Genomic DNA, 278,949 nt, shown 5'->3' with positions numbered 1-278,949 from the left:
AAAATATATTTTAGAAGGAAATTTAATTTATTGAAACTAATTTAATGAGATAAAAAATAATATTATTAAATATATATGTATAAATAAAATATGCAATACGAGTATTATTATATCTGTAAAAATTGACTATATGACACTTAGGTGAACATATACACATAATTTGAAATAAATTTAAAAGATTGTAAATGAAACAAATAAAAATTTTTAACTTACAAATAAAAATAAAATAGTACAAAAAATAATGGACTAACAAGGCAATTTACTTTAAATATACATTTATAAGAACCATGAAAATATTTAGTATGAAAGAAGATTCCTAATCCCATCCTTGATATGTGTGGTCTGTGGATCAGATGTTGGGATCATATGAATGCATATTAATGTTCTCAACACATAAATGCAAAGATGTCATAGGGTTTTTTTTTGTTGTATGCCTACTATAAGAAAAGGAACATGATTTTATGTTGTTTGATGTATAATTCCCTATTGCCATAAAGAGAACTATCTTAAACATTAATTTCATGTTTTTCCTTTTGTTTTGCTCTATTCATTAATCCCTTTAACTAAGTATGTAACTATACACTGCTCTCCTAAATTACTCAGATTTAATTCGATCAAAACTCAAATTTAATTTATTTATTATTGAGTGAAGTTCAAATTTGAATAACTCAACTTATTGAATGAGTCGTATTTGAATATTTTAATGTTCGACTTAAGTAGTTCGCAAACTTAAATTTTTAAAATATATTTATCATTTTATTTGAAAAATTATTATTTTACCCATATATATATATATATATATATATCAATTCGAGTTCAAATTCGAGCTCAAACTCAAATTCGAACACAAAATCAAACTTTAAATTAAATATAAAAATTAAATTTATTTTTATTAAACAAATTTAATCGAACAAGCTCGAATCATTTAATTTTTATTTCAAATCGAACTCAAACTTTTTACTGTATTAATTGGATTCAACTCGAATAAACTTTTATTCTTAACTTGTTAAAGTGTTGTAAGTTTTGCACACAATTCTTAATTATCGTAATAAAATTAATCAATTATAATTCATAATTATATAAAATATATCAAAACTCATATTTATAAGTGATAAACTCCTATATAGTTCTTTAATATGATTGAATTATTATAATATTATTGTAAAAAAATTATGAATGAAATGCCTTTTCTTATGTAATACATGTACCATTGAGCTATTGACCATTGTTTTGGAATGTACTATTTTCTTCTAACGATTGTTCTTAAAATTAAATGCACTAATCAGGAAATAATCATTAGAACTCATAATCAGGAAATAATAAACAAACAAAAACATTAAAAATATGACAAGGATTACAAAAATTCCAGAAGATGGTTTTGTATTAATCTCAACTCAAGCCTTCTTCTTCCTAGCTAGTGCAGGTCCTTGGCCAATGGTTTGAGCCTCGCCAGATTGTGGAACCAGCCCTCGCAGCAAGGCCAAAACACCAAGCGCCATGAAAGGGGAGTACATCTTCAACAATTTATCTGACCCCTTCCCAGATCCCACGAGCTCCCCCAATAAAGCAGTCTGAATTTGGCACAAAATTAACAAATTAAGCATAAAATATTTAAGTGACAAAAAAGATTAAAATTTTGATTTTGAAATTTACCATGGCGGTAATGACAGAGGCACCATAGATGAGGCAAGTGGTGTTGAACCAAGGCTTGGATGCCAGAATTCCATAAATGTTAAGTAAAACGAGAGGCCACTGGAAAACCAGCTCCAGCCAGACCAGGGCCACAAAGAAATGGGGCTTTTCCACCACCAAATAATCTTGGTATTCCTCGGCGTATCGTTGCTTCAGATGGATGAGCAAGTCCGGGAAGGTGGTCTCTGGCAAAACCAATTGCGCGTCGATTAAAGGCCCCGCTAACAACATCACCACAAACGCCACTAACAGCAGCGTATCAACCACCTTGCATAGCATTCCCATTTCTTTCAAATTGGGCTCTGTTTCTAGGAAGAAGAAAAATGGGGATTTTGGATCTCAGTTTCTGAAATGTTTACGAGGTTTGAAATGGTCGACTGCACGCTGCTTTAGATTTGTGCTCACTGCCCCCTGTCCCCTGTCCCCCGATAATCTTTAAAGCTGATGCAAAGGTTTTGTGAATTGTTACTTTTGTCCTTGTCACTTTTTCTTATTTACAAAGCGGCCACTTTCTTCGAATCATTCCATGTGTAAAATAAAAGTATAAATGATATATTAATATTAGTAAATTATTTGAATTCGAGTTAAATAAAATTTAAATTTGATTTAATTATTTTTTTATTTAGTTCAAGTCGATCAATTTATCAATTAAGTTGAATTTAAATATTTTTATATTCGATTCGAATAGTTCGTGAATATAATCAAAATTTAATATTTTAATTATTTTAATTAATAAAAAATTTCGAATTTAAATTCGAGTTTAAGTTCAAACACAAATAATTAAATTTTTATCAAATATAAAAATTAAATTTATTTTTATACATTAATCGAACTTAATCTAATGAACTTAAATAATTTGATGTTTATCTTGAATCAAATTTAAATTAAAAAAATAAAATTAGATCAAATTTAAATTAAATTTTAAATTTTAAATTTTAAATTTTAAATCGAGCTAAAATTTAATATTATATCAATTTAAATTTGATCGATTATATTTTTAATCTGAATAAAAAAAATATTGTTTTTATTATAATGAAATGTAATTTGGGTTGGATAAAAAAAAAACTATCAAATCGACAAATGGTTGATTCCCGTGGTAAAGATATTGTATTCATTTTTTGTTTTCTGAATTCAATTTCGTTGAGAGACAAAAAAAAAAAAAAATTAATAAATTCACTAAATTCAACGTAAATAAATCTACTTACATAACCGATCCGTAAAGAAATGTTAGAGCGAAAACTGATACGTGGCTATGATTTCGAAAGCTCCCTTCCCCTCCTCTAATGAAATGAACATTACATTTCTTTTTTTATTTTATTCCAACACGAGTATGACGTTGTATGATACAGATTGGCTTAGGACAAGCTAACAATTTCTCATTTTTGTTCTTTTAATCCTACAAAAAAAAGGGTACGAAAATTGAGAACAATACAAACCTAGGGACCTATGTCTCCACTTGAAAGCAGTGGAGCAAATACATTGGATACATGAATTTGTATTTGTATAGATTCTATATGCAACAGATCAGAGAAAGGAAGATCCAATGGAGACCAAAACAAAATGTTTCTGTTTATGCAGGTGAACTTGCTTGTCCATCTGAGCTGTGCTTGGTCTGTTGTTTGTTATCATTACTGTTCTTTCTCTTCAGTTTCTCCTTGATCTCTGCTTCTTTCCTATCTATAAAGTCCATTATTTTCTTACTTGTTGAGCTGATGGAGGAGCGCCTTGATGACGTAGATGGTTCGATCTGCTCGACCTCCCCTTCTACGTCTTCGGGGCTATATCTGCGGTACTGAGTACAGACTCTATAGCAGAACACAATGAGAGCCAAGACGCATGCAGTGCCACAAATGAGGAATAGGCCCCAAAAGCTGCTTAGGGAGAGTTGGTTTTCATCGATTTGATTGATTTGCATTGAGCAATCGCTGTGTGTCAGCCACTTATCATGGATCTTTTGGAGATCACCATTTTCGGAGAGTTGAAGGATAGCAGTCGACAGATCAGCTGCGAGTGGGGAGTCCCTTTGGAAAGCCTGAAACCAGGAAAAAAAATCACCACCATGATCATATGTAGGAAAAGAAAATTAGAGTTGCAATGCCATACATCAGCCTAGAAGGTTCAATGTTGATACTTACAAAGCCCCATCCGCTCTTTGTAAATTCTTGCCCCACTGTCCTGTATAAACAATTGGTGTTGGATAAGAAGAGCTCAACATAAGGAAGCTCATCAACAATAGCAGCTACACCACCCTTATTCGGTCCAAGAGTAAGGGCTCTGAGATAATCTTCAGGATTTTTTAACTTAACTAACCTAGATTCTGCTATATTAAGCTCGTCGATCAAATAGTTAAATGAAAACGAACCATCTTGGATTCCAATAGGCTCAGTACTTGAGATCAAGCTATCAATCCCATGAATCCCAGATGTCAGCTGTTGCACAGTAAGTATCGATGTCAAACTAGCAGTATAGCTTGAATTGATAATCAGAACTACAAATAGCCATATGATCAGCACCAAACGTCCCAAAGTGCTCACGGTGTTTTCCCCTGTACCAAGTCAAAGCATGAAAGATTTTATGAGTTTCTAGCCTGGATTTCCTGAAGCATTACATATAATAACATAAACAGAAGCCATAAGGGACTACAATGATTTACTTACTGTGCGAGAAAAACATTGTCGAGAAGCTAAACCTGAAATTAGGAAAAAAAAATCAATATAATTACTACTATATTCTTCTAGTGAGTTAATAAGAAAGATCTCTAATTGCACTGACCATGCAAATTTCATTATGAACCAGAGCCTCGGGTTCCAGCCCCAGCTAACATGTATGGAACCATGACACACAATGCAGAGTTAAAAAGCTTACTCTCATAAAGATTTCAGCTTGATTATGCTCTATAGCACCATGGTTTTTGCAACATGACATTGTACTTTATAGGTTAGATCTAACGTGTCAAGGGATGACAAATGCACCCATTATCTTCCAATTAAATATATAGCAGCCATATATTAAATGGACTAACCAAAAAATTGTCATAAGTTGTTGGCTGGGAGGACCACGAAATTCATGATTTAACCGGTGCTCAAGAATCCACACTACAAATCCCACAAGAAGAAAGAATGCAGCAGTAACAAGCCACATTTCTTTAGTAAATGGCTTGAGGAATGCCCAAGGATTTGACTTTTCCTCTTTGACTGGTGCAACAACAACAAGTCCAGATTCCATAAAAGGCTGTGTAAAATCTACAATTTTTGTCCTGTTCGTAACAATGGTAATATCTCCAACAGCTGCATCATATTTCTAAATAGGAAAGGAGCAAGTCAAAATAGTTACTAGCACCTCAATATTGAGCAGGGAAATGAAAGCCCCAAACCATCCCACAAAATCAGATAACATAATCCAAAGGACTACCAGCTAAGCTACACCAGTTAACAATAAAACAAAATTAAAGCTGATACTCACATTTTGGGCAACCTGGTTAATGAGGTCATTATAGATGGGATTTCTTTTACCATCTCCAACTAACATATATCTGTGAGGAACAGCATATGGAAGCAAGCTTATTGCAGCTTCAAAGACATCAATGCAGTATCCTTTTACACCCTGAGGACTGTTGTCTTTCGACACAAACACTTTATAGCCTACTCGGTTGGGTACAGCAATTTGCAGTGGCTGCCCATTGTTAGGGAATACCCATCCCCTTGGTCTTACAGTATTTTCACCAGGCCATATTACACTGTAAAGATGTTGGCTGCCAGTAGAGATATTGGGAGGCTTTGTATACATGCTCTCTGGGGGAACAATTGAGAGATGAGAATAATTTGACCAATAACCAATTCTTCGAGTTCCGGTTCCAACAACATTAAGAACATCATATGCTGGATGAACTAAATGTTTATCCGGAGTATAGTGAATCTGACCGCTCAGACCAGTGAAGTTCATCCTAAGAAGTGTCTGCAGAAGTTGCTCACCTCCATTAAACACACGAAGTGATTCTAGGTGCAGCATGCTGCCATTTGTATCATGCAAATTTGGGTCATAAGAGAAAGATAAATTTCCACCTTCTTTGAGAAAAAAGTCAAGGGCATGTGCAGCCAACCAAACAGAATCATAAGCATAAAGTGCATAAGAATTGAAACCTGCAGGACCTGCACTTCTCTTATATTTTAGGTTGTTCCACCTAGACCTAAATCTCTTTTTGAGATAAGTATCCGGGGTGTAATGGCGGAGAGCAATAACCCCTTGCAAGATATTCATTGTGTCAGGATCAACTGCTTCCATTGAATCTAAGTATGAAGGAAGCCAATCTGTAGCAATCCAAACATAGCCACCACCCATCATATTAAGAGCCTTGGCAGCAGAAAAGATACTTAAACCGGTGTCAGGAGTAACATGAACTACAAAAACTCGTGACTCCATCAGGTTGACCTCAACTAGTAAGTCCTTGATCTTATTTTGGGGGTCTCCAGGGCTGAAGGCGGCCTTATAAGAAATCTTGGCACGTTTCTTGGCAAGGGCATCACCCAAAACAGAAATCCCACTTCTTCCATAATCATCATCAACAAATATTGCTATTACCTCTCTCCAGGTATAATAGTCAACTACATCAGCAATTGCATGCATCTGGAAGTAGTCGCTGTGTGTAGTACGGAGGAAATATGGGTACTGCAGGGAAGAAAGAGTGGGATCTGTAGCTCCAAATGAGAGAAGAGGGACATGAAGCTCATTAACAACATGGGAGATGACATGAGCTATTCCAGAAGATTGTGGACCAATTGCAACAACAATATCACTTTCCATCAGCTGCAAAGCTACACAAACAAGGACAACAGATTAAATTGTTATGTTTCTAGCTGATTTTAGTATTTTTCAGCCATTCTATTTTGCAGGACACTTACATATGCAACAATGCAAATTGTACTAGGTATTAGATACCAGTGCATTGTGTTGTTCCCTAGTAAAAAGGAAAGCAAATAGGTTTGCAGATCTCCGATTCATCTAGATTGTGAGTTAAATAATGTTTGTTCCTGGCGTGGCACTATGCCAGGGGAAGTAGTTTCTGATGTAATCACTATCAAAAGAAGTTATTAAAAAAATTAGCAGTGACCTAATAGATTTCTAAATTACAATAGCCACAACTTATCAGACTTTTTGGAGGCACAAAATGTAACTGCAGATTTGCAACATACAAAAATTAACATTGTTGAATAAACATAAGCATATAGATTAGAGCACTTGAGCAGGAGATCAACTGAACCAAATGTAACAGACAAAAAGGTACTCTTACCCAATGCTCATACTCTCAAGAAATTACTATATACATCTCTCTTGAGATCAAGACAACAGCACACAGCCTAATTTGTAATTTAAGCTATTAATGCAAATTAATGGAGTTCGAGGACAAGCAAAGTCCGCTATATGTCATAACAACTACAATCCTTAAGAAACATTAGCGATTATATTGAAGTTAATACTGTAAAAAATGGCATCAGATAAGGCACATACAACCTAAAGCCTTGCCCTTCTAATCGTAGCATTGCTTGACATTGATTCTGAATATACCATCAAATGGAAAAGGAAAAGCAGAAAGATACCCAACACAAAGAAAAGAGCCATTGGTTTCATTATCACAACTTCACCCGTTAGAAGATACTGATTTTCTGTCTAAAAACAGTTCGGTTTAATTTCTTAAAAGATGCATTCTATTCAGGAATGTCAACAGACAAAAACTTGTTGAAGATCGATTCAAATTGCAGGGTACAAGAAAATACCTGCCATGGTTCCAATAAATCCACTGCAATTTGTATCAAACAAAAGAAGTTTCAATTCTATCCCATGAAGAATGCTTGGATCAGAGTTGACATCATCAATAGCAGCTTGAAGTGCTGGCTTTGCTGCTCCACCAATAACTGAATTCAACGTGAACAGAGATCCAATTTTTATAACGTTTGGCTTCAAAGAAGATGACGAAGAAGAAGACCCTGAGGAAACTGATGCATTTCCAGTACTGCAGACAACTCCTAAAGGGACCCACAAGAACCAAAGACTCAACAAAATCAAAGTTCTTGTCATGAATCTTGAAATCAACAAGTCCTCTTCGATGGCTTCCAAAACAAATACTTGTAGTTGAAACCAGACCAACTATTTTCTGCCTCAAATTATCATGAACTCAAGATACCAAGCACCAGCTGCCAACAAACGTAAGCAAAAACATGAACAGCAGGAATCAAGAAGAAATTCATACAATTCTGAGGATGAAACCAACATGGGGTTTTACTAAAATTGTCAATAAAAACAAGGGTGAAAAGAACGGCTGTAGGCTTTTTTCCCAGACTCCAAATGACTAACCAAAAAAATCCAAAAAAACCCAAGCTTTTTAACACTTACAGGGTTCAAAGCCCACATGCCATGGTTTGTTAGACAGCCAAAAATATTAATAAAACCAAGGTATATTCATAAAAACAAAACTTAGGTTTAACATAATTTTACTATATTGGCTTTGTCTCGTCGATGATGAAAAGAAAACAGTAGAATTTAATAATATACAAGTGCTCAAACTGTCAGGGAAAACCTCTACATGCAAAGCTAATGAGCAAAGAAAAACAATATAAAAAAGGGAAGCAGATATTGCTGGTTGCATCACCTTGACGAAAGTGTTCTTAAAGGCTTTAAAAAATTTGGGGTAAGGGATTTTGAACAGCCAAGTAGGATGTGTTCAGTTGAAACAACTTGACAGTTCATATACTCAAAGCTTCACAACAGTGTTACAGGCTTAAGCAAGGCATATGATTCCCTGCCTGGCTGTCCCATTTTATTAATTTCTGTGTCCCCGGCTGGCAGCTCCACCTTGCAAATTCCAAGCCTTTCCTTTTTCTTTTATTTATTTATTAGTCTTAGCCTTTTGTCTACTTCTAGTTACAGTTAAAGCTTTTTGTTGAATTCTTTATAAAAGTAAAATTATTATGAGTATGATACATAATATTGATTAACATCAGTGGTTCACGTCAGGCCATGGCTGTAAACCTCATCTGATCGTATGATTGATATTTTTTTTATAATTAAAATTTTAGGTGAAGAGAGATTATTTTGTTTCAGTATTGGATTTACAAATTTTTTTTCAATAATTAGTAAATTTTAAATCTTAATTTTCCAAATTAAATATTTTTTTGAAATTTTTACTTTATTTTTTAATATTACGTGTATAAATTTTTTAAAATTTACAATCTTCAAATATTAATAATAATTTTATGTCAATTCATTTGAACGTTAATCGACTTAGAAGTTAAAAATTCAATCTTTAATAGTCGAAGATCTTGTTTATAAAATAAGCTTTTTCCTTTTTTTTTAAATATGAAAAATAGAAATAAGGGTTTAAAAGTAAAAAAAAAAAATGTGTTACACAGATTATTCGAATAGTTATATTTTATGCTTTTTCATTTTTTTTTGAAAGAAGAAATTAAAAAAACTTTAAAAAATGATTGATTCTAGTAATAAGTTTATCCCTTTCATTATTGAGTGGTCCAATTTAATTGTAATCCCCCAACGAAAAAAATCAAGGTAAAAATATTTTACTCCGGTATTGGCTGCAATTGATTGGATGATCTATTTTTTAGGGGGGCTTCCCATTGGCCAATCAAAATCTAGCCAAGTTTTTTTCATAAAAAAAAATAATAATTGAAAAGAAAATAATTGTGATTATTTTGTGGGGGCTCTGGTGGGTCCAAACTTTTAATTGTGTGAAACATGTGGGGTTTTGAGGTGTTTGGGTGGGAATTTTTGCATAAATTAAAAAAAAATATATTGACTGAAAATAAAATTGACTAAATGGGATCTTTTTTAAGGGGAAAAATGTTTTTTTTTTTTACTTACATCTTCTATGATTTTTTTTTTTCATTTATAACCCTGAAATCTACTTTCATTATTAGAAGGGGATATCAATATTAAAAATAAAAATGAAGATAATTTTATAATTTTATTAAAATTTGATTGATTTTTTACGTTGTTACCTTCTTTGTTAATAAAAATAAATCACAAAATTAAAAATAAAAAAAATTTGTCACTAAGTGTAAATGGAAACATTATAAATCATAGATGGTAAATTGTGAAATTTACCCTTTTTTACATTTTAAAGATATTTTTAGATTTTATATGAATTTAAATAATTATATATTCAAATTTATTTTTAAAATATTTTTTTACAAAAATTAAACCCAAATTAGGGTTTTGGGTTCTTTACTTGTGAAATACGTACTATTCTGCTGATGGCCCACGATAATTTTAAACGTATATCTTTCATTGTCACAAAAGAATTTGGTTTTGGTTTCACGTGGAGAATCTCTTTAAACGTAGACAAAAAATCAACCGATTAAAAACCCTAACCCAATTTTATTATTTGCAATTTGCAACTTGCAACTTGGAAATTGGAAATTTGAAATTAGAAACCCCAATTTAAAATTAAACCTAACAAAAAATTACATGAAACCCACGTTTATAATTGATAAATCTTTATATAAATATTCATCATAATTAGCTAATAGTATGATTATAGTAAAAAAAATTGCAGATGAAATGTTTGTAATAACTATTCTATCTATTTCATAAATATTGTTCTAATTTAATTTTATTGGTCAAAATTTTTTCAACTTTGCCTTTATTTATTTTAAATATATTGATAATCAAAATATAAAAAATTATTTTTCAATAACTTTAAATGAAGATGTTTTCAAATATATTTTTATAAAATATTTTAATAAAATATATTAACATACAAATGATCAAAATTTATATGATTTTTATTATTTAACAAGGATAATGATTTTTTATTATTACATTTTAGGGCTTTTGATCAAAAAGAAATGGACAAAAAAACCTACAAGAAAATCAAACTAAGATTCTGTTTTTGGGACGTCATTAGATTCTGAGTCAATCGTCAATTTGCAAACAACCATATCAAGGAAAATTCCAAGAAAAATGACATTAAACATCAAGTTACCCTAGTTTTCCCTTGGCAGGCGACAAATATAAACAATGCACGTAGGGTCCATGCATAGCTAAAGTCTTAAAGTTTATTTTGTTCTTCAAACCCTACCTCTCCTTCCATGATCTATCCATTTTTTTATTTACTATTATATATATATATATATATATATTAAAATTATATCCGTGCTTTGTTACGAGATAAATTTTGTTTTAAATTTCTTTTTTAAATTATTAATATATTTAAATATATATTAATATCATTATAATCACATTTTGTTTATAATTAATGATAATTTTAATAAAAAGAAAGAGTTAACCTTCCATTAATTATGTCAACGTTTGTGATCACCTGTGTTTGACTATAGGCAAACCTCAAAATTCCATCTTCCTTGCGTTGATTCCATGTTTAGAAATGCATGTGCAAATCGTGTTTTATTTTAGCTGTGGTAGGCATTTTCCCATATTCCGGCCAAGACTTTTCAATCAAATATTTGTATTTTAATTTGGTACAAACTAGAGATGACGGGTGAAACAAGTTTTTATTCTCCTCAAATTCAACACGATTTTATATATTAACTACTTAAATTTGATCCGTTTTGATTTTAAAGTATTATTTTTATATCCGATCTAATTTGTATATGTGTAAAATCGTAATCGATTGGATCCGAAATTTATAAAATAATATTTTTAATATAAAATATTATTTTTTAAATATAAATATAAAATTAAATAAATATATATAAATATAAATAAAATAAATAATTAAAAATATTATACATATACCATAACGGGGAGGGTGGGTTTGCACCCAACCCTGACGTTTATTTTATTTTATTTTTTTCAAAAAATTCGACTCGAAATCTAATTTTTATTTTAAAGATCTTATAAGTTTAGTTCGGATTAGATTGTCAACATTAATACAAACTAAAACATAATTTGAAATATAAATAATTGAAAGCATTGATATTCTAAATTTAAACTTGTCAATTCATGAATTAATTGAATTAAAAAAATTTAAAAAACACTCATTAATAATTAAATATTTTTAAATTTTATATTAAGTAAATATATTTTTTCAATACATTAAAATTATCATATTAATTATTGATTGTTGTATTTAATACAAAATATCAATATAAAAACTATTTTAATAAATCTTAAAAATTTGTCTTAGGAGCATTTGTTAACAAAATCTTATAAACTTATTTTTTTTTATTCTCTCAATCTTTAAAAGCCAAACGCTAAGATAATTCTTTTTAACCGTTAAAATTTTAGGAAATTTGTAGTTATTGAAAGGGAAAAATAAATAAAATGCTATAGAGACTTAAATTTATTCTCTCAATTTTATTGTTATTGAAAGGAATTTTATTCTCTCAATTTTAGGAATTTTGTAGTTATTGAAAGGGAAAAAAATAAAATGATATTTAAATTTTTTTTAAAAAAATAGCATTTTCATGCATTAATCTCATTAAATTCAAGAACAAGTATTGCATTAATTATATATATATATATATATTTAAATATCACTTTAACCATATTTTAGTTTAATTTATTTTACAGAAAATATGGTAATTCGAGGATAAAAAAATTTATAACAGAAACTTAAATTTAAAATTTAAATTTATTGAATATCAAATAATTTCATGAACCATTTGAATGAAATTCCATTCAAATTTTCTCTAAATTTAATTAGCATCAAACTTTCCAAATCAAAAGAAAAAAAAAGAAGACAAGTTTTACAGGTCAAAATTCAACAAAAATCAACACCAAAATATACATTAAGTCAAACACCGCGTCTACGTTACTCATTGGACAGATCATTTTTTTCTACTTCCCCATAACTTAAAGTCTTCTAAATTCTCAATCTATTTATGTTAATGTAATATTAATATAATTATATAATCAAATGTAATATTAAAAAGGATAAATCTCATTTACATGTCCTGTGATTTATAGCTTTTTCAGTTACATCCCTATGAAAATTTTATTCTCACTTATAATTTTGTAATTCATAAGACAACGACATCATAAATAAAAGTAATCTTATAATTTCATTAAAATTTAATTATTTTTTTATATCATTACCCTTTTTAATATCAGAAATCATAAAACCACGTAAGGTGTACGTGGAGTTAACTTCATTAAAAATTATAATATTTTAATTAAAATAATATTAAAAATTACATAAATTACGATATAATTATTTAAAGCAATGGGCTCCCCTCTTTATTTTGTTCTGAGGGAAGTGATAACTGGTACCACTCGTAACTCAGTCGTTGACTAATGTAGCGTAAAATATGAAGTCGACCAGTCTTCTTACATTAAATTCGTGTAGTACAAAATAATGACTGAAAATTTTAATATTGTTCGTGACTTGACAATGTCATAAGCTTTTCGTACAAAATTTACCAAGTATTGGTTGAATTCTAGTCGTACCAATAAATAAAAATTCAATCATATTCCGTCACGTGTAACTTTTTAATTTTTTTTTTAAATCAAGGTTGAAAATCTTAAATATAATAATTAAAAGTGATATATTTAATTCAATCATTCTTATTAAACGAAAATTTTATCATTTAATTACATTAATTTTATTTTTTTATTACCTATTTATATTTAGTTTTGGTAAAAAAAACTCAATTTACTACTTAATTTTTTTAAATTACATGTGAAGTGTTAATTATAATTTATTTTAGATAAAAATACTTTATTCTTTATTAATTAAAAGAAGAAAAGGACACAAAAAACTTTTAGTTGAATTGCAGCCTTATCGGCCAATTAAATGTCATTTAAGTTTGACAAAGACGTGAATTGAATAAGGTGAAGTAAAAAATATTTAGATAAAAAAGAATAAGAAAATAGTATTGTAATTACTAAAAATAAGAAGGAAAAAGACGTCAAAGTTGAAAGATGTGTCGCTATTTGTTTGATTGATGATGTGAAGATGAATATTTATTAATTATTATTAATACATAATTAAAGTTATTTTTAACGTCAAACGGATCAAATGGGTCTGATTTCATGAGATCATGTCAGCCTAATTGTGTCACCACGTCACTACTCTACCCAGTAGGTCTCCCCATCGTTTATTTGCTATGCCCAAAGTGGATGGTCCATGTCATATTAACCCTAAGGCTTATCTAGGACAGCTGTATCGTTCATGTTCCATCTCATTACAGGTATAAATAAAAACATCTAAGTATTATTTCATTATCTTGTTTTTTTTTATTTATATTATGTTTCTCTTTATTTTCTTTTGTCGATTTCAGATTTAAATGTTAAAAAATAACTATTAAACATATTTTCAATTTTTATTTTTAACTGTTTTTTTTTTTACTTATTTAAAATTTTTTTCCCTAACAGTTCAGCTCGACACCGACAGAAAGCAGCTAAATTATGGCAACTACCAGAGCAGAGAAAATATGGAAGAAAATACAGTACTAAAACTCAATGGCTGCAAGCAATAGTAATGTGGAATTTTGAATAAATTAAAAAGAATGAAAATGTGATTTGGACATTGAATTTGGAACTTGTGGAAATCATGTCCGAAAAAAGGGGAACGTGGGGAAGATCAGTTAGCTGAAAATCAATCAAGGGACCCAATAACAAAATTTTTTAGGCATTTTGGTCCTTCTAATCAAGCAAAGTTGGTTGCAAACTTAAAAAAAAAAAAAAAAAACTAAAAATACTAATTGAAGTGTAAAGATTTGAAGGAATAAATTCTCATGATTTACCAAGAAAAAATTGCTCATTTTTTGTTGCAAAATAAATAAATAAATAAAAACAAAGAAGAATAAGAGAACCCTTTTTCAGCTAGGTAAAGTAGGTATGGGAAATAAAGTAAAATTATAACAATGAAGAACATTTAGTAATGGGCAACTTGAATTGCCTAGGTGGTGTGAAGTGTTGTATGCATGATTTTCATTGGCTAAAATTCCTTTCCTTGTAAAAGATGATAGCTGTGGTACTTTAGAATGCTTTTAACAAAGTGAAGTTTGATTTTTCTTGACATCCAATTAGAAGGTAAACCATAAGTAGATGGAGCTTTCTTGAAGAGGCTATTATTTTATTTTATATCATTCTAACTACAAAAGCAAATGAAAATAAAAGATACATGTATATCTAAATTAACTAAAGAAGCATCCTATTTTGTTAAGGTCGGGAATATACTTGCTCATGGGTCGGACAATTCATCCAAATTTGAAATTTTGTTTAAAATTTTGTAAGATTTGGATATGAATATTAAGATCATTAAATAAGTTTAAACAAATAAATAAAACTTGATCAAAAAATAAAGTCGAGCTTAAGTTTTATCATTTAAGGCTCGAGTTCGATTCAGTCTGACTCAAAAATTAAAAAATATTTTTTTATCATAATAGGTAAAACCCATTTATTTTATTTTTTATAATGAATAAGGTCCATTTATTTTATTACTTATAATATAATAACATTTATTTTTTCTTTATACAAAACAATGATTTAATTTTAAATTAAATTCAATAAAATTAAATTAGACTCAAGCCCAAATAACTCATAAATTTAATTAAAATTAATTGAATTAGTTAAATTAATAATTTACAAAAAAAATAAAAAAAAACTATTTTCTTCAATTTTAAGTACTTATATTTTTGGTGGGTTTAGACTTTATTATTATATCTAAAAACGAATTTAAACAAAAAATGAAATTTGAAAAATTAAATCGAATCGAACCTGAACTTATTTAAAATATTAAAATATTATATTAAATTTGATTCGAACTGAACCAACAACCTATGAGCAAATCTAATTGGGAAGAGATTGTTACTCTTTTCCTTTCTCCTTTTTGTTTATTGTAAATAATTCATTTGGTGAAGCCAACAAAGTTATAGCTCAGACGACACAAGATGTGCTACAATTGAAAGGTGGTCACAATTTGGAAAGGTAGATTAAGAAATGAAAAAAGAATTAATTTGGTGAAAGATACTTTAGAATTTTCAAAATATTTTTTAAACTTCAATTGTACATGAGTCATTCACAATAAAAATGTATTTAATTCTTTAAAAAACTATATGATTAAAGTTTCAAAATGTTATTTTAGAGGTCTTGAATATAAATTTTAAAATAAACAAAATAAAATTTATGAATTGAGAGAACGAAATTTATTATGTATACAAAATTATTTTATTTATTTGTATATATTTGAGATTGACATGGATGGAAGCCTGATTATTAAATTATGAATATAATATTTTTCACTTGATATATATTTAATATATAATATATAAATAACTAAATAAATAAATAAATATACTGATAAAAGGAACGCCCTTTTTTTTTTTGGTGGACTGATAAAAGGTAAACCTTAAAATTAGCAAATTAAACACTCATGAAAATCACCCAGTTGTGTCAAATTCATACCCAAAGCCCAAAAACTTTCTTTTAGCCTTGAGCAATGGATAATTGGAAACTCTCCAAAATCGCTTATTGTACAATGTAGATAATGGATGTATGAATAACTAAATTAAACTTGAAGATTCTCAGCTTAAAAGCCTTGACCTTGCATGTCTTATTGTAGTATTTATTAACGTTTCTAATGGTTTCATCAACAACCCTGTCTTTTGACTGCATTGTTTTGGTCATTTCACGCCATTAAAGTAGCTTCAACGGTATTGGAGCCTGGTTCTCAAGCATTAGTCTATCTCTGAGGATGGTATCCTTTGGCTACTTTTTCCACGACGAGTCAACTAAATGAAACCGAGTCAGAGTTGAAGAGTGACGGTTTGTGCATTTCCTGCAAAGTTGTTAATGAATCCGTGCAGGAAAAGGCTGTCAATGATCATTATCAAAGCTAACGTCTTATTGAAGAGAGCCAGGTTGCCACGAAAACAGCTGCGCATACTAGGCACTAGCCTAATCTCGATTTCCTCAATGAGCTGTTGGAATCCAACGAGCTGGGTTGCATGTTTTCCGTCTTTGCTGCGGCTAGTTTGAAACGCTTCATCTCGTGGAGCTCAGGCTGCATGTGGTGACACTGTCCTAAAGCTATGAGCTGACAGGAATAGGCTTTGGGCGGCTTGACAGCAGCAAGAGAATTGAGCACTCGAAAGATGAAAACGGCCATCTCAATGTATCTCAGCAACAAAGGCAGCATTGGTCATTGAATCTGTGGAGGCCATAACTATGGTGGTTTGGTTACTTTTTATAGTGCATTGAAATGGACTGATCATTACCAATTGGAGAACATGTTTTCTGAATAATTGGCGTAAAAATCGATATGAACTAAAGTCCTATCATTACCCACTTTTTCTAAATTGAAACACCGTATATACCCACCGGGAAAGAAAGTTTATCATCGAACTCATCTCACATGGATTATAATTATGATCCCTCTACTTTCAGCATGTTCCACAACTAAAAAAGGCAAACCAAAGTGGGAAAACAATGTTAGAGTAAAATACTAAAATGGTTGTAGGATCCTATTTAGTTCGAATTCAAGTCCATTGAACTTGATCCAATAAAATTTAGATCTAAGTCCAGTGAACCTGATTTAGGATCTAATTAGTTGGCTCCAATGAGCTTTTATTTTTATTATTATTATTTAATATATATTTATTTTTATTTTATCTATTAATATTTTTATTATTTATCTGTTTTTATTATTTATTATTATTTATCTATTTCTTTTATTTATCTAATTATTTTTTTTTGTTATCTATTAATATATTTATCTTTTTATTTTGATTAATTTTCAGTTAAGATTAAGATAAAAAATTTGGAATGAATTTGACTGTGATTTGAGAATTGGCAGAATTGTGATTAGATTCAAAGATGAAATCCAAATCCCAAAAAGAGTTGGGATTGATCAGAAACTCTTCTGATCAATCCCTATAAATAGGTGCTGGAAGAACAGAAGAAAACACACAGAAAAACACAGACACAGAGAAGAAAGGGAAGCTAAAAAGGGTTTTTGTGGGTTAGAATAGTTCTAGGAATCGGTGAAAAATTTTTGGAGAGTTTTTTGCGAATTTTTTTCTGAAAATTTTTGAAAAATTTTCAAATTTCGATTGAATTTTTCGACGAAGGTTGAATTTTTCGATGACTTTTCCGGCCAAGTTTGAATTTTTCGGCCAACTTTCCAGTTTTCGACGACTATTTTCAGAAACTGATCAATTTTTCGACGAACTTTCGATGAAAAACCCATATTTCGACTAAAATTTTCAGAATCCATGTGAGATTCAACATGAGTTTTTCGTGGTTTAGAGAGAAATGAAAAGAAAGGAAGGGAATAGAGAAAGAGAGGGAAGGAGAAATCTGTTGAAAAACAAAGGGATTAGCCTTTTATACCTGTCGAAAAAGACGTCGTTTTAGCGTTACTGTTTCCAAAAAATCCGTGCCTTTTACCAAGATCCGACCTGACCCGAGCGTCAACTCGTTTTCGACCCGCTTGCGACCTGCGTCTCTGAGCCGTTAGCCAAGCCGAGCCGAGCCGACACCCCCGAGCCTCGTCTCCGAGCTGTTTTTCTTCCTCAAGCTGAGCTGCTAAGCCGAGCCGTTTTCATGTTTTTTTTGTTTTATTTATTTATTTATTTATTATTATTATTATTATTAGATTAGATTTGTTTAATATTTTATTATTATTATTTTATTCTTATTCTTATTTTTTTTATTTTTCTTTATTTTTATTATTTTATTTTATTTTCTTTAAATAAAATTCTAAAAAGGATTTTTGAGGAAAAGTTGAAAGTATTAATTTTTCTTGAAAATAAGCTTTCTAAAAAATATTTTTGAAAAAAAATTGAAAGTATCAATTCTCCTTAAAAATAAGTTTTCAAAAATAGATTTTTGAGGAAAAGTTGAAAGTATCAATTTTTCTTAGAAACAAGTTTTCAAAAGTGAGTTTTTGAAAAAAAGTTGAAAGTATCAATTTTTCTTAAAAATAAGTTTTCAAAAATGAGTTTTTGAGGAAAAGTTGAAAGTATTAATTTTTCTCGAAATTAAAGTTTTCAAAAAAATATTTTGAGAAAAAGTTGAAAGTATCAATTTTTTCTGTATAAAAGCAATCATTTTTTTCTTCCTTTTTATTTTCTTGAATTTTCTTTAATGTTAAATAATTCGACAACAGAGCCTCTGCAAGTGAAACAGTAGTTTTCTTACATACTCTTGAGGTGTGAGAATTTTTTCAATTTTTTGCTAAAAGTATTAAAGTCAATTGAGAATAATTTTTAATAATTAATTACTTGATAAATTTTTAAGGCTTATTGGATAACACAAAATTAAGCTGGTACCATCTTTCGATGGGCATTGTGAGGGTGCTATAACCTTTCTCACACATAACTGAATTCTTGAATCCTGTTTTGGTTAGTAGACCTGAACCTATTCTTTTAGGGACCCTTAAACTTAGGTGTTCCCTGAAAGGATAGATTCTTTAGGTGGTCAATCGCACCTAGATAAAAAAGATTGGTGACGACTCCTTCAAGTCAATGTCTAGCGATAGATCCTCGATCTAGACGTTATGATCGCTTGGCGACTCCACTGGAGACCTCTGAGAGTCAGGCCAGCAAATAAATTTGTGTTATCCAAAAGCTTAATAAAATTAAACCTTTTTGTATATATTTTTTATTCATTCATGTTTATTTACTTTATTAATTATGTCATTCATATGTAAATGCATAACATGAGCTCTATACTCGAGCTTCGTCCCTCTAGGAGGGAGTAAAGTACCTATTGCTTTCGTGAAGATTAATGCCTCCGTAGTGGCTAACGAAATACTCCTACTTAAATTGAACTTTTTTCGCTTGTAGCCTATAATGGGTGAAGATTGGGGTGCCTTACTAGTCTGTGACGGACAATGATGTAAGAAGCAATTTGGAAACCTTTAGACTTTAACCTTGAATCACATATAGTGAACCTTAGAAGTACCTAAACCTAAGATAGAGCTCTTTCTACCTAATGATAGATATACACTGAAACTAAGACACAAGAAGAATGTTTATCTAATCATTTTATTTTTTTGGTTTTGTGCATCATTTTTATTATCATCTGTAACATTATGCATCGGTATCACTTTCAGTTCATCTGTGAAACTAACTATTTTGTTTGTCTGATTTTGTGCATTTGTATTATTTTCATGATCATGTTTTAACATTATCATTTACATCCATTTCATATTAGATTTCATGCATGAAAATGTACATTTCATTCGTGCATCAACGTATCATACATAAAGCATAGAATAACATTTTTAATCATAATTATGATGCTAAAGGTTCGAGGATAGCTCAATCTAGTGAGAACCCTATCTATCGATACAACATAAGATCCAGAACTAAATAAATAGAGCAAAAAAGATTCTCACCGATTTGAAAAACTGAAAAAAGCTCAAGAAAATATTGAGAATGAGTTAAGTAAAATTTTAGATGCTCTCAACAAATTAAATAAGAAGAAATGAGTAGAAGAGAACACAAGCCAACAAGGCCCTGCATCGCAAGAAGTGACTGACCTCCTATATCCGTCTGGTTTTGATCCACCTCAACCTCATCTACACAAGAAGTTCCACCACAACACTTCACATATCTTACATATCTTAGAATACCATCAACCTCTAATCCAAGGTATTACTATAGCTATGTGAATCCAGTCTTTACTGAAAAGATAGTTGAACCAATTCAAATCTCTAATCTGAATGAATTGATAGGAAAAGACAAGGAAAAGATAAAAGTGAAAACTCATGAAAACTCTAAAATTAATATGCTAGAACAAAGGCTACGGGCTGTGGAAGGAATTGGTTTCTATGGTTCAGTTGATGTTGTTGAAGGAATTGGTTTCTATGGTTCAGTTGATGTTGTTGAACTTTACTTAATCCCTGATGTGGTCATTTCTCCTAAGTTTAAAGTATCAAAATTTAAAAAATATGATGACACAAAGTGTCCAAAAACTCATATTACCATGTATTGTCGAAAGATAGCAGCTCATGCTCATGATGAAAGCTACTAATGTATATTTTTCAAGACAGTCTTACTGGTTCTGCTGTTAGGTGATATATCCAGTTAGACAGAACTCGTATTCATTTTTGGAGTGACATGGCCCACGATTTTATTAGTCAATATCGATATATCATGAATTTGGCTCCTGATCGTTTATCTTTATAAAACCTAAAGAAAAAGGCCAATGAGACTTTTAAAGAGTATGCCTAGAGGTGGAGGGATATTGCTTTTCAAGTACAATCTCCTCTAACTGAAAAAGAAACTACAGTGTTATTTGTCAGCATTTTAAAGTCTCTCTATTATGAAAAGATGATAGGAAATGCAACAAAAAATTTTGTCAACATGGTGATCTCTGGAAAAATTATTGAAAGTGCCATAAAAAATGACAAGTTGAAAGGAGGAGAAACCAAGAAGGCATCAGAAAAGAAAGAAACTGAAGCTCAAGCTGTGAGTTTTAATAGACAATAATTCAGGGGTTATTAACCCTATCCACCCTAAGGTTACTCTCCATACTATCTTGCTGTGAATAATGCCTCATCTTACCCATACCAGCTAACTCCACAACCACCTTATTCATCCACATACCGATCAATTTTTAGCCCTTAAGATCTTACATATACCCTTAATATTCAAACTCCTGCAAAAGCCCAAATTCACCATACTAACCCAGCAAGTGGTTCATGAGAGCAACAGATTACTCGAGAAAAACTTGTATTTGACCCAATCTCCATGACTTATACGGAGTTATATTGAGAACTCTTTAATAGCCATTTGATTGCCCTTAACCATGTTGAGCCACTTAAGCCATCCTATCCTAAATGGTATGATCCTACAGCCTACTGCGACTACCACTATGAAATTACTGGCCATTCTACTAAAAATTACACTACTTTAAAGTATAAGGTGCAACGGTTGATTAATGATGGAATGGTAAGTTTTGATCAAGAAAAAGTAACAACATTTAATGTTAGTGGCAATCCACTACCAAATCATAATGTTAATGCTCTAAGTGAAAATTAAAAACACATTGGTCAGAAAAGGTTCGAAGAGTCACAATGAATTGAAGGACAAGATGTCAATAGAGGTTCTTCATCTGATTGCATAGGGGGACAATTTTAGAGAATGGAGACAAAGCTGGTTGAAAGTTTTTTTTATCATTTTAGGATTTCTTTTAGAGTAATGTTAGGTTTCTTTTTTGTAATATGATTTCACTTGTTATCATTTTAATAAAGGTAAGTTAATGCATTTCATTACATTTTCTCTTTCACTCGACCATTACTCCATGCTCTGCTACCTTTCATAAATCTATATTCCTATTCTCAAATTTTAGATGATGAATATTTAGACAATGATAACAATAATTTTGAGATTTAATTTTGAGAACTCATCCATATTAATATGAGAAGATGATTTGAGTAAAAAAATAAGCTGTTACCAGTGGTGAAATAGATATATCTTGAATATATGTAATCTTTTATACAAGTTCATGAGCTTTGTTCAATAGATGATGTTCAAGAAAAGTATTCACAATTGAGATGAAAAATGGTCATCTTTTCTTTTACTACTAAAAAAGTCATTCATTGCTATCCCTTTGAGCCTATTATGATTTTTTTTTCTAAAAAACCCCAACCAAGGATCACCCTCTACATTGAAGGGTAATTTTAAAAAAAAAATCACAAAAGGTCTCAAAGATGGAAAGAGAAAGAAAAGTAAAAGAAAAAAATAAATGTCACACATGATTTGGGGCAAAGTAATAAGAATCTTTTGTGTGAAAAAAATAGTGAAATGATGTGAGGGCAAAATGCCAAGTTGCATCAAATGATCCTTTAGTTTTGAACCTTTTTAATACATGTTTTGAGCCTATTATATCCATTTCTTTTATGACCCTTCACTTTAACCTACATTACAACCTTGAAAAGTTTATTTGGATCAAGTGTGAATGCTCAAATTGAATGATCATATATTGTGCAAAGACATGCTCATGATGAAACAATGAAATCATGCTACATTACTCTAAAGTTTGATGTGTGAAAGATATCAACAATAGATGAAAAATGAGAAAAAAAAGATGATGAAAAAAAAAAGAAAAAATAGAAAAAAAAATGAAAAAATGAAAAAAAAATCAAATTGAAAACCTGAAAGGGTGATTTTGGTAGAAAAAGATCTAGGTCAAATGGTTCACGTAGATTAAAGATCAAAGATATCTGAAGATCCCTCAAAGACAGGGTAAAGTTCGCCAAGCTCAAAATGACTTCAACAGTAAATGGAATGAGTTTTTGAAAAAGAATCCTAGATTAATATTGAGAATTGTCTGAATCTTCATCATTTGGACATACCATTCATCCCAATGACATGTATCCAATTTATTTCTTTTCCCATTTGTTTTGTACCAAAATAGATCTTCATTGATTATCTTTACCATAATTCACCTTGTGTTCTCTTATTGTTACATCCCTAGAATAAATCAAGAAAATGTATGAGTGCATTATAATTATCAAGAATTGAAATGATGATGAATGAATGACAATGTGTATAAAAAAGTCTTGCATTCCTTTAAAGGAAAATCTAAGATGATGGTGGTAACAAAATGAAAAAATGGTAGAAACCTAAAAGAAACGATTTGAAATTATATATAATGTGACCAAATAGAGAATATGGTGATGGATTGGACAATAAAATGAAGATGGGGCAAATCTTGAAAAGTGGTATAACCAAATGATGAGTACAAGGATGAATTAACCGATATGACTTGCAAGTTATGATTGAATGATGAAAATAATCAGTGGATAAAGTTTGTTTTGAAATGGTTAATGTTGAGACACCTCTGAGTAATGACCCAGTGATGGTGGATGAAACTTGTTTTGAAATTTATTAATGCTGAGAAGTCCATGAATGGTGGTCAAGTGATGACCGATTGATGAAACTTATTCCAAAGTATTGAGAAATTGAACAAGGAAGACATGCGAAATGGTAAAGTTTTGAGAGCCATATTACCATAATTATTTAGAATTTTATGACATAGACGTCTGCATTACATGCATCATGGAAGCATCATTGCTTGAATAATACATGCACATAATTTGATGAATTAAACTTTGTTTAGACATGCATGGTACTATGAGAATATAGGTTACCGCATTTGCATCATTAAAAAGGTATTTGCATATTTTGTCATAACATTCATTCATACAAATTTTTGAGTCACTTGAAAAAAATTATGAATATTTTGATAAGAATTTTTGAGAACTCAAATGAGAATCTTTGAGTTTCAAAATGAGAATCTTTGAGGAGTGAAACCCTAAAGTTCGTCGAATGTGAATCTTCGAACTAGAATGAAAAGTTTTAAACTTTTGGATGTGAATCTCCAAAATACAAAGCTTCAACTTTTTGGATATGAATCTCTAAATTTTTTACCTTTGAACTTAGATGTGAAACTCTAAGTTTTATTGCTGAGCCTTTGAACTCAAATGAGAAGCTTTGAATTTTTGGATGTGAATCCCAAGCTTGCCAAATGCGAACCTTTAAAAAACCTTGAACGTTTGGATGTGAGCCTCCAAAATTCAAATGAGGATCTTTGATGCGAGTCTTGCAAGTTGCAAATGCAAGTCTTGAAATCTTACAAATTTGAATGAAACTAAAATTTTAAGAATCAAATTTTAGTAAATTCTTACGAAGTTGAAAGGTTCTTGCGAATCTGAACCTATGAATGTTGAATTCAAATTGTGAATCTTTGAGTTCCCACTACAAAATTTTTTCAATCACGATCTATAACTCCTTTGGACATGATTGTCAAGGAGCCATTTACTTTTCAAAGTCGTGGTGCCTTTGTTTAGAGGAGCAATTTATTTTTCAAAGTTGTGGTGTCTCTATTTAGAGGAGCAATTTACTTTTCAAAAGTTGAGGTGCCTCTGTTTAGAGGAACAATTTACTTTTCAAAGTTGTGGTGTCTCTATTTATAGGAGCAATTTACTTTCCAAAAGTTAAGCCTCTGATTAGGAGAACCATTTATTTTTCAAAAGTCGTTGAGCCTCTGATTATAGGAGCTTTAGTTATTTTCAAAGTTGTTGAGTCTCTGATTAGAGAAGCCATTTACTTTTCAAAGTTGTTGAGCCTCTGATTAGAGGAGTCATTTATTTTTTCAAAGTCATTGAGCCTCTGATTAGAGGAGCCATTTACTTTTCAAAGTTGTTGAGCCTCTGATTAAATGAGCCATTTATTTTTCCAAAGTCTTTGAGCCTCTGATTAGAGGAGCCATTTATTTTTTCAAAATCATTGAGCGTCTGATTAGAGGAGCTTTATTTATTTTTCAAAAGTCGTTGAGCCTCTGATTAGAGGAGCTTTGTTTATGTTTTTAAAGGTCGTTAAGCCTCTGCTTAGAGGAGCTTTGATCAAAATTTTAACAAACAAAAAAAAAAAAACAAAACAAAACAAAAAAAAGAAAAAACAAAAATAAAAAAAGTGTCAAGTTGAGTCTTGAATGGGTGTCTACGTCTTTGCATAATTCTTGCTTCGCAGAATATATGCAAATAGGGACAGCTGTAGACACCTTATTTAGTCCGGACCCAAGCCCATTGGGCCTGATCCAATAAGATTTGGGTCTAAGCCCATTGGACCCGATTTAGGATCTAATTAGTTGGCCCCAATAGGCTTTTATTTTTATTTTCATTATTTAATATATATATTTTTACTTTTTATTTTTATTTTATCTATTAATATTTTTATTATTTATCTAATTTTATTATTTATTATTATTATTTATCTATTTCTTTTATTTATCTAATTTTTTTTGTTATCTATTAATATATTTATCTTTTTATTTTGATTAATTTTCGGTTAAGATTAGGATAAAAAATTTGAAACGAATTTGGCTGTGATTTGGGAATTGACAGAGTTGAGATTGGATTCAAAGATTAAATCCAAATCTCAGAAAGAGTTAGGATTGATCAGAAACTCTTCTGATCAATCCCTATAAATAGGTGCTGAAAGAACAGAAGAAAATACACAGAAAAATGCAGACACAGAGAAGAAAGGGAAGCTAAAAAGGGTTTTTGTGGGTTAGAATAGTTCTAAGAATCGGTGAAAAATTTTCGGAGAGTTTTTTGAAAAATTTTCAGATTTCGATTGAATTTTTCGGTGAAGGTTGAACTTTTCAGTTACTTTTCTAGCCAAGTTTAAATTTTTCGACCAACTTTCCAGTTTTCGATGACTATTTTCAGAAATCGATTAGTTTTTCGATGAACTTTCGGTGAAAAACCCAGATTTTGATGAAAATTTCTAGAATCTGGTGAGATTGAACCTGAGTTTTTCATGGTTTAGAGAGTAGGGAGAGGAAAGAAAGGGAAGAGAGAGAAAGAAGAGGAGAAATCTGTTGAAAAACAGAGGGATTAGCCTTTTATACCCGTCGAAAATGACGTCGTTTTGGTGTTACTGTTCCCAAAAGATCCGCGCGTTTTGCCAAGATCCGACCCGACCCAAGCACCAACCAGTTTTCGACCCACGTGCGACCCGCGTCTCCGAGCCGTTTTTCTTCTTCAAGTCGAACCGAGCCGAGCCGCTAGCTGAGCCGTTCTCAGGTTTTTATTTTATTTTATTTATTTATTTATTTTATTATTATTAATATTATTAGATTAGATTTGTTTAATTTTTTTTATTTTTTATTTTATTTTTCTTTAATTTTATTTTATTTTATTATTTTATTTTCTTTAAATAAAATTCAAAAAAATATTTTTGAGGAAAAGTTGAAAGTATCAATTTTTTTTTAAAATAAGCTTTCTAAAAAGGATTTATGAGGAAAAGTTAAAAGTATCAATTTTTCTTGAAAATAAGCTTTCTAAAAAATATTTTTGAGGAAAAGTTGAAAATATCAATTTTTTTTGAAAATAAGCTTTCTAAAAAATATTTTTGAGGAAAAGTTGAAAGTATCAATTTTCCTTGAAAATAAGCTTTCTAAAAAAAATATTTTTAGAAAAAAGTTGAAAGTATCAATTCTTCTTAAAAATAAGTTTTCAAAAATAGATTTTTGAGGAAAAGTTGAAAGTATTAATTTTCCTTAGAAACAAGTTTTCAAAAGTGAGTTTTTGAGAAAAGGTTGAAAGTATCAATTTTCTTCGAAATTAAAAGTTTCAAAAAATAGTTTTGGGAAAAAATTAAAAGTATCAATTTTCCTTGAAATTAAAGTTTTCAAAAAAATATTTTAAGAAAAAGTTAAAAGTATAAATTTTTTTTGTACAAAGACAATCATTTTTTTCTTTCTTTTTATTTTTTTGAATTTTTTTTAATGTTAAATAATCCGACGACGGAGCCTCTGTAAGTGAAATAGTAGTTTTCTCGTATACTCTTGAAGTGAAGAAATTTTCTCAATTTTCTCTTAAAAGTATTAGAGTCAATTGAGAATAATTTTTAATAATTAATTACTTAGTAAATTTTTAAGGTTTATTAGATAACACAAAATTAAACTGGTATCATCTTTCGATGGGCGTTGTAAGGGTGCTATAACCTTCCTCACATGTAATCGAATTCTCAAATCTTGTTCTAGTTAATAGACCTGAACCTATTCTTTTAAAGACCCTTAAATTTAGGTATTTCTTGAAATGATAAATTCTTTAGGTGATCAATTACATCTAAATAAAAAAAATTAATGATAATTTTTTTAAGTTAATGTTTAACGATAAATCTTCGAATATAGTTGTTATGATAACTGTAATTACAATGTGGCCTATGATTGAGACATGTGAGCACATATTGATGTATTTTGAAATGAAAAGATGGCAACAAGACCTATTAGCTGTCTAAGCTTTAATTGGATCAAGCCCAAGTCTAAAAAAAAATAAGAAAGTAAGAACAGAACAAGGCAGGGTACCTTGGGAGTTCACTCTTGCAATAAGGGTATAGTCACTAAGCAGTTGACAAAACGAAGTATAACAAATAACAATCGTTTTGGATGGGCCAAAGCTGATGCTAGGAAAACTCTCCAAGATATGGCTTCTTCAGTTATATCTTTCCAAACCAGGTTAGTTCGAAGCATGTTTCTTCTTTTATTTATGCACTGAATTACCCTACAATTTATCTGACATCTTCTGCTTCTTAATGGAACGCTGCCTTAGAATGGGTTTGTCTCCTTTCATTCCATTATTGGAGTGGAATGCTACTATGCCGTGCAGTATGCAGCTATGGTGCTCTACAATTTGTATAGGCTAACGGTGGGAATTATTTTTCTTCTCTGCAGTGCAAGAATATATAAAGATTGTTACTTTTCACTTTAGTGACAAAACCAAAAAGCTGCTTTGTTACCTTTGTAATTTGATGCGATTGCTTTCTTCTAGTATTTCAGCAATATAAGATCAGCATTTCTGGGAGAGAAAAATGGGATATTTGTTTTTAGCATTCCTATAACTCGCGTTGGTTTAGTGAGGAAGGCTGTAGATTGTAAGGAGTCAAGAATAGGGAAGCAGCCGACAAGTGCCATCCAATCTGACAATTACATTGGAGGGTCAGGACTTGAATGTAAAGGGTCCTTTGGGAGAACTTGCATTGACTTATCCACGAGAAGTAAAGATTGATAGGGAGGAATCCGGGGTCCTAAGGATCAGAAAAGCAGTGGAGACTAGGAGAGCCAACCAAATGCATGGGCTTTTCAGGTAATTGTTCTTATCCTTTTGTTCTTCCTCTCTTTCTCTGAAACTTGGTTTCCTAATTCGTTCTTGATATGTTATTTGTCCAAGTCTATCTTGGTAATTACATGTTCATCGTTTAGTTCTTCACAGTTCTTTAAATACCCTTGTACGAACTTTACTGAAGGTTTTCAATGATATAGGGAATCAAGATTATATTTGCAAATTTGCCATGCCAAGAATTAGCAATCTATGATCAATAATTTGATGTTATCCTCTCATGAAACTGATAATTGGTCATGGATTTTCTTATCTTTCCTGTCAAATGTTATGAACAGGTATCCAGAATGCTTTTTTATTTTTAATTTTTATCATATAATCTGAACGTCATCATTTAGTTTCACTAACTAGAAAAAGATGCAACCAATGATTCACCTCAGTCCAGTAGCCACGATCCTTAGGCATTTTATTACATCGATCCGATATTCTTGCTTATTAAGCATCTACGATTTATTAATAGTATCACATTCTGGTTTTTATTTCTTTGAAATAAGAAATGTAATCAGATCCACTCCTTAAAAGGAATCAATTTGATACATTTTGTCAAGCATCACGGGGTGCTCTACTGCGTTTGAATTGGGTTTTGGATCAATGTGTCTTAATTGACAGCTTTTCTAACAAACATCACTAATTTGTTTTAAAAGTTGACTATTTTTAAGTCTCCAATCATTCCTGCCGGAGATTCAGATGCATTTTCTGCAGTCTGTTCGTTGTTTTTGTTTACTACAAATTCCATTTTGATGATCAACTTGTTATAGATGTGGTTGCTGCAGCTGCAGCAAATTTATTGGCAGATCATATACACGGATGCATACCAGGGTCCCATCTGATGTTCATGACACTTTTGTAAAATGATCCTTAGTGTTTTAAAAGTTAAAGAAATAGAAGTTGGATGCTGAAAAATTGCCTACTTTTATGATGCTTTCTCCCCATTTCATGTAATGAGAGGAAAAAGTTATAGCTTGAACCTACTATGATTTCTACTCCAACCCTCACTCAATTCCAATCACGTAAGCAGACTCCACAAGTCGCATGTTTTTTTTGTAATTATTCATGCACTCTTCTTATTTGACTCTTGTTTCTCCCTACATCTTCAAATTTTTGTATGATTATACGATGGAAGTTAGAATTGGAAAGTCTTGTAAGCATCATTTAATGACACTTAAATTGTGATTCTAGCTATATGAAATTGCCAGGACTCTTACTGACAAAATAGTGGTGGGAGTATCAAAGGGTTAGAAGAGACTTTAACTAGTTGGTGTTGGATATCGTGCAACGTTAGAAGGAAAAGGCCTGGTGTTGAGTCTTGGCTTTTCCCATCCTGTCAGGATGGCAATCCCTGAAGGCATTCAAGTGAAGGTGGAAGATAACACCAGAATCGTTGTAAGTGGGTATGACAAAAGCGCCATTGGTCAATTTGCTGCTTCTGTTAGAAAATGGAGACCTTCAGAACCATATAAGGGAAAGGGTGTGAAATACGCAGATGAGGTTATCAGAAGAAAAGAGGGCAAAGCAGGGAAGAAGAAGTAATGGTGGTGTGCCTTGTTTCTCATTTATCCTCTCATTTTGTTCTTGTCTAGGAATCTGGAATTAATGAAACGAACTCGTGTCGCTGCTAAAGCTATTTCTCACAATTAATTAAGAGTTGATTGGTTTTCCCTGTTTCATATGACTTTGTACCCCATGTACATGTAAGAATCCAAGAATCTTTTTTGTTGCAAGATTTCTTCTTCATATAGATATAGGATTTATGGGGCATTCTCTTAGAAATATCTCTGCTGCAACAGCTCTTTTCTTCTAGAAAGAGAAACTCAGGTGCCAAGAAGAAAAATAGAAATAGGAGGCACTTTCAGTTAACTGTATTGATCATGCATATAGTGTTCCTATTCGTGAATCAGAATATATACTTTCTGAAAAAAACTCAACGACGAAAGGACAATTCGTCTTCCAGGGATCACATTTTCCTTGATGGAGATGGCTAATTCTGTGGCGAAGCCATGGAGCTGCACTATCACAAATCAAGTTAAATCCATTTGTTTTTGTGGCTGACCATGTTCTATCAATTCCTCTACTTCAAAAGAGGCTCCTTCTTATCCTCCCATGCATCCAATCTTTTCCTAGCTTCTTCGACCTGCCATTGGATATTAAAATCTTGTTCAATGGGAGAGTTAATACATACATAAATATAGATCAATAAACACTTAAAGAAGACAAGCAATAAATTATGTATTGTTTTGGTGGAAAATATTAACAGGGTTACCTCCTTTTCCCAATCTGTCCGACAAGTGATCCAAATCAAGATGAAGGTTTGCATGGCTGTGCCACCAATCATACCTGACCATATACCCTGAAACCAGCTCATGGATCATAATCCAAACCCAATGAACTTTTAAATATTAAGAAAAAATGAAAAATAATGTAATTACCTTGGCACCCAGCTTGAAGTAAAAGCCAAGAAGAGAACCCAAGGGAATCCCAACCACGTAATAACAACCAAGATTGACATATGCAACAAAAGCTTGCCATCCACACCCAACAGCCACACCTTCATGCAAAGCAATTATAAAACCAAAAATAAAAAAGAGATGAAAACGTTGATTTGCACTGAATAGTTGTATTTTAATAGATGTTACCAGACAAAACTGGCTGAATTCCGTTGAGGATAAGGGTTAGTGCTAGAAGCGGACAGAGATCTGAAACAGCCTGAGCCACCACTTCACCTTCAGTGAAGGCAAAGCTAATGACGTGACAAAGAAACATAACTGTTAGAGCCGCCGCCACCGCGATTATGAATGAAAATAATGTCACTATTACCACCGAAAACGATGCTGATTTTGGATGTCCTGCTCCGAGCTCGTTTCCTACTCTTACACTGCTCATTTTGCATTCATTTTTATCAATTATAGTATCAGTAATTTGCAAGATAATTTTTATTGATAATACGGTCAGGATATTCTCAGTTTTTACATGAATATAATATATCTTTCTGGCTATTTGTAAAGATAATTTCATGTAAAATTTTATTTTCTAAATGCAATGTAAGAGAATTTGAATGACGAATTTATTCTTTATAAATTGCAGATGATTTTTTGTTAACAAATATCAAAATCATATGTAGTCATAAATTATATTTGAATGTTTTGATAATTACATTTCAATTTAAGTATAATTTTTTTCACTTTTTATCAAATATAATTCCTTTTGGAGAAATAAAAAGGTAGGTAGTGAACGTTATTCAAATAAAATATATAAAAAAATTTGATGACTAACCTTGCAGCGGGATTGAACCCAACCGAAATCATAGACACCCATCCAGATATAGTCATGCTGAAATAATGAACCCATTAAAAATATATTAACCAACCAAACCAATTTATGTACTTTTGTTGAGAAGAATTGAAAGAATATGACAGTAAAAATGTGTTTCGACAATTGTAATAAAAAAAATTATACTAGCGAGTGTAATATCTAATGAAATAATTGGAAAAAAAAGGTGAAAAAAAAAAAAGCTTGGTAAGAATTGCAAAATCAGAAAGTTATTTTACTAAATGTAATATTATCATCACATTAAAAGATTTATAAAAGTTAATAATAGTATTGGAATAATACCTATTCAAAGATCAGATTATTTGTTCAAATCCGAAAATTCGCTTAAGTTTTAAGAGGGTTTAGACAAAACATTAAAACCCATTAAATGAATTTGAGCATAATTTTTAAATTGGTTTAAATTTTGGATCGAGTTTTGGAAAAAAAAAATTAAAGCCTGAACTCATCTTGACCTATCTTAAATAAACTTTATAGAATTAAAATATCATAATTATATAAGTATATATATGTAATTTTTTATTTTTTATAATTTATTTAAGAAAGGATTTTTTAATTTTTTATTATATAAATTAAATTTAATGGATGAATTTGAGATTTATTTTTTTTAATTTAGGTCAGACTTGAGAAAATTTTGATACTCGAAATATTGGATCGGATCAAATCTAGACAAGTATATCAACAATTAATACCAAGCATGAACTTGACCCGATCAATTAACACCTCTAATTGGAATTAATTACTATAAAAGTAGATTTTAATTATTAGTCCACAAATTGCTTTGATTAGTGTTTAACTTTTGAAACCAAATAAAACAAGAATCAGAAATGATGTTCACTTACAATATGGAGAGTGAAGCAATCCTGCTGGCAAAACCAGAACCTGAAAATATCAAGTTTCCAAACGCAACATCACGGCAGACGCAGCAGACAACTTGAAGAAGCCCGGCAGTCCAGTGAAGGCTTGAACACTGAATCCATTCCATGTATATTTGCACTTGTCACTTTTAGCTATGTATACAATTCAGCAATCACCACAATCCACCATGACAAGCTCAAAACCAACGACGCACCAAACAAACCAAGCCCAATTTTGTACACAGCCAGCCAAGTTAGCAGCAAATGTATGATCAATGTGGCCGTTGATATATAAGCACTAGGAGCCACTATGCTCTGAGCCTGCAAAAATTTCTATATTGGGAAATTTATGGCGTATGCAAATATTTGTGGTATTAGGCCATAGATGAAGATTGCAGCAGCTGAGGCAATATCAGGCGATTCAGCTAGTAATATTAAGACTGGTTTCGATAGGATTTAGATAACTGTGAGAAGAACGCCGGTTAAGGCGAGGAGAACCGCTGATCTTTGAAGATATATGCCTGGCATGTCGTATTTGTGTGCACCAAAGGCTTTTCCGCAATGCGTTTCCACCGCACTCCCCATTCCTAACTATATATAAATATTCATAAAAATCATAAGAAATTAATGTCACCAAGACATCCACTGCAAGAAATAATGGCTTTACCGCCGAAATTTTTTATCGATAGTCCAAATTAGGAGAATTTCGTCAGTAAAAGTTTTTTTTTTTTTTTATTGTTTTCTTGTAGAGGTAGCTATAGATATACATATCTAAAATTAATGTATACCATGAGACCATAAGCAAAGATTTGGATGCCGGTGTTTCCCAGGGAGGCTGCAGCGAGTTCAAGATTACCAAGGTGGCCGGAGAAGATTTAGGTGGACATAGACATGACATAATTGATCATATAAACAATAACAGCAGGTGCAGCCAGGTGGAAAAGCAGCTTGGACTCGATCCATGTTGCTTTCTGGAAACGCTCAAAGAAGGAAAGATTAGGGTCTGATAATGTATTTTCAAGCTCTGACGAGCTGTTATCTCGGATTTTGTGTGTGATAGTTGCGGTTGAATCAGAGGTTGTTGGATGGTGTCTTGGGATGATCCCATTGTAGGGTTATGGTTTATGGCTGTGGAACAGTTGTAATTTTGTAATAGATGATTGTTTTTATGATTTGCTGGCTGCTTAAATGGAAATGAGAGGCAGATTTGGAAGTTTTTATGTACATTTCATTTATTAGGAAAAAGTTTACATTTTTTATACGATATTAAAAAAATTATATTTACAAAAGAAAATTACTTTCAAATAAAAATGTCAAATTTACCTATATTTAATAGAGAACGTGACATTTTATTCAAATAGAGATAGGGATGGATATTATATTATGGACATGAAGATAGAGATGTATATTATTTTAAAGTTTTATTAGATACGAAAATGAAAACAGATAATATAATATTCATCATGTACTTGTATCTTATATATATTTTTATATATTTAGTAAATATATTTTTATTGAAAAAATATACATTAATATGTATTTATAAAAAATTACCTAAATATACAAGATAAAAAATAAAAAATTATATTTTAGTTTTTATTTTTCTTAAAAAAAACTATGAGTTTGAGTTACTTATATTTATTAAATACTTGCAAGAATGGAGATGTGGATAAATTTAAAATATCCAATAAGCATGGATGTGAAGATGGGTACAATGTAAAAATTTGAAGATAGAAAAAAAAAAGATTTATCCTATTCATATCTTATATATTGACATCTTTATTTTTAAATGTTAAAAAATGTTCATGATTCCCCAAAAGAAAATAAGGATTGGAAAATTGCTTTCAAACGTCTAAATATATCCACCTTTATAAGAAAAAAAGGATTTGAACTTCACATCTTTGAAAATAAATATATTAGCAGAAATTAAGCATTATTGGATTAATCAACCAGAAGAATTAATATTACTAAATACAAATTGAATTCAATTCCATTGAATAATTATAAGAAGATAATTTTTAAAAAATTTATTAAATTTAATATAAATAAATATATTTAAATCAATCCAAAAAAATATAAATAGAACAAAATCCAAAAATCTCTTATCCTTTAAAAAAAATCAATTTATATTGTATCTTTAAAGACCTTATAATTTTATTCCATTAAACACCTTACTATTATGAAGAAAAGACCTTATAATTTTAATGACCAAGCTTGACATCTTGTTGTAAGTTAGTATGAAGCACAAACCAAATTGAAGACAAAAGTTCATTCACTTTTCTTGTGCAGAAAATCATTCAGACTTTCTCCAAAAATGTGATCACTCTTTGTTTGTAAATTTAGCAAATGCGAAAGTCTTCTCAAAGTTTGACCTCAAAGCAGGATTTTGACAATTAAGTATACATCCACAGGATAGATACAAAACGGTGTTTTGCATTCCTTAACATCATTTCTAGATTTTCAGTGGACAATAATGCCTTTTGGATTAAAAGTTGCTCCTTCACTGTTCCAGAAAGCAATGACGAAGATATTTGCTCCAATTCTTGATAATGCCTTGATCTACATTGATGATATCTTATTGTTCTCTCCAGATGTCATATTTCATACACAGTTATCTTGGTCATACTACCTGCACTGTGCATAGAAATGGTATAAGAGCTTGAAGCTTGTCAAGATAGTGAGAAGAGAATATGTTTCTAAGCCTTGATTATTGAAGTTGGAAAAAGGAAAAGTCAAAAGAGAGTTTTATTTTCATGGATCTATCAACTCTTAGTAACTCTAGTTCTCAACCTTTTTCTTCTAGATCTTCTTTTAGTTTATCTTTTCCTCATTCTTTTGTACTTAAAAAGTCTTCTTCTTCTAAGTTCAAGTTCTTATATGAAGTAGATTATATTTCAGAAGAAAAAAAAACCCAACAAACAGTTCTTCCCCTTGTAAATCCCTATATAGCTTTCTCAAACTCCTCTCATTCTCTTACTAGATCTTTAAAAACTCTTTTAAAACCTAAATACCAAGCTCCAAAAGAATATGTTCAAGCCACAAACTTTGATTAATGTATTCTTTCAGCAAGACTTTAAGAGCACTTTGTTACTCTTCAGAACCCAAAAAAATTTCTTCAACAGTGGTCAGAACAATGATATACTCATATTCACTTTGGTACTATCAGAATAGCTTTAACTTTCCATGACAGAAATGGAATTCCTGTATGTACCAAAATTACATTATTGGATACAAGATTTAAAGAATACAAGCATGCTGTCCTTAGCATAATTAAGACAATGCTTAATGCATGAACTGTTTTCTTCACAGTCTTCCCAAATTATAATATGTCTCTTCATGATCCAACTATGTTAGATGCTTTAAAAGTTCAAGTCCAGATTGTAGGCACAGAAATGAAAGGACTCCAGACAACCCTTCACTACCAAATGGCATATAGAGTTCAAGATCATGCCATTAACTTGCCTCTTTCACACTCTAGTGATGCTGTTTTTGTCAAAATGGAAGCAATAGATAAGACTCCTAGACATATTCACATTTCAAAGTAGATCTCCAATAAATAACTTGCCACCCTTCTCCCAAAGACATAGACGATAAGTTATCAAAAGATTTAGAAGCATGATGAATCAATTGAACACTTTGATCCAACCTACAAGATAAATCAGAATGGTACTGTCATAATTGAGTTTGATCACAGCAAAGGAAAGGATGTTCCTCCTCCAACAATTTTTTCAACATAATTTATGATGCAAAGATGTCAAGCTGATCTCCTTGATGTTTCAATCACACATTTTCAATCCAATGGAAATCTTGTGTATGCATATAAATCTTTACAAGGACATTGTTATTGGGACATAAATTGTCAATGCAAAGAATGCCAGATAGACGCATATAGAAACTTTCTGGATGATGATGTTCCAAAGAAGCAAAAGAAAAAAAAGTCATCCCAGCAAAAGCTCAAAGAAAGATATAAGAATAGAGACCCTGAAGTTGATCTCCTTAGTGAACCCTCTGGAAAGTTTGACTACTATGTCTTCTATCCTAAAAAAGAAAAACCACTCCATCAAACCTACTCAAATCAAATCACACAAAAACCAGATTTCACCCAAGATTTCACCCAACTTTTACCATAAATTTTCATGATGCAACCAACCTACCCAAGCTTAGATTTTTTTTCTTTTCAAGAGTTTCACAAAGACCAGTATAAACACATTCCAAAAACCTCAATTCTCACTGATAGAGATGAATATGGGAACTAAAAAAATGTTTCTTATGCTGAAGTAGTTTTAAACTGACAAACTAAAAATTCTCTCCAGCAGAATGCATACCTGCACATAATTGAACACAAGTTGGATCAAGTCAGTCATCATTTTGATCAGAGCCTTGTCAATTTTCAAAATATTATTCTTGAAATTCAATCAAGAATAATAATCCTTGATCAAGAACTCAGATATATGGCTGAAACTAACACTGGATTCACTTATGCTTTCACTGAACGAGAGAAAAAAATGAAGAACCTAAAGATTCAACTTGCAGACCTTCAAAACCAGTTTCGTCAGAAACAACAATAACAACAGGCAGTCTCAGTTACAACATCTTCACACCACTTTACACTGGCATGTATGACACTCTTTACCAAGCTTATACTCCTCCTCTATTTCAACTATATAATCTTTCAATGTCACCTTCAAAACCTTTTTTCACACCTTTTCAGTATAAACCTCTCCCAACATCCATCCCAACATCCTCACAACTAACACAATACTTTACTCCTATCTCAGACCAACCAGAACAACCCTCTTTTGGTATAACTGAAAAATAGATTCACAGATTTTCAGAAAAATAATCAGTTGCTCCAAAATCAAAAAGAGTTACAGAACAACCACTTTCTCAACCTTCAAAACCAAAACCAAGTTCAAGTTTCACACCTCAAAACCCTACACCACAACCAGACCAAAAATCTGTACAACTTATGATTTCTCCTACACAAACCTTTTCAGAAATACTTCATCAAATGGCACAAGATAATTTCCCTCAATTTTTTTTTGAAGATATTTTTCTTTTTACCTTTGAGACTGAATCCCATATGAACACTGTCAAATCAGATGACTCAGTTGAAGCAGATGATACTAATGACTCAGATGAGATAATGTTCTATCAGATTTTCATGACAGAACCAATCGTTAAAGTTCCAGATAATACTCCAGAAGTTCACAACCCTGATGCAATGGACACTGAATAACACCCTCCTCCACAACAATCACATGTTCCTCCTTCGACATCAAAGTTCTTAGTTTTTACCATTGATGATATTTTTCCTTCAAAATAGCCCTCAAGATTTCAAAAGTTCTTAGCATGAGGACTAGTTGAATTAAATTCTCATCCCAATGTCACAATGAATATAGTATTGATCAGATTTATTTTCAGACTAGTTGAAACTCTGAAAAATTTTTGAGACAACATTGGTGAATACAGACAACTCCAGTTTCTTCAATATCCAATAATCACAGAAGTTATCTCTCAATTTGTAGCAATCTTTTGTGGATAAAAAACTCACAGATTGAAAAAGATCAGAGAATAATTTTTCAAACTAAAATGTTGTTCTTTCCATCCAAAAGATCTTAACAGACGCTATAAACAGTTCTTCCAGTATTTTTACATACTTGGTGGATTCGATGACATCAACTTAAAGCAAACCTTTCTCAATTTTGTTTCAGAAAAACTTGCACAGCAAACAAGAACCAAGTTGAACCTCAAATCTCTTGATGTTAGATCTATGACCTTTAAAAATATTTACAAAATGATGTTGGAAGCATTTGATAAGATTTACAAAGAATACAAATACATCAAAACCTTGGTGCATAACCCTAAAAAGTTAAAAAAGCCATGCTCTTACTCTTCCTCAGGCTTTCAAATCAAATGTTCTTTCAAAGATCCCTCATGTTTTTGTAGCATCAAGAAAAAAAGCATTTAAGAAGATTTAGACCTTTCAAACCTCTAATCTTCTTCAAACCCAAACATAAGAAGCTTTTCAGATATGCTGATAAGCCCAAAAGATTTCAAAGATTCAAGTTTGTAAGAAAGAAGAAAAATCCAAAGATTAAAAGTTTAAAGTGTTTTTTTTTATGAAAAATCAAGACATTTTTCAAAGAATTACCCAAAGTCAAATAAAAAATCAGTCAAGATGATCCAAGACATTGCTAATATCTCTGGTATTAATCTCTCAGATGATGATCTTGAATTAATTTTCTCTCTTGATAATGAGTAGAATGAAAGCCTGTTTATGATCAAGTAGTTTGATGATGCTGAGTTTTTAGATTTAGATTTCTTAGAATACTCAGATGACTTCACAGATGATCAATGTTATAAGTATATGTCAGTTCAAGAACTCTAAAAAATCCAAACTCTCCAACCTTCAAAATTGCCTTTAGCTCCAGTTTAGATATTCCCTCATAAACATCTTCTCCTATAATAGTCACAGCCTTTTTTTATACTGGTACAACCCAAACCATAGCAAACCTCCTTATCTTACCCAAAAACGTTTGGACAAAACAAAAAATCTTTTTTAAAATCGTTGATGAGAATGTATTTTTTACAGACTTTATCAGTAACCCTGTTACCCTTCAAATCTTCTCAGGTTATCAAATAACTCAAAAGATTTTAGGATCTCCACTTCCTCAGAAAGACCTTGTTATTGGTTTTGATATCATTATCAGTATACCAGGTTTAAAGCTTAGTGAAAAAGGTATCAAGTTTGAAAGTTATTTCAGACTTTGGAAAAACCTTCCCAATCTCTTTACCCTAACTATTCAACCAGATGTTTTCCAAGAATTTAGATAAAAATTCATTCACTTTTCTTGTGCAGAAAATCATTCAGACTTCTTTCAGAAATGTGACCACCCACTTTGGAAAAACTCTGAATTTTTCATTTTTCTTCCGTTCAAAAAAGATGAAAATGCCAATCCCACAAAAGCTAGTCATTTAGGCATGAATCAAGATTATTTCAAGCAAGTAATCTAAGAATGTTCACTTCTCTAGGCTCAAGGATTAATTGAACTAACCTCCTCTCCAAGGGCATATGAAGCATTTTATGTCAACAAACGTTAAGAACAAGTTCGTAGAAAATTAAGATTGGTGATTAATTACAAGCCTCTAAACATTTTCCTTACAAATGATAAGTTCCCTCTTTCAGACAGAAAAACTTTGTTTGTAAATTTGGCAAATGCGAAAGTATTTCCAAAGTTTGACATCAAAGCAAGATTTTGACAATTAGGTATACATCCATAGGACAGATACAAAACGACGTTTTGCATTTCTCAACACCATTTCTAGTGGACAGTAATGCCTTTTGGATTAAAAGTTACTCTTTCACTGTTTCAGAAAGTAATGACGAAGATATTTGCTCTAATTCTTGATAATGCCTTGATCTACATTGATGATATCTTACTGTTTTCTCCAGATGTCACATTTCATACACAGTTATTGGATAAGTTTCAGTAAATTATTCAACAGTATAAGATAATGCTCTCAAAGAAAAAGATGATCATTGGTGCTTCAGAAATTGATTTCTTAAGCATGCATCTAAAAGATAGTCAGTACATAGCTTAACCCCACATTATTCAGACATTTGTAGATTTCTCTGATAAAAATTTTTCAAAAAAGAAAATTCAGTAATTTTTCAGTATAGTAAATTATATTAGTGAATTTCTCTCAGATCTTGTCCAGTTAACTCATTTTCTCAGACAAAAGCTCAAGAAAGAACCATCCACGTGGTTTCAAAAATAGATAAATGCAGTACATACCTTAAAAATAAAAGTAAAGTCACTTTCAACTTTAAAGATTCCTTCTTATAGAAAAAAATACTGTAAACAGATGCAAGTGAACAGTTTTGGTCAACAATTCTTTTAGAAGAAAAAGATGAAACCAGATAAATCTACGGTTAAAAGAGTGGAAAATTCAAAGAATTTTATATGAGTGAATTTCTCTCAGGTCTTGCCCAATTAACTCATTTTCTCAGACAAATGCTCAAGAAAAAACCATCCACGTAATCTCAAAAATAGATAAATGCAGTACATACCTTGAAGATAAAAGCAAAGTCACTTTTAACTTTAAAGATTCCCTCTGATAGAAAAAAGATACTGTAAACAGATACAAGTGAACAGTTTTGGTCAGCAATTTTTTTAGAAGAAAAAGATGAAACCAGACAAATCTATGGTTAAAAGAGTAGAAAATTTAAAGATTCAAAACTCCATTATCACTCTACACTAAAAGAGATTTTAGTTGTAAAGTATGGAATCCAAAAATTTGAATTTCACCTCATTGGATATCACTTTCTTATGAAATTAGATATATCAACCTTTGATCAGATGCTCAATTTCAAAAAGAAAAAATACCAAATGTACAGTTACATAGGTTATCACAATACTCTTTCACTACAGTATGTACAAAAGGCAAAGATAACCTCATTCCAGACATGCTCATAAGATCTCCTTCAAACTCCTTACAGATTATCTCAGTCATTTGCATGATGACCTCTTTACCTTTACCTTTACCCTCATTTGATCTTGTTCCTCAAACGGTAATCAATCATTTTCTTTATCCTTATCTTTACAACTCGAAATATAAACCCTTTGTTTCAAATCCAGATTTTTAACCAATTTTTTCAGTTTACAGCCTTCCTTCTGAAATCTAGCAGATCATTGCTAGAAAGACACTTGAAAGACGTGCTCATAATCTCATCTATAAAATGTAGGCTATACTCATCAAAAAATGAGGTGATCATGGCCTCAGACCCATTGGCTTTCATCTTCAATTCTCTTTTTTACACTTGTTCCAGATTCCTCATACTGTAGGTCTATTCAAAGAAGCCTTAGTTTTTTATGGTATTTATGCCAACTCTATACCATTGCCATTGAGGTTAACCCCTTTGAACTCAATTTTGTCACAATCACTTTTGCTAATAATGACTTCCTTTATGAAGCTGATATTCATTTAGAAAATTTCTTGAAATGGTTTAAACTCCTCCATACTTGGTATTCTGCCACCAAATATTTTCCCCAACACTATCATGTTATCTTCTTCTTCCACCGCCCTTGTGAACTCTATGAAAATTATGCCTTCTTTCAACCCTACTCTGACCTTTATGTGTGTAATCCATATTCTCTATACAAATCTATCTTTTTCTATGCTCATGAATACAAGCTCTTATTAAAAAAAAAAACTCTGTAAAATCAACAATCTCTCAATTCTTACAAAACTTTTTCCTTTAAAAAAAAATCATGGTGGTAGTACCCTCTAGAATACATCTAAGAATTACACAATCACTTGGCACATTGGACTCTTAAACCACCCTACAACACTTGGTGGAGTGATTTATCACAACGACTTGTTAATTTTGATCTCCACATTCCTTCATAATTAATAAAACTTCTAACAAACCTTTACTGACATAATGAAGAAGATCTCTCCAGACTTCGAGCAAGATTTAAACATAGAGTCTATAATCACCTATTCCAACATTGTGATTCTCATCCTGATGATTTTGAATAAAAACTATACAGATGGGTAGATGATTGTCTCATTCTTTAGTACCTTGAAGATTTCTCAGAATAAAGACATTCATGGTGTTTCAAGACAGAAGATTCCCTGTTTTAGTCCAATTATGTATAATTATGCATGATAATTTTAGTTTCTCCAAAAGCTTCCAAAAGTTGATTATGATGCCTCCACATCAAGATAACTTTATGTCAAGTTTTCATCAACTTTATGTCAAATAAGTGATGAGTCACCTGACTTTAAGCTTTATGTCAAGTCACTTGTAAAGTTATAATTATGCTTTGTCCTAACCTTGTCCTATTAGGTTACTATTCTTTTACTTTTCTCTTGTATAAATAAGATGCTACTTCTCCAAGAAGGCATCGAAGCATCAAAAGAAAAATCAAAATCAAGATCCCTTGTAACAAACCTTTCTTTATAAAATATATTTGGCTAAAAACCTTTCTTCTCTTTTGGTAATTCCATCCTCTTTCTTCCATAGTTAAAGCTTTAGCTTCATGTTTTTCTTCAAGCTATTTCATAGTTTGCAATGATACAAGTTAAGTATGCTATGTAATTGCCATAATATTATGGATCCTCTGCATCAAAAATTCTTGTTAAACTGTTAAACAGATCATTGATCCATTTTTCTCAGCCAAAAAAAAATTATACTGACTCAAAATCATACTAATAGTAAGTTATTATAGTGAAAAATATATCTTCATAAAAGTCAGGCCTCCAGTTCGACATTAAGCCAAAAAAGCCCCAGAGTCTTGAACACTGGCTAGAATATCTTGGTTATATGTTTGATTTATGGAACGCTTATGATTGATATTATCTTGATAAGTTGATCGATCTACACACTGTTGAAATAGTACCAGATAGTATTGTCATGACTCTACTATCCGGAGAGCCCGAAACTGAAGCTGTCATTTGCAAGAGCCTTGGTCGTACTACCTACGCTATGCATAGAAATTTTATAAAGAAAAGTTTGTTACAAGGGATCTTGATTTTGATTTTTCTTTCGATGCTTCGATGCCTTCTTGGAGAAGTAGTATCCTATTTATACAAGGAAAAAGTAAATGAATAGTAAATAATAGGACAAGACTAAGACAAAGCATAATTACAATTTTACAAGTGACTTGACATAAAGCTTAAAGTAAGGTGACTCATCACTAAGACTCATCACTTATTTGACATAAAGTAAAAGTGACTCATAAAGTAGACATGACTTTACTTAGACATAAAGTTGATGAAGACTTGACATAAAATTATCTTGATGTGGAGGCATCATAATCAATTTTTTAGAGTCTTATGGAGAAACTGAAATTATCACACGTAATTATACATAATTGGACTGGAACAGGGAATCTTCACTCCTGTATTAACTAATTTCGTACAACACTAAATCAGAAATAAATCAGATACAGTTAAAGAAAAGAAATAAATCAGAGTACTTTTTCAGTTGCCATTATTGGCATGAGGCATGTTTTTGTTTTACAAGCTTTGGAATTTTTTTAGAAATTAAAAAATTACGTGGAGTGCAGCAGAAGTAATAATATATCGGATCGAATTTAATTCGATTATTTTAATAATAAATAATATTTTAAATTTTAAATTTTGATTTGAATTTAAATTAATTTTTATATGATTCAATTTGAATTGATATTTATAAGTTTAATTTAATTCATTTATTTTTATATATTATTTTAATATAAAATTTTAATATATTTAAATAGTTTTAGATAGAAAATAATTATTTTTATTTTATAAAAATTTAAAAAATATATTAAAGCTACTAAAAATATATAATTCGGTTCGATTCAATTTTTTTTTATTTTTTAATTTAAAATTTAATCTAAATCTAATATATATTTAACATTTAAATTTAATCTGAATCAAATAAATAAAATTAATCTAAATCAAATATTATAATTTTTAATTTTTACGATTTTTTTCTTCACCTTAGAGAATAGATAATATTGAATAGATCTGACAATTCGTATCGTTGTGTGGTGTAGAATAATATATTCATATCATATTTGACAAGAAAATTATGTGTCATAATTCATATCGATATAAAAATAAAAAAATATTTTTTAATTTTATTAAATTTATTTATAATTTTTTAAAAATTTTAAATCATATTATTTTTATATATTTTACTAATATTATTTTCACACATATTATCGTATCATATTTTAAATTATCGATTTAATCTATAATTATATACGAAGACTGCTGTGGTTGAAAATTGTAAGAAGGAATCGCATCAAAATTTGAATGTCTTTATCCTTTCAGATTTCTTCGTACATATATAACAGGTTATATAATATTGGGTTTTGAATTTTGATATGATGGCTAACCTAAAATTAATCAACTTGAAAATTATTTGCTAAATTTAGGGATAGATTTAAGATTTTTTAAATGTTCACTTATAATATATTAAAAAATTAATTTATTTTTATATGATAAATGTGTGTAAATATATAAATTAATACTATTTAATAATTTATATATTTAAGATATATATATAAAATACATATAATATAATTAAGATATTAAATCATCATAAAATTAAAATTTTTATTAAAAAATTAACAAATTTCAAAAAAAATGAAAAATAATATTTGAAGAAGAATAAAATTTCAAAAAATTATTATAAATAATAATATTGAGTACACAACAAAATATTAAAATAACAATTAAAAAACTTTCATAACTTCAAATTAATTTCCTTCAATTTACATCATCTCGATTTTGTATAATCATTTTTAAATACTTATAAATTTATATAATTTTAAAATAAATTTTATTTAAAAAATTAATAATTTTAAATGTTTAAAAAGCTTAGTTTATTTCATAGCCCACATCAATAAGATCCCAAAACAAGTGTAGTATTTCCTTTTAGATTTGAACGATTTAATATTTAAAGTCAAGTTTTCCATTAGACAATTACCAGGCAAAACAAATTTTAATAAATATTATAAAAAAATAATAATATTTAATAATATCATATGTATAATCATTAATTTTTAAAATCAAATCACTAACGTTTTATTTCCAAAAAAAATATTATTAAATGTTAATTTAGATATTTGTTGATAAAAAATCTCTTAAAAAATACTTCACTTTTTTTTCTAAGCAAAAGATTTTATTAATAGATAAGCAAAATACAAAGAAGTACCAAAAACATTGTACAACGTATTTATAAATAATTCATCCAAAAATTTAATTAGTTTAATTAAAAATTTGATTATAATTATAATTTTATAAGTTTTTTATTAAAAAATTAACTAACAAATCAAAATTCAATATAAAATCGAATTAAAATTTACATTAAACCTATCCATGAGCCGTTTAGTCATTTAAAAGTTTTACTCAGAACTAGACTTGATCGGATTTGTTGGATTTAAAAATTTTTTTTAAAATAATAAAGTATTTAAAAAATATATGAAAATATTATTATTTTTAATATATTTTAAAAATAAATTAAATTAAATTAAATAATAAAAATAAAATTTCAAGCCCAACCAAACTTTGAACTCCAAAACTTATATTTAAGGCCCGATCCAAACTGAGCCAATATTGCAATCCACTGATGTATGTACAGTAAATCTGATAATTTTTATTATTGTATTATATAAATTATTATATTTATATTATATTTTATATAAAAATTATATGTCATAATTTATATGATATAAAAATATAAAATATAATTTTTTAAAAATATTTATAATTTTTTAAAAATTTTAAATCATATTATTTTTATTTTTATTATTTTTATTTCATATTGTCATGCTTTAAATTACATATTGAGATCCGAAACTTTGTATGGATAAAAGATTGATGCCTGGATTACACATCACATTGATGTCACCATAGTCAAATGGGAACCATAATTGTTCTTGGATGGTGTCTCCCATTAAAATATTCAGCAGAAAAGAAAAGAAAAATGCACAAATGGGCCACATTCACATGCACAACAAAAGAACAAAGGCTCCAACATTTCCTATGAAAGCCACGACTGACCTAACCCATGTGAAAGATACCCCTAATGTTAACTGTCTTGACGCGTTGGCCCTTTCATTTACTAAATTTTCAACGACCCTTTTGATCAGTTTTATATACACTAATGACTAAACTATATATATATATATATATATATTATACAGCAAATAAAGTTTCAAACCGGTGCCCTAAACTTGAAGGAAATCTCACATTCACTGAACCCACCGCCACCATCCTTTTGCCATTGCGTGTTTAAAGCAAAATTTGATTGATTTTAACTAATCGTATTACAAATTTATTAATCAAACTCCGATGGAAAGTAAACCTTTTGATCATCACCTGTATTTGTGCTGAGTTTTGAACTAAGAATAAAGATTTTAAAATCACAAAAGAAAGAGAGTAATTATTTTTTACGTTTATGTTTCGAAACTCAAATAAAAAATCGGTTAGAGGAAGTTGAAGAGAGAGAAAAATAAAAAAATAAAAGAAAAAATTAAATTTGATTAAATAATATTTGATTGACTCTATTTATAAGCGAAAAGTAAAAGATTTATAAGATAAAATAATGACGAAACTCAATTAAAATAATACCATACATGTAAAGTTGAATGAAAAATAAAAAATACTTCTGATTATCTACTAATAATTTTTATCAAAAAAAATATCAATTTATCTTCTAAATCTAAAATTACCTCTAACAACTTGTTTTCATTTTCTATTTACCTTTCATTTTCTAGATAAATTAAGGTATAGACGTCTAAGCTATTTTTTATATACAAAAAATATAGCAACACAATAATAGAAAAATAAAATTGTGAGTGGTAAGATTTTAATTTTAAATTTATTAAATATTAATTTTTAAAAAACAATTGCATGAATTAATAAAATTAAATTCAAAAACCTACGATAATATTATGACGCAAAAATATTAGGTATGGTACAGTTTATTGCAGAGAGATTGTTATAAAAATAATCAAGATTTTCCAAATCAGTTGCACATGTGCTGTTTAGAAACCAACAACAATGTGGGAACAACACAAGAAAAGTTTCTCTACAAAAGTAGGGTCCAGCTCGAGAAAGCTTGCGGAGCAGCTGCAGTAAAATGAGCCCAACTAGATTCCCTTAAACCAACTCTAACCTTATAATTAATTTGGGAGTAGCTTGAACGGCTGCAATTAAGCTGCCACCTGCCTAATTTATAATGCAAAATTGGGTCACCAGGCGTGAAGTAGGGCAATGCATTACGCTACGTATCAAAGACAAAAGAGTTATTTTTGTCATTGAGTAAAGGCAAACTACTCTCAAACTGTTGATGAAGAATCGGGATTTAATCAAAACAGTAATAAATTTTAAAAAAAATTGTTCTGAGTTATAAAAATTAAAATTTAATTATACATCGTTTTTTAAAAATAATTATATTACATAATTGAATTAAACCTTGAATTTAAAGTTGGTCAAGCCTTAATATATACATGTACATGACAAGTACTTTGGGTTGAAGGTAATAGACGGCTTATACTTATCTATTAATAAATCAAACAGTTGTATGAAAAATCAAAAGATGAGAAGGTTTTGGAATTTTGCAAAAGCATCCCACCTCCTCGTTTCAAGTATCCCGGCGTGAAAACCGCATTTTCATGTGCTCCTGCCTTCCCTGTTTCTGTATATTTATGTTTCACTTTGTAGCCTGTATTCTCTCCCTTTCTCTCTCATTCTGACTCTGCCTGCCTGACTTTGCTTTGTTTTACATCTGATCAAAATGGGGAATTGCGTGACAAGTAACAAAATTCTAGCAGAAAACGACCGGTACGAGCCACAAGGCAGCAGCCAAGCGGAAGTCATCAAAGAGACAGGAAAAGAAGTTATGGCTTCCAAGTTGGAAGGAGCTGCCGAGGTGGCTGATGAGGTTAAAGTCAAGAGGAAGAAGAAGGTGGTGAGATTCAAATTCAACGAAGATAACAATGTTGACGGAGGAAAACAAGGTGAGTCCAAAAATGGGGTTGTGAGGATAAGGCTTGTGGTGACACAGAAAGAGTTGAAGCAAATTTTAGGTTCCAGGAAAGATTTAAAGCACTCTTCATTGGAGCAATTGATAAGAGTTATGGAATTGAGAGGTACCAGGATTTCTGATGGTGGCTTCCATGGAGCTTGGAGACCTGCATTGGAGAGTATTCCAGAGGAACATTAACAAAATAAACTGTAACAATTGGTATTAGTTTTTGTCCTGATTAACTGATCTCTCTTATTGTAAAAAGAAACCTTTGATTGTACCTTGTGAGAGTGAAACTGCAGTTTCAATGTCGTTTGTTTCCTGTTTTTAGTCACTGATCGGATCGGACCAGGTTTTATGTGGATCGTTAGTTGAATTTAATGAAAATCCTTCTGTCATGCGTGCATCAGAGTCAAGACATCCTGTAAGTTATATCTTGAAATTATGTCATCGATTATGAAAATCATGGTCAGTTATGAATGTTTTTTCAGTGAGATTTCTTATGGAGTTATGTTTTAATGTTTTTATGCATTTCCCCAGAAAATAAAATATGTATTTATATTGTTTTAAGTGTAATACTACAACTATTTTCGTGCAATATCTTCCCAAACACTATTGTTAATCAGATTCAACCTGCAATATTATTGTGCCTTCCGGCTCCGGTATGAGAAAATGCAGCAACCAAAATCCACAGAATATATGTGAAACCGGGGAATAAGAAACCACCGAGACACATCACGGAAAATATTTTAAAGAATAAATCTGATAATTTATATAATGTAAAATATTAAAATTTATATATTTATTTTATTTTTTATATAAAAATTATATATCATTATTTATATTGATATAAAAATATATATTTTTATTTTATTAAATTTATATATAATAATTATTAAAATTTTAAATTGTATTATTTTTATATCATATATATTTTGTTATCATATCGAATTTTAAATTATAAGTCTACTAAAGAGACTAATGCTACTTGCACTGCGTTCCTTGCCCCACCTGCTTTTCACAAAAGTTAAATTGGTCTGAAAGAAGTTATTGCTCGGATATATGTTGAACCATTAAACATTTTGGTCCGTCAAGTAAGGGATAAGTTGGGGCAAATTGGGTGGGTACAAATAGCATTTCTCTAATTCACAAATTGGGAAACAACCAGACAAGCAGTAACACCTACTAGGCCGATGAAAAAAATCACTACATTTCTCGAAATAATTATTGTTCACCGACGAAGGCCTGTCTGCAAAGCTAAATTGAAGGAAAACTACAAGTCCCATCAATGGGAAACTTTCTATCATTATTAGCTTCATTTGCATCTCACATTTTACAATTGAGAGAAACCTTGGAACGCCTTGAGGCTCCCAACTAATCCATTTACTGCTTGATCAAGTTTCTAATAACATATTGGAGGATACCGCCATTGTTGAAGTAGGCCAATTCAACCTGCAATTGCAACCACAGTCAGCTATGGTATTAGAGAGCTCAGGCTCAAAAATCAGTAAAATGTATATAACATATGAGTTAAATCTGATCATACGCTTCTGTTGGACCTATAGTGGCATAAAGGTATAACTTAGCATGTTTAAAATTGTTCTCACTGCAATTAATTTTTTTATGAATTCACTAGATCCGGTGTAGATAAGCTTTGCTTGGACTGGCCCGGAGAGGGAATGCATTGGGCAAAACCCAGGTACCATTTGCCATTAAATAAAAAAAATGCTCTCACTACTCTTACCTATGGTGGCATTTGATGCATGGAATGGACAATTACTAAGCGAATCACATCCCAAGCATTAGTTTTCTTGGAGTACAAGGTAGATATGTGCAGTTTCCATGTTTCAGACAAGGGGGTATTTTTGCGCATAAAATGAAATTTCCAGGCAGTGATAATCACATGAATGCAGATTGTAACATGCATGCATGCAGCACTATTTTGCACATGACAAATAATAGAAACAATTTATTACCTCAGTGTCGAAACGGACAGTGCAGGTGAAAGACTTCCCATTGTCAGTCATGACAGTCAATTCTTGGCCAGGCTTTATGTCAGTTTTATTGCTAGGGAGATCTATGGTATAACGCTCATGACCGGTCAAAGCTAGCGTGTCTGCATCCTCACCAGACTTGAAACATAGTGGAATGATGCCCATTCCTACCAAATTACTGCGATGGATTCTCTCAAAACTTTTGGCAATTACTGCTTTTACTCCCTGTTATACAACAAATTAGTCAGGTACAAAGACAAAGGCAAGCATATCTAAAGAGTAAAGACCAATAAAAATTTCTTTATTGTGACCAAATCAAGACATACCAATAGCATTGGACCTTTCGCAGCCCAATCTCGGGAGCTACCACTTCCATACTCAGCTCCAGCCAAAACAATGGTGTCATGTCCTGCATCCTTGTACCTCTGAAATTACAGATTGATTGTAAAGTTAAAGTGTTGAATAATTTGACTGCAGTTAAAGATTGTTATTATCTCGCCCAGCATAAATATCTTGTGCTGATTAAATCATATTTCATACCAATTAAATCCAAAAATTTGATTGTAAAATTGACAAACAGAAATTCTCTGTAATCAAAAATGGAAAAAGACAAGCAGTGCTAAGAAATCAAGATTTGTTTCTATTAAAATAACAAATTCGTTTTATAAGAAATTGAACTAGACCTTTAACATTGAAGAACTCACCATGGCTGCATCAAATACATAGAGTTTCTCTCCTGTAGGGATGTGTATTGTCTTTGGGCCTACTTCCCCTTTCAACAGCTTGTTCACAAGGCGAATGTTAGCAAAAGTTCCCCGAGCCATCACTTCATCATTACCACGACGGCTTCCATATGAATTGAAGTCCTTGTGCTCTACCCCACAGTCAAGTAAGTATTTTGCAGCAGGACTGTCCTTATGGATGCTTCCTGCTGGAGAAATGTGATCTGTTGTGATACTGTCACCAAAGTTCAGTAAGCAGTAGGCATCCTTCACGCCATGGGCACCAGGAGGCTCCATGGTCATGTTCTTGAAGTATGGAGGCTCGTGAATGTAGGTTGAGTTGGGGTCCCATGAGTACATGGTGGAAGAAGGCACTGATAGATGATTCCACATGGGATTGCCCTTTGTAATAGCCTTGTAAGTACTTTTGAACATATCTGGCAAGACACTGGATTGAACAGCCTAAACAGCAGAGAAGCCCAAGATAATTAATTTCATGCTTAAACACATGAAAGTTGACATTTTATGCAAATATTAGGGTGTCTACCTCTGCAATTTCTTCAGTAGAAGGCCAGATATCCTTAAAATAAACACTCTTACCATCCTTTCCAGTTCCAACTGGCTCCTTATCAAAGTCAATATCAACCTGGAAAGTGGTCACAGTTACTCATTGATCATCAAGAGCGATATTGCAAAAGCTATTAGTCTTTTATCAAAAAGGAAAAAGAAGCAAAACTAGGAAATTTTAAAAGATCTCTGACAAAAGATTGCTTCCTAAGTAATTTTGACAGTCATGCTGTCATTGTAATGCAAATTCAAACAAACAAAAAGCACAGTGAAGGCAAGATTCAACTCATCTTGTGGCTAATATACCTATGGCATGAAGTAGAATTAGTTATTACCGCCATGCACATAATTCCCACGGCTCTAATACTAAAATTACATTTCCGCACACTATTGAAAGGCCACAAGATATGACTTGAAGCACAGTTAGAGGTTGCATGTGATGACCATCCAACCATGCAAATGAAATGAAATTAAATGCACTGATCTATCAAGAATCAATGCCAGTATTCCAGCCCCTGAACCCACCCTCCATTCTCCCATGAGGAGATGAAGAAAGCTCAAGGACAGGATAAGACTTGTAAATTATTAAATAAAACTTATTGAAAAATAACTGATATTTGTAGCAAGCAAAGTTTAATCCAGATGCACAAGAATTACAAGATAACCATCATTAAGCTCCCCCACATTTTGAGTTGACATCAGATTATTCAGATTATAAAGAGAACATAAATCTTAGTAAATATATTATACAAGCATTACCAATAAATAATTAGATATTATATACCGTGCCAGCAAGGGCATATGCAACCACTAAAGGTGGTGAAGCAAGGTAGTTCGCTCTTGTTAAGGCATGAACACGACCCTCAAAATTCCGGTTCCCAGAAAGCACAGCAGCCGCTATAACATCTGTGTAGAATATTAGAATTAATTTAGATTAGTAAGTCAAAACTGAACATTAAACTTGGCAAAGGAATATGATGAATACGTTAAAAAGTAACATAGTATTTGAGTATTATAAGCTTACATCATGCAAATTATGGATCCAACAAAACTTTTACAGTTAAAAATTTCAATGGTACCATTTTCTGAAATAGCAGAGGCAACTGATTCATCCAATTCCCCTGAATTTCCAATACATGTTGTGCAGCCATATCCAACAATATGGAAACCCTGCTTATTCAAATATTCTTGCAGTCCACTGCACCACATAAACCAGAATTTAGAAAACAATTCTCATAATTATATAAATATTTAAAAAAAAAAAAAAAAACTATATCACTACAAGTCCACGTCAGATACAAGTGGTAATTAAGGAATACCTCTGCATTAAATATTTTGTAACAACTCCTGAACCTGGTGCAAGACTTGTCTTTATCCAAGGCTTGACCTGAAGAACAATTATTTAAGCGAGATATTTTCTGCACATTAATATTAGCATTCATATAGTTCAAGGAAAGGCAAAGAAGACTGAATATACTTAAGAGAGGTTTCTTGTCTTTAAGAAAGAAAAAAAAAAAAAAAAAAAAAGAGGGGTGGAAGGGAGAAAAAGGCAGAGAGTAGGAGAGATTGAGGAGAAGGAAAGAATAACAAAAACATATAAATATAAACTTGGCATACCTGTAAACCAAGTTCACAAGCCTTCTTTGCAACAAGACCTGCCCCAAGCATGACACTGGGGTTTGATGTATTGGTGCAGCTTGTAATTGCAGCAATCACCACACCGCCATGCTTAAGCTCTGCTGGCTGTCCGTGGAATGAAAATTTTGCCACTTTGTCCTGTGCCTCTCTTGGCACCGCAAAGCCCTACAAGATGGTGCAACATTCAGCAGCATGTTCAAAAGTTTAACAGAAAGTCAATCATTCCGTTTAATATACACATTGAAGCAGAGAAGTTCAGATCAAACTAGGTCTATTTCATGTTCCTTCCTACCTAGTCTTAATACTTTATCCTTTGTTTTTCTACTGTGGTTCTGGTGCTCAAGTCACCAGATTTTTGGAAAAGTAGAGCATGAAGTTCTAGAAGATTACAGAGGTAATAATTCTAGAAACAGGGAAAAAAAGAGAGAGTTTGTCCATAAGAAGAGTCAAGGCGGCTTTATTGTTCTATGTGTCAGAATCATGATAGAATATTTAACATCCATTACTAAGTCAGTGACAAAATATGACCATGATCTTATTCAGCTTTTAGCCAGGTGAATTTTACTTTTCTTGATAATCGTACTTTATATTAAATTGTTATGTGCTTTGTTCAACTAACACAGGGGAAGTTAAAGAAACAAACTATCAAGCAATTGACAATAAATAATTGTTTAATAAAACAAGACAACGTGCAGTTCTGAAAACATAGATGACAAGAACTTAGATATGCACCACGTTCAAGACTCACCTTGAAACCGACTTTATTATTTAGACAAGAATTCCAATCAGCCTTCATTTCTTTCAAAGGAACCCGATCATGAGGTCTGAAAAGAGTAGCAGTAGTTACATTGAGTTAGTACAACACATCATATTAAATATATACACAAAACACCAAAGAAAAACAGAGCAGCTAATGCTCTGAGTCTGACAAAACAAATGAGAAACAGTGGCAGAAAATAGAAACCTTTTAGGTCCCGAAATACAGGGTTCAACTTCTGCAAGGTTTAATTCTAGATATGATGAATAAACCTTTTCTTGTTGGGGCTGAACGTGTCAAAATTAGGGTTGGGAGCAAACACATGTAGAAAAGGAAGATATTAGACGAGTTATTTCTAAATACAAGTAGAACAACTGGAAGCTGACAGATGTAAAGGGCAAAACGTAAAAGTGAAAAAGAAAAGTTCTTGCCTTATTATAGTCAACAAACATTTTATTTGCACGGAGATATGATTCTATCATTGCCACCTGAATTTAATGACAAAGATGTCACCCAGTGCTCAATAACTGCAGATGAAGGCAGTTATACAATAAAGTAGAATACTCACAGTTTCATCACTTCTGCCAGTCAATTTGAGATACTGCAAAGTAACATGATCTACAGGGAAGAATCCCATGGTTGCACCATACTCAGGAGACATATTAGCAATGGTAGCCCTGTCAGCCAATGATAGTTCACCCATACCATCCCCTACAAATTTATGCAAAATTAAAAATTTATATAAAGAATTTGGGAGCCAGACAATTAAGGAACTAAGAGCAACTTCAGATCAGCCCCATGAAAAGTAATTACCATAAAACTCAACAAATTTGCCAACAACACCATGCTTCCTCAGCATTTGTGTGACAGTGAGAACCAAATCTGTAGCTGTCACACCATTTCTTAATTTGCCAGATAACTTGAATCCAACAACACCAGGCAAAACCATGCTCATGGGCTGTCAATTTCAAAATAGACTAATTAGAAAACAATACAAATGATAGAGATGTATATTCAAACAAATGAATGAGAAGAACAAGAATTAAGAACAGTCTCATTACTGTTTAAAGAAAGTAAAATAAGAACAGTTGGATATAGTACATGATCAAAATTATAGCCTTCATCTTATTTGGTTAGAACTCTCATAAAAAGCAAATTGAAAGAAGCTAAAAGATAGCCAGAGATAAAGGCTACAAACAAGTCATACAAGATAAAGATCACATTTATACTTAGCCACGAGATAAAGGCTACAAATAAGTAATACAAGATAAAGATCACATCCACACAAGTATAAAATGTGGCAACTTAAGTTAAAAGAGACTTTACAACCCTGCAGTGAAATTTCACATTCACATTCACGTTCACCTTTAACTATTAACTTTAGCATGCCCTATAGAAACATGAATTTACTGTTATTGAACAGAAAAGAACTGTGTTCTACTAATCATTGAGGCACGGGGAAAAAATATCCTTGGTCTATGGCATTACCTACCTGACCAAGCATGGCTGCCTCAGCCTCGATACCTCCAACTCCCCAGCCAGCTACTCCTAGCCCATCTATCATAGTTGTATGGGAATCAGTTCCAACCACACTATCAGGGTAAAGCACGCCATCAGTGTTGAACACAACCCGTCCAAGATATTCAAGATTAACCTGAAATATTACAGTGTCAGGTCACATTGCCACCGTATTCACATAGATTAACTGGCCATGAAAAATTCAACATAATGAAAAAAATAAGCTGATTTGTTCATCACTTAGTAAAAGATTTGTTACACATAAGATCAATAAGGATATGTCCACCATTATGTCAAAAGTGTTTATTGCATATCCCGCTTTGTTCCCAAGTTATACCTGATGCACGATACCAGAACCAGGAGGAACAACAAGCATATTATGGAAGGCAGAAGATCCCCACTTAAGGAAAGAAAATCTTTCCTTGTTTCTCTGAAACTCAAGCTCCATATTTGCTTGCACTGCATTTTCTGATCTTGTTACATCAACTTGAACTGAATGATCAATGACAAGATCTACCGGAACCTGAATACAAGATATTTTCAGCAATACACTATAAGGACAGAGTAAACAAGAAAATTATTGCACAATAGCCAGGCACATTATAGTAGGACATTTAGCAATCAAAAGAGCATATTATTGAACTGATATCAATTAGAAATTTCTAGATAACTTCCCATAAATCATATACACAGCTATCGGGATCAAAGATAGGAATAAAAAAAAGATGAATCACACTGAATACATGACAAAAAAGCAGTTGAAGATGCTTTCATACTAACTAGAAAATTAATATGATATATAAAAATTTTCTCAAGATCCACAACCTTAATAACTTATGAAGCCAAAAATATGAAAAGATTGCAATCTTAACCTATAGCATCTAGAAACTGGCCATCCCTCATAAAATAAAAAATGGTTGAAAATATTTCAGCACTCTTTTTACAGTAAATATTCATGGAAATGATGTCAACAAACGCACCAAAGGATTAATCTTGCTTGTATCACAGCCAAGCTTGTTCATAGCATCACGCATACAAGCAAGGTCGACCACAGCTGGCACTCCAGTAAAATCCTGGCAACAAAGCAGAATAGATTAAAGATAAAACAAAGCATCATTTGTTTTTAGAGAAGTATATGTATATATATACAATAGATTAATCAAACACCTGCAATAGAACACGAGCAGGCTTAAAGGGGATTTCCACTTGCTTTGGTGATGTATTTTCCCAATCAATAATTTTCTCAACATCTTCCTTCTTCACTTGAAAGTTGTCACAATTACGAACCGCAGATTCAAGCAAGATTCTGATAGAGTACGGCAGTTTATCTATTACCCGTACAACAGAAACAAGGAAAATATATGATCAGTCACACAACTAATAGAAACTACTAAATTGGACACCGGCATGAAGTAGTATATCAAAATCATCAAGTGAATATATATATATATATATATATATATATGAATAAGTTGTTAGAGAAAATTTACCAATCCTTGGATCATTGAGGGCAGGCAAGCTGTAGAACTTTCCAAACTCACCGCCACCTGGCTTGGGAAGACTTGTTAACACTGCCTTGAAAGGATGTTCAGCAGCTGAAAATCATAACATGTTAAACAAATAAAAATTCCCATCTGATAAATTTACAATTTAATTATCAAATTTTAAATACTTAACATGATTAAAATCTGGAAAAAAAAAGTGCTATTTATATCATTTAAACAATCATTACATTGATTTCATAAAACAAATTATTCCTTTGATCCAGAAACTAATAATGGTATATTAATTATTAGTCAGCAAAAAACTTTTCATAATTGAATTTTTAAATCTGAGGCTTCTAATTAATTGAACCTGATCAAGCAACAGAAGACTTTGACTTAAATTCAGCAAATGAAAAGTTGAATTTAAGCTAAACTCAGATTCAAAATCAAGCAAAAGAAACAAGCTCCCGAAAGTATTGGAAAGCAGTACCCATAGTAGCCAACTTCCTCTCTAACCGTTCAATGACTGGATTAACGGCTCTGATCTGAGCGCGGAGGCTAAGAGGAGATCTCCAATCCAGACGGTGGCTCCACCGCGGAACGAAGCAGTGGAAGGAACGAACGGCGGCGGAGGTAAGAGATCGGTGGTGGTTGACAACGGAATGAGAGGTCGGATTGGTCGAAGTAAGATTCCGAAACGCAGAAGGAAAAAACCGAGTTCGAGAGTATGAGGAAGCTGCTCTTAAAAGCGAGGAAGAAGCTGAAGATGAGGCCGTTATAGACATGGCGTCAAACGATCAAGATCACACAATTTAACGAACACGAATCCACATAAAAATGGCAGTAAGCAGTAAGCAGAAGATAAGGGGAAAAATCAATAAAGGGAGCCTAACAGAAATTCATGGCAATTTCTGGCTTTTTTTTTTTAATTTGTCAAAAACGAATGAGAAAGAGAACGGCGTGTGGGGAGTGAGAGGAATAGGAAAGACCCAGGGCTGCGTGCCCGCTTTCTAGAACGGACCTGGCCAGTTCAGAGCTGGAGACTCCGGAATTCATGGGATTAATTATGTGTTTTCCGGTCTAACGTTATTAATTCATTTGCCAATTGCGTTCTGCCACGTTGAAAACTCTAGGTTTCTTTTGTCTTGGAGCCATGGAAATGCGCCAATGTGGCAGCTTTTCCTGGGGAAAGAGAATAAATCAGTTTTGATTTGATTTTTTGAAAATATATAATATTATAAATTTTTAAATTTTAATTTATTTTTAAATTATTTTGAATTAAATTTTATTATTTGATTCAGTTTATTATTTTTAAATTTTTTAAATTTTTATATATTATTTTAATATAATTAAATAAATTTATTATAATATAATTATTTTATTTTATAAAAAATTTAAAAATATATAAAACTAATAAATTTTTTAAAAAACTTTTTAAATCTCGATATAAAATTTAAATTTGATATATATTTAATAATCAAATTTAATCTAAATAAAATAAAATAAAAATTAATTCAATTTAAATTAAATATTATAATTTCAAATCAAATTTTAACTTTTTCCATCCTACTATCAAACCATTTGATTGTTCCTCTCGTATAAGAAATAGGTGGCTGAGCAGGGAATTGGCGTGAGCCAAAGGTACATGTAAGTGTAGCGGATGCTTGAAAGCTTTTGAACTTTCCGAAGGCGGTGTCAAATCAACGGTACGATTCGCGATTAGCTTTTGTAATTGTATCTTTTAGGTGGGGACCAACACACGTTGACGATTCTTTGCTTTTTTCGTTTTTCCTCTGTTTCCCACTGTATATGTTGATCTTTAAATTATAAATTATTTATTAAGAAGTATAAAAAGCAAATACCTTACTTTCTTTTGTAAATAATTTATTATTTTATGTATTACATATAAATTTTTTATATTTTATAAATTAAATTATTAATATAAATTTTTATATAAATTAATGTAATTAATTAAATTTGTAAATTTTTATTAAATTATAAAATTGAATGAATGAATTTAAATAATTCAAATTTTATTTTAAATCCATCTTAAATTAAAAAAATAAAATTAATCAAATTCAAATTTAGCTTTGAATTACTAATTTAGAGTCAAGCATCGCATAATACTTATTGACTTAGATTCGATTATTTTCTTTACTCTTACTCAAAAAATAAGATTCAAGTTATTTTCATGATAAAAAAATAATAATATTTGAATATAGCTTAGGAAATTTTAAGTATTTCATATTTTTTAAGATTATATTAATTATTTTTATTTTTATTTAAGTTCAACAATGTTATTTTAGGATTATTTAAAATAATTTTCATTGATATAATTCTTGCTCTCTAAGATTAACGTAAAATTTCAAGAACTATTATGAAGAATTATTATTGTCTGAATTTTTTCTATGAATAGACGCTAGCCCTGGTCCGGGTGCACCAATAGTGGACCATAGCTCCACATATGATAAAAATTAGGGATCGGGACCCGCCCAATCAGGACGTGGGTCAGATCTCAGTAGCCCAATCAGGCCTCATCAGTAGCCTTAGATAGGCCCTAGAGGCTAGAATCCTGCTCTTTCAAAACCCCCATTCCCTCCCTTCTTTTCCCGCTTTCTCTCGCTCCTTTAAAAATCAACCCTGATCTCCCAAACCGCCAAACCCTATCCTCCATTTTCGCTGTCGTTTAACCCTTGGCTTCTAACCATGAATCGGAGAACCCGTTCCTTTGCCAGGCATTCCCTGACTCGATCTGAACCCTTCCTAAGATACATCAAACCCGGGGCCCTAGCTCGGCTCAGGGATTCACGAATCAGCGCTAGAACCCACCGAGCCAGTTCCGTCTTTCAGATCTCTCCGTCATCTCCGCCGTATAACGGCGTTCAACCGTTATCTGCAACCATCGATGGCTTTCCTTGCTTCGCGGCGACGGGGAGGGTCTACGGCGCCAGGTGTCTCCAGAGGAAGAAGCTATTCGCGGCCAAAGGAATGCTGTTTCTGAATTCAACACAGTCAGCTTTAGATTTGCCCGATCCGGTTGTGGATTTGTTAACTACTGAATGAAACTAGTTTAATCTGTGAATTTGAGCTCTTTCCCCCTTTTTAGCCCTAGTTTGTAGATTTGTTTACTCTACTTTTGCTTAATTGAACAAAAAAAATAAAAGAAATTAATAATAGTTGCAATCAATTCTCAGTTTTCCCTTCTGATTCTGTTAATTGCAATTGTAGACAGTTTTATGATCTTCTTTTAGGAAATTAAATCTTAGTTGATGCTTTAATTGATTAATGAAAAATGAAAGATCTGTTTGGTAAGTGTTTGATGGATTGGGTAATCAAATTTATTACTAGTCTCTTTAATTATGTTAGTTTTCATTAGGGTTTGAATCATGTAAATCTGTAATTCTTTAGCCGCATTTGTGCTTGTCTTAAGCTCTCCATTAATGCTTTCATTAGCTACATTGTTATGTAAACATACTTAGTGTTATGGTTTTAGAGAGGAGTCATGAATTGCACATGGGTTGTGTATTAGAGTTAGTTTTGGAATATAAGTGTTTACATTACTTTCAACTTGTGAAGTGCAACAAAACCATGAGACCCAACATGGTCAAAGAGGATAATAGCACACAAGTTGACGTGGGTTTACACTACCTTTAACTTGTGAACCATGAGACCTAGCAAGATCAAAGTGGACAATATTTTATAAGTTAATCTTAGAATATAAGCGTTTACATTATCTTTAACTCGAGAACCATAAGACCCAACATGATCAAAGCGAAGAATATTTCATAAGTTGGTATACACTCATGACACTTAGATTGATTTGCCTAAAGATCTTTATAAAATGCAGGTCGAGTAGTTTATTGAATTGAGGCGGAGATGCTCAGAGAGTCATCCAGGTTCTTATTAGCTCAGCTGTTTAAACTGTCTTTTATATTCAGAATTGTAGTTATGTGCTTGGCTTGATAGGTGGATTGCTACTAAAACTGCAGATCATTGGCATACAAGAATTGTTAATCAGAGCTTTGTTCTTGTTTATTTTCTGAACAAGTTTGCTTTAGTTTAGAAACCTGGAGTTTAAGCTCCAGAGCAAGATGAACACAAGTTGAAGGATCTTGCCTATGTTCATTTAGATAAGTATTCTCATGGGGTTTTGAAATGATTCTTTATCAAGTTTCTCCTAGTACACTCTCAGCTAGGCAATGGTTTTCCTATGATCATTTTATTTAATCCTTTTAAGTCCAGTGGATGTGCCATAAAACAGGGAAGTAGGATCAGTAGCCCTTCCCCTTCCCTAAAGAATGGATTTGCTAATTCATTTGCTTTTTCTATTATTTTTCAGGTTTCAAGGTTAAGTGTCCTTTCGGGGGCCTCGTTGCAGATATTTTCTAAGCGCCATTAATGCTTGATAACTAGTTTGTCATCCGTAATATTAAAATGGATTGGCAATGTTTCTAAGAGGAAAGTCATCATCTGATTCTTGCTGACCCAAGTTTAGTCTGGGTTGGCAGGCAGGTTTGTCAGCTATGCTTGGTTCTTAAGTTTGATTCTAATCTCTATTATTTCTAATATGGATACAACAAAACCAAGAGTTTTTCATTTTCTATGAGAAAGTTACACGCATAAAGCTCTTCTATCCACATTTTTGAGCAAGCCTGGAATCCTTAATTTTTTAATGAACAAGTTGTTAAGGTAAAGGGTTTATTTGGATGGATGGTGATGTTGTTTTTGATGAGATTAAAACAATAGTAGTGATGAAATTAAGTCTTGTAGAGATGAGATGAAGCAAATGTAATGATGACGATGGTATTTTTTATTTTTACGGTAAGATAATTAATTGCTCAAAGATTCAATTGTTCATTGAACATTTTCCTTTTCTATTCATAGATTAGAGGATAAACGAAGATTAAATTTGATAATATAAAATATAATATAGTGACATGATAAGAATATAATATCAAAATAAAATATAAAAATAACATTACTTAAAATTTTAATAATAATTATGAGTTTAATAAAATTAAAAATATATATTTTATATTTTTATATAAAATATAATATAAATATATAAATTTTAATATTTTATATTACATAAATACACAAATTATCAAATTTATTAAAGATAATTGCATGAGGGGATGCTATCCAAAAGCACCTCATGGTGCAGTTAGCTTAAAAAAGAGGATGGATTTTACCGCACTGGAAATGCTGCACAATCCAATCGAACCCCAAAATAAAATGCATACTTCTACTTGTTTTACTTTTTCTCATAACTTGAATAATCAGATTTGGTTAGCTTTCTCAATCTCCAAACATGTGCTGCAGCTGCAACATCAACTGGCATAATCTGCTCCTTCTCCTTGAGTTGATTCGCACTGTTTAAGTCCTACGCCAGGAAACACAGTGAAATGTCTTTGGGATTTTCAACCAGCGCATTAGCCTAAGCCCAAGCCCAAGCTTAACGGGCCTTTCATTCAGAGAAGCAGCAAGCGACACCGTTTTAGGCGATCAATAATTTCAATATATATCTCCAATAATAAAAAGATCAAAATTATCATAGTTTGGTCTGCCAAGCAAAACGTCGCCGTCGCACTAATCAATAGCCGATAGGCAATATCCTCTCGCCTTTGTCCTTAAAACGCAGACGACAGTGCGTGCTGCGTAGTAAGGAAGCGAAGAAGCAATCAAGTTTACAATGGAGCCTAAAACCAAGTACGATCGCCAGCTCAGGTGAACCTCTCAACTGTATACAATTTTCTCAAACAAAAAAAAAAGTATAACAGAATTCAAGCTTTAATAAAATGGCAGGATCTGGGGTGAGCAAGGGCAAGCAGCTCTGGAGAAAGCGAGCATATGTTTACTAAATTGTGGGCCAACTGGTTCTGAGACACTGAAGAATCTTGTTCTTGGTGGTGTTGGAAGCATTACTATTGTCGATGGATCTAAGGTTGAATTGGGTGACCTTGGAAACAATTTTATGGGTAAGTTTTAAAATCTTTCCCCTTTTATTTTTTCCCATTTGTTGATCTTCATTTTTTTTAATAATATTGTATTGTTTTTTTGGATTAGTGGATGAGTCAAGTCTTGGTCAGTCAAAGGCCAAGTGTGTTTGTTCATTCCTCCAGGAGCTAAATGATGCTGTTAAAGCTAAATTTATTGAAGAGTATCCTCAGGCTTTGATAGACACCAACACATCTTTCTTTTCTCAATTTACCGTGGTTGTAGCCACTCAGGTATCCAATCGTCCCATTCCTTAACTACTTACTTTCAGCAATGAGCTTAACTGTTAAGTTTAATTTTTACACCGTTAAAAGTTCTGGTTTTATTGATGGCTATATGTGCAAAGACCATTTGGAATAGATTTATTCATAAGGGAGCTTCTATTTTCACCCCAAAAAATGCTCTCACACTCCATTATTAATTACACTATTACTGCTATCACCTTCCCTTTTTGACACTGGGAATCTTAGGATACCTCAGGAATTAGATATTGTGAACCAAACTAAGGAATCAAATTACGAAAAGCAAGATTCCGGCCATTAATCTAACTCTCCCCTGAACCAAACGCCCCCTAAATCTCATTTCCCCTAGACACCCTCACACCCCTCTCACACCATTTCCCTCTCAAAAACTGATTCACCCTAATCTCTCAAGCTATAAACCCCAAAAATCAATCTAAAATCACTAATTTTTGAAGTTAATCAAGTCACCAAGCTTCAATTTTTAATTTTTGCCTTTGATTTTGTTTGATTTTGGTTACTTTGTCTTTGATTTCGTAAAATTTTGGTTAAATCTTGTGTGTGAAATCGTAGGCTCCGGATTTATGTTTTCGGAAGCTTTTAAAAGCTTTCGGATTTGCGTTTTTGGAAGCTTGTAAAAGTACATGGAAATGCAAATCTGGAAACTTTTAAAAGCTACAGGAAGATTTTATTAAATACAAATAAAGCTACCAGAAATGCAAACCCGAAAAGCCTCCGGAAATGCAAATCGGGAAACTTTTAAAAGCTTCCAGAAATGAAAATCCAAAAACTTTAAGAGAAGGAGTAGAAATGAGTGTACAAAGGGCTGAAAGGTAATTTTTCAAAGGTTAATTAAATAATTTCATTTTAGGGATATTTTTGTAATAAAAAAATTGGGGTGTAAAGAGCATTTCTTGGGGTGCAAATAGAAGCTCCTTATTCGTTATTTTGCATTGCTTTGTTTCTTAAAAGAATCATGTGATTCTTTCCTTTTTTATCTTATGATCATTCCTTTTAACTATGGTGTTTCAGCTGGTGGAAGAGTCTATGGTGAAGCTTGATAGAATATGTAGACAGGCAAATGTGATGTTGATTTTTGCTCGCTCCTATGGCCTAACAGGTTTAGTTCGGATCAGTGTGAAGGTAACATGCTATAGTTTACATTGTTTGGACTTTCATCCCATATGTAGGTAGTTTTCTCACCATGGAGGCATGGACATCTCTTAAATATAGCTTGATATCAGCAGGGAAAAATCTGGAATTTCAATTGAATTTTATGTAGGCCTGGAGGAAATGAATGGTTATTGATTTTTTTTTTAGAATTTAGCATTTTAGACAACAAATGAAGGAAAAAGGTCTTAAAATAATGTTCAAGTGTTTCTTGTGCAGGAACACACTGTGATTGAGTCAAAGCCTGATCATTTTCTAGATGACCTTCGGTTGAATAACCCATGGCCTGAGTTGAGAGGGTACTGATTTTTTATTTTCCTTTTTGTTTCAATTAACATTCTATGCTGATTTCTTTCTCAATGCATGGTTTTACATTTCTATTTGCTATTGGCTTGCACTATAATGGATTTGTGATGTCAGTTTAACTGCTAAAACATCCTTGAGGTTACATAGAAGATCCATTATATTTTGTATTTTGAGATGCCAAAATTCAACTCCCTAAAACCATTTACTCACCCACCTTATGGTTGGCGGTCAATTTTATTGTACTTAACTTGTTGATGTGTTAAGTATATATTTTCCATAATACTAGGATGAAACTATACCTTTGCTATTTCCTCAAGGAATTTTTGTAATTTATTCAATAATTTTTTTTTCTCACTGTTTTTACCTCTGATTTTCTCTTACAAAATATTTAAGTATTTTTTGAAGTCTAAGCTTATATCATTTGTTTTCCTCAATTAGAGTTCTGACTGGCATTTACATATAATAGGTTTGCAGAAGCTATTGACCTAAATGTGCAAGACCCTGTTGCTCATAAACACATACCATATGTTGTCATCCTCGTGAAGATGGCAGATGAGTGGATAAAAAGCCATGGAGGTGCTCTTCCATCAACCAGGGAAGAGAAAAGAGAGTTCAAGGTTTACAAATTTCTGCATATTTTATCTGTTAGATTTTGTTTCTTCTGATTTATGTCAGTGAGAGAGTTTTATTTCATGGACATTTTAGGAACTTCTCAAAGCCAGGATGATTGCAATGGATGAAGATAACTATAAAGAAGCTATTGATGCCTCCTTTAAAGTGTTTGCTCTGCGAGGAATTAGTAAGTTTTTCTTAGCAGAAGCATGGATTAAAATTTTTGGAGGGTTAAATTATATCTATAGATACTTCTTTGTCTCATCTGGAAATAGAATGAAAAACTTAGTTTGTTTATAGAAGGATCCATGACTCTACAGCCTTGAACCAAGTAATCCAGCTAACTGCCCCACGGCAATACTTTTTGGCTGGGATTGAATTTGGTTTTGGTCTCATACATTAGGTTTACGAGGCAACAGATTTGAGGCACCTTGCTCTTTGTTCATATTAATAAATTACTTCCAACTAAATTTTCGGCAAAGAACTTATTGATGTGAAAAGAATTGAGTGGGGAAAGTATCCTTTTTATGATTTGATACTTTTTACTTTTCTTGATGAAGCTTCTATGTGGAATTGTCATGCAGTATGCTTAAAATTCATTATTAGTTGGTTTTCTGTGTTGAGTTGGTATTAGCTGCGAATATCAAACTATACTTTGGTGGCTAACCCCCTCCCCCCTTCTTTTTTTTCTAATCTCAGGTTCAGATTTGCAGCGGATAATTAATGATAGCTGTGCTGAAGTTGATTCTAGTTCTTCTAACTTTTGGGTGATGGTAGCAGCTTTGAAGGTTGGATTTAAAAGTTAACTTGCACTCGCAATAAGCTCAATTAATTATTTAACTCATGCATTCTACTGTGACTGAAATGAAATTGCTCACAATGGCACTCATATCTTTTTTCTTATAATGAACGCTCATCAGTTTATACGTGTATAGAATGACTTATTGCTTAAGTTGTAAGCCCTAGGGGCTTTCTGAAAATAATCCCGGATGGTGGCTAATGTGAGCTTCTCATTTTCTAACCAGTGAAGATTATTTCCGTAGCTGATTTGTTTCTCAGAACTATCTCTCTTTCTGCAAATATTGCTGGGAAAATTTTAGACATAATTTCAGTTTGCAATTTCATCTCAATAATTTAAATTAAGAATTGTCATCTTTTAATTGTCTGATTGCTTCATTTAAGTGGCACCATCTACGGGAAGTGTCTCGTGCATGGCTGCTAGTGGAGAGTAAAAAGAGTTGTGTGATTTTGGGTTGCGTTTTGGTGGCATGATATTTTCATTATTTATGTCATGCAACTACCTAAGATTATTGGTGATATAGGTTAAACCTGCATTTTCCATGCTACATTCTTGGTGATATTACTTTGGCGATTTACCATTTCTTAAAGATTATTGAATAGTTAATCAATGTCCATCCCACTATAAATTCTTATGATTGCCCTTGAACCTAAATTTATTCAAGCTCCTTTAAGTTTCTCGTGATCGAATTTAGTTCTCACAATTATGCACTTATGCAGGAGTTCATTGCAAATGAAGGTGGTGGGGAGGTACCTCTTGAGGGGTCGATTCCAGATATGACATCTTCAACTGAGTTAGTGATCGTTCCCTACAAAATTTCTAGATATTTCTTTATTCTCTAAAATCGAGGATAACTGCTCCATCAATTCTCTTGTTCAGGCATTATGTAAACTTGCAGAAGATCTATCAGGCTAAGTCTGAGGCTGATTTTCAGGTCATTGAACAACGAGCTAGGGATATTCTAAAGAAAATTGGCAGAGATCCACATAGTATTCCAAAGGCAACGATAAAAAGTTTCTGTAAAAATGCAAGAAAACTCAAAGTAAGTGTGTTAAATTGCATCTGTTTACTATTTTATGGTTCAATCTACTTCATTATCCTCATTGATATGAGAAGCACTCTGATGGTATGAATATCATCATTCATCACGATTCTGACTAAGGTATGTAAACTGTTTGGGGCCTATAATATACCCCAAAGTATCATTCTCTGGAAGACCTTGGTGGATCTCTATTGTAATTTGGTTTTCTTGGCCAATATTGTATTTTGTTGAATGCATTTTGTTAAATAATCTTGTTTTATTCTTACTAGCATAAAGATCAGTTGCTGTTCTGGGATTATTTTGATCATTTATTTTCTGTTAATTTGGTTCGTTCTGCCATTAAATTTTATTATCAGCATCCCACATGTATGAATCTCTATGTTTATGTTGGGCAATATGTTACTGATGTATCATCCTATTGATGGTTCCCAAGAGATCACAATGAGGCATACCTCTTGTGGGAGAAACCCTCAGCCTACTGAGCGTACATGGGCAAAATCTCAGAAGCACAAACCAATGGCTGATATCCTGTTTTGATTATGTAGAAAAAGTTTGCATTCATCTATTGCTTTATGACTTAGTGCCCATCAACAAGGCATTCTGATCATTACTTTGTAGGTTTGCAGGTATCACCTCATTGAGGATGAGTATAATAATCCTTCCCTTGCTGAGCTGCAGAAGTATTTAACTGATGAAGATTACAGGTGCAGTGACTTAAATTTTGAGGCTTCCAAATGTCAAAATTATGTGCATCTTCCAATCTCCACTCTCTTCCTTTTGCAGAATATTAATATAGTATAATGTTCTTGGATCAGTTTTGGACCAAATGCATTGTCTTATATATATGAAACTTTTCTTTTATATGAGTGACAGGTTAACACTAAATCTGAAGATTCTATCCATCATATAAAATGCTTAACTAAGTGAATTTGCCTGATCTTCTGTGTAATATTGTGGTGACAAAGTTGGTCCTTAATTTACGATTGTGTTTAATATATTATGATTGATTTTTCATTTGCAAAATTATGGTTTTGTTTCACAATTTGAATCTTGATGATATATCTTGCTTACAACCTATGGCCTTGTGCTTATATGTTGCAGTATTGCTGTGGGATTCTATATTCTTCTAAGAGCTGTTGACTGCTGTGCTGCAAATTTCAACAGTTTTCCTGGGCAGTTTGACGGGTAAACTTACTCATCTTAATTTTTCTTTCGTTTGGTCTTGCAACATGAGCTTTGCATGCCAACTAAGTATTTATTGTTTTGCAGTGGAATGGATGAGGATATATCTCGGTTAAAAAGTACAGCTGTTAGCCTACTTAACGATTTGGGTTGCAATGGCTTAACATTGACGGAGGACCTTATAAACGAAATGTGCCGATTTGGTGCTGCAGAGCTCCATGCAGTTGCTGCCTTCATTGGAGGAATTGCATCACAAGAGGTGATCAAGGTATAGCATTTTAGTCTTTTTGTCTGCTATGTGTTTCAAATTCATGCTTCCATGGTCCACATGGAGGCAGACATTGGAAAATGATCTTACATAGTTCAAGTTAGTTGTTACTCACAACAAGTGCCCTAAATGGCAAATGTTGTATGTGCTGCAGCTTATAACAAAACAGTTTGTTCCCATGTCTGGCACTTACATATTCAATGGCATTGATCACAAGTCTCAGTTGTTGACTCTGTATTAAATCCTCAAGTTGGCCATTGATTAAAGTAAAGGGTATGTTTCCTCTCATCTGGTTCGACTACTTTGTGCCATGTCCATTTCAAGTGAAGACATGTTTAACTTCTGGATTTGTCGTGAGATGGGCTGTGGTCAATCATTTGCAGGTATTTATAAAAGAATTTTGGTATTGAGGCATGGTTTGTAGAGACTTAATGACACTACAGTTCATGTAACTTGATTCGAATCTAGTAGGGGAGAGAAACAAAGAAATTAGGATAACCGACGAGTACTTGGATCTCAACAGTTAATTTATTAAACAAAGTTATAGCAATGTTAATGTTGGCTTTGTTTGTTCTTTTCCCCATACCTCTGTTATTTTTCAATTTATTTTCAATTGGATTGTGTTTCATGGTAGTGATTTTTTGGTACAAAAGAAGCTTCAATATAAAAATAAACTATAAGGATAGGAATAAGAATTAAAAGTGTTAAATTTAAATTTTAGATCTGCTGATGCTATATGTTACATTCAAAAAATAGTTGCGGGAAATGATTATACGAATCGATTAAATTAAAATTTTTATTTTTATTTAAGAGAGATTATTATTTTAAACATTTGTTCAATTTGATTTTTAAAATACGATAGGACATAAATAAAATAAAAAAATAAATCACAAAAGTGATAACTTAAAATTTTAATAACAATTATATATAACTTTAATAAAATTAAAATTATATTTTATATTTTTGTATTAATATAATTATAATATATAATTTTAATATTCAACATAATATAAATATATAAATTTTAATATTTTACGTAATATAAATATATAAATCGTTACATTTTAATTTAAAATAACAATATATATGGACTTGCAAGTACAAATCACAAGCAAAATCAATCACGTGCATGGTTTAGTTTTAGGGAGAAAAATTGTCAGGGATCAATCCTCAAAAATGGGGACAGACAAACAAACAGGATCCATTAACAAAGGATCTTCTGAATTAAAGTTCTTGAGCGGTTGAATCAATACAAAAGGGCTGGAGCTGTAGTGCCACTGCCATGTAACGCCAATAGTTGAAAACTGCATGTCTTCTGGTTTTCATTCCCATCATTTTGCTTAAAATTACAAACCTCCATCAGCACCTTTCTTGGCAGGCTTGTACACACTGAACTCACCAAATTCTCTTCTCCCACTGGCAAAACAGCTCCCAAAGTTAAATCCTTGGACAAACAAAGAAAAGAAAAAGGAAAGGAAATAAATACATAAACAAATGAAACAAGTCATTAATTAGTACTTCAATATATGGTCAAGTCACAGTGTTTTTTCTTTTTTTCTTTTTTGGTTAACAGTTAATATCGACGACAAAGCTTTTAAGGAACAGAACTGATTAGCAAACTCTTTTGTGATTCTGAAAATTCTAGGTTCTAGCAGGCTTGCTATTAATTTCTCTCTTGTCAGCCTTATATTTATCAAGGAGTAAAAGCTGTAGCCAACAAATATTACTGTCCTTCCTCAGATGTGATTATTATTCTTCGGAACACTTCCCACCCTCTGAAATTCCCTCTAGATCAATCAAATCCTCATTGGATTAGGTTTCCTACTTACCATATCTTCCTACATTCTCCAATGTTATACATATCACTCCTTTCCATAGGAACTTTCTATCAATCACACAAACATGACAGTAGAGAGGCATACCTGTGCATTACATCCCAGCCAGCAGGTAAGAATCGAGGATGAACAGCTTCAACAAAAACTTGCCTCCATCGCTGACAAAATTGACGAATGCCTTCCTCTCCATATTCATTTAATATACGATCCACAACTTGTTTTCCATGGGGTCCATGTCCTAGTAAAGATAATTTTGAATTATGTTTAAGTGGGATGTTTCCATCATATCTGGTACAAGATGAGTCTACTAATTCATTTGGGGTGCTTCTCTCAGAGTTATCATTAGCATCAACTGCACACATACTTTTATTCTCACAAATTTCACTGCTATGTGAATTCATATCATCGTAAGCTGTAGTTGAAGTTGTTGCCACTTCAAAATTAGAAGATGTTATAGGATTGTTTGTATCATCAGCATCTGTTACCATAGAAAAATCCATTTCGTCCTTTGTTCCCAGTGCTTCTTTTAATGTATCAACTTTTGTTGATTGAGAAACATCTGCAGTAAAATCTGAAACATCAGGATTATCAACTTTTGATGGATCTGAGGTGGTAGATATGATCTTTGTCACATTATTACTTTCTTCTTCTATAACTGGAAGGATCCTCATAGGCTGTTTTAAAGATAAGCCTTTCTTCTTCTCCAGTCTTCTTCGCTCATGAGGACTCATGCCCGCTACCAAGGCTCTTTCTAAATCTTCCTTGGAGATCTCCCGTCCCCCATAGTATCTCATAACAATCTGCAAATGCAACACGAAGAAGGAAAATGAACCTATTTGTTTAAAGAGTCCTATGAAATGTAAGGCCAAGATGCTACAGCAAAGCCGTACACCTGTTTATGATTGACAATAAATATTATGCTGATGGAGAGAAAAAAAATGAAGTTTTAAATGTATAGAAGGGAATAAAAGAAGCAGTAGCCAAAGTGGCAAGCATTATATATGTGGCAGAATAACTACATAAAAGTTAAAATTTATTTTTATCTAAAAGAAGTTGAAACAAACATTAGCAGTGAAAGATGCAAATTGAACAGGGAGTTTGATTCTTCTAACTTAATACGTTGTACATAAAGTATAATTTTTGGATCAAACTTGAACCATCTGAATGTCTAGTTCAATAACTCCAATGTCAAATTTTTGTCAAGAATGGCTGTTTTTACCAGTCTTATGTTTAATATCTGGTAAGCTTCCAAGATTCATATAGTTTGGACAAGTTTCACAATACATTCTACTTCCAAAGTTAGCTTGACGCTCCAATCAACATGGTTTAACACTAGTACATAGCAATGAACCTTTTTGCTTTTGGCATTCACAGGCCCCTTCAGTGGCCTGAAGCAGAACAACATATTCTTTTCAAATCTTAATGCTTCATTGCGATTCATTGAAACATAATTAAAGCTCACTAAATTTTTACATGGAAAACAACTATCAAAAGATAAGCATTCATACCTGGGTCAGTTCTTCACGGCGGCTGGGTGGCATTTCAGGTCCATGTCGCAAAAGGGCCTTTGCAGCTGTTCGCAATTGTAGTGGTGAGACACCTGAATCTTCGAAGTTCATTGAATCAGATGACCCAGATATAATAGATGCTTGGTTCAAATCAATTACCTTACGGACATAAAGTGGAATTCCAAATTCTCCAGCAATTTGTTTCTTGTACTTCTCAGCAGCAGCATGAGCAACTTCATGACAGTCAACACAGAGCAAGACTATGTCATGAGAACGATGGCTTTTCAAGTGCTCGGGAAAGTGAATTCTGTAACATGAGGGAATTACTCGGTACCGCAAGTAGTGATTGCCTTCACCACAGCCAACACATATATTTTTCTTACTTTGGATATAAAAATCATTATCTTCATCCTCTGGGCGGCCTTTCGGTTCGAAAAGAAGCATTATTGCAGGAGGCTCATCATCAACAAGTTTTGCCAGATCTCGATGAAGATACCTGTAAGATAATGACATTATCTTGTCAAATTGAACATAAATTTTGTGGCTAAATGGAAGTAAGATACAGAAAAAGATGCACCAACCATTCCAGCTTCTTGTGATCACAATAACATAACAGCCGGCCATCATTTGCATAGATCCTACAATTATGATAAACTGGAGATTTGCAGGAAAATTTTTGAATGAAAAGCTCACGAGAAGCTTTCTTAGCAACTTGTTTTGGGTTTTTGAACCCATTTTGTTTGGAATCTAATCTAGTTTCATGTTTCAGGCTACAGTTCATCAATAATGCATAGTTAAATACAGACAAAGGGCAGCTCCCATTTGGACCCAGGCAATTTTGAAGAACCACGGGAAAAAATTTATCAAGATTGCCTAACTTGTCCTGGATTAGTTGATGGACATCTATCCAATGGCTGCAAACAAGAGGGGAAGGAGATGGCAGTGAAGAGCTGAAATTCGAAGAATCAATATTCAAATCAGCTTGAATTATGGTGCTATAGATATCTGCTTGAGTTGTAGGGACTTTTTTAGAGAGAGCAACAATAGCATAATCAGATAATATGTATCTTGTGCTCTCATCATGCACACGAGCCTGAAAAGAAGTAGCATGACATGTAAAGCATCAATAACTACTGTTTTCAAGAGAAACCAACCAACAAAAAAGAATACAAGAACATAATAAGTAAATGCCGAGGCCGGTTTCATTGAATGGAACACCCAAGTCAATGAATATTACATTAGAATAATCCCAGACTTGCATTGACATGAAGTGTGTTGATTCAACTATTTATTCTGCTGCCACGAGCAGAAGCATGGGGTCAAAGCTTGGTGATCAAAGTTTGAGAGATAATCCCTTGTGATTTCCGGCATAATATGATCTGAGAAGACAAACTTCTTCCTGATCATACCATATCGGAAATGAGATATTCGTAACTGATAAAGCTTAAAAAATGATAGAAAAAAGTCCTTTACTTGCATACACCAACAATAAAAATTGCTCCAGAGATAACTATTACCAAATTTACTGATCACTCTATCTTATCAACAAAGTTTGACAGGGGTCCAGAAAAATTTTGCCTTGGAGTTTCCCTAATCAATAAGGAGAATAATACCTCCAGCTTTATTGAGTATTGAAGCAATTCTTAAATTGGTAGTTTACACTAAAGTTAACACTTACCATTAAATCTCTCCATGCACACAATCTCCTAACAAGGTCCTGAAACTGGAATTAAGAACGAAGCATTAAAATATAATGTAAAATTAAGTACAAAATAATGAAGAATGCCCAATCTTTTAATGATTTCAGTGATGCAGAGAGAAATGAACCTTAGTTGCACCAGAAATAGGACCACTTCCCTGACCATTCAATTGGCGAGAAAGTATTGAAAATGCAGCAGACGCCCCAGGAAAATCTTCAACCTCTTTAGCATAGAGTTGCAAACAGATCATGTTTGATCGTCGACTAGCCTCGAGAACAAAATGGAACTTGTCATCGGGGCAGGATGAATATTCTGATACATTAATATATTTAGAATGTGGATGCTACAATAAGTAGTATATATAGGTCTTTCTAGTAGTTGTCAGTTAAAAGTTAAGGCTAAGCATAGATACCATGCGAAATATTATATGCACTCTTCCAAGATTAATCTCATGTCAAAAACCACTTGAGTGGAAAAATATTTGCCTCAATCGAAGGTCTTCAAGTGAGATCCCCTTTGACCACCACCACCATCAACCCCCCCCCCCCCCCCAACATAAAAAAAGTGACCAACACTTATTGATTGTGAATGTCCCAATTTAACAATATAGAGTGGTAATTCTTTGGATTTTGGGCATAATCATTTAATCTCTATCATTACCGATTTATGTAGAACTTTCCTATTATAATCTTTTAATTTTCCTATCCCAAACTTCTAATCCACTCTGAGACAAACAAGATAAAGGAGCCAATATCTAAATAAGCTTTGGGTAGCAAACATACCACAGTCCTGTTGTTTGAGCTCAGCCATTAAACAATTTGCAATATACAGTAGATAATGTGCATCGGTGCGAGCATACTGTACCATTTCCTCTGATAACGGACGTTGTCTCCAGTCTTCACGCTGTAATGCAATGCAGCACCAGAATAAATAAGTTTAAGATCAATGTTCTAGATAGAGAAGTTTAAAAGATGCACGATAAGATTCGTGAAAATCACTAAGCAAGTGTCAACCTCATACCTGTAATAATTTATTTGTGGCCACACCACAATAAGTTTCAAGCAAGTAGGCCAATGATTTCTGGGGCTTTGATAAAACTTCACATGCCTGTGTTAAAGAAAGAGAAATGCAAATTGAGAAGAAAACTGACGATGGCTAGTAATTAAAATGCATAAATTCTGCAACCTGCATGGATGCATTTCCGATAACTAAAATTTAACCTAGGAAAATAATTGAAGCTCACCTTTGCAGTGTCAAATAGATTGACAACATATATGTGGAAGTCTCTCTGTAACCACACAATATCACCATCAGCCCCATGGAACACCTGCATCACAATCCCAAGTTGTCCAAAACATGATCAGGATACTTTAATCTTAGTACTATCTTAGCACCAATGCACTATAAATTGAATCAACCAGTAATCAGTAAACTAGTAAGACCAATAGTAAGACCAAGAGACCAAAATTTAACTTTTCAGGAAAAAAGAGTGGTATTAACTTTGCATTAAGGAAAAAAAAATAACGTTTTATCAATGCTTCTTATCTTCTACAATAAACTAGAGATAATGATCAAGAACAAAGAAAAAACATTGGGATCCATTTTGGATAAGAAAGTGTTTCTAACATAATTGTTCCATATATAATTTAATAGCATGCATTTCATTATAAAAAAAGATTATATTTTTAAGTTTTAATTCTTTAAAATTATTATTTGCTTCAGCAATCCAATGCTCTTTTTGCCTTTTACTTTCAATAAATGAGGTCTAAACTTGAGAGTAAAATTCATACTAAAAATTTATACCTTGCAAATATTAGGATCAGCAAAAACGGGTCGAAGAATGCCTATTGCATCATGTAAAGCAATTGCATCCACCAAATAGTCTTCCTTCTCAGTAGAAATCTGCCATAAAAATAGAAAATTTAAAAGCTTAATAAAAAAATCAAAGGAAAAAAATTTAGAATTGGTTAATAGTGTTTGACCTGTATTAGAGCAGTGAAACCTAAAAACGATCGTAGGCTATGCTGCTCAGTATCAACAGCGAAAGCCCGGTGTTCACTCAAGACTTGGGCGAGTTGACTCAGTTGCGACTCGGTTTCAACCCAAACATAAGAATCATCCATTTTCGCATCAAAATCATCCATCGCAATCTTAGAAAACAGAAGCCGCGGATTCTCCATCAATGTCGTTATCTCCGATTCGTACGGATGAGTCAAACTCGAAGATTTCTCTACAACATAAATCAATCATTTAAAAAACATAAACTTGAAACTCGAAGAAGAAGTGGAAGGTTATTCACCGTTAACGGAATCCGCTTGGCGGTTGAATTGATTGAAAGGAGAGCAGGAGTTATCGGCAAAGACGCGCTTGAAACTCAGCTGTGGCTTTGATTCGGAGTGTAAATAACAGCAACTTTGAGGTCTTCTCTGTTTCCGGCGTCGCCTGTATAGTTGAGCAGTGAAGAAGATTGAGATTGCAGCAACCGATGCGATTGTCAGTAATATTTTCATCTTCTCTTTCTTGTTCTCCATTTCTGCACCTTTCTTCTATGATTTAGCCTTCGAGTTCCAGAAAAAGAGAGGGAACACTCAGCCAGTGAGAGGTTTAATGCTGGCGGCGAGCCGGCGGCTTCTTCTAACGTACGCGTGAAAGCCTGCTGGCTTGCGTGGCATATTAAACGGTGCGTTTCGAGTCACTTCTCTGGGCTGGCTGTGTAGGCCCAAGTACTTGGTCTGGTAAGCTGGCTCAATTAGTTAAAGTAAAACCGCTCTCTCTCTCTCTCTCTTGCATTTTTATTTTGTCATTTTTGCATTTACTCGTATAAAACAGATCAAACAAAATCATAAGAATTTCTGAAAAACAATGGCTCCAACATGGTTTCCATGGAAACAATGCAAAGGTAAATTGGTGTTTATAGTTGTCGTGATTGAATTCTAATCATGAAAATTAAGAGTTTTTATCCGTAAATGTTTGATTCTAATGTCAGTACTCAATAATTCAAACTTATTATAGCAGTAAAAAATAATGAACTAGAGTAAAATTTTTGTTACCCTAATCATTTACATCTGCATTTGACTGCAGTTTTATTGTCAACTTGATTCTGGTTTCTGCAATTGACCCTGGAATCATTTGTAGAAATACCGAACAATCATCTGTTGAAGGTATTGGTTACTGTAATATGAAGATTAAGTAAGGGTATTTATTTAATCAGTCCGGTTAATTTTAAATTAAATTATTTAAAATTAAATTATTTTATTTTTATTAATCGAATTGAATTTATAAATTTTGAAAATTAATCAACTGAATTTATTTGATTTGATCGGTTCGGTTAATTTTTTCGATTAATCAAATAATAAATATATTTAAGTTAAATTATATTTTAAACTATTAATTTCTCATATTTTAAATAAACTAAATAAAATCATCTAATAAAATATTTAAATACCAAAGTATTATGTTAAAAACTCTAACAATTTATGAAATTAAATAACCCATTATATTTCGATTAAAATTTTGATTAATTCGATTTTCAAATCGAATTAATTAAAAACCAAAATTCTTCTAAAATCATTTTTATTAATCAATCGAAATTAATTTGGTAATGATCAATAAATCAAATTAAATCAATTCGATCGATTAATTCAATTAAAATCGAATTATAAACATCTCCGATTAAGAGAAAGAAGATGACGTTAATAAGGTGCAACTGAAACTAAAATATTGTCGGATTTGTAAAATTTTTAGGTCAAGGAGTTGCCAATATTGCGCCATCTGTGACAATTGTGTTGAAAATTTTGATCACCACTGTCCATGGATTGGTCACAACCAAATTGCTTCAAATACACACAAATATAGCCACATAGAAAGCTGGTGTTTTGGCTAAAACCAAGTTTTTATGGTTACATATATATGTGTGTGTGTGTGTGTGTGAAAGCTAACATCAATGTGACTCAAGATGGAATCCTCTTCAGGGCCATGACATGTATTGATACTTCCATTCCTCAATTGCTTCGAAATTTACATTGCAAAGAAAAGGCCAGCAGGTGACTGGGTTCTTTCATTCTACATTGATCTGTTTCCAAATCAAGTGGATGGGCTGCACTCTGAAGCGGATGGAGATGGTTCCTTGGTTAACAAAATGGCAGAGACCACATGATGCAATGGGGTCTTAGACAGGTGAGTGGATTGAGATGGGCATCGACGTTGGCATTTATGGATGACCAGTACGTGGAACCACCCTGTTACATATGGTTGTTTCATGGTCTACTTGATTGTTTTGATGAAAAATGAATCTAGATAGAATCCTCAGTTTTCTTTAAGGGTGTAATTGTAAATAAAAATAATATTTAACAAACAATTCATAAATAAGTTTAGTTTTTATTAATTTATTATTAATAATCACAAATAATATTTCATGATTCGTTAAATAAATTAATATAATAAAATTCATTTATGTTTTATTCATTCACATTCGAACATGTAAATAAACAAAATTTAACGAATAGATTCGATTTTTATTTATTTATTTTGTTTAATAAACGATTATTAATATCATTTCAAATTTATTAATTAAATAAATAAATCATAAATATAATAAAATTTATTTATATATTGGGCAACTGCTTTTAATGGCATAAAAGTTGCAATTTGTACAATTTCTTGTTGGATTATGATGTGCAATCAGGACAAAATTAAACTCTTCGACTAAATCTAATAATTTAAAATATAATACAATAATATAATATAAAATATAATATAAAAAGGTAAAAAATAGTATAATTTAAAATTTTTAATAATAATTATATATAAATTTAATAAAATAAAAAAATATATTTTATATTTTTATATCGATATGTAATTTTAATATAAAAATATAAATTTTAATATTTTATATAATATAAATATACTAATTATCAAATATATTTTCAGCTTTAACGAAAAAAAATCTGTAGGAGAGGGAAGCCAATTTAGCCAAGTGAGAAATGAAAAAGCAGCTGCACCAGCTAAGAGGATGGTCTGGTGCAGCGGCAGCTTTGGAAAGAGGGGGGTTTGCTTAAGCAGTGAAACAAGCAGGGTTGTAAAGCGACAGGGACACCTATTGCAAGCAAAGCACCTAACAACAGTCTGTTTCATGTTTTCTTCAGATCCCTAATCTGTAAGTTGAAACACTTGTAGAATGTAATCCATCAACTGACTGCATAATGAGCTTGAGACCTAATTCCCTACCGTTTTATTTCTCTCAAGTTCATATGAATCATCCCCGTTTTATTTTTAATCTTAAAAATACTTATTAAGAATTCTGAAATTTAATTTAATTAATTTATATAATTATTTTTAAAATATAATATTTAAGAGATTTAAATTTTAAATTTTAATATTTATAATTTATTTTTTTATTTTTAAATTGTAATATAAAAATATTTTAATATCAAATAATAATTTTTTAAAATACACCTAAACTATTTTATAGTTTTTAACGATCTAATCCCAAATTAAGGTTAATCACATTTGAAGCATATTAGTACATTTTGTTTGCTATTAGAAATTTGAAAAAGAATTTTCTTTACATAAAATAATCAAAAGAATGGTATTTTTTTTATTTTTAAATTATATTTTTTATAAAAATCAATTGAAAGTTTAGGTTAAACATTATTACATTATTTGGCAAAAAAAAGATTATTACATTATGATGGTATAAAGAAAAATCGAAATCCACAACTAGGCTCGATCCAATTTATACGATGAAACTGCCCTTCAAGATTCCTCCTTTCTCTCGAAGAAAAGGGGTGTCCCATCTTCTACGGGTCGGGCACCACCCTACCAGAGGGCATCTGTCCCTTTCAAGTGGGTGACAGGTGAAAGGAGCATCAAGTTAAGATCATTTTAACCACAGCATGACACGCGTCAGATTCCCCCGTGAGATGGGACCCACTTCTCCCCCGTCTTTCCTCTCTTTCGCGGCATCCCACGTGACCTAAAATGCATGTGTCACACAATTAATGCACAGAGGGAAGATCTAGTTAATTGTTTTACCCAATTGTTTTTTGCCACGTCGCCAGCCGTTACCCCTTCTCACGTGTACTTTGGCAGTCTTAAGCAATTACACTTATCCATTTCACACTAGCTTTCTGCTGTTCGGCTTTGCATTAACGAGCTTGCTTATCAGCTAATCTCATGTTAGGGGAATCTAAACCTTATTCTATTACGTCTAAGAGGAACGCTCTCTTGCCTGCAAAGTTTAGACTTTGAGAGAGAATCTATAGAGAGAAGAAACCTAGTAAACCAACAAAAAACATGGGAACAAAGGAACAAACTAACAAGCATAAAACAGAGCAATCTGTTTCTTTCCCTTCTTCTCAAATTTGGAGTCATTTTCTGCAACTGGGTCACTTTGATTTGGCTCAAGCTACCTTTTTTACATATGGGTTTTGTCTCTTATGATAGCTAGTGGTGGAGAAATACAAGGGAATTCAGATTGAAAGTTTCAAAACTATGTCTTTTAAAAGCAAAGGAGAGCAGTCTACTACAAGTTTTATATCAAAGAAATGGAGTTTTCTTCTTTGCTTTGGCTGCTTCTGTGCTGGAATGCTCTTCACCATTAGGTATCCAGTTTTTATTTTATTTTATTTTTTTTTAAGTTTAAAACTTTTGCTTTTCCATTTCTTGAAACCAAAATTTGTCTTCCTTTTAATCTTGTTTTAAGATTTATATTTAGCTAGATTTTGCTTTATTTCAATGGTTAAACTATGTTAGTTTCTTTTGGAAATAGATTTTGTTTATTTTCTGAAGATGGGTTGTTTTGAATTATTAAGAATTTTTTGTTATCACGTATCAGTGTTATTCAAGCTTGTGTTTTTTTTTTAGTTTCATAAATTTCTTTATAAGAGATAATCAGTGGGTCTCCCTTATTAATTGTGCCTATCAAGGCAAATTGGATCCAACTTTTTTTTTTCTATATTTGGGAAACAAACAATAATGGTCTGATGTGATATTAAGTTCTTAAGGTTTCAATATTTTCTTTTTTTAAAGAAGGATCCGAATTGACAATTCAAGTTTTATATTGATACAAAGGTTCAGCATTTCAGGTTTGCTACTTTAATTTATAAATTTGAATGAAAAACATTGCAGTCTTGTTATCCATGGTCCAGTGAAATCTTCATCCATAATTAGCATTCAAGCCATTTTCAACATTTCATGGCAGGAACAACTCTGACACATGCTATACATAGCTTTAATAATGGTTTAACATCTGGTTCTTGTAACTGAGACTCTTTGAATGAGATTGTAGAGGCACATAAACCTCTTAAAGTGTTTTTAAGTTTTAATGCTTCTATCTCATTATGTGGCTTTTATTGACTTAATTGAAAATTTTGTTTGACAGGTTTATGTTTTGCATTACGGTTAAAAATTTGGTTTCATTTGTTTATGAAATGGTTCTATACTTGAAGACGTTATTGGGGTAAGATATGATGGCTTATTAATTTGTAAAATTGGTAACAGGATGGGGACTGTTCCTGAATCTAAAGGTATCATGCGGATAACTGCAGTAGAGACTGAAAAATTAAAACTAATTTCAGAGGGTTGTAATCTAAAAGCTGTGAGTATCTTAACTACATCATATAAAACTTTTTTGTTAATCCGTCGGAGTTTTGCAGTTTTTAAGCTGATTGGCTTCCTTCACTTGTTTCAGAAAGAAGAAAAGCTTGTATCCAAGGATATCATTGGGGAGGTTTTTAAGACTCACCATGCTATACAGTAGGTGTTGCTTTTCTCTAGTTATGCTTGATTTGATTGTGAATTGGCTTGATCAATGAAGTTATCATGTTGTTTTCAATGCAGGACATTGGATAAGACTATTTCAAACTTAGAGATGGAATTAGCTGCTGCAAGGGCAGAACAAGAATCCTTACTCAGTGGTTCCCCATTATCCACAGATGTGAGTAGAGCTAAATCATCTAGGATGAGAAAGTATCTGATGGTTATAGGAATCAATACAGCTTTTAGCAGCAGGAAAAGAAGAGACTCAGTTCGTGCCACATGGATGCCACAAGGTTGTTGGATTCATGCTTTCCTTACCTTATTTGCTCTCATGCCATTATGATTCCAGAATTAAATCCCTTTGCTTGTTCCTTTCCAAAACTAATGGAAAATAGGTAAAAAGAGGAAGAAAATGGAGGATGAAAAGGGCATTATCGTTCGCTTTGTTATTGGTCATAGGTGAGCTTTAATTTCTCTTTTTATTGTATTTTTTTTATTAGTGAACAAGTATCATGTTCCTTCAGCATGTTTTTCTTACTTTGACATGCTGATCTCCCTCTCAAGCACAACATTGTAAATTTGCAGCCCTCCTGTTGGGAACAACTACATTTTCCACTGTTCTTAGTTTATTATCTCGGTTTCATTCTTTATTGCCTTTTGAATCTTTATGAACTACTAGTTTGAGCATGAGAAGGCATAAATACAGAAGACAAAGAGATAAGAAGAAAAGTAAGAAAATATAGACAGAAAGATAGATGTATTAGAGAGAGAATCGGATTCAAATATTCACACATTCAGAATCAAATGAAAGATAAAAGAACCACTCATTTAAATTACAACCATTTAACCATAGTTCTAACAAATAGCAACTCTAAATATAGTAAATAATGCTATAAAGATGGTTCTACATCTACTAGTTAACAGAAACCTTTAATTTTGGTTGCTGAACTTTGCATGTATTTCTCCTCAAATACAATGGAACATATATAAGACAGCTTCGGCTTCCACGGGATGGCTTGATGTGCCTTTATTGTTTTTCTTGTGGTCTCCTCGATAAACACTCTAAATTGTGCTATAAGCAACTAAATTTACTTTTATAGATTCTTGATTTGAAAATTTTTAAGTCTGTTTCTGAAATCTTATTTATAATATACATGGCAATGTTTACTTTTATGTATTCATTTTTTCTATGATCCAGTGCCACAACAGGTGGTATTTTGGACCGAGCAATTGAAGCAGAGAATAAGAAGCATAGAGACTTCTTGAGGCTGGTACTGTTAATCTCTTTTCTATAGGCTATTCTGCTATAAATATGCTAGCTTCTTTAAGAACATTCCGTTACTATTTACCCTGAGAAAAAAATTGATAAGTGAACTGAGTAATGTGTCGTTTTACATGTGAGCAGGACCATGTTGAAGGGTACCTTGAATTGTCTGCAAAAACTAAGATATATTTTGCTACCGCTGTTGCTTTATGGGATGTAGATTTTTATGTCAAAGTTGACGACGATGTCCATGTAAATATAGGTAAGTTCGCAATCAACAACAGAAGGATTAGTTTTTCTTACATTTACCCTCATGTGTAGCCTTTGCTCTTGGTCAATGTTTATCTTACATGTTTCTGTGAGAATTACGATACTCGTTGCAGTTAACAGTAATTAAATGTTTCCTTGTCATTTTAGTCCTGATCTCCTGTAAAATTGCTGCAGCAACACTTGGAGAAACTCTAGTTAGACACCGAAAGAAACCACGTGTCTATATCGGGTGCATGAAATCTGGTCCGGTCCTCTCTCAAAAGTGAGCCATATTATCTGGTTCCTTTTCTTCTGCAAAAGAATTCTGGTTTACTTAATTGTTATGTTCTGGAACAGGGGGCTGAGATACCATGAACCTGAACACTGGAAATTTGGCGAGACAGGAAACAAGTATTTCCGGCATGCTACTGGACAGTTGTATGCCATTTCAAAAGATTTGGCCACATATATATCAATAAACCAGTAAGATCAAAGAGCCATGTTTATGTGTTGATCCGAAGACCTGTCCCTCAGTGTTGTAATTGTTGTACTAATGATGATTATGTCAGGCACGTTCTACACAAGTATGCTAATGAGGATGTTTCGCTGGGTTCTTGGTTTATCGGACTCGATGTGGTGCATATTGATGATCGGAGACTATGTTGTGGCACGCCGCCTGGTAAGGTCTTAACTGGTCCGAAATATTGTGAATCATGGTAGTTATTATATATTGAAAAAAACATACCATCATTCTCTCAAATCTCATGTGAGCCATAAGCAAGGAAAGCTTGCTGCATTTTCCATTTTTGCCTGATACATGCCATGAAATCTGTTTGGTCTAACCAAATATATTCTGAATGCAGATTGTGAGTGGAAGGCTCAAGCTGGCAACATCTGTGTTGCATCCTTTGATTGGAGTTGCAGTGGAATTTGCAGGTCTGCATATAGGATTAAAGAGGTTCATCAGAAGTGTAGGGAAGATGAGAATGCTTTGTGGACTGCTACTTTCTAACAGGCAAATGTGCAGATGATAACCTGGGGTGATGACCAGACATGAGCAAATGCTGCAAATCTGCAAAATCTTCTTCTGTTGTTCAATCAGTATAGAAAATATCATATCACAGGAGAGAAAGAGAGTGAGAGAGCATTGAAATGGGGGCCTTCACATTATTTTTGTACAGGGCCATTGTGGTTATAGCAGCCCGAAAAGGAAGTGGCTGTGACCAACCACCCATTCTTCGGTCAGGCTTGAGGGACCATTTGTAAATCATCCATTTCTGCAACCATGAGAAAAACATTCTCTTCTTTTGATCTCCTTAATCATCCATTCCTGATATCATTTTATTTTTATTTGGAATTATTGAATAGCACAAAGGTTGAGAATGCTTTGTGAATTGATGTTACCCAAAGTTGTTTTGGACTACAAACTCAATACCAAGAGAGGAAGAATCCAAAATTTTCAAATCCAATTAAGATTTTGATCAAATTTTATTTGGTTTATAATGCCAATATCATGAGAATTCAAAAATAAGACTTGCTTATTTCATCCATTATGCATAAGAAATCAATCTTTTTATATGATATTTATGATTATCGTTACTTGATATTTTGTGAATTTTCTTAAAATTTAAAAATAAATATTTTATATTTTTATATTAATATAAATTATAATGTGTAAAATATGATATATAATTTACTATTCACGCATGACCGAACGCGAATCAAAAATGGGTTTTGGCGTAGGCATTGCGGACCTACACGTGTCAACAAAACAACTTATTTGACAGAACCAACCGACCTTTGAAAAGAGTGCTACTTGCAGTTTTCTTTTTATTTATTTTTTCTTACATCGAAATTCAGTCTTACTCTTTCGATCACTCTTTCTTTCTCTCTTTGATTGCAGATTTTCTCGCTATGGCTAAGAGCTCCTTTAAGTTGGAACACCCTCTCGGTTCGTGTTTCTCTTTTAAATTTCTCATTGAAATTCTTGTGAAACCCTAATTTCAGTATTTCCCCAATGAATCAACTTTTGAAAATTTCTTTCTTTTATCTGGGTTTTTTTGTTCCTTTTCTTTTTCTTTGTTGCCAATCTTCGTTTTTATATTGCTGTTGCTTTTCCAGGAAGAGGCAATTTTGAACGCCCAATTTATAAAAAAAACAATTTCCCATTGAAATTCTTGTGAAACCCTAACTTCAGTACTTCCCAAATCAAGAAACTTCAACTTTTGAAAATTTCTTTCTCTTATCTGGTTTTTTTTTCCTTTTCTTTTCTTTGTTGCAATTCTTTGCTTTTACGTTACTGTTGCTTTTCCGTTAATAGAAACAATTTTGAACACCCAATTTAGAGAAAATAACAATTAATAATTAGGGTTTAGAAAAAAGGGGTTATCATGTTATTTTTGTGATGTTAAAGTGTTTGTTTTTTTGCCAGAAAGGAGGCAGGCTGAAGCCGCTCGCATAAGGGAAAAATATCCGGACAGAATCCCAGTATGTCATGTTTGGTTGCTGTGTCTTTTAATACAACTTTTATTTGTTTTCTTCTATGATTAAAATGTTACATTGGTGTTTAATTGTTTGATGTAGGTAATCGTTGAAAGGGCAGAGAAGAGTGATGTGCCTGATATTGATAAGAAAAAGTCAGTTATTGTTTCTCTACTTGTTTTATTCTTAAGAACTTTGATATTATTGATTTAATTTGCTTATATATTTGGGTTTCATTGATATGTCGTACACTTCAAGCTGTTAAAAATCTGTAAAGTAATGGTGGTATCAAATCTTAGTTAATCAATGCTTTGAAATGTAAGTGATCTCTTCTAGTAGTTTTTTTTACAGACTGTCCAAATTTGTCTTCTTTTTGTTGTGTTGCAGTTGTGATTTTGGTTATTGGGTTCTCTAAATTTTTGAGTTGTTTATTCTTATGGATTCTAACTAATGTGGATCAAGGGATTCTAACTAATGTGGATCAAGATTTCCTAGCTAAAGAAAGAGTTGTCAACCATTTCTAGATGGGTTTTTGTTTAGGAAGGAAAGATATCATAGAAATAATCTCATCATGTGCATGAACTTGTATGCTTTCAATGTGATTTAAGGAATCTTTATTTATACTAGTTTTTAAAGTTTGCCTAGTTTAATTTTTGTGAATTTATGTACCTGCATGTTTGGTATTTGCCCCCGGTGGAAGAGCAGGAAGTCTTTTAAGTATGCTATTAGTTATGGCAGCCAGAGAAAATGGATATGTTAATGATGTTTGGTAGGTAATTTTTAATGATCATATCTATTTTCTATTACCATCTGAGTTGACACTTTTTGTTGGATATGATGGGACTGTTTCATATTTTGATGAATAAACCATATTCTATGATGAGATGGTGTCTTTAATATGATCATTGATTCGATGTTTTCCTTTTGGAACCTGATTCTAATTTCTGAAAACTGATACTCCATTCATTCCCTGTATTTCACTTTTTTTTCATTTGAAACTGAAGGTTCTCCTTTGGAATTAACGCAGATATCTGGTTCCTGCTGATCTAACCGTAGGCCAATTTGTCTATGTTGTCCGGAAGAGGATTAAGCTTACTCCTGAGAAGGCTATATTCATTTTTGTGAAGAACATTCTACCACCAACCGGTGAGATGAGCCTTTTAGATATGTCACTCCTCATGTTATATTTCCTATGTTACCAGTTTTCTTAAATGGTGTATTGTCAATGTTGGTGTAGCTGCTATGATGTCTGCCATATACGAGGAAAACAAGGATGAAGATGGCTTCCTTTACATGACTTACAGTGGGGAGAACACATTTGGGATCATTGAGGCATATGATGAAGGGATATCCATATGAATATGAATTGCAAAAAATAAAATCAGTTTAAGATGTAAATACTCTGTTGCTGCCTGCTAGCTCTTGGTGGATGATGTTGCCTTGCCTATTATTAGTTCAATATTCTTTGGCAAAGGGCCTCCTCTGACAATTTCTTTTAAAGTTGGTAACTAAATTTATATGAGCTAAACAACTTTTGCTTTGATATGTATGTGTGCTATGTTGGTTTGATCGTGTAAGTAGCCAAAAGCTTTATGCAAATTAGGTATGGTATCTTGATCAAATTTCTTGAAATTTCTTTTTGTGCATTCAAAGATTTAATGATGTCAGCATTTTTTATCGTGAGCCTTCCCTTTTTTTTTATTCAACAAAAGAGAACATAATTTAAAAATAAAAAAAGGATTATAGTTGTTAAAATTTAAATTTAAATTTTGTTAAATGTTATTTGTTAAATAAAATTACATGATCTAATTGAATTCTAATCTATGCATTTGAACAACAAGCCACCTGTTATCATGCTTTAGATGAGGACAAAAGGTTTTAAGATTAGGATAGGAACCATCAATTTAATTGTTACAAGTATCCCAGCCTCTATGACGAAATTCATTAGTCCTTTCAGATTGGTGTAAATAGTAGGATTGTTTTTTTTTTTTTTACGTGAGTGATTTTAAGTTCAAGTGCAGTAAGTGATTTTTTATTGAAATTATTTCAATTTATAATCATAATTTTTTAAATTATTGAATATGGCTTATTTTATCTTAATATTAGAATTAAACAATCTATTTATAAAAAAATAAAATAAAATAAAATTCCAACATAAGGACAAATTTCGAATAAAATCAAACTGTAACCGTTGTCATGTGTCAACTCATCTTGAAGGTTTGTAATAATTAGGACTTTCGACTTGATTAATTGGTCTTGGCTTAGAATAGTAAGGATATATATCCAATCCCCATGAATTATTGTTATATCCATAATTTACAGCCATTTTTCTCAATCGGATCCCCAACCAATTGCCCCTGCATCCACGTACCATGTTGTATTACATTCTTTTGATTGTAAACCACTTGAAATTAGCCTGGAACTTCTTGCTTAACAATTCCTTGTTCCCTAATATTTACGACAAGCAGGATGATCATCAGCCAGGCCGTGCTCATCAACAACTTGGCATAGTCAGATACAAGTCGAAGCTGCAGCAAAAACAGTGTTACTTTGACGATGCCGACGGCGAAGAAGAAGAAGGTTGTGCCGTGTGCCTACGGAAAATTGAAGAAGATGATGAGATGAGAGAGTTGAAATGTAATCACCTTTTTCACAAGGTTTGCTTGGATAGATGGCTTGGTTACAGCCATTCTATAACTTGTCCCATTTGCCGCACTTTCTTGACTCCTCCTAACCAATCGTCGGTACTGCTGAAGTTCTAACGTTTAACTACTACACTTTCACCTCCAACCACCGCCAAAACTGGTGGCTAAAGTTCTTATTTACAATCCTTTTATAGGTATATAAACGAATCAAATATGAATAAATAAATTTATATATGTGATTTGTTTGTTTATTGTTCAGTAAAAAAACTATTCATTATGTTCAAGTTTAGTTCATTTAAATGATACGACGTTCACATTTGATTTGTATTTAATTCATTTAAATTAAAATGAATATATTCATAAATATATATATATAAATGAATATGTTCATGAATAATAAATAAATATATTTATAAAAGAATAAAAACTATACTCAAATAAATTTAAACAAATAAACATACAATTACAAAATTAAGACAAACGAACAATAAAAAAATATAAATGAAGCTTAAGCAAACATAAATAATAAAATAGGTTGAAAGAGTGGAAGTGTTAAGATAATAGGATAAAAAATAAAAACTTAATATTATTATTATTGAATAACAAACAAACATAAAATGAACTTTAAATAAACAAGTTTTTAATAAATTTTAAATCGAATTTTATTCATGAATATTAATTAACAAAACAAATCTATGCTCGTGTTTGTTTCATTTAAAAAAGTATATAAAAATATTATTCAAGATCACTTGCTAAATTTAATAACAAATATAAATAAACAAAAACTAAATATCTTTACGAACAATTCATAAAAAACTCTATCTATTTATATCATATTCTTTATTTAAATACAATCAAGATATTATATAAAATAATTATCATCATCTCTTATCAATCATTATATACATCTAATATAACCTTAAATACCAAAATATAAATCACACTCCTTACCTGACAGCGGTAAATGAAACAAATTCTAACATGAGGTATGGACCGAGTAGAATTATTTTTTATATAAATATATTTTTGAAGACTTTTTTGAATCATCCAAAATTTTGAGTAAATATGATAATTTTAAATATAATATAAAAATGATATTAAAAAATAAAAGTAATTTGTGTTAAATTTTAATAAATATAGTATATAAGTTTAATAAAATACAAAATATATTTTAAAATTGATATATAACATAAATTATGATATAATAATTTTTATATTTTATATATTTAATATAAAATAAATAAATAATAATATATGAATAATAATATTTAATTTTAAGTGAAAAAATAACCTGGAAAAGTGTGCGACTGTTATTGGCATAAGGTCAATTCTAGTTGAACTATCAGTATAGGATTTATTGTCTCTCATTTAAATCTATTTTTTGTTAGACAAGATTTTCACTTTGTAAGGATAGAAGTCAACAAATTAATAATGTGTTTAAACTGGTAATATTATCAATTAAATTTGAAAGGTTGTCTTTGCACTAAGATTTCAATTGAATGTTAATTTTAATTTTTTTTGTTTAATTATTTTTTGTTTAAAAACAAATTATTAATTGATTTTCAAAATGAATAATTTAGCACATTAAAAAAATTAACTCTAACACCGTGTAAATAAATAAAAAAGTATAGTAACAAAGCAAATTCTCATTTAATACAATATATAAAAGCGATTTAAGCCACACTTTTTTCTATGTAAATTTATTTAAAAGTAATTCTAATGAAATAAATAAAATTATTAATTCATGAAACAAATTCATGTATATACATACAGACATATATATATATATTGTTGTAAATAACACATGCATGAATATATTTCTCATATATAGGATATAAAAAATTTCCAAAAATTTTATTGATAAAAAAATCTTATATAAAGAACAAATATATCATGTTAATATCCTTTAAGTTCAGTTTGGTTAATATATATATATATATATATATTTTAGTAAGAAGTAAGAAATAAAAAATAAACTAAAATTAAATAATAAATAAAAAAATGTAAAATGTAAAAGTATTAACAAATAGAACTCACATTTCACTTAAGATTTCGGAAAAATAATAGCAAAATCAGATTTGGAGTTCCGCTTCTTTACACGAATCAATCAATCAATCAAGTTCCGATAGTCGAAAAACCAACACTGATATCGCTTTCTCCTTTTGTATAGCATTGACAACAACCTCAGCTTTAAAGCTCGATGGCAACCACGCAAAGAAACAAACCTTTGATCAATCAGGTAACTTACATAGCACCTCATTGATTCAGAACAACCTTAATAGCATTCTGTTGAGCCGGTGTCAGACTCTGCAATTTCAAGAACAAAAAAAAAAAAAAAAAAGAATTTGCAGTCTTTGAGCTATTGTCCGGAGGAGATTAAACAAGTATAACGTCTTGTAAATGCTAACATAAACCGAACCTGACAAAGATGATCAAATAGTTGTGGGTCACTTGGAGAGAACTTCAAAAAGAACTCCGTAAGATAATTTGCCAAGTTAATCTGCAAGATTGAACACTAGAAATGGCATTTTTTGACATTTTAAAATGTTGAGCATGCAAGTAAATTTAGGGGGAAAAAAGATAACCTCATTAAGGGGATCTGCAATACTTTGTGCATCGTCTTCATAGTCATCTTCTTGATTCTTCAAATTCATGATCACAAACGAACAATTAACAATGCCCAAGAAAAAGAAACTTGAGAAAGACGAGGGAATTCATTGTTATTTCTACTCAACCAAACCTCATTATATGCTTTTGCCATTGCTTCAAGATGATGTTCATATGCGGACCTGCCAAATGGCGTGGCAGCAACTGAAGATAACAAATCTTTGCCAGATTCCATCTCTCCTTCATGAATTTCTTCCCAGTCACTATCCTGCAAAACAAATGGTTCAAAGACTAAACATCCACCTCGGTGATTATTATCATTACTCGAGGAAGGGGGTTTATTAAACTTGGGGATTAACCTTGGCAATACAGGAAAACTGGATTTGAACTCAGCAACTGTAAATACTTCCCTAACTTAACTGTTAGGCTAAAACTGAACTGCTGAGTTATTCAACAGAACATGACAGATAGCACAAAAGGACAAGTACCTCATCCTCGGCATCCTGAACTTGTTCTTGTATTTCAATCAATGCATCTGCCAGTAAAGCCAATATCTGCACATCAATTCCTTTTCTAGTGTTAACTATTTGCACATCAATTCCTTTCTTAAGACAATTTCTGAACAATGCCAAGTTTCTTAAGGTAACAAATGAATTGTATTATAATCTTTGGCTTGTATATGGCATGTGCAAAAATTAAACTGGGAAAAATTTCAAAAAAAATTTACCTTGGGAAAATGCAGAGAAAAAATAAGGTTCCCTTAAAGTGGCTAATCAAAGGTGTAATTACTACAGTGAAGTTAGATATTGCCAAAGGGTTGTAAAACTGAACCTTGAATTTTAGCCACAATGCCAACAAAAGTCTATATTTTTAATCCAAACCAAGTTTGAGTGGAAAAGCAACTTTTACAACGATTTCCAAAACCATAATTTTGCAATCTAATCGCAAAACCAAACTGAACCCAGATTAACATGGTTAATAGACAAAAAAAAAAAAAGAAAAAGCTTTCGAGACTCATTCTAGGACCTGTGCTCATAAAAGCCACTAGATTAAGTTGGTCTCCACCAATTTGCTAGAGAAAAACTCAATTGACAATTTACATAAAAAAGATAATATATAAAAGAAAAAAACTAGATATCACATGGAAATAAGTTTATTTCAACATTATCTGTCTCCAATTTTGGATAGTCTTACATATCACTTTTGTATTTTAAGTTTTATCCTTTTCATATTCACGTGCACCGCAAAAACTACATTTCTTACATTTTTTTTTCTACTACCCTTCAATCTTCCTCATCAATCTATTTTATGAGCAAATAATTCTCAAACCACCAAATGCAAACAATCACTAGATATGATCACTTAACCAGACCAGAACCTCAGTTCAAGGCAACCTTTATTGACACAAAGAACCTAGAAATACCTTTGCTGGAAGTGGCACTATAGTCCACTGATCTGGAGCAGATTTAGCTTTTGAGCGAGTGGTTATCCCTGCCATAGACTTCACAATAAAAAGATTGAGTTAACCAGTAAGCACATCCAAGATAAATTGACAATCAAGCCTTCAAGAAATATCATGAACCTTAATTAGATGGCCTTGGACATTAATATTTGATAGTTCAGGATGCCTAGTGGACAGCAGTAGGGCAAAAGCACTGGTGGTAACTTTGATTTGGTATGCCCCCTGAATCTCCCCTGCACTCCAAAGCACACATGAGAAGAAATATCAAATGCAAGCTTACTTATCTTGCAAATTAGTAAGCTGATCAAAAGCTAATGAACCGTTTTCTTTTTTCTTGTATAATGGATATTGTCCATAATCACAAATAGTACACAAGGAAGAGAAAAATATTACAGATCCTTTTTATACACTATAAATAATGAAAACTGCAAAACCAAAAGAGGCTGACACGGTAAGAAAATCTAGTTCAGCTCACTTGCAGTTAGGTTGATTTAGTCACCCAATATGAATGACCAGGTATACAATAAAACTATGCTAGTATAGACATCCAATACAGGAATAGATCATACTTATTAGTTATTAAGGTATCTAACTTAAACCAAATTAGCATCAGGAAGCAAGGCCTCTCTTGATATAAAGCTCAAGAAACTCTAGTAAATTAACAAATGATGAGATGTTAAATTTTGCAGGTATCAAACTTAAATCAATCCACAATCAGTGGCCGAATGAAATACAAGACTGCTACAAGCCCCAAACTTAACTGATTTAGGATAATACATACATACAAGCCTTGTGGTCACCAACTGTATCCATGCACTAAAACGTAAGCAGACTGAGTGTGAGGTTAAATTTCAGAGCTAGGGAAAACAAAGGAACTTATGCTACTAAATATGGATATTAACTGAGTTGGTTTGAGATTATGATTGTGGCAATATAACAAGGAGATATTGGTTGGCTTTGTCTAGGGGAAAGTATGAAAGAATGGTAATATAGGGTTTAGCATGGTTATTGATTAGGATGAAATATATGGCTGTTCTAGAGTTTAAGAAGATTGGTTTCCAGCTATTGCATAAAAGAAACATATCAGAAAATTGAAGATAATGGCTATGACATATTGAATTACTTCTACCTTTCAGTTTCTCAGTAAAAGCAAGACTTCTTTCACTAAGACTTTTCTGACGCCTATATCATACACTCATCTTCCTATTTTGCACATGTAATGAATCTCCCAACAGATTGTCCCCTCTACATTCCCAGTCCAACCAAGAATTAGACTCTAAATAGAAGATACATTTAGTACTAAACAAGGTTTAGACATAGATTGAATCAGTTCCTAACAGTTGCAGGTTCAAACTAAGACCCAAAATGTTACTGCCAAGGCCATTCCAGCGAAGTCATTAGTTACTAAAATATAGTTAACTGCTAAGAAAAATTGAATCTTGCAACTTATAACCTAAACAAGCATAAAATTAAGACTCAATATTGTCTCAAGACAATCTATTCAAGCCCCCATTGAAGCTCCACATAATTAGACATGCCAACTTAAGACTTGGAGAGTGGATTTGCCTTTAGTTTTATCCTAACTTTTTTTATTTTTTATGTTTTATTTTATCGGATCACATTAGAATCAGTTGTAAGACACCTTTTAAACACTAACTGTGAGAAAACACTTATTTACAGCTGGTTGTAATCTTGTAATCTGTATATTTATATTTGTATCTCTAGAATTAAGTATTTGTATCCCTAAAATTAGGATAGACAATCCCTCAATTATAGGATTAGTTTTTTAGGAAGATTTAGTTTCCTAGTTTAACCCCTAGTTAGTTGTATATAAACCTAAGATTCTTGTATAATTCTCTATAAGCAGTTTTCCAATATATATTCAGTTTCCACACTGATTTATTTCTTAGTTTTTCCACACTAACATTACTGCTACCAAGGTCCAATGAAAATGAACTAATTACCACAAAATTTCACAAATATATTGATTTGTTTGCATCGGGATAAGCATGCAAACAGAGATTCATATAATTCACCATTAACCTTCCTTTAACATATTCCCACTTCACATTACTTTGTTTCCTAGCTAGAAGTGGGAATGTGCACAGAAACTTGCCTTGTTGTTTGGTCCACTCTGACATTACATAAACAAGGGCATTTTGATAGCCTTCAAATGGGATGGTGATCAGCAAATTGATAAATTGTTCAACATTTGGCGCACTCATATGAATCTGCATTTTAAGAAATGAAACAGTGAAAAAATTGGTCCATGAAAAAGATGATCAGTGCAGACTGACATCTAACCATAAACCTTAAAGAACTGGGAAAACAGAGCGAAGATGGTAGAACATCAGGACTTTTTTTGGCCAACAAACATTAGGACTTCAAGTAATAAGAACTATAGAAGGATTACTGTCCTGTTCCAGAAATCAAAATTGGAAAGAAGGTCCAGCTTAGCTGGAAAACTTTCTTTTTTCAGATTAAAGACTTCTTTTATGCAACATTTTCTGAAAACACCTCAACTTGTATCAAATAATAATTATAAGACCATGTTAATGAAAATTCACAAGTTACAAGCAATGAAATTGTCTATTCGACTCTAATTGTAGCTTCTTGTTATTCATTTTTAACAAAAAAGAATCTACAAGTTACAAGCAATGAATTTGTCTATTCTACTCTAATTGTAGCTTCTTGTTATTCATTTTTAACAAAAAAGAATTTGCAATTATTCTGCTTGACAAACCACAAGAAGTTAAAAGTTTTAAAATTGGCAAGGGCTTAGTTTATTCAGGACGAAGTTGAAACTTAGGCACAATACCAATCTAGCAAAAATAAGTAGCAATGAGCTTTTCAATCCTGCTATCGAAGCTGATTGCAAACGTCTAACAAGAGCAACAATCAAGTCTCGAATATGCTGCCCCATTTGTGAGGGAAGATGCAATATAAGTTGCAGGATATAGCTGCCAACAAAAAGAGACCCAGAGCTTTCCAGATCAGGGTCAAGAAGCCTGCAAATCAGATTGCACAAAAATAAGCATCCAAAAACATGGATATGAGAAAACCTTACCAGAAGAGTTTAGCTGGTGACTAATTGACAGAAATTTAAATTCACTGCAAGAATCCACAAGCTCACAACCATTGCATGAAATACCACCTGAACCACTTTGACTTTCTTCATGCAACAGAACATGTATTTAACAACTTTTCACAAACAAAGCAGAAGTTATCTGACCGTGCAACATATATATAAAGCATAACAACAGAATTGAAATTGATAGCTCAACAAGCTGGATGGATCAGCCTTAATTATGAAGATGACAAAGTGATTTAAAGAAAACTGCCACAACTTTCACTAACATAACAAGAAAAGAAGGGACAGTAATTATGATTGGCATAGTATTATTCTTCATATATTCCTTAAGAAAGATTGAGCATATTTAACAACCCACAATAAACAAATGTATATTGTATTTCATAGTTCTACTGAGTTATTTCCAAGTAAAATCAGTAGATTATACAAACAACACCCTAAGCCCTCAGCAGGAGCATTTTTCTTGTATTGAAGATTTCTACAAGCTTTCAAATACATCTGGGCACCATAATATGAATATGAAACGATATCAATATCAATCAAGAAGCAAATCAATTGGCAATTATCAAATATACAATCCCTGCATAATGATCCCAGTTTCCCTAAAAGCAGTTGATAAAGCTCAATAAGAGAACTTTGAGCATGTAGAAAGATAACAATTCTAAGTAAAAGAACTTCTATTTTTGCTTTTGGTAACCATAACAGAACCATTAACTATTTTGAAATTGACAAATTCTCATGCACCAAAACAAAAGAGTTTGGAAGGGGAAAGAGAGGGGGGGATAGGAAGTAAACAATCAAGACTAGAATAAGTGACCTTGAAGCTGCATCAAGCAAACTTCCCATTGTAAATCCGGAATCACTACCCCAAGCAAGAAGTTCTTGTCTTCCACCAGATACAAAAGATGCCAAACATTCTGTTGCATTCTGATCAACGTCGCACAGAAGCAGCACTTATGTCCACAATTTAGATAGCCAATTATCAGTAAAGAAAAAAAACATTCAGTGAAAAGTTATACCTGCATTTCACTGTGGTCATCACTTTGAAGAACTATCCGGATTACAGCATCAAAACAAACATCATATGCTGCTTTTACCACATCAGTAGGAGCATTCTGTACAACAATATCACAAACAGTAATTGGCAAAACAATGTAATACAATTATATGTTTTCAAAATTAAAAAAAAAAAAGGGTTATAAACTCAACAAAGAAAAAAGTAAATATGACATTCTTCCTTCCAAGTATTACTTGCCTTCAGTAGCATAGTTATCAAATCCAATGACCCAGCCACTAGTCCATCGGGCTGCTGTTGGGGCTGGAAATTTGCAAGCAAAAGATGCATTAAAGACAAATAATTTAAAATCTCCATCACTTTGAGAATAGAACAATTTAAAGTAACTTAAGAGGCTGTACTTTGTTCAGTACTGGCCCGAGATATGGTAAAATTCGAGAAGTCAATGGCCGAATGCAACCGGGAGCATTTTTTATTGCCTGCGTGAAATTTTCAAAACAGAAATACCAGATAAAAGTAAATTTACATCCCAAGAAATATTAAAGAAACTTAGAAATAATTCAGACAAATGCATGGGTAAAATGTTAAAAAGCAACACAATTAATCATAGTCAATTAATGATAAAAGAATCTCAAAATCATCTAGTGCATAATTCAATCCTGTTAGAGTGAGTTATCCCACATCTAATAAATATCCAATATCCTGCAGCCTTATATTCAAATTGGGGCCTCTCCATTTACTACCAATTGGTTTTAAGTTGGATGCTTAACATGGTATTAAAGCCAGGACTTTCTTTCCGTTGCCTTTTCCAAATCTGTCACGTAGTAGGTTTTTTCCATCTTTGCCTACACATGATGGGAACCTGTTAAAGTGGGTTATCTCACATCTAATAAATATCCAATATCCTGTAACCTTATATTCAGATTGGAACTCTCCACTTACTGTCAATTAGTTTTAAGCTAGATGCTTAACAAATCCCATAAATGATTTCGAGTAATAATAATAAAGTATATCTTTACAAGAAAAAAGGCTATCACTAGCATTTAAAATAAGATATTAAACTTTCAATCACCATTCCATAGGACTTTTCTCCTCAATGACAAATTTCGTATTATATCATAGCCTATTCTACACCAAGATCAAGATGTGTCTCGCACCCCATTGAACCCTACCAATATGCATAATGTGCAAACTTGCAAAGTAGCTGTATTTCCATTCTTCAAGGGACCTAAAAGGCCAGAATGAAAACTTCACATTTCCCCTTTATGGGACTTCTACTTGATAACAAACACCTACACGAGTAAAAAGGCCTTGTGCATGTCTCACCGGTGTCTGACAAGCAGCGATTGTTCTTACAAATCATAGCACAACATTTTGAAAATAAGAATACTTCCAAAAGTGAGACAACGGTTCAACCTCCAACCTCAATTAATTGTGTGATCCATCAAACATTTTGGTTATTTAAGATATCTAGAGTGATATAATCATTTTATTATATTCCACTAATTGACTTGCCAACTAATCACTTTTGGTACCTAGTTGCAAATAATTTGCACTATGATATTATATTTCTTATAGTTCTGAGTTGCAAAACTTATGGACAGTATATCCACTAATCTACTTGCCAACATATAACTTTCGGTATTTTTTTTTTTTTTAATTTTAACGACCATGACCAGTTCATTCAGAGGATATACTACCAGGAACAAATTGACATATCAAGATGCAATATCTTACCTAAAACATCTAAACTTAATAACCTTACTTAAGGGAAACCAAGTATATTGCAAAAAAAAAATTGAAAAGACGAAAATGGGATATTAAAAATGACAAGACAGTAAGTTTCTCCTTATCGTAAAATACGAACAGCAATTTCATTACTACCTCCAGAACCTCAATTGCATCAAGACTAATGAAAGGATCTGAAACGTTCAATGCCCACATATTGAGGATTATAGGAGAAATAATAGGCTCTGCAGATGTTGACAATTCATGACCTAGGTAAACAAAAATAAAATATGAAATAGTTGAAATATAAAAGAAAACACCTTATTATAACATAGATGAGAAATGATTCAGGCATAGGCTTCGTTTGTTTCACTAAAAATGACTTCGGAAAAATAATTTATGTATTTTTTTTATGTTTGTTTAGCAAAAAATTGATTCGTTAATAGAAAATGAAATCAGTTTTCTGAAAATTGTCTTTTCTTTTTGAAAAAGGAAAGACAATTTCAAAAAAAAAAAGTTTATGAGTAGTATTACTTATTGAACTCATAAGCATAGGATCTTGAACATAATTTTTTTAAACTCAAACTTAATATGACCCAGCTCAAAATATTATTATTTTAATAAAAAATATTTTTATTTAATTTTACGTGAAAAGATTAAAATATTGATATTAAAAATCTTCTAACATTTTAATTTTAAAAATATTTTCAAATTTCTACTCAAGTAAGACCTTAACATGATTTTTAAACTTAAACTTAACTTAATCCAATAGGAAATATTATTATATTAATAAAAAATATTTTTATGTAATTTTAATTAAAAAACAAAAATATCAACATTAAAAGTATTTTGATATTTTAATTTTAAATATTTTATTTTGTATATTATTAAATATAAATATTTTTAATATTTTAATAATAAATAGTATTATATCATTTTAAAATTAAATAATCATACGTTAAATAATATTTTATTATTCAAATAATTAATATTAAATAATATATTTAATATTATTATTTTCATAAAATAAATATTTCCAATAATTTATTATTTTTTTCAATTTAAAATATATTATTTTTATATTTTATTTACTCATGTAATTATATTATTATTTTAACAATAAATATAAATAAAAGATATTTTATGATTTGATAATATATACTTTCAATAAAAAATATAACTATTTTAATAGTAAAAATATTTTTAATATATTAATAATAAATATTACTATTTTAAATATTATTATATTAATAAAAAATATATTTTAAAGATAATAGTACCATTTTAACTATTTTAAAATATTAATATAAATAATAAATAGTTTTGTTTTAAACATTTTTATATTAATATAATATTTTAATATTAATTATTATTATTAAAATTTAATTTTTTTAATATTAATAATTTTAATATATTTTAATTATAAATAATTTTTAATACTTTAATAGTTATGTCAATATTATTTAAAAAAAATATTTTTCAAAATACAACCAAATAATAGAAAATCTATGCCTTTTTAGAAAATGTAAATATTTTTCAAAAAATATTTTTTGAAAATCAATTTGCACGAAACAAACGAAACCTTTATATCATCTATTATCTAAACCCACCAGCTGTAATTGCTGCTTGCAGTGTTTCAAGTACCAGGTGCAATGTTTCATCAGAAGCCTGAAATAAGAATCATAAGACAACAATTACATGTGACTTCAACAACTGCTTCCAAGAATTGTTCAGTTGTGCATTACCTGATGAAGAAGATCTGTTAGTGAAGACAATAAACCCATAATTTGAGGCTGAATAACACTCTTGTTTGCTTCAGGAAGGAGCTGTGATATTGCTCGACAGGCACCTACTTTCACAGCTGGAGGGCTGCCAATAAAATACACTCATAATAAGATTTATGCTATCAATTACCTGGTGGACAGATATTAAAACGGGGTAGGTAAACATACACGCCCATGCCAATTGTCTTTATAGCAGCATGGAGAAAATGTTCAAGAATTCCACAGCTGATCTGAACAACATTATAAATTGAATTAGATCTTCCGAAATGACATAAACCAGATAAGATGACCTCAAAAATAGGGAGATGGCATCATTACCACAGAGGAAAACTTAGCAACTGATATAAACATGCGAGCATAAAGAAAGGGATATTCATGCACCCCTGCAAACAAAATCACAACACTAAAATATGTTCCCTGAATTAATGATATAATACAACAATGAAACACAATAGAAACAAAAACCAAGTGAATACCAATTCCCATATCTTCAGTAATCATTTGCTCTAAAAGGTTTCCTAAGCTCACTTTTGTAAGTCCAGAAACCTGCTACCATAAATTCAATACAACATTAAAACTGAAACCTAGAAAGAGAAGTTATTTGACGTTATACTTAAAGCCAAAGGAAAAAGGTAACCACTGATAATTGAAAATTATCATGGAAAGAACAAACCCCTGCCTCAAGCAATTGCTCTGACAAAGAAGCCAAAGCAAACAAAGTAGCCTCCCTTTTCTGAAAATTTTACCATGCAAGAATGAGTTATAAGGAAGATTAAAAAAAGGAATAAGAGAGAGAAAAAGAAAGAAATTCCATTAAAATGATATTAGAAACTACTTCAGTAACAAAAACAATAAACAGTATCTTCCGATATGATTATAAAGCATTAGAGAAGAATGAGAAGAAAGGGAAAATTAATTGCAAAGACACAAAAGCACATGTTTGGCCGGATCCAACTTTTAGAAAGATTTTTACCACTACATTAGGGAAAGAAAGGTGAAAATTCAAACTGATATCAATAGTTTAATACCATCTTTATTATCCTAGCTTCATGTGAATGTTATTACCGATGTCAGCAGCATATGCCTCATGGCAAAAAGGTAAATACCATATATATTGCTATTCTTCAATTTAGTGAGCTAACAAATATGATCTTTATCCTGATGAATTGATGTGGAACTCTCATAAAACTCTAGAATCCCAAGAGATGAATTTAAATGGACTCAGTACCACATATGTTCTCCACATATCATGATGATTTTATTAGAATTAAGATCTTAAGCCCCCAACTAGCTTTTACACAATTTTGTGTAATCATGCAATTACAACAATGTCATCCACTTGTTTGTCTCACCCAGATGAGTAATTATTTTGAGAGAGTGGAAATCTGCTTCAAGCATAACATTGTAAATATAATAGGAACTTAAAGCTGATGCAACCCCTTAAATGCTCTGTGGTAGCCAAACATAACAACTAAATGGGTAGTTTCTCAACTAAAGGCATGATCACCAGGCACATCTAATGAAGATACTACTTGTTATTTTTCTGGCAGGGAACAAGTCTTGAGGAAAAAGAAGAAAATGTTTGCTCTATTTTGTAGTCTCAAATTTTAAGGGTAGCCCTTTCCATGCTATAAACTTCCAACCCATACTGAAAGAAGAGTTTTACCTTCATGTTAACGCCAAAAAATAACTTTCCTTTTGTTTCCAAGTTAAGTAAAATAATTTTCTTGGAATCTTCACAGTTGAACAACACAGTCCACACAAGCTACAACTGTTAAATCTCACCAGTTCATGAAGTAAAGCTCGCTAAAACAAGTTTACAACATTACCTTAAAAGACTGTTGCAATACTCTTATATGAAAAACAAATTTAAGTGCAATTTAAAGAAAAAGTTGATAGGAAACTATAGCAAAGATAAAAGTTTAGAGTCCAAAAGATAAATCTTAGTAAGTAATCCGCAACAGAAGTTTCTACTTACCCTCCACCAAACTACAGAACCACTAGCTTTTTCTTGTTGAGACTCACTGAACGTTTTCCTAGCAGCATTTATAATAGCATCAATTCCTTCTCTCCCACAACAGGTTGCGACCTCCTCTAGTAAAAGTGCACCTGCATAAAGTAAATTTATATAGGAATTTTTTTTTACAATGTCAAGGAAATCTTGAAAATGGAAATGTAAGAGATATGCTATCAGACACAGGAACAGATTCCAAGACTTATGCTGCATTAGGCAAATGCAAGCAGAGATTTGTCAGAGACAGACAAAATGGGTTGAAGATGGGCTGAACTTGGAAACAGAAAAGAGGATAGATGAAGATAGACTCAGAATGAAGTTTTTGAAAGTACAGACTACTGCCTGTAGACATTTAATTTGGTAATTACACCTCCTTAAGGAACTACCATGGTTTCAATAGACTGTTGATTCCCTCTGTGACTCAAATAAAATTATTTTACTGGGTGCAGTTCCTATCTACATAAGAAGCCATAAATCATTCAAGCTTCATCCGGACGCATAACAAGAAAATCTAAGGTATGGTTATTAGTGACCACAGGTTTTTTCTTTTTTCTTAATCATGCATAAAAATTTGAGACAAAATCAATCAGTACTAGCAATTAAAATAATGGGATTAAACCTCTGTCCTATCCTTCAATGGAGACCATGTTGTCAGTAAGTCTCATGCTCTCATTTCATATCCCACACAGAGTAAAACATATAAGAATGATTCTATTCAATAATGAGGAAATTTTCCCAGCCATACATCTCATGAAAAATATTAAGCACTAGATAATAATAATTACCAAACATTGTAATAAAATTAATAAATGAAATGACCAAGAGAGAAAACATACTGATTGTCCAGTAGAGGTCAGTCATAAAACATAACATAAGTTTGTGCTTTGAATTATTCAGTAATGTATTCTAAATGTTATCGACACAAACCAAAGCTTCTTACCGATCATTATTCACTAATTGGTGTCAAACTTAGAGAAGAGTCATGTAGGTAGCAATAGCATAATTGAAGAACATAAATATTAACTATTGTTAACATGGTAAATCACCCCATGCTGACATTTGAATAATTTCATTGAATTGCATTTAGAGATTGATCACAAAGAATGTCTTCCATTTCATAATTCCATTCAAAACATGAATAATTACTCTAAAAGCTTCTTCAAGTTTCTAACTATTTCACATTCAAAATGGCAAATACAAGTGCCAGAGATCATAATGCAATTTGTACAACAATTATAATATGCATAAATGATGTTTCTGATGAAGTCGGGTGTTCTTAAAAAAGATTCTAACTGTACTGTCATCATTTGAAGTATTTTCTTTTTCAATTACTGAAAAGGAAAAAGTTGTCTTTTTCCAATATGACCAAAATAATGTCTTAATAACAGCATATAGATTCATGTCATACATTCATCAAGAGAAACATGACGGTCATAAGTAACATCACTGACAAATCCCGATTAATCTGGGTGCTGATATAAATGTTCAATATCAAATTACAATGTAAAAGCTACTTACCAGAAACACGACAGCTATAAGTGACATCATCCTCATCAGCTACAAATTGATTAGCATCTATTGACCACGTATGGACCTAGAAAGGATTCAAACATAAGAAACAGGGAAAGGATTCAATCATCTTTTGAATGATCAGGTATGGAGGCATCTCCACTAGTTTATTAAAGAGCAACAGAACAATAGTAGTAGTAATATCTGGATGTAATGCAGGTTTGGAAACATGTTCAGATTGGATTGGAATAACATTCTCAGACAAGGACTCTAAAAGGATAGAAGAAATGAGGATTAATAGGCATGTCGGTCATGACAGAATATGGAAACAACTAAAGCAGCATTGTTGAGATCATGACAAAAATACTGCTGGCAAAACTCCATTTTCTGTAGTTTCAAGGGTAACAAGATTGGTAAAGGAAACACAATAAAGGGTTATCTAGAAAAAAAAAAGGAAGGAGATTGCATTCAATTAAAATGAATAAAGCCCATAAGTTGTCAAGATGGCAGCAAAATAAGATGAAGTCAAAGTCCATTCTGACATCAGAATGAATGAATAATTACCTGTTGTTCCGTCACTTGCAGAAAAGCAATAGTGTAATATACTAAGTCTGCAATATTATTCGCAACAACCTACAAGATCAAATTTTATAAAAATTATACCAATCATATCATATATAATATTATATTACAACATACATAAAAACCTAATAAGATTTGCTTACATGGACGCTTAAGTAGACAATCTATATTATTAACACGTCGGATAGTTCTAACTAATTTTATTTAATCAATTATTCAATTTTTAAAAATTTTAAAGTTTCAAAATTTACATTTATCCAAGTCTTTCAAAGTATATAAGTTTTATCATAATTTAAATCTGAAACCATAGAAAACCATACACTGTCTAAATCAAAATTCACATAAATTTAAATAAATAAAGTTTGTTATTGAATCACTGTTATTTACTAATTTTTTTGCTTTTATTTTTCTATGATTTAAAATAAAAGAGAAAGATATTTTCTCTTAATTTAAAATTACACATATCTAAATTTAAAATTATACTAACCTCTTTTATTTTAATTTAAAATTAAACTTAGATAAACTACATTTTAAAAAAATTAGAACCTTTTAAAATTAAATAATTATAAAAAATATATTTATAATTTCTTCTAACAATCAATATTTTTTCTTTATAAAAGATAAGTGCAATCAAATTTTCATCATAAAAATTTGGCATGATAAAATTTCAAAACAAACATGAAAAAATTTTTATAATATATTACACGTGTAGATCTTAATTTTCATACTAAAATAATATATACTTTTAAAAGTGTATCTAATTGTGAACAAGAGATTGACTTTCACATTGAGATTTATATGTAATTTTACCTTCATAATTTAAAGCTTTCATAATGCTTATTTGGATTCTTTCATAATAATTTATATATAGAGGGCCTTTGTAATTTAAAACTACAAATTATAGATGATTACGAATATTTTATTTATCCACATATAATATAAAAATTAATATAAATTAAAATTTTAAATTATAAAAAATAAAATAAAAAATTCCGTGCATGGCACAGGTAAAAGAATCTAGTTAATTATAAAAAAGAAACAGTAATTAAAGAGAACATAGAGCCTTCTAACCTCACCTTTACCAATTTTGTGCTACCCACAATGGTCAACAGAAACTCAAACAACTGCAAGTTCAGTGCAAACACAAAAAAGGAGAGGAAAAGATCAGTTAAACTAGAAACAACTGATATTTGTGCACTTGACAAAAAACCAAAGTTTTTCGTGAATTCAAAACTATACACAAGAACAAGCCTGTCACCACTTTCTTCAAACAAAAATCAATAATTAAAGTTTAAAACATGCACTGCAGCTTTTTATAACAACCATCTACCTTCCAATTGCCAACCAAACCAGGTTTTTCCCTTTCCAAAGGTGGTTGGAATGACTTCGAAAAAAGATTAACCTGTCTGTTGACACCCAAACCATAAGAAAAATAGCTACTTTTCATTCAGCTTCAGCCAACATTGCACAAATACCATAGCATTCAAATATTCAATCAACTTAGAACCCAACTCCACCTTGTATATAAATTGACTTTTAATCTGTACTTCTAGCTGCATAAAGATAATTATTTTAAAAAATCCATACTAAAAGGAAAGCCCTATATATTGACTTTTCTTGAATTTTTTATATGCTAAACACTTCTAAGTTTATCACTAAAGCTCGATGAAAAAGCATTTAAATACATTAAATTTAGCAATTTAAACTATCAGGTCCTACTCTTGGAGCCATAAAACCAGTTAACAGAGACCAGGATCTAATTCTATCTGTACTATTGTGTATAAAAATAAACAAACAATTTTTTACCAGCAAATTGAGTTTTACCTGAATAACAAAGGAATCAAGGCTTTTCTCTGCACCATCAGAGTCATAACTGCCCTCGTAGGGATCCTCTGTACCTTCAATTGCTGATCGAGTATATACTCTCAGGGATGATACAAATGTCTGCCATAGTGGCCCCACAATAACTGCAAAATATGGACGCTCAGATTAAATATAAAACTCAAAAAATTGCTAAAAGAAACATATAAAGAGATATGACCAACTTACCCATAAATTCAGTCTCAGTGAAGCTAGGAAAATTCTGAACAAACTGATTCAAGCACTTTAAAACCTGAGAAAAAATTGAGTCACGAGCCAGGAGTAGAAAATATGAAAACAGATAGAGATGAAAGCATATACCAACCTCCATTCTGATGCTCCAATCATCCGGATCTTCAGGCTGTACAGGTTGTTCCAAGATAAAAGAGAACTGATCTAACCATGGTTTACGCAATGGTTCCACCAGTGCGCTAGTTTCTGCCTGAACATAAATATCTTAGTTCTGTTAATTAATAAACATAATTAAACCAACCACGTCTTAAGAGCCAGCACAATCAAATAGGTTGCATGAGAGTACCTGATATACACCACTCATTGCCCCCAACATGGAAGTGCAAGCATAAACTATAGAAAGGGCTTTTGTTCGCAAATATTTGCTATAGGTCTGCACAAGCACATCTTATCACAATGTAAGGAGTTTCCACCTTTTTTTTTTTTTTTGCAGAAACTAACAACAAAGGAATTTGGAGAAGGCCTATATCACTAATTTTGGGCAATATGATATATGTACATGATTAAAAATGTAAATTTGTGATTATGCTTGCACCCATAAAGCAATCTCCATGCAAATTCTCAATCATGTACAGTCACAAATGAGCACATGCACAGCTACACTAATACTACACTACCCAAAATCCTCATCTCAAAGAAAATAAAATAAAAGTGCTCTCTCTATACCGTAACAAGTGCATTATGTACAGACACAAATGCGCAGATGGACAGACAACTCCACTGATACCACACTTCGCAAAATCCTCATCTCTAGAAAATAAGATTCAAAATTATATGCAATTAAAAAAACCCACAACAGAAACAGGCCTACTCTAAAGCTATTACCAATACAATAAAGGCAAAAGAAAACTAACCTGAGAAGATAATACAATGGTATACAAGCAAGGGAAGAGAACAGGTACTAATGTTGGAATCATTGTATCATCCAAATCCCCCGAGAGAAGTGCCAAGCACCTAAGAGCACCGTGCACTACAAAATTTGGGAATGCTTTAATCAAATGAATCCAAACTTTTAAAAAGCTGAAATTGTCAAAAAGCTTAAAGCCAACTGAATATATTCAGTGCTTTACTAATGTACAAATCATGACAAATAAACAAGTATTTATCAAGGTATGATGATAAGCTACAAAAGAATCAGCCCAAATAAAATTAGGATTTTGCTAACAAGTGTCCTTAGGGCACTCTTTAAGCTTACTGTATTAAGAAATTTATTCTCCAGTGCATTGGAATTCATCAAATCAATTACTAACTACTGCTTTTAATATAAAAATATTACTATAAATAATAATTTAACTAACCCTAAAGAGTGCTAAGGGCACTTGGTTAGCAAAACCCATAAAATTAAGGGCCCAGGAAGATAAAAGGAAAAAAATTCCAACCACAACGCGACTTTGTCATCAAAGATTGAAAAAATGAATTATAAAACAACAAGTAATAGAAAATTGGATCAGAAGTGTTGGCGTTATATTTTAAGTGCATACCTACTTAATGAAAACTAAAACATGAATGGGTGATGAATCCCACACCAAACACCAAGTTCTTAGAAAGTACTCATTAGAACATACTTGCATAAGTACATAACTTCATGGAAAATGGTTAGATACAATAACCATCAGTAAAAAGTAGTTTATATTACAAGAAAAAGCATCTAAAGTAAGCCTCTAAGATGACTATTACATCAATGAACCATGAAAAGAAAATATTCAAGATTACGAAACAAAAAGTAAAAGGATTATTCAGAACATGAATGCACCATTTCTTACCTCCATTCATATCACTTTGATCACCAATCAACTTCAGGAGGAACGGCAACAAGTCTGGCCAGCTTTCTGGCCAGTCATAGACTGCAATAGATGCTATAGCCATACTAATTGCTGTGCAAAGTTTTCGATTAGGATCACCCAAAGTTGATAAAAGGAGTCCCTGGATAACTGCCTGACAATGTAATCATGATGGATATAATATACAGGTGGACAGGGTAGATTAAACACAAGATATTTACAGAATTATTAATTACTAGCTATAACTATAGGTGAAAAACCCATCCATATGTCTCATCTCAGAATTTAAAATAAAAATCAAGATAGAAAAAAAAGAGAAAATATATCTATATGTCTAGAGCGGCTCGATAGCAAGCCATAACAAGAGGAAAAACATTTTTTTACGCTAATCATTAACTATGCACAGATAACTAAACAGTCAAAAACATGGTTATATGTTCCAGTCAAGTTATTACATTTTAAAAGTAGTACTGAAACAAAATGAAAACATGCAATGGCATATTATAAAACTACACAAAGATGGCACTAAGTCTAATATAGTATCAAGGTACGTAAGTATAAACTTCATAAAAAAAAAAAAGGTCACATAAGTACATGATGAGAAAGGATTGAAAGCCAACAAATTTAAAAGCTCAACACATGCTAGATAGAAAAAAACTGTCAAATGCCCCCAAGCCCAAATTATTTCATCCAAGAACAATGTTCCCAAGGTTCACTGGATATGCATGTACTTCTCAGATACTACTTTTCTGTTTTCAGCAATACAGAGCTTGTATTATCGTGAACTTCATGCAATAAGATTTGGTAATTTCATCAAACTCTTTGCCAAAATTAGGTGTTGTTTACAAAAAAAGGTTCAAACTTCAAATTTACATTTTAAAACTATTGGACATTTGCTAAAATTAAATAATCAACAGACTTTAATGGGGTCTTATAGCACTCACACATCACAAATATCACATGTCACAAATATATGTAATCATATGAGAAATTTTACAATATATTTTCTGTAGATAATTGTAATCAAATAACAGTAAAATAATGCCATAAAAGAAAATTTTAACTAATATAGAGGGTAATTGAGTAAAAAAAATTAAAAGAATTTTAAAACCATCTTGATCGAATGTATTAAGTAGGTCCTATTTACTAAACATTTTCACTCACATAAATAGGTTATTATTGAGGAAAATAATTTTTACAAAAAAAAAAAAATCATCAAGAAGCTATTTTCCACCAACCAAATGAGCCTAAAATGGTAACAAAAATATAAGGGATACAGAATTAAAATACACAACAAGTATACAGCTACAACAAAATAGACCATATGCATTTCAAATATGCAAAAATTTAAAAAAAAAAAAAAAGGTTAATGAGGGTAAGAAATAAAAGTAAACCTTATATGGTGTCAGATTTCATTACATACCTTCTCATCACTTGAAACAGCAGGATGTTGAAATGATTCATCACCCTCCTGCCAATGCTTTTTGATGAACTGCTTCAAAAGGAGAGCAGCTAGGTAGAAGATGTTAAAGCTTCAGTGGACCTAAAACCTTATCGGATACAATAACTAACACAATCCAATGATGGATGTGCAAGTTTGGCTGTAATTCTTTTAAATAATTGAAAGAAAAAAGAAAACAACACAACACCTATTTTTCTCTCTTTTTCTAATAGTATGAAGGAAATAAGAAGTTCATAAATATAATATGCAGACAGAGGGTTCCTTTTCTTCAAATAAAATTAAAAAAAGAAAAGAATAATAATCTCCATGAAACAAGAGAAACATTTAACGGATATTCTTTCTCTTAGTAACAGGTATGATGTAAGTGAATCTGTCAAGATGAAATCAAATGGGGTTACATAACAGGTAATCAAGAATAAACTAGGTGAATCAACTTTCAAAAAAGGATATCTGACGCAATCCAAATGGAACATCTCTGTTTGCAGCAACCTTTGATAATCCCCTGCCAAAGCCTTCAAAACAAGACAAGACAAGATGTAGATAATAATCACTGGCCGATACAAATGAGACAATATGATATCTAAAAAAGGAAATTAAAAGGATTTAATATCACCATGCATCATTATGCTGCAAATAATTTCCATCTCCATAAGCCTACCAACTACTGAATGTGGCACATAAAACATGCCAATACCAGGCAATCAAGGAGATTCCACATAAATCATGCCTTCAACCAAATTTCTAAACTAAAAAGAAATCAAAGCCACTAGCTAACACTTTATTTTTTAAAAACCAAGAGAAAGGATAGAGTAATTCAGCATTATAAACACACGAGCACGTATTTATGGAGAGAGAGAGAGAGAGAGATGTATGAATGAATGTGTAAACCTGACACCTTAACCGTCATTATGAGGGGCGGAAATAGAAATTTTAAATAAAGAGCAGAGTCACATGCTGTTAAAGAGGTATATAGAAACAAAATAATGTTGTTTCATGTCCACAATCAAGTCTCCTTTTTCCAGATCTCCGATATTCAGCTATTCTTTATTTCATTCTAAAACAGTAACCAAAAACGCTTTTCGTTATTCCCCTTACTCAATTTCTTTAATGGATTTTTACAAGGATCTTTTCTTACATATATGGACTGGAGGCTTTACAAAAAAACAAGCTATCACTCTAGATTTCGTTGCTTAAACTTGAAAGCTAGGAGATTACTTCGTTATCACAGTAATAATCAAACAGAACTATATTAAACGGAACTAGTTACGATTAGTAAGTTCGAAATTACAAGGCAACTATCAGACATTAGCATTTCAAAAGCAAAGAAAGGAGGTCAAGAGAGAGAGGGAACCTGGTTGAAGAGAGGCTTGATTAAGGGACGCTTCGGCGAAAGAACGGACCTCTTGGTTAGAGTCCAGAGTAGCAGACAAGCAATTCAGCAGCCATTGTTGATCCTCATCCACTGCCACATTCGCCATCACTCAACTCAAAAGCAAGAAACAAATTTGAAAACCCTAAAATTTTCTCGTTCCGATGTTGTTTCCCCTTTTCCCGCTCTTTTAAAAGAGAGAGGAAATGGATTTCGTCGTCGGTTTTTTTGTTTTGATTTACAAACACTCACTCAGTTACTAGGGTTTTGCCTTTTTCATATTTAAAAATGGAAAAAATTTTAATTTTTTTCTTATTTTAATATTTTAAGGGCTGCCGAGCGCAGATTATTAACCTGTGGTCCAGTCCACCGGTGCATAATGCTCGGAGCCTACTTAGGTTCCATAATTTTCAAAAGATTAATGTTCATTATTATATAACTAGATTATAATCCGTATACACGAAATAATTTTATTTTATAATATAAATATATATAAATTAATTTCTTTTCAAAATTATATATATACAAATTTATTTTTTTCAAAATTACACTTAAATCATTAAAATTTATAGCATATGTAAAATTTATATATATTGACTTGTCATTAAAAAATAAAATTTCTAAAAATAGCATGAAAAATTTATCTCTTTCCTTTGAATTTTTTTTAAGTTATATTTATATACCTATAACATTATATCAAATAAAAATAAAATTTGCTTTTCTTTAAAAAATAAAAATATATATTATTAAATAACAAATTAAATAATACAATAAATATTAACACACTTTCACTTTACTAATCTTAACTAAATTATTATGCAAAATATTAAAAATGTTGGAAAATATGTGAACAAAATAAAAAATAAATTGAAAAAAATATTATTTTTCTTATGAATGAAACTGTAATGACAATAAAATATATTTTGAAAAAAAAATAAAAAATAAATTATAATCATAATAAAATATACTTTAAAAAAAATTACTAAAAAATAAAAAAATTGATGTATAATTAGGGTTGGCATGGGGTGAGTTTTGCTCGCTCCGAACCCGATCCGACTTAATGCTTAAAAAATCCGAACCCGATCTTACCCGAAATTTTTTTTTTGTTTTTTCATACCCGAACCCGACCCGACATTATATAAATCGTACCCGATCCGACCCGAAATTAATAAAATATTATTTTTTTAAATATAAATATTTAAAAATATCATTATATAAATATATATAATTAAAAAATTAATTAAAAAATTATTTTTATATAATCGGGTCGGGTTTGCCTAAAACCCGACCCCGACCCGACCCCAACTTTGTATTCATGCTACCCGACCCGACATCCGATTTTCAAAAAAAAAAACTGACCCTAAAAAATCGGGTCGGATCGAAACCCGTCGGGTACGGATTTTTTTGCCTTCTCTATGTATAATACATTACTTTTGTAGTCTTAAATTTATAGAATAATTATGTAGTGACAATTATGATTAAATTGATATTTTTTTAATTTTGAAATGGATATAATAAGTGATAAAGATAATATTAAAATTATTGCATTTATTTAAAATATAAATTTCATAATTAGAGTTCAAATGAATATAATCATTTTAATGGTTTTATTATTTAAAATTTTAAAATTATTTTTTTTTATTTTCAAAAATTTATATAAAGGTGCTTGAATTTTTAATATTTTACGTAAATTTTTTAAATTAAGATAAAAAGTATTATTAAAAGATTTAGATAAACTTAATATTTGTAATTTTTAAATACAATTATTTAATAAACAACTAAAATTATTTATTAAAAAAATAAAATATATATTTCTTATTTTTAAATTTAGAAAATATATTTTTAAACTGATTTGATTTTCAATTATAATTTGAATAATTTTGATATTTAAATAAATTTAAATTTATTTAAGTTCTAATTAAAAGAAACTATCTTATTATTTTAAAAAATTATTTTACGTTTTATTTAAAATAATTATTCATATAAGCACCTATATGACAAATTTATTTATGTATGTTGTTATAATATATATATATATATATATATTAGATTTTGAGTTTTGACATTAAAAAGTACTATTATTAGTTAAATGAAAGGTTTAATTTGTGTTAAAAAAACTATTTATAATATTATATAATTAAAATTTAATCATATGAGTATTTATATATATTTTTTAAATGCAAGAAGAAATTATAATGAATAAAGATGGGTAGTTTTTTATTTTAAGGGTTTTTTATTAAAAAATAAAAGACATGAATATTCCTAAAATTGTTTTTTTGTTATATATTTTTTTATTTTTAAATAAATTTTGAAGTAAAATTGTTTCACATGATTTATGACATAAATTCAATAAAACACTTTATAATTAGTCTAGACAAGTAATAATAATAATATTGGGCCTCAACTTTAAAAATTGGTAACACATAACAAATTAAAAATAATAATAAATAATATAGTAATATATAACAAAAATAATGATAAACAAAAAACAATATATAAAAAAGTAAATTATTTTATTTATAGAAAAATAAATGAAAAAAAAAAGTAAATAAAAACATTCCATAGAACTAATAAATGAATTGTAGCTTAATGGGATTTTAATTTTAAAATTTTATTAAACTTTTAGATATCGATTAATTGATTATCACAAAAGATATAAACAAAAAAAAAAATTGAGATAAGAGTTGAATTCAACCTTAATAAATTTCCTTTTTTTAGGGACATTAATAAATATTTTAAGTTAAATCTTAAATTAGATCAAATTTAATCTTATTAAAATTTACTTTTTCAAATAAATGGATAAATCATTTAATTTAAATTTTAAGTTTTATTTAATATTAATATTATTTAGAGATAAGCCTAAATATGAATCTCAATCGATCCATTTACAATATTAAACTTGTTACTTTTGTCTTAAAATGATAACAATTCGAATAAGATTTAATTTAATTCGATTTTTTTATATATTACATAATATTATAAAAATTTAAAATTTGATATAGATTCAAACTAAACCTTAATTGGATGTGAACCAAACTGAATTAAGATTTATTGATTCAATTTAATTTATCAGTTTTAAAATTTTTATATTATTTTAATATAAAAATTTAATATATTTAAATAAAATTTGATATAAAAATATTATTTTTGTTTTATTAAAATTTAAAAAATATATAAATTAAAAATACATATAATTCAGTTTGATTTTTTATATTTTAATCCAATATTTAATCTAAATTTAATATGTACATTTAATAACAAAAATTAATTTTAATTTAATAAAAAAATTACAAATTTGAATAATTTTTTATTTATTTGATTTTTTTTCTCTTTTGACTATTTGAAGAATGAGGCCCAGCCCAAAAGACCCCTCCCTATCCTCTGCTCGCTCCGAACATCACAGCTCACGGCGACAACAAAGGTCAACAGACAAACAGCTTCAGAGAAAGCCATGAACGCTAATCTCCTCAAAATCCAACACCAACTTTTGCTTTTCCGAATTTCCCAAACTACCCTTCCCCGCCTTCCTCCCTCCACTCACCTCTTTCAGAAACTACCCTTCCAATCATCTTCACTTTCCTTCGCTAAACCCGCCCAATGCTTCAAATTTTCAAGCCTTTCCAAAGTCGAAACACCGGTTTATTTTGAAGAAAGAGAAGGACCCAACAATGGGTCGTCGGTGGAATTTGAAGACTTGGCACCAAACGGTCTCATTTACAGGAAGACGCTGAGATTGGTGGAGTGTTCCATGTTTGCTGCTGTTACTGGACTCATCTATTTCTTGAGCAATTCCCTCGCAATTGAGGTTTCTTCTGTTTCATCTTTTGAATTACTATGTTTTGAGCAATGTGTTTATTTTCATCAGTTGCTAGAAAACTGCCTTTGAAAGTAGAGGGTTTAAGGGTTACTATTGTCCCAGGGCAACTGTAAATGCTTAGAATTTGAGATTTCTATGAAGGGTTTTCAAGTTTAAACTTAAAGCATGCAATGGGGTTTATAAGATAGGGAAAGATTATATTTTACTTGGTATCACATATGTTTTTCTTTTGATTTCTTCATTTCTTTCTGATGGGTCATTTTTAGAAAGTGAAAACTCTCATTGCAGTACTATGAACTCTATGTAGTTGGTTTCTTGGAACAGCTGTTAGTATGTTACATGCCATGTTTATTGACTATTGCTATACATGTTTCTAACTAGGATTGGTTTTTGCCGACAGAACTACTTTGGGTGTTTCTTTTCATTGCCAATAGTGATCTCCTCTATACGATGGGGTGTTGCATGTGGAAGGAAACAATTGGTTTGTAACTTATCTGAAGATCTAATTCGAAAGTTATCAGTTGTCTAATTATTGAGATGGTCTTTCATCTTGGCAGGTGGCGACAGTTATGTTATTGTTTGTCTTGTCTGGCCCTGTAAAAGCCCTAAACTATTTGGTGAGCTGAATCTAAACTGACCTCAACTTATTTTGCTTCACCTGAGTTATGATTAAGACACTAAAATATTGCCAATTACAACTCAGATGTAAAAATTAGGATTTTGTGTTCTCTCTACTTCTTTTTCAGCTATATAGTGAATGTGTGCATGTTTTGCTAATTGTGCTTGGGGTTTTTGGTAGAATAGCCTTACAAGTTGTGATGATTTTGCTGTAAGTACAAAAGTCTGATGTGCTTTTGTCATATTTAACTCATGTTAAGCGTATGTTTCGTTTGCAGCTTTTAATTGAATGACCAAGTAAGTCAAATACCTTTTAAATAAATTTACAAAAGCATTTAGGAAATCCAACCAGTTCAGAACAAATATTTAATTAGGGTTGAGTCAATATGGTAGTCCTCTCCTGCACTCTAATGCCAATATTATTCTTTTTCCATTGGTGGAGGTCGGCTGTGTTTGTGATGTGTTCATTTTTTTTGCCTAAGTTGCAATGCATTAGTGGGAATGGAAATTTACATTTATTTCTGTAAGTGGAACGAGGATAATTGACTGAACTGTTTCCATATTTTGCCCGTGCAGCTTACGCATGGAATACTTGGTTTTACAATGGGTGCTTTATGGAGGTAACTAGTAGTGTTTGCCCATGTATATGTTTGTTAAAGCTTTTCATATAAGAAATTGAGTGCTTGCCCTATGTAGTTTGTTGCAGCTTTCATATAAGAAATGTATCTGAACAACATTCAATATGGTTTTACAGTATGTATGATGAATGCCTCTTATGTTATGAAGTATATTAAAAGAGAAAAAAGAATTTCCAGTCTCTCACACATTGAAATCAATTAATAACCAGTTTCTCGGTCTATCTTGTTTTATGTTTTCTCAGGCTGGGAGCTGATTGGAGTGTCTCGATTTTCTTGTGCACAATTGTAGTTTTTTCTCCCTTACGTTCATTCTTTCTCATTAGAAGCAATGGAATCCTCTCTTCTATCCTAAACTGCTGTGGTTGACAATTTTTAAAATTGTAGGCTCGATCAATGGGTGCAATGGGCTATGTCTTCACAACTTCTTTCTTAATAAGAGAAAACATACTGGCTTTGGTAGTTCTTTATCCTTTTTATATCTTTAACCTTTATACTTTGGTATTGGAAGTTAACTTGCATAATTCTTCCAAATGCTCACAGATCACTATAAACATTCATGCTTCTCTGATGTACATTTTTGCTGCCATGGGCATCAATTTGATTCCGTCTATGAACTTCATATATTTCTTATTTGGGATTTTGGTACATTTGACCTACCTTTATGCCCTCTTAATTTCTTTTTTTTTTTTTTTTGATGGGTGCTTGAAGACTTATTGTTATTATGCTATTTCGACAGGTTTTGCTTAATAGTGCCTCCTTTGTGTTTTTGCTGCATCTCTTGTATTCGGTGTTCCTTACCAGAATGGGAATGAAGACTTCATTGAGATTGCCAAGATGGTTGGAGAAGGCTATATGATGGTAACTTTAGCTGCCTGCTGTTTTTAATTTATGTAAATTGCATACTTTTCCATTCCTACAGCCCTTTCATATAAGCAGAAAAAAAAAAGGAGGGGGGATGCTTAGGTAATTGATATTTGATCGGTATCCCTATAATGGTCATCATACTTGTTAACTGTAATTAATTGGCAACTAGCATCCTCATTATATTCATCGGTTACACTTAGGAGATGACATTGTGATTTGATTTGTATATCTTGACGGTTATTTGTGGCTCGTGCTAAAAATGGTGAATGGAATTCTAATTTTAATTTAGTTTTCATCTTTTCTTGTTTGTATGCAAAATCCTTCCCCTTAGAAGCAAAATGTATGTCTTGTCTAGTACACTAGGTAGTCCTTCACAGTGGAAAGAAAAACTTGACAATTTGACTAGCATCTGTAAAAAGTATTAGAGCTGGCCATATTCATTGAAAACCGGATTTTTTATTTGTAAATATTCACTGGATATGTTATATTTTATGTTTGGTGCATAGAATGATTAGTAAAATAGCATGATAACCATCTATCATGTTTGATTTGTATCTAAAAAGTGATATAGGATTGTAAGAAGAATTAATCATGCTCTTGGTATCGGATGATTCAATTAATCTTAAAAAATGGAGAGGATTATTTGTAATCTATGTAATTAAACTTATTTGTCCTATTATACCCTAAAAAATTATATCAATATTTTAAATAATATAAAATTTGAGGAAGGATGATTTGACTAGTAAATAAAATCGTATCCTAATCTTTGCATATATCAAACACCAGATAAAATTATATTATTTAATTTAATTATATTCACAATATCATTTCTATTATAGGGTCAAATTATAGGTCCAAACCAAAAAGATGAAGAAATAGTAGTAGAAGCAAAAGTGTTAAGAGCTGGCCACTTGCAAAAAGCAAATTCCTTTTTGATAAAATTCTAATGAGATTTGTGTTTGGGAATGACTGAAAATAGATGCCTTCCAAAAAAAACTCTGAAATTTTTTATCATTACTGGCTTTATGGTCACGTTTGATGCATAGGATAATGAATAGAATAGGGTAATAATCATTTTATATTATATTTGATTTGTATCTGAAGAAAATGATAGGATTATAAGGAGGACTAATCATCTTCTTGCTCTAAGATAATTCAATCCTCCCAAAGTAGAGAGGATTATTTTTAATCTATGAGATTTCACTTACATGTCTTATTATATCTTTCAAAATTATATTAATAATTTAAATTATATAAACTTTGAGAAAGGATAATTTTGATTAATAAATAAATTATCTTATCCTAATCGTTACACACATCAAATGCAAGATAGAATGACATTATTTAATCTAATCTTATTCATAATATCATCTTATCCTATCCTATCATAATCTTATATACAAAATGTATCTTATATATCTTGAATTATTATTATTTTTTTATTTTGATTTTTCCTGCATGTGCTTCCACATTGACAAAAGCTTCTTTTGCTATCTCTTTCAGCATATTGTTGCTAAATTTCATTGAATTTTTATCCACTTAAAAAGTTGTTATTCAACTCTATTGATGTGAAAAGTGAAAGTGCAAGAGATAGGGGGACCTTAATTCGGTTCAACTGTTTAAAAGTTGGTCTACGAAGGTACACTAACACTATGGCTGAAAAGAACAAAGAAAAAATGAAGGGGACCAAGCATGGTGAAGGAGGAATATTGAAAGCTTTTTGGAGTGGGGGTGTCATGTTAAAAGGTCTGATGTCCCTTGGATTCAATTTCCTGAGAATTAAGGATTTTGGAGTGGGGTGCGAGTTAAGAGGTCTGATGATTCGCATATTTGATTTTGTGAGAGTTATAAGGATCTTTAGGGCTATAACACACTAGATGAACGGTTGGTAAATAAATTTGATTTTTATTTATTGTTGAATTTAATAAACAATTATGAACGATATTTTAGAGTTTATTAATTAAACAAATGGATCATGAGTATAATAAAATTTATTTTTATTTGATTTATTTACATGCGTAATGTAATGCGTTTGATAATCATCAGATCCAATTTTTATTTGTTTATATTTATTTATAAAAAGTAAAAGGATAAAAAAAAACCTAAACTAAAATTCAATCACATTAAAGGTTTTATCGGTTTTTTTTCAATTAATTAAATTTTTAAATATTTATTTTCAAAGTTTAAGTTTTTGTTGGAGGAAAAATATTTATTTATTTTTTTAATTGATGAATAAAAATAAAATGTTTTGGGGTTTAATTCGATGAAAATGTAATTAATTTGAAATAAAATATTTAGAATTCGAATAATTGTAATAAAATGTTAATGGTTAAATGATTATTAAATTTTTATGTAAATATTTTTTTTATTTTTTTATTTAAAAAAATTTTAATCAATAATTATAAATACTATTTTAAAATTTTTTAATTAAATAAACAAATTATGAACATAATATTATTTATTAATGATTAATTGATATATACTTCTGAAAATTTCATGGACGTGAGTAAAGCAGGTGAATTTATTAGAATTGTACGGTCATTCTCATTTTCCCGTATTAAAATTTCGTTAAAGTTTCATTTAGGTAAGTGATAAAATTAATTACGTTAAGATTAAAAACAATAATAAAATTTATTATAATTATAATTTAAAAAATTTTAATAAAAATTTTATAATAATTTAATTTTATTAAAATTAATATTTAAATTTAATTTAAAATATAATAAATTTAATCATATCGCATAAAAAATATAATTAAATACAAATGGCCACTAAATAAAATATTGATGCGATGAAATACAAATGGTTACTAAATAAAATCTTCCTTTTTTCCTCTTCTTACCGAAATCTCTTGAAAATGCAAAGAATTGCCGGTTAAGGTTGGGAGACAGGAGCACATTGATCGGTGTGCAAAGTTAACGTGCAAAATTTACAAATACATTCATTCAGTAATTTGCATTGGACAAAGAGATACAGAGATGCCTTCAACAACCCCAAGAAGGATCAGGCTTCAATAACATAATTCGACCTCTCTTTTGCTTTGTTAATGGCGGTTTTTTTAGTGAATCAAACGTGTTCAAAATGTTAACCCTGTTTCAACCGAAGTGACCTGTTCCCATCAATGCCCCGCCTGCCAAGGTATTTCTTTTACTTACTTTTCATAATTCGACTACCCTTTTTTGGCGCGTTCAAATGTTAAACTTGATTCCACGAAAGTGACCTATTCTTTATGAGATTTAATAATTTAAAATTTGATATGTAATATAAAATAAATATAATATAAATAAAAAATATAAAAATAATATAATTAAAATTTTTAATAATTATTATATATAAATTTAATAAAAATATTTTATATTTTTATATTTGTTTAATTTTTTATAAAATATAATATAATTATATAAAATTTAATATTTTATATGATATAAATACACAAATTATTTCTTTAATTATGAACTTATATTTTTTATTTAATTTTTTTATATTGAGAGAAGCTTGAAGAATCATTTGTCCATTTCCAAACAAACAAAAATCCAACCCACTTGCCTTGAAAACAAAATAGGTAAACCTGAAAGCAAATTGAAAATTGCAGTCATAATAAATTGATGAACTGCTTTTGTTGACTATTTTAGGAATTGATGTTAAAGGTAGTTTAAGAATAAGCAAAAGGTAAAAGGTAGTTTAAGAATAAGCAAAAGGTAACACAAGGAATATGCTTTGACGTAACCAATGTTAAGGTTTGATGAGAAATTCCTCTCTCTATTTTCTTTTTTGTATGTACGAAAGAGTTAAAAAGATGAATATAATTATCATTTTCATTTGGAAATAAAAACAAAATTTAAATTTAAATTTTAATTTAAATGATTTATATAATTATTTTTAAAAAATAATATTTAAAATTTGAAAATTTTTTTAAATTTAATAATTTAAAATATAATACAATAACATAATATAAATGTAATATAAAAATAATACAATTTGAAATTTTATGTTTTCATATTAATATAAATTATAATATGTAAATTTTATATAAAATATGATATAAATATATAAAATTTAATATTTTATATGATATAAATACATAAATTAACAAATTTAATTTTTTTATTATTTTAATTGCTCACTTTTATATCTTAATAATTAGTTTTACCACTATATATGAGTAAGATAGTCCATTAAACAAATCAGAAAAAGATGCTGCGTGCTTTAGCATATGATTCCCCAATATAAAAGGAGGGTTTTTTTTTTTATTCCATTTAATAAAGTGATAATAAAAAAATTTATTAGTATTATAGCCTTCGAATCATTCAAGATTTTAGCTTGCACTTTGTTTTTATTTATTGTTAGTAAATTTTTTATTTTATAAATAAAATTAAAAGGTTATTACATTTATTTTTTTTATAATTATTTTATAATTTTTTATTATATCGCAAGAAATATATTTTATTTTTGCTCGCGAAATTAAATTTAAATGCATCAAAATTAATATGAAAGTATATTTTTAAAATAATTTGATAAGTCTAAATTATTTTTAAAATACTCAAAATTTTATAAAAAATTATAAATATTGAGATAAAAATTTAAATTAGTTTTGTGATAAGAGCAAATTCTAGGTAGTATTTGATTTCAAAAAATAGAATTATTTTTTATTTTTTAAAAAATAAAAAAATAAATTAAAATGTATTTGACAATTGAAAATAAAAATAAATTTTTAAAAAATAAAAATGAAAATGAATTAAAATATATAAAAAAATTTCAATTGTGAAAATAAACAATGTACATTAATTTTTTATTTGTGTTTTGTAAGTTATCATACTTGAATAACTTTTAACGTCGTTAATTAATAAATATATATTATATTTATAATTAGATAACTAGCAATTTTATTAAATATTTTATTTATTTATTTTTACATTTTTAAAAAATAATTTTTATTTTTGTTTACTAAATATATTTTTTAAAAACCAAAAATAAAAACTCTTTTATAAGAAATAAAAATTAAAAATTAAAAAAAAAAACCATCTAAACCAAACAGAGGCTTATATTGTCCCAAAAATTAAAAAAAAAAAGAGGAAAATAAAAATACCCTTTGATTCGCTTTTTTGTTATTAATTAATTAATTAATTTATAATTGTAGCATGAAAACTTTCATTTGACAGGTCTATTGTTGCTTCGTTTGTTTGAAAGGCGGGAGAGGAAATAAAGAAACTTCGTTGTTTTTTGGCTTTACTTGATCTGATTTGAGACGCTTTTGCAAATCAAATCGCTCGCTTGATAGCTGATTCAATCAGGTATAAACAAAACTTTCCTTTTGTTTTTCCCCATTTTCTCATCGTTTTTCTCATTACTTGTTCTGTTTTTATTGATTCCTTTTTAAGTCCCAGATCTGATATGATTTTAAGTTTATGATCATTTTGTTCCTTATTTTTCAATTTAAAATCCATTTGTTCAGGATCTATGCTAACCCATCTCTGTATATCTCCGTTTTTTTATTTATGATTTGTTAAGCCTTTAGTTAGTGGAAAACCAAATTTTTATGCAGACTCTGTATCCGAAATTCATGGAATCTTATAAATTTAACTTTTGGTTCAAAAGTGAATCTTTTTGGTGAAAAATAAACATGGGTTTTTGTGTTTTTCTTGTTTTTAGACATTTTTATCAATAACCAATTGCTTGAATGGCTGAAATCACATAAAATTTCTGTTCAGTTTTAGCAGGTGTCAGCAGTTTTGTGATAAGGAAGAATGGGGTATATAGGGGCACATGGTGTAGCTGCTTTGCAAAGATACAAATACAGCGGTGTGGATCACTCTTACCTTGCTAAATATGTATTACAACCCTTTTGGAGCCGCTTTGTCAACTTCTTTCCACTTTGGATGCCGTAAGTTCTTCAGTTTTTTTTTTTTTTTTTTGTTTTAAATATATATGGTTGATTTTGTTAGCTTTTTGGGTCTTGTTATTTGTTTTAAAGAAGTGATTCTATCTACACCTGTATGAAGGTTACGACTTCATACTTGTATATGCAGTTGCATTGTGTTGTTTGATATGGTACTAAGCTTAGAGGAAGGGAATGAAATTGTCTTTATGTGAAAGTTTAAGTTTTTAACACTATATCATGCTTCAATTGAGCTTTAAGTATTTGCCCTTTTCAATATTTGCTGGCACTAATGTATATATGTTTCTATATGTGTTTGCCTCCGGCTTGGTGTTTTCTCCAGACCGAACATGGTATGTAATGCTTACTACTTTTAAATTGCGATTTTTACTGTACATACAAACTTGCACATGCACATACATGTATCCACGGAGTTTATATGCATGTATTAACTTTCTTACTTGATTACTAATTTGTTATGCTTTTGTTTCTTAAGATAACACTTACAGGATTTATGTTCTTGGTTATATCAGCGCTGCTTGGCTATGTGAGTGGGGAACTCTCTCTCTCCTTATTTTCTTCAATGTTATATTTATTTTGATTTCTGATCACTTCTGGAATTTTTAGTATTATACTGATTTTCTGCAAATTTTATTTCATTAAATCACTGCATCATTTTGGAAAAACTCTTATGTTAATCAATGAACATCTTTCAACTTTCAGATTTAAGAAGATTGGAATGTGTGGTCTATCTTTTGTAGTCTCTATTCTAGCCATTTCCTCATGTGTGATTGGATTGGATGTTTCTTGTATTTGATTTGGTCAATAAACTGAACTTCATTTCTGGAATCTGATAGTTTTTGTAATCATGGTGTTTCTTTTTTGACATTGGAATCTGTTGAATGAATTAGCTAAAATAAAGATTTTTAAGGCTATGGTGATTGGAAGTTGTATTGTATGTAAATAATATTAAAGGGATGAGGAAGGTATTGGACCATAAATTTTCTTTCTTTTTCTCATGCATGTGCAATTTAGTGTAGAAATAAATTTCGTTTCTTCCAAGGGTAGGTTCTGTATTTGATACTCAACTGGTGTTGCCTAGCCTGTCTGTTTTTATTAATGTAGTTCTCATGGGTAGATATATATTTCAGCAAGCATTTTGGTCATTGTATGATGGTGTCTTGGAAGGCTTAGGAGAATGATACTTGTTGTTCTGCTGTTATCTTTCCATTCAGTTTTTTATTTGTGTTGCTGTTTCAGATTTATTCCCCTCACTTGGATTCACCCCCACCAAGATGGGTTCATTTTGCCCATGGGTTGCTTCTATTTTTATATCAGGTTTATACCTCCTTCTTGCTGGCATTGTATTCAAAATTCTTTCTTCTTCTTATTCCCTTGGTGTGTTTGGGGAGTTGGATGAGTATGTGAATGTTTTACTTTTATTTTTAGTATGGTTTCTTTTTGATGTATTTGTAATTACCTGCTAGACTTTTGATGCTGTTGATGGGAAGCAAGCCAGACGAACAAGCTCCTCTAGTCCACTTGGAGAACTCTTTGACCATGGTAATTTCCCTTTATAATGTCTTTTCTCCATCCTTTTCTATTTACAATAGAACAAATTCTGATGGAATAATTATTTTGGCGGGCGTGAAATATTACAGGTTGTGATGCGCTTGCATGTGCGGTATGTATTTGACTTGCTACATTACATAACAATGGCTAATCAAATTCCTCCATTATACAAGATTGGTTGTTTTTACAGTTTGAAACCATGGCCTTTGGGAGCACTGCCATGTGTGGAAGGGACTCTTTCTGGTTCTGGGTAATTTCAGCTGTTCCATTTTATGGAGCTACATGGGAACAGTAAGTAATCCAAAGTGTTCTTTGTTTTTGTCTTTTGTTTCCCTTTAAGAAACCTTACCATACATTGTGCAATTCTTCAACAACTTGTTTTATCATATGAAGGCTTTATAAATTTTGTTTCCAAATTGCTCTTTTTCTCGCAAACTTCTCCACTTTTGGTTAGGTAATTGGGTTGAAAATTTTTTTTGATAATTTCATGATGTGTTTGAGGTATTCTAAGTACACTCTTTGATATGTATTTCTCTTGTATGTCTCCATCTTTGCTACATAAATTTTAGAAGGGCCTTTTAGTTTCTATTGTAGTTGTTGTTGCAAACGGTTAAAGGTTCTGTTAACAGAGCTGATACTTCTGTTGTTTTTCAATTTTTGGCAGCTATTTTACCAATTCACTGATCCTTCCTGTAGTTAATGGGCCAACCGAGGGTCTTGCACTGATATATACAATGCACTTTTTGACAGCATTTTTGGGTATGTTTCCTCACTTGATGTGTTACTTGTACCTTTGACAACATGTACTGCAAAAGCTTTGTTTTACTGTGTCACACATCAGCATTTATTGTATATTTTCTTTTCTGTTCTTTTTTTTTGCTTTTCTAATTGTAGTATCTTTTTTTTTTCCGTTCAAGGTGCCCAATGGTGGGTTCAGCAATTTGGAAAGTCCATACGCTTGTTCAGTTGGGTACCTTTTATAAATGGTAAGTTATTTTATTTTTTTTGAAATTGAACAATTATCAGTTAATGTCTTTATTAGTTGACGCTGCAAAAATACTGTAATTGCAATATATGCGACATCTTAGTGACATTTTAGTAGTTATTACAAGAAAAAGTATTAACATAAATAAGCAATATGAAATTATATGATATGATGACTTTAATTTAAAATTGTCTTTCTTACTTTTGCTTGATTATGATCGACAGCCATTTGAATTGTCACACTTCTTCATATTTTTTTAAAATTTTTTGCAATGTTAAATTACAAACATATCCTTAACTTCAACAAGTCCCCCCTCCAAAAAAGTAGTGGATGAAATAAGGTAGTGTGCTATTGTTGTATCAATGTTGTCCTATTGTTAGGAAAGATGGCCGTCTATGTTTGGGAAAAATGCAAATGGAGAATTCATGCTAGCTATATTAATATCACTGATAACAGGTAAATCAGCATAGATGGAAATGATTTGGACATAAATAATTCAAACGTTCTAATAACTCTGATCATTGTGGTAGTATTGGAGCTTTCAAAGACAATTTTATGATGGATTCGCTAGAATCAACTTCCTCAATATGTGATGGCCACCGTATGCTATTTTGATTCTTCTTTCAATACCTCATCTTGGTGTTGCTTCTGTTTCAGCGCTGTTCCTTTTCCAAAATCTTGTGCTATTATTTTTCTTTATCACTTGCTACTTGATGTATCAGGTATTTCCAAGTATTTCTCTTTAGGTTGCCAAAATCTACTTGTAAATGGTGGATTGCATTTTTAAATCATTAGCTGCTAATGATGTTTTCTATATAGGGATCTGATGTTTGATTAGTTATTTTTATTTATCATTCTTTTGTCTTAAGAAATGTAAGTCAAGCTTAGCAAACTATTCTTGCTCTGTTATTGTTGTTATTATTTTTCATGTTGTCCTTGGACTTTTTGGATCCCATTGGCTTGTTTGTTGCCTTTTCATTCGTTTCTTTAACTATTGTTATTGCTTGTTTACCTTTTCTTCCTTTTTTGGCTTTAGAAATTCCAACATACAGAGCTGTGCTGTATTTGATGATAGCATTTGCTGTTATACCTACAATTGGTTACAAGTAAGTGGTTAGCCACATCCCAAATGGTTACAATGTTGTTCAGGGTTTCCTGGTGAAGCTTCTCATACTTTCTTTTTGGCATTCATGTAGTCTTACTCTAGAGCTGTGGATTATTAGGATCAGTTGCTTTGATGTTTTGTTGAACATTGTCTACTTTATCTTTTTGCCAGTTTTAGTCTGATGTTACCTCCTACTTTCTTTTGGGCATTCTTGTAGCCTTACACTAGAACTTTGGATTATGGTGCTGAGTTACATGATCTAATTGCATGTTATCATCAATGACCTTTTTTTTCATCACATAGCCTTGAAAATCCAAATATTTGATGACTGCCAAGAGATTTTAGCTTCCCAGGGCCATTTGGAAAACAATGGCCAATGTTTCTATGCATGAGACCGACTTGTGTCAGTCAAGGGTTCTTTATTTTATTGATACTGCAGCTCTTTGGTTAATGTCAGCATAAGCTTCTCTGATGTTCTTTTATGGTTTCTTTTGTAGTATAAAAAATGTCCATAAGGTTGTTCAGGCACGAAAAGGAAGCATGTTACTGGCATTAGCAATGGTAATTCCGTAACTTATTATGTATTTCTTTCTTCCTTCCATGTGTACTGAAATGCTTAAAAGATGTTTTATGTTCTTTCTTGTCAGCTTTATCCTTTTGCTGTACTTATGGGAGGAGTGCTTATTTGGTAAATTGAACCTGTCTATTTTTCTTTTAGCAATGTTGGCTTTTTTTTGTGCATATTGGCCTTACTTGGACTTAATTCCTTTTTCTTTCAATGTGAAGGGATTATCTGTCGCCTTCTGATATTATGGCAAATTACCCACATTTAGTTATACTGGGAACTGGACTTGCATTTGGGTTCCTTGTGGTAAGGTTTACTTGTTTGTTTATTGGAATCTTCTAATACTTCTCAATTCTTATTTTATTTTTGAATAAAAAGCAAGTTGACATCCACTAGTTTAAATTCTTTAGTGTCTCGTATGTCCTCTTTGTGACTGTTGTCGGTATCTATAAGTGAAACTGGTGACAATGATTCTAATATGTTTACAACACTACTACCTTTGTAGATAATTTGCCTTCTTAAAAGAAGAGACAGTTCCTTGCTTGCTTGTATGCCTTGGGCTTGGATACTTAAAATAAACCAATGCTATTTATTTTACCTTTTTGTTCGAGAGTGAATATTTTGTAACCATCAACTTTTTGTGATTTTAATATGGGATGCTGTTGAATCCTTGGAAAGTTCTTTCTATTTCCTTCTTTCTGTCTTTCTTGCTCTCTCCCTCCTCGCTCACATATCTTTTCTTTTAATAATTTCTATATGCAAGTCATTGATATTTTTTATATGATTATGTACTGTTTTTATGTGTTCATCATCTCAAGGTGCTTTAATGATTTTCTTTGTCTGGCATACATCTACGAACTTTTACACACCCAATGAAAATTTTCAGTCATTTATTTTGAACCTTTTTTCTGCTCCTGCAAGCTTGTGGATGAGGGGTGTTATTATGAACTCTGGCGTCAATCTTGGGGCTTTACTCCCTATTTCTCCCTTTATAAGCTTTGAACGGTTTCAGATTTTTCTTTCAGTTAATCATTATTTATCCATGTGTTTTAAGTGTTATGTATATGACTTCTTCATTTCTTTTTCCACCTCCAAAACTTTTATATTGTCTTCTAAATATGTGGCTCGTATTATGGCTGTTTCTGTGGCTTTAGGGTTTTACTTTGGCTGAATCGCACTTAAAATCATTTATTGAACGCTGCTAAGGTGGAAAGACAAATTCCTATTAACATGGTTGATGAGGGAAACTTTTTTTGACAGGGACGGATGATTTTGGCTCACTTGTGTGATGAACCCAAGGGACTGAAAACTAACATGTGCATGGTATGTAGCATTCCTATGTGAATCAATATATTCTGATAAAATCAATGTGGGTAGAGGCTTAACAGAGCTGAGCTTAGAGAAGCTTAGCCTTGGCTTCTAAAATATTTAATCAAGCTCCAGCAGATCTGACAGATTTGTCAAGGTTGGCTTGAGCTTGAATGATCTTCATGATAGATTAAACTCTGCTAAGGTTGAAAAAATCTACTTGTTAAATAAGGATCCTACCTAAACTTTTACCTCATTATTATGATCTTTATTTAAACTAGATAATATAGTTAAATAATATCTACTATATTGAACTTTTGGTTGAGCTTCATTATGTTCCATGTTTAGCATTACAAGCTAAGCCGGCCTTACTTTAAGCGTGATTTTGGCTTTTTTTATAAACAAACTTGAGTTGAGTGAATCCTGAATTTAGATGAAGGGGGAGCAGCTTGTCACTCTTGCACTTTTATCCTCAATTGCTTTTGGAGTTGAATAAATTAGTACCATCGAATTTTATCTCTTCAAAAAAAAAAATACTGCTTTACTTCTTATTTCTGATTGCATGGATAGGGATCTATATTTGTACTTAATTACAGGAGCAGGAACAGTTATTCTTGTCTTAAAGGGGAAAAGAATTTCTTTTTAATCTTTAACTACATTTTGATGGACTTGATAACATGGTTTTACAAAATGGTTAACTCTTCTACGTATGCTTTGTTTTCAGTCACTCCTGTATCTTCCATTGGCAATCGCAAATACTCTTACAGCTAGGCTGAATGATGGGTATGTGTGTTAGATTTTGCTTTCTGACCTGATATAGTTCATGCTGTTTTCACTGTTGTTCTCAGGGAAATGAATGCTAATTGTTGTTTTTCCCTCTTTTTCTCCAGCGTTCCTTTAGTTGATGAGTTATGGGTTCTTCTCGGTTACTGTGTGTTCACCGGTATGACTGCTGCCTTTCTTAGTCATTTAAGTTAGGATGTAAACAAGTATGGTATTCTGTGAAACTTCGTTCCTACATCTATTAAATCAATTTAATTTTGAACAAGCTCTGTAGTTGAGAATGAGATCTTTTTACTTTTTAAATATTAGTTTGTATAATAAGTTAGCATCTTTATCTCTCTGTCAGTTCATTGCTCTGCTCTATTGTTTTTACCCGTATGCTGTTATATTTTGCCTGATATCTCTCTTTTGGTCAAACAGCATCACTCTATTTACACTTTGCCACATCAGTTGTTCATGAAATTACGACAGCTTTGGGAATTTATTGCTTCAGGTAAGGAAGTTTTACTGCCCATCAATGTTATTTTCGAGATGGAACCTTGTACATTGCAATTTATCATGCAGTGATTTGAATCGAATCATAAGTATGCATGCCCCTCACGAAACAACAGTTTAAGGTTCCCAAATTGTAGGAAATATTATTTCTTAGCTTAGATTAAATTAATCGTGAGCTACTTGGGTTAAATTAACTCCTTTAACTTGTTTGTTTAAGGTTGTATGAACTGATATTTGGGAAAATCTTCTTTTCCTTTCCCGGAAACTTGCCTCAGTTTACTGAGATTCATCTTGGACATGTTGCTCCGCTTGATCCTAGTTTTTACCTCGTACATTGCAATTTACCTGTAAAATTTTCATCTTGTGTGCTTTGCCTTTTCTAGACCAGCATTTCTAACCATCATCCCTTGGCTAAAATGACAGGATAACCAGGAAAGAGGCTTGAACATCGATGATGGTTATCCCGGGTACGTTTTCTCCTGATTCCTAACCATCATTGTTGAGATTGCCATAGCTTTGGTTTTAACATACAGGATGGAGTTCAAGTTGGATTACACATTCTGACTTGTTTTCCGGAATCATCTATTGTGCATGCAGGTTTCCTCGATGGGGAATCGGTTTACAACTTTTGTTCCGCCGGAAGGTTGGTAGCACTGCCGAAATGATTCAATATTTGGCAAATTTTTCGTGATATATGCATTGATGACTGGTCTACATCTAGTTGCAGAGCCAAAACATTGCAGCTCATCAACAATGTTATAATTGTTTTGTTCAGATTGAGAATAGATAAGGAAAATTTAGGTATGCAAGCTCTTTTCATCTATGACTTAATGTAAGAATAATTCATTTTCTGGTGGATATCTAGAATCAAAGTTTTGAAGCATATATTAGACTTGGTTGCAGAGTGAGCTGTCTGTCTGGCTCGTGAATAAATTTGATAATTCGTATCATTATGTTATGTAAAATATTATATTCGTATCATATTTTATATAAAAATCACATATTATAATGTGTCAATATAAAAATAAAAATATAATTTTTTTATTTTATTAAATTTATTTATGATTTTTTAAAAATTTTATGGCGTGTTATTTTTGTGATTTTTATTCATATAATTTTTATATTATATCATTATATCATATTTTAAATTATTAAATTTATTTTTAAAATTATCTTCGAATAAAAATTTTTAAAAACTTTTAAAGATGTCGAGACAAATAAAAATATGTACAACTAGTGATAAATCTTCAAAAAAAAAAAAAGAAAAAAACAAATAAAGAATCTTTTCCCTGGCATTTTGGACAGTGATCAGATCTTGGTGTTTGGCTCCAAAGAATCAAAACCTTATAATTATTATTTGAATTAAATGAGTGGACTGTGTTACGCAAGCTGGCAAACCAGACAAACTAGGAAACATGTGTTTTAAATTTTGAAAAATTATTAATAATTAATTATTTATGGTAATAAAATATGACCTTAAAAAATAATACAATAAAATGTGACAAAAAAATAATAGCAGAGATGAGGAAAATTAGAGGTCAGGAATCACGCACGTGTCAGACCGTTTGGGCAATGGGAATTTTGTTGTCATCGTCATTCAAAAAACAAAAGTGAGTTCAAGAGATCCACTAACCAGGGACTTCCTTTCGTACGCCAAGCGATCATTCTTTTCTCATATTTTGTTGTATTATTTTTAAAAAAAATTAATTTCTAAACATTTGGAAACCAAGATTACTTCATCTTAATGTAATTTTTTTCCTTTTATATCTATCTTAAATTAAAATCACTAATGATCTCATAATATTTTCTATAAAAAATCATAATTCCAAATAAAAATTATAAAAATTATATTTATTAATAAATATATAAAATAACTGAATTAAGCCATGAATTTTAAAATTAATGCAATGCGAAAACACGTTTCAAACGCTAAATCGTCAATTTCAGATAATAATCGATTCGTAATCCTCAATAATCCAGCTGTCCAGTAGTGGCATCCTTTTCCAAGTGGGAAAGCCCTACCTCCCCTATATAAATAGGTCCCTACCCCTCGAAATCATGCCATCATAATTTGCGTGAGCCGCGAGAAATTCGATACTCCATAAACCATAATCTCCCGCAGCCTTTCATTTTATTTTTCTGTTCTTTTGTCCTCTCTAAAGGCTTCTTCTTTATTCGCTTCGTTTGTTTGTCTTGAAATTTTTAATATTTTTGTAAGTGTTTTTTTCCTTCTTTATTTTCATCTCAGTGTATTCAAATCTTAAGAATCATCGATTCCTTTTCATTGTTTTTCTATACGGTGATATGTTGCTTTTGCGTTTCTTGCAGGATCTGAACAGAGGTAGATAATCGTTTTTTTTATTACTGGTTGATTCAGGAATTTCTAGTTTTGAATTGTAAGTATCGATTCTTCCGATTTTTTAATTTTTTTTAATGATAATGCTATCTATGATTCGTGTATTATTAGTATCCTGTGGTTTTGCATGTGATTTGAATCTAAGATTGTTTGTTTTTTGTATGAATAAAAACTCAATATTATCCTCATGTTTCTTGAATTGTCTATTTATTGTTATTTATAATTTTTAATTTTTTTATCAATATTATGGATGATATTTTTTCTGGTTGCTTCTACTGTTTGAATTTTCTTGATTTTCTGTCGAAATTAATGTTTTAAAAAATACTTTTTTAATTTTAAAATAAATTTTTAATTCTGTCTGAGCTCTGTTCTTAAACTATATGCTGAGATTATGATTGTTTAAATTTAATATATTGATGTTAATATTTTTGGATTCAAATAAAAAAATACAATTTTTTTATCCGAACTTGACTTTTTGCAATTTCTAGATTTCAAAGCATAGATATAAAATTGATTTATTGAATCCATTGTTGATTTTTACATGTTGTAGCTGACCTCTTTGTTTTGTTTATAATGGGAATGTAGGTGTTACTGAATGATCTAATGGAAGGTGGGAAAAAGAAGTCTAGTAGTAGTAGTAGTAGTAGTAAATCTTTATTCTACGAAGCTCCTCTCGGTTACAGCATTGAAGACGTCCGACCAAACGGTGGAATCAAGAAGTTCCGATCTGCTGCATACTCCAACGTAAGTAGTGTCCTATCTATGAAGAGGTTATTGGCTTTTTAATTGTATGAATCATTTAATGCCTGACAATTCTTTTTCTTGCTTTGCAGTTTGCTCGCAAGCCATCCTGATAAACCCAAGTGTGCCGTCTGACCACTGGTAGTGGTCAATCAGCTGTTATTTGCTTTAGTTAGTTTTAGATTCTTTCTTCTACCGACCTCTTCCTCCTCTCTTTTCGTGGCTGATTTCTTTACAACTGCAATTTCCTCAATTGGCGACTGTGTGTATCCCTTGGTTGACATTGCAATGGCAGTGTCTGCAATTGGATTTGAGGGTTATGAGAAGAGGCTTGAAATTTCATTCTTTGAACCTGGCATCTTTTCTGATCCTGAAGGAAAGGGTCTTCGATCATTGTCGAAAGCCCAGTTGGATGAGATTCTTGGTCCAGCTGAGTGCACCATAGTTTCTTCACTGTCAAACAAGCATGTGGACTCCTATGTCCTTTCTGAGTCTAGCCTCTTTGTCTATCCTTACAAGATCGTCATCAAAACCTGTGGGACAACAAAGTTACTTCTTGCAATCCCACCCATCTTGAAGTTGGCTGGGAGTCTTTCTTTTGCTGTAAAATCTGTAAGGTATACTCGTGGGAGTTTTATCTTCCCTGGTGCTCAGCCCTATCCTCATCGTAACTTCTCTGAAGAAGTTGCTATCCTTGATAGCTATTTTGGTAATTTCGGCGCTGGCAGCAAGGCTTATGTAATGGGTGGGCTCGATATACAGAAATGGCATGTGTACTCTGCATCTGCAGAATCAGTTACCACCAGTGGCCCTATTTACACTGTAGAGATGTGTTTGACTGGTCTGGACAGGGAAATGGCTTCAGTTTTCTACAAATACCAATCAGGCTCGGCAGCTGTGATGACCATTAATTCTGGCATAAGGAAGATCCTTCCAGATTCTGAGATATGTGATTTTGAGTTCGATCCCTGTGGTTATTCAATGAATGCAATTGAAGGGGCTGCAATTTCTACCATTCATGTTACACCAGAAGATGGGTTTAGTTATGCAAGCTTTGAAGCTGTGGGCTATGATCCGAAAGATCTGAATCTGAAGCACTTGGTCGAAAGGGTGTTGGTTTGCTTCAAACCAAAGGACTTTTCTGTAGCAGTGCATGTTGATGTTGCTGGCCAATCACTCGAGCAGAGCTGTCAGCTGGATTTTAAAGGATACTTTTGCGGAGAGAGAAGCACTGAAGAGCTTGGAATTAGTGGTTCCATCATGTACCAGAAATTTAACAGCACTGTCAGCTGTGGTTCTCCTCGATCAACTCTCAAATGCTGCTGGAAAGAGGAAGAAGAGGAAGAAGAGTAGTTCAATGGTTTATTTCCTTTAAACTTTTCGTTGGTTCAATCAAATAAATTGCTCCTCAGGCACTGATGCCCTGTTAGAGCATGGAGTAATAAAACTTCAGTCTTTCAATTACTACGCAGACAACATGAACATGTTAATGTCATCTGTAGGGCAGACATTTCATCAAGGTTTTATTTAACTTCGTTTATTTTTTGCATGTCAATTCAAATCTTTAAGCTACATTTTTTTTTCCAGGGGCTAGTTTTCTGTACGAAATTTGAATGAATTTGGTCAGGCTAGGCCTCTAATTACGTCTGGGAGAGACTATTTCGGGTTGTTCTTATCGAAATGGACAAGCTGGCCATGTTTTAACGGATCACGAAAAGATAAAAAGAACCAATAGAAATCAATGAAAAGATTTCATTGATCCATATCGAATGCATGGCTAGGAAGCTATGATTATGATGGTATGTCGGCCATAAAAGAATGAAAATAGGATGGTTGTCGATCAACACAAAGTCAACTTTAACAATTTTTTATTCTGAATTTTGGTTTCTTTTATAGTGAAATAAAAAAAAAATTATTACTGAAAATCTACTTTTTAAGACAAAATCCATTTCTCTTTATTTAAATCAATTAAGTTGTTTAATCTTTTTCTTTTTACTTTTTAAGTGTTTTTAATCTTATGTATTTTAACTTTCTGAACTTTAGTTGTAAATTCTCAAATCTTGTGAAAGTTGTAAGGGAAATTGTCACCTGTTTTAAATGTATTTCCCTACTTAGATGTTAATGACAAAAATGTTAAAAGCAAAATGTTCCTTTTGTATGTAAGTTGAGTGCTTCCAGATGTAACTTCATTTTTTTTTCACACTTAAACTTTTTTTTAAAATTTTTTTATAAGTAAAATTATTTAATTATTTTTCTCAGAATTTTCTAAAGTTTTATAATTTTTTGAAAATAAAATTTCAAAAAATCATATAATTTTCTAAAAATGGATTTTCGAAAATTTATAAACATTTTTGAAAATAGATTATAAAAACTCATAAACTTTTTTGAAAATTTAATTTTTTTAAAAATTTATTTCCTAAAAGATTTATAATCTTCCAAAAAATTATTTTCAAAAAAATTTATAATTTTTCGAAAATTCATTTTTGATAAGTTATATGATTTTTCATAAATTTATTTTTGAAAATTTGTGTAAAAAAAAAAATAATTAAATAATTTTATTTATGAAACATTAAAAATAATGGGATCCAAAGATCAAAAGCTCGGATGCATTTAGCAGCACTCTAGTTTGAATTAAGCTTAATCGTTTTCAAATGAAAACCTACATCAATGTTCATCGGCAGCAACATCCACAACTTGTGGCTGTAGTTTAGTGGTAAGAATTCTACGTTGTGGCCGTAGAGACCTGGGCTCGAATCCCAGCAGCCACAACAACTGATTGTTTTCCATCTCTTTTCCTGTGTTTCCTGCTTTTAGTCAAAGAATTTATTGATGGCTTTGCGTCTATCACTGCTACTCTTTCATATGTTCCCCAATCTGCTTTACTTATTTTTTTTTCATGAGAAAAATGTTGCAGTTATTGTTCAAATTTTTATTTGAGCATATGCAAAACAAAACAAAAAGCAATTGTCTTTAATGTTGGATTCATTTACAAGTTATGTTCTTATGTCTATTCGAACACAATATCAAACAATAAATGTCGATCAATTTAGAGTTGCTTCATAGGTTGCCATCTGAGCCAAAATTTGAACACTTTACAATTTGCCATCAGAGCCAAAATTTGCCCCAAAAGTTGTGCGATTAATTGATGTATTATCCGTTTTGATTAAAAAATTTTATAATCTTATCTAAAAAAAAAAATCTTACAAGAATGATTTCAAATCTCTATATATATAACATAATAGATTCTCACAATATCTTAATTTGAGATTGAACATTGCATCAAATCATGATTTTAGATCAATTTGGTTGTAGCATTCTTATGTTAGATATGATTGGTTTTGTTCTCGCTCTTACTATCTTGGTTAGGGTGGGCAACTCAATCTATCATAACGGATTTCGATCAGATCCTACCTTATAAGGTCAGATTTTTTTTTTTAAAATCTAATTTCGAGTTGAGTCAGGTTGAGTTTGAGTTTTAGACAAATCCGACTCGATATAATATAAAAATAATTTTTTATTTATATAATTATATATTTAAATATTTATATTTAAAAAATAATATTTTATTAATTTCGGATCAAATCAGGTACGATTTATATACTATCGGGTCGGAGCTAGCAAAAATCCGTCTCGATCTGATCCGTTGCTAATCCTACCCTTGATAGTGTTGATAGTATTAGATAAATGTTCAAGTGCTAGTCAAATTCGTTTGTCTTTGTTTAATTAGGCTTAACTTGTAAATCACTACTTTATTTGGAATTGTTGCCGAGGATTAATTTATGAATATATTCTCTTATTTTCTCTTCTCCACTTGTAAGAATCAATTACACATTTAGTGTTAGCGCACCTTTTCCCAGTTTCAGCATCTTTGATTTATACAGTCTTTATTATAAATCAATTTTCAGTTTTGTAAAGTTCATTGATACCGAACCCATGGTTTAATTCAATTTATTCATATAATCATTTTTAAAATGTGATATGTAGGTTGAATTCAAATTTCTAACATCTATAATTATTTCTGGTATATGTCAAAATTTATGAGGAGATGACAAAAAGCTTAGTAATTTATTGTTAGTCAGGGCATCAATACTCATTTTTGAATGGTTTTAGCTATATTAGATGCTTGATGTATGAACCATATTAAAAGTATTTGCTGAAGAAGCATTCTCTGACTATTCTTGTTCAGTCTTGGAGCTATATCTTATTGGTTGTTTTTCAGGATCTTGTTATTACTGGAGCTACAAAAGGGGTTCCAATTTATCCCAGAAAGCCTTTTTCTTTTTTTTTTTTAATTTTATGGTTCTGTCTGATCCCACCAGGGTTGACTTGGGCCAAGTTGCATGCATTTGATTTTGATTGACTGCACTAATTATAAATCTCACACTGCTTAAAGGTTAATGCCCCGTGTACTACTTTACTAATTATAATCATGTTCATGTAAACACGTGCATTAGTTGAGCAGATCAGGATTTCTAGTTGTATTACCTTTGTCGCTGCAACTCAATGGAAATCAGGAAAGAGATTTCTGTTTTGCTATGTTTTGTGGCCTTTTTCTGCTTGTCGACTTCCGCATCCCCGATGATTTCACCAAGTGGTGAAGGTAAACATGTTCCTTCTTACTGTAAATCTATATATAAAAGAAGAAAATTCAAAATATGAATGTAATCTTATCCGTTTTCTTTTGAAAATTTTTCAGTAATAGCTTTAATGGGCATAAAAAATCACCTGGTTGATCCTCATGGGGTTCTTGACAATTGGGGTGCGTCCTATGCTGAACCATGCAGCTGGACTATGGTCACTTGCTCTCCTGATGGTCTAGTTATTGGCCTGTAAGTAGTATTATCTGTTCATACTTATATATTATTATTTCTTATATCTCACATGAATCAAATTAGAGCAGATACATTAGTTTTGGGGAATAAATGGTTAAAATGATTTTGTTGCAGAGCAGCTCCAAGCCAGGATTTGTCCGGTACTCTCGCGCCTTCCATTGGGAACTTGACCAATATCCAGATTGTGTAAGTATAAAAATTCTCACTACAATAACCCGGAGTCTATTTCAGTTGATTTGTACAGCTATTTTTAAGAAATGGCATCCAAATTTTCTGCAGGCTTCTACAGAACAACAATATATCAGGAGATATACCATTTGAGATAGGGAGCCTTTCTAAGCTTCAAACTCTTGATCTTTCCAACAATACATTCTCTGGACAAATTCCCAGCACTCTTTCTCATTTAAACAGCCTCCAATACCTGTATGCCCTGCTGTTGGACCCCTTGTTTTGTTTATCTTCTTTGTTCAATTTGTTTTCTGAAATCATAATTCAGCAATATTAGATTGAATCTGATGATTGGTTTTTGAATTGCCATACAGGAGGTTGGCTGATAACAATCTTTCTGGAGAAATTCCTGCTTCCTTGGCTAATTTGACACAGCTTAATTTGATGTAATCTTTTCATCCTACAGTTTTCTGTCCACAATGAAATGATATATTCAGAGTAAGGATTATATAAGCTTTGTTTAATTTTCCAGGGACTTGTCCTTCAATAATTTGAGTGGTCATGTGCCCATATTGCCTGCCAAAGTATTCAAGTGACTTTCACTCCGACAATTTCTCTTCTGTTTCCCATTTCTATTTATTTCACCCAGCTGGAAGCCAGAACCTTGCCTTAGTTGCTTAATTGATTTTTTTTTGTTGTAGCAGTATTGTAGGAAACCCTTACATTTGCAGCAATGGAGCTGAGAAAGTAGGATGTGCAGATATGGATACAGGATTATTGCCCAGCAGCAGCAAGGCCAAACTGAATTACCCATCAAGGATATGCAAATCTGGAATTTTTTATGTAATAATAGTATATTGGTTCTTCCACCATTAACTTACTTTTAGGATGTTCATCCACAAGAAACAACATGATTTAATCAAGGTTTTGTTTGATTGCCATTTTCATTACTAGAGTACATAGTATTTTACTTTCAAAGGTGAAAAGTGAAAATTGCTTTTTTTATTTTTTATTTTAATAAAAGAGGCTGCAATATGGAATGGAAGAATAAATTATAAGTGTTCATATTTGAATATCGTATTTATTGGATGTCACTTTTAAAGAGTGATTGTATGAATCATTTGAGCTAAATTTCATATTTTAAAAAACGAATCGAATGTTAATATTTTTGAAAAAACCTAATCTACTTGAGTTAAAAAACCGATGAAGTTACAAATTAATTTGAGCCAAAACCCATCAAATCATGCTAAAATTCAAAATTGTTGAAGCCAAACTTTTGTTTCAAACCATCTAGTATATGAAAAAGGAGTCATACCTTGGAAAAACTTTTTATTCATTGTCTTCTTGACACAAACAAACAATTTTACTTTATAATTCATTAACAAAAGCCGGTGTTTTTCAGCTCTTCAAGTGTTGGGAAATCTGCAATTCTTCCTTACTTCACCACTGACAAAGCTATCCAAACTCGTAATGTTTCCCAGTTTCACCATTGAATCTGAGAATTGTTTGAAGAAAGCAAAAGGGTCCTCCGCATATATCTGGACAAGCTTTTTGGTTTCCATTCCGAAGACGCTGGAGTACATTTCTTGGTCTGAACTAAGCAACCCTTCCCCTCTCAGCAGTGTATGGTAAAAAGAATTGTCGAAAAGATTTGGTGTAACATTGTCCATGGCTGTTACGTTATTGTCTCCCGATCCAGTTGCAGGGCAGATGGATTTCAAGCTGCTGAGATACAAATCGGATAATGGATTCTTCCCTGAAGTTGCTGCAAAGTCTCCATATATTCTAGCTCGAAAATTCTTACAGCGTGCCATTCCAATGGTGTGAGCCCCTGGAAGTGATTCAAGGCAAGAAGGAGTGAAATTTAGTGCACTGCATTGTTTATGTTCATTATAGAAGATTCAAAGAACAGCTTACCAGCAAGAGCCACCATGTCAGTCACTGAGAGACCTTGATAAAGAAGTTTAGATATAATACTGAGAAGACCCTCGTTTGCAGTAGGAAGGTTTTCCCTGGCTAGATCATAGCTAGCCGTTTTTGAATCCTTTCTTCCCACTGGTACATCCCAGTAAGGCCCACCAACCTGTAAAGAATTGGACAAAAAAATGAGGCCAACTCGAGAATTAGGAAAATTAAATGTATAGATTTTCACTTGTGGAAATATTTTACCAGAATCACAGCATCTCTGGCAGCAATAGTGAGGATATCAGCACAAGAAACAATTCCAGGACACTCAGATTCAAGCTTGTTTTTAATCCTGTCAATGATTCTGAAACCTTTTAAAGAGTTTACATTTGTTGAAGCTTTCTTTTCTCCTTTTAAGCTGATTGTATCATCAAGCAAAACTGACCCATCACAACCCTGCACAAATTAAATTCATAATGTGAAAATTTTTTCCTCCCATTATTTTTGAGCAGTTCATGCATTGATATGTGTATCTGAATTAACCTGAACAAAACAGTCGTGGAAATGTAATCGAACAATGAAGGCTGCATTGCGAGGATTAGAGAGCACTTGACACTCCATTTCTTGCCTCACAATCTCAAACACAGTCGGACACGTTGATTTGTAGTAATCCAATGTCAAGGGAGGGTCAGCACTGGCAAAAATGGTAGAGCTGAAGATGGAGAAACAAATCAGAACTATGGACCACTGCAGACTGATCATCAGAGAAGGGCAATGCGCCATTCTTTTGTTGCTATGCGTAGCTTTTTCTTGAATGAATGGATCAAGATATTGATCGAGTGAGGGGAAATGGGTGGGAATTGAAGATATTTAAGGGAAAAAATGTGGAATTTGAAGAAGCTTTTTCCTTGTGCATAACTAGCTGTTTGAGTATTTAGTACAAATTTATGTGTAATTAGTCAAGATAGGATGCAACTAATGTTGGCCTGGTTGGTGGGTGCTCTCAAACCAAAACTTATAACTGAGAGGGAGATTCAAAGACGTGCTCCTTATCTTAAAATAATTTGCTTGGAAAGGTTTTTGGGTCAGCCAACAAACCATTAACAGATAACAGCAAATGTTTACTACATTTTTACATTTTTTGCTTTCAAATATCTAGCAAGTTGAAGCTGCCTTACTTAAAAAAGGTACTCTTTGGTAAAAACGTTGAAAAAAAAAAAGTTGTTATAATCTAAATTAACCAATCATTTTTGTGTCTGTCACACAGCAATGCAGCATAGACTTGGTTTGTTGAACATATTAGGTTAAACCAATGCTTTAGATATTGGTAAGTTTCAGCTGACAAATTGGAATTCAGCTTACTTCTTGTAAAATGAAAAGCCCTAGTCATTTTTCTGTCCTTCAAGCAAGCTTATGTAACACTTTTTTTTGGAATGCCATCAAAGTTCAATTTACACGATATAGCCACTTGCCTTTTTTGCTTAACAAACAAGAACAATGACTAACACTCTTTCTTATATTTTCAATATTTCACTTGCTTAACAAAAATCTAGAATACATTCAAAATCTTGATCTTGATTCTTGAAGTGCAAGAGATTAGTATCACGTGTCAAAAGAAGTTAATCAACTCTTTGCAGATTTCTGACTTGATATTTTCTCAAGCATTTATTAAAACTAAGAATCAGAATCAAGCCAACATGTAATAAAAGTCTGCTCACTATGGACACTTGAACCTACAATGAAGTAATGAGTTTCAATTAGAAAAAAACCAAATGAAGATTCCTTGGTTTAAGGGTAAAAAATTTGAATCCTCAAGTAAACCCTCAACTTGGCTGCAGAGTTGTCTTCGAGCTGATGAATTACAGTTTCATGGTAACATGTTTTCTTACAACAAATTACTGGTGAGCCAGCAGACCTAGACCAAATATTGTAAACTGGAAGGTGCCAAAGCAAAACTTCTCTTCAATCGAAACTCTCTGAAATGCTTTTGTACCTCATCACGAAGCAATTTGAAGTTCTCTTAATTGCAAGGAAACGTAAATATTTCATTCAGGTTTAAAGAATATTATTGTGCAAACCAGGGTTGTTTTCCATCTGCAGAAGGACATACAAAGAGAACCTTCTGTCAATTTGACTGAAAATGGACATACATTTATCAGTTTACAGACAAAGATGACAATGAAACGACAGTGAAAACCAGAACTTTGCACAAAAGCAAAGCGTTTTGTCCTGTCCACTTGTTCAAATGAGGGCTTTCTATGATGTTTCAAACAGAACCAGGTCTGGAGGTCTATAATTTTGATTTTGCTAAATCAAATTGGTGAGTACTATGAAGCTTTCAAATAAAAGTAAGATTACCTTTTCATGAGTCCTGTTGATGCAGTATTTCTTGTTTCGATATCAATCTTCATGTTCATCATCAGAATCTGAATAAGAGAATAAATGGTCCAAATGAAAATTAAAAGTAAAACAGCTAGCTATGAAGTTAAAAGGAAAGCCACTTGAAAGCACATTCTGGAGGAATATAAAATGACGATATGCATATAAAAGGGTATGAAACTCCTTTTTACAGCATTCATTCGTTTATAAAGTTACTTACATATCAGCAAAGAATATGTGCAGTGTCTTAAAGTGAGTAAAATCTCTGATGATTGATTATTCCATGCAATACCAATTATTATTTATCAATCAGGACTTGAGCCAGTTGACCAAAAAAAAAAAACTGTATATAAACAGTAAATTCATGTATTTCAAGTCAGAAATTCTTAATGAGATTGATTTATCAATTTATCTAGTTCATCTGTGTCCTTGTATGCAGTCATTTCCATGTGACAAAAAATATGCTGTACTTACCTGATCTAACATCTTCACTAAGTTTGCCCCTTGCTTGGATTTGTTTGACAAGCATTCGATACATAAGTACCCACCAATAAATATGAAGAACAAGCAGGCAAAATAGTAGTGTGTTGAACAGATAATAACAAATTGGTCCATCCACCGGATGCTTGTCCTTGCCCAATATCTGGACAACTTCATAGCTGCAATCGAAGAAAGAAATAAGATAAATAAAAAGAATAAAATTAGAAATACCATCTAAGTGAATTTTTATGCTCTGGGTTATATCAGAACCAGGAGGCAAACTTAGCATCTATTTTTTCTTTAAGAGAAAAGACAGTTTCCATCACAGTGTAGCAAGACAAAGTCCTTGGAACCCCAGAACTTACCACTCCCAAAATGAATATAATAAGCTAATTTAATAAATCCTTCATATATACTGAAGCAAGCAGATAACAGAAGGGATCCATTATTACCAGATATCTGGGGCAAAAGGGTTAAAACTTTCAATGGTGAGAAATATGGAGCTGAATGCTCACAATATGGAATTCTTTTACAGTTATCTTCTGCTGTAAGCAAAACTTGTTTTATAGTTACTTTCTCCTCCCTTGACTTCAGTGCTATGGTTATGGATTTGGGCGTGTTTCTCAGCTTAGAAAGAAACCTCATAAAGTTGGATAGAAAATATATATCAGACATGAACTTATACAAACCTTGTACTCCAGAGGACCCAGAAAGGGAAGCATATGAGGCGCAGTAAGACCCAAGACAAAACAAAGGTTAAAAATGCAAAGCTAGCAATTGTTTCAGCACCACTATATTTGCTCATCTTCCCTATCTCCAGAAATACATCGCTCGCATCATGAATTGCTAGAACAACTGAACCAATACGGCCAAATCTGCAAGAAACTGGAATAAGAAAAGAAACAACTATTCTATAAAATTTTAAAAATCTACAATCCTAATATCTTATATTCTGCTAAAACCCTGTCAAAGCATACCTAAATATGTATGATAGCACAATAAGGATGGCAGTTGCAACATGATGACCCATTGAGACTCCAAAGTCAGAACGCTTTGTTTCCCAGAAAATCAAAGCAAATATAGAGTATGTATAAAATCCAGCAGCATACATATAAAGTCCCCTTAATTTCAATCTGGACAAGAAACATAATAGTTAGTTTATTGAGTTCATAAAGCTGTAGTACTCATATCTCTGACTTTATAAGCTAATATTGATATTTGAAGCAAAAAGGAGCAATTATATTGCATATTGTTGATGAAGCTTACTTAATTTTTTGATCAGGCCAGACCTGATCTCCTGGCCCTACCCAAAAGTATCTTGTATTCTTAAACCAGGGCTCATTATAAGTTACTGAGAGAGAAAGAATTTCAGCTGAAAGATAATAAATGCATTTCCAAGCCGACTCCTTAAATTTTCTAATCTTCTTCCTTCTCTCTTCTGTATTTGTATCCAGCATCTGGTGTCCCTTTCCAAATATCAACCGCCTTCCAACTTTCTGAAACCATTTAAGATAGTTTTGAAAAAAATGTTAGGAGAAAGGTCGGTGACAGAAGAAAGAGAGAGAGGATATGAAGGAGAGAAGCAACCAAACTAGCCAGACAGAGATAGCAACTACATTAAATATGCCAAACATAGACATCTTTTCCCCCCAGCATTTAAGACAAACACTTCAATCTAATTAAATTTATGCTTATTCTTATCAACTATGATATGAATTTTATCTGAATTAAAAGATCACCTCACTTTAATTTATCTCAAGTCATTTAGCAAGTAAATTGCAACAAACTGTCTCCCTATAATGGTGAAAGTTTCAAACTTTAGTCAAAATACTTATATATCAACACACGTGGCACTTGCATGCATAGAAAATAATCTTAAAGAAAATCTTCAAATAGCACTGCACAAGCCCACAAACAATGCAGTCAGTCACCTATTAATAGGAGGATGGCAGTGTTTTCAACATGTGATCACGAAAGCAAAGACATTAAGTTTTTCTTTTTTTGGTAGTGAATGAGTTAACTTAAAAAATTCCAGAAAATGGTAAAAAATCTACAGTTGCTTGTGAACAATTCATAACCATACAACAGTCTAGGCAAAAACTCAATCAATAATGGAAGATATGTTCAAACAACATCATGGGCAGAACCTTTACCAATAAGAAGTGGTATGTCAAAACAATGGCATGGCACTTATTTATTGCTTTAAGCTCTTAGGAGATCCAAACTCAAGAAAACAAATGAAAGAACTACATTTTAGTCATCCTACAAAGTAAGAGTCCTACTGTTTCATTTCCAAGTCCCAAGAGCTTTATTACAAAAATTTTCATTTCCACTTGTTTGCATTTTCTTCTTTCTTCTGGAATTCATCAACCCTTCAAACATCTATTGCTAAAACTTCAAGACCTCAAGCAGGGACTCCCAGCTGCTCTATGCATTTAAGCGAAAGATGCTAAAGCTTTAAAGAGCTAAAGGAAACCAACCAGAGCTTGAGTCAAGTTAAATCTGTAGCTGATCTAGAAGCAAAACCACCCAGTTAGCCCAAAACTCAATTCCATATTAGTCAAGCTGCATCAAACAGTCCACAACTCCATTTGACTAATATGACCAGTAGCTTTGTGAACAAATAAAAGCCAGAAGTAGCTCCCAATGACAAGTCACCGAAGCATCCTTAATACAAGTTTGTGAAACATCATGATTCCAAAGAATACTCTAGTTCTAACACAGCTAACATGTAGCAAAAGAAAGAAAACTTCTAATGTGTCTTAGAAGATATGACTTGTTAAATGGAAGGGCGTTTTGGAGTAAAAGCTAGAAATTTGAGGACAATAAAAAAGAACAAAATGATTACATTACAACCATCATGAAGTAAGTCTGAAGTCCAAATTTCTAGGCCTCATCTTCTAATGATGGCAACATGAATGAGTATTTGTCAAGAAAATATATTTAGCTAGAAAGACGATGTGATGGTACAACTAACTAACAAGATCAATAGGTCCAATACAAACCTAGGCCTCTGGCCTAGTAGTTCAAGTACCAGCCCTTTTGGGGTTGGAATCTGCAAGTCGTAGACTCAAACACACATGGGATCTGCCATAAACTTTAGGGGAATTAAGGGAAGAGGTAGAGCTATCCCCCATTGTGTAGCCAAAAAGAAACTTAGATAAAGACAACATGCAGCCATTCCTATACCGATGCATTTACATAGCCAAGAACACTCTCATCAAGTCCAAGTTAAATGAATTCCATTAGTGAAGAGTAAAGCAAAAAGAAAAACTGCTCATAATAATCTTTTCTAGAACTCCAAATTTCCTTTAAAATACATTTCTACACTATCGATAACCAAAAAAATATAAAATAAATGACAGTTGAACTAGGGTCTGATTCCAAAAACCCAAATTGAACGCTTTTCACTATAACTCATAGAATCATATCAAGCTTCTTGTGAAGCATAAAAGTACATGTAATACCATTCACATGCAGCAAACAACTAGCAGTACCAAGAATCTTATATTGGTCAATCCAATAACAGCAAAAACAACCCTCAAAGCAATTCAATAAAGCTAAAAGACAAAGCATCAAAGACATAAACTTTCAACAAAATTTCAAAACTTCTTTTTCTTTAAAAAAAAATAAAAAATCAAATCAAATTATCATAAAAATGAATAAAGGAGATAAAACCAAGTACCTCAAAGACGAATCTGTCGAGAAAGAATCGAACAGAGGGGAAGAACATAGCAAAGAAAGGAAGAACAATGAAATCTTCATAAGCAGGGTAAGCTTCTTGTTCCCAATTGATTGATTTGACAAATTGAATCAAACCCATTTTCCTTTTCGCTTCAAGTTCCGATTTTTTATCCAAAATTTTCTCAGGAAACAATCAGAAAAAAAAAAGGGTGTCAATCACATGCACAGGAACAGAGTCCTCTGTTTCTATCTTTATTTTATTGCTCCTTTTCGGTGAATAGAAAGAAAAGCCCTTTCGTTAATTCCAAAAGAAGAGGGAAAAAAATAATGAATCGAAAGAATAAAATTTATTAGTTTTTTGATTACCCTGTTGTTAAATTCTCTAAAGTTGCCGCTCATTTTTTGGTTCACCATATTGCCCCTGTACCCATTGTAGCAGCCCAGCCTCGGAATATTACGTGAATATCTTATAATATACATGTTACAGTAAAAATTTAAATTTATATTTGTTAGTCATTCTTTTAAAGATAAAATAGTAAGATTTTTTTATTAGGGAATCATATAAGTGGTTAAAATTATTAATAGGGAATGATGTAAATAATTAAAATTTAAATATAAAATATTTAATTTTAATTTTAATTTTTTATAATTTTTTATTGATAGACGATATATAAATTTAAAAAATTCAAAAAGATCTATAAATCCCATGAGATAATCTTCCCTGTTTCTAAACTAAAAAAAAATAATCCTAAAATTTTTAAATTAAAATAAATAATATATAATAAATTAAGTGTGTATCTTCACACCCATTTTAATATGTTGCATTGCGAATAATAATAATCGGTTCAATATTAGTAGAATTGAATTTGAATCATAATTTAATTGATTTTCTATTAAGTTTTGATTCAAATTTTAGTACATGTAATTATTTATCATATCTCAAGCTATGATTTTTTTATATATAAATAAAAGATTAGTAATATTTCTTATAAAAATAATCATCATAATGATAAATATTATTATTTTTATTAACTATTGTTATGGAGAAAATAATTTAGTTGATAGAATTTATATTTTAAAATTAAATTGTAATGTAAAGAAAAATGAGATTTATGATATGGGCATGATAATAGTTAATATTATTTTTTTTGTGCATGTGAAATTAAGTTACATAATGAAAAATATTGGTCAGTCGTCTCATAAATTTCATTTCACTTGTTTTGATATTCAAACTGATGAAATCTAAATTTCTAAGAATTACAGCTATTGATTCACGTGTTTGAATTCAATATTAGTCAAATATAAAGAATTTTCAACATTTAGCACAAAAAAGATGACCTTTGTGGTCAAAACTGGGGTATTGCAATGGCAGAAGTACTTCAGCGCTAAAAAAGGGCAGCCCCTCCTTATCCTCTGGGGGCATTTAATGGTGCAGAGCCCCAGATTTTGTGGCTTCTTGGCAAAGCAAAATAACGTATCATATGTAAATGAAAACAGGAATTGAAAAGGGTTCATTCAATGTGCTACTGAAACAGTTGAAGCAAACGCAAATTGGTGTAGTTAAAATGTATTGAGGCCTTTGTTAGGTAAAAGAGGACCACAAAAGAGGCTGGAAACTGACTATGTGTCCCCGTATATATCAACTCGTAAAGTATTATCTATTTTAATTTCGTTGGATATTACATATATCCCGAAATCAATTTTAATACAATTGATGTGAGATTTATAATTCTTCCAGGGCTATTACACCTTGCCTCACCCCACTGGCCGCTACACAATGGGCTTTGTAAAACTACACAGATGCCATTTATGGCTACATGGCCTTTCCAGGTTAAAAATGGTTGATAGAATACAAAGTAACAAGAAGAAAAATAAGATATAATAGTGAGTCAGTTTTCAACGAGCACCACAGAGAATTGCTCCTTCAAAACCAAAGGGAAATGTCAAAGCACTTACTCTAAAGAAGGGGCAGCGAATTAAAGTCCAACGACTCGCGTCCAAACAATTGAATTGAGTTAATATCATTGCAAGACAACATAAATTAAAAATGTAATGGTCCTTGAGCCATTAAGCACAGTGGTTCACTGACATGGGTTATCATCAGTCCAGAGCAGAAAACTATTAGATTTTTGACTGTCTGGCAATCTTGAACCATTCAGTGTGGAAGGATCCCAAGACATCAATCCTCTCGTAGGTATGAGCTCCAAAGTAATCTCTCTGAGCTTGAACTAAATTAGCAGGCAGCCTTTCCCTCCGGTAAGAGTCAAAATAAGCAAGGCTAGAGGACATACCAGGCGTGCTAATACCTGAATTGATAGCAAGGGAAACAACTCCTCTCCAAGCGGATTGTCGCTCGATAATCTCCTTAGCAAACTCTGGATCAACAAGAAGATTAGCAAGGTTTGGGTTTCTATCATATGCCTTCTTTATACGGTCCAAGAAAACAGCTCGGATGATGCAACCCCCCTTCCAAATCCGGGCTAGCTCCCCAAGTTTTAAGTCCCAGCCTTTCCCAATGCTCTTTGCACGTATCAAGTTCATTCCCTGTGCATAGCTACAGATTTTAGATGCATATAGAGCTTGTCTCACATCGTCAATTAACTTTACCTTATCAACAGTTATATCAGCAAGAACACCACCAAAGCCCCTGGATGTGAAAACCTTGGCAGCTTCAACTCTCTCCTCCTTCAAACCACTAAGGAATCTCGCATCCAGGGATGATGCTATTGTAGGAGCAGCAACAGACAACTCTGCAGCTTGCTGAACCGTCCACTTACCGGTACCCTTCATGCCAGTTTTATCCAAAACCTTGTCTACCAAATGTCCTCCTTTTTCATCCTTAATTCCGAATATATCAGCAGTGATCTCGATTAAGAAGCTCAGCAGTTCCCCCTTGTTCCACTCTGAGAAAACCTGGTGTAATTCTTCATTAGAAAGCTTCCCAACTGATTTTAGTACATCATAGGCCTCTGCAATCAGCTGCATATCACCATATTCAATCCCATTGTGAACCATCTTAACAAAATTGCCAGATCCTCCTTTTCCGATGTAAGTGACACAAGGACCACTGTCAGGAACCTGAGCAGCCACCTTAAGAAGGATATCTTCTATATATTTATAAGCCTCATAGGAACCTCCAGGCATCAAAGAAGGTCCATGCCGAGCACCCTCTTCACCACCAGAAACTCCCATTCCAAGGTAAAGCAGTTCCAATTCCGCCATGGCTTTCTCTCTCCTCTCAGTGTTTTCATACCACTCATTACCCCCATCAATGATACAATCTCCTTTCTCCAAGTAAATCGATAAAGTTTTAATGGTTTGATCAACAGGAGGTCCAGCCTTCACGAGCATAATTATGACACGCGGTCTCTGGATTGAACGAACAAAGGCTTCTGGATCATGAAACCCATATAAAGGGAGATTCCCTTCCTGTTTAGCTCTTTCGACCGTCTCATCAACTTTTGAAGTGGTCCGGTTGTAAACAGAAATTGGGAATCCCTTCTCTGCAATGTTTAGGGCGAGATTTTGGCCCATGACAGCAAGGCCGGCAAGGCCAATTCTACTAAGGGCAACCATTAAAATCTACTGGATAAGAAAATTCAACATCATTAGTCAAATGGCAACCATATACAACTATTCACAGAATATACATTTATGATTACATAAATCTTACATGGGATATGTGAATTGTCCAAGTTAGTATTATTATTATGTTTATTTCAATAAAATTCAGAGCCTTGGAAAGAGTTCTAACATCTTTCTTTGTATCCCTAGGGTGAACACTTCACGTGTGTTCTTGTATTGGCCACTATATCTCCATTCAATCCAGTATCATTCTTCAAAAAAGAAAAACAAAAGGAATGAAATTCCAAAATTTTATTGGAAATCTCCCATGAATAACCTATGCTATAAGGCCAAGATATCCTGAACAAGTAAAACAGCTCCTTGAAAATCAATCTGAACAATCACTGCATTGTATATCATTACAACATCAAATGATGTGAATCTACCATATGAGAAACTAAAATAGAAATTCTAAAATCAAATGCATAATTCTGCACAGCTGTGATTCTCATTACAAGAGAACCAAAAGGAAAGATATCAACTTGAATACCCTAAGAAGAATTTCATCACAAGTTTTAAATGTATTGATTCCATAACATAAAAGCAGTAATCTGAAAAGCATCAGCCCATAAGGAATCAAAGGACTAGGCATAGCTCTTGAGATCCTGAACTAGCAACAACAGAAACACATGCCATTATTACAGAACAAACCCAGATCAAAAGACGTAAAAACAACAAACCCCCGGACTAGTAAATCAAGAAAATATGCATTTGGGTACACATAATAACAGAATAACATATAAAACAAGCATTTTTTACCTCTAAAAACAGTCAAAGTGTACGGGAAAATCGAAGTGGGTTTTGCACAGAAAAGAAAATCCTGATTGGAAATTACTTGTTTTTATAACACCAAGAAATGGTGGTTGTGAGCAGAGTGAACTTGTTTCACGTGGAGGTTTGAGCTTTGGGAGTTGAAATGTTGCTGCGTTCTGTCCGCTGGTGGGTTTGATTTTTTTTCTTTTTTATTAAGTATGGTGGCTTTGATTCTTTCATGGACTAACCATTAAACAACAACCAATTCAGTGGTCGTACCCTGCCTTTTGAGCTATTTGCAATTTTACCCTTTTTATTTTGGAAAATCTTTTTTATGCGCCATAAATTAAATTTGTTTTCATTTTTAGTATTGAATAGGTATGTCTAAACTCTAATCTATCGAGATAAATGCTTAAGTATTTATGCCTAATATAATATTTTAAAAGAATGTAAAATTGAATTTCTAATTTAATCTAATTATTAATGTAACCACTTTTAAAATATAACATCCAACATATTAAATTTTAAATTTTAATATTTATAATTTTTTTATCTCAAATTGTGGAGACCCGCACCCAATCTGTGAAATATTATCTGTTTTGATTTAAAGGTCTCACGGTTTTATCCTACAAAAAGCGTCTCACAAGTTTGAGTTTAGATCTTTATATATATATATCATTTATTATCCACACATTCTTTCGATGTGAGATTCTTTTAATGCTTGACATCTTTGTCAAGAGACTGATATCATTTGTGGAGACTCGCATCTAACTTACAAGGTATTGTCTGCTTTGACCCAAAAGGTCTTATGATTTTGTCTCACAAAAGGTGTAAAGTTGAAGGAGTGTGAACTCTTATATCCCAAAATCAACTCTAGTACACAGTCAATGTAAGATTCATGACTTTTTTCTAGAACCATGATATCTTCTCCCACTCCAACGAATCCGCTTTGACCTGAAGATCTCATAATTTTATCCCACAAAATGTGATTCATAAGTTTGGATTAAGTCTCTATATATATATATATATCATTCATTATCCACACATTCTTTTAATGTGAGATTGTGAAGGAATGTGAACCCTTATATCCCAATATCAACTCTAGTACACAGCTAATGTGAGATTCATGACTTCTCTCTAGAACTATGATATCTTCTCTCACTCCAACGGATTCGCTTTGACCTAAAGATCTCACGATTTTGCCCCACAAAATGTGACTCACAAGTTTGGATTAAGTCTCTTTATATATATCATTCCTTATCCAGACATTCTTTCAATGTGAGATTGTGGACGTTACAATCTCCTCACCTTTAATGCTTGATGTTCCTGTCAAATCAAGTCTATCTACAGGACTAAAATCACACAAGACCATTGTGTAGCACTTAGTGACTCTCACGACCTATCTGTGTAGCACTTAGTGACTCCTACAGCCGTCGACTGGTGACCGCTCTGATATCATTTGTGAAGGTCAGTACCTAACTTGTAAGGTATTATTCTTTTTGATTTGAATGTCTCACGATTTTATCCCATAAAAAGACGTATCATAAGTTTAGGTATAAATCTTTACATATATATCATTTTTTATCCACGCATCATTTCGATATGAAATTTTGGTTGAATTTAGTGATTTTGAAAAAAAAAGTAGTTTAAAAATTTTTTTAAAAAAATTTACTTTAAGTTGAGCAAACGAATCGAACTAATTATATATTATATTATGTAAAAAAATAAAAACGTAGATAATAAGAGTATAGTTATTTTTATTATGTTCATAGTTATATTATGGGCTTCAAATTTTCTATTTAGATAGAGGAAAAAAAGGAGCTTCGGGCAATATGTCAATCCCATAATTATTACTTTTTATATTTTATTTAAATTTTAATGGCTCATTTGGATTTCATCGTATTTTTAGTGTGATATGATTGAATTTATTATACTATAATTAAATTTAAATATTAATTTTAATGAAATTTATTTACTATAAATTTTTTCTTAAAATTTTTTTAATCATAACTACAATAATTTTTTTTCAATTATAATAATTTTTATTATTATTTTTAATTTTATTATAAAATCAATTTTACCGTTCGTTCAAATGAAGTCTAAAATTTTTTAAAACCTTAAAAACAATTCTCTATGTTTATCAAGATATAATTGTATTTTCATGGAAGATTAGAATTTCCAAACAAATGAATATTTTTAATGGTAGTTATGATATCAATCAATTGAGTATTAACTCATATCATGTAAGAACATTTGAAGATTATAAGTTATAAACTTTTAAGTTTGAATACCAATAGAATCATTTAAAAAAGTTTAATTATATGAATGAATCAACAAAATTATTTGATTTGTTTATGCTAATTATTTAATATACAATAATAATTTATATTGGAATTTGATGTTATTGTGAAAATTTCATTTTCCTTTCTATTAAAGTATCTTAATTATGAAGGGAAATGGTTGCAAAATCTTGGATTTATTTCAAAATAATATATAAAAATTTGATAATTTTAAATATGATATAATAATACGATACGAAAATAATATGAATAAAATATATAAAAATAACATGATTTAAATTTTTAATAAAAATAATAAATAATTATAATAAAATAAAAAAATATTTTATATATTTATATTAATATGAATTATAATATATAATTTTTATATAAAATATAATATGAATACATGAATTATAATATTTTATATGATATAAATATAAAATTATCATTCCTATATAAAACTTAATTATAGATGATAATTTTTTTTTGATAAATCTCAATTTTTTGATGTAATGAATTAATTTTTTTTGTTATGATTAATTAATTATAAGATTTTAATAAGAAGATTTGTGCTCCGACCAAAGGCCATTTTAGCAACCACAGAATCGCAAAGAAAGCAAGAAGATCATCCGCGTTATCCAATCTCTTCTCTCTCATCATCCCTGAATAATATTCCACGTGGCATCGTATCCCGCTTCTGCACCCCCGCCGTCCGTTTCCCTAACAACAACATGCAATTATACTCCATCTCCGACCTAGACCTCGAGTCCCGAGCTTTTTCTTCCGCCGCACGATGGCAGCCCAATCCATCTCTCGTGATTTAGGTTTGGTTTTTTTTTTTTTTGTGAAAATTGAATTTCGGATCATATAATAATAAAATAAAGTTAGGGTCAGATAAAGATTGACTTTTAAGGCAAATTATTTCAATTATATAATTATATTTTAATTAATTATTTAATTATATAAATATTTTAACAATAATATTTTATTAATTTTAAATTAAATTAAATTAGATATAATTTTAAAAAATATTAAATCGAATTAAATTTAAATATTAAAAAAATAAAAAATATATAAAATCGAATATGATCGAATTCGAATATTACATATATAAAATTGAATCAAAATGAAAAAACCCGTCTCAATCCAATTCCATGCCATTTCTAGCCGTACCATCTCCAACCTCAATCTCGACCACCTCAACTCTGTCTTCGTGGCTGTAGGATTCCCCAGGCGTGACCCAGAAAAGATCAAGCTAGCACTGGAACACACGGAATCCATGCTTTGCGTTTGAGTACAAGAAGACCCAGAAACCTTTTTTTTTTTTTTTCACATAAGATGGGCATAAGCTATTAAAAAGGACATGAAATTCGAGTATGAACCCAAGATAACTACGTCCTAGCTCCTTGACCACTGGATCAAAAGCTGAGGACAAACCCATTACTTTTCAATGCTATAATATGGGACGCGGTTGGTGGACCCTTCGTTCCAGGGAATTGGGCTTCGCGGAGCTGCCATGGAACGGTTAATTGAGGACTTATTGGAGAAGGGAATCTGTAACATTGCTTTGTACTCTGAGTCAAGGGTGTTGGGTTTAATAGGCCCCTTGGCTTTGTGGCTGATCCTGATGGAATCCGAGGCATGGTCTACTCTAGAAAGCAGGGATAAACTAGCAGAAATACCAATTTATTATGAGATAATTACCTCTGATCTCAACATTCAACAATGGTACTATTCGTTACAGAAGCTTTTATTTTTGAATACAGGAGACTTCCTACATTCTCAACCCAGATACATAAAGACTACTGCTGCAATGGAGCTTTTTCCCAGAGAAACAACATACTGACTGCACTTTCAAACTTGCAACTGTTTCACCACTTTTCACACCTGAAAAAAATAGTTAGATACAGAGGTTACAATTTGCTTGAATTTGCTTCATGCATGCTCTGGTATAATTCATTAAGCAATGTTTAGGCTGCAGCCTGCAGGCATATGTGCTATCAGAAATAACGAGCTCAACGATGAGGAGCTTAAGCTACAGAAGATTTTATTAAGAGAGATTTTTCAGTTTTAATGGGATTAGATACATATTTAATTGTAGCATAGAAAGGTTAACAAAGCACTGGATCTCACAAAATCTCTGTCAAAGTTGGGGCATTTCCTTATCTATAGAACAAAACTGGGGTTTTCATCAGATCAGAGGGGATAGATGAGAGAAAGAAAAAAGATTGCTAGAAGGGACAGCAGAAATTGTACAGAAACAAAACAGCAGGACTACAAGCAAAATGTCATTTGTGGCTGCATGATTCCTGTTTGCAGGTAAACAGTTATTGCCTCCCCACACACCCTTTGTTGGAGGGGTAGTTGAGGTTGGGGATTATGTCTAACTGCTAATTGCAGACAGTTGATGTTGGTAGCCCTGCCATGGTGGTTAGGGGTGCTATGTGATGCCAATGGTGATATTATTTGTATCCTTCAAAAAAAGATTGCAATGGTCTCTAATATCACCTTGCCATTAGGTTAAAAAGCCACGATACAATCTAATCAAGTTAACGTAAGTAAAATTAAATAATTAATCAATCACATAAAAGATAATAATTTAATATGATTCGATTCAAGTAATTTACGTCCACAAATAAAAAAAAAAATTATAAATTATAAAAATTTACAAACATATAATTCATATTAATAAACACTTAATAATCAATATCCATAAACTTTCTCAATCTTTTCTGTTTTTATGAAATATTCTCAAGCCAAATAAACACATATTTATATGTACCCATATATCAGATTTATGTGAACTTTTTCAATCTTTTTTATCCATTATACACTCGCAAATATTTAAACATATATATTCACGAGACGTAAAGTAATCTTATGATATGTCTATTTCATAAAACTTTATAATTTTCTTACATAGTTTTTTTATACTTAACCATAAAGACTTTACTTATTTATAAGTATACAAACTTATATATTAAAGATTTACTTATTCTTAAAATTTATTTTCAACAAATTTTTTTATTTATAAAATAATATTTAATTTATCTCAAATAAATTACTTATAAAATTTGAATAATTATTCTCAACTAATGTTCTTAGTTATAAAAAAGCTCTTGATTTTTTTATAGTCAAAACATCCAGAAACATTTCTTTACTTTAATCTATGATCCATGACTTTACAGTATACTAATCAAATCATTACTCAACAAATAATGAAAAAGAAATCAGAAACAAATGATATCAAAGGAATCATTGACACCCAAAACTAAAGCAAACAAAAAGACAGAAGGGTATTTTGAAAAGAGAGTATCATCCATTACCTGAGCTTTGAAATATGAAATTAAGAGACAACTTTGACATGGTGCAAGAAAGCAGCAGAACAAAGAATGGAAGCGATGAAAGCAAAAATTCCCAACCCAATCATCAGAGAAATCCCAGCTACCAACAAATCTATCAAGGACTGCAGGCTTAACCCCATCAATATCACCATTTTTCCCTCACTCTTTTTTCTGAAGATTCTTAAAGATAAAAGAGCAAATTTGAGACTGGGATCTTTCTTATTATAATTCCCTGCTCATGTAAGAACCCCGCAGAGAGAAGAAGAGGATTCTCTCATCCTCTTCCCCTGTATGATACAGTTGCAGAGAGAGAGAGAGAAAGAGTACAAGACAGAAGTAGCCCAGAAACACAAACACGTGTTTTTGGGATTTCGGAAGGTTCTGAACGTTTATTGTGCCAGTTACTGTTCTATTCTGATCTGTTTTTTTACAGTGATTTGTTCTAATTATTCGGAAAGTTTTAAACTTTGGTTCCAGCAAAAAATTAAAAAAAAAAGGTTTTTTTTTAAATGTTTAAACTTTAAAAATATGAAATTGCAGTTCTAAATTTTGTAAAAATTAAGATTAGGTTATAAAAAATAAAATATTAAACTCCAAATTGATATAGTTTTTTTTTTTAAATAAAAATGAGAGTTTTTATTAATAAAAGTTATAGCAAATGCTCCATGTTTATATCCTAAAAATAATTTATAGAAAATACCCTATATATTAGGATATAAAATTGAAAAATTAAAAAATTAATAACTTTTAGTTTCTATAAAAGTTAAAAAATAAATTTCTAAAAGAAAAATTAAAATATTAATGGGATAATTATAAATAAAAGATATTATTAACTATTTCAACTAATTTTTTCCTAAAAATAATATATATTTCAATTAATTTTAGCTCAACACATTTGAAAAACTCTACTTATGGTTTGCTAACAAAAAAAAAAATCCAAAACCAAAAAAAATTTTGTTTTGATTAAGAAATTAATTGCATATGAAACTTTGTTTCGTTCTCTTCTTACAGTTTTATTATTTTTTTCCTAAATAAAAAGGTGGTGTGAAATTTGAAATTTGAAACTAAAAAAAAAAAAAAAAAGATAAATTGTAACTGTTGGGTTGATGAACCCAATAAAACCAGGACAGTATTACAGAACAACTAGCGAGGGTTGTCCCAACTTTGTCACTATTTGATGAACAATCCGTTGCTAAAGGGTTAAGACACTGTCCCTTTTCTTATCTCCTTGGGAAGAGTACGTAACACCAATCTAAAAAATAATAGTATAATTAATTTATATTTTTTATAATATAAAATATTAATAATTTATATATTTATATTATATTTTATATAAAAATTATATATTATAAATATAAAATATATTTTTAATTTTATTAAATTTATATATAATTTTTATTAAAAATTTAAATTATATAATTTTTATAATTTTTATTTATATTATTTTCATATCATATTATCATATTATATTTCAAGTTATAAAATTTTTTTATTAATTACATGTAATATGTAATTTGGATTGAATATACCTCATGTTTACAAGCCCTTATCAATTTTTTTCGAATTAAAATGTAATATATATTTTATCCAAAGAATGTTCTTTATTTTTAAAATGAGATAAACTAAATTAAAATGCGACATAAATTTAAAATTTAATAAATTTTAAATTAATAAAATTTAAAAATCTTTTATTTGTTAAAGAAATAAATAAATACATGAAATTTACAAAAGTACCCTAATAAGTTGAAACGTGTGCACCACATGCCGTTGATCATGGAATCTGTTTTACACCTGCATGTACAGCTAGCTTTCTAATTTCCATAACACAGTCTGCAAGTCGACTGCACCATATGATCATTCAAAGAAAAATGATAATCTAGATACGTTTCTCAATGGTGTCTGCCAATGGCGATGTTTCCTAGGAAACAAGTAACTCTTTGACTCTTGCCCCCAACCGGATATTGCCAATCTTTTGACTTTTTTCTACTTTCAATGTTCATTCATGGAACCTTAATGAATTTTGCATTACCTCGTATACATACAGGCTCCCTGTGGCCCTTATATATAGGTACCATTACCCCTCACTCGTCCATGCTCTCTTCAAAACTGAAAAAGATAAAAAAAAAATAAAAATGGCAAAGAGCTTCATTTTCTTGGTCTTGGCATTGCTTCTGCTATCTGCTGCACCGAGCACACCTCTGTCAACCACTAATGGGCAACATGCTGATGATCCTCAGATACCATTTTCCTCACCAGTAAGTTCTCTTTTTCTAGGGAAATACTAATGTTGCTGGGTTTTTTTGGAGGGCTTATTTTTACAATGTTTTTGTATGTTAACAATTTACAGGAATCAAGTTTCATTGATGATGAGTGCAAAAGTTTGGATGGTGAAGAATGTCGACTTAGGAGGTCCTTGGCTGCTCATACGGATTATATCTACACCCAAGAAAACAATGCACCATGATCTTTTTTGTATTACTCTTTTCCTCTGTAATGTCAATTTGCACCTGAAAAGTAATCAAACTTATGTTTCAAACTGCTTACGTTGATGTTGCCATTGATCACTTAATTCTTATATTCTTCTAAATCAATCTATCATTCTCAACCCTGTAAATTGAAATGAGCATGTATTATATCTGACGGGCTGAATATATACCTAAAAACACTGGAAAAATAATGCAAACTTAATCTCTCATGTAGGGGCTTTGATTTTGAGATTGGGTCTTTAGTGAGAAGGTCGTTTTGTACCATAAATAAATAGGAAGAACATGGTGGCTGTTGATGGTGCCATGGTGGATTATTCTTGAAACAGTGCAATTCTCTGTCTGCCTGTCTGTCAAATTTCTGTCACTATAGGAAAATTTTACAGGTTGTTCGACACCCAAAGTTTGGCACCAATCTGTTGAATTTGACTTCGCCAGGAGGCCATGGTCCAAGGCTGCAAACACACGAGTGGAAACACGTGCTCTGATATTAAAACCTAAAAGGCTTAGGCCTGATGTTTTTTTGGGCTCTCTGAAATCTTATGATCTGAGTTCTGAAACCAACAAAACTCTGGCATTCGTTTACATCAGATTAATGGTTCTTCTTTTCTTCGAATAAAGTCCTTGGTAGATATTCTTAGGACCCCATAGGTCCAATGTTTTTCTAGATTCCATCTTTTTTTGGCACCCAAATCACCAGATAACTGAAAACTAAAATTGGGCTGCAATCCACCGCTCCTAATCGAAGATTTCAAGATATGATTGTATAGTTCCTTATTTCCATTATTTCTTCATTATCTTCGTATCATTAATTCAAAGTGATCGAACTGTTATCAGTTTGTCAAATGAAATAATATTTCTCATATTCTAGTTACATTCCTTGTTGACATTGAGAGATATAGTGAAAAAATCATAAATTCAAGGTTTTTTGCCTTTCAAGTCATAAAGGTAATGAACTTAGAATTTAACTCAATTAATTTATAAAATTATTCTAAAAAGATGACATCATATCTGAATTTAAATCTTCGACGCCTACAACTCTTTCCTTTGTCCGACCTTGCTTGTGTGAAGATTAGTTTTGCTCTTATTGGCATATGTCTTCTCTAGAACCTAACCTATCTATAGGTTTAGCTGCTGTCATAATCTCCTGCCCATTCACTTTTTCAGCACAAAATTATCTAGGATGATAAAGTTTACAACTCAACTGGAGTGTTAATGGATTTCTGTTGAGTTACCAGTCCTTCTCCTTGGATCATTATCAACCACACATGAAACATATGATTGCCTAGGAACTAGAATCAGTCATTTAAGTTCATGCATTTAAGAAGTGCCTTTCTTAATTAGTAGTATTCTTTCTTTTCATCTTGATGTCTCTTTTTTACCTGGAAAATGGTTGGAGAAAGCAAAAAGAGAAAGAAAAAACAATGTTGACATCGGGTCGTTGAATTTAGGGGAGCTACTGCTTTTTTTTTAGAAAAAGAGAAGATTTTCCATTGGATATACATGCATGTGGAAGTATCTGTGCTTGTCTGTTATGGGAAAAACAAAGCCATAACATTTTTGCAGTGAAAATGAATTGAGTTCCAATATTTTCCTCTTCAGCAAGATTAGAAGGTGATGATTAAGATATTGGTTTAATTTATTAATGATCTTTGTCATTTCTATTTGATCTTTACCAATCACCTTATGCCATTAAAAATTATAGTTTGGATTCCATATGCTGAAAAGACTTGCTTGGATATTGTACTTTACCCTTGATATGCTGCATAATCTGCTAATCTTAACGACCATTTGATCCATTAAAAAAGATATTCTGATTCTTTTGAGCCCCAAAAGATGCACTGTTTGAAATTTCTGCAAGTACAGTCTGATGCTTTCTGAGATAAACTTTAGAATAGCATAAAAGCAAAGCAGCTAAGATTATATATAAGAATCAAATTATTCACAATATCAACATGTAAATATCTTACGATTTCATCAACATAAATTGTTCGGAGAACCAATAATTATAAGAACTTTTAGTCAGGTCTGAAACATCCTTCCAAGAAGTGGCAAATTTGTTAACTGCTATAGAGTTTTCAGTCAATAGACAGCTCAATGAAAGGAACTATAACTGACATTGTAACAATATATTTATTATGCTTAAAGGAATGTATTTATAAAGAAAAACTGTCCAATTATATTCTGAATTACTTGTTTATCTCTGTAAAGAGAAAATAAAGCCTGCAGGTTGCATCCATTTTTGCAGAAACTGGTTACTGGCGCCATCTTTTGGAACTTGGAAGAATATGCATCACATAGGTGCAAGCATGGACTGCAAGAACATACACATTAGCAAGGAGAAAGCAAGAGAGAAATGGATAGGAGTGGGATCTGGCATTGTGAAAAAGGGAAGTATTCAAGCAGCACCTGAAGCGTAGATTGTCCTTGATGTGGCTTCTTTTTGATGAAAACATTGTAAGCTAGGCTGAACACAAGTTAGGCAGGCAAATTGATGCCCTCACAAAAAGCTGAAAATAGTACTTTGGGTTATGTTAGTGGATAGCCTTTTCAAATGTTTTGCTTGGTATAGTAGACATTTGAATGGTGAGCCACTACTAGCAGTACCTCCACCACCATTTGTCCTCTTGCCCCTGTTATTGTGAGCAACACTGGATATTGGACTGGCTATGAGGCCTCCTTGTGTCATGACTGGATCCTGTTCACATAAGGGCCACCACTCTAAAAGCAACTTGTTTGATAACAATCGTATACTGCACATGGGAAAAAAATGTTACTTCCCCTTATGACAGTAAAATTAGGGAAATATATTGTGCGACAGGATTTTCTATTTGTTCGTATCTCAGTGCTATTTACTGTTCTTTCTCTAATCCATATCTTAGGTGAAATTCTATAACCAGATTTGTTGGGGTTCATAAAATGATTAATAGATAAAAGTCATGATTGAGTGTTTGATTTGCTTCTGATGGACCACTGCAGATATCATTTTCACATATTCTGCTCTGGAATGTTATATGTGGCGAGAAGAGCTACAAACAGTTGCTTCAAACTATGGATTATTTAGGTGACGTGTGTAGACCATTAAGCTGAGTTAGGATAAAATTATCAAAAGATGTTATTGCATGGTTTGATTCTAATCTCATACAGCTCATACCAAGGAAAAGGCTTGATTAACATCCGTAGCAAACTGAGGAACATAAAATAGTTATATGTGGCAAGATAACTCTCATCTTAATGAAGCAAGTCTACAGAGCTATCAATGGATTGGTTTGTCGACTCAGCTCTTAGGTGAGCAGTGTTGCAGGGAACCTCTTCCAGCTCTGTCAATGCAAGAGAATAAGGACTGCCTATTTTTAGGTCTATCAGCATTTGGCGAAGATCAGAGGCTTCTTCCTTGAGCCTCGCATTCTCTTGAAGAACCTGGTCGTGGCACTCCGACACATGATTTAACTTGTCTATGAGACAGTGGTTCTCATTGCGAAGCCTGATTACCTGTGACCAAAGTTCATCCAGGTGCTTCTGTTTCCGCATCCTTGACCGACGAGCAGATTCTCTATTAGATATCATTCTTCGCAGTTTCCTTTCATCGATGATGCTGAGCTGGTGTTCCTCAGCTTCATCTGAAGTTGAATGATTGCTGAGACTTGTGGACTGTGCAGTGAATTCATGAGCAAGTGGTGGGATGTGGAAATTGGGTAGGCTGCTTAAGAATCTATTGAAATGAAAAGCTGGTATAGTATTTTGCATCATGCCAAGGTTGGCTGGAATCAGGATTGGTTTTTCTGGTGCTACGAAGTGAAGTCCGGTGAGCTCACCAGTAAGCATGGTTTAAGTTCTGAAGTCTATGCCTGAAGCTAGCTGAAGGGTTGTAATGTGTTGCAGTGATTGTACAGCCCTTGAAGGTAGGGAAGGATGGAATGCATGGCAAGGTTTTATAGGAGGAAAATGGCTTCTGAGGTGGGCCAGTTTCAGCAACAAGTGTAACAGTATCAGGGATTACAAGAGCAGAATTGGAAAATTTATCATTAATGTGAATGTCGCTTATCTTATTTATGTATGCTGTGGTAGTAGATACACCACTTGCTTTACATCACATACATTACTTCTAAAGGCAACAGTGCTGCTCTAGATGTTGCAACCATGATCTAATGACACATATTATGTATCTATGCATGCATGCATCAGTTTAGGTGTGTAAGCATGCCATAGAAATTTCAGATTTGGATAATCATCTGGCATCTGATATGAGAAATGCGTTAAAGTCTATCTCTGGAGAATTTTTCATACTTCAAAACTCCAGCAGGGAGTAAGGCCTTGTGCCTGATGATGCAATGAAGTCCCGTTTAAAAGGTAAACCATTAAATAAAGCATAGTTTCTATGACTAATTTTATTATAATCAGATGACTCATTAAGCACTTAAATTTAAGATATCGGAGGGTCCCATAAGAGTGCAATTATCTAGATGGTTTAATATCAGGTACCTAAATCCCAGCAATCTTATTGTCCTTCATTGAACTGAGCTACACAGGTTATCAGTTTCGTTATTCTTTAATGGCCTATCATCGATCGGCATGTTTACCATGAAAGTACCTAAAGTAATATTATTTGTGCCTGAACTAAGAAATTTGCAGTATCTTTGTCAGTACATAATCAGTTGTTTGTTGATGATTAGTTTATACATTGCTGTTAATCTACATCCCTTGAGGTCCACTTTCAAGCATGATAAGGGAGAGATTAATAAAAGAAGATTAGATAAAAAAAGTCTTGGCAAATCTCAGAGGCAGCAACTTGCAAATGCATGTTATCTGCTATTTGTTAATGGAGTACAATATTCTACCCACATCTAATTTGTTGCTTTGTTTGATAACACTACAAAGGCTAGGTGATTCCCCACTAAAAGAACTACTCTAGGATGCTAAATTCATTTAAAATCTGTGGAAAATATTCTGCACTGATGCTAATTTATCATTACAGCTTCATGTCTATGCATGAATGCAAGAGGAAAAAGGTGCTATCATAGAAATGATGACAAAATATTATACTTGAGTTACAGAATGTAGCCTTAATATTCCTAATGTCCTACAGTCCTAGTTCTAACAGACTTCTGGATGCCTTATTCCCCTCCTAGCTAGGCTGTGCCGAAGTCAAATGCAGCAAAGTTACGCCCCCACCTATTATGAACTTGTAATTACAAAGGCTGTTTCCTCTAACGCCCCAAACTCAAATCGAGATATTGTGAGAATTCACTGTGACATATATGTAGAGACTTAAATGCATACTTGTGAGGCGTTTTTTGTGAGACAAAATTGTGAGACCTTATGGTGAAAGTGAACAATACCTCACAAGTTATTGGGTTAAACTACAGAACTGCCCTTAAGAGGGTGACATAAATCTCAGTGATCTTTGACTAAGCTATTGCAGAAGACTGATAGCTGGAAAGGATTGTATAAGAAAATGTTCTAAATTTAGGAAAAAGGTTTGTTTATTTCAGTTAATCATCAAGTACTCCATATAACATAACATTTTCTCAGGGTTTTGAAGATTTCTGTTCTCCTTTAGGAGATTTTGTCTGTATAATGTGTACTCAACTGCGAAAATAATAGTTATTGTCTTTGAATGCTATTGTTGGCATGGATCATATACCTACTAGCTAGATCAGTAGATTGAAGAATAAGAAAGGTTGCTTTATTCCATTATCTGGAAGAACAAGAAGAATGCAGATATTTGTGATCTTTCATGAATGAGAAATTTGGGAGAAGTTCAAAACCTTTCATGTACTCCACACACATGAAAAAGAAGAATCAAAGCCAAACTTTTTGAGCTACACCTGAAAAACTAAAGCTGCCAAAAGGAGTTGGACCAGACATGATTGACTGATAGTAAGTTTTGTGGGGAGAAAAATACACAAAGGTGGGATAGGTTATTCCCACAACTTGAGAGCATGTGGGTACCATAGTATATGCTATTTGTGGAAGGTGAATGGCAAATTAGCTGCTGCATCCATGATTTCAGGTGCAGAATATGAGCAATTGACATTTATCACTAGTAATTTGACCATACTGTATGATGTAAGTCAAAATTTTCCCTATTCATAAATGTTGTGGTATCAGTCACATCCTTTCTGCCAAGGAACTTCAATCACTGAGCGTTCTGAACTTGTGATAGCAACAGATAAAATAAAATGAAGTATGTGAAATGTAATCATATTTAAAGAATTGATTCTCCCCTTGCAAAGCTGCAATTGCACTAACTTAAATTGGTGCAGTAAAGGTAGCTGTGGCATGCATGCAATATTGCATGGAAATCTGATCCTTCACAACACTGACTGTCTTATGCAGTCCATATCAATTACCAGACTTCAATCCTTCATTACACAGGCCATGCCATGCAGTCTAGCAATTAGCACTAATGCCAGAAAACTGTGCCAACTGTGATGTCAAATATATTTAGTTTTTGAAGCACAACATACAGGGTTAATCCTGTATACTGCCTAAAATTGGACCTCTTTCTTTAATAAACGAAAATGCCTTAATTTGATTAATCATTGGCAAATTGGAGATGAGCTAAGGTTTTGGGTCCTACCAATTAAAGAAAACAACAAAAAAGTTTGAAAAGTTAAAGAAGAATAAAAGGGATGATAAATGGCTTACGCAATTGCTTTCTTCAAAAAGGGTTTTGGGGTCCTGGCCTAATATGTTTCTATAGCTAGTATGCAGACAGGGTAGGAGAAGGAGCACCACAAATGTGAAAGAAGTGCTACGCACGGAAGGGGACTGGATTTAACGCCTAATCCATTTGGTGCCAAGCATCATCTTAGAGGGTAACATTTTGAGTTGAAACACATAATTATGCCAAGTGGGTCCTTCTTACTAGTGACCATGGGTGCCTGGTGCACCATTCCTGCACCCAATTGCACAGCCCGTCAACTCAACCCCAACATATGAAGTCTCTCTCCCTTGCACACTTGTGCCAATGTGCGAAAATATGTGCCTGAGGCCCCGAGTCCATAAACAACATGGTTGTATCCAAATTCATGATGAAACTAAGGCATAATGCTAGGGCATGTAATATCTTGGGAGAATGTTCATCAAAAGAAATGAAGCCATGGCAATTGTAGCAGAAGTATCTGCTTTATACTTGCATATTGGCAAACATTCATTCATCATGCATTCAGGTTATGCAATGTAGGGTGTGGGTTACTTTTAGTACTGCCTCTGAAAAATTTGTTGTCTCAAACAATTGGCTGCTTTCAGTAATGGTAGGAGTCCCTTGGAAATTCTGTGACCACACAGGCTACCATATCAGCATCTGCTTTCAAAACCAGCACCTGTACCAAATATGCACTGTCTCCACTTTCTTCCCACTTTAACAACCACACTTTTTTCTTTCTTCCCATTTGTTTTCTTTCGTGTGGTCATCACATTTTGGAGTAATAGGTTCAAAAAGGATAAGGTCATGACCATTTTTCCTCTTCTGCTATATTTCATGATCCTTATTCCACATTTCTTACTAAAAGATGCAATTTCATCAGTTTTTTTTTACTGATATTTTTCAAAATCTTCACATGGCGTTGTTGTCAATGACACATAGTTTGTTTGTTTTATATTAATAATGGTGGATGGTGCGTTTAGAATATTATTGACTTGCATGCTTGTTTTCTGGCCTGATGTAACTTTATCAAGGTCTTAATCCACAACAATATGGATATCTCAATATTATATAAATCAGTACTACTACATCTTCATTATCCCTCTGGCTTTGGTTTAATAGTGCCATGTATTGAGCTTTTATAGCTCCATGGCTTCCTACAGGAGCCATTCATCGATCATTGGATATTTTGTTCATGAAAGGATCGGTGTCCCAACCATATTCTTCCTAGGACAATCCTAAAAGCACAGTGTTGCCAAACTTGCAACCAATAGACGTGCCACAGTGATCAATCTCTATCCATCAGAATATTCATCATGATGAAGGTCCACATCTCTTGTGACTTTGTCTTGCAATTAATCCAATGGAAACACCTAAGTTCGTTCTGGTAAATAATAGGTCGATTGCTTAGTGATCTCATACCATATTCCTGAGAACGAATCAGCATTAAGAGGTTGATATGCACAACTTTCTTATATTATTTGAATTCCTGCAGGAATGATCAAGGGGATTCTCCAAGTACCCTAAGCCACAAGCCTGATCATTAGCCCCACGCATTAACCGGCCAATTCACTAATGACAAATACACAAGCAACATACTCATACTGGCTTTGTGGAGATGTGCCATGCTTTATTTACCATCATCATCGGTTTTGAACCTAACCAGAAAAGTGGCGTAAGCATGTCAACTTCAAACTTTGGTGTCTCCATTAGCAAGTAAATTGCATCATGGGACTAGCACAAGTTTCAACAGTTCACAGACTATGAACTGAAGTAGGGTTAACTAAACCATGGTTGTATACATATGTGACAGTAGACCAAGTTATATCAAACTCTGATTTCCCATTTATGACATTGCTTAATCTATTGGATTAAGCATATAACATAAGAGCATACTGTACAACGATCTGTTTGTTTCTTGTCTAAGAATAAGAAAACTATTAGAAAAGGTCTCAATCTCATTGTATATTTAATCTTATTATAGTTAATATCACTGTTGAAGGCTTTCAGCACAACAGAACATAAATGTGTCAAATAACAGGATGGCTGCTTAAGTACTGCAACTGAGTTGGTTGCCTCATTTTAGAGCATCTTGTACCTAGTACTGGATACATTTATCTGCCAAATACTAGTTTTTTTTGTCCTGTACCATATTTCTTGTACTCGGAGATTTTAAAAATTTGTTACAGATATACTTGGTGTTGACTATACGCTCGAGAATGATCCAGGAAGCACATTCCTGCATATAGCTAATTCCTCATCTTCCCTGTGAAAAGTTATCTATGGACCTAGAGGGTATACCAAAGCCACTCGCAAGGAGCCAGAGCCATATGCGAAAGGTCTTGAGTGGCAATGAGTGCATTTTTTATTGCACGAGGGGACACTTTAGACCTATTGGCCTCCCCATTTTTTGAATAGGACAAATTGTTTGCGAAGTATACTTTTCCTTTCTCATACATTCAAACGTGTATGGTATAATCACATTATCAACTTTGTCGATTATTCTGCTACGTACTCTTCTTTTTCTTTGTAATTCTTTTGGTATGTGGTCACTATTGATGTTAGTCACTTGGTCTATCTTCATCTTTAGAAACTAGCAAAATTGGAATATTGCTCTAAACAGCTTTAACCATTGATCCATCAGAACTTATGGACAAACACATAAACAGAAGCATTATCGATATTTAAGACCACCCTTTTGACCCCAATCAATCCCTATGGATGATCGAGGAAGTTTTTATGCAATTGTAATTAAACAATTTAATTTGTCTTGGTTGGCTGGCATGTGGCTCTGAAACAAAGCCTAAAGCCTAAAGCCTAAAATTTATGATCATACTTTTTTGAAACTTTACTACAGAGCTACGGGGTTCATATTAAACAGGCAAAGATTGTTTTCTTGGGCCACAAGTGAGTTGGGAACCTCGACAAACTGCAACGCCTTCCTGATTTTTGAAGAATTGTGATGTATTCCGGAATCCAGATATCTCCCAACAATAGTGAAATCTATTGTTCTAGTATGACTATGGAAGAAGCAATTAAAAACTAGTAGGATTTGAGTACATGTGGAACCAAGCCCATTTTGTCATCAGAGACATAAATCCAGCACCTAGTAAAATTGCAACATATGATCAAGCCTGGAGCTTCATATTTGTTTGATGCTTAGGGCCCATAAATTCAGCTGCCAGGAGTTCTACCAAAGCCATATAATTCAGCAAACCTGCTGAGCAAGCATTTTGTAGTCCTACTATTATAAGTGCAGTTGGGCTGGTCTCACTGTAAACCCTTGACAAATCAACCTAGAACAATTCCAAGCAGAGTAGTAGCAGAAAAGAAGAATTCCATGATTGCTTTCATTTTGAGCTTATATTCAGCCTGAAGATAAAATAGAATGTTCACCAATAGACTAAAAGATTATAAAAAATTGGTGTTTGACAGAGAATAGAGAGTTGGATCATCTGTAATATACATTCCCCCAATCCCATTTCCTCGTAACATTTGCTGGAAGCAAAGAGCAGCAATGGGTGATTGTATGGTGCACCGGTTGTCAGAGCCTCCCATGGCAAGACCAATCACCACTGAATGAACTATAATTCCCAACTCTAACACCTGCATTTAGAATAAAAAGGTTTGTGATTAATTGCTTGCATGATTATGTAATCAATACCAAGATAACTCCATAGACCAAATTCTATGTCAGATAACATTGACGCTCTAATGTAACCTGAGCAATAAAACGATTGTGAATAAACAATTGTGATTCTTTATCATCCTTGCCATCGTTACTTGTTATCTTCTCAAGTGCATGGCCATGTCCCTGTCCGAAACTCTTCATTTGGCTACTCCACTTTTTCAACATCTCAACCTTATCCGCCAATAAAGCTTTAGCTGAACGTTTCTTGCACATACTCATGGCAAAAGAATCCACCATCGGGGGCCGATAGCCTTGCCGCGAAAGTCGTGAAAGGGAACTTCATGGATTTTCAGGCAAACAATCAGACATGATGTCGTGGAAAGAGTCCGGTAACACGTGCATGTAACCTGTTGCTAGAATAACCCTGGAAGCAAATGCCTTTACCACCATGAATAAATCCTTGTCGGGTCTAAATGCGCGCAAGAGAAGGGAAACCGTGGTGAGCACACGCCAATCATGCTAGCGACTAGAATTGAAGCAATTACAATGATTTTTAGCTTTCTAGACTCGGATTTCCGTGCACTGATTCTGCTTCTCATTGAGCAAATGCGAATGTCGTGGATAAAAATGAGATTTTGGTCTCATCCTAAAAGTAAATTGATGTGACTTGCGCCATAAGAAGTTTTGACAACTTTTATTCAAGCACAAACTGAAGCAGCAGTGAGAATCAGTGACTTGGTTATCATATGCTAGCCTGTAAAGAAATAAAACCAATGGGGTTTTAAGTGAAGGAAAAAATCTACTTATCCAAGGAAAACTGGAATAGTGAGGAAAATATCGAGTTGAATAGGGCAGCCATGAATCCTATTTATAAAAAGAAATCCAGCAGGAGAAATTGCATCCTTTAAGGCCAGGTTCAAGTTACAAAGCAAATTTAGAACTCTTCACAATTTTAGTCTCCCTATGATTGTATCCTTGCATTGATTTCAGACTTTAGCTCTATCCTTCAGTGCCTTCAGAACCGAATTTCATCAAAAGATGCCATTTTCAACATTACTTCAAATGGTGCAAAATCAAGCCAAATCTTCTATGGTCTTTCTCTCCAGATATATGTCCACAAAGGAGATCCGGTAGCCTAATCGAGTAACTGAATCCAATCACCAGTCTACTGCCTTCAAAATCTTCCTTCAGCTATCTAGTTTTTCACACCATCCCACTTATTTTTAGCCTCAACTTCAGCCAGCAAAATAGCTTCATTCCATTACCCTCTTCCAACCTTGTGATTTGAGCATAAATCATTTATCCCAAGGTTTCAAAAGTTTCATTCTAAAGCCAAAAAAGATGCACAGTCGATCATATCAATTATCAAGCCAATTTAACAAAAAAATCAAAACAAAAATAGAATTGTGTGCATTATAATGCATCTACTACACAACATTTGATTTCATCAAGATGACTCTCAAGGCAAAGAAAATTGTCGCCTAGTCCACTTAGCAAAACAAATATCCCCAACCTATATACAATTACACTAGTCTCAAATCTCATAGGCATAATGATATGTTATTACTCAAGAGCATGGTTTTCCATTTTAACACAAGCAAGTAGTATTGACATAGAAAAAATAAAACACTTTCAGGACTACAAGTCAAGAAGCACAGCCGTGCTACAGCCTGCAAATGCAAGAGTATGACTATAACAAGAGGGATTAAATAATAAGTAAGGCATGTGTTCTTCCCAGTTCTTGCTGCACCAGTCATTGAAAATTGCAACTCTAGCTAGTGGTGAACAAAAAGAAGATACATTTCTATCGCACCATGCTCGTATAGCCTGAAATATTACATACACAACAGACTATGAATTTTGGTGCCAACCAATTCTCTTTGCTCCTCAACTACTCAAAACCTATAACAGCAAATCAATTATACCATCATTACTCATACTTAAACCTCCATTGAACCAAAGCCAAAAAAAGGGCCAAAAGGGTAAAAGAAGTATCAATTAGATATAGAGACGAGCAAAAAATTTGCGAGCTTTATCTCTAAGATGGCTACTTTAGCTTATTGCCATGGCAAACCGATGCTCTTATATATGAAAGCAATCAAAGAACTTTGAAGACCATTACAACGATATGGAAATTCCACATCAAATTCAACGATTAAACAAATCTCTTCAATTTGCTTTCCAGACAAAAAAAAAAAAAAAAACCCATGCTTGGAAGCAATGAATCGAACAAAAAACATAGTTTTGCAAGCAATCAGAGAACTTTGAAGACCCAGAATGGGATTCCCACACGGGGGATTCAGATTTTAAGCAAGTTTCATCATTTTGCTTTGCAATTATTCAGAAAAAAAAAAAGATACATTTTTTCTGGCACCAAACATTGTTTTGGTCAGATTGATTTCAAACCAAAAATTAAATGAAGGTGCCAAAGTGTCTATTTTGCACCTTTGGTCATACCCTTTTCTCGAGTTTTCCTTGCAACTGGAAACTTCTAGAAGCAAGGGGCCATTCCGTGCTAATTGTTTTCCAGAACCACTCCTTTTGACAGATTAGGGTTTAAGAGATGAGACGCTATTTATAGTAGTGGTCGCAAAGAAAACGATGACGCACCCGATTTTCATAATTCAATTCTGGGTTTATAAATTTCCAATATTTACGCTTTGTTCCACTCTTTTCTTCCCACTATTTATATAAAAAAAAATATAGGGGCTTAAATGCAAATTTTGAAACCCATTTCATATCGAGTTAAGAGTGATAATGGATTTAATCGGATTTAAATTTGATTTGTTTTGAGTAATATTTTAAAATTTCAAAACTCAATTCAATTATGAATTGATAATTTTTTTAAATAGAATTATTGATTCAAATCGAATTCTACAAGATATTAAACCTTGAACTATAACTTTATGACATAAACCCCTGCTGTCTTTTCTTGTTTAAACATGAAATAGTCAGAAAGATCCAAATTATAATGGTAGGAGACTTATCCCCATTCTCAAACCTGATACATGACAAGTAAAGGATAATTCACTTTGTTGCATGATATGGTAATGAATGTGCACTCATCAATCCAAAATAGCAAGAAATATACATCATAGGGCAAAATGGGCGCCAGCAAAACAGAATTTCAGTGGCCATCAAAAAGAATCAAAGAAGGCAGGTTTCTCACTCAACAAATATACAGTTAATGCAGAAAATAGTGCAATAAGAATTGCTATCAAAATGTATAGCAGCTTGAGGTGGCCTGTTTTCCTTTTTTCGCAATTTCCACCCTTGAAACTTTGCCAGTGCCACCACCGGGACCAACTGCAGTCATACAAAGAGATGCATATTTTGATTGTTCATCCACCTGTTTCAGAAGGAAAAGTAGAGATGATTCAAATGAATTATGGTTTTTAATTTTATGTATATATGACCATTATATTCAACATAAAAGCTGACTCAAAATCTTCATCAGTGTGCAGCATAATTCTCTGAATGATGTTCTTGTTCAATATCATTTAGGATGACTTGCTAAGAAAAACACTATCACTCGAGGCATATCCATCAAATCTTATCAATGCTCCATGAACCCTTACAGTAATAATAAATATTGGCACAAAAGGTGAGATGAGCATTCAGTTGAAATGTGTAATAATAACTGAAACTACAATATGACTTTCATATCATGAGACACTCCCAATCAACCAACATGGTCATATAAGTGCATTCACAATTTTATGGTTAGAGAGGGCAGAGGGGTAATTGGAGTCCAACATACAAAGAACCAATGCTAACAACATTAGGATGTTAGATAAATTACTTTGCATATAATGTGTGCCTCAAAAGTGGATACAGATGAAATATACTCTTCCTGATTACATGCTTGACCCACATCTTTGACTGCATTTGCATCAACTAGAGAAAAACCTGAAGAGTACCTGTCTGTACACTTGTGGCTGAGAGAACTGCTTTCTTGAATGTTTCTGTGCAGGTAGCTTTAATTGAACCACTCTTGGAAACAGATATCTCTCCGCATTCATCATCTCCAGAGTTGTAGACCGATGTAGAGTCAGTTTTCTCTGTATTTTGTAACTTTTTCACCAATATTTCCTTCTCCTTTACTAGTGACAATAGCTGCAAAGAACATTTTTAAAAGAATTAAACTGAAGGTTTTAGCTCAATAAGAATGTTTAGATCAGTCAACTAATCATTTGTTTCACAAAAAAAAGCTACTACGTTGGAAAAAAGAAAATGCTAGTCACTCATGCATAATCATTATGATTCTTATTGTCATTTTCTTTTCCAGCTCCAACATGATAGTACATGTACACACAAAATCATGTAAAACAACTCAATTCCGCGGGATACCATAGGAATTTATTTCAAGAGCAGAGGACATATTTTATTTTTGTTTATATCACAGTAAAATAAAGTTATACCTGCTTTTGAATGCGTTCCCTTTCTGTAGCTAGTTGGGTAACCATATCTGTGATTACCTTTGTCCTGTAATTTATTTCTTTTGCATTTGCATCTTTTTCAGTGTTAGCTTTGTCCAAAGATGTCTCTAAGCATTCAATTTTATGCCTCAGGATGCCTAGCTCGTTATTAAGTTCAAAGTTAGATTCAGACAATATAATGCATTGCTCCTCCACACTCTCAGTCTTACTTTCAGCTTTTGAAACCTTTGATTTTAGATCTTCAATTAAAGTTTCCATATCCCAAATTGCTGAGTAAAGCATGTTCTGCTGCTCCTGACTTGCTTCAGAAGATGCTTTTGCATGCTGTAGTTGAATCTCCGATTCTCTCAACTGTTTCTCAAGTGAGGTCACCTTCTTTGTGTTATTATCATTATTACCTTTAAGAAAATTCAACTCTTCAGTAAGTTCCAAGTTTGCATCTGTTAACTCTGTAACTTTGGCTTCTGCACTTTCAGCCCTACTTTCTGCTTCATAAATCCTTTCTTTCAGTGAATCAATAAAGATTTCCATTTCATGAAGATGCTCTTGACTTGTTTCATTGGTGGCATTTGCGCTCTTCAGCTGTAGCTCAGATTCTTTTACCTGTTCCTCGAGTAATTTCACCTTCTTCCTCAAAGTGAATACTTCTGAAGCTTTTGCAGCATGTTCTGCATTGCTGCTCTCAAGCCTTTTTAATGCAATATCTTTGGTATTTAACTCTTCAATGCAACCTTCGAGTTTATATTTGAGCTCCGCTTCTCGTTGAATTGAACCATTCAGGTTAAACTGTACAATCTGAAGTCGACCTACCAGTTCCTTTGCAATTCCCATGCGCACCTCAGCAGCACTTTCTGCCTCTAGAAACCTTCCCCAAACAACTTCTGCTGCCTCTTCCATGCGAACAGCTACTTGTTCAGTATAATGTAGCTTCAGTTTTAATTGTTCTTGGCTTTGACCCGACTCTGATAATTCCTTTTCAAGATCTAGCTCCCTTGCAAGTGATTTTTCAAGCATCCTTAGAATATGTCTTTGTTGTTTAACATCCAGTACTTTTGATTTTCCAATGATGTTTGATAGCTGATATTGTTCAGATATATCCATGGCCTTGTCATTGTTCCCTATTAATATGCATCTCTCAGAGTGGTATAACGATAAAAAATAAAACAAAAATATGTTAATTGTTTATCAGGGGAACTTCATTGTTTGTATTGGGCAAGCTCTTAAATTATAAGCTACATTTTTAACTTAATGTTCTAATGTTATGTGATGAACTTAAGTTCAAACTTACAGTTATCATGTCTGAAATATGAAGAGGAACCCTGCAGCTTGGATGACTGCATCTTCAACTCCAAGACAAGCTCTTGACACTTTTTCATGGATTCTTCAGAATCATGCAGCTTCTTTTCCAGTTTATTGAATACTGTTCCCAAATGTCTGCATGAAGATATTTTATGACGAGCATCAACAATCTCAGCTTGAACAGGATCCAAGACAGTTTCCACTTCCCTTAACTCAGAATCTAAAATTCCACATAAAAGATCAAACGCCAATGCCTTCTCAATAAACTGAGCTGAAATATCACTATTTGCTGAGTTAATTGCTCCAGGACCATTGTCCCAACCCAAAAGGAGCATCAAAATTACATGCAAATTTACCAATTTTTCATTACAATATGCCAAGTCCAAGTCAACTGTGTTTAAAATGGTATTTTGCATTTCATGGATGCCCTCTCCATTTGACGAGGCCTCTTCATGAACTGTATTTGACTCTGGATTGCCCATATACATATATTTATCATCAACATTGAAGCCATTCGTTCCCATGGCTCAATTCTTTGTTTAGCTACCTGAGGAAAGGAGGAAAAAAAAGAAAAGGCAAAAGTCAGCATTATTGTTATGTCTTTGCAACCATTAAAGTCATTCATTTCCACGGCTCAATTATTGTTCCATTGTACTGCTACAAGTTAAAGCTTTGCAACTAATTCTTATATGTGAAACTGGGAGTACTATGGATGTGCTTATGTGAGTGACTATTATGTCTCACAACATTTATGCATACAGATAATTGATCTTTAAATACAGCTTTTAGTACATATAAAATCATGATAGCAACAATGCACCACAAAAATTCAGCAAAAGAAAAATGTACCATAAAACTTACTGTCTCACATCAATGAAGAACAAATGTAAACTGGGATAAGATGCCATGGTTTCAGCATAATCTCCCTAAGCATGTGCTGATAGCTTGGATGGCTATCCTTAACAAGCTGCCTACTTTGCACAGACTCTCTTCTTGGCATGTTCCTATTGCCAACTGCTTATGTTTCTTTGAAAGCAAGTTGATGAAGATAGAGATCACTTATACTTTTCTTTCTCCTATATTAAGCAGTTATGGAGCAAGTTATTGTATTGTTCTGGAATTCAAAGGGATGTGGGAAACTGGTCAGATGAATTTGGTTGAATAAAGTCATTGAAGGGAAAATCTTTGCCGGTTGTAATGCTCAAATTAGCCTGGAATGCATGCATTTATTTCATTTGGCAGGAAAGGAACAGTAGGCAGTTTGAAATTTTCAACTGTATTCTTGATACTAGAAGGTTCAGATTGCAGGACTTCTCACAGGCAACAAAGGACAAGCATGTTTTTCTTTGTAAGAGCTAGTGACTTTTTGATTTCTTGTAAATTATTTACATTGTATATGGCTATACTTGTTGTATAGCCTGTTAGTTTTTGTACAGTATTACTTGTAGCAGGTTACCTCCCTGCTTTCTTGGATAAATTGTGCAAATCTGTAAAATTGGATCGAAGCATTTGATTTTTTTTGTTTAATTAACTACTCAACAAACATGACCTAGATAATCCTAACATCAAATGTTCTTCCGGAACAACAACAACTAAATCACATTGTTTTAAAGCAGTGTTCAGCCACAAATTTTGGGTTCTATCTAACCAGTATGCAGTAAAATTCAGCTAAAGAAAACCCATTGATGCACATCACTATTCATTCACTCAGGTCTCTCCTCTTTTTAAGTTGTGAAAGCAAATTGAAAAAGACAAATTAACCATAAAGCAATAAAATCAGTCATATTTATTAACTAACTCTTCTTGGAACTTGAAAGCTTCCCTAACCATGATGCAAAATGCAATCCAAAATCTTAATGATCCCCATCAGTAATAGTAATGGAACATTCATCAATTTCCACATTTTTGACAACGATTCGAGACTTAAATTCTACAATAAGATTCAGATGAAAATCCAATAAAAATTTATATCAGTTCTTCACTAATACTTCCACCAACATGAGATGAAAAGTCAAAGATCCTAGAGTCAAAGATTGGCAGTCATTCAAAGACACCAAGCCAACACCAGATATGATTCTCTCCCATTAATCCCAAATCCCAACTAGAATTTAAAGTGACCAAACTGTCATATTTTCCCACAATAAATGAACATGCAATTATAACATAACAGAAAAGAAAGAAGAAAAAAGAAACAGCTACAGTTATAGTTTAGTTCAGAACAAGAACACTTGGCAAGGAACATAAGAAATGAGATGAAAAAGAGGTACCTGAGAGCAAAATCTTGATGGGGCTTTGATAATTCTTGGGAAGGAAATGGATCAGCCAAAGAAGAATTTTCATTACCCTTTTCAACTACCTCTTCATAATACCGTTGATGCTCTTTGATCTGTCTGTTAACGAGAGCCCTTGAAAGAGTCTAAAATGAGTCGTGGGTGTATTAGCAAGTCAATGTCAATGACAGTGGGTGATGGTTTAGGGGAAGAAATGACGTGGTCGGCACACGTTAGCAACCACCAGGGGACCTACGTTGAATTATTGAGATGCCAAAAAAAAAAAAAAATTACAATCTTGAAGTTATCACATGTTTACCAAAAGAATTTGTGCTAGAAAGCCTGCAATTTTATAAAATTTCAGATCATTCGTCACTTTCTTCTGATTATTTGTCACTCTTTCTGATTTTGGCATATAGACATAGACGTGGGTTAGATCCCGCTATCCCCCCTCCTCCTTCTAAGGGCACTAGTCGTCTTTTACAACAAAAAACAAATAATTTTTAACCTTTTGGGGCCCAACAGATATAAAGTTCGGACCACCCAACCAAAAAAATTGGTCACGTAGCCCATACAAATTATTGAATTCAGGCCTATTAAACAATATGTTGTAGTCCAGATACACTTTGTGCAGGACCCGATCCTCAAAGGCCTATATCAAGATTTGTATGGTTCGATTCAGTTGATTTCTTTTGGTTTTTTTGTTTCTATTTTGTATTTACACATACTTCAATTCAATGCATACAGCTTGATTCCCCTTCATTTTCTTCATTTTTTTTTTCTTTACTGTTCTATAAATTCTTAGTCGCATTTACCTGAAATTCAATGATGAACATTTCTCATAAGTGCGAATACCAAAGTGATACTTGCAATTTTTGTTAAAAACTTCGGAGCTCAAAGACGGAATTAGGGTAGAGATTGTGGGGTAGCTATCGCCACTGAAATCTTGAAAATTAATTTTAATCATTATAAAATTACTCAAAATTTTAATGATTTTTATATTTTGCCCCCCGCTAGAATATAAGAAAGGTAAGTGAAATTATTATAAATAAATCCTTTTTTTTTTTGGTTTTAGACCCCATTAATTGTAAAAAAAATTCTTAAGTTGGACTATTTTGTAATATTAAAAAGTATGTGAAAAAAAAGTAATGGTTTGGAATGTAAACATAAAATTATTATACTAATATTATTGATAATTACTATAATAATTTTGCCCTCCCACTAAGTATAAACTTCGGATCCATCCCTGTAATGGAGCTTACGTTTTATAATCAGATTCTTTGGATTTTTTTTCTCTTTCAAGTAAGAAATTAATTATGAAAATTTTGATATTTGAGGTCGATATTAATTATATATTGGATTTGTTATATTTGTATCATTGCCAAAAAAACTTTCTGTACCAAACCAATTTTAGAATACCAAACAACACCAAAAACCCACCACGAAAACATGCTTACAAAACCCTAGAAATTTCTTTGAAACATTTACCTTCAAAATGTACATGTAGGCTCCTTCTTATCCATTCTAACTTTAATAAGAAAAACAATGTCTTTTAAGTACTAAAGGCATCAAAGACCTTTCTCCTAAAGCATGCTATCATATTAGAATTTAGACTAGATATTTAACTAACATGTCAATCTTTGTGCTTGCTTGGCAACAAGTTAGGCCATTTCACTCACCAAAGAATAAATTGTTAAATTTGTAAATACTATTTTTGGTTGGCTCATAGCATCCCGACCACTCGAATGTACCAACAATGAACATTCAAGTTAGATTTTTCACTTCACTTTACAGTTTGATTATCTTATCTATTCATTTTCATAAAATAATTTCTACTTTAAAATAATTAAGTTCGAGAATGATTAATTTCATGACATGCTAAAAAAAAAGTTTAGCAATTATGGTTGTTTGTCAAACTACTAATATGTTCTAAGGTTGTCAATTGCCCTTGATTTTGTGGCATTCCATGCAAATCAAAACGCAATATAATTTCAAGTTTAGTTTAATTAATTTATATAATTATTTTGTGTTGCTCGATTAATTTAAATATTTAATGGGATCTTAATGAAAAAAACAAAATGAAACATTTTTATTTCATAATTTGGTAAAAATCGGTTCACTAAGACAAAATGAGTAGAACAAGAGTCTAAGGCCATCAGCATCCATCAATAATACATGCAAAACCCCATGATAGTTGACAGGTTTGAAAAAAAACTTTGTACATTATATTGGACTAATTTTCATACATGATTAGTTATATGAGCTTTCTTCGACAAGATGGCAAAGTGTCAGTAATTGTACCAAACCTTTGTAAGACTTTGCTTTGCTAAAAAACAAATTACAAAGAATTCTTTTGTTGAGCAAAGTTTGTGAGCAGATAAATAGATTGTCAATCCTTCTAGTTTGAGTAAACAGTTTGAGAAAAAGGGAGAAATAGTAAATATTAAAATTTAAAATTATTAGATAATATTTTTTAAAAATGATTGTATAAACCAACGAAATTAAATTTTAAATTCAATACGAAAACTATGTTTGATCAAGGCTAGATAGTTATCAAAATATCCGATGAAGGGTGACAGACAGTGGAAAAAAGCCCTTGTATTTTTGGTCAGTTCCTTCCCTAGGATGAGATAGTTAACTTCAACTCTTCTATTCATGGATTGGAAGTTGGGAAAAAAAAAGTGAAAGAGTGAAAAAAATTGAAGTAAAAAAAAAGTTAGAGGTATAGGAAAGTTACTAGCATTTTCAAGCGAGCATCTTCTAACGAGGAAAGGTGAATCTTATGAAATTAGGGTTTTTGAGAGAGAGAAAAAAGTTAGGCCAAAAGTTAGTATCAAAAAGTTTGAAAACTATCGTTCAACAACATCCCTCATCATGCTATGCAATGATATGTTTGCATGAAATTCATAAAAACTTAAATTTTTTATTATTTCATTTTTCAGACTCAACTGACATTCATCTCATTCTCTACCATTCAAGATCCAACTGAAATGTTTAGTACTGTTCAGCACGCTAGCTTTCGGTTATACTACATTATATTATATATCGTATAATAGAAAGACTGACCTTTTTACATATGCTACATTAGCTTTGGCCTTAGCTTGCATGAAATTCATAAAAATTTAGATAAAAAGGGGTTAAAAGTGTTAGAAATTGAATATAAACATGCTAATTATTATGGATGACACAGTCCTTGATTCAGGTCAAAGAACTCTGAAGCTTTGTTGAAGAGATCTCGGATCCTCAACTCCCATCCTATGTTTCTTTGGATGGGATTTTATTAGCTTGGTTTTGTTAGCCTTTTCCCAAAAGGAGAGCCATTGCCAACTATGACCCAACTCTTACTTGCTTATAATATTTGTAAATTTTTTTATTTTATATTCATTTGTTTACAGACAGGCACCAATCTATAGGGCTCCCTCCAACAAAAGGGCACACCAAATGTAGGTGGCAACAACCCATTTGCCAAGTTCTTGTTACTAAGGAATATGATGCCCTTTTGTTTAATTAGATTGGTAGGCTTTCCTTTTTCCTTGCAAAGGGGAAGTTGCACTGTACCCTTCTAACTTTTTGTTTGTGGTTTCTAATACAATGTATTCTTAAAGAATTTTTATATATTCATATATGCAGAAACCTTACTTTGTTGTTTTCTTCTCCAACATACCTAGTAAAACCAACCAATCATACAAATCATTTTTACCTCTTACATGGGCATTTTAATAGAGCTTAGGGTTAAGTAAAGTTTAGTGTTTTACTTGTAAAGTAAAAGTGAGACTGAGATTCCATTATTCTAAAGCTTAGGTCTTTGAGAATTGTAAGTTCCAAGGCCAACTAATAATGACATGAGAGAAAGCAAGGGACAATCCAGTCCAGTCCTTCGATATAGCATAATATAGTAAAATATTTGCCACACATAGTTCACACTTCACAGAATTTTTATTGTTCATGGATGACCTTACCTCCTCCAGGTAAGCCTTGGTTATACAGGTAGGAAAGATGCGTTCAAATTTGTTGGTCAACTCTCTGAGAATGTAGCTAAAGCAGATCATATAGCCATTAGATTTGATTACTTGGGGATTCTGCAATTTGCTAAAAGAAAATTGCAGAAATTAGTAGATTCAGGACAACTTGGAAACTTAACTAGAAAAATTTTCCTCTTCATATTTATCATTTTCCATTACTGAACTCCAAGCTGACAGAAGTTCAGTTCATATATTGAAGTAAAAAAAACTGCCATAAAATTGCAAGTAATGATTATCATCACTTTCATAAAAGAATTCCCAACACAATGCTGCAAGAAGACTGAATTAATTGATAGTTGGTGTGAGAGTAGCCAGCTGGTGGGAGGAATAAAGACATTGTCAATTTGGCAAGCAGGTATCAATGCCATATTTCGCCGCCAATGTAACAACACGTCTGGCTTGATCGTTTTCACAGTTGCCAGTTGCCACAACAAGAGCAATATCCTTGGACTTGTACCATTGCTGCAATTTCACAATTACCCCCCTGCAGAAGACAGTCAAGTTATCAAAGAGAGAAAGATACCACAGATTAATAACAATGGCCACCGTATGACCCAGATGGGTATTTAAATTTGTATCTCTCCCCATTAATAACCCCCTAAAAAAAAATACGAAGTGTGAAATGAGCTAGATTTTAGCTTCTTGACCAAACAAACCCCATTAATGATCTTGAAGCTCTCCTCCCAAGAATTTTTTTAATAAAAAAGGACAATACAATAAGATAAACAAAAAAAAAAAAATTACTACTATAGTTAAAAAATCATCTAATGAGAGTTGGCAGTGTCAGTTGCTAGCTCATGAAATGGGTATAATTAAAGTTCAAAAAAATATTCCTACATAGAACGAAGCAAGCAAAGGATTGAAGTGAAGTTTGGAGGAAGAGAAGAGGGGTGTTTTGTAATATTTTAACAGTAGCAGTGGCGGTGGTTAATGATCAAAGAGCTCTCTTTTTGATGCAAGCGTGGGTATAAATGCAGGACCTTTGCCGTTACTCTTCCCTTTCATCTCTCTTCTTCAAAATAGACGAATACCACTTCCTTTCCCTCACTCTAAAGTAATAAAACTCTCTACGTTTCTTCTCTGGTTTTGTTTTTTGACTGTTTTTTTAGCAGAGTTGCTCTGTCGCTGAACAAACAGAAAAGAAAAAGTACTAGCTGAAATTCAATAAAGGCTTTAATTTTTGTTTGCGTGGGTGTGTTGAAACCAAAAAAGGAAAGGCCTTGAATGAGAGAGCACGGAGAATACAAAAAAGTAAGCACGGAATCTGAAATGGGTATCTTTCTCTCTCTACTTTTAATTGAGTTTCTCTGTCTTTCTGGGTTCTCTGTAAATTCTGACTAGGGTTTTGAATGAGAAGGGTGGCTTTATTTATTGTACTGAAATCAATGTTCTTTTTTAGATTAATTACTGCTTCTAGTAGGCCTTTTAATTTTTTACAGCTCTTCTTTGAACCTTCTTTTTCTGTTCTGTTGCGTCTTTTTTCTTTTGAAGAACGCTTTTTCCTTCGTGCAAATTTGGGCACTTCCAATTTTCAGTTGGTGCTTTGGAAATGGTAGCTGTTTCACTTTGTGGAGATCTTTGTTACATAATTTCAGTAATGTTTTTGGGGTTCATTAATTGAAGTGGGGTTTTCTTTGATACTTCTTATGAGCAGTTTTTATGGTTTTCTTTTGGGGTGGCTGAATTTAAGCTTTTAGGACTATAACTTTCTTATGCTGTAAGTTTTCAGACCCCTTGTGGACTTAGCTTGAAGCTTTGTCCATAAAGCTATTGTGTTTTAGTTTATGTAAAAGAATTAGATCATTTTCCCATGTGATTTGTTTGCTGTTGTTGTTTTGTTGTTCTTTTCTACCCGTTTCTTTTGCGGTCTTTGATCTTTGGTTGATCATCTTAGAGCAGTTAAGGGTATTTTTAGGTACTGCTCAAATTTTTAAGGCTTAATTTTTGCTCGTCAGCCTGACTTTGAGCTATTGGCTAGGTGTTCAAACAGAATAGTGGAGAAAGGCATAGACTGAGTTACTTCTACTAGTTTTGTTGAAGAGGGATGGATATAGGTGAAAAAGATAAATATGACCTAGAAAAGAGGAATGACAATAACATAAACTACCAGGCACCTGGTATGTCATCAGATTGGCAGTTTGGTGGTGCCAATCTCACAAGTACTCCTATGAGTTTAGTTGCTAGCGATAATCCCTTGGCTATTGGTTCTTCATGTGCCTCTGCTTCAGTGGTAGACTCATTTGGTTCTAACCTTTGGGAGCACTCATCTAATTCACAAAACTTGGGATTTTGTGACATCAGTGTACAAAATGGTGCAAGCTCTTCAAATGCAATGGGAATTGGAAAAGGTGGTCCTACCTCTCTGAGAAGTAGCATTGATAGACTATTTGATATGGATGGGAATTCGTCAAGTTCAATGTTGAAAGGGGGCTTTTTTTTACCGATTTCAACTGGGATTCTACCACAGAGCCTGTCTCAGTTGCCAGCTGATTCAGCTTTCATTGAGCGTGCTGCCAGGTTCTCGAGCCTTAATGGGGGAAATTTTAGTAATATGGTGAACCCTTTTGGTATTCCTGAATCTATGGGCCTGTATTCTAGGGGTGTGGGCTTGATGCCAGGATCAAAAGATGTTTTTGCAATCAGTGAGATGAAATCAGTATCTGGTGTGGAATCTCAGAAAAGTAAGTTGAATGCCACTGAAGCTTCTAGAGATGCTTGTTTGCAAGTTGAAAATAGTGCTACTCTAGAAAGCCCACTAAAGAATGAAAGGAAAAGTGAAAGGCTTGTGCGATCTAATGAAGAAGCAAAACAAGGAACTGGTGGCTCTGGTAATGAGTCTGATGAGACTGAGTTTAGTGGTGGTGCTGGTGATCAAGATGAGCCATCTACATTGGATGGTTCAGGTGGTGAACCTTCAGCTAAGGGTCTTAGTTCGAAGAAAAGAAAAAGGAGTGTAAAGGTAAAAAAAATGTTTGCCAATTGTTTCCCTGATCCATTATAGATTTTTTTTATTTATGGTCTAAGCTTTGATTGCTAATTTTATGGCAGGATGCTGAGGTTGATCAAGCTAAGGGAGGCCAACCACCTGTCGAGGCTGCCAAGGATAGTGCTGAAAATCAACCGAAGGGAGACCAGAACCAAACTACAACGATCAATAAGGCTACGAGCAAACAGGGAAAACAAGGGTCTGAGGCTTCTGATCCACCAAAAGAAGAATACATTCATGTCAGAGCCCGGAGAGGCCAGGCAACAAACAGCCATAGTCTTGCAGAAAGGGTAAATTTTACATGGAAAACTTATTGAAATTTAGAAATATTTAGATCATCTTTGTTGTTTAGATTGGAGTTGATTGGTTATGACTTCAGGTGAGAAGAGAAAAGATCAGTGAAAGGATGAAATTTCTTCAGGACCTTGTACCTGGTTGCAGCAAGGTGAGTCTCCTTGGATGCTATAGCTTATAGAGTACAATCAAATAGACTTCTCAGCAGTATTCACAACAGCTACTGCAGTTCATTTTGTGAGGGTTTATTGGTTCTTGCAGGTTACAGGCAAGGCAGTGATGCTAGATGAAATCATTAATTATGTGCAGTCACTTCAGCGGCAAGTTGAGGTATTGAAGCAGAACTCACAACTTCCCTTTTCAAACCTAGTGGTTCCTTAGTAATCTAGTGTAATTGGTGATGGTGGAATGGTGCATACTTCAATCTTATCTAACTCTGAATGATCTGATAAATAACACAAACTGAAAAGAAAACTAACTTTTGAACCTTGTTCTGTTTTGATGTAAGTATTGTTACAACCTCAGGGCTTATATGGTATTAATCATGATGACCTTGCCTTTGGAAACAGATAATTGATGGATAGAGTCACAGATTGAATCTCTGTAACTCTTGTATGAGATTTTCATACAATAAATTTCACTGATTGGCATATACTGTAGAGAATAACTACCCTTCTTAGGTTTTAATGTGTCACTTGTGAATATTATTATAGATTGATGTAAATATTGTTATAACCTTAGGGCTTATATCATGACCTTGTCTTTGGAAGCTGATAATTGACGGATAGAGTCACTGTTTGAATCTCTATAACTCTTCTATGAAATTTTCATACAATAATTTTCACTGATTTGCATTCATTCTAGAGGCATAACATCTGCTACCCTTCACAAGTTTTAATGTGTCACTTTATTTTTTTCCTTTCTGCAGTTTCTTTCAATGAAACTTTCGACAGTAAACCCAAGGCTGGATTTTAATATAGAAGGGCTTCTGGCAAAAGATGTAAGTTGATCAGCGTAGATTTAGCGATCACTCATGTCTACACGTCTCATCTAATCCATCAAAATACTTCTTTGTTGATAAACAGATTACTCAATCACGAGCTGGTCCTTCATCAACTCTGGGGTTTTCTCCAAATATGTCTGTGGGTTATCCTCCATTACATCCGTCTCAACCTGGACTTGTTCAAGCTGCTTTTCCTGTCGTGGGGAATAATGCTGATGTTATTTGTAGAACTCTCGGTTCCCAGTTCACACCTATGACTGGAAGATTCAAGAAGCCTAATCAGGTTTTCCATTTCTTCATTTTTTATGGTTCAAACTCTATGATTGTGTCTTTGTATTTGTAGCATCAAATGGATAATTCGTCAGCAATCTCTGTGAAACCTTTCCCTCGCATGAAATTGAGCCTTAAGTCTTTTTGTTCTTTTAATATCTTTTTAAAGTGTTACCAATGTGAAAAAAGAAAAAAAATTAACAGGTTAAAGAGAAATTGTTCTGCAACATTGGCTTTAATGCATGATGTGAATGAGGTAAACGATTTATGTGCTTAACTTCATGAGTCTATGAGTATTACCAATGTACCTTTCGTGTGAATACATTTTGGTTCTAGATATTGAATGCATGGAAGGATGAGCTCCACAATGTTGTCCAGATGAATTATGGAACCGGTGCTCCTGCTGACAGCCAAGATGTAAATGGTATTACTTCCTTTCATAAACGCCCTGTGGCCTGTCTCATAGGCCGAATGTCCTCAGATCCGACTAAAATTTATTTAATGCTTTTGCAGGGTCTCTACCATCAGACCATATGAAAGTAGAACTTTGATCCTTCTCTTAAGGGTCTATGGCTCTATGCCAGACAGCTCAAAATGACCCTCTACTTGCTATATATATGCCATCATTCTTGAAGGTAGCCAAGGACATGCACTCTTTCAAAATTAAGTATAAACATATGCTATCACCATTTTCCTACCCGGTTCTTAATGAATAATTGAAGATGCAATTGGCCTGGTTTTAAAGCTAGGAATATCAGTCACATATGACCAAAGCATAGGCTTGCTTAAAGGCTTGAGGTTCCTTAACTGTACAATGGGGCGGTGATTTCATTTTCTCTTGTTTGAGCATTAGATATATTGAGGGAAATGGAATTCCGTTGATCATGGGAATTGTATCACTGTCCTAGTAAGAGGAAAGATGGATTAGAATGTATAGATTGATGATGGAAAGTTTTTGTGATGTAAAAGTTTATGCTTTTTCTATCAGAGTATTAGATGATTTCTTCTGTAATTTACAGATGACAGTGAGGAAGTATTTTGTTCAGTTCAGAGGTGTAAGTTTCATTTGTTTATTATGTTGTCATGTTTGCTGTTCTTTTTCTCAAGAAAGTATTCATCTTCATTCCTCAACATGACATCCATGCATGACCAATTTAGACATCGGAATTTATTTGAAGATTGATTCATTTAAGGAGTAGATTTTCTTTCATAGAAATCTGTAACACTTCAGACCAATCCCCCTGGAAGGCAGGGGGACAAGAAATCATGGAAAGGTGTCTGATAAACAATGTGAGTCTGTTATCCTTTACCTGTCTTGTACTCCTTTATATCACATTGAATGTGACAGAATTGAGATCCTCTCAAGATCTGAGATGCAAATCTATTAAATGATTCCATTTAATAATGGATTGAAAATAGCCCGATGGAATACATTTCAGACAATCGTGACATTTTAATTTTATTTTTACAGATTTTAAGGATCGAGTATGATATATAATTAAAAAGGTAAACTCAAATTTATATAATAATAATGATTTAAATTTAAATTTGTGTCTTTAAAATCCTAACGTTTAGTATATTATATAATTTTATGTATATAATTTTGTGGTTTTACTTGTATTTTGTGTTAAAATTGATACGAAGATAAAATTTTAACGAAAGAGTTTATGATATTTCAATATTATATTGAAAGATTTTGAAAATTTATTATAATATATAAATAAAAAGTTAAATTCAAATTTATGAGATATTTTTTTTATGAAATAAAATTATAAAATTTTTAAATCAAAATGAATAATATCTTATAAATTAAATATGAATCTTCTTGAAGTATACTATCAATTAGATAATAACTATGTATTGTATTCCATTATTTTTTTGGAGAGTGGGAGATGCAGATTTTTTTTAAAAGAGGTTAAATCCAATGTGCTTATATTATGAAAAATGCTAAAGTATTAGGCAATCCAATTATTTAGAAGAAATAAATGTTATTTGTAAGTAATCCAACGGTTTTAGTGACGGTTTTACTGACAATTCATGGCATTTGTAAGTAGTTGGATGGTTTTACTAAAAGATTGGAATTAAAGTGATAGTCAATCCCTAAAGGTTTGAGAGCACTAATTCGTCCATTGGTATTTATCAACATAATTTTGCAAGTATCAGATCAGAATATCTGACACTGTTGTTCAAGTTGTAAGAGTGACAGAGTTTGATGTTGCAAGCCATATAATTCCAGAACTGATTTATTTATGCAGAGGGCGGAGGAGGAGAAGAATTGGAAGACTCAAATTTTCACAAAAATCTTATATCGGTTATGTGTTTCGTGTTTGATATATTGATACAAATTATGACAAATGATAATAAAGAGAAATTTTTTTTTGTATGATGAATCTAACGTAGATAAAACTGTAAACGAACTGAACATGAATGAATGAACATATATTTATATTTATTTATTTATTTGTAAAAATATTCATATTCCATTCGTATTTGTTAAAAAAATTATTTTATTTATTCATGTTTTTTTGTTTAAATAATAAATTATTCATGTTCGGTTTATGTTCGTTCAATTAAATTAAATGAGCTCGTTTGTGAAAATTAAACGAATATGTTCATGAATATATATAAATAAATATATTTATGAACAATAAACAAATCATAATCAAATAAATTTAAACAAATAAATCTTAAACGAATATAAACGAATCGAAACAAATATAAACGAACTTTAAAATAAGATTAAGATAAAAAATAAAAAAATAATTTTATTAATATTATTATAAACGAATAATAAATGAACGAATTTTAAACTAATCGTAAATAAACTTATTTAAAAACATAAATAAATAAATCATTAACTATTCGTATTTAATTTATTTAATAAATAAACGTATTTAAAATTATTTATTAAATTTAATAAATAAACATAAATAAATTAAACTCGAATATTTTCACGAACGACTCATCAAAAATTCTGTTCCCTTACACATAGATGCGGTGTGAAATGTGATAAACCACTTCACTCATTTTTATGGTGACTTGCTAGAAGCTCCTTGATCTTGCTGTTGATTCTGTATCGTATTGAACAAAAGTTGGTTACAAATAATTGGATAAGGATTAGAAAGACCACAATTTGGAATTAGAGAATTCACAATAGTTACCTGCAATCGAGCACAGATCTCTATAACTTCAGCTACAGGAGCACGATCACCAAAATTCCTCTCAATGAATTGGTAAGCAAATCCAGTTCCTCCACGACCAATTATGAAAAGTCCACCCTTAATTTCACCTTCTCCTTTAAAATTTTGCTCTATTCCCATAGCTTTTGCACGTTTATAGTTTGCAATGGCCCGAGGATTGAACACAAATCCTGACAGAAACTTGTCCTTGAGTAATTTCCCACCTCCAAGAGCTTTGAAGAATCCCATAGCCCTGTCAAAAGATTACAACCCCACCCCAATATCGGGGCCAGAACTCTTTTACCTGCATCAGGAAATTTAATATCTGAGGAAAAGAGAGGAGTTTATTAGAGAAAATTTTGAATAAAAGTGTATTAGTCACCTCTGATTCTTAATGCTCATGAAGAACTGCAAACATTTGAACTCCCAGTGTATCAAATATTGGTTTTTTGGCATAGAGCTGATAAGCTTCAGCTCTGCACATGATGCAGCTGTTGTCATGTTGCAACAGACATAAACAGAAAAACTAATCAAGTTCATCCTTTAGATAGTAGAGTTGAAGGGATTGATGAAAATGGTAGGATGCGTAATGTCTAACTTTACCCTGGTCGTCGAAGGCAGAGGAGCACAGCTGGCTTATCCCGCCACAGTTCTGAAGCTTTCATTGGTGGTGCCTTGGATTTCGCCAAACGCTCCATACCAATCTTATATTGAGGAGTTAGATTCTGAACTGATATGTTCTCAATGGCAGAGTATGGTGCAACATTGTCAACCACAGGCTCGAGGCTCAGCTGGTCCTGCAGCAACAATCCCTTTAAAGACATATCCATCTTTGATCCTGAAATCAGCCAGTGATTCTTCCAGTGACCTGTCATTACTTGTGCTGCTCCTGGCGAAGGATTTTGCTATATTTCGCATCTTAGTGGAATCGACAGACGAAAAATTCTTGTAAATGCTGATATTTCTAGATGGTGGACCCGTGATTTTCCATGCAGTTAGTCCATATGGTTTGGGCAGAGGATCTGTGCATGACTTGGTTCTATCTATGAAACGTGCAATGTGTCCCCTCTTCATGCCAAATTGTGAAGACAGATCCTCAGTGCTTACGTTCAGGAGCTCAGGCAGGCATTTCTTGGAAGCCTCCAGCCTATCTCCATATTGCATCAGAGCACGATCATGAAGGTACCTTCTGATTTCCAGAGCATCCTGAAGTAAAATAAAAAGAAAACCATTTGGTTGGTGGGATTAGCTGTTTGAGTAGGTCAAAGATTTTTCTTAGGATGAATGGATAACTAACCTTTTGATGTTGTGTCAAGTTGATTGCATCCATGTCCTCTGAGCTCATCATCTTTAAGGTTGGGACATCATCCCAACCTTCTTCTAATAATTTTGGAAGCAATTCCTTCAGAACCCCATCACCAGCAAATTCTTCTATTGAAAAAGAAGCCATTGTCTTCTGAAACAGGTAATGATTCAGAAGGACAAACTCCTGCTATTTGAACAAGCCTGGATTGAAAAACCTGGTATTATTGGTGTTAGCTCAAGTTAGACCTATAATCTCTGATGTCTACATTATCAATGATGTAGAGATTTGATTTTATCCTATTATTTATTTCAAAAAGCTCCACGTAATTTGTAATTTGGCAGTTTTGGATGTCATTATACGACCGGAAGCATAGTTTAATGCTGAAGAGTTTAACTTTAAACAACTTTGACAATTTTCTATGCCATATTCTAAAAAAATTCATTGGTTGCAGGCATGTCAAGTGGCTTAATGGCATCATCTGATTCTGCAGACAACAGATAGATATATTGGAACTGAGAACATTGCTTGGAGACGGTCAAAAGATGACAACAGAGATTGAAGGAAAACAAAGATTGACTTAAAAAATGAAAGATTACGGGAAGGTAATATCAGGAAGATGGTTTGGACATTGACAAAACGTTTATTATATCAACAACTGCATTTAAGAGACTGCCGGTCAAATCCCGCCCTCCAGAAATCCAAAAATGAGTTTTTGCTGGTTTGGCTCATAAGGTTGATTGTCCTGTACCAAGCATATCTGTCGTCTCTGCCGCAAATAAGATTACAGATTTAGTACAGACAATTTGATAGGGATATGTTTATAAGATGTAAAACATATGGGGTCCAACTTAGAATGACTGATCTTACAGAGGCATATCTTTGACAACATTGGAGTGAAATTGGGGCATCAGTTTACATGGTATAATAAGTAGTTGAGGGATTTGGCATTCTGTTCAAGTGCCTTAAAATATTCTCGGCCATCTGCCTCGTACTGCCATCTCCATGATGAAAAACACTAACCAATGAGGCAGGTAGCAACCTATCCTGTGATATGTCTGAAGCTGACTTATTTCCACCTTTCACTAGGAATTTTTCTATCATCCAAAATGATTTCTGCCACAGGCCTTCTTGTTTGTGCACTTTCACCACATTCAAGATATGTGGAATAGCATTTAATTCACTCAACAAGCTCACACTCTTGTTCACATCAAGCGTGTCATCCAACAAAGTACATATAGCTGCCAATGAAGCTTCAACTACCTCAACATTCTCATGATCCAGGCATGCCAACAACCTTTCAACAGCTTTTGCATCGATCAAACAAAATGTGCTTTCTGAAGAACAAACACCTCTATGAACTGGACATAGTGTTGGTATCTTTCTCCCTTTTGATGAACTGGAAGATAGGAGCTTCGGTAGTTGGAACAATTTCGTAGACTTGGTTTTCTTAATTTGTGGTGGCCGTGATAGATTTATCGACTCTAATGAGAGATTCTCCAGTCCAATTGCTGACAATCTTTGAACTTCATCACAAGATGTCTTCATGAGCAGTTCTGTGAACACCAATGTGAGGTTGTGAGTTCTTGCTAGGGACAATATTTGTGGTTCATACAGTGTAGTTGTGAATCTAACAAGAATGCCTACTAGGCCCTCTAAGTAAACAGTTGCATGCTTGCTGGTTCTTGTTCCACTTCTTTGGACTAGAAAAATTTTCTGAAGGATTGTGGGGACAACATTCTTGTTCAGAAGAGCAAGATTGAGTGTTAGGTTCTGTTGGGGGAGTTTTGCCAGGAATTTTGCTGAAACTGCCTGCTTCTCTGTAATGTGGTTAGTTTCAGTCGGGCTGTCAATTAAATCCTCAGGTTGCCCCCCGGTTTTGCAGAGCCTCTCTGCTAGTGTGTTACCGACATGTGGTGCAAGCGTAATGAGTAGCTTGATTGCTGCTACCCCAAGTTGTTCATGTGGGTTATTGATGAGTTCAATAAGCGTGTAGCTTGCTTCAGTCTCATTCACAACTGAGATAATTGTTTCCATTGAGTTGGGTGAGTTTGTCAGGCATAAAAGAATTCTGATGAGATTGATGTTGAGTTCATCTGGAGTTGAGTTCTTAAGCATGTAGATAATGTTGTAGATAGCATAATCTGAGCTTAACTTGTGGCCATGAGTATTTACTTGGATGCTGTCATGCTCAGCCCCAGCCTCAAGAATATTTGCAAGTATTGCAGCAGCTTCTTTCGTTGAGTTCATTGGCTCATCATACATCCTACGAGTGAACATCTCTTCAGCCATAATTTGGACAATACCAGCTTTGACCAGTATCCCGCCATTTGGAAGGTAAGATGAGATTTGTGCTAGAGCCTTAAATGCTGCCTTTCTGGTAATGGTGTCTCCACTTTGCAACATTTTAACGAGAGTAGGAGAAGCCCTCTCAGCCACATAGGTTTGGCCGTCATTGCCAAGAACGATTTCCCCCAAGTAGCTTGCCATCTCCATCTGCACCTCCGCGAATCCTGTTTATTTAACATGTAATCGTAATACGCATACTTGTCTCTTAGGCTTAGAAACATGTTTGAGTTTTATGATCAGACTTGAATCTATTCTTCAGTTAATCTAACTGCTATTAATGTGTAGTTTTAGAAATAGTTCCCTTGAAATATAGTTATCAAATCAATCATAAAGAAATTTAAACTACCTTCTGTAAGATGATTCAAAAGAGGTTCCAAGAATCCGTACTCTGCCATCTGCTTTATGTTATATGGATATCTCTCCAGGTTCTTTAAAATTTCATCTGCTTTTTGTGAAGCAAAGGAATCAACATCGCGGTTGTATTTGATTCTAATCAGCATCAGAATTGCTCCAGTAGCTGACCCAATTTTTTCACACAAAGCTTGAGATCTTGAAAGCTCATGTAAGAAAAGCAATGATGAATGCTGAACTGGCTGGTGGCTACTTGATAACAACTCAATTAATGTTGATATATCCATTATGTTAGCAATCATTTCCTGCACAAAATATAAACAAAATGGTGCATATAAGTCCAGGATATATCATAGATATTCAGGTTAAGCTCTATATTCATGCTGTAATGATTTTTTGTATTTTGGTTAATATCAGGAAACGGTAGGAATCAAACCTTTCCTTCATCATCTTCAGCCAATTGTCGTAATAGTTCCAAAGTCCCGCATCTAACATCTATGTCTTTGTATCCAAGTAACTTAATAAGCAATGGCAATATTCCAACACTAAGTACTTGAAACTTATTATATCGTTTCCTTTTGCAGATGTGTTGCAGATCTCTTACTGCCTCTAGTATCATACTATCTGAACTAGCCAAAGATAATGCGGCACGGGCAACCTTGATCCTTGTAGCCTCATTCCTATCCTTCCATTCCTCTATTGTGGTCTTTAGAGCAACATTGGTGCTTAAAACTCTGCTTGTTAGCTTCATCCCCGTAGTTGGACAGATTATATCCTCTAGATGATTGAAAGTTTCAAACCACTCCGTTATCGCCTTTCTCTCATAGGTCACTCCATTTTCAATGGTAACTGGATCATCCATAATCTGCTTAGTTAATGGACAGAAGAAAGTATCATACAGAGGTTCCATATAGTGAGCCACATGTGGCAATGTTGTCAAGGATTTGTTTATGTTCTCGTGTTGCCATTGGCTTCTATCACTTGTAATTTTAAGGAAATCAACAACGTGTGGCATACTCAAACTCTCAGAACTTTCTGTAAAGAAAGAGACATCAATATCAACGGAGTAAAGATCTGATTCTATTGGCTCTTGTGACGTTTGAGAACTTTCTATTGGCATTTGTAATTTTTTAGGTTGCTCTGATGCAAAAGAAATTTGTGGTTCAAGCACTTTGGTTTCTAGTACTTGAGGTTGCTTGACTTCAAAGTGGACATTCTGCATTTCATCAGAAAGAGACCGGACTGCAGTTTCTGCATATTCCTGACCCCCAAATGTTGCGGATGGTATCAAGCACAAACATTCACCTATGTCTTTTACCACCCCTTCTAGCTGGGCTATGGTGCTTCTCAGTTCAGTATCTGAGACTGGTTGGTTCTCTTTATCACATTCTCCCACAAGATCCTTTGCCAGGTTGACATTCTGAGAAAGAGATTCTAGAATCTCTTTTGCATTTTTGGGGGTATTCTCCGCATACTTCAACTCCATTATGGCTGGAAAAACTCGATAAAGGTAGCATCCCACTTCAATAAAGTTTTCCTGCTCTACTTCTACATATTCTACTGAGTGTGTGATTGCTGAAATATCTGCCAACAAGGATTCGAAAAGACTAGCAAAGGTAGCGTTGTCTATCTGAAAAAAAAAAATACAATAAAAAAGACAATAAATGGAAAAAAAATGAGATGTTTAATCAATAAAGCTAGGTCAAGCTAAGCCAAGATATGCATAGTCAGGTAACAAGGTCAACATGCATAGTGCAGGATGCTGTCAACTCATTTTCAAACATTGTTCATGACAGGACGAGTTATATTCAGCGGCGTATCCACCCCATGGCCACCACCAAAGAGTAGAAAATAAGAAATTTTAAAGGAAAATTTTCTCCAGGACACCCCAAAAAAAATCATGGAACCGCAACTGGGTATATGCTACAAATTGATGAAGTAGAACCAATCTTCCAAATTTAAACATCCATGCAGTCCTTTGTCGTACTGAATCTATAGTCTCAAATATAAGCAAGTCTGCTGGACAGGTTGAAATAAGATAAATACTGCATATAATCGTTTATTTATCTAAAATCTGAATTGCAAATGCATGGGATGCTTGAGAACTTCACCTTGGAGTCCTTGATACTTCACAGAAAGCATTCTCATAAATTGGAAAGGTTTAGTAAGTCTTCTTTAAAGCAAAAGTTTTAATGGAAGCATGGATCTTGAGCCCTAGATTTCCACTTAAGAAAGGCTTGTTGAGAGCATTAATGATCAAATTATCCCAGGGTTCAACAATTAAACTAGAAAAAAGAAAGAGCAAGATTTTGAAAAGCTCATACCGGCATCCAACCAGAGCTCCAACCTCCAAGGATCCTCTTGGAAATGAACAATTTGCAGAACCTGAAAGCTTTTGAGCTAAAAAAGTTTTAAGCATTGAATCAGTCTCTTCTCCGAGGTTGTTCTAGCATATATATGCCTATCATGTTACCATCCTGAAAGTGACCAATTGATCCGACTAATCGTGCTTTAATTTCTTGTCACCAAAAGTCAAAAGCTGGATATGAATTTTGATGAAACTTTTGTTTGAGAAAGGAAACAAATGTTATAAAGACAGAAAGAACACAAGACTGTGTCAGCTGCGTGTCTTGACATTGGCGTAGAACAATTTAACTCCAAAGGATAACCTCCAATAGCTAGCGTTTGCATGATGCATACCAACAAACTGCTGCTGGATGTTATTTATTATTTTATGGAAAAATTAATTTTACAGAAAGAAGCATCTATCAACTATTGAATTAAATGTATTAATGTGAAAATATTTATTTAATAGTATTATTATTGTTTATGTTAAAATTTGTCTTCAATAAGATTTAATGATTTTTAATATTTTTGTTTTCAATAATTAGTAGTTTTCTTTTTTTTTATTATTTAAATAATCAAAATTTAAATTCTAATTAGTAATTAAAATTTTAATTTTTTATCGATAAATCATGATTTCCGATATTATTATGAGTAAATATTTTAGGTTAGATTGTTTCAATGTTGATACCTTGCCCTATAGAAGAGGTTAACTTGTGATTGTGGGATGAAATGAAACATGGGTTAATTTAATTAAATTGAGAAAATGGTCCAATTTTTTATTGGCATGTGGGCCTTGAGTTTGAAGTGATCTGCTTGAAATTAATTAAAAAAATAATATAAGGAGTGGTTTGAGTGTTAACATCTCCATTGCTCCTTGCTAACATGTGGTTGTACATCATTTGGGAGTTCAACCAATAAGAATAAACAAGTTAAATCAACTTGACAAGGCAAGAAAGCAACATTCAGGTTGGAGACTTTTTCCTTACCTAAATCCAATTTATAATAATTTGGTGAAAGTTGATCTAATAATAATGCTTCACATATTAAGATTACAATTTTTATTTTTATTTTTATTTTATTTTATTTTTTTATCTTTTACTTATTAACCTGGTGGATAAAAAGTTAAAAAAAAAAAAACATATGAACATAAATTTTAACCTCACCTTCTCTTTTACATGGACGTTTGTTCTCCTTTGAAGAAATAAATTTTTTTTTTAACGTAACATAAAAAGAATGTCATTTTTCTAACCCTTTTTGCATAATCTAAAATCTTCAAAGATAATCTAACACACATTATGAATTTAAAATTTTCAGTGTTGGTTTACAGAATAAGACTCCTCTATCCGAAAAGAATTATCCTTCATTAATTATTTTTGTCAAACAAATTCAACTTTAATTATTATTTTCAATTTAAAATAATAGTATTTTTATATTTTAATTTAATATAATAATATAAAAATAATTATCAGAATTCAGCTTGTTTGATTCAAAAAAAGTCAATGAAGAATTATTGTTGCATTTTCTTCCAAAGTTTTTGTCATCTATCAGTTAGTCAGTTGATGGAAGAGAAATCAACTTCACTTCCCATAACAAAATAAGTCCAAAACAGATCTTCAACATCAAGAATTCTTCTATCAACATCAACCAATTGTGCATCAATTATGTAATCAGCAGCACAGCAATGCCAAACTTGGGAATCAACATGCCATAACCAGCTCCCCCACCGATGTCAGTGGCCGCCAACAGCTAAAGTAGGGCAAATACCAGCAGAGAAGGCAAGAGTTCTACTGAAACGTCTCCCAACCCAACTCACACAATGTTTCCCCCTTTTTCTTGTTAGTTCTTAGTCTCTCATTCAGGATTATTTTGTTAATAACAATCATGAAAGTTTTTGTTTAAATTTTACAGCACATTTTAATCTTGCCAAGGATCGCTCTCTGTCCTTACTTCTGATGCTTCGATAACTTGGGTCTCTGAACCTTCATTAGCACTCGTATCAGTTTCAGCAGCACTAACTTCTGATGCTTCTGGTACCTCATCTTCCTCTGATCTACCCCATCTTCCTCCAAGTGCCATGGCCATCATCTCATATATCTTGTTACCCAACTCAGCAGGGCTGTCAGGCTGCATAATGAAGAGGAAAAGTAAGAATCATATGATACATAAAAATCTGCAAATATGTTAAGCTAAAAGAAAAAAAATCATTCCACTTACAGAAAAACCACTGGAGATCAATGCTGTATCATACAACAAGTCAACAGCTCTCTTGGCATCACTGCTTTCAGGTGCATTCTTGCACGCAGCCTGCGAGGAAAATAACCAAAATTAATGCCACAATCATGACAGGCATAATTGGCTTACTGGCCTATGCAGCCAATAAAAAAAATGAAGGACAGCAAGTCTTGACATATCAACATTTTTATAATACACCTAACAATCAACATTCAGAGTTCTGAGCATCATTACGGCTAAAACAAAGTTTGACAGGTCTGTCTAATCAGGAGAACAAATCTCAAAGTAATTATATGTAGTCCATAGTTACTGGAACTAATAGTGTTAAGAGTAATGCTGCCATTCTTCTTCGACGGTTTTATACTAATTGAGCATAGTGCTTGTCTTGCACTCCCAAGGTCCCGAGATGTCTTTTAACTGTTTTATCATACCATATTATCCACTAACTAATTAAAAGATAAATATTGTTAAAAGACATACTCAAACTAGAACATCTTCAATCCAGTTTAACTAAAATGGTCTTACATTCAAGTCTCTAATAATTGGATTATCAGGATTAATCTCCAGTATCCTCCTTCCCCTCATGAACTCCAAACTTTCAGTATCTCCAAGAGCTTGTGCTTTCATCAACCTGTAATGCATCGAAATTATTAGATGAAGAATAGGTTTTACTTATATCTGACTCATGTTCAGAGGTTAAAGAAAATAGCTCACCTTTCCATGTTGGCTGACCATCCAAACTTGCCAGAAACAAGCACACAAGGTGATGAACTTAGACGCTTTGAAATTTGGACTTTGGCCACCTTTTCTCCAAGTTGTAGCTTTATCCAATCACAGAGAAGATTGTATTCTTGTTTAGTTTCCCTTTTTTTTACCTCATCTTCATCACCTAGCATGACAACAAATTCCATTAGATTCACACTAAAGCCATCAGAAATGAAGATCAAGGGTGCCAGAGATCAGAAACCCCTCCCCCACCCCCACCCCCCCCAAAAAAATAAATAAATAAATAAAAGAAGAAATCATAAACACTAACCAAGTTCTAAATCTTCCTTGCTAATATCCACAAATTTCTTTTCTTTGTAGGTTTGCAGATTTTGGATGGCAACCTCATCGATAGGCTCAATTAAATAGAGAACCTAAAAAAGAAGAAGCTACATCAGTTATCATAGAACATCAATATAAAAAGCAGAGACACCGCATCTGCTACTAAAGGGGGAAAAGACAAAAGCAATGGTTTAATATGTGCTAATGATAACATTAATCAAAAGATCTCTTCCATCCTATCAACTATAAGAAACAACCAAATGTTAACTCCTTCCTGTTCTTAAGTCAAGTCTTTCATTAGTAGTTCTAAATGTAAGAATACCCAAAGATAATCAGGTAATTCAGTAGACAATATCTATCGAATTTAATCACATATATATCAACTACTCTAAATTTGTTGCATGGCAACCTAAAGACCAGATTGCTATGTTTCTTTAGAACCTTACACATCCAATGCCAAATCTACAAACATACCTCAATGTCTTTTTGAACCAACTTCTCCAAGAACGGAGCAGTCTTGGCACTTTTCAAGCTGTCAGTTGCCAAGTAATAAATTGCCTTTTGTTTCTCAGCCATATTTTCAACATATTCATCCAAACTTGTCACTTCCTCTTCACTTTTTGATGTGTAAAACCGAAGTAATGGTGTTATACGCTTGTGATTACCAGAGTCTTCAATGCAGCCCAACTTTAGAAACCTGCCAAAGTTCTCCCAGAATTTTTTGTAATCCTGTAATCAAGTTTGCCATTGTCCAAGTTAATCGACAAAGTTCAGGTCAGTACAAGTGAAAAAACATATATTTCCTTCATGCTATTTACCTCTTTATTTTCACTTTCAGAAATCTCTTGAATCATATCAAATGTTTTCCTGACAAGCCTCTTTCTCATAATTCTCACCTAAAACATAATAACCATAAAACAGTTAATATGGTAACACAACAGTAATTACTAAATAATTAGCAGTGTTGCTCAAAGACCCTAAACTGAGAACAAGAATTTGACTTGAAGATAAATGTGCATGCATGTGAAAGAATAAAATTTATGTTGATATGACAACAGAAGTGTAAACAAAATTAATCTTACAATTCGGCTTTCTTGAAGGATCTCCCGAGAAACATTAAGGGGAAGATCATCTGAGTCCACAACACCCTTCACAAAGCTCAAATATCGTGGAAACTGCAAAACAACATTAAGGTTAAATACAAGTTAAAACTTGATGACAGAAGCTACTTTCATCAAGTTACTAACACAAGGAAAGACTTCATCTATTATCACAGCCCCTACTCGCAAAATATCATGATTCAGTCACCTATAAAGAGAAAACGATGAAAGAAATTAAGAACCCTTTTCCTATATTTTGGTGAACATCTAAATTTATCTTTGCTTGCCATACACAAGTAGATTGTGGAAATATCTTTCTAGTTCAAAATAACAAAAAGCCTTTTTAATAGCTTTATCATAAACAAGCAGAGATGGATGGAGTACAAGAATTCAAATCAAAACAGATTAAAACTTTTCAGTTATAACATTTCCTAGTCATCTGAATTCTAATTGATGCAAAGCACCACGATAAGTTCCAATAAGAAAAGTCCTTACTGCAAAATTCATTACTTTACAAACAGAGATATGAAATAATCAAGTTTAAACTTACCAGCTCTCCATCAAAATCATCTGAGATAAATACACGTTTCACATACAAACGTATATTCTTTGTTTTAGGGTTTATTACTTCCTCATTATTGAGAGGACCCATGCCAGGGATGTACAGAACACTCCTAAACTCCACCTCACCCTGCATGATTTTCAAAGAAACTTTAATGACTCTAGCTATGCATAGGAAGTCAATTCATAAAACCATAAACGCATACATACCTCTGTAGTAAAGTGAGTGTATTGAAGTGGATCCAAGAACTCGTTAAAAGTCTTCTTGTAGAATTCATGGTACTCGTCTTTTTCAACTTCCTTTGGATTCCGCATCTACAATCAGATCCCCAAAAAACAAATAAAGGATGGTATATGACAATAAAACCATATGGATAATAGAGAAATATTCTTACGAAAAAGCAGCAATATAAAATTGAGAAGCCGGAACAAAAACTCACCCATATAGGTTTTGTTTCATTTGCTAATTCCCAGTCCCAATACTTCTCAGTTTTAGTTGTCTTCTTTTTCCTCTCACCCTGTAAACAAGCACATAGACCAACTATAACACAATATTTACGGAGAAGAAATCATGCCACAACAATAAAATCAGAAAGTATGGCATGGTTACCTCTGGCTTTTCTTCTTCTCCTTCTTTCGGTTTTTCTTCCTCCTCTACCTGCCCAAAGATCAAGTACAGTAAAGAATGGTTAAAGAACTAAATTTTCAATGTGTTCAAAATTCAAGTGCTTATAGCAAAAAAAAATATATATCCTTTGGCATTTGCTATGAAGATCAGGAAAAAGCAAATATTATATAGGCATATGCAACGTGGTAACATCTTCAAAATAAACAAATACTGTTCACCGTTTTTATATATATTTATAAATATCAAACATGATGAGAATGCTAACATTAATTAAAAACAACTTGAGTAGCACAGAGAGGAGTCATAAGGGAGTGGACAGGGGTCAACAAGTACTCATTTGATTTTGTAAATTGTTTCTACTTGCTTATAGCAGTATTAGAGAAGAAAGCAATTATCTCCAAATTAGAACAGAAATGCATACACTAACCTCAACCGTCCTTGATTTTTCTTGCCAAGTGTAGATGGGAAAAGAAACAAACTGGGAGTAATTCTTCACCAAATTCTGAATTCTGGATGGATCTGAGAATTCATACTTGTCATCTGACTGCAAGAGAACAATATCTTAGGCCACATTTGGCACTTAGAAGAACTGTACATTTGAAGAACCAGAACATTAAGGCAATTCTAAAAATAAGAATTAAATTAAAATCTCAATTCCTTTACTATCATTTAATATTTTAAACACACAAATGCAATTAGATATAAACAAAAATTCAAACAGGATGTAAAAGGGGAAAAAGATTAACAGATAGAGTACCCTTAAATAAAGTGTAATCTGTGTACCACGGTGAAGAAGCTTTTCGGGATCAGTTTCCTCCCTAATCACATAGGAGCTACTGTCTGCTACAGCTTCCCAAACATATTGCTTCTCCAACCTTGGGCTTTTTGTTGACACAACAACCTGAGCAAATATATATATAAGCAAGTGAACCCAGTTAGCAACCTAACTTGAAAATTATTGAACAAAAAAAGCTTCATATAGGAAGCAGAAGATCATAATGCAAAATATCAATTAAGCCAGTAGGAAGTTACCTTCTCAGCCACAAGAAACGAAGAATAGAATCCAACACCAAATTGACCAATCAAACCATTGTCTGCCCCTAGATCCTTATTTTCCTACAGATAATAAGATGCTAAGTAAGTGACCAAAAACAGTAAAATTTTCATTATTTTATAGAAACCAGAGTTATTTACAAAACGCAAAAGAGATTACCTTAAGAGCCTTTAGAAATTTTGAAGTACCACTTTGCGCAATTGTTCCAAGACAATCAATGAGCTCTTCTTTTGTCATTCCAATACCAGTATCTCTGCAAATCCATTAATAAATAAATAAATAAATACATCATCTATCATTTTCAATTTTTTTCAGAAAGAAAGGCCATAAACAAACGTACGTGATAGTGATAGTCCCATTATCTGGATCAGGTTTGATGCGTATCTCTAGTTCCCCAGCATCTCCAAGAAGAGAGGGCTCAGTTACACTTAAGAATCTAAGCTTATCTAAAGCATCACTTGCATTACTGGAGCATAAAAACAGAAGTTTGTCAGCAGTCAGCACAGGAAACCAACTAAACCAAAAGTAATGTATTGAAAGCTTCCCAATACAGATCCCACAAATCCAAACACAACAAACTGACTCTGTTGAGACCATGAGACAAAACACATGAAGCCAAATATTTCAATTGAAAACCAGGAGTCTTTATTTAAAAAAAAAAAAAGTTAATATAGCAGGAAATAAATATCCTCACCTTACAAGCTCTCTCAAAAACACCTCTTTATGGCTGTATAGACTGTGAACAATCAAATCCATCAAGCGACTAACCTGAAACCATTTGTAAGCTTGCATCAGTTTCAGTACAGAAAATATAGGATAAATGCCGTCAACATAAACAAACACCTACCATATCCAATAGAAAAGGCAGTAATTTTCAAGTCTCATAGTACATAAAGGAACATCATTTTCCTTCATTTTTTCAAAAAGCGACCTAGAAATCCCATAAAGATTCCACCAAAAACTAGAAAAAGAACAACAGAAGAGCAAGTCCAGGAAATACAAAGAAACCCACCTCAGCTTGGTACTCAAACTTCTCCCCGGAGGTCTCTTCGGCCTCTTTCTCGGCAACTGCCGACGCCTCACACCGAACCGCAGTCCGGTTGTTTCTCTTCTCAAGTTTCCACCTTAACCCAGTGCAAGAAAAGGTCTTGTTGAGACCATTTCGTGGTACAAAAGAGCTTCTGGGATTAAAGGCCTTGTTAGGGTTTGTCAAAGGGAGAAAGACTAAAGATGGGCTAGCTAAGCTTCTACTCAGAACTGGAGCCATGAATGCAAAGCCCTTAGAGAAAGAGAGAGTCGGGCTAGACACAGCAAAGAAGATAAAAACCCTACGGAAGGGGTTTAAGGCAGAGACTGGAGGGTTCTAGAAATTGGGAAACAAGCTGGGAGGCTTTGCTCGAGTATGAAGTTGCTTGTCTTTGGAATTGTAAGGCTTAGATTCTGCCATTTCAGCAACGGACTCCTATTAGAAAGATTGTCCCTTTATTTTTATTTATTTATTTATCTATTTTGGTTTTTTAAGTACAATGATTTGTGAATACGTTTTTTTTTTTTTGTTAAATGAAATATAGAAATTATTTTATTATAATTTATCGTATCAAATATAAAATATATTCTTAATTTTTATTTTATTTATATATATTTTTATAAAAATTTTAACTTGTATATAATTTTTATTTTGTCTTATTTTTATATTATTACATTTAATTTAAAATTATTGTATCTAAAATATTGCCTTGTAGTAGTATTGTTTTTGTTTTTCTTATGTTAAGTAGAGTTCTTGTTAACTTTAATCAAGTAAATAAAATTGTATCATCGTATCATATAATATCTAAATCTCATGAAATTGATTTTGATAATATTTGAATTATTGATACTGAAATTAATATCATATTTATTATATTTTTAATATTATTATAATTATTTTTATGGTCCATTCCAATGAATTTTTATAAAAAAAATTATTTATAAAAAATGAATAATTACATGGAAACGAATCCAAATACAGTTTAAAGAAAATCTTGAAGCTGATTTGATGATATATATAAACTTCAAATGCGGAAAACTACAATCTTCAATTACATTCTTCTTATTTTGAATTAAATCCGACAAAGGAATTACCAAAGGAGAGAAAAAATGAACGATCTAGTAAGGATGTGCAGTATGATACTTGTTTCTAGAAGACACAGCAGCAATCACTGTTACAGAAACCTCCGAGGTCATCAACCAGATAATAATGGAGGAAACCAAATTACAATCCCAAAGTGCAATAACTGCTGAACACTTCCATACTCAAACCTCAGCAGCTGTCTGCTTCAAACAATCAACATTGCACAATCCAACAGATCGTACCATATCTCCCAATCTGCCATGATCAGTTCCAACAGTCAATATTTAAAATAATGCAGAGAAGATTGAATAAAAATGGTTTCATGGTTCATATCTAACCGGTCAAAACTATTTCTTGCTCTCTCTGAATGATCTGTGCTGTTCCTAGCTTTCATATTTCGGTCAAGGCTCTTTCTTGATTTCTGATCTCGTTTGTCAGTGCTGACTCTTGCTTTCTCTCTACCGTTAGTGCTTAGCCTGGATTTTTCTCTCCGCCCAAAACTTGGCCTACCCTTCTCTCTATGGTCAGTGCTTGGCCTGGATTTCTCCTTGTTTTGGTCTGCATTGTTCGAAGGTTGGTCGGATTGAACCTTGGGTTGCTCAGATACATTACGAGGACGAGGTAGTTTCTCAATGGCTGATATGAACTTCCTAAGGTGCTTTAAGTACTCAGGATAGAGTTCCAAATTACAATGGTTTCCCCCTTTGAGCCACAATGGTTCGTACTTCTCTTTACATAGCTCCCAAAGTTGCTTACCATGAGAAAAATCCACCACTTCATCTTCAGTTCCCTGAAAAACATTGTTAAAAAATTACCCAAGTATCCTTCAATCGACTTCATCAATCTCCTTATAATAATAACTTCAGCTAAAATGTGAAAATCAACACGAAAGTTCGATCTTTTTTTTTTTTTCAGTTGAACAGCAAGGAGTTTTTAGCCTTTGCCATGTACATCCCTTTCCGGATCTGTGAACAGGTTTATTTACGCGGTCTAAAGAATTTATGAAAAATTATCTTCTCACGACCTCTCAATCAATTCGAACTCAGACAATAAAGAGTGGAGTATTTTTGAACTGTCAAGCATGCAGTCAAGCAACGGGGATGGTGTGGCTACTCTCTTCTAAATTATAGTTTGATGCAATTATCAGATAGCCATGGCATTTCTGTTTATTCTAACTACTAATTCAAACGCAATATAAAAAGCAAATCAATCTGGAGTAAATTCAACTGATCAAATCGTAAACTTGGCATCAAATATGGCTTAATACATCTAACAATGAATCATTCAGATGAAAGGACTAAAGAAAAACAAACTCACATGAATTACCAGGACAGGGCTGTCAACTAGAGGAATTTTATCAATATTCTGCAATAAAAACAAAAAAAAAGGGGCACTCTTCAATAAAGAGCAGCATTGTCACGTCTTGAAACAGGAAAACTTTTAGTATAGTCCAACTTGATGATTAGAGAATGAAGCAAAAACCTTGTAAATGTCAAACCAGAATGTACGCTTCACAGGATACATGACACGAAGGCCAGACAAGATTGGACTATGAAGAATTACAGCCCTTAAGTTAGGCAACCGAATGGCTAGTTCCAAAGCAGGTCCACTCCCCACTGACTGCCCATACAAAATAGTGTTTTCCTGTTTTACTCCATAGGTCTCTTCCAGGCATTTGTATGCTGCCTCTATGTCTGCGTATGTGTCCTGCTCACTTGGCTAAGTGTAAAAAATATATCAGAACAATCATCAGAATAGGAGGAAACTTTCCCATGAAAAATAAATAAGTTAAATTGACAAGAAAAAAAGGGTTTCATGTTCATATTTTATATCTCCAGTCTCTGTCTTTTGACTTTCCACAATCTCTGCCAAGCACACGTGCTCATTTTTGTTAGGCTTGACCTAGCTCTAGATTGATCATCAGTTTTCCAGGAAATCCTACCTTTCCAGAAGATTGTCCGTATCCTGAGTAGTCGTATCTGCATCAACACAAAAAAAAAAAAAATACAGTTCTGAGTTCTCAATTTTTTCAGGGTTAAACTATGAAAATCTATGAACATATAATATGCTTGTAACCGACCCCATAAGATTAACATTAAGGTGGACACTGAGCTCATTGAAAATGTGATACATCTGACCAAGATCAGCAGCATTTCCATGAGAATACAGCACTGTTAATGAAGCTGATTGGTTTTTCACATACATAGCCACAATCTCATTCCCTCTCTTGGTACTCAGCTTCAATACGTCCACGTTATCACTCTGGTTAACATCTGAGATCCTCATTTTCCCACTTGCTCCATCCACAATAATGTTATAGGAAGGTGGGTTCGGCGGGAAAAATGCAAATTTAGCTGCCATGGATGATGTTGCAGTCCCCATTTTTGATCCAGAAGCATACAGAAAATGATAAATTTGATGGTGATCAAATGTTTTTGGTCTGAGTGTGACAAGTTGATAAAAACAGCAGGGTAGGGCTTAGACTTTGATTGTTTTTATTTTTGGAGGGTAAGAGACTAGACAGAGAACAGAGATTATAGTGAATGAGACAAAAGAAAGAAGTGGAGATTTAGGAAATCAAGATTCTGGGATTTGGTTTTTAACTTGTTTTATGTTTGGTTCTTGAGAAATTTTTGGCATGAAAAGGAGAGAGAGAGAGAAAGCAAACATGGGAAGCACAATGTAAGAGGGAGGAATTTCTTGTCGGTTATTAATTAAGAGTGATTTCCGGCTTCAAATTGGTCACAAAAGTTAATTGCATTCTTCGTTTTATAATTTGTATAAATGAATAGTAAGTTATTAATATTAAAATTATAAATATTAAAATTTGATCATCAACATTGATAAATAAATATCATATTAAATTACATGACACCATCGATTTTTTTTTAAAAAAAAAAATTTGAATTGCAATTATATGGCTCTTTGCTATAATATAGGGGGCCATGCTGCCTAGAGATAACTCAATGACAGATGTGATGGTTGTTAGATGTTCTATCTTTTCTGGTATTTTGTCTTTATGAAAGGCAAATTGATCAAAGAGTATAGTAATTGCTTAGAGAAAAATTCAGCTATTAACATTTTTTTTAAACTAAAAACCCAAACTTTTTTTAGAAACAAAATGCATGATTTTATTATTTTTTTAATGGGACAATTATATCTCAATTGTTTAGTATGATGTTTTAGTCATTTTGTTATTTTTGTCCAATATATGATATTTTAAGGATAATGATGGTTCGAATTAAATCGAATTTAATTCTATTTTTTTTATAATATTTAATATTATAAATTTTTAAAATTTAATCTAAATCTAAACTAATTTTTTTAATTAATTTAATTCGAATCAAATTCTATTAATTCAATTCAATTCATCAATTTTTAAATTTTATAATTTAATTCAATTTGATTTTTTTTTTATTTTTTACATCTCAATTTAAATTTAATATATACATTTAATATCTAAACTTAATCTAAATTGAATAAAAAAAATTATTCGAATCAAATCAAATAATATAATTTTAAATTAATTTTCTATTTTTTCTCATATTTACCTTTCTTAACTCCAATTACAGGTGCTCATCATCTTCTACAATTGTTTGGAATTGGAGATTCCTCAACAGGGTTGGTTCCCAACTTCTTATCGATAAAAAAAAATTTTATATACATCTAAATACTTAATTCAGTTAATTAATGCTGATTTAATCTGTCCTGAAGGTTGCTTTCATGACTTTTGCACTGATCCATTAGGTCAAAAAAAAAATTTTGAAAATTGGAAAAAGGAATTTTAAAATTTTTATGCAAGCAAAAGTAGATGAATGATGAGCTGGTGGGGTTAATTACTATAAAGAAATTTAAAAAAAAAAAATTGTTCAGGGTCTTGATGTGGGTCTAGTTTTGGGAGAGGAAAGGGAACATTCATGATTACATATAACTATATTTGTATGATCTTTGTTTGACCTTGACACATCAATTATTTAATTTTTTTTAATTCAAAGATACATAAATTATTTAATTTTTTGAGTTGAGATAAATATATCATACACGATAATTTAAAAATAATAATTAAATATTATAGATTTGAGATTGTTCGAACAATAGCCCATCAATTGGATTCAAACTTAAAATTACTCAAAATTTTTTTATGTTGAGACGAATAATTTATATTAATTAAATTAATTTTTTTATTGATAATTAGTTAATTTATCTTAGTTTTGTTTAAATTTCTTTTTATCCATGGTTAGTTTCTCTCATTTTTACAAAGGGGACCCTTTAATAAAACTCTCTCATGTCCAAGAAGATTCATGTATATTGAAACTGAAATTAAAATTTAACACTTTTAGTCAGAAGATTGAATCAAATACTTGAACGCTCAATTGTTTGAAATTTGAATAATTTGTAATGTGGGTTTTTTTATAAATCAATTTTTTTTTTCCAATAGAAAAAGCAGAGTTTATTGGAAAATTTTTTGGAAAAACAAAAGAAACACATTTATATTTTGGTTCTTTCATGACAGGATATGACATTATTATACATTTTAAAGCATGCAATGCTAGTATTATTAATTGTTAGCCTGATGGAATATATATCTAACCTTCAAACTATTCAGTGGGATTCATCCTGAAATTTCTTCAATGGCTCCAATCAATTGTGTGATCAGGTGTCTTTCGGTTCTCAAAGTTTTGGTCTCCTACCAATGGGTCCTCAGGCTCATGCAAGCATGCAGTGGAAAGGTTTTCAATCCAGACTATCATCAGAATTCAGTATCATGACAGTATTTGGACCCAAAAAAAGCATGATTTTATTTAATAACTTCATTAATTTGGTGTCTGAATGTGCCTCATCCTTGTTGAGCAACCACTAAGGGCTCTGGATTGCTCTCATCCATCTACATGAAACCAAATGGTTCATCAGACACAGAAGAACCAAATTGCAGGCAGCAACAAAAATCACCGAGGGAAACAATGAAGTGGACAACTCTAATGGGCTGAGTCTTGGATAACTAATAACTTGGCTTCTACTTTGGAACCTGGAAATGGGTTTGAGGCCAGCAGGATCATGCACCAAGTCAGCCAACCATACTTATCCAGCATCATCTGGATTCTGGAAATGACATCGAAAACGCCATTGGTTTCCAAGAAATGAAAGAATATTCAAAGAATTTCAGTTGTTTTATTGTACTTTGTTCCCCAACTATGTGTTGGCCATGTGGCAGAACATGCTTCTGGTTGTAGTTCGATATCATCGCACAAATTTCGAGTGTGAAATATGTTTGTTGGTGGTGGATTCAGCCCTAGTTTCAAGTTTCATCTCTTTATTACGTACGAACGTCCACTGAATCATTCAAATGAAGCTGGAAAATACGCTCCAGCAAGCTAGGTATTCTATTTCCCATGTTTCCTAAACCCTATCACTGCTTTTCACGTTGTAAAACACTGTACTTTTTTTTAGTTTTATACAATGTTTAGTGATTCCATGTTCACAATTTCTTGCTCTCCTTTTTCTATAAAAAAAATTGTGGTAATTAATTAACCATCCCTTGTCTGTTTTTCACATGTTTGCAAACATATTTTACATTTTTCCTGCATTAACTAACCATTGTTGTCAATAAATTAAAATAAGCATAAACAAAGACGAGACTTCTCATTTTTCTTTTTGTTTTCTTTATTTGAAAGAAACTATCCAATTAGCTGAAGCTGTTTTGAAAAAGTCCTGACAATCATTTCCGCATTAGCATATATAATGTCTTAATTAATTAAACCCAAAATTTAACTTAAATTATTCACACAATCACTCTTAAGAGGTAATATTTTCAGCACATGACCCACTTTTTAATCTTAAACTCGGACACTGTTTGTATAAAAAAGTCTTAATTAGTTCCCTTTTAATCTTCATTTAAGAATTAAATTCAAAATAGTGTAAGAGTAATATTATGAATTCGGTTTGGATCGGATTGAATTTGGTTTAATATTTTTGGATATTACATAATTTTATGAATTTTTAAAATTCAAACTGAATTTTCTTACAATCCGAACTAAATTTTATAGGTTTAATTTGGTTCGATTTATTGATTTTTTAAATTTAATTTTTTATTTTTATATATTATTTTAATATAAAATTTTAATATATTTAAATAGATTTTGATATAAAATTATTTTTTAAAAAAAAAAATTAAAAATATATATAAATTAAAAAAAAAAAATTTTTATTTAGCTTTTTACAATTTTTCATCTTTTAATCCGAAATTTGATCCAAATCTAATATAAATATTTAATATCTAAACTTGATCCGAACTAAATAAAAAAAAATCGATGCGAATTAAACCGAACACTACGATTTTAAATCGATTTTTTATTTTTTTTTATTTTTTTCTCACCTCTAGAACAGTGCATTTTATAGTTGGACCCTATAACATTGAAATGGCCTAAGATTGTTTAAAATTCATGTTAAAGCATGGGGAATAGTAGCCTAGTCATTTGGGAAATCAAGATTTAAACCGCATACCAATTAGCTGCTCGGCAAAGAGGCAAGGGCAAAACCAACAAATTAAGCTAGTTTTCTCGTTGAATGCATGGCGGCAGACAGGCGCAAAACAGACGGACCTTACATTCTACGTTATCTAACGTACCACCGCTAACTCTATGCATCTTGATGGACCACTCAATCCCTTCATCATCATCTCTCTTTCATTTTACCCTCCTTTTTTTCTTTCAAAATTGTGGCATAGTTACCATAGCGTCGGTGTTTTCCATGCAATTTGTTACTAAAAAGCCCTCTCATAACAACCCAAATTTTATCTTGGACCTTGAAATTTTATCATATGATTTTTTTTGTGATTGAAAAAAGCCTTGAGATTCCCCATGTGGACGATTCGAGGGTTCGAATGCAGTATATTTTACTTAAAGATCTTCCATGCATAGATATTATTGTAATTAATTCAAAAAGTTTTCTTGTATATATGTTGGAAACCATGCATAGTCGTCAACTCCTAATAGCTTTGACCTAGTTTTTGTTACAGACGTGCTAAAATCTATATATTTGACCTGGTTTGATCATCTCCTCTAGCTATAAAGTCTTTGCTTCTGTTTTCATTTACTCTTCTGCTAACCCACATTTCATAGGAAGAAAAATGGCAGCTGGGAGAGAAACATGCCTCTTGATTTTACTTCTGATTGCTGCATGGATTTCCTTTGCACAAGCCAGCCAAGGTATAAGTATATTAATTCTTCCTTTTCTTTATAACTTAATTTCATTTTCTATATAGTTTAGGCTTGTTAAATTTAATGTACTTTTTCTTTTATTTCATCAGGTGGGATTCCAGATTCAAACCATAAGATTTCAACTGGAAAGGTGATTGTTAAGGTGGCTGCATTGATTATATTGTAATAATTACTGGATTTTTTGCATGATATATGTTCCTATATCTGATATTTTGGGGTTTAATCAGGGGCTCCTCCTGGATGGTGAAAGAGCTGTAACTGCTGCTACAAGCAAGAATTGGCTAGGAGGAAGAAAAATGGTGGTGGTGAGGCAAATGAAGAAGCCAAAGGATGTGAAAATGAGTGGTGCTGTTAGAGGGACATCGAAGTTTTCAAGTACAAATTCCAAATGTGACAATAATTTGGGCTGCGAGCAAACTGTCAGCCATTTCTCTAATGGAGTTGATGAGTCTGGTTTTGTGGCTTTCAATGCTGATTATCATGCGCCAAGGCACCACCCACCTAAGAATAACTGATTATGGCAAGGAGTTGTCGATGAAGAATGTTATAGTAAGAAGAGTGCTGAATCAGGAATGTTAAATTACACTTCTGGCTTTGCTTATATCTATATCTATGATATAATTAAGACTTTTTTGTTTACTTTCAAGTGTCTCTCTCTTTTTCTCCATGTAATAGCAAATAGCATCAATCAATTAGAATTTAAATTATGGAATTCAGAGTTTAAGTTCAGTTTATGTAATTATTCTTACAAAATAGTATTCAATTGACCTGAAATTTAAATTTCAACACATGTACAACTCATTTTCTTATTGCAAAGCATCTAAATTTCGAAAAGTAGATGTGTTGCTAACGAGGGTTGGCAGAAGTGGTAAGGAACAAATATTGGGTACATTAGCACCTATGTTTGAATCTCCTTATGGTTTCTCGTTGATAGGAAATCTGTAAGCTCAAAAAATTCATAAGTGAAAATCTAATGGATCTATAAATCTCAATTTCATTGACTTCAAAGATGAAATAATTTTCCTACCCTTAAATTTCTATCAACCCAATATGAAAAAAGAAAAGTAGGTGTGTCAAATGTTATGTGTAAAGTAAAACCATATGCATATGCTTTGTTCTTATAGAAAACAAAAGCCTCTTTTCCACAAAGAAGTGGCCAACAAAAAGGTTCAAATTCTAACTCCATAAAACTTTCATTTTCTTTCCATTCCCATGAATGGCTTCAATTTCTTTTGGAGACCCATCTTTTAAATCAAATACTTCATCACAACTGAATTAAGTCTAAACCATTTCTTTTTGTATGATGAAACATATATGCTATCATTGGTTTTAGGATACATTTACTTTTAATTATTTATAAAATCATATGATTGTTGAAAAAGTTTCAAAATTAGTTATGAAAGATGATCAAAATATTAGTATTTTTACCAAATTTTAAAATAATAAAATTATAAATTTATTTCATGACATCCATTTCTTTAAAGAAAAACATAACATATACACTCAAACAACACAAATGAGCTCACAATATTCATAAGTGCTTACTTGGCTCGGTTGGGACTTCTATAAAAAGTGCTGTTAGACTAAAGCTATTCTAAAACTGCTCTAAAAATGCTATAGAAAGAAATTAAAATGGTGTTTAGTAAGCTTAATACAAAAATATTATAGAATGTTAAAAAAGCTATTCTATAATATTTTTGTATATTTTTAGTAAAAATAAAAAAAAATCAACTTTATTAATAAATTAAATCACAAGTTTTTAAGTAAAAAAAATAAAGAGAATTTTTGTTTTTGTAAAATAAGAATAAAATAAAAAATTAATATAAAATAATATAATTTTTCTTATAATTTTATAAATTATTGAAGAATAAAGTGAGAATATAAAAAATATTCATCAAAACTTTTTGAAAAATTTTTATTTATAATTTGTTTAAAAGTTTAATTTTCCTTTTCACATAAATTAAAATTTTTAAAATTTTAAAATATTGAAAACTAAAACACCTTTTTTTATTATATATCTTTTAATTTATTAATAATATATAAAATTTATATCCAAACAATAATAATAATAATAATAATAATACGATAACTCCGTTAATCCAATTTTTAAATCAATTGATACCTCTAATAATTTTTAAAAGAAAGTGAATAAGTGTTTAATAAAATATTATTTCTTTCATTAATGTATTGGATTTGGTGAAAAAAAAAAAATAAAGACTGATTTAATAAATTATTAATTTTTATGACTTTTCGAAATGTAACGATCAAATGACAATAAATAAACTGTTCTGTCAGATTTACTGCTAAAAAAAGGCCTTTACACTTTTCGTTCTTTGAGTCACGTTTTCGAATGACATGAGTAACATGATTCCACTTCGATGTAATAGTATTTACGGCTCCAATATTCTCCAATCCATGGTCAATTGTCAAGCAACTCAAACAGTTCATCTTGTTTCACCTAAGCCAGCTTTCTGTCTTCGTCTCTCCACCATCAACCAACGACCATGTCTTCCAACACGAGCCCTAACCCTCACCCTCACATCCTGGTGTTCCCATACCCAGCACAAGGCCACATGCTTGCTCTTCTCGACCTCACCCACCAACTCTCTCTCCGTGGTCTAACCATCACCGTCTTAGTCACCCCTAAATGCCTCCCTTTCCTCTCTTCTCTCCTCTCTTCTCAACCTTCTTCTATTACTCCTCTTGTCCTCCCTTTCCCTTCTCACCCTCTCGTCCCACCAGGCATTGAGCATGTTAAAGACCTCGGCAGCACCGGGAACCTTCCCATTATGGCCGCTTTAGGGAAACTTTACGACCCTTTAGTCAACTGGTTCAACGCTCACCCCAACCCTCCAGTTGCCATCCTCTCTGATTTCTTCCTTGGTTGGACTGAACACCTTGCAACCCGCTGGCAAATCCCCAGGATAACTTTCTTCTCGTCCGGTGCGTTTCTGGCTTCTGTGTTTGTTTATATTTGGAATAACGTTGAAAAAGTGAAGTCTTTGAGTGAAGTCAAGTTTGGTCATCTCCCTGGATCCCAGCCGTTCAAGCAGGAACATTTGCCATCCGTGTTTAAGCACTACAAACGATCCGATCCTGATTGGGAGTTTGTCAAGGATGGCATGATTGCAAATACGAAGAGTTGGGGTTGTGTTTTTAATACCTTCGATGCTTTGGAAACTCAGTATGTTCAATGTTTCAAGGGGCATGTAGGTCATAATCGTGTTTTCACTGTCGGGCCACTTAGTTTGACAGGCCCTGATGTATCTGGTAGGGGCAATTCTGGTTCTGACCCAAATGACAAAGTGTTGGCTTGGCTTGATGGATGCCCCGATGGCTCGGTTGTTTATGTTTGCTTTGGGAGTCAAAAGCTGTTGAGAAAGGAACAAATGGAAGCCTTGGCTAATGGGCTTGAAAAGAGTGGGACACGTTTTATCTGGGTGGTCAAACCAGGTACGACCCAACAGCAGGATGACGGGTACGGAGTTGTACCCGATGGGTTTGAGAAGCGGATGGCAGGTCGGGGTTTGGTGGTAAAGGGGTGGGCGCCACAAGTGTTGATACTGAATCACAAAGCGGTGGGTGGGTTTCTGAGTCACTGTGGGTGGAACTCGGTTTTGGAAGGGATAGTGGGAGGAGTCGTGATATTGGCTTGGCCTATGGAGGCTGACCAGTATTTGAACGCCAGGCTCTTGGTGGATGATATGGGCGTGGCTGTTAGGGTGTGCGAGGGTGCAGACTCTGTTCCTGACTCAGATGAACTAGGCGGGGCCATCGCTGAGCCAATGACTGAGGGCGGAGGAGTGAAGGCCAAGGCGAAAGATCTGAAAGACAAGGCTTTGGCTGCAATGAGTGATGCGGGGAGCTCCATGAAAGATTTGGATAGATTTGTGGAAGAATTGGGTCAACTTGGTGGGAGATAAATCCTGTTGTTTCATCCGACCAGGCTTCTTTTCTCAATAAACAACACCTTAGGAGAAGAAATATAGTATATCGATGAATGTGTCCACTGCATCTGATATAAGCAACTAGCCTAGTGAGGAAGAGGGGAAGATAGCGTCCCCTCTTACCTAGAGCAATATATCAGAAGAAATGGAGCTTTTTCTTGATGCAGTATTATTATCCAAGAGGTTTTATGTATGCATATGTACAAATATACTTGGCAATCCTAGCTGATTGCAAGTAACATAAAACTTCCCTGATTAAACATTTGATGTCATTCTTGTTTCATTTTTTAACATAAAACTTCCCTCAACTTGTGCTGCTTATCATCAAGCAGGAAAAAATAAGTCTCAGAACTAAAAAGAAATGAAAACAAAGGTGTTCATAGGGGAGACAATCTTTAAACTCAAACACCAAAATTTTCTCATTTTGATAAACAAAATTGTAGCAGTATGTTTTTTATCTGTCAAGAGTGGGAAGAACGCAAGTCAACCACCCACCTTTAAGTAGAGAAAGTCCAACTGGTTTCAGTAGTGCACTGTTCAGGCAAACAGCTCAAGCCTGAAGGCCCAATACTATTCATAAAAGGCCTGCAGACTTCATGGATTTCCCTGCATCCTGCACTGCAAATCCGAAAAACGCATTTAGTTTGATCAAGAAGGGATGCAGCATATGGGCTACCCTTCTCTCTAGTCATCCTATGTCTATCATAATTGGGTCGATCTTGGATTAGTATGACTGACCAGGAGTATGGAGAAATTCATTAAATTCATTACAACCAAATGATCTTCTTCTATAGAAATTCGGCTCATGCAAAACCGGCCCAACTGTTTGTGGCGATTACAATTTATTCATTTTATTGATTCTCAACTGAAGTACTACCAAAGTTGTACTTGTAAAGGACATGTTCAATCCTGCACCATGCATGCCAACCGTGCAGCTGCATATCCAATACTCGTCAAACACAATGTCCCATTGCTGATATGATGTTGCTTTCCACTCTTGAGCTCAACACAAATTACACTGATAACATTAATAATTTGTTATAACGTCCATTTCTTGATATCTATCATCTTTGAATCTCTTCATACAAATTCTGATCATAGCTGTTTCTCTGAACTTATCCATCATGTCCTCAAGAGCCATTCATACTCGCAGTGTCACACAGTACGTTCCATTCATCCTTTTCTTGACAAATGAAATGCTTCACCTAATCCCGATATGACAAATAGCATTCCATGATTTCGGCTCCCAGTGTTTTGAAATTGAACGTCGTAAATGCTCCAGCTCTATACTTCCTGACAAGCCAGAATTATTTGCAGTATTCTGCTAAAGCCATGTGAGGGAATTGTCACTTGAATTCAAAGATCTATCAGCAAATATTCCATCTTTTGCTCTCCATGTGGGCGCAGTCTACTGAACTTAAACAATTGTTCTAGTTGTTTCATTGTGGAGGCAAAAAAAAAAAAAAAAACATATATTATTGGAAAGATCAGAAAAGTGACCACAAACAAGGATCGATCATTGAAACCTTTTTCTCCACATGCTCATCTGTCCTCTAAAGTCACGAATAATGATAACTTCACCAAATGTAACTATCATTTTGCATCAAGATATTAGGGAAAAACAAGATGAGACCCCACTCCACTCGACCTTTTGACTGCCCCAGCATCTCTCTGGTGATTTATCATTTTTTCTTGAATTACAATCAATGTAAGTAAATACCAGATAGACCCTCACTGCAAAGACAAATGGCAGCAAGATATAAGCATCAAGAATCAGGCAAAAGATTACGGTGCCACGTCCAATTCTGTCCACAACAGTGACATATAACTCTTGGTCAAATTAAGCCAACTTCATGATTACAATCCTAGCTGGGAAGGCCCAGCTAGTCTGCTAGCAAGAGGCCAAGAACTTAACCAAACTTTGAATTTTTATCCTGATTTAGATGAACTTTGGTTTGCAGACGTGATTATGACTTTGGTGATGCTGACATATGTATATGAAACCCACACGGATGCCAACCATACCCAACCCACCCATGACTTCCTGAGCAGAGGGCTGACTTTTAAGGCAGGAGATGTTCATGTTGGCTGGCTGCTATATATTCCAACAGGCAGAAACATATAGAAGCAATAGGAAATGATGATTTTGTGTACATCTACTGCTTATTTCTCTTAATAAAAGCTCTTATGGTATTCATTTTTTCACTTTAGTAAACTAATACTACTAACTATAGCTGATTCTCTGCAACGGAAAGCTCAGCATTTCCTCAGTTGATTACTGAATATCTCTATTCTTTAGTATTTATTGGAAATACAATATAATTGAGCAATTGATCCTCTTTCTTGATTCATTATTTATGAGATCTTTTCGTTCATGATAAATGCATTTGATGATATTAGTTTCTAGTTGACTTTCAAAGGGTACAGAAAATGTCCAAGATGTAAACCAAAGCTGAGTTTGGAGATTACTTGTCTATATATACTTGTGATCATTTGAGAAATCAGTTGAAACAATCGACAAAAGAGAAATAACGTCCAAACTTTCTCAAAGAAAACCATCTGCCTACTATTGAAAAACTTCCAAAAAAAATCCACAGGAAAAGCTCCATGTTATCGGCAGTTGTGTGGACAATGAAAAGAAAGAAAGCAAGGCAATTGGCAATAGATGATGATAGAGATAAACACCGCCAAAGGGTTGAAAAGGGCCAATCTTCAATTCTAATCATGCTGATGGTCCATCCCCATCGTTCATGGGACCCCAACCTATGTGCTGTTCCTTTGTTGCATACTAATAATCTTTTTCTTGCTTTCAATGTCAGCATCAACAATATTTTCTTTTCTAATCCTTACTCCCCTCGATTGTTTATTTGAAACCAATCTAGTCTTGTCTGGTTACTGCTACTAAAGATAATCTTAGCTTCTTATAGTTTCAGTCAAATAATGTTCGGGTATGTATAAAGCTAGCTGACCATAGAAACTACAAACACTTACAAGTACACAGTCCCAGCATAACGGTCAGGCTTACAAATGAATCTAGGTTCAGAATGGAGAGAACTACACAAACTAGCTTCTCTAAGAGCTTAGAAACATGGTACTCAAAACTTATGGAGGTGCAGGGAGGCCATCCTTGTCCAAATGAATACCAAAGAAGATGGGGTAGATTTATCCAATTAGATATGCACATCTTGTTCTTAAATTGTGCTGCCACCCAATCAGCAGCTTGACTAGCTAATCTATTGTAGTCCGAATCCTTCAAACTTGTTTTGCTTGGCCTGGATGTCACGTTCAAAAGGATGAATTCTCCAAATACCTTTCCACTGATTCTGACAAATGTTGTTATACAATAGCACAGAATCATAATTCTTCTCAACCGCTTGGATTCTGGTACTTCCACTCCTCCTTTTAAAACCATAGATAGCCTCAGCTTCAATGCAGGAATTGACTCTTAGAAAGCTGTACCCAAAAAAAAAGCTAATTAATTTGGCTGGAGTACTAACTAAAATGGGGCCTCAACAGTTATGTTGAAATCATTTCTTGCTACAATTTGAAGATATAAAAATTAGAAAGTGGGTTTTGGAAAGCAACTAAGTCATTGGACATATGAACATTTTTTATATATTGAATATCTAACATAAAGTAATCACCAGGAAAAAAAATTTGATCACATTACTGATTACACTTCAAATAACTCAGTTTCACACATTGATAAGAATGGATCTCATTGTATAATGCTTTACTCCACTAATTACATTTATGAGTTGTAGGGTGGACCAACAATATAGATTTACTGATTCTTATAATTTCTTTAGAGTTTTGAGTTATCAATGTTTTTGAAAAGAATTGTATGAAAGATTAATTATATCATATTATAACAAGTAAGAACATCCCATCACTTGACTAATATTCATCTATCATACAACCAGAGGAACCTAAGAAAAAGCAAAACAGAAATGCCAATCACTTCGCAAATTGCAATCCAACTCGAATGAACAATGGACTCCAATGCAAGATTTACAGAACACAAACAATGAAACGTCCATATTTACACAAATATTCTTTTTTATACTCCAATCTACAAATTATTTATCAAAGTCCATAAGGGAAAGAAAAGAAGGCGGATAAACAAAATCAAAGCTAAAAGCTTCAAGAAGAAATACAACCAATTCTACATTTCTACTCAGCTCTCCACTTGGCTGATGAAACCAAAGAATATTTACAGCGATTCCTACTACAGCTGCTCCCAAACAACAACATTACCGGGGGCAAAAGCCTATACTGAATCTATCCTAACAATCCTTCATCGCAAGTCCCAACAAACCTACAAAGTCTTATTTCATATTAAGTCGAACTCAACTCTCTGGTGTCAATATACCGGCACCTCAATCTCAAAACTGGCAAGAAGTACCAAGCCTCTGTATCTGCCTCTGACCTAAGATATCGGATTTACGTATATCAAATGCCGGGTGGAGCAACTCCTGAAACTTCTCCAAGAAGAAGGCCCATTCCTCATCGTTCATGTCACCCAGCTTCACAAAGCCCACACTTGCAGGAAGCTGCTCATTTGCACTCCTATGCCCGTATGAGCTAGTCAGATATCCATTCTCTTGTTTTGTTCCAGAAATTTTTGAATACTTCTGGCTCTTGTCACCTATGCTCGTATCCTTAAGTGACATCGAAAGCTTTGAAATGGATGGGATCCTTTCAAGAGCTTTGAAAGCAGAAAAACCCTCCTGCTCTGCTTCTCCTTCACTTTCGGCATCTTCCTCAAAGCATTCCTCCAGCTTTGAAAGTGGAAAACGGTTATTCACAAATCCATTTCCAAATTGGAATGGTGATCTGGTCATAAAATCATCTGTAGCCACTTTTGGGGTTAAGTCTGATTCTGGTTCCTCACAGTCAATATCAAACTGGAATTCAGCATCTTCCACATCAGACTTAGGAGATGACAGCTCCCTCTCTGCTACCAACCTCCTCGCCTCGAGACAAACAACCTCTAGCTCACTAGGTTCCTCTTCTCCACTCCGAAATTCCCTACTCATCATCTCACCAATTTCAGCAAGACACAGACCAAAAGCTGCAGCTTCCTTAAGGAAAATTGTGCAGAGTACCAGAACACGGAGACAAGCCTCCCGTATCATGGGAAGTTCCCTCCGCAGCATCTCACAATCCTTAAAAGGATTTAGCTTTTCTATGTACTCAAGTTCATCCTCGGAGAAAGGAATCGAAGCCTGAGGCCAATGCATCCACTCAAAGTATGGATCCTCCAAAGTTTCCGGCAAGCAAAGGCCATGATCAATAGGAATGAGTTCTACCTGACCAAACCTCCCAATGCCATCAAGCTTCCGCACTAAAAGGTTTCCTGCATGCCTGTCCGTGTTAAATATCCGTATATCAAGTATCCCTATGCGGTGCACAGCAGAAACAGGGAAGCTTGAGGGTCCATGATCACCAGCATCAAAATCATGAGGTATAAACTGTTGGAAAGATGCAATCTTGCTAACCAGATTCTTCTTGTGATGCTTATGTCCATTCACGCCATCATTGACATTGAAGACCGAGTGAGTAATCTTCACTAGTGCTGTCGGTGGCACATTCGCAAAATGATCATAGTCCAGAAGGTAAGCCACAACTTCTCTGAAACCAGTCTCCCCTACGCGAACCGAACGTTTCAAACCTGGTTGTCCAATGGCTTTCCCAACAAAGCCTTTTGGATTGTTTGGTGCAAAAGGTTCTTCATCTGTGGGCTTTACAATTGCAGCACTCTCACCTCTAGGATTCCTAAAATAGTAGGCACCCCCCAGACCACTATGAACAGGAAGTGGATCAACACCCATTTTAATTGCCTTAACAATGTCCTTCACCACAACTTTTAATATGTCAAAGCTATCAGAGTGCCCCAGTATCTCTATAGGACCACTTCTATCTCTCTGCTGAAGATCCCTTCCAGTAGGCGAAAGACAAGGTGTTGAGGAGCTTCTATGTAGATAGTTCCGTGTTAGGAGAAGTGGAGAATCATTCCGTACAGCACTAAGATCATTCTTCAACTCCACATCCCCAAAAGTCAGCGAGCTTTGCTCTGTGGGGAAATTAAGGGCGGCCTGCAACCTTCTTTTAACTGTATGAGCATTGTCACTGCGATCCAAATCCATGCCCAAGACACAACCAGTCTCTGTTTGCACAAAAACCCGTCTCCTCCAAGAAGGTTGTCTCCCTTCCATTCCATTGTTCCTAGGATATTCCCCTCTAAGAGGACTTTTAAACACTGCCACTGCCATCTGAGTCTGAACAGGACTGTCCAATTTACGAGACATGAAAAGTCAAGAAAAACCAATCACTGCTTTCCTGGCAACTGGAGGCAGAGGCAACAATGGAAGAGAGCTTATTCCCCTCCAAGAAGACCCCGAACTCCAAAGCCAATAGCAGATGAACAAGAAAAAACTCCAATTCACCAACAATCATCAACCAAAGAAACCAAAACTAAAAACCCAACCCAAAAACTTAAAAAGAATAAAAAAACAGAACCAAATCGATAGAACATAAAGATCTATCCCTATACTTCATTGAACGAGCCATTTTTAATAGCCATATACAGTAGGAAACCCGGAAAAACCTGCAAAAAAGAACCCAGACTTAAATCAAAACCCTGATTTTGATTTAGCACATAAAAAGAATTATTATCATTATACATACCCAAACATTCTTTAAATGGTCAGAACTTAGACAAACCAGTCTAAAGCTAGCTACTGCAAAATAAGAACCCAGATTTGAATCAAAACCCTGATTTTGATTTAGCACATAAAAGAATTATTATCATTATACATACCCAAACGTTCCCTAAATGGCTAGAACTCAGACAAACTAGTGTAAAGCTAGCTAAGTAAAGCAGCAGTAACCAAAATCAATGCATCCATGAAATCTAAAACAAACACAATCCCACATCCAAAAAGAACAGAGTAAAATTAAAGCATTTTTTCAATATTCAAAATTTTCAATTAATTCAACAAATATAAATAAAAAAGAGAACTCTTTAGACATTGAATCTTCAACGTTCCATTTTACTTCAAGCCCCGACACTGAACCTAGGAAAAACCGAACAAAAAACAGTTTAAACCAACGAATTTAACAAAGTTAACTTACCGGATATCGAGATCTGAAGGAAGGGTACGAAGAAATCTCGATTACCCGCCTTCTCGATTAAATTAATCCCGAGTTACTTCAAGAATCGGAATAGACGAGTCAAATAAAGGGAAGGAATCAGGGGAAGTGTAAAAGGAGGCAAGAATCGTCCAGATTGACTCAGTTGCCTAAACACAGGAAAGCTTCATTCTTTTTCTATATCTTTCTCTTTCTTTCTTTTCCTTTTTACCTTTCAGCTTTGTCTCCTTCCTCGAAGAAACGTTCTTTAACTCAATTGCCATGCCTTTCTAGGGTTAATTAACTAACCCTGGTTAACTATATCACTTTGCTTTCTCTCTCTCGCTAATTTTTATCATTTTTGGGTTTTTTTCTTTTTTTGGCCTCTGTTTTGTTTAGGAAAAATAGAAGGATCTAGAACGAGGAATGTGGACCGTTGGATGTAAGTGAAAGGAGAGGAAGAGCGAGCGCCGTTGGATGGATTTTGCTATTGGGATTTGTATGTGAAGGTGAGTTCGAGGGAGTCACCCATCTTTCCCGGGTAGTGATAGCCAATGGCCCGATTTTAGTAATCTTATAATTATATCTTGACATAGAATTAAATAAATAATATAAATATATTTTTATATAAATCGAGATATAATATTTGAAATTTTATTTTAATTTGAGATCGATTTAAAAGAATAATCAACTCAATTATTTTGAATTAAAAAAAAACATCAATTGAATCGAAATGAATTAAAATTTATTTTATGAATTATTTTGTTATTTTTATTTTTTATTATAAAATTTATTTAATAAAAAATAAAAGTTAAAAAAAAACCCAAAAAAAGTGAAAGCTTTAAAAATAATAAAAAATTAAAAAATTAAAAGAGGTATTATGTGGATAATGTATATGAAATAAAATACTTTAAATTCGTTTTTAACTCGATTTTATTTTTAAACAAACTTTAATTTAATCTGTATTTTTTTTAAATGCACTAATATTATATAGATATAAATCAAAATTAATCAAATATAAATTTTTTAATCATTCTTACTTTTATTAATTTTTTTATAAAATTTAATAATAAAAAATAATTTTAATAAATAAAAAAGTAAAAAAAATAAATTTTTATAAAATAATAAAATAAGGAAGGGAAGAATGCTGCATAAAAACCCTCTGATTTTCTCATCCTTTACAAAATTAATATTATTGATTTTTTTTTGGGAGCTTTAAAATCCAATTAAAAAATGAAAAGCTATCCACTTACATACATGTTATATTTTTAATTTTACTTTAGAATTTAAAAAATATAACATTTAATTGATATAAATAAACTTTTACTCTTTAAAATATTTAAAAAATCAGATTTTTATTAAAAAGTTTTCTCATAAGAAATTACTTCAACTCATTTGTTTTTTATTCAAATGAGTTGTTTGATTGTGAAGGGATGTTTTTGGATTTGTTGCTTTGATTTGATTATGTGGTCCAAAGGCCGACAAAAAAGGGATAATTTATTTATTTTATTTTTGGACTGCTTGAAAAATGGCATAAATTGACATATGTGCCCTTTCTGGCACTAACCTTTTGTCACATCCAACCAAGACAAATGGGGGCAATCTTGGATATTATCTTTATTGGATTATAATAAAAAATTTGATTTACCCTAATCAATCCAAAATTAAAAGGATCACTTAGGATTGACAATAAATCGAATCAAAATAGATTTTTGCTCATCTTGAATTTGATCTGATTTTATAATAAAAAAATTTAAACCCAATTTGATTTGATTTTTTTTATTTTTTTATATCTGAATCCAAACAAAATATGATATTATATAAATCGTATCTAATCCGAAATTGATAAAATATTATTTTTAAAAATATAAATTATTATTTTTTAAATATAAATATATAATTATATATAAATAAAAAATTAAAAAATAATTTTTAATATAATATCAGATCGGATCAAGTTAAGTTTACTTAAAATTCGAATTTGATTTTCTCTTAATAATATCATATCCGACTCGACTCGAAACTCGAATTTAAAAAAAAAAATTGATCTTATATGATCGGATTGAGTAGTATCGAAATCTGTCGGGCTCAAATTGAGCTACCAACCCTAGTATCACTAACTCCCATTTTTTAATTTTTACGCATGGAGTTTTTTGAAAGTAATTTTGTTGGCTCGGCCAATTACTCCATAAACTTTTCCATATTATTTCATGTTAAACATTAAAGGAGAAAATGATTTAGATTTGATTTGATTTAATATTTTTAATAATATATAGTATTATAAATTTTTAAAATTCGATTTCAATTCAAACTAATTTTTTATATTATTTGATCTAACTTTAATTAAATTTTATCAGTTTAATTTGATTCATTAATTTTTTTATTTTTTATATATTATTTTAATATAAATTTTTAATATTTTTAAATATTTTTAAAATAAATTAATTATTTTTATTTTATAAAAATTTAAAACATATATAAAAACTAATAAAAATATATAACTCAGTTTGATTTAATTAATTTCTATTTTTCATTTCTTAATTCAAAATTTAATCCGAATTTAATATATATGTTTAATAGTTGAATTTAATTTAAATCAAATAAAAAAATTAAAATGAACACTACGATTTTAAACTAATTTTCAACCTTTTTTCCTTACCCCTACTAAACATATTTAATAAATAGCATATAGTAAATTTGAAATTTAAATATTAACACCTTCAAATTCTTTCTTTTTTTGTCTCTAAATTACAACTTGCTTTGTTAAAAAAGTTTATCCATGAAAGATTGGAAAAAAAAAAAAAATGCAAATTTTCCTTTGGGTACAGAATCAATTAATCAAATCAATGCAATTTAAAGTAAGATCTTGCCTTAAGATCTTGCCTCCATGATGCATTAAACTTTCCAAATTAAATTCTTGTAAAAATGGGTATTTAATGGTCAAGTGGGAGAGTTAGATCTCAAAATAGTTCCCTTTTTATTGTGGTTGATGATCAAATATAATTATAATGTCTTTGAATTGAGTTTTTTTTTTAGAGGATATGACAGAATTGAAAAAATAATTTAAATTCTCATGTTTGGACATCAAATTTAAGAGGCATGTAAGTGAAAATAATTGTCATTTTTTCACTTGATTTTGTTAAATATTAAATTTTGATAATTAAAATTAAGAGTTTAACGTTTTATCAATAGATCATACAATTGTTAATAAATAATTATCATTTTTTATTTCTACTTTAAAATAAAATATTTGAATAAAAATAAAAATCATATACTAATATAATTCCACATAATTTTTATTTATCCCCTTTATGTTTACAAGTAAAAAAGAATAGGTTTTTCGATTTCGAATATATTTTTATTTTTTTATATAACAGGTAAAATGTTTAATTTAAAATTTTCAAACACAAAATCTTTACTCAAATCTCATTTTATCGTAAATCATTTAATTATATCTTATTCAAATGAAATTGAGTAATTTAAATTTTGTCGTAAATTTTTTTTTTTAAGTCCCTCGATAAGCCTACATTTGCCTTTGTTTTATTTAAAATCAATGGGTGATGCAAAGTCATAAACAAAATTTTCAAAGAAAATGTGTTGTTTTGTAATTGATCCAAAAATTTTCCCTTTGAATTGAAAATTTTATTTTAAATTATGATTGATGATTCATCAGCTTGACCAGTTAGTAAGCATTTGTTATTTAACAAAACTTAGGTTTGATTTGGATAATCAATACAAAAACATTTTTAACGTACCATCACATTGTTTTTTATTTATTTATTTTAATCATTTTGACGGTAGGAACAAGTACAAATGACAATTAGCAGAGTCCGGATAAGTTTTTATTCAATTGAATCTCTTAAAATTTATATATGAATTCGGTTTAATATTAAAATAATATTTTTTATTTAATTTATAGATTTATAAAATATAATTGATATGATTCAAAATTAATTTAATATAATATTTTTGTTAAATTAATAATTTTTAATATAATAAATATAATTAAATAAATAATAAAAAATATATTTTTTGTATATCCCTAGATTGAAGTGATGTCATCTAAAATTTAATCTTAAAAGAAAATCGACTCGACCTTTAAATTAAAAAAAAATTAATCTTATTAAATCAAATACAAAAATCATTGATCATGTCACTCTCTTTATCTAAAGAAAAAGGAAAAGAAAGAATCAATTTGAAGTTCAAGAAATTGAAATTGAAGAAAATAATTATTATTATATAACTGAAATCTAAAAAGAAAAAAAAAAAACCCTTTATTTACTATAAGGTTTGACTGATGAACATGATTTTGTCTGACAGCCAGCAATTTTCCTCCCTACAATTCAATTCTAAGATCTCTTTTCTTGATCAATTTGATTGGTCCCCACTTGTCCAGATTTCCCCCTGTGATGTCTTGTCTGAAGAGTAATGAAACAGGGAAAGCATACTGTTACTGCCACCATAACACGTTAAACAACTTGTATTTTCATTTTCCTCATTTATTAAAAAAAAAAAGTGTTTTATTTTCAACGAAAAATGTCAACAAATTCCAGCTCAATTCCAAGACTTTTACTTTGAAAAAAGACTGTTTTAAAGTGTAATTTTCCATCCACTTTTTTCTAGTTAAAATCTCCAAAATACCTATTATAATAATAATATATATTTGATTCAAAAGGTCTATTTTGTCAATTCCTGCTGAAAATCAATGATACACTTATGAACAAATCCTTCCATTATAAAATGGTTTGAAACTAATAAAAAAAAACCCTTTATTTATGTATGAATTTTCTTTTTAGTAAATTAGTAGCTAATTTGCATAAAAACTTTATTTACGTATGAATTTTTTTTTTTTAGTAAATTAGTAGCTAATTTGCATAAAAACATCTTTTCATATCTTACACTTGATAGTGGGCAAGGCAATATTGAAATTTTCATAAAAAACATAAATACATAAATGTCGAACTTAATTATTTTTTTCGTATAAAAAAATTCTTAATTTGAGATAAATAACAAGATTATAGATAATAAAATTTAAATTTTAAACTTACAGAATATCATATTTGAAAAATGAATATATGAATCAATTAGATTAAATTTTATGTTAAATTTATTACTTAATTATTGATGTTAACATTATACTACTAAAGTAATTTAAGATAATGTTAAAAGAAGAGCTTTCATGAAAGTGAAATTAAACCTTTTTGCCTTTTTTTTTAATTCTTAAGGTGTAAAAGATAGTTATGAACTTATGATATTTGTTTTAAGAACAAGCAACTAACAATGAGGAGCAATTAAGAATAAACATGTGAGTATGGTTAATGAAATTAAACATAATGCAATGTTCTCTATTTAACAACCAAAGCCATTTTGATATATTGAATTGGTTCAACTACTCCATTTTAAAATTCAACCAATTAAGATGAAGAAAAATATCTCCAATGGCTAGCTTGTTTCATAATCTCTACTCATAATTATTGTGTTTTATGATAATAAAATGAGAAAATGGATTTAAGAGTGTTTATAAATATTTATTAATTATTAATTCAATAGCTCGTTAATGAATTATAAAATTTTTTTATTAATTATTAATTTAATTATTAATTGACTCATCTTCAATACGATTAAAACATTATATAGGATTATGAAAGCATAAGATGTTTAGTGGGAAGTTTGTTTGTTTCGGTCAATGAGAGTTAATTGAGTTGATAAAGATTGAATACTTTATTTGTAAGATTTAGATTTGATTTTCGCTATTAGTTATCTCCTTTAATTAATGATCTATAAATCTAATATAAATATTTTTTGAAATTTATGATTTACTTTAACCTTAAAAAAAAAGCTTCTTTGTCTCATCCATCTCCTATCTATATTCATGATTTTCCATTAACCATATGGTATGAATAATAATGTAAAATATTTTTTTTTTACAATTTAATGGGAGAAAAAACCCAAAAAAAAATCAAAATTTTTGAGTTTGTTACACATAAAAGTGTTTATAGGTCAAGTTGGATCAAACTCATGCTTCCTATTAATAACTTGTATGCTTATTTAAGCTCAATTTATCTTGATATTTGAGACTTCAAAAATTTTTTAAGTCCGAATCAAATTAAAAAAATAAATCTCGAATTTAAATATTAAATTTAGTTTATATAATAAAAAATTAAAAAAATTTAAAATAAAATATAAAAATAAAAATTCATATATATATTTATATAATTATATATAATTTATTTAGATTGGGTTGGGTCAAACTCAAACTTTAATTTTTTTATCCAAGACCCAATTCAAAATTTAAATGAACCTAAAATTATGCTTAAATTTATTTAATAAATTTTAATTTATTATTTAAATTTTTAAAAATTTTAAACAGACATTTAGATTTGAACAAATATTTTGGTTATTTAACAAGTCTAATTACACATAAAACTTTAAACTTGTTTTCTTTTTCAGTGGAAGCAAAATATAAAAATCATTAAAACTTTAAGTCCGATGATAATAATAATAATAATATTTATTTATTAAGATTCGCCGCATCTTGAATCCGTCACCGAACTAAAGCTATTGCTGCTTGAGCTTGGGTGAAATGTTCCATCCCTTAGATAAAAAAAAATTGTAAATAAAGAAGATATCTGTGATTGTATGCAAAATCGAAAATCAAGGGCAAAAAAAAAAAAATTGCAATTCAATTACATTGATTTGATTATAACATGAAGAACAAAATTCAAGGCCAAATTTACGTAAACCTCACGGGAAATTCATGAACTCACCCACATCACATCTCTGTCTCCATGTCCTCTTAGGGAAACAGAAACAAGTTCAAGGACACTGCTGTTCACGCCGGGAACCAGCCAACCCAACAAAAGTCCATACTTTCCCTTTCCACTTCTTCTCCAATTCCTTGCTTTTACGTATCATTCTAGCCAATTATCTTTCTTTTTTCAATCTTTATTTTGGGTTCTTTTTATAGTTTTTTTTTTTTTTTGGTTTGGAAAACAAATGAGAAGGGGAAAGGAAAGTCAACAGGAGGAGGAGGACTACGAGGAAGAGGAGTTTGGTTCCAAAAAACAAAGGCCTTCTTCTAATCAAACGTTGTCTGTCAACGCCAATGACAACAACACCAACAAAGGTATATTAGATTGGATCCCACTCTTTACCCCAGATCCCTCTTTTCCTTTTCTTCTTTATATACATGCATATATATATATATATATATATTTCTATGTGTATCCTTTTTCTTCTTTTGTTGAATTTGGAATTCTGGGTATTTTTTGCTTTCTGTTCTGGGTTTGTTTTATATATATTTTGTTGTTTTTCTGGGGTTGTGGAAGCAGATGGGAGAAACAGTGATAAGGCTAACGCTATACGATCAAAACACTCTGTCATGGAGCAGAGGAGGAGGAGTAAGATTAATGAGAGGTACCTTCTTTTCTTTTCTTCTGGTTTCAGTCATACCCTTTAAGTAATCCTATATGTTTGTCAAGTTAAAGTTCTGGTAATTGCATAAACCATTGATTGTAATGGCTAGGGAGAGGTTGAGTCTAAGTAAGTTTTGAACTTTATTGGCTTAGGTTTACTTTTGTTGTGCAAATATTGGTGACTGAAAAAATGGATTGTCTAGCTAATTGACTGTATTATGAATCCATGATGATTCTACTGAACTTTTATCAAAGAGTTCTCCTTTTGTGTAAAGCTATTTAATTGCATTTGGAGCTGGAGGTGCATATGAACTGGTTTAAAAGAATGGTTAAGTTTAGTTTGTAAATGGTTTAACTTGAAATGGCTCTTGAAATTTAGATGTTATTGGTCATGTATGGTGGGATATAATAGGGGACTGAAAAGTGTTTGTTTGTTCCTCACTTGCACCAGTTAAGTGCTTGTTGTATGTGAAAAGCTTGGAACCGAAATTTAAGTGCTATTGAATTGTAGCAGATGTACCATGGACAAGAGAGGTTGTGAATTGATGATGCTTGCTTAACTTTGTCAATGGTAATGCTGATAACTTTTCTGATGTCCGTAGATTTCAAATGTTGCGAGATCTAATACCTAACACTGATCAAAAGAGAGATACGGCTTCATTCCTGCTAGAGGTATGTCATGAATATGGAAATGAAAATTATCATATATATTATTTATCAAGCAATTTATCTTTTGAGAAATTCTGCTTGTAAAATTTCTTTAATGGAACAATGTTCTATTGCAGGTGATAGAATATGTCCAATTTTTACAGGCAAAGGTTCAAAAATATGAGGGTTCATACCAAGGATGGAGCTCTGAGCCCACGAAACTAATGCCATGGGTATGTTTTTTACTGAATGCTCTTTTTCTATGAGGTTTAAATAATATGTTTTTTTTGTGGCTTAAGCAGTTAATTTGTGGTTTAAAAAAACATGCTCATGATGATTTGTGTATATCATCTTAATTAAGCTACTGGGTATTCTAAGATTCTGCTTTTCTTTTAATTATTATATTTCTGATGGGAAATTCAGTTTCATCAGGCTTGTTAATGATTTCGTGATATTTTATTGGGGTTTATTACTGGTTTCTTTGAAATGCATAAAATCGTTACAAGTGCAAAAATTGCTTAAGCAATGATTTTTTTTTATCATTGCTGCAATTTTTGTTGAAGTAGTGAGATAATATACTTGATTTATTTGTTTGTATATTGCTGATTTTTAAATTTTATATAAATTATTTCAATAACTTAATGTGTAAGAGCAGCTATCTTTCTATATGGTGCTAGTTCTTATATTGATTCCTGTGAAATAAATATCTGGCTGTGGCATTGCTTAGAATAGTTGCTATATGTCATTGCTTTTTTTTGCTTATTTTCAAGGTGTTAATTGTTTGTGTGTGTAATTTACTCGGTCTTTAAGAAAGCATCTATACATGGTGCCAGTTTATTTTGTAACTTACTTTTTTCATACTTGAATAGAGAAAAAATCACTGGCGTGTTCAGAGTTTTGTTGGTCATCCGCAAACTATTAAAATTGGTTCTGGCCCTGGGTCAACATTTACTGGGAAGTTTGATGAGAATAACATCAATATCAACCCCACAATGATCACAAGTGCACAGAATCCTGTAGAAGCTGATCCTATCAGAGATGCTACATCCAAAGCTATGGATCGGCAACCTGAGTTGGCAAACAAGGGAATGCCTCTTCCCATCCAAGGTGAAAATGCGGATAATGTGCTTGTGCATCCCCTTCAGAGACCAATCTCTGATGCTCAATCTACTGAGTGTCTTATCAGCAATGATACACTGAACCAAAAGGAGGATCTGACCATTGAAGGAGGAACAATTAGCATTTCTAGTGTCTATTCTCAAGGGTGGGTATATCTTCTTTTTCTTATTCAGTCCTCAAAGTGTATGGCACATCAATTACATGGTTAGCTAGTGTAGTTTATATATTCCATTCCATATGGAATTTTCCCCTTGAAAACTTTTACGTCATTGCTCTTGTTTTGCACATATGTTGAATTCCGTTGCTTATGCTGTTGAATTCCATGTAGGTTTAAGGTGCTTAACTATAATTTGATAATGTCTATGGATTTTGATGTCAACCAGGTTATTGAATTCTCTGACACAAGCACTGCAGAGCGCGGGTTTGGATCTGTCACAGGCCAACATCTCAGTGCAGATTGATCTTGGAAAGCGTGCAAATAGAGGGCAAACATCAGGAATATTTGTTAAGGTATGACTGAAATAAGGAAAGATCTTGGTGTTCTTGTTGGTTGATCCTGTTCCAGGGTTTATTGTTCCTTATTCTTTGCTAAACTTTTAAAGCTATTTTAACAAAATAGTCAAGATACACTAGATCTTGCATAAACTTGTTATGTCTCTTATTTGTGTACAATATTTTTACAGGACCCACAGAATTCTCCCAATCAGGAAATGACACATCTTAGAGATGTGAGCGGTGGAGAGGATTCTGATCATGTTGAAAAGCGGCTGAAGAAATAAGACTGGCTACAACGTTTCCTAAAACTTCATTTTTACATGGTCAGTCCTTCTGTTCTTTCTTTCAGTTTCATTTGGTTATTGTAAATGCTGAGGTTTTGGTTTTTTTTGGGGTCCTAGTATCATTAACATTCGTGGTAAGAGCTGTTCTCCTTACTTTTATGTGTTTTTATGGGTTGATTCCACAGATTTTCTGCTCAGGGGATGTCAATCTTTACCTGTACTATCATGGATGTATCATACGAATTGATTTAAATATATTATAGAGCATTAAAAATATTGTTATCTAAAAAGTGTTACCAATGTCCAAAAAAAAGTACTAGTTGGTGGTTGAGATAGTTGGTGGCAAACATTCCTGAGGATTAGAATAGAAATAATCTTCCTGTCTGGGATGGTCCGGAATCTCCATTCGTCTTGCTGGTTTTCCGGTATGATCCTCGTGAGATTTCTTTACTGGCAGGGAAAATTCGTCCCTGCTCAGAGTCCCATTCTTGTACTGATCAATCAGACCAACCAAGAGCTTCCTATTTAGAGAAATTGTTGTCTTAAATCCTAGGTATCTGTACAAGTATGAGAAAGAATCTCAATATATACCTTGTAATCAAATGATTTTATGTAACTAAACAAGCAACAGTTCAATCACAGTTTTTTAGTTATAATTAAGAAAGTTATTAGTAAATACCGGCGGTGGCCTTCAACAGCTTTTGCCATGTTTCCTCCAAAAGTAGGAATGAAAATATCACTTTCCGTTGCAACAATATAATCCAGTGCAGCCATCTGATCTGCATGTCTGAGGAAGGGCTCAAGCTCTACTGGGTTGAATATGGTCTCTTTTCTAGCCTGTTTCCAACAAGAATAAAACAGGACACTTTTATTTCTTAATGAAATAATTAGTTTAATGAAGGAGGAGCTTAGTTCATTTAGTTCATGCAATCACCCTTGAGAGAAAATATTTCTCCAACAGGTTCGGGATGTAAATTTCAGCATCTATTTCGTCTCTTTTATACTATAAAATCCACTCACCAGATTTGGGTGAGCTGCTGCCAGGCCTGCCATTCTCTTCCATTCATGTATATTTCTCCAGCTGCAACATAAATTGTGGTATTCCCATTAATGCCTAATGCGTGGAATACTAAAAGCTGTTTCCTCTGGAGTTAAAGGGCATGATCCACGTTCTCGTTTCCTCTTAAAATTAATCGGTTTATGCTTCAACCCATCATGAGAATATCTGATATTGACATTGTTAGATCCACCAAATTTCATACTAATGCTATAGAAAGGATGGTTTCTTGGGACTCACCTCATTTCTTTCACCTCTGCAGCCTCTTCTTTGGTTAAACCTTCAATGCAGCTGGTAAATGCCAATACATCCTTCTCATACCTTAGATGAAGAACCATGAAAGTACCCTTTTCTCTCAAAATTGTAACAATTTTTCTGCCTGTTTCCTCAATTGGTTCGAGTGAATCTTAATGCTTTGTAGTTTACTCTACAGCGCAGTTATTGGAGCTCTTCAGGCAGGCCATTTTTGGCAAGCCTGGTATCAGTTCGAGCAAATAGCAAAATTTCATCCTTCTGTATGCGAGGAAGGACCTTAAACAAATGTGCATCAGATTACATAAAGTTTAATGTATCGAAATTAAGTTCAATCACAACAAGAATCTTTGATGTAAAATTTGGGAACCAACCCTCTCATAATAATATTCCAAGCTACCAAAACTCATAGGAAACATATAATAAAGTGGTTCTGACAGCTTTTTTCTTCTGCTCTGTAGGTAGCTCTTTTAGTATGCGAACCTCATCTCTCAAGAGACGTAATGAAATGATTCACATAAAAAATATCTGCAAATGTGCTGCCAATTTTTTTTTAAAGTAAATTGTCAGCATTTTTGCTGTCAACAATGCAATGAAACAATGGATTAATCACAATTTTAGGCCATCAGAAAGTCAAGATGAAGGTAACTTCGGAGGACAATTCAAAATCCTATTGGATTAATGATTGAATTGGCTTACCTGGCATCATTCCAATATGTGCCATAAGCAAATTTGGGAACAATAAATGTTACATTTAAATATCTTGCAATGGCAACCATATCACAAATCTAAGGAGTGGACATAAAGCATGATCAATAGCAGAACTTACAAAAGGTGACAATTGAAAACATCTAAAAGCATTCTAGTAATTGAAAAAATTTTGTTTACTCACCCCAAGTCGCTTCTGATTCAATCCTCCATTGGGTGAAATAATCAGATATCCATTGTTTTTATAAACCCCTGCAGACCATTAAAACAATTTCAAGGTGGATTAAGAATTAATGAAGAAAAAAGAACCTGAAGTTTAACTCGGTTTTTATAGCTACTCAAGTGGAATTTAACAATTCTGGAGATCAAATCTCAATACATGCAACTCTTTTCTTTATTTACAGGTTGCGACATTTTTATATAAAAAATATAAAGGAAAAGCAAGAGAATCAAGGACTAATTCAAATTTCTTTTATCATTTCGTGCTAATTAACTAGAATAAGTGAATAACAGACATGAGATTATAGAGAATGGGTAGCACTCACTTTGAGGTAGGAAAGAATATGGAAAATAGAATGCAGATTTTGGCACCATGATTTTATCATCGAGAGTTGCCAATTGCATGGCACAGACCCAAAGAATAAGTAGCATGGTTAAGACTACAACAACCCAGAATTTGATACAAGATAATGGAGAAGGCTGCCTGGCAGCTATAGTTTTCATCTTTTCAGCCTTAATCCCTCCGATAGCGGTCTGGTTCGCCTCTATTTTATCAACAAATTCAGACTCTTCATAACCAGCTTTGGTGTGTTTATCCATCTCCACACAGCCCCTCCGCTCTCCAGTTGTTACAGATTCTCTCTACTTGAAAATCATACAATATATATGAAACAAGACATATGTTACATTGTATTTGTACCAAAAATAGTAGAAAACTAGGCACTTTTGGCACCAAATTTGATATCTATCATCTCCTTCTTTTTTTTCTTTTTTCTTTTTTTTTTTTCTAAATTTAAATGCACAAGTGTTTTTCAAAATTTTAATACATCATTACAAGTAAAAGAAAATAGTAAATTCTTATAATTTTCAACCAACATCAATCAAAATATATAAATGCTCGACAATTATAAAATTACTTAGTTTCTTTTGCTACACATAAGGTCACAATCTAAAAATTTAAAAAAAAAATTACAAGTAATGAGATTTAAGTTTAGATTAATTATATATCATCTTTTAAAAATAATTGTATGATCCAACTGAATTAAATTCAATTACTTAATTGAATTTGCTAAGAAATTAATGGAATAAAAATGATCATGGATTATAGGTTCACACTGTCAAGATGTAGCACATGTTCCGTAAGAGGCTAAATTTCAATTTTTGGTGACCGTACAGTGTGATGTTGATAAGCTTGCTCAACCACATTTCTTAATTTAATCATTTTCGGCTCTAAACATGTGATGATATCTTGAGAGGAAAATATCATCTAAACTCAATTGATTCATGCAATTTAATAAATTTAGAACTTAAATTTCAATTCTTGTAATTTTTTTTTTCTCTTGGGATCTCTTTGTAAATAAAAGATCAGTGAAGTCAGTGACCAAATCAAATTTTAGTAATATAGGTGTGATGGGATTTTCCTACTTTGGTCAGGAAAGCACAGCCTGTTCGAGTTTAGCTTGCCGTAAGCTAAATTAGATCTAATAGGTTTGAAATTTAAGTCCGTCTGAATCTCGGATGGATACCTTGCACTCTGGGTCTGATCTCTCTGGTTCTCCAACTGAAATCACACTTGGAACAACATCCCTGGACCTGGACCAGTGTGCTTACTGTGACATTAAGCTAGGGAACAGTTAACCAACATGGATCAGTGCTGCTAGCATTCATTTGATACCATTATTTTGTACATAAAAGATCTGAGAGAAACTTAAAAACAATCCTCTACAGCTAGAAGCTGGAAAATTTTGCTGCCATTCGGAAAGAACATGAAAACTGTTGAACTTTCAGTTCCTTCTGCAGTTTCTTCCTATGTGTACTTGTACTTCTGGATTCTGCTCAGTCATGGCAGCATATGGTGTGACAGACAAATATTGTAGAAGGAAGCCAAGAACACTTCAATGAGTAAAATCCAGTACATTGGCCAAAAAGGGCAATGCAAGTTGTGACAAGACTATCAGAGAAGTACTGCTTTATTGTAGAAATAATGATAATAATAAAGAGAAATGGAACTCTAGTGCATCCTGGAATGAAAGGCGCCAGATTTCCTGGTGCAATAAGGATTAACAGCAAATGCAGCATTTTTAAATCTCAAAAGATAACTTCATTAGTCACTCAATATGTATACATGATCAGATTCAGCATAAAAAAGCAGGTGCACATGGAGGCAGCTCAGAAGCCACTTTTACCATTTGATATCTACCTGAACTGCCAATGAAGTGTTCTAAAAATTTTAGCTTGCACAGAATCCACTCTCTCATCATAAAGATCACTGCCTGAACAGCAATCGAGTGTCCTTCAATAAACAGAAGCATCAATCACTCATTCAAAGATTAAATGAAAGAAATTCCTCTGTTTAATGTTTTCTTTTCCCTGTTAGTTGAAAACCTTTGATGAGAACCAAGTTTATTTGCTAATTAATGTGAATCCCCATAACTTTCACCAGAAAAGCATATTCATAAGCTATTTCCTCACACTGAATATAGCGGCCACCTTCACCAAAGTGTCCTCCACTCATATTTGTCTTCAGAATGACAGAACGAGAACAAAAAGAACATGTACCATCTCGTACTTTGGCCACCCACTTGGCAGCTTCCCAAACTCCAACCCTTGGGATGATATAATTAAATGTGACCAGCATTAGTAAAACAGATACAAATTGGTATACAAGTTTTCTGAATGACAGTACAAAAACGAAATCAACAGCACAAATATGGAAGCAAGCATTCATGCAATTATAAATGAAAAACTCAAGAAGTGGAGAATGTGGATTTACCTTGAGTCATTAAACGAAGCTGTAAGAAGAACTGAAGGGTGGCAACCACCATGAGGAATATTTTCATAGGGAGAATATCTTAAAATAGACTCAAATTGAGACTTTATCTGGGGATTCCCGAATTCTTCATAGTCCAATGTAGTGAGAGGCAAACTAGGATCCAGCAACGAGTTCAATATATCGAGAAAGGGTACCTGTTGAAATATTAACAAAGTCTCTATTATGACAGTCTAACAGAAAAAGGAAAGAAAACAAAGAGAGTACAACCAAAACATTTTAATATAATCCATTGGGTGAGGACATGATAATATACCAGTAAATGTCAGGTATTTTTCTAATAAGGCTAACCTTCAAAATTGCAGCACGAAAAAGGTCAGGGTACATATTGAGAGCTGCCCCTATCAGAAGACACCCAGCACTAACTCCAATGGCACTCAGCTGATCTCTGTGGACATAGCCCTCATCAATTAGATACTTGCCACATGATACAAAGTCATATATAGAATTTTGTTTCAACAACCCACTGCCAGATTTATGCCATGAAGAATCACCACCAGCACCCCCCCTGTTCAGGAAACACATGGAACGTTTGAAATAACAAGTAACACCATCCAAGACTGATAAACTAGAATATGTTTAGCTAATTCTTTGAAACATGCATGACCAAAATCTTGATGCAACAAAATACCAGGAATGACAACAAATTACCAACCTTACATCAGCAAATGCCATCACCCATCCACGATCAAGTAAACTTAGACGGTCCACACACCAACTTTTATCAAGAACTTCTCCATAAGCTCCATAACCATATAAAATTCCAGGAGACTGACTGCTCTTCCACACTTTTTGAGAGTACAAAATGGTCAGAGGAACCCTGACACCATCATGGGAAATAACTTCCTTTCTTTCACAACAATAAGTCTCAGAAAAATCCTTCCATCTTTGTAATTCAATACTTTGGTTGTTTTCAACCTTTTCACTGTCAAGGTGTTCTTGGGTATCTAATTCATATCTTAAAGAGCATGATCGAGCATTACTAGAAACACCAAGTACCTCTTCTTGTTGGACAATTGAGAAAATCCGTCTTGACATATCATAGTCTACGATTACATCAGGCATCTAGAGATCCAAATGACAGGTAAATAAATTCAAGATAAGCGTAATTGTTCAAGTAACTAAAATCAGCACATCACAAATCAAGCAAACGTAATTCCACAGTTCTCACTGAGCTAAGAAACAAACCAAATAGGCTCCCTAGTCTCAACTAGTTTATACTATCATTTATCAAATGCAATACCTATAAAAAGTTTGAGAAGGTCATAACTACTTCAATAATTGGTCCATTTTAGTTAACCTGAAAAGATGTAAGGTTTTGATAGTCTTAAATCTCTTGATATCAGGCATATAGAAGCTCCACAGATGATAGTAACTATTTGTTTCTCAAGTGGAAAAAGGTAGATTTTTTATGCTCATCAGAATTGCAAGAGCTTCGGCATGCTTTATCTTTAAATATTACTAAACCAAAAAATGAACTGAGAAAGTTAGTTCTCTATGCTTTGCACTGCTAATGAACGGAACAAGGTGTGAGGATAGAGATGCAAGTTAAGCATATTGACATCAAGCAGAAAGAGAGAGAAGACCAATAAAAGTTATACACCATCAAGATATGTAAAGTATCTATATCAAAATCAAGCTCACAAGAAATTACCACTGGAGAAGACAGCACCACTCTGTATACTGAGCTTGCGAAGTCAAGGTTTGAACCTGGTTGAATACTACATGAATTTAATGGCACAGGAAAAAACCATGGATCAAGATCCTCAATCCTCATTTGATGCTGCAGAAAAACTCATGCCAAATTGAAAATTAGTACAATGACATTCATATATGCAAAAACCAACTAAACAATGACGTTTAGTTTCATCATTGTTATTGGGGATTTTTTCCTTTTTAGGAGCTAGAATGTACTTATCATCAATAAATACAAAGCAAGAAAGAGAACAGGCAATCAGATCAAAAACAAAACAGAGTGAGCACAAGCATTAGTAGAACGAAATACTCCCGAACTTGAGAATTTTGATTAATGATTACGCTAGACATCATTATCTCTACTCTCCTTTTTTTATTATGTTAAAACATGCTTAAAATCAATTATGTCAACATCAACACTTAGGTTAGCAATAGGCAGATACAAAAGGATCTGAGCAACAGAAAAAACAGGATACAAAACCAATTTATCTCATGGCTAAATGATAAAACTGGAACTGCTATTATAGAGATTATCACAACAAATCCAGATATTGACAATGATAAAATTTATTATCAGGAAAATTTTCAAGCACTGCTTTTTTCCTGTTCTCTTTTATATGCTTTCACTAATACTTAATTCTTTTCTCATACTTGCAGGTGTGTAAAGATAAGATCGAACCATACCGACTAAAAAGCTGCAACTATACATGAAAGAGTGTAAATATAAGCCCAGAATGAAAAAGCATTTCCTTGACACAACTCATTTATTGCTTAAGGAGAGGCAGGGAAAACTAGGTTTCTCTGCTAAAAGATGAAAAATATGTTACAACAAACTTAATGCCATAAAGCACAAGGACAGAAAGCTCAAAAACAACAAGAATTAATTCATCTTGTGCATTTATTTCAAAATTCTACATGCAGAAGAGAAGACAAAAGCAGAAATTACAATACCTTACAATCAACATTGATAGGCAAATCAACAGAACATATCATAGGACAGCCCCTCTTATTGAGAAAAAGCACCAAATGTCCATAAAAAATGTCCATATCTTGTAAAATAGTATCTTTACTTGCATAGAAAATATTCTGGAAAAATATACATACAGAAATGTATTAATATGTGCAATAGTGGATTGTGTTAATAGAAGCTTCAGTTGGTAAGATAACAAACAAGAAAGAAAATCAGGTATCCGCTTCTCTAGATACGAATAGAAAAGCAAACGAAACCTGCCAAGTGGTTGACTGGATATCTCCAGCTTGACATCTAGCTAAATAAAAGCCATCACTGGAACACATCATATTTTCTTTCATAGGAGCATTTGTAAGAATGTAAAAGAAACCAAAATGATGTTCCAGAAAATACTGTATGCCGGAAACACGCTCGTGTACTCTTTGCAAGCCGCTCAAGGGATCAGTAGCATCAACTACATAAACCTGTAATAATGCATTGGGGTTTTAGATTGGCGGATAATAATAATCTAAACATACGAAAAGGAAATGGTAGTGAAAAGGTAAATGCCTTCCTCAGATGAACTCCTTGAATTTGAATTCACAGTTATAAACTTTCCATCTTTTGTACTTGTTAGGTCCACACAATAGCTAGGATCACTTTCAGTAAATATCAAGATATCGTCTGTATTACCTGATCCTAGTTTTGTGCAAAGAACCCTGCAGAAACAAGAGACGAGTTGGAAAACATTTCAATCTCTAACAAAAAGACAGAGCAATGCGGTGAAGAAGTGTGCCTGTAAGGTCGTTGATTCTCATCTGCAATTGTATAGAACAAAGTCTGGCAATCTTGAGCCCATGCCAAGCTAACAACTCCATCAACTGGTGCCCTTGGAACAAGATATCCATTTCTGAGGTCCTTAATTTGAAGCATGAACAGTTCACCACCAGTAGCATCAAGTGTGTACGCTAGAAAATTATGATCTGGTGAAATTCGGCACTGGCCTATGTGCACATAACCTGCACGGATGACATAATAACATCAAGCACAACTACACCAAAGAAAATTATTTTATTTTTAGCCATATATCTACGCTGTACAGCAATAGCTAAGGTTACTAAACTTCGGAGCCTTGTTTCAAGACACATACCATGGACACATAAACAGAATTATAAACTTTCATTTTCTACTCTGAAAAATTCAGTTTTTGCTATTCTTTTCGCTCAAAAAGTTTTAACAGTAAAAGATAATATATTTTCCAATTCTTGTAAGCCAAAATACCTTTTGGAAAGGAGCATTACAGTATCATGTTGGCATACCATAATATAACCATGACCACACATCTCCATCCAATACATACACAAGAGAAAAGAAAAGAAGAGGAAAAGAAAAGCACTTTAAGAAACTTGCCATGTTTTTCAGCAACTTCATTCCAGTCGAGCAAAATTTCCTCCCTTCCCAACCCGGCTTTTGCATAGCTGAGAAGCCTTGCCGGCCAACCACGTCTCTTAGTTCCTAACCTCCTGCAAAAAACTGGGTATTCCTTCCCTTCCGGTATGTACTCGTAGTACAGCCTGCATAAGATGTCAGTGAACTCACAATTCATTTCTGGAACACTAAAAATAGACTATTTCAACTAAACAAAAGCAAACCTCAAAAATATTATGCTTGTTAGCTAAGATTTCGAAACGTTAACATTAGGTGACACTCTTTTCTACACTAACAATAAGCGAGCAAGCATCCAACCAATTCATGGAACTGACACCATCTAAAGCAGATGACGTTAAGATTGCATCACTTAACGAAAACCCAAATCTTAAATAGTAGCATAAACCCAAATAACACTAACATGACATAATCACAAATGTCAAGGAAAGATGGAAATTTTCATATACAAAAACTAAAAATTAGCCAAAACCATGAAAAGGGTCATATTAAAAAGCACAAACCAGGGTCCAAAACGTTCAACAGGCGTGGAAACCTTGGCAGGCATCCGGTTTTTCATCTCAGTGACCAGAGTTCGTTGCAGAGTTTGAGTGTCAGCCATGAAAGCACGAGCATATGAGTTTTCTTGGTTGAGGTAGCCCAAGAAATCAGGGTCGCTGATGTTGCGCATCCAATGGTAAGGATCTTGCCACGAATGACCGTGGAGGGAGACAGTGAAAGGAACTCTTTTGGGAACTGGAGGGAGTTGAGAAGGTACTGAGATTGGCTCCGCCCTGCATTTTGAAGAGAAAGAGGAAGATGAAGAGGATAGCGAGGGTATTAAGGTGAAAGAAAGGGAGAAAGAGGGTGCTTTGAGTGAAGTGTTGCAGAGTAACCCGAAGAGACGAGTCATGGCAGTGTAGGTTCGAAGAGCAGCCACTTTCAGTAGGTATATATATATATATATTACTATTAACAATTCATCGGGTTGAATCGATCAAGGAAAAGGGGCAATCGACCAGATAGTTTAATTGGTTTTTTATGTTGTATATATTGCTACTAGCATTATTACTACACTTAAAAATTGCAGTTTCCTTTCCAATTCAGTGAATTGTATCTTGGTGTTAGAAAATTTAGTGAAAATTTTGGCACTAAAAGTGAAGTTTGATAGAAAATTCAGAACCTCTCACCCCAAAAGAAGATGTTTGAATTCAGCATTTGTTTGACGTCTACACTCAGGAGCCCAAGATCGAGATTCAATGCTGTCCAAATGCAATTAACCTGACATGCTTCTTAAGCATTTATAAGATTTAAACAGGAATCCATAGGACCCAAAGATCTTCAAATTGGGTTTAAATATGTTGTTTCTTTGGGGATCAGTTGTGGGTCTCAAACAACACAAGGTCTCGAGTTGTATCTCGAGATAATTTATACAAAATCTTTCCTCTGAGGCTTCCAATAAATGAATGAATATGCTGTTTGGATATGTTTCATAAATTCCCCACATTCTTCCAAACCGAAAGAAGAGATTGAAATTTTCTTTAAGTTTAGACATGGTATGAACAAAATTCATGATTCAGAAGCATATTAACAAGATCAATTTGATTACTAGAATGAGATTCTCCGTACAAAGCAAATAATGGTGTTCTAGCCTCCCCTCATTCCCTGGCAAACAGGTATCAGAACCTGCAATTGTTTATAGAGTTAAACAAATGAACAAATAGCAAATCATATCTCTTGCATAAAGCAAACATATTCATCACAGTACCAAATCCCAACCACTGATCAAATTTTGAGAACCGTCAACTGCTTCTGCTATCCCTTCTGAAGTCTTTTTCTCGCCATAGCAGTAAAGTTTGAAGTTTTACTCCAATGTGTTTCCTCTTACTGCAATTCTAAGCTTTAGTTCCCCCTGCATTCCTTTTCTCATCTTCAACATCCTGTAAGTGGCCATAAAGTTCGAAACATACGTTACAGCCAATTCAAAGAATAAAGAACCTTGAAGCAAACATCAATGAAATGAGGCAAAACTTAAACATGTTATAAAGGATGCAACAGGAAGCACTGATAGGAGTTCAGAAACCTTAAAAAAGAGGTAGTATAAATTCATTCAAGCTTACAGAATTTTCAATCTTGTCAAAATCATCACCAAAGCTCCCATCAGCATCTGCATCACCATCACCATCATCTGAAAGATGTGCAAATAATTAATAAATTGACAGTAAAAAATTGTTAAGGAAAACATGTAAAATAGAAAAACACGTTGTCTGTGTCCAATTCATTTGTCAATGGTTTTCTATGAACAATGAAGCTTGCCACATCATTGCAATAATATCATCATTAGTTACTAGTATTGCATGTCTTAACATGAATATAAACACCTCTGCCAAGATCAACATATAACATTGAATCTGCCATGGTAAGTTAGGCTAAACAATGCATGATCAAGCTTTAATATGACTCTTGGGAATAACATCCTTTTGATCATATAATTTTAAAATAAAGTCATCAACGCAAAAGCTAAAACCATTAAGTCACTTCAAGAGCAAGTAATTCAAAATATCAAAAGTGCAGGAAACAAAAAACATAATAAGATCTTATGAACCCACAATCAATGCAATAATTTCTATTAATATACCTCCACCGCCATCACTATCTTCAAAATCTCCCAACAAAAATGTATCCAAATCTTGTTCAGCAGATGCGCTGGAAGTTTTATGTTTCAGACCATTTTCCAGCTCTTCTGTCTCAACTACAGGTGTTTGCTTTGATTTATCCTCTTTTACCTCTGCTCTCTGTTTAACTCCCTCCATGTACTGCTTCTCATAACTGAAAATATAAATACTTTACATCAAAATAAGATTTCCAACCTCAAATCCTCCTTATAATAATAATAATAATTAATTACTTACGGGGCGACGTGAGTGCTAACAAGAGTGAAATATATCCTCCAAAATTTTCTTTCTTTCATCACACGCGGACACAGTTCATATCTTAATTTCTTGATTTCCTGCAAAAGAATAAATGTTTTACATAAATTAATTTTTAAAATCATAAAATCTAAAATGCGTCATGCGTTTCTGAGTAAACTTAGGTCAAGTTTGGTTTTTTGGATTGTAATTGAAAATTACAATGACAAAAAAAGCTGTGACTGAAGCAAAACTCATCTCAATCGAAATTCTTTACCACAAATTTTACTTTGTTTGGCATTGTCTTTCCGGGCCAAAGACAGCGATTACCATTAAACACAACTACAATGCAATGCCAAACATAGCCTTAAAACTATAAAATCTAAAATGAAAAGTAAATTTTTTTACCTTAACAGTAGTAAGAACAAGAGTAGCATGCCTCTCTTGCCATTCACTCAGATCCTTCCGTACATTGGACCCCGTAGTCGTCGCATCGGACGGATCCGGTTCATCTAATCAAAAAATCTAAAACTTTAAGAATTGATTAAAATAAGACAAAGGAAATTAAATTAAATAAAAAATTACCTTGGACAGGGAAAGGGAAGTTCTGGAAAGTACTGGAAGTAAAGCCTCTGACAAAATCTCTCAAATCATCGGTGAGACCAAACTTCCTGAGCTCCGAATCGGAGATTGGTGGAGGATCGGAGGAAGTGGAGGCGGAGGAGGTAATGGAGAGGGATGAGAGTTGGGGAGGGATAATATCGGAAATGGACTTGGAGATGCTTTGGATTTGGATTTGATCGGCTTGTTTGAGAGCGGCGGTTTTGAGCTCATCGGCTTTCTTAGTGGCTTCCAGAGCAAGCTCCTTGGACTTCTTGGCTGTTTCGGCGACTAGATCGGCGATTTTGTTTGGCGTTGTTAAGGTTTGCGATTTCTTCGCCGCTTCTTCCGCGAAGGACTTTGCTCGCTTCCATAAATCTTCCATTTTGGGATCGGATGGATTTGTTTCCTCTCTTCTCCGCTGTTTAGGTACCTTTGTTTTCCAAAACGGCGTCGTTTCAGTTCTGGTTTCTTATTTGCGAAAAGTCTATTTACCCCTTAGATTTGATATATATATATATATATATATGTATGTATATATATATATATATGTATGTATATCTTTTTGATGTGTAATTTGCTACGTTTATTATTAATTATTTATATCCCTATTTACTTTTAATATTCTTTCTTTTCACTCAAAACTTATTAATTATTAAATAATAAAAATTTAATTAATTTTAAAAAATATTTAATTATTATCAAATTAAATTTTGATTAAGTTATACTCTAATTTAAGTAGATGTTAAATATTTTAAATTTATTGTCAATTCAATTATATATATTAACTTCGAGAAAAAAATTGTTAAACTATTTTTATTTAAAATAAATTAATTATCATTACTTAAGAAAAGTTTTTATTGATAAAAAAATTGATTAAAATGAAAAAAAAAAAAGAAAAAAGGAAAATTTTTCATCTACGAGATTTTATTGAAAATCTCTAACTTTTACAATAAATTCGTGTTGTTTATAAAAATTAGACATGTTAATTTATATATTCATGTCTGTAACATATTGATAATTTATGTATTCGTATCACATTTTATAAGAAAATTATATATTATAATTTATATCAATATAAAAATATAAAATATAATTTTTGTTTTATTAAATTCATATATAATTTTTGTTAAAATTTTAAATCATATCATTTTAATATTTTTTTCGTATTATTTTTATATTATATTATTATATTATGTTTTAAATTGTCAAATCTAATAAAGATAATAAAAAATTACCTCTCATTTTAATATGTTATAGATTAAGCAGGCATGTATAGAAACAAAATAATTAAGCTTATAAAAATTCTCAACATATGATGATTCCAAGTTTGAATAAAATAAAATATATATTTTTTAATTTTTAATATATGTATTATTTACATAGGTTATAATTTTTATTTTTTTATAAGATATTAAAATTTAAATATTTTTAAAATAATTACTAAACCAATGCTATTAAATTCCAAATTCATATAAACCATTGTCTGTAACCCCCATTTGATTGCCAAGAAAAGTTGACAAAGAAACTCAAACTCCCTAGCCTTGTATAATGCTACAAAATTTCAATTTTGAGGGTTTTGTTTTTGGTAGGAGAAATGCTGGCCATAAACAGAAACAAAAGAAGACACATTCCTCATCTGCCTAAGGACAAAAGTATTGTAACTAAACGGTTATATTTGGATCGGATTCAATTTGATATTTTTATATATTATATAATATTATAAAAATTTAAATTTAAATTTAAATTTGAATTAAATTTTTATTTAATTTAAATGGAATCAAATCAAATTTTATCAATTTGATTTGATTTATCGGTTTTTAATTTTTATATATTATTTTTATATATTTAAATAAATTTTAATATAAAATTATTAATTTTATTTTATAAAAATTTAAAATATATATAAAAATTAAAAAATATATATAACTTGATTTTTTTTTCATCTTTAGATTCGAATTTAATATATATTTAATATATAAATTTAATTTAAATCAAATAAAAAAAAATTAATCCGAATCAAATACTATCTATTTTTTAATTTTTCGATTTTCACTACGGTTTTCTTCTCGGTGTTAACAAAATTGTGATCCTAAAAGTTTGATCTGTACTCTTGGGGACTGAAAGCAGCAGGCAGCAGGAACTCTCATCTCCCCCAGGTTTCAAGGACCGAGCAGCAATGACTTGTTATGTATGGGACTTCGTCTTCTTACACGGGAATAATCCGTTGTAAAATATTGTGAAATGTCGGGCCCTCCCTCCATCCAATCTTGCCTTGTGCCTCGACTTCCATGCTTTGTTTCTCGCTCTTTCTGGTATGCTTTGCCTGTCCAATATTCTCACTGTTTAATCAGTACAATTGTTCAACCCCAGGTTTTGTTCTGTTCTATCTACAAAATACAAAAGAAAAAAAAATGCAAAACAAAGAGCTTGAATGGGATGTCACCTTCTTTCAGCTTGGTGTTTGAAATTGATTGTTGAGCTTCATTTCCTTTAACCTGGTTCAAGAACAAAAAGGCATATGAATGTAAGAAAGAGATGGTAATTTTGTTATATTAAAGGTTGTGTCTTTTCTGGGTAGGTTCTTACTGCTACTTCCTCAGTGAATCTGAGCTTCCTTGGCAGTGTGTGGGGCGAAAGCTGAACTCCTTTTGCTGCTTCTGATCAAAAGCATTTAAACTCATAAAATAATGAAAAAGCAAAGAGACAATGAGACCTTTATATATAGTTTACCTTGTGCATTTGATGAGTGCAGCTGGATTTGCAGGGAAGAACAAGGTTTTTGCAATGCAAAGAAGCTAAAACAAAGCACAGCTATGAAGACTATCAGCTTCATTGAAGTTTTTATTTTTTATTTTTTTTGTTTGACTACAGCTTTCAAATTTTCTGAGTGTGGGTTGTTTTTATATCAACCAAAGCCCCATAGACAAAAAGGAAAAGAGAGGGAGAGAAACTGACAAAGAGAACAGACACAAAGCACAATAATGCAGAGTTCCAAAGCATTTAAGAGGCTTCACACCATTTGGGTTGGTTTTTTGTCAACAAGCAAGGTAGTAGGACCCTTGGTTTTCTTTTATTATAATAAATATAGGGATATAGTTACCACGCCTCTTAACGGTGGATGCATGATCCAATCAGCTAAACTCCGAGATTTAATTCAATGTTCTTAGCATTCTTATTAAAAAGTTGCAGGCCAGCTCATATATTTGTTGTTGAGTCCTTCTGCCTAATGGGAGATCAAGAAAGTAATTGAAAGATCTAAATGAACCGCAGTCCAGGGGTGATGGCATATATTTGAAGTAGGATTTCCCATAAAAATGTAACCTTGAAGATTATCTTATGTTGCTAATATGCCAAAGGGGGGCTAGGCAAAAAATCAAAATTTCTTCCTTCTGTTTGTCTTTTGAGAAAAAGAAAGTTGAACAAGCAAAGACTAAACCATAACAGCAGGGATGGATCTACAATGGAGGCAGTGGAAGCAGTTTCCCCTACCGAGATCTTAGTAACCCTTAGAAATTATTACAAAAAGTTTTCAAAAATTTAATTCTTTTATAGTTTGCCCCCACTAAAAATGAAAATAAAATAAAATATATATGATACTCCTATAAATGTTTGAAAGAACAAAACTATAATTGCAATATAAATTATTTATTTTACAAAAATAAAAGGGTCACATGTGTAAATATAAATAAAATAAACATTTATAAATAATTTTTTATTCAAGGACCATCATTTCATTTGAAAAATAATAAAAGTAAATAAAAAATTATCTTCTTTCTACTTCACCTATAATTTTTCCTTCATCCAAGAGAATAGAAGTAGAAAAATAACAAGAAGGCAAAGAAAAGCCAATAAGCCAAAGAAACAAATTAAAGAGTGAACATTTTTTTTTCTTCCATCAATATATTTAAGTAATTACTTTTTTTTGGATTTTTTTCTTTGTATTTATTATCATTTTTTATGTGATATAATATTTGTTTACTATTTAAATTTTTTTGTATTAGTAAATAATTTGATTTGGAGCTTAATTTATGATTTATTTATATTTATATTTATATTATAAGTGGATTAAGATATAATAATGTTTTACTTTCTTAAGTTGATCAATGAAATAATTTAATTTTTATGAAATTATTTTTTATATATAAAATTATATAATTTAATTAAAATTCAAAATACATAATAAAATATGCATGTTGATTTTGTTTGCATAATTAAATTTCAATATCCAATATAAACTACAACATTATTTTCTTATTTCTTAGAAATTGTATAAACTAACTTTTTAATTTAATTAGTTATAAAGAAATATCTTATTAAAAGAAAATCAATTTGAAAAGAATCATCCGAAATTAATAATAATGACAGATAACATTTTACAAAACAAGTTCACGTTTAATTAGATCTAGATGATTTTTATTGTATCTAAAGTTATGAAAAAATATTTTAAACTATCATCCTAATGAAAGAGATAATGCTTGAAAAGTTTAATTTCCTATTAAGAAACCCATAAAAATAATAATAATATGTTATTTTTGTATATAAACAAATTGTTTTTTATGCATTTGAGTTAATTTATATTTTTATATTTTTATATTGAACATAAATCCTGAATCTGTCCCTGCATAACAAGATTCATTTTCTTGTCTTTGGTCCGTACCAAACATGGCACTAAACTGTGCAGAAAATGTACTGAAGAACATACATACCCAACCCAGTCGAATGTAGTAATTACTTGGAAACAGGGATGAGACAGTGCCCTTCGTTTTTCAAAGACAATACACGTGCATGTGTAGTAAATCCAGGGAAGAAATGAAAAAACAAGGACAAGAATAGCGTACAAGGTGCCAGAATGTTTGACCAACAAAAAAGTATAACAGCTATGAGCCTGTGAGTTCAACTTCGACGAAGGTTTTTTTTTTCTTTGATTTGACAAAAAAAATTTTGAATCCAATTTTTTAAATAATTAATCCATATAAGATCAAATGAACTTTGCTTTAATGTTTCTTTCTTGCTGCTCTCAGTTTTCCAATTAGATCCCCAATACTTTAACCTTTTGAGTGCAAAAATCTTGATTATAGTTTGCTAAAATCTGGTCATAGTCTTCTTTTCTTCCTTAATATTCATAGAAATATGGTAGAAAAACTTAGTCATCGATGCCATGGAATTGGAAAACATTGAAATCCTGTCTGGCATTTGCCCAAGTTGCATGAAATTTTATTGAATGTTAGCATTAATTTTAGGGTCATTTATAATTTATACCAACTTGTTTGCAAGCATTACCAAGAGAAATAAAGATTGCAGTCAGTGCTCAGCTTTGTCTCATTTGATTTCTGTCCCGCATCTGCTCTCCTGCAGGCTGCAATAACCCCACAAGAAGGTAGGTCTAGCCTCTAGGTATCATCAAGGGGCCAACCTCTCAGACATGTAGTGAAGTCTAGCTTATCCAGCTTCACGTTGAACTACATCTGTACTTATGTTCTCACTTCCTACAGCCCTTAATTTGGACAAAAGCAGGATCATGGCAGTGGGAACATTACACTGCATCACCTAAGATTCAGTTCCATTACATGAACAATGCAATTTGTTCTTGGAATGAAGTGGCTTTAGCAAAGTGGCTGATATTGTAAACAGGAAAGGTCGAGGCAAGAGTAAGAAAACAACTATCTTTAACTGATATAAGCTGATATTATGAACAAGAAAGTGAAAACCAAAAAGGAATACGAAGTATGACATTCTAAAACCTACTGCACGTTACATGCAAAGCGGGAGAAATGGCGATGAGGTATATAACTTGATAAACAAAAATAATAAATTTGTATAACCAATGGATTGAATAGAACTTTTCAGAATCTACAGCAAAGGAGGCCCTGCCTCCAACACCTAGGCTTCCAGTAATGTCTCCGGTCAGCTTTTGCCATTCTTATCGGACTACTATTCCATTCAGACTGCAATCTGCATAGAGGAAAAAATAAAATCAAAACAGTTAATTATTAGTTATGAATTGGATATAAAAGGAGAAGTTAGGAGCAAGAAACAAATAGTTTGCCAGCAAATTACATAGGGAAGGCAAAGGAACGAGTGCTCGTTGTGCTGCTATCTGATCTAAGAGAAAGACTGCCAGAATATGCTATGGGCCCAGAGTAACTTATCAGACCTGTTACAGGCCCCGAGGCAGAGAAACTGGACTCTCCATTTCCACATTGAAGATTGTTTGAAAAAGGCTGATCAACTGTATCTTCAAGCTTGGTTGTGCTTCCAGTCTCAAGAGGTTTCCTGTCAATATTGTGGAGACACTCATCTTTGCTGCTTGTTGGTGCAGAAGAATCAAAGTCAAATGTGATGCTACCTGTCTCCAGTTTACCATCGTAAGATACCTCATTGACAAGGCTGCTGCTGGTTGATTCCTCAGAAGCAGAGGCCTGAGCAGCACTGATCTGGGTAGCTTCCCCTTTCCCACTGTCTGATTCTTCAGCTGCTGAGACCAATGCAGAAGCAGATAGAATTGCCTCCTCACTGCTATTTTTTGATTCTTCAGCTTCAGAAACCAAAGTGGGTGCCACCATGACTTCCTTTTCGGTTGAGTTCTGTATACAAATCAAAATACGTCATGTTACTTCCTAAGATGTGAACCCTCTCTCCTGAACCCCTAATAGGAACTATCTTCAACAATCAGGATACTTGTCAGATATTCATAGATTTCTAACTTAAATATTGCCATTCTGATGGAAAATAAAATTACCATGATTTTTCTTCTAGTTTTACATTTGGCATAAAGGTCCATTCATTATGGGAAACATATAGAAAACAAGGTGCCTTTGCTGGTAAACTCAAACAGGAATGAAGAAAAATAGGAGGTAATAAAATGTAAATTTCCTTGAAAATACAGGTGAATCCATATTGTTATTACAAGGAATTTGGGTACAGTACATATGAAATTTTAGTAACTTTGACCAAGATAAGTTTACCTGAAAAGATTGTAGTTTGATTCCATCACTTTTGCAATCGGAAGACACAGATTTGGAGTTCACAGTGCTTAATTCTTTAACTGAAAATAACTCTCCAAGGGTAAACAGCTCTTTGGAGACGTCATCTGTGATTATTTTCATTGCATCATCCTTCATTTCCCTTTTTAGCATCAAATCCTTAGAATCACATCGATTTGGAATTTGCTTGTTAGGTTCATTGTCAGTACCCTTGCCAGATTGATTTTCTTCTGGAGACATGGAAACATCTTGCATGGACATATTAATCACCAATTTTTCCTTCATCAGTTTACCATCTTGATCCTTTTCAGACGGCAGAAAGTTGCAATCACTCTTCTCATCCATGCCACTGTCAAACAAGAACTTGTCCTGTGTTGGAACTCCCTCATCAGCACAGATATCCTTGACAACATGATATGTACTCTCTTTATAGCAAACTACCAATTCAGGCAACTCACATTCCGTCACACTTTTGTCCAAATAAAAAACTGAGTCCTGAAATGAATCCATATTCTTCATAGAATGAGAATTTGATGTCACAAAATCTCCGATTGCCTTTGCATTACCATCGGCAAAGTCAATTACACTCATAGAATAATCAAGTTTTGATGCTGGCCATTCATCTCTTATATTCTCTAGATATACTGAGGGATCAGAATCCCCATCATGGCCCTTTATATCATGCATGACTCCATTCTGATGTTCCTTCACAATTCCTACCGCATTCAGTCCAGTGGAATCCTGAGGCTTTTCTTTGTTCTCAAAACGTTTAGCGTCAGCTAAGAAGGAATAAGGCTTTGAGTCACTCTTGTAGCGTATAGTCGAATGATCTACGAGTACATAAAAATAACCAATAAACACCGTAATTTTCACATGTAAATGATTGAATGTAGCTGGCAGAAAACATTCACAAGACAGTAACATCTGAAAGATAAAAAATGCAGACCAACACATTCGAAACCATTTAGTAGCCACGTTAAGTATGTTCATGCAGTCGAGTTTAGAAAAAACAGTGCAGTAATCAATCCTCCTCCTAAATTAAACATAAAATAATAGAGGTGCGTGTGCCAGAGAGGCAGAGACAGACATAGAAACCAAGATGAAGAGAAGGAAAATTAGAAATGGTGTTATTACCAAGTTTCATGTTACACATTGGTTGGTTTGTGGTTAGTAAGAGTGATATCTTGAACCATACAGCATATGGCATTTGAGAGCTACTCTGCCCATGAAATGCAGGACAAGTAAGATCAGCAACAAACTTGAAATTATTGAAGTTTCAAGCAAATAGAAAACGGATTTTGCCATGAAAGATTGTGCCAAGCATACAAACACATGAAGTCAAATGAGGATTAGAGGAATGATATGAACCAAGCAGCCATCACCCTAAGACTAGATGATCTTCAAAGATTAAAACAAGAAGCCAAGAAAAGCAAAGCCAAAATGAAACCACTGCTGAAAGTATATAAACCAGATCAGAAGAAGAACCATGTAATGTAATCCAAGCTCATTTATTATCATAGAAAACCAAAAATTATCCAATTATATGCACCAAAAACAGAGCCGTAAAAACCCAAACCACAGCCATTTTTACAAACCAAAAGGAGAGAATATCAAAGATCTGAAGCAGATCACAACAACTAAAAAAACCCAAGATAAATATACAATCATACAAAAACAGAGCCATTAAAATAATTAAAATGAATTATAGTTGTACCTTTTTTTCTTCTTCTCTGTGATTCAAAAATGAACTTTAACCAATTTCCACTGCAAAAGCCAAGTAAAAACAAGGTTATAAATGAAACAAAGGGTTTAGAGTTTGGGGGTTTCTACAAGAAGCAAAGCAAATAATAAAGAAACATTCTTTCTTTTTACTTGAATAGGAAGAAAAATTAAGAATCTTTAAAATCAAAGCTCAAAACCCCAACTTTGAATAACAGAGAGAAGAAACTTTGGGTGTTTTAAGAGGGCTTTTAACAACAGAGAGAAGAGCAAAGCAAAGAGAAAGAAATAAATGAGTTGCAATTATCGAAAACTGTAATAAAAAAGGTTCAAAACTTAACACCCATCTGTCATTAATTGCCATGGCAAACCAAACAAACGGCTTTATTTATTTTTTATTTTTTGCTTTGGGTTTTTGAGAGACCCCCACAAGCATTAATTGTCCCCACCCTATTTTGAGAACTATGTAACCCACACTGATAACACCACTTTACCTGTTCATTTTCTCAGAAAAAAAAGACCCAAATTTTCTTTCCAACCAAACAGCAACAACAACAAAAACAAGAGAAGAAAAAGCCAAATAAAAAACTATCTTTTCACTTTTTTTTTTTAAGCTGACAATGATGTCGGAAAATCTCAGTTCTGTTATTGCACTCAAAACGTTTTTATTCGTTTTGTTAAGATTTTTGTAGTAAAAACGGCGGAGAAAGAAAAACAAAAGGGAGCTTACTGTAACCGCGAATCCAGTGACGATGATGTCGTGTACACATGTTAGTTTGTCGGAGGAGATCTCGAGCTGTCTTTTTGTTTACTTTATTTTAGGATTTCTTTTCGTGTGCGTCCGTCATTGTCCAGTTTCATCCTCCCCACTTTTTCCGAGTCAAACTCTCTCTCTCTTTCTCTTTCTTGTCTTGGAAATGATCCTCAACAACGGTTTTCATTATAGAACCGAGGAATAAGCCGTTGGATTGGATTTAATAATCATGATTTTTTTTGTCAAAAATGGAACACATCCTTCTTTTTTTTTAAGAAATAATTTTAAATTTAACAAATTAATAAAATACTTGATTAAAAATTTTCGACCGGCCTAATTGAACGTAACAATTACGAACAAGAAGTTTATATAATTATTTTTATAAAATATTATTTAATAATTTTAAATTTTAACATTTGTAATTATTTATTATTTTTAATTATGATTTTTTAAATAGAAATTTTTATTTGCTTTTATAGCTGAAAATAACTTAAAAAACCAAAAACTCTATTGTACCACTTAGCTTAATAAGTATTATTTCTTTCATTCCAAAATATTTATCATATATTAATTTTTAAGAAATTTAAGAAAAAAAAATTAATTTTAATTAATGTAATATTAAAATTTATTTTTTATAAAATTAATATTTCATAATTTTTAATATCAAAAAGTAAAAAAATCATAAATATAATTTTAAATATAAAAAGTAAGAGTTTTGAATGCTAAAAAAATGGCATAATTTTGAGATATCTCAAAAATAAAAAATAAACAAAAAAAAATGAGAAAAAGGGAATATTTACTAAAGCAACACTTTAAAATTATAATAATTTTACTAATAAAATTAACATAAATTATGGAATCATATATTATTGAAATTCTTAAATCATAACATATTAAATTATTAAAATTATAATTAAAAATTTTTTAATAGCATCATAGGTATATTTTTAAGTATTGCTTGAGATTAATTTTTTTTCATGCTTCTTATAAAACTTTCATTAAAAATGGCGCATGTAGTTTAAAAAAAGTGACATGTAATAATTTGATGGTAAATGAGGGGTGGGTGTGAAGTTGTTGAAAGTAAGTGTGGGGCAGTGGATAGAAGCTCATCATTAACACTTTTTTGGGGATCGGCAACACACGTTTTAGCTGTCCCAGGATCGGTTGGGTGACACGTGTATCCCAGTTTAGGGGGAAATGCTAGCGTGCGGCTACAGAAACGTAGAACCTTTTTGTTATTATTTTGTCAGTTCAGGACAAAAGGATGAATGATACCATCGGATTTCAGGGATGTTGAGGTACAATTAGGTACAGTTTTGATTGCCGTACTATTTTGTATCTGTTTCGTGTCACTATCTCACTGGTCCACTAAATCCTTGGACTCTCCATATGCTAGCTCAATATGTACTCAAAAAATTTTTAAAAATTTTAAAATTAATTTTTTATTTGTTGAAATTTCCTAATAAAGATGGTAGATAAAAAAACATATAATTTTTTTGAATAATTGGAATCAATTTAAGACCATTTTGAACAGCAACACACACATAAAAATAAGATTAAATTAAAGAAACAAATTTTTTTTCTTGATATGCAAAATCAAAATTTTGGATTTTAATTCAAACAAATATATATCTTTTAATTTTGAAACTAATAAGTGACAACAAAAACCTTAAATTATTTCATTTCTAGTGACATCTTTAATTTTTCTCCAATAATAATAATAATTATAATTTATAAATACATTATTTTATTGATTTTTATATTATTACTAAGTGATTTTTCAAAATCTCATGTGTAATTTAGATTATATTAAAAATCAAACATATTTATGTATTGAAAAAGCTAAATAGCTTTTTAAATGATTTTAACATTAAAATATTTAGTTTTGAGTTGGTATAATTGAATCCCTTTATATATAAATGTGTGTGTACGAACATGATATTTTACGAGCGTTATCTCATCAAAATGTTAGATATATATTAATTCAATGTACATAAAATTTTATTTATTAATTATAAATCTAACGATTTTTATATTTATATCGTATTTTATATAAAAATTATGTATTTAATTTATGTTCACATGAAAGTATGAAATATATATTTTTTGTTTTGTTAAATCTAGATATAATTATTGTTAAATTTTTAAACTATATTACATTCATAATTTATGTTATATTATATTTATGTCGTGTCATTGTATCATATTTTAAATTATCAATTATAATTAATTACATTATTAAGATATAAAAGGAATATTCATTTCTCATTCATGTTGCTATGATTTCCTTATCATGTGGCGAGCAACTATTTATGAATAATCCCAAGTTGTCCAATTCTTTCTTATGCTTAGCTTTTGGACTATTCAAGTTGGTAAAGTAGGTAACATTTGTTTTGTCAATATGAAGTTGAGTTCAAACTAACTTCCTTGGAATGGAGACCTAGTTGTGCAGATAACTTACTCTTATAACTACTTTGTTTCTTTATCCAAGAAGGGAGCAACCTTGTACAATCAAACAATGTCAACAAACATGGTGAGCTACCAAACCAAGATTTCCCTAACCATGAAAATGGAATCAAGAGAAAAAATGGTACATGTAGATGGCACCATCATTTCTTTTAATTTATTTTTTAATATAGATATAATCATTTATTATTATTTTTATACCGATAGTCTTTTGTATTAAAGATTTTTTTTTTTACAAAATTAGTTGTGACTTGAGATAAGTCGAGAGGCATTAATGTTGAGATTTAAAATTTAAATTTATTAAATATTATTTTTTAAAAATAAATATAAATTAATTGAATTAAATTTTGAATTCAATAAAAAAAATTTTGATAACAAAGAAATAAATAAATTAATCAACTCATGTATGTGGTCCTTAAATTGAAAAAAAATTCTAAATAAAATCTCGAATTTTAGTAAATGAGATACCCCAATGGAAACCTAAATCTCTTTTCCCCAACGTACTTTTTGATTCATGATTTAAACTAAATTCAATTGTCCTATCTTTGTTTTAGGACATATATTCTTCCTTATCTTATAATGTATAAAAAATTTCAAAAATCCAAAACAGAGGAGGAGGCACTAAGCACATCGTTTATCTTTCGAGCATTGTCCCTTGGTTCTTGGCTGAGTGCCTGACTCAGTTCTTAAAATATTCCACTCATTATTAAATATTATTTACTTGATTGATCTCTATTTTCTAGTGGCTTGAAAGAGGGGGTTTGAACCTAGCAAAGACCCAAAAAAAAAATAACAAAGAAGGTTTCTTGCATGGGGATCCCAAGTGAAATCTCGTAACAGTTTTCACATGCACCGATTCTTGTCAGAATTTAATTTCATAGGTTTTCAAAGTTATTATTATTTAAAAGAAAAAGAAGATGATTGAGCTTAATCCGCAATTGCAAATATTGTGAAGCACTAAAACCCATGTGAAGAAAAAAAAAAAAGAATCCAAAACGACAAAACACAGCCAAGATGACACAATCTCCCTTGCGTGAATTGGACAAGTGAGGCCGTGTTGGGGGACAAAATCGGCTGAATTCTTCGACCTTACGTGTTGTGTCTCATTCATTTTCAACAAATTAAATTGACAAATGGACAAAAACCCATTTCTTGGAGGGGACTTGGTCGGCCAATTCAGATGGTTCTAATTCTTTTTTCTTGTTGGGTTATGGGTTTTTTTGGATTTTTATTGAGAAAGCCAGATTTTATTGTCACCTGCTTCCAAGGTAATATGTTCGGCACCCACGGTTCTGTTTGTTTTGGTTGGATGTTCATATCCAAACCTCCCGATGACGTCGTGCTTGATCCAACGGTTCCAATGAAGTCAATGATGGAGGAGTGGTGGGTTGGTAGCCCTTGGGTTGGTTCTTGACAGCCCAAGGAATGTTGGCAAATTATGCAAGTTGAACATAATGGCCAAATCAGTTTTGGCTCGAAAGAAGCATGCTTTAAGCCACTTCTTTGTTTAGTCAAAAACAGAAATGATAAAAAATTGTAAGAACGATTCATATATATATATATAATACAGATTTTGTATGGTATTTTGAATCAAAGAGACGAATTGAAAGCAATAGCAAGCACTGAGAACATGAAAGGCTATGGTCATGTATAAGAAAATGCTGATTTTCTCTGGCTTGTAAATCCCTTGGCTGCCAATTGGGTTGAGGGCTTGAATCAAGTGAGATTTTAACATTTGTTGGAGATTGGACTGACTTATAGTTAGGGTTTGGAAGACTCTCCAAGGGCATGGAGTCCAGGATGAAACCAATATGAGATGGTATTAAATGTTAGTAGCAAGATTTTAAAGGAAAATGTAGCTATTTCACACTGTCCTTCACAAGAAGGGAATGAGCTTTGTGAACCAGGCTTCAAAAATGTACGTTGATATGAATCTAGAACTTATCTCAATCAATTTATGCAACTACTTTACGAGGTGATATCCGGATTTAAATTTCAACACCTATAATTCTTTTTAGAATCTCCATGCTACTGTATTCTTTCCACCAAGGAAAATATATGATGATAGGCAAAAGATGCTGCTTTTTTAAAATATAGAAAATGCGCCCATGATCTCCAAACTCTAAGATCAGCAATAAATGCAGCAGGGTATAAACAATAAACTTCTTAACTACTTGTCACAATTTCATTCAACTGCCTGTAACAACAAGTGAACAAAGTAAAACAAGATTTGATAAACAAATACGAAGCATAAATCATTTATGTATCAGCAGTGCCTTTTGTGATCATATCCTCACGCAGGCTGTTCAACTGTGTTATTTGTCCTTTATTGTGGTAAAAACATTCCAAAATTGCTCAGATGCTACTGAATACCTATTGGCTAGATTCTGTATTAATTAAATCTTCTGCATGGGAAAAAATCCCTAGCACAGTTATTGCTGGGGACCATCCAAAAACCAACACCAATCAAATGAAATCATTTGGCTTGCCAATTTTAATGTTCTGCTCACCTAAAAATGCAGTAATTGCATTTTTCTGCCAGCTCTTGAAACTCCTGAAACCAGAAAAAAGCATCAAGCGGCAATGTACATAAAAGATGTGCTCAAGCAGGAAAACTTATAGCAGATAATAATTCATGGCTGAAAAGATAGCAGACAATTATTGGCACATTTAAAGACTCTATTACTGATTTTTGACTTCTTATTTTCTTTTATCCCCTTATTAACTTCCAACAGTTGTCAACACAAATAAAGGTGCAGAGAGCAGAGGGGACTGGGTTTCAACAATCATTTAGAGGCCACTATCTCAAGCAGTCACTGGAAAATGTTCCAAGTGACCAAGGAAAAATGAATCCAGGAGTAACTATGTACCCTATTTTTGCAATTTGAAACTTTAACAATCCATTCTCAAATGGAGAACTGAGTCTTTAAAACAATGTAGAACCAATAAGGTTTATGCAAGTGTGTCTATAAGGGAACTGCTCTATAACTTGAATCTAGAATCTCTACAAAAAACCCTTCAACAATCCACTTGAATCAAATCCCAAATGGCATCACTGATGTAACTTTAAGATGTTATTCACAACTTTGACATGATCTGTAGCAAAACTGGCATTCGATGGTAATCCCAAAAGCTGAATTGTAGTTTTAAGATGTTTTTTGCAACTTTGAAATATACCAGTGCCCCAAAGGGAAACTAAGGCATAGTTGCCTCTATTCCTTCTCACATTCCAAACCACCCTTCCACCCACTCTCCCCCCCATTTTTTTTTTCTTATTGCAACAGTTCCTATAAGTGTCAGCAGAAAAGTGTCTATTTATTTGATAAAAAAACTTTGTTCATCTCAGTCTCCATGAGCAACCACCCAAATACTTAATTGGTTCTTCGTTCATCTCCATCTCCATGAACAACCACACAATCTCTATGAGTCCTTAATTGCCTCTAACTATAGCCAAATGCATGAACATATTTCTAGATTAATAGTACAACATATAACTGAAAACATAGAGCCATGAGTTCATGTAAAACATTTATCAACTTACTTGTGATCAAGATGCGCCAAAACTTCCCCGCCGGGGAAAGCTGATTTTGTAGCCTCATATGCAACTTTAATTGATTGTCTCCACGTTCCACCAATACCATCTGTACTTCCATTAACTTTTGACTGACTTGGATCTTCCATTGGCAAAGAATATGAAGAAAGAACGTGGCCAACCCAAACACCATCTTTTCTGCAGTTAGTAGTTTACATACAAAAAAAGGTTATTAATAGTTCACAAAACCTCTTTCAAACATCTTATCTTTTTCCTTGAAAATAGGAGGAGAAAAAAAACTTAAGAGGCATGTTGATAAGTTTAGCACAACAGGAAATATGTGGTAGCAAGAAGACATTTCAAGAAAAGTGTGCATGGATAAAAAAAGCTAATGATAACTGTTGCTTACCTGACTATATCCATGTGTCGAGGAGCATAATGTCCACCACCAATTGCGAGAAGCACTTTGGCTTTATCATTCTCCCTTGAATATCATTAATTTATAAACACCAAGTTGTTATTAATGCAAGGCATATTATCATGAATGAGAAACTCTTTGTTTCCAAAAACCCAAACAAAAGGGGAATATCAGAAAATAAGGCAAAATAACTGCTTATTCACCAATAAGATTATCAGGATAGAAATCTTTGACCATGACTGAGTTTAAGCAAAACAAAAATAGTAATGGGAGTACCGAGAAAAGCCTAATGATTTTTATGGAAGTTATTTGGCTAGTACCTGCCCCAGTTTCCGACTGCATCACCACCTCCAAGCCCAAGTCCTTCCCAAACTAACTTCAAGCAGAAACAGGAGAAGTTAGGGAACAAAGCCTATCACTTCTAATAATATATCTATTTTACTTGGTGCATAAATTAAATGCATCATATTGAAAGTATAAAGTGCATAAATTAAATGCATCATACTGAAAATATAAAAAATGTTATCCATGTTCAACCATCTAAGTTTGTTGTATGGACTAACTAAGTTGGGAGGTTAAAACCAGCATTGAACATAAATAAGTTCACTAAAATGCCGTGAATATCCCAGAAAAGAAAAATAAAAACAACAAAGGCATGATAACAATTGGGGTGTGGTAATGACTAATCATGAAACAGAAAATTTGATAAATATCTACTCAACTAGAGCCATGACTTGAGCAGCATCTTGCCTCTTCCAGTACTCATCTGTACTGCCTATATCAACCACAAGAAAGCATATTAAACATAGAGAAAAAGGAAAGTAATTAAATTCTAAACACCAATTGCAGAAATCCATGACAGGAGCTCTATTATATTGCATTACAGGAAGGTCATCAACATCAAGCAGACAAAAAATTAAGTGTCAAAATATAAAACAACTTAAACGACTCTTCCAGCTTCAGTCAAGTAAACACTGAAACGTAAACTGTTCTTCCTTTTGGTAGCAATCTATTTAAAAGCAAAAGAGTCACATGATGAGGGTAATGTAAATGATGATCTCACACTTGATGACTAGACAATGCATAAAAAATGAAATGCATGCTTGGTAAATACATATCCACAAATCAATTTTACACCTCAGTTCATGTACATCTACAGGTATACTAAATACATACTCATCCTAAAAGAACAATCCAAACCTGACTGGCAAAGATTCGCTGTGTGAACCACTTTAAAGAAACTCCGAAATGCTAATCACATAAGAACTTTATCCTAACTTCTAGAACAAAATGCAACATTTATCCCATCGCATATCAACCAAGCTAGCCGCTTTTCCATTTATTTGTTCATCTATTGATTTTTCTTTTCAAATTTCAGCATACATATCCTTCAATAAATGATTTTGATGCAAATTTTAGGACAAATAAGGCAAACTTGAGGTGAATGTGAAAAAATGAAGCTCTAGCCAAACTACTAACATATAAAAAAAATGTAAAACATATTGCATTACCAATCTCCAGGAACAGAGTTGGTTTGCTTGTTAAAGGTCCATGGTGTGTAGCCTCCAAAGTTACCTATAATCAAATTAAAAAATTATACTACTAATAAGAAACAAAAACAGGTAATTGAACAAAATGGTAGCAATAATCAACAAAATGACCTCAAATTCAGGAACCAAATTATGAGACTGAGCAATTTCCTTCAAAAGCCTAAGCCAGGGCCCTATCCTAGGGTCAGGCAGCGCCGCCCAACCGGGCTTCCCACCCTGCGGCAGAACGTCACCTTCACGCAAATGAGGCACCCCTACATTCCACACAAATACACACACACAAAGTAACAACCTTGTTATTTGACCTCAAGAATTGATAAGAAAAGAGTCATTTTTTACCAAAAAAAATACCGATTGGGTGGACAGTTAGAGCAGGGCGGTTGGAAACGGCGGTGTGTTTACTGAAGAAAATAAGCTCATCGACAGTCTCGCCGGTGGCTTCTTCCCATCGGCGATCCAAATCGTCCTCGTCGACAATGCCTTTGTCGTGTTGTAGTAACCGCACGTTTTGATTAGTAAAGCTTTTTATGTCCTAAAATAAAAATCAACTATAAATGAGTAAAACAAAATCATGGCAAAGATTGATCATTTTTTTCGTTAATTACGTGATCAAGAAATGATAATGAAGGACCTGGAACAAAGAAGGACCGGGAAGCCAACCGGGCAAGGCTAAGAGGGCGGCGGCCGGGTTAATTGAGGCGGGATCGGTGGTTGTAGCTACAAGTATTATCACCATTTTTTCCTATTTTTAGGGTTTTACAAACAATTTTTCGCGTCAGAGTTGCAGAATTTATAGAGGTGAGACAGCCGTGTGAATTGTGAAGGTTTTGGCTGCGCCGCTGGGCCCACAGAAACAGAAGCAGCTGGGCCCACCGGTTGCCGAAGCCAACGAGGTTTTGACGAGACAGATGCGTGAACTGTGACTTCTAGGCGGCGCCGCCAGATCTTGGCTGCATCGTTTTCTAAAATGGGCATGGAACGACATCGTTTTAAGCTTTTTTTTTTTTTAAGTGAGCGTTTTATTTTTATTTCCGGATGATTTTTTTTTCTTCCCACCCTATTTTTAAAAATTTTTTTAAGTAAAATTATTTAATTATTTTTTAATAAAATTTTAAATATTTATATTTGATAAATTTTATAATTTATAGAAAATGAATTTCTCAAAAATTATCTAATTTTTATGAAATTGATTTTTAAAGGAAGTAGATTGAAATTTTAAAAAAATTATAAGAAATAGAATTTTATTAAAAATGTTTATTAATTAATGTAATAAAAAACTCATTATTAAAAAATATAAATTTTAAAATTAAGAAAAAAATAAATTTTACTATTTTAATCTTAGAGAAAAAATAAAATCTTATAATGTCCTAATTTAAAATAAAAATACAATTTTTTATATAAATTTAAAATTCATAATTTCTTTTTTAATAAATATTTTTTTATCAATTATTAAAATTTTATAATAATTTTAACTAGACTGAACTTCTTAAAAACTCTCTTAATGATTTTTTTACTAATATATTAAATTTTGATAAAATTATATAATATTTAATAATATTATTTATATAACGATCGATAACTATAGATTTAGCATATGTCCTGAAAGAGTCGTAAGGGACTGCTTTTTGGAAGCTACGGCGAGCACACTCCCCCGGGGTGGCATCTTTTTCTTCTTATACTTTAGTGCCAAAGTGGAACAACTGAGTTGACTCACTATGCTTGTGTCTTCGCATGTACAAGAGTATGTTGAAGCTGCAACATTCTTCAAATTCTGCCAAACCGGAACTCTTTTGAATATTGATGAGATTAATGCTAGTTTACAAGGAATTGACTCTTGTTGTCCCTCTCATGGACAATAGTTCTGATATGAAGATAAAGATGGATATAATGTTAATTTAAATTTTTATTTAATCACTTTTAATAAGATAAAATTTTACGAAATTCACTCAAAAAATTTTTACTTGAGTTTTAACCGAGTAATTAAAACTCGAACAAATTTGAAACCGATTGGCTTTAGCCGGAATATTGGTAATAGCAATTCATTGACAGCATATCTTTCCTTTTTAACAATGATTATTTTGCTCCTAAATCATACCTTAGCTGGCTATCCCATATTTGTTGCTATCAATGCCAAAGATGATACCATACCTTAGTTGGCTATCCCAAATTTGTTGCTATCAATGCCAAAGATGATGGGTTTGAGAAACAATCACTGTCACTTCAGATACCACCCCCTAATTTATCTTTATTTTTCTTTTTAAAAATAAATGTCGTTTCCTATTATTCAAGAAGCAGCAATGTTCTGCTGCCAAATGACATGTACACTTAGTTCCAGTACTTACTAGCTCTCAGTTCTCACTTAATTTTTTATTTACATGATCAATCGCTATACCTTTTAATTTAAAAAGTTTTATTTTAATTACCTCGTTGATCCTTAATTAGAATTAACGATTTTTATATTTTTATTATTTAAAATATTAAAATTTATATATTTGTATTATATTTTATATAAAAATTATGAATTAAAATTCATATCGATACGAAAATATAAAATATATATTTTTAATTTTATTTAAAATTTAAAATTTAATTATTTTCATATTCTTTATTCATATTATGCTCGTATTACATTATCATATCATGCATAACTTCTTCTTATTTATAAATAAGCGCCTTTCCACCAAGCTTACTCATTGGAACTCATTTTCCCAGTCAGCAACCTCCCTTTGCAAATTGCAAAGAAGCAACACCTTCTTCCAGACATCCCTCAAATGCCTCCAGGTGAAGAATATGTAGCAACGGAAAGAAATTTTTATTATAATATTATATTGAATATTTAATTTAAAATTATTTGATAATAAGTGAAAAGATTCAATTTGAATATAAAATTATAAAAAATTAAATATTTATTGAATATAAAATAATATTATACTAATAATATACACTGTACCATATGCAAGAGCTCATGCAATGCCAAATTCCACCCTTGTTTTTACTTTTGTAACCCACAAATTCCAATAAGATATCATAATTTCTCAAGGATAAATTTGTCTCTCCGAGTATCCATGAAAAATGAGTTATCTTGAACCTCACGCTTTTATTTTTATCAATTTAGCTTATATATTTAATAAAAAAAAAGGCTCACGTGCCAAACATGTGAATGTGTTTTTAAATCGTGTTATCTAAGCAATAATTGATTACCAAAGCAAAAATTGATGATAATGATATCTCATAGTGTTCTGTCACTGTCGAATCAATTCTTTTCATTAATGTTAATGGTGACATTCCGACATTAGGGAGCAAAATCATAGCTTAGTTAGCATGGAAATGGGAATATATTTTTAAAAAAAAAGAAGGTAGCAAAGCAGTCACGCAAGCAATGTTTAGTAACTTTTGATGTGGTTGGGTGTCAAATTCAAAGTTTCTTTAGTTTCTTTTTTATGGGAGGAGTGGAGCAAGCAATAATTAGGGATCTTTTTTGTAAGTACATATGCATCATTCAAACATGGTAGGGCAAGTTGTGAAGTGGTTCTCTTTATTTGTAATTAGTACTTAAATAATTTAATTTATAAATAAAAAATATTTAAAGAATAATAATACAAAAAATTAAAAAAATAAATGAATAAAGAAAATAAGTATTAAATTGTAGTATTATAAGTATATGAATATTTATATTAACTATTAGGAATGTTACATTTTACATTAGAAATGTCAACACAAAAATTAATAGATATTTTTTTTTATTTTCAACAGCATATGTAATACCATAACCACTCACTTAACTTTAAATATATCTCAAGTACACGTGTCAACTCAATAAATCTTATATTTAATTTAATCCAAATAATTGAAAAAAAAAATGGATGAGAAATGTTTTTTCAATTAGGCTTTAATTAATCCAACTGTACCCTTATATTTGTTTGGGGTGGAGACAGCTTTAATATATTTTACGTATAATACCTAAACTACCCATTTAACTTTAAATATATCTCAAATGCACATATCAGCTTAATAATAAAAAAAAAAATAATTTTTTTGTCTTAAATTGTTTGAGTGGTAATAATTTTTACAGAGTTTAAGAAAAAAGTTTTGACTTTAATATATTTCATATTAAATTTTAAATTTTTTTTTATAAAATTAAAGTTTCATAATTTTTAATGTAAAAAAAATTCATAAACAATAATTTCAAAATATAAAAAATAAAAATTTTAAATGTAAAAAAAAACATAAATTTAAGATATTTTAGAAAAAAAAGACAGACAAAATAGATAACAATAATATCATTCAAATTAGATTTTAGATTTTAATTAATCAATATGTCCCTTAAATTTGCTTGGGGATAGCTTTAATATGTTGTTTTGATTAGGGATGATAATAAGTCGGGTCAAGATGGGTTTATGTTGCTTTGAATTTGATCCAATTTTATATTTATAAAACTCGAACCCAACCTTATTTGAGGAATTTTTATTTTTTTATACTCAAACCTGACTTGACTTGATATTATATAAATTATATTCGACTCGATCTAAAATTAATAAAATATTATTTTTTAAATATAAATATAAAATTAAATAAATATATAAATATATAAATAAAATTTAAATAATTAATTAAAAAATAAAATTTTATATATATATCGAGTCGGGTTATGTTGAATTTACCTAAAACTCGACCTTGATTTTTTTCTTTTAATATTACTTGAACTTACCTAAAATTCAATTTAAAAAAAAATCTACTTTATGAGATTAAGATAGGTCAAAACCCACTTGAGACGTTGGGTTGCCAATCTTAATATTGATAATAACTTTTATTTTTTCTTAGGATAGTCAAAAAAGAAAATACTCAAATCTCCTACTTTAGGGTAGCCAAAAAAGAAGGTAGTAAAAAAAAAAAGATACTTAAATCTCCCACTTTAGGGTAGTCAAAAAAGAAGATACTCAAATCTCCTACTTTGGGCGTCAGTGTAACCCAAGTGGAGTGACATACAATATAAGTACTTTTTTTCAATTATATTGATTTCATAATTTTAAACATAATTTGAAGATTTTATGAGAAAAATATGAAAGTGATTGCTTAAAATTACGAAATATTAAAGATGTATAATTTAATACTTTTATAAATAATTTATTAAAAAATTAAATCAAAATGTGATAATATTAAATATTAAAAAAATTAAAAAATTTATAACTTGGTATTGGCATTAAATTTCTAATAATATCGGTGACAACAACATGTATTAGATAATATATCATTAGTAGAATAAATCATTGTAGGCCAAAAAAAAAACCCTAATTTTACAAAAAGTAAAGCAAGTTGTAGGCAACTTTTGGAACATATCATGTATTATATATATATATATATATATATATATATATATAAATATATTCCATCGTGAATCTTTTATAAAATGAAATTATATTCCACTAAATAAATGTTGCAAAAAGATTGGAAAAGAAAAAAGAGAGTACTAAATTTTCAAAAAGATATATCTTTTTTGTTTGATTGCAACTTTATGCTCTATATTTTATTTTAAAAAATAAAAATAAAAAATAGTATAATAGAAAAAACACATTTGTATTTTATTTAGAAATTAAGTATTATTAAAAAATAAACATGATGAAAGTATATATGAAATTAAATTATACTTTTTTTGGCCTTTTTTAAATCTTAAAATTTCAATTGTTGCCTAAAAATCTATTTCATTTTTTTTAAATTTAAAAAGTATAAAAAAAAAGCAAAATTGTGAAAGTTGCCATAATAAAGAAAGAGGGGAATGAATCCATTTTTGACGATGACAATACGATTTAGTTCATAATTTCATATGCTACATGTGCTTTTTTTTTCTTTTTCTTTTTGAATAGTCAAAAAGAAATTACAAAGCTAATTGGAAAAAAAAAAAGGAAATTATGAGCTGAATTTTTTTTTAATAAATGAGATTGAAAATGGCTCAAGTACATTCAATCGATAAACCACCAAAAGAGATTCTTTCATTTTGGTCCCCTAGATATAAAACCTTATCATAACAATCAACATGTTGTTAATCTTTTTCCTTTTTCCCTTTTTTTTTTTTAATCCATAAGGAGATCTATGGGGTCTTTTATAAAAGAAAATTCATTGCCCCTCAAAAATTAAAATTTGTGGTCAAACCCCAAACTCATTTTTACCAGTATAATTATACCCACATGGTTGCTTTTGCAATCACATGCAGTGTTTCATAGTATCTTTAATTATTAAGTTGTAAGGATTTGAATTTGGTCATTGAATATTTAACAAAAAAAGGTTGATTATTAAAATTAAAAGCTCAGTACATTACTAACAAGTCATATGATTATTTTATGTTGTTAATATTTTTTTTTAAGAAAAATTCAAAATAAATAAGTCGGTCTGCGCCCTATACTGAGATAAGATTTTACATTTGAGATGATTTAATCAAATAATCACCAATTAAACTTGAATCCAAGACCTTTACACTGAAAAAGATGATCATTTGCCGGTTGAGCCAACCACTCCTTCATAGTGTTTCAACATTTTGTTCTATATATAACAGTGCTGAAAAACCTTGTATAAATCACTATCTGCCCAGCACTAGCGGTTGCCAACACAAGTCACTAGGGCATTAACCAATGACTACCACTGAATCTTGTTCACTGCCCACTGTTCTACCTGATCCTGTTTCTCTTCCTAATTACCTACAAGAAGAGGGTCACAAGCAACAATGCGAGGAACTAATATCCTCAATGCCAACTGAAAAAGATTGCTACTGTCAAGCCAGCAAGGCAATAACAGTGCCCACACTTGAACCTTGTTCTTTGTCCAACGATCTACCTCCTGTTTCTCTTCCCAAATACCTGCAAGTAGAGGGTCTCACTCAAGAATGCAGGCAGCTTATACTCTCACTACCAACTGAGAAAGGTTGGGTTGCAAGCCATCTCCATCAGTATCAGGGTTTTTGGCACAATACTCGTCAGTTACAAGGAGTTCTGACGTGCCAAAATCACTTTCAAGCTCAGGATCCTGATGTCCTCCTTGTTACCACTCCCAAATCAGGAACAACCTGGTTAAAGGCCATTGTTTTTGCCTTGATGAACCGAGTCCAATATCCTAACCCCGAAAACCACCCTCTACTGGCAGAGAATCCTCACGTTCTTGTGCCATTTTTGGAGCTCGGGCTCTACATTGATAGCCAGGTTGCTGACCTCACCACCTTTACTTCTCCAAGGCTATTTGGCACTCACTTACCCATTAATTCTTTGCCAGATTCTGTGAAGAACTCGGCTTGTAAGCTTGTGTATTTATGCAGGAACCCAAAGGATACTTTCGTATCACTTTGGCACTTCACAAACAAGCTGAGAATCAACAATATGGGTGACAATTCTCTTGAAGAGACCTTCGATAAGTTTAGCAGAGGTGTGAGTTTGTGTGGACCCTTTTGGGACCATGTTTTGGGGTATTGGAAAGAAAGCTTAGAAAAGCCGCAAAGGGTCTTGTTCTTGAAGTACGAGGAAATAAAAGAGCAGCCCAAAGCACAGTTGATGAGGCTAGCTCAGTTCCTGGGACGCCCATTTACCCCAGAAGAAGAAACGAGTGGTGCGGTGGATGGTATATTGAAGCTATGCAGCTTCGATAATTTGAGCAATTTGGAGGTGAACAAAACTAGGAAGTTATCCTCCGGTGAGGATTGCAAGGCATTTTTCAGGCGAGGTGAGGTTGGAGATGCTAAAAATCATTTGACTCCTCATATGATGGAAAAGCTAGACCAAATTACTGAAGAGAAGTTGCATGGCTTTGGGTTAACGTTTTAGATCTACTATCTATACTAGTAGTACTATCTTTATTAATCTAAGTTTGGGTTTTACTTTTAATAATGGCTTACCTTAGCCTTAGATCTGTTCATCAATTAAAGTTGATCTCCAACATTGTGCAAGTGAACAATTTTTATGCTAAAAAGGTTTGTTGTTTTGTTGTAATGTCGCTGCACTACAGCTTTATATGGTTTTTTATATAGTAATAGAAGTTACGAAATACCAAGACACCGATTTTGTCCAATTTACTATTTTCAGTTATTGTTTATTAATAATAATAATATAAAATATAAAATAAAGAAATAAAACAAAAGAAAGAGGGTATGGGTTGGTAGTGGTGCCTTGCACGGTACCACTGACTACTCACCCCTCTGTCTGCACCATATCTTTATCCATATCATATTTTGATACCCATACCTTGTTAGGTGTACGTTCAACCTGCTACCACCATCCTAATCTTATAAAGGACCAAATCACAACCTTTTTCAGTCTGCCTGGAAGCTTGGCTCGGACCGAACACCCATTTGGTTATTATCATAATCCACAAACCCAAACAACCCCCAAAATACCCAAACAGAAAAACAGAACAGATCTACGAAAATTAACAAAAAAAAAATTATAAAACAAAAACCACAGTTCTCGTTGAATCGATGAGAAACCCAACGCCAAAGAGATCACTGCAACAAAAAAAGAAAGGTTATTAGTTTGAGTTTTTTTTTTTTTTAAAAGAACAGAAAACTTTGAACCCCGATCAACATCGATAGGGGTCGTTTCCGGAGAAGAGGAGACCCGATTTGGAAAGATCACGTTGAAAGGAGCTTCCAGGAGGATTTCAAAAATTTTGGTCACCGGCGACCACCACTGGCGGTGGCCCAAGCAACGGCCGGCACGACAGTCCGGGGATCAGATTCCGGCGGGGCCAGAGAGAACCCAAAAGCTTTGAAATTTTTTTTTTGAGAGAATGGTGAAATGAGCTGAAAAAAAATTGAATTTTATAGAAAACATTAAAAGCAAAACGACGTCGTTTTGAGCATAGGGCCAAAATGACGTCGTTTCAAGCTTAAGAGGATCCGCTCGTGGATCGAACCTGACCCGAGATCCCTGCAAATTGACCCGTCAACCCGCCTTAGCCACCCTCCAGCTGATTCGGACGAACCGTCAGTGAACCGATCGAACCGGTCCGAACCGTTTCTCAACCGACTCAACCGAACAGCGCATCGAACCGAACCTTTTTCAGTCCAACCGAACTATCGTTGACCGATCTGGTTCAGGTAAAATTTTTTTTTTTTTGAATTTTCTAATTTTGTTTACATTATTATTTTTTGTTATTTTAAGTATTTTTTTATATATGTATGTATGATAAGTTTTAAATTTGTTAGGATAAATTTTTTTAATTGTTTTAATAATAATAAAAATGAAAGTAAGTAAGATAATAATTAAAAATATATATTAAAAATGTTTAAGATAATAATAATAATAATAATAATAATTATTATTATTATTATTATTATTTTTTGCCTAGATATAGGAGGGAATAACAAATATATTTTTAAACAAAATAATTCTGCCTAGATGTTGGAGAATTATTATTAATAAATTTTTGTAAAAAAAATATAAAAAATTTTTTTAATTAATTTTAAAAAATCATTAAAATCGAACTTGCTTCAAAAATTCGCCTAGATGCTGAGGATTTTTAGAGATATTCGTATTTTCTTAAAAACGAAACCTTAAACACTAATTCTTAATTTTCAAAATCCTAAAGTCCAAAACCCCTAAAATCCAAAATCTGTTAAATCTAAACCCCCTAAAATTCGAAACCCTAAAATCCAAACCCTTAAAATCCAAACCCTTAAATCAAAACCCCAAACCTCAAATTTTAAAACCGAAATCTAAAATCTTCAAACTCTAAAATCAAAACCCTAAACCTTCCATACCTTAAAATCAAACACAAAAACCCTCAAAACTTAAATCCAAACCCTTAAAATCCGAATCTTCAAAATCTTGAAACCCTAACCTTGAAAACTTCTACCTAAGCCCTTACTCAAAACATCCTAAAAATCCTAAGGACACGTGTGAAAATTTCATTTGAAGCAGTTTGTTCCTGAATGTCACATAGATGATGGAGTATTTAGGAAATTTTACTTTGTTAAGTCTTTTCACATGATTTTTTAATTTGCATTAATAATAAGATTAATAAATAAAAAGTATAATAGTAAATAGGGATTTTAAATATAAACAGTCGCACCTAAGCTCTGCCTAGATGTTGGAGAGTCGGGGTGATCTCATTATACTTAAGAATCCAACTTTTAAATTGCATTTTATTTTACATGACACTCATTAGCATACGTTAACGTGTTATTATCGATAATTGTCTACAATATTCTCTCTTTAATTTTTTTTACTATTTGATGATAAAATATTTTATATAAAAAAAATAATACATTTTGAAAATTTTTTTTTGTGATATTATAAAATAAAATAAAAATAACATTCTGAAAGAAATAATTTTTGGTACTCTGTCTAGATGTTGGAGAGTCACTAATAATTATTTTCTATAAAGATTGTTATTTTATTTTAAGGATTATTTTGTTAAATCTTAAACGAAAAGAGTTATTTTAAATTTTACCTAGATGTTGGAGAATTTTAAGATAATTCTTTAACTTAAAGATTTTTTCAATATTTCTAAATAAAAATTTTAGCAAAAATTTTATTTTTTCAAATGAAGGGAATTAGTGTTAAATTTCAAATTAAAACCACTTTTATCCAGCATAAAAAATAGCGTGTAATTAAATGGTATCAATTTATGAGCGTTATGGGGGTGCTAATCCTTCTCCACACGTAACCGACTCCCAGACCTATCCTGATTTTTTGTAGATTAAAATTTATCTTTTTGATAAACTTTAAACCCGTTTTTATAGTTTTATTAAAAAGATAAACTTTTGGGTGGCCAATCATACCCTAAAAAAGATTGATGATGACTCCATTTTATTTTTCTCAATTTTAAAACACCTTACGTCTGGTGGTCTCAAAACCGTTATGACAACTTGGCGATTCCACTGATAAATTTTAAGAGTCAGGCCAAATTTTAGTTATACGCTAATAATAGCTGTTGGATTTAATTGATTTTATTTGATATTTAATTTAATTCTCTTTATTTTAAAATTTCAAAATATATACATACAAGTTAATAAATAAAGTAAATTGCTTGTTAGCTATTATTTTATTTTGATTTTGTGTTTATGATTTATTCATGTTATTTTGAATTAATACATTACTTTGCACACACTTTGCATATTTACTCGCATGCATGAGCTCTAGACTCGGGCTCTTTTTCTTTTAGGAGGAAGTGAAGTAGCTACGCTCTCGTGAGGTGATAACTTCCGCATTTGCTAGTGAAACACTTCTACTAAGATTGAACCTTTTCCGTTAGTAACCTGTAATGGGTAAGGATCGGGGAACCTTACTAGTCTATAACGAATGATGATGTAAGGAATAGTCTGGGAACCGTTAGACGCATAAACCTTAACCCAGCATATCGTAAGCTATATGAACCTTGCTGATTTTTTTATAGAAATAACCAAAAATGGATGATAAAAGACAAGCATTTTCTTTAAAAAAATAAATTTTCTCTTTACATGTAGTTCATTCATTTGGTAATTGCTCAAATTTTACAATTTCATAAAATATTTTAGAATAAAGTGATTTTTTTAAACATTATCCAACAAGCCAAAAAAAAAAAAAAACAAAAAAAGGGTTTTCAGAAAAATTAAAGATTTTTTTAAAAATTCTTTGTTTATTGGCCTAATCAAAAAATCAATTTTCATGTCTTAGTTATTTTGTTTTTCCCTCTAAAATTTTTTTTATATTTTGTTTCATTTTTTGCATTTCATACATCATAAAAAATAATACATGTATCCCATCCCATATGCATCATAAAAGGTAGTATCAGTTCATTAGGTTGGCATAATACAAGCATTGCATTCCATGTAAAAATATAACATGCACTTGATAGGTTCATGCATTCCATACAAGTATGCTGTATTAGTCATAGGAATATATCTTATCATTCATGTAAATATGTAATTGCATTTCATACATATAAATTCATGAATGGTAGGGTCGTATGGAACAAACGTTGCATTTCATATCCCACTATCCCTGTAACATAATATTCCTTATTTCATATCCCATTATCCTTGCAACATAATATTCTTTACATACACATTCATGGTTGATAAAAATTTTCATTTGGGTCATTTATACATATAAAAATTCATTGTCATAGGCATATATACATTTCATGACATTCTTTAGCCATCGTATTCATGTATTCATACTTCGTGTGTCATTGTTTTTGTGATATTCATTCAATAAGGGTAGTAATCTAGAATTTTTTATCTAACTCTTGGAATAAAATGTCTGTCTTGGTGGGAATCAGAGTGACGAAAATGAGAGATCAATTGGAAGCAAGGATTAGTGCTTTGAAATTGAATCAAGAGGAATTATGGCTTGAGCTTCGAGAGATGAAACAACAGATGGCTCAATTGATAGAAATGGTTAAAGGTAGTGACGGATTTGAGTTTGTTTCTCCTCAAAGATCGTTGTCAATTTCGTCAAGTCAAGGTCAATCGGCTCTCGTTAGTTTCAGTACTTGCCAGAGCATGCTAAAACATTGGGTGATTTGAACAATGATCAAGGTTTGGGCGAACTCAAGAGAGGAATAGGTGAACTAGCCATGCAAATGACTGAGCTTAAAAGTTTGATTTTCAAAAATAAGCTAGCTGGCTTCAAACAACTTTTACAAACTATCCCGAGTCCAAACTCGTACCTAAATCCTTCTTATGACCATTTTCAACCTTCTTTCCAAGCACTTAAGATTAGGCCCCCAATTTTCATGCAACCACAAAGAATTTCACACCTAAACCCATATCCACCATCTCATAATTCACAATCGTCTGTTCAGCATGCTATACCATCACTACCTTTTGAACCTAATCTTCAACCCAAAATTTCTCAATTCACCTCAAGACCAACTAAGCTATCATCTTTTCAGCAAAGCAAACCAAACATAAGAAAAAAAAACTCAGGTAACACCAAAGAAAAAATCTCTGTTGATCTAATACCCATGTCCTACACAGAGTTGTACCCATTACTTCTAAAAAATTATCTCATTACCTTTTATCCTTGCTGAACCTCGCAAATCACTTTTCTCTGAATGGTATAACCCTAATGCTCGATGTGAATACCATTTTGGCATCATTGGCCATTTTTTGGAAAATTGCACAGCTTTGAAACATAGGGTGTAAGGACTGATGAAAACTGGATATCTGAGTTTTGATGCCAAGATAAAGCCAGTTATTCATGAGAACCCTTCTTTGATCCATGCCAAGATGGTAGGCAGTGTTACAAGTAACAGTAGAGTTAGTCAGGATGATGAATAAAAAGTTTTTTAAGCAAAAAGTTGTCATCCCTAGTAATCATAGTCAACTATTTTTTAGGTGAGACAAAGGAAAGTAGGAGCAGGTCTGGTATTTTTTAGCCTTAGCCCTATAATGGTTTATGATGTGTAAACTTGATACTTTTGAAATGAATGAAAACTTCTTTTAACCTAGATTTTTTATGAATTGATGCTTCTGTCCACCTTTAATAATTAGAGCCAGTGAAAGAATGATGGTTGCAAGTATGTCTTCACTAAAATTTAAGACAGAAAGGATATATCTAGATGACCCATTTTGAATATAGGATGGAATCCAAGTTTTCCCTCACCAAAATAATAAAATTTGACTTACATATCGTGCATCATTTGCTTGAATTCATTGCTTTTCATGCCAGCTAAGGACAAAGAATGATAATTGTAAATATACTTTCGTCAAACCTTTGAAGTAATTTTTTTTCATATAATAAAATTCATGCCATGGATTTCTGACTCCTGATAATTAATAAAAGGTTCTAGAATAGCTATCCTAAGAAACAGGATCAGTGTATTTATAACATTCAAGCCAATACCAGAATCATGAAAAATGAAGATGCCAGTCCAATGGATAAAGTAGAAAAGGCCCAAGGAGAGATCAGTGAAATAGTTATAGGAATGCAACAAAACATGAACAGACAGTTGGCAGAATTAAAACAGATGTTAGCAAATTTGACAAAAGGAAAAAGAATTGTTGAAATACACAAGGCAAGGGAGGAAACAACTTTTGAAACACCATTGCATCCATCTGGGTTCACATATATTCAAGACCCTTATATCCTGCAGGTACCTCCATCAAATCATCAATCTTATATTGGCCTTTTTGCCAAGATGCCATCAATTCAGACAAATATCGATCTCAAGTGCACTCTTAACAACTCCACTGCTATGCCAATAGGGATGATCCTAAAGAATTAAAAAAATTAAATAGTGTGCCAGATCCATAAAGAGATACGATAATAAAAAATAAATTTGATCTGTGAAAGAGAGATTGAAGGTAATTAAAGGCTATAATGTGTATGAGAATGTTAACGCCAATGAACTTAGTCTAGTGCCTGATCTTGTTATTCCATCAAGATTCAAAGCCCCAGATTTTAAAAAGTATAACGAAACTGGATGTCTTAAAATACATTTGGCTCAATACTGTCACAAAATGGTTGGGTATAATGGTGATGAAAAGCTGCTTATTCATGTCTTTCAAGAAAGTTTGACTGGGGCAACAGTTAATTAATATTATAGTCTGAAAAATAATCAAATTCGTACTTAAAGGGATTTATCACGGGTATTCTTAAAGCAATACCAGTATATGTTAGAGTTGGCTCTAGACCGATTAATCTTTCAAAATATGAGAAAGAACCCTAATGAGAGCTACACAGAATATGCTGTTAAATGGAAGAATATGGCATCGTAAGTATAACCACCTGTTACCAATAGGGAGTTGATTCTCTGTTTGTGGATACCTTTTTTCTCCCTATTAGGATAAATTGATCAGCAATACTTCATCAGAGTTTGTGAATTTATTGTTTGCTATGGGTATAATTGAGGATGAGATAAAAATAAAAAGAATTATAGATATTGATGATGAAAAAAGAAGAGATATTTTTACAAAACAAGCTCAAGAAACAATTGTTAGAAGGTAAAATAAAAGATATCTCACCATGATGCAAGAAAATCTAACGAATGATTATTCACAATGGCTACCATATTGTGTCCCCAACCAATATTTTTGATCGATGATTTTTTTCGACCACTTCATCTATGTGCTCCAATTCTTTCACCACAAACAGAATCAAGAATCAACTTAAGCCATTCACAGAGTCATAAGAGAAAGAGAGCTAAAGTGTATCATTCACTTTCAATACCTTACGCTGAGCTCTTTACTTTACTGATAGAGAATCATATGATCTCTGTTGTTCTTGTAAGACCTAGAAAGCCTTCGTACCCAAAGTGATATGATGCTAATGCTAAATGTGAATTTCATGATAGAGTTAAGGGGTATTCCATAGCAGATTGTACTACCTTCAAGGATAAAGTTCAAGCTTTGATCGACGCAAATGTTGTAAAGTTTAAAGAGTTAGTTGATGGTCTTGATGATTGATAGTAATAAAGTTACAAGTTAGAGAGGCTAAAGTTGAAACATCAAATGAGGAAACTTTTGCTTATGTAACTTTGAATATCATCTCAAGAGTATGATTAAAATGATAAATTCTTTTTGGTCAAGTTGTAAAGTTTGCATTGCATGAGTAAACATTGTGCATGATAGTGTTTTATTTCGTGTAAGTTTTGATATATAGTAGGTTTTTTTTTTTTTTAAAAAAGAAGAAAGATGTTAGATATGAATAAAGCCTCATGTGATTAAGTACCGAGGCTAGAGAAATGTCTAAAAAAAAGTAACAAAAAAAAAAGAAAAAAAAAGTTTTAAGTCTAAGATGAATTGGCAATCACTATTAGGAATTTTTCAAATACCTAAATGCCAATTTGCTCATTCAGTTGATCCCATTTCATCAGTCATGACCCCTTGATAGCCTTGAATTCAAATTTGTGAACCTTATTTTCACCTGATATTGTTGGCAATATTCTTTTCTAAGGCAATGAACAAATGAAACAACCATTAAAAAATGTGTGGTTCCTAGAAAATCAAGTCTATATGACTTTTTTTTTTTTTAGAATTTGAATACGATAATTTGATATAATAAGATTATGCTGTAGTTTCAAAATTTTCAAATCCAAGTTTTGTAAAATGCACTCAAGCATACTACTCTTTTAGCTTTTTATCCCAAAATTGACCCGATCCTTTGTCTTGAGGTAAATTTGTCAGAAAAGAAATACCTCATTACTTCTAAGGTAACTTGAGCTATGATTAACCATTTTGTTTTCTTTTTGTGGAGTAACTTAGATCATTCGATACCTTAAACATGTTTACCCCACATAATCCTTTTTTTATCCATTTCATATGACCCTTCTCTTGTAATTACTTTCATTATGTGTGTTTTGCTAAAATGAGGCATCTTTCATGAAATGTATTTCTGGCAAAATGAATCTAGGTGTGAGCTACGGGAGCATAATAAAAAAAAAATAACAAAAAAAAGATAAAAAAAATTGGTTATGACATCATGCACTTAAAATTTTTTTTTGAGCAAATACAAAAAAGGTCTTGACAAAATCAAAGTTTTGAAAAAAAAAAGACAAAAAAAAACCAAAAAAAATTTTTGAGATAAAAAAATCTTTTTCAAGTTCATTTTCCTAAAGAGTAGTCTTTAATTTAAGTGTTTACGCTTGAAATGACAAATGACCATCTTTCATTATCCTTTCACAAAAATAAAAATTTATCTCTTGTTATTCCTTTTAGCTTGATTGAATTCTTTCAAAATAAACCCTGACTAAAATCACCTTCCACATTGGGGGTAAAAAAATGCGTTTAAAGGTTAAGAATGAGAATGTCTAATAGAATCTCATGTGATAGAGGCAAAAACTCGATATAAAAGTTCATAAAAGTTTTGAATCCACTCAATGAAAGAAAAAAAATGAAAAGAAATGAAGAGTAAAAGAATAAAGAAAGAAAGAAATGAATGGGTAGAAAGCATAAAATAAAATATACCTTAGAGTGTATCCTTCCAATGAAAAATGATCCTTAGTTTCAAATACCCTTAAATACTTGTTTTGGGCCTTTCTATCAATTTCTTTGGCAACTATAAACCCTAACCTACATTACAACCTTTGAAAAGTCCATATTAGATCAGGTATGAAAGCTTAAACTTGAAGAGTTTCTCTTGAAAAAATGAACATGAATTTTTTAAGTTTCTCTTTTATTACCTAATCTTCTGTTTGAACCATTAAACCTTTTAAAAAAAAAATTCTTTTCCTCTTTTGGATTAGATTTGAATTCTTAAGTGCATGGTGTGTAAAAAAAAAAAAAAGAAATAAAAGTGGCTCTAGGGTGAAAACCCTCAAAAGGGCAGTCTAGAGCCAACCCTGAAAGGTCACTCCTGATGCTAAGTATGGTGGATGCTAAACAAAAGTAAAGCCAAACCTTTTTGAAAGATCTGAAATATCAAAGCCATAAAAGTCTAGATAGGTTGATTATTCCTAAATAATCCTTTAAAATCTCAAGCCTTTACAGCTGATCTTGACATATATCAAAATGTTGCATTTGGAGACTAAGAAAAATGTTGAATATGTTTGATTTTCAAGGAATTCATGCTTTTAGAAAAGCTTATGTTTCATTTGTAAGCTTGCATGCCTTTTTCACTCCCTTCAAAGGTTGGAACCTTTTGAATAAACATCACTATGTACAGAACTT

At 32.3% G+C, this 278,949-nt stretch overlaps 33 protein-coding genes, 1 long non-coding RNA gene, 3 other non-coding genes and 8 pseudogenes across 89 annotated transcripts; 18 read left to right on the top strand and 27 right to left on the bottom strand.

Moving 5' to 3' along the window:
• Positions 1-1,269: 1,269 nt before the first annotated feature.
• On the bottom strand, positions 1,270-2,096 carry LOC111286946 (uncharacterized). Its single transcript, XM_022877080.2, has 2 exons — positions 1,654-2,096; positions 1,270-1,571 (listed from the first exon to the last, which is right to left on the bottom strand). The coding sequence occupies exons 1-2, from the start codon at positions 1,975-1,977 to the stop codon at positions 1,395-1,397; spliced, it is 501 nt and encodes a 166-aa protein (XP_022732815.1). The 5' UTR covers positions 1,978-2,096; the 3' UTR covers positions 1,270-1,394.
• A 951-nt stretch (positions 2,097-3,047) lies between these two features.
• LOC111282595 (glutamate receptor 3.4-like) lies at positions 3,048-8,403 on the bottom strand. The gene is made up of 7 exons (XM_022870744.2): positions 8,336-8,403; positions 7,464-7,880; positions 5,155-6,503; positions 4,715-4,992; positions 4,350-4,381; positions 3,828-4,237; positions 3,048-3,724 (listed from the first exon to the last, which is right to left on the bottom strand). Exons 2-7 carry the CDS (start codon positions 7,762-7,764, stop codon positions 3,263-3,265), a joined length of 2,832 nt encoding a protein of 943 aa, XP_022726479.1. The 5' UTR covers positions 7,765-7,880; positions 8,336-8,403; the 3' UTR covers positions 3,048-3,262.
• A 19,070-nt stretch (positions 8,404-27,473) lies between these two features.
• LOC111282214 (large ribosomal subunit protein uL6c-like) lies at positions 27,474-30,024 on the top strand (annotated as a pseudogene). The gene is made up of 4 exons (XR_016342077.1): positions 27,474-27,642; positions 27,737-27,832; positions 27,956-28,270; positions 29,500-30,024. The product of XR_016342077.1 is annotated as a large ribosomal subunit protein uL6c-like (transcript).
• Positions 30,025-30,242: 218 nt separating this feature from the next.
• LOC111282330 (protein DETOXIFICATION 40-like) lies at positions 30,243-31,630 on the bottom strand. The gene is made up of 5 exons (XM_089760569.1): positions 31,574-31,630; positions 30,937-31,175; positions 30,730-30,848; positions 30,564-30,650; positions 30,243-30,434 (listed from the first exon to the last, which is right to left on the bottom strand). Exons 1-5 carry the CDS (start codon positions 31,627-31,629, stop codon positions 30,372-30,374), a joined length of 564 nt encoding a protein of 187 aa, XP_089616695.1. The 5' UTR covers position 31,630; the 3' UTR covers positions 30,243-30,371.
• Positions 31,631-47,538: 15,908 nt separating this feature from the next.
• On the top strand, positions 47,539-48,513 carry LOC149518674 (uncharacterized). The gene has a single exon (XM_089760568.1). It carries the CDS (start codon positions 47,789-47,791, stop codon positions 48,215-48,217), a length of 429 nt encoding a protein of 142 aa, XP_089616694.1. The 5' UTR covers positions 47,539-47,788; the 3' UTR covers positions 48,218-48,513.
• Positions 48,514-49,213: 700 nt separating this feature from the next.
• On the bottom strand, positions 49,214-57,758 carry LOC111281778 (aconitate hydratase, cytoplasmic-like). Its single transcript, XM_022869440.2, has 20 exons — positions 57,190-57,758; positions 56,706-56,810; positions 56,383-56,543; positions 56,196-56,288; positions 55,553-55,738; positions 55,190-55,351; positions 54,511-54,655; positions 54,266-54,408; positions 54,129-54,185; positions 53,905-53,984; positions 53,689-53,764; positions 52,920-53,105; positions 52,622-52,689; positions 52,382-52,500; positions 52,087-52,208; positions 51,283-51,381; positions 50,718-51,197; positions 50,340-50,438; positions 49,996-50,238; positions 49,214-49,471 (listed from the first exon to the last, which is right to left on the bottom strand). Exons 1-20 carry the CDS (start codon positions 57,482-57,484, stop codon positions 49,403-49,405), a joined length of 2,988 nt encoding a protein of 995 aa, XP_022725175.2. The 5' UTR covers positions 57,485-57,758; the 3' UTR covers positions 49,214-49,402.
• Positions 57,759-59,313: 1,555 nt separating this feature from the next.
• On the top strand, positions 59,314-59,892 carry LOC111283121 (uncharacterized). Its single transcript, XM_022871536.2, has one exon. It carries the CDS (start codon positions 59,406-59,408, stop codon positions 59,760-59,762), a length of 357 nt encoding a protein of 118 aa, XP_022727271.1. The 5' UTR covers positions 59,314-59,405; the 3' UTR covers positions 59,763-59,892.
• A 2,467-nt stretch (positions 59,893-62,359) lies between these two features.
• Positions 62,360-72,865, top strand: LOC111283012 (NEDD8-activating enzyme E1 regulatory subunit AXR1-like). 4 transcript variants are annotated; one of them, XR_016342076.1, is made up of 16 exons: positions 62,360-62,426; positions 62,505-62,677; positions 62,766-62,929; positions 63,968-64,078; positions 64,325-64,404; positions 64,878-65,028; positions 65,117-65,210; positions 65,723-65,811; positions 66,542-66,615; positions 66,702-66,864; positions 67,483-67,568; positions 67,966-68,049; positions 68,134-68,314; positions 68,469-68,587; positions 71,696-72,155; positions 72,427-72,865. XR_016342076.1 is itself a non-coding variant. In XM_022871361.2 (15 exons), exons 1-14 carry the CDS (start codon positions 62,392-62,394, stop codon positions 68,553-68,555), a joined length of 1,572 nt encoding a protein of 523 aa, XP_022727096.2. In that variant the 5' UTR covers positions 62,360-62,391; the 3' UTR covers positions 68,556-68,587; positions 72,427-72,865. The 4 variants fall into 4 exon arrangements, 3 of the variants coding, with proteins under 3 accessions (XP_022727096.2, XP_022727095.2, XP_022727094.2); XM_022871361.2 differs by lacking the exon at positions 71,696-72,155; XM_022871360.2 differs by lacking the exons at positions 71,696-72,155; positions 72,427-72,865 and adding an exon at positions 68,698-68,897.
• LOC111283011 (Polynucleotidyl transferase, ribonuclease H fold protein with HRDC domain-containing protein) lies at positions 69,325-76,123 on the bottom strand. 3 transcript variants are annotated; one of them, XM_022871357.2, is made up of 13 exons: positions 75,657-75,997; positions 75,340-75,587; positions 75,161-75,259; positions 74,601-74,684; positions 74,378-74,464; positions 74,140-74,260; positions 73,485-73,669; positions 73,336-73,380; positions 72,239-72,750; positions 71,658-72,153; positions 70,790-70,949; positions 70,237-70,708; positions 69,422-69,730 (listed from the first exon to the last, which is right to left on the bottom strand). In XM_022871357.2, the coding sequence occupies exons 1-13, from the start codon at positions 75,886-75,888 to the stop codon at positions 69,661-69,663; spliced, it is 2,811 nt and encodes a 936-aa protein (XP_022727092.2). In that variant the 5' UTR covers positions 75,889-75,997; the 3' UTR covers positions 69,422-69,660. The 3 variants fall into 3 exon arrangements, with proteins under 3 accessions (XP_022727091.2, XP_022727090.2, XP_022727092.2); XM_022871356.2 differs by having other exon boundaries at positions 69,325-69,758; positions 70,237-70,949; positions 75,657-76,123; XM_022871355.2 differs by having other exon boundaries at positions 69,325-69,730; positions 70,237-70,949.
• Positions 76,124-79,479: 3,356 nt separating this feature from the next.
• On the top strand, positions 79,480-83,978 carry LOC111282002 (putative beta-1,3-galactosyltransferase 2). The gene is made up of 11 exons (XM_022869866.2): positions 79,480-79,959; positions 80,858-80,954; positions 81,048-81,112; positions 81,197-81,408; positions 81,511-81,574; positions 82,314-82,386; positions 82,521-82,641; positions 82,824-82,911; positions 82,986-83,111; positions 83,198-83,307; positions 83,492-83,978. Exons 1-11 carry the CDS (start codon positions 79,850-79,852, stop codon positions 83,638-83,640), a joined length of 1,215 nt encoding a protein of 404 aa, XP_022725601.2. The 5' UTR covers positions 79,480-79,849; the 3' UTR covers positions 83,641-83,978.
• A 446-nt stretch (positions 83,979-84,424) lies between these two features.
• LOC111282003 (autophagy-related protein 8C-like) lies at positions 84,425-86,652 on the top strand. Its single transcript, XM_022869868.2, has 5 exons — positions 84,425-84,579; positions 85,060-85,115; positions 85,212-85,264; positions 86,137-86,255; positions 86,347-86,652. The coding sequence occupies exons 1-5, from the start codon at positions 84,543-84,545 to the stop codon at positions 86,466-86,468; spliced, it is 387 nt and encodes a 128-aa protein (XP_022725603.1). The 5' UTR covers positions 84,425-84,542; the 3' UTR covers positions 86,469-86,652.
• A 697-nt stretch (positions 86,653-87,349) lies between these two features.
• LOC111281484 (uncharacterized) lies at positions 87,350-87,988 on the top strand (annotated as a pseudogene).
• Positions 87,989-89,719: 1,731 nt separating this feature from the next.
• On the bottom strand, positions 89,720-110,524 carry LOC111281468 (ARM repeat superfamily protein). 4 transcript variants are annotated; one of them, XM_022869218.2, is made up of 33 exons: positions 110,253-110,524; positions 109,352-109,413; positions 108,863-108,955; positions 107,422-107,593; positions 106,513-106,628; positions 105,945-106,031; positions 105,732-105,848; positions 105,596-105,659; positions 105,371-105,513; positions 104,623-104,670; positions 103,529-103,597; positions 102,974-103,049; positions 101,420-101,550; positions 100,115-100,174; positions 99,918-99,987; positions 99,760-99,824; positions 99,610-99,671; positions 99,403-99,526; positions 99,268-99,325; positions 97,814-97,926; positions 96,331-96,408; positions 96,170-96,232; positions 95,934-96,029; positions 95,732-95,841; positions 94,642-94,831; positions 93,940-94,054; positions 91,944-92,056; positions 91,785-91,862; positions 90,850-90,915; positions 90,495-90,629; positions 90,340-90,396; positions 90,174-90,254; positions 89,720-90,061 (listed from the first exon to the last, which is right to left on the bottom strand). In XM_022869218.2, exons 1-33 carry the CDS (start codon positions 110,377-110,379, stop codon positions 90,011-90,013), a joined length of 3,090 nt encoding a protein of 1,029 aa, XP_022724953.2. In that variant the 5' UTR covers positions 110,380-110,524; the 3' UTR covers positions 89,720-90,010. The 4 variants fall into 4 exon arrangements, with proteins under 4 accessions (XP_022724953.2, XP_022724954.2, XP_089616693.1 ...); XM_022869219.2 differs by having other exon boundaries at positions 100,121-100,174; XM_089760567.1 differs by lacking the exons at positions 109,352-109,413; positions 110,253-110,524 and having other exon boundaries at positions 100,121-100,174; positions 107,422-107,589; positions 108,863-109,132.
• A 3,104-nt stretch (positions 110,525-113,628) lies between these two features.
• Positions 113,629-118,216, top strand: LOC111282105 (uncharacterized). Of its 3 annotated transcripts, none has more exons than XM_089760565.1 (9): positions 113,629-114,075; positions 114,488-114,568; positions 114,645-114,704; positions 115,282-115,325; positions 115,586-115,628; positions 115,728-115,799; positions 115,884-115,985; positions 116,080-116,201; positions 117,847-118,216. In XM_089760565.1, exons 1-8 carry the CDS (start codon positions 113,722-113,724, stop codon positions 116,197-116,199), a joined length of 876 nt encoding a protein of 291 aa, XP_089616691.1. In that variant the 5' UTR covers positions 113,629-113,721; the 3' UTR covers positions 116,200-116,201; positions 117,847-118,216. The 3 variants fall into 3 exon arrangements, with proteins under 3 accessions (XP_089616691.1, XP_089616690.1, XP_022725791.2); XM_089760564.1 differs by having other exon boundaries at positions 117,834-118,216; XM_022870056.2 differs by having other exon boundaries at positions 117,711-117,848.
• Positions 118,217-121,276: 3,060 nt separating this feature from the next.
• Positions 121,277-129,778, top strand: LOC111281872 (choline/ethanolaminephosphotransferase 1). Of its 7 annotated transcripts, XR_002689169.2 has the most exons (21): positions 121,359-121,498; positions 121,916-122,088; positions 122,426-122,435; positions 122,579-122,629; positions 123,343-123,420; positions 123,570-123,645; positions 123,744-123,766; positions 123,845-123,945; positions 124,319-124,413; positions 124,572-124,640; positions 125,676-125,745; positions 126,242-126,305; positions 126,392-126,432; positions 126,531-126,615; positions 127,570-127,632; positions 128,342-128,400; positions 128,508-128,560; positions 128,821-128,893; positions 129,319-129,362; positions 129,493-129,538; positions 129,617-129,778. XR_002689169.2 is itself a non-coding variant. In XM_022869635.2 (20 exons), the coding sequence occupies exons 2-19, from the start codon at positions 121,952-121,954 to the stop codon at positions 129,338-129,340; spliced, it is 1,170 nt and encodes a 389-aa protein (XP_022725370.1). In that variant the 5' UTR covers positions 121,359-121,498; positions 121,916-121,951; the 3' UTR covers positions 129,341-129,362; positions 129,493-129,778. The 7 variants fall into 7 exon arrangements, 5 of the variants coding, with proteins under 5 accessions (XP_022725370.1, XP_089616685.1, XP_022725371.1 ...); XR_016342075.1 differs by lacking the exon at positions 122,426-122,435 and having other exon boundaries at positions 121,277-121,498; XM_022869635.2 differs by having other exon boundaries at positions 129,493-129,778.
• A 1,180-nt stretch (positions 129,779-130,958) lies between these two features.
• LOC111282309 (S-adenosylmethionine decarboxylase proenzyme-like) lies at positions 130,959-133,532 on the top strand. Its single transcript, XM_089760563.1, has 4 exons — positions 130,959-131,108; positions 131,224-131,291; positions 131,837-131,999; positions 132,165-133,532. Exons 3-4 carry the CDS (start codon positions 131,855-131,857, stop codon positions 133,343-133,345), a joined length of 1,326 nt encoding a protein of 441 aa, XP_089616689.1. The 5' UTR covers positions 130,959-131,108; positions 131,224-131,291; positions 131,837-131,854; the 3' UTR covers positions 133,346-133,532.
• Positions 133,533-134,688: 1,156 nt separating this feature from the next.
• Positions 134,689-134,760, top strand: TRNAH-GUG (transfer RNA histidin (anticodon GUG)). Its single transcript has one exon. It is a non-coding gene; the product is annotated as a tRNA-His (tRNA).
• A 1,239-nt stretch (positions 134,761-135,999) lies between these two features.
• LOC111282940 (uncharacterized) lies at positions 136,000-138,515 on the top strand. The gene is made up of 8 exons (XM_089760558.1): positions 136,000-136,592; positions 136,689-136,821; positions 136,939-137,010; positions 137,104-137,247; positions 137,367-137,438; positions 137,525-137,584; positions 137,697-137,835; positions 138,395-138,515. The coding sequence occupies exons 1-8, from the start codon at positions 136,496-136,498 to the stop codon at positions 138,440-138,442; spliced, it is 765 nt and encodes a 254-aa protein (XP_089616684.1). The 5' UTR covers positions 136,000-136,495; the 3' UTR covers positions 138,443-138,515.
• Positions 137,887-140,389, bottom strand: LOC111281470 (peroxidase 11-like). The gene is made up of 4 exons (XM_022869229.2): positions 139,441-140,389; positions 139,162-139,353; positions 138,910-139,075; positions 137,887-138,823 (listed from the first exon to the last, which is right to left on the bottom strand). Exons 1-4 carry the CDS (start codon positions 139,678-139,680, stop codon positions 138,399-138,401), a joined length of 1,023 nt encoding a protein of 340 aa, XP_022724964.2. The 5' UTR covers positions 139,681-140,389; the 3' UTR covers positions 137,887-138,398.
• A 146-nt stretch (positions 140,390-140,535) lies between these two features.
• Positions 140,536-145,790, bottom strand: LOC111281471 (ceramide synthase 1 LOH3-like). 3 transcript variants are annotated; one of them, XM_089760557.1, is made up of 8 exons: positions 145,442-145,571; positions 144,039-144,269; positions 143,023-143,252; positions 142,734-142,889; positions 142,446-142,631; positions 141,751-141,935; positions 141,256-141,323; positions 140,632-140,991 (listed from the first exon to the last, which is right to left on the bottom strand). In XM_089760557.1, exons 2-7 carry the CDS (start codon positions 144,081-144,083, stop codon positions 141,298-141,300), a joined length of 828 nt encoding a protein of 275 aa, XP_089616683.1. In that variant the 5' UTR covers positions 144,084-144,269; positions 145,442-145,571; the 3' UTR covers positions 140,632-140,991; positions 141,256-141,297. The 3 variants fall into 3 exon arrangements, with proteins under 3 accessions (XP_089616682.1, XP_089616683.1, XP_022724966.2); XM_089760556.1 differs by lacking the exon at positions 144,039-144,269 and having other exon boundaries at positions 140,536-140,991; positions 145,442-145,789; XM_022869231.2 differs by lacking the exon at positions 144,039-144,269 and having other exon boundaries at positions 140,632-140,917; positions 145,442-145,790.
• Positions 145,791-147,297: 1,507 nt separating this feature from the next.
• On the bottom strand, positions 147,298-150,099 carry LOC111281469 (6-phosphogluconate dehydrogenase, decarboxylating 2-like). 4 transcript variants are annotated; one of them, XM_022869224.2, is made up of 2 exons: positions 149,824-150,099; positions 147,298-149,022 (listed from the first exon to the last, which is right to left on the bottom strand). In XM_022869224.2, the coding sequence occupies exon 2, from the start codon at positions 149,014-149,016 to the stop codon at positions 147,562-147,564; it is 1,455 nt and encodes a 484-aa protein (XP_022724959.2). In that variant the 5' UTR covers positions 149,017-149,022; positions 149,824-150,099; the 3' UTR covers positions 147,298-147,561. The 4 variants fall into 4 exon arrangements, with proteins under 4 accessions (XP_022724959.2, XP_022724960.2, XP_022724961.2 ...); XM_022869225.2 differs by having other exon boundaries at positions 147,298-149,025; positions 149,824-150,039; XM_022869226.2 differs by having other exon boundaries at positions 149,900-150,039.
• A 3,670-nt stretch (positions 150,100-153,769) lies between these two features.
• On the bottom strand, positions 153,770-155,734 carry LOC111281472 (uncharacterized). The gene is made up of 2 exons (XM_022869232.2): positions 155,426-155,734; positions 153,770-153,986 (listed from the first exon to the last, which is right to left on the bottom strand). Exon 1 carries the CDS (start codon positions 155,593-155,595, stop codon positions 155,446-155,448), a length of 150 nt encoding a protein of 49 aa, XP_022724967.1. The 5' UTR covers positions 155,596-155,734; the 3' UTR covers positions 153,770-153,986; positions 155,426-155,445.
• A 1,710-nt stretch (positions 155,735-157,444) lies between these two features.
• Positions 157,445-158,688, top strand: LOC111282894 (phytosulfokines-like). The gene is made up of 2 exons (XM_022871177.2): positions 157,445-157,698; positions 157,791-158,688. The coding sequence occupies exons 1-2, from the start codon at positions 157,576-157,578 to the stop codon at positions 157,905-157,907; spliced, it is 240 nt and encodes a 79-aa protein (XP_022726912.2). The 5' UTR covers positions 157,445-157,575; the 3' UTR covers positions 157,908-158,688.
• A 2,329-nt stretch (positions 158,689-161,017) lies between these two features.
• LOC111282721 (basic leucine zipper 43 pseudogene) lies at positions 161,018-162,304 on the bottom strand (annotated as a pseudogene). The gene has a single exon (XR_016342073.1). The product of XR_016342073.1 is annotated as a basic leucine zipper 43 pseudogene (transcript).
• A 4,933-nt stretch (positions 162,305-167,237) lies between these two features.
• On the bottom strand, positions 167,238-168,897 carry LOC111281869 (zinc transporter 7-like; annotated as a pseudogene). The gene is made up of 3 exons (XR_016342074.1): positions 168,297-168,897; positions 168,042-168,181; positions 167,238-167,978 (listed from the first exon to the last, which is right to left on the bottom strand). The product of XR_016342074.1 is annotated as a zinc transporter 7-like (transcript).
• A 146-nt stretch (positions 168,898-169,043) lies between these two features.
• On the bottom strand, positions 169,044-176,643 carry LOC111281868 (WPP domain-interacting tail-anchored protein 2). 4 transcript variants are annotated; one of them, XR_016342071.1, is made up of 6 exons: positions 176,212-176,643; positions 173,934-174,491; positions 172,628-173,763; positions 172,127-172,322; positions 170,664-171,555; positions 169,044-170,108 (listed from the first exon to the last, which is right to left on the bottom strand). XR_016342071.1 is itself a non-coding variant. In XM_089760555.1 (6 exons), exons 3-6 carry the CDS (start codon positions 174,466-174,468, stop codon positions 171,548-171,550), a joined length of 1,875 nt encoding a protein of 624 aa, XP_089616681.1. In that variant the 5' UTR covers positions 174,469-174,491; positions 174,806-175,058; positions 176,212-176,630; the 3' UTR covers positions 169,044-171,547. The 4 variants fall into 4 exon arrangements, 2 of the variants coding, with proteins under 2 accessions (XP_089616681.1, XP_022725363.2); XR_016342072.1 differs by having other exon boundaries at positions 169,044-169,532; XM_089760555.1 differs by adding an exon at positions 174,806-175,058 and having other exon boundaries at positions 169,044-171,555; positions 176,212-176,630.
• On the bottom strand, positions 170,300-170,385 carry LOC149518673 (small nucleolar RNA R160). The gene has a single exon (XR_016342528.1). It is a non-coding gene; the product is annotated as a small nucleolar RNA R160 (small nucleolar RNA).
• Positions 170,456-170,536, bottom strand: LOC149518672 (small nucleolar RNA R160). Its single transcript, XR_016342526.1, has one exon. It is a non-coding gene; the product is annotated as a small nucleolar RNA R160 (small nucleolar RNA).
• A 3,707-nt stretch (positions 176,644-180,350) lies between the features above and the next one.
• On the bottom strand, positions 180,351-181,356 carry LOC149518671 (uncharacterized). The gene is made up of 2 exons (XR_016342070.1): positions 181,217-181,356; positions 180,351-180,720 (listed from the first exon to the last, which is right to left on the bottom strand). It is a non-coding gene; the product is annotated as an uncharacterized LOC149518671 (long non-coding RNA).
• On the top strand, positions 180,638-185,865 carry LOC111282903 (transcription factor bHLH49-like). Of its 6 annotated transcripts, none has more exons than XM_022871190.2 (9): positions 180,638-181,509; positions 182,227-183,195; positions 183,285-183,512; positions 183,602-183,667; positions 183,778-183,846; positions 184,445-184,516; positions 184,602-184,802; positions 185,126-185,213; positions 185,303-185,865. In XM_022871190.2, exons 2-9 carry the CDS (start codon positions 182,281-182,283, stop codon positions 185,338-185,340), a joined length of 1,677 nt encoding a protein of 558 aa, XP_022726925.2. In that variant the 5' UTR covers positions 180,638-181,509; positions 182,227-182,280; the 3' UTR covers positions 185,341-185,865. The 6 variants fall into 6 exon arrangements, 5 of the variants coding, with proteins under 5 accessions (XP_022726925.2, XP_022726923.2, XP_022726924.2 ...); XR_016342069.1 differs by having other exon boundaries at positions 180,727-181,487; positions 182,215-183,195; positions 184,602-185,045; positions 185,303-185,348; XM_022871188.2 differs by having other exon boundaries at positions 180,727-181,487; positions 182,215-183,195.
• Positions 185,866-187,735: 1,870 nt separating this feature from the next.
• On the bottom strand, positions 187,736-189,596 carry LOC149518670 (uncharacterized; annotated as a pseudogene). Its single transcript, XR_016342068.1, has 5 exons — positions 189,266-189,596; positions 188,572-189,174; positions 188,351-188,459; positions 187,951-188,272; positions 187,736-187,860 (listed from the first exon to the last, which is right to left on the bottom strand). The product of XR_016342068.1 is annotated as an uncharacterized LOC149518670 (transcript).
• Positions 189,597-189,735: 139 nt separating this feature from the next.
• Positions 189,736-194,596, bottom strand: LOC111281864 (putative U-box domain-containing protein 42). 4 transcript variants are annotated; one of them, XM_022869609.2, is made up of 5 exons: positions 194,296-194,596; positions 192,408-193,601; positions 191,967-192,276; positions 190,142-191,784; positions 189,736-190,040 (listed from the first exon to the last, which is right to left on the bottom strand). In XM_022869609.2, exons 1-4 carry the CDS (start codon positions 194,299-194,301, stop codon positions 190,187-190,189), a joined length of 3,108 nt encoding a protein of 1,035 aa, XP_022725344.2. In that variant the 5' UTR covers positions 194,302-194,596; the 3' UTR covers positions 189,736-190,040; positions 190,142-190,186. The 4 variants fall into 4 exon arrangements, with proteins under 4 accessions (XP_022725344.2, XP_089616678.1, XP_089616677.1 ...); XM_089760552.1 differs by having other exon boundaries at positions 192,408-193,597; XM_089760551.1 differs by lacking the exon at positions 189,736-190,040 and having other exon boundaries at positions 190,063-191,784.
• A 1,183-nt stretch (positions 194,597-195,779) lies between these two features.
• Positions 195,780-202,418, bottom strand: LOC111282097 (heat shock protein 90-5, chloroplastic-like). The gene is made up of 19 exons (XM_022870045.2): positions 201,952-202,418; positions 201,634-201,707; positions 201,280-201,405; positions 201,099-201,192; positions 200,918-201,001; positions 200,643-200,786; positions 200,313-200,429; positions 199,868-199,915; positions 199,698-199,775; positions 199,468-199,572; positions 199,247-199,387; positions 198,679-198,771; positions 198,415-198,492; positions 198,071-198,325; positions 197,586-197,688; positions 197,264-197,438; positions 197,075-197,180; positions 196,532-196,621; positions 195,780-196,441 (listed from the first exon to the last, which is right to left on the bottom strand). The coding sequence occupies exons 1-19, from the start codon at positions 202,204-202,206 to the stop codon at positions 196,232-196,234; spliced, it is 2,376 nt and encodes a 791-aa protein (XP_022725780.2). The 5' UTR covers positions 202,207-202,418; the 3' UTR covers positions 195,780-196,231.
• Positions 202,419-202,952: 534 nt separating this feature from the next.
• LOC111282391 (uncharacterized) lies at positions 202,953-205,850 on the bottom strand. The gene is made up of 6 exons (XM_022870456.2): positions 205,130-205,850; positions 204,992-205,028; positions 204,532-204,768; positions 204,367-204,414; positions 203,388-203,839; positions 202,953-203,304 (listed from the first exon to the last, which is right to left on the bottom strand). The coding sequence occupies exons 1-6, from the start codon at positions 205,429-205,431 to the stop codon at positions 203,232-203,234; spliced, it is 1,149 nt and encodes a 382-aa protein (XP_022726191.2). The 5' UTR covers positions 205,432-205,850; the 3' UTR covers positions 202,953-203,231.
• A 4,505-nt stretch (positions 205,851-210,355) lies between these two features.
• Positions 210,356-210,824, top strand: LOC111283193 (uncharacterized). Its single transcript, XM_089761461.1, has one exon. It carries the CDS (start codon positions 210,452-210,454, stop codon positions 210,779-210,781), a length of 330 nt encoding a protein of 109 aa, XP_089617587.1. The 5' UTR covers positions 210,356-210,451; the 3' UTR covers positions 210,782-210,824.
• A 1,836-nt stretch (positions 210,825-212,660) lies between these two features.
• On the top strand, positions 212,661-214,313 carry LOC111281483 (UDP-glycosyltransferase 89A2 pseudogene; annotated as a pseudogene).
• Positions 214,314-218,254: 3,941 nt separating this feature from the next.
• Positions 218,255-221,590, bottom strand: LOC111281931 (phosphatidylinositol 4-kinase gamma 5 pseudogene; annotated as a pseudogene). Of its 2 annotated transcripts, XR_016342067.1 has the most exons (3): positions 221,351-221,590; positions 220,904-220,956; positions 218,255-220,823 (listed from the first exon to the last, which is right to left on the bottom strand). The product of XR_016342067.1 is annotated as a phosphatidylinositol 4-kinase gamma 5 pseudogene, transcript variant X2 (transcript). The 2 variants fall into 2 exon arrangements; XR_016342066.1 differs by lacking the exon at positions 220,904-220,956.
• Positions 221,591-227,898: 6,308 nt separating this feature from the next.
• LOC111282488 (transcription factor BIM2-like) lies at positions 227,899-232,004 on the top strand. 4 transcript variants are annotated; one of them, XM_089760548.1, is made up of 8 exons: positions 227,899-228,473; positions 228,679-228,763; positions 229,365-229,434; positions 229,548-229,643; positions 230,280-230,674; positions 230,913-231,039; positions 231,213-231,347; positions 231,494-232,004. In XM_089760548.1, the coding sequence occupies exons 1-7, from the start codon at positions 228,344-228,346 to the stop codon at positions 231,306-231,308; spliced, it is 999 nt and encodes a 332-aa protein (XP_089616674.1). In that variant the 5' UTR covers positions 227,899-228,343; the 3' UTR covers positions 231,309-231,347; positions 231,494-232,004. The 4 variants fall into 4 exon arrangements, with proteins under 4 accessions (XP_089616674.1, XP_022726332.2, XP_022726331.2 ...); XM_022870596.2 differs by having other exon boundaries at positions 227,935-228,473; positions 228,670-228,763; XM_022870597.2 differs by having other exon boundaries at positions 231,213-232,004.
• Positions 231,541-235,466, bottom strand: LOC111281482 (rhamnogalacturonan I rhamnosyltransferase 1-like; annotated as a pseudogene). The gene is made up of 8 exons (XR_016342065.1): positions 233,871-235,466; positions 233,510-233,577; positions 233,317-233,405; positions 232,992-233,156; positions 232,606-232,896; positions 232,329-232,533; positions 231,988-232,145; positions 231,541-231,865 (listed from the first exon to the last, which is right to left on the bottom strand). The product of XR_016342065.1 is annotated as a rhamnogalacturonan I rhamnosyltransferase 1-like (transcript).
• Positions 235,467-235,604: 138 nt separating this feature from the next.
• On the bottom strand, positions 235,605-241,871 carry LOC111282119 (Prolyl oligopeptidase family protein). 2 transcript variants are annotated; one of them, XM_089760547.1, is made up of 12 exons: positions 241,634-241,871; positions 240,968-241,237; positions 240,429-240,592; positions 239,815-240,037; positions 239,595-239,737; positions 239,297-239,505; positions 239,021-239,155; positions 238,029-238,157; positions 237,030-237,439; positions 236,666-236,882; positions 236,318-236,511; positions 235,605-236,150 (listed from the first exon to the last, which is right to left on the bottom strand). In XM_089760547.1, the coding sequence occupies exons 2-12, from the start codon at positions 241,132-241,134 to the stop codon at positions 235,955-235,957; spliced, it is 2,187 nt and encodes a 728-aa protein (XP_089616673.1). In that variant the 5' UTR covers positions 241,135-241,237; positions 241,634-241,871; the 3' UTR covers positions 235,605-235,954. The 2 variants fall into 2 exon arrangements, with proteins under 2 accessions (XP_089616673.1, XP_089616672.1); XM_089760546.1 differs by lacking the exon at positions 241,634-241,871 and having other exon boundaries at positions 240,968-241,604.
• Positions 241,872-242,026: 155 nt separating this feature from the next.
• LOC111282118 (uncharacterized) lies at positions 242,027-244,370 on the bottom strand. 2 transcript variants are annotated; one of them, XR_016342064.1, is made up of 7 exons: positions 243,938-244,370; positions 243,761-243,864; positions 243,356-243,453; positions 243,082-243,272; positions 242,564-242,631; positions 242,212-242,383; positions 242,027-242,129 (listed from the first exon to the last, which is right to left on the bottom strand). XR_016342064.1 is itself a non-coding variant. In XM_022870070.2 (6 exons), the coding sequence occupies exons 1-6, from the start codon at positions 244,335-244,337 to the stop codon at positions 242,339-242,341; spliced, it is 906 nt and encodes a 301-aa protein (XP_022725805.2). In that variant the 5' UTR covers positions 244,338-244,369; the 3' UTR covers positions 242,027-242,338. The 2 variants fall into 2 exon arrangements, 1 of the variants encoding a protein (XP_022725805.2); XM_022870070.2 differs by having other exon boundaries at positions 242,027-242,383; positions 243,938-244,369.
• Positions 244,371-245,887: 1,517 nt separating this feature from the next.
• LOC111281772 (uncharacterized) lies at positions 245,888-246,989 on the bottom strand. Its single transcript, XM_022869427.2, has 4 exons — positions 246,686-246,989; positions 246,542-246,612; positions 246,399-246,450; positions 245,888-246,278 (listed from the first exon to the last, which is right to left on the bottom strand). The coding sequence occupies exons 1-4, from the start codon at positions 246,786-246,788 to the stop codon at positions 246,115-246,117; spliced, it is 390 nt and encodes a 129-aa protein (XP_022725162.2). The 5' UTR covers positions 246,789-246,989; the 3' UTR covers positions 245,888-246,114.
• Positions 246,990-249,604: 2,615 nt separating this feature from the next.
• Positions 249,605-253,594, bottom strand: LOC111282410 (uncharacterized). 8 transcript variants are annotated; one of them, XM_089760539.1, is made up of 6 exons: positions 253,388-253,531; positions 252,653-252,702; positions 252,073-252,157; positions 250,921-251,768; positions 250,013-250,539; positions 249,605-249,907 (listed from the first exon to the last, which is right to left on the bottom strand). In XM_089760539.1, the coding sequence occupies exons 3-6, from the start codon at positions 252,143-252,145 to the stop codon at positions 249,799-249,801; spliced, it is 1,557 nt and encodes a 518-aa protein (XP_089616665.1). In that variant the 5' UTR covers positions 252,146-252,157; positions 252,653-252,702; positions 253,388-253,531; the 3' UTR covers positions 249,605-249,798. The 8 variants fall into 8 exon arrangements, with proteins under 8 accessions (XP_089616665.1, XP_089616664.1, XP_089616667.1 ...); XM_089760538.1 differs by lacking the exon at positions 253,388-253,531 and adding an exon at positions 253,152-253,358; XM_089760541.1 differs by lacking the exon at positions 252,073-252,157 and having other exon boundaries at positions 253,388-253,594.
• A 4,434-nt stretch (positions 253,595-258,028) lies between these two features.
• LOC111282368 (D-aminoacyl-tRNA deacylase-like) lies at positions 258,029-262,141 on the bottom strand. 2 transcript variants are annotated; one of them, XM_022870424.2, is made up of 9 exons: positions 262,009-262,141; positions 261,729-261,909; positions 261,489-261,631; positions 261,339-261,402; positions 260,550-260,602; positions 260,148-260,203; positions 259,819-259,893; positions 259,419-259,607; positions 258,029-258,431 (listed from the first exon to the last, which is right to left on the bottom strand). In XM_022870424.2, exons 1-9 carry the CDS (start codon positions 262,111-262,113, stop codon positions 258,344-258,346), a joined length of 954 nt encoding a protein of 317 aa, XP_022726159.1. In that variant the 5' UTR covers positions 262,114-262,141; the 3' UTR covers positions 258,029-258,343. The 2 variants fall into 2 exon arrangements, with proteins under 2 accessions (XP_022726159.1, XP_022726160.1); XM_022870425.2 differs by lacking the exon at positions 260,550-260,602 and having other exon boundaries at positions 260,148-260,199.
• Positions 262,142-267,765: 5,624 nt separating this feature from the next.
• On the top strand, positions 267,766-269,423 carry LOC111283023 (cytosolic sulfotransferase 5-like). The gene has a single exon (XM_022871373.2). The coding sequence runs from the start codon at positions 268,001-268,003 to the stop codon at positions 269,177-269,179; it is 1,179 nt and encodes a 392-aa protein (XP_022727108.1). The 5' UTR covers positions 267,766-268,000; the 3' UTR covers positions 269,180-269,423.
• The last annotated feature ends 9,526 nt before the right edge of the window (positions 269,424-278,949 follow it).

This window comes from Durio zibethinus, chromosome 5, assembly GCF_047325235.1.
Source record: "Durio zibethinus cultivar Kanyao isolate XHJ-2024 chromosome 5, ASM4732523v1, whole genome shotgun sequence".
Classification (NCBI taxonomy): Eukaryota; Viridiplantae; Streptophyta; class Magnoliopsida; order Malvales; family Malvaceae; genus Durio; species Durio zibethinus.
Note: the sequence above shows the minus strand (reverse complement) of the source record. Positions and strands in the feature narration are given on the sequence as shown.

Coding starts and splice junctions, on each gene's coding strand:
- LOC111286946 (XM_022877080.2), bottom strand. CDS start 1,977: ATGGGAATGCTATGCAAGGTGGTTGATACGCTGCTGTTAGTGGCGTTT. Junction 1,572..1,653: donor CCTCTGTCATTACCGCCATG/GTAAATTTCAAA, acceptor TGCCAAATTCAG/ACTGCTTTATTGGGGGAGCT.
- LOC111282595 (XM_022870744.2), bottom strand. CDS start 7,764: ATGACAAGAACTTTGATTTTGTTGAGTCTTTGGTTCTTGTGGGTCCCT. Junction 6,504..7,463: donor ATTTATTGGAACCATGGCAG/GTATTTTCTTGT, acceptor TTGTTTGTGTAG/CTTTGCAGCTGATGGAAAGT. Junction 4,382..4,714: donor CAACTTATGACAATTTTTTG/GTTAGTCCATTT, acceptor TCCTAATTTCAG/GTTTAGCTTCTCGACAATGT.
- LOC111282330 (XM_089760569.1), bottom strand. CDS start 31,629: ATGACTATATCTGGATGGGTGTCTATGATTTCGGTTGGGTTCAATCCC. Junction 31,176..31,573: donor GGGTTCAATCCCGCTGCAAG/GTTAGTCATCAA, acceptor CAAAATGAGCAG/TGTAAGAGTAGGAAACGAGC. Junction 30,849..30,936: donor AATTCAGCCAGTTTTGTCTG/GTAACATCTATT, acceptor CTTTGCATGAAG/GTGTGGCTGTTGGGTGTGGA.
- LOC149518674 (XM_089760568.1), top strand. CDS start 47,789: ATGGGGAATTGCGTGACAAGTAACAAAATTCTAGCAGAAAACGACCGG.
- LOC111281778 (XM_022869440.2), bottom strand. CDS start 57,484: ATGTCTATAACGGCCTCATCTTCAGCTTCTTCCTCGCTTTTAAGAGCA. Junction 54,409..54,510: donor CAAATTTGTTGAGTTTTATG/GTAATTACTTTT, acceptor ATAAATTTGTAG/GGGATGGTATGGGTGAACTA. Junction 52,501..52,621: donor ACAAAATATTTAATGCAGAG/GTATTCCTTAAT, acceptor TATGTGGTGCAG/TGGACTGCAAGAATATTTGA.
- LOC111283121 (XM_022871536.2), top strand. CDS start 59,406: ATGAATCGGAGAACCCGTTCCTTTGCCAGGCATTCCCTGACTCGATCT.
- LOC111283012 (XM_022871361.2), top strand. CDS start 62,392: ATGGAGCCTAAAACCAAGTACGATCGCCAGCTCAG. Junction 62,930..63,967: donor CCGTGGTTGTAGCCACTCAG/GTATCCAATCGT, acceptor ATGGTGTTTCAG/CTGGTGGAAGAGTCTATGGT. Junction 68,315..68,468: donor CATCACAAGAGGTGATCAAG/GTATAGCATTTT, acceptor TATGTGCTGCAG/CTTATAACAAAACAGTTTGT.
- LOC111283011 (XM_022871355.2), bottom strand. CDS start 75,888: ATGGAGAACAAGAAAGAGAAGATGAAAATATTACTGACAATCGCATCG. Junction 74,685..75,160: donor CTGATCCTAATATTTGCAAG/GTATAAATTTTT, acceptor ATTGTGATGCAG/GTGTTCCATGGGGCTGATGG. Junction 69,731..70,236: donor GGCTGGGATGTAATGCACAG/GTATGCCTCTCT, acceptor CTGTTTTGCCAG/TGGGAGAAGAGAATTTGGTG.
- LOC111282002 (XM_022869866.2), top strand. CDS start 79,850: ATGTCTTTTAAAAGCAAAGGAGAGCAGTCTACTACAAGTTTTATATCA. Junction 81,409..81,510: donor TGCCACATGGATGCCACAAG/GTTGTTGGATTC, acceptor AATGGAAAATAG/GTAAAAAGAGGAAGAAAATG. Junction 82,912..82,985: donor GGTCCGGTCCTCTCTCAAAA/GTGAGCCATATT, acceptor GTTCTGGAACAG/GGGGCTGAGATACCATGAAC.
- LOC111282003 (XM_022869868.2), top strand. CDS start 84,543: ATGGCTAAGAGCTCCTTTAAGTTGGAACACCCTCTCG. Junction 84,580..85,059: donor TAAGTTGGAACACCCTCTCG/GTTCGTGTTTCT, acceptor TTTTTTTGCCAG/AAAGGAGGCAGGCTGAAGCC. Junction 85,116..85,211: donor AATATCCGGACAGAATCCCA/GTATGTCATGTT, acceptor TGTTTGATGTAG/GTAATCGTTGAAAGGGCAGA.
- LOC111281468 (XM_022869218.2), bottom strand. CDS start 110,379: ATGGCGAATGTGGCAGTGGATGAGGATCAACAATGGCTGCTGAATTGC. Junction 105,849..105,944: donor CAATGAGTGGTGTATATCAG/GTACTCTCATGC, acceptor ATTTATGTTCAG/GCAGAAACTAGCGCACTGGT. Junction 90,062..90,173: donor TATTTGATCATCTTTGTCAG/GTTCGGTTTATG, acceptor TTGAAATTGCAG/AGTCTGACACCGGCTCAACA.
- LOC111282105 (XM_089760565.1), top strand. CDS start 113,722: ATGAACGCTAATCTCCTCAAAATCCAACACCAACTTTTGCTTTTCCGA. Junction 114,569..114,644: donor CATGTGGAAGGAAACAATTG/GTTTGTAACTTA, acceptor TCATCTTGGCAG/GTGGCGACAGTTATGTTATT. Junction 114,705..115,281: donor TAAAAGCCCTAAACTATTTG/GTGAGCTGAATC, acceptor TTGCCCGTGCAG/CTTACGCATGGAATACTTGG.
- LOC111281872 (XM_022869635.2), top strand. CDS start 121,952: ATGGGGTATATAGGGGCACATGGTGTAGCTGCTTTGCAAAGATACAAA. Junction 124,414..124,571: donor CTTTTTGACAGCATTTTTGG/GTATGTTTCCTC, acceptor TTTCCGTTCAAG/GTGCCCAATGGTGGGTTCAG. Junction 125,746..126,241: donor ATACCTACAATTGGTTACAA/GTAAGTGGTTAG, acceptor TTTCTTTTGTAG/TATAAAAAATGTCCATAAGG.
- LOC111282309 (XM_089760563.1), top strand. CDS start 131,855: ATGGAAGGTGGGAAAAAGAAGTCTAGTAGTAGTAGTAGTAGTAGTAAA. Junction 132,000..132,164: donor TGCTGCATACTCCAACGTAA/GTAGTGTCCTAT, acceptor TATTTGCTTTAG/TTAGTTTTAGATTCTTTCTT.
- LOC111282940 (XM_089760558.1), top strand. CDS start 136,496: ATGGAAATCAGGAAAGAGATTTCTGTTTTGCTATGTTTTGTGGCCTTT. Junction 136,593..136,688: donor GATTTCACCAAGTGGTGAAG/GTAAACATGTTC, acceptor AAAATTTTTCAG/TAATAGCTTTAATGGGCATA. Junction 137,011..137,103: donor TTGACCAATATCCAGATTGT/GTAAGTATAAAA, acceptor AATTTTCTGCAG/GCTTCTACAGAACAACAATA.
- LOC111281470 (XM_022869229.2), bottom strand. CDS start 139,680: ATGGCGCATTGCCCTTCTCTGATGATCAGTCTGCAGTGGTCCATAGTT. Junction 139,076..139,161: donor CCAGAGATGCTGTGATTCTG/GTAAAATATTTC, acceptor AATTCTTTACAG/GTTGGTGGGCCTTACTGGGA. Junction 138,824..138,909: donor TGACATGGTGGCTCTTGCTG/GTAAGCTGTTCT, acceptor AATCACTTCCAG/GGGCTCACACCATTGGAATG.
- LOC111281471 (XM_022869231.2), bottom strand. CDS start 145,579: ATGGGTTTGATTCAATTTGTCAAATCAATCAATTGGGAACAAGAAGCT. Junction 142,890..143,022: donor TGGCCTGATCAAAAAATTAA/GTAAGCTTCATC, acceptor TTTCTTGTCCAG/ATTGAAATTAAGGGGACTTT. Junction 142,632..142,733: donor GTGCTATCATACATATTTAG/GTATGCTTTGAC, acceptor AGTTTCTTGCAG/ATTTGGCCGTATTGGTTCAG.
- LOC111281469 (XM_022869224.2), bottom strand. CDS start 149,016: ATGGTTGCCCTTAGTAGAATTGGCCTTGCCGGCCTTGCTGTCATGGGC.
- LOC111281472 (XM_022869232.2), bottom strand. CDS start 155,595: ATGGTGATATTGATGGGGTTAAGCCTGCAGTCCTTGATAGATTTGTTG.
- LOC111282894 (XM_022871177.2), top strand. CDS start 157,576: ATGGCAAAGAGCTTCATTTTCTTGGTCTTGGCATTGCTTCTGCTATCT. Junction 157,699..157,790: donor AGATACCATTTTCCTCACCA/GTAAGTTCTCTT, acceptor AACAATTTACAG/GAATCAAGTTTCATTGATGA.
- LOC111281868 (XM_022869628.2), bottom strand. CDS start 174,468: ATGGGAACGAATGGCTTCAATGTTGATGATAAATATATGTATATGGGC. Junction 173,764..173,933: donor ATATTTCAGACATGATAACT/GTAAGTTTGAAC, acceptor GCATATTAATAG/GGAACAATGACAAGGCCATG. Junction 172,323..172,627: donor GGGAACGCATTCAAAAGCAG/GTATAACTTTAT, acceptor TGTTCTTTGCAG/CTATTGTCACTAGTAAAGGA.
- LOC111282903 (XM_022871190.2), top strand. CDS start 182,281: ATGGATATAGGTGAAAAAGATAAATATGACCTAGAAAAGAGGAATGAC. Junction 183,668..183,777: donor TTGTACCTGGTTGCAGCAAG/GTGAGTCTCCTT, acceptor TGGTTCTTGCAG/GTTACAGGCAAGGCAGTGAT. Junction 184,803..185,125: donor GATTCAAGAAGCCTAATCAG/GTTTTCCATTTC, acceptor TTTTGGTTCTAG/ATATTGAATGCATGGAAGGA.
- LOC111281864 (XM_022869609.2), bottom strand. Junction 192,277..192,407: donor CTGAAGATGATGAAGGAAAG/GTTTGATTCCTA, acceptor TATTTTGTGCAG/GAAATGATTGCTAACATAAT. Junction 191,785..191,966: donor TTTGAATCATCTTACAGAAG/GTAGTTTAAATT, acceptor TTAAATAAACAG/GATTCGCGGAGGTGCAGATG.
- LOC111282097 (XM_022870045.2), bottom strand. CDS start 202,206: ATGGCTCCAGTTCTGAGTAGAAGCTTAGCTAGCCCATCTTTAGTCTTT. Junction 201,193..201,279: donor AATGGGACTATCACTATCAC/GTACGTTTGTTT, acceptor ATGGATTTGCAG/AGATACTGGTATTGGAATGA. Junction 197,689..198,070: donor TGGTTCAAAAAGACATTGAG/GTATGTTTGTAG, acceptor CTTCTTTTTTAG/GTTCTCTATTTAATTGAGCC.
- LOC111282391 (XM_022870456.2), bottom strand. CDS start 205,431: ATGGGGACTGCAACATCATCCATGGCAGCTAAATTTGCATTTTTCCCG. Junction 204,415..204,531: donor TCTGGTTTGACATTTACAAG/GTTTTTGCTTCA, acceptor TTTTTATTGCAG/AATATTGATAAAATTCCTCT. Junction 203,305..203,387: donor GCAAGAAATAGTTTTGACCG/GTTAGATATGAA, acceptor TGATCATGGCAG/ATTGGGAGATATGGTACGAT.
- LOC111283193 (XM_089761461.1), top strand. CDS start 210,452: ATGATATATGTTCCTATATCTGATATTTTGGGGTTTAATCAGGGGCTC.
- LOC111282488 (XM_022870596.2), top strand. CDS start 228,344: ATGAGAAGGGGAAAGGAAAGTCAACAGGAGGAGGAGGACTACGAGGAA. Junction 229,435..229,547: donor CGGCTTCATTCCTGCTAGAG/GTATGTCATGAA, acceptor GTTCTATTGCAG/GTGATAGAATATGTCCAATT. Junction 230,675..230,912: donor TCTAGTGTCTATTCTCAAGG/GTGGGTATATCT, acceptor GATGTCAACCAG/GTTATTGAATTCTCTGACAC.
- LOC111282119 (XM_089760546.1), bottom strand. CDS start 241,356: ATGACTCGTCTCTTCGGGTTACTCTGCAACACTTCACTCAAAGCACCC. Junction 240,593..240,967: donor GTTGAACGTTTTGGACCCTG/GTTTGTGCTTTT, acceptor CATCTTATGCAG/GCTGTACTACGAGTACATAC. Junction 236,512..236,665: donor TTCGTGCTGCAATTTTGAAG/GTTAGCCTTATT, acceptor ATATTTCAACAG/GTACCCTTTCTCGATATATT.
- LOC111282118 (XM_022870070.2), bottom strand. CDS start 244,337: ATGGAAGATTTATGGAAGCGAGCAAAGTCCTTCGCGGAAGAAGCGGCG. Junction 243,273..243,355: donor GTTAGCACTCACGTCGCCCC/GTAAGTAATTAA, acceptor TTATATTTTCAG/TTATGAGAAGCAGTACATGG. Junction 242,632..243,081: donor AGATAGTGATGGCGGTGGAG/GTATATTAATAG, acceptor CACATCTTTCAG/ATGATGGTGATGGTGATGCA.
- LOC111281772 (XM_022869427.2), bottom strand. CDS start 246,788: ATGAAGCTGATAGTCTTCATAGCTGTGCTTTGTTTTAGCTTCTTTGCA. Junction 246,613..246,685: donor GCACTCATCAAATGCACAAG/GTAAACTATATA, acceptor GCTTTTGATCAG/AAGCAGCAAAAGGAGTTCAG. Junction 246,451..246,541: donor GATTCACTGAGGAAGTAGCA/GTAAGAACCTAC, acceptor TTCTTGAACCAG/GTTAAAGGAAATGAAGCTCA.
- LOC111282410 (XM_089760539.1), bottom strand. CDS start 252,145: ATGCCATATGCTGTATGGTTCAAGATATCACTCTTACTAACCACAAAC. Junction 251,769..252,072: donor AATGTGTAACATGAAACTTG/GTAATAACACCA, acceptor ATGTACTCGTAG/ATCATTCGACTATACGCTAC. Junction 249,908..250,012: donor CGTTCCTTTGCCTTCCCTAT/GTAATTTGCTGG, acceptor TCCTCTATGCAG/ATTGCAGTCTGAATGGAATA.
- LOC111282368 (XM_022870424.2), bottom strand. CDS start 262,113: ATGGTGATAATACTTGTAGCTACAACCACCGATCCCGCCTCAATTAAC. Junction 261,403..261,488: donor ATTTGGTTCCTGAATTTGAG/GTCATTTTGTTG, acceptor ATTTGATTATAG/GTAACTTTGGAGGCTACACA. Junction 259,608..259,818: donor CGACACATGGATATAGTCAG/GTAAGCAACAGT, acceptor TACTAACTGCAG/AAAAGATGGTGTTTGGGTTG.
- LOC111283023 (XM_022871373.2), top strand. CDS start 268,001: ATGACTACCACTGAATCTTGTTCACTGCCCACTGTTCTACCTGATCCT.